The sequence below is a fragment of the Muscardinus avellanarius genome (assembly GCF_963383645.1).
Source record: "Muscardinus avellanarius genome assembly, chromosome: 8".
In the NCBI taxonomy this organism is placed as follows: Eukaryota; Metazoa; Chordata; class Mammalia; order Rodentia; family Gliridae; genus Muscardinus; species Muscardinus avellanarius.
The window spans coordinates 69,116,443-69,404,800 of record NC_137794.1 but is presented as its reverse complement, the minus strand read 5'-3'; the positions used below and the strand labels follow the sequence as shown (position 1 = coordinate 69,404,800).

Sequence of the window (288,358 nt, the reverse complement as noted above, 5' to 3'; positions counted from 1 at the left end):
CTGGCTGTAGAAGAAAGAGTAAATTTGCCTTTCCACCGCCACTTTGCTCCATCTGGAGCGGCAGCTGGCTGGATGGCACCTGTCCACACTGAGGGTGGATCTTCCCCACTCTGTCTACGTACTCACATTGGCCAGTCTCCTCTGGAAACATCTTCACTGACACATCCAGAAATAGTGTTTTGCCCTCTCTCTAGGTAGGCTTTAATTCAGTTAAATTGATAACCTAAAATGAACCAACACGCCATTCGAACCAAGTAAGGTATGCACCACTCTCATACTTTGTTCAAATTCTCTCCATAATGCATAGCACTTCCTGATATTTATCTTAATATTTACACATGGGTTTGTCATTCTTTATCACCTCCACTAATATGGCACCCCTCAGTATCCATAAAAATTTAGATTGTCCTGTTGGTATGTTCAAGTCTGCTCTCTAAAACGGTACAGCCCTTACATCTTGCCTATTAACATCCTCCTATATATTTTCAATAATCTCTAGATTACTTATAATACATTATTCAATTTATATACATTGTAAATAGTTGTTATACTATATTATTAAGGCAATAGTGATAAGAAAAATCCACACATATTCAATAGAGACCTTTTTTATTGAATATTTTCCATCCACAGTTGGTCAAATATATCATGTAAAACATTATATATATAATGTTTTGCAATATATATATATATATATATATATCCAGCTGTAACTTCTTGAGAGCATAGACTTTCTCTACTGTGCACCATAGCACCCAAAGGTGCAGCACATTTCATAGAGTAGGTCCTCAACACACGTGTATTAAATGTTCATAGAATGAAGGCGCGTTTATAAAATTTCAGACATTTAATGCATCATTTGTAGATATTAATTGCCTTCAACTCTTTAAAATATGGATCTGGTTTTATGAAGGACTATATGGAGCTGAAAACTTCTTCCTGCAGGAGCTAATCATGCTATTGAGAAACATGATAGCTCTGAAATTAATAGTTTGCTTTATGCTTATTTGAAAAGCCAAATATAATTCTTACTGGTTCCAACAATAATTCTTGGTATCTGGAGTGTTATAATAATACCAAAATATATCTTCACTAAGTGTTAAGCACTTATATGATATTTCAGAGAAGTTAGGCTGACAAACACTGATTCAAAATTCTCTTTGTCTACCTCTACAGTAATATAAAAACAAGACAAGCAAGAAAAATAACAAATGTACATAAATTTCATCATCAAGCTACTGAAGTTGGAGAGTCCATGGTCACAGTTTTCTAGCTATAAGAGTGCTTTAATCAGCATTGTGATCTAAAACACACCCTCCAGAGAGGGGATTAAAATGAAGCCCTGTGGTAGGTAGAATCAGAGGTGGACTTTTCCTCCTGCTATTAATCTGATGATTATGTTATCTTCTATGGCAGAAGAGATTTTGTAGATGAAGAATCCATGAAACTTAAAATAGGATTATCTGAGTGTGCCTAATTTGACTACAGCAGCTCTCTAATGACAGACTGGTGAAAGCAGAAGGGAAATCAGAAAATCCAAGTGTGAGGAGAACTTGATACTCCATTGCTGGCTTTGAACATGAAGGAGAAAGTGCATGAGAAGGAATGTAGATGGCCTCTATAAAGAGAGAGTAATTTACAGTCAGCAAGGAAATCAGGACCTCAGTCCAATGGGTACATGGAACTGGTTGTCAATCTGCATTTTCCACATGCACACCAGAGTGTGTCCTGCTCCTTACCAACAGTTACAGGCAAGTCATAACTAACCAAACAAAAGAAACTTTAATCTTGTGGGATGAACCATACCTTCTTATCCAGTAAGGTCTGAACCCCTTCCAAGGTCATTCTTCCCTTGGTACCCTCAGCCCTAATATAGAGCTAGCTACTTAGGTTTCTTTATATATTATAATTAATTTTTAAATTATATTTGTTTATTCTTGATAACAAATTTTCTCTATTTATCCTATTGTGTGGTTTCTATCTCCTTATTGGACCTAAACTACTATAATTGACTACAATTGCCAAGTTCTGGAAGCGATAACCTAGGTTTAATGACAAAATTTCTTCTTTTTAATAAAATTACAGTTTACTATATATCTCTTGCTGGTTTTTTTTTTTTTTTGTGTGTGTGTGTGTGGTACCGGGGTTCCTGGAAACCCTTCTACCTTCAGGCTACACTCCCAGACCTATTTTTTTACTTTTTCAAAATTTGGAAACAGGGTATCATAAGCCAGTGCGGCTGGCTTCGAACCTGCGTGATCCTCCTGTCTCCGCCTCCCAAGCACGGGGATTACAAGCCTGCATCACCACGCCTGGCTTATCTCTTACTCTTTGAATATATGATTTAATAAAATATCCAAAGCTTATCCAGGTGATTTTATAATTCTCAATTTTAGGAGTAAGGATTCAAGTTATGGATTTTTTTTTTTTTTTTTTTGGTGGTACTGGGGTTACTGGAAGCCCTTCTACCTCTGGGCTACACTCCCAGACCTATTTTATACTTTTTAAAATTTTGTTTGGAAACAGGGTCTCCTAAGCCAGCACGGCTGGCTTCAAACCTGTGTGATCCATCTGTCTCCGCCTCCCAAGTGTGGGGATTACGAGCATGTGCCACCACACCTGGCTCAAGTTATGGATTTAAAATGGGGAAAGATATAATTTTGATCATAGATTCTTTTCAGAAGATATTCTATCTCATTTAATAAAGAATCACATTGGCTTTATCAGCTATGTTGTATATATTACATGTCTATCTTTGAGATATAAAGCATATTTTTAGATCTAATATATAAATATTTGCTGGTGTTTAAAAAGTAAGTTATCATTACTTGGTAGGCATAACTTCCAAGTTCTCGAAGCACCTTTAAAGTACCAATAATGACTGATTTTGTTGAAATGGCCATTATTTCTATTTTATTTTAAAATTTTGTTACTCTGATATTTAAACATTTTTTTTTTTTTTTTTTTTTTTTTACGTTTTTGTGTGGTACTGCGGATGGAAACCAGGGGCATTATACCTCTGAGCTACACCCCTAGCCCTATTTTTATTTTATTTTTTATTTTGAAACAGGGTCTCACTGAGTTGCAAAGGACCTCACTAAGTAGCTGAGGCTGGCTGCAAACTGTGATCCTCCTGTCTCAGCCTCCTGAATGCTGGGATTACAAGTGTGTGCCACCATGCCCGGCTAAATTTAAACTTTTGGTTGATGACTTGTTTTCACTATACAGAATAAGAATGATTAAGTCATTTCCACGCCATATTGTGACCAATATGAATAATTATTTGTGTCCACCCAAATGTGGATATCTGTTACTTGGAGTTGAAGATATCTTTATAGGCTGGAGCTTTCTGATTATAGAAATAGAAGGTAGGTTAAGCTTCAAAGAGATGTGTAATGTTCTTAAGGCATGACCTACAGGTGCATCGCAACAGATGCTCTGTGTAAAGGGCATCTGCAAACAAATTCAATTTCAAAATATCTCAAGTACCCTTTTGTACTTCTGGGTCACCATGAAAAGGCCACCTAACAGCTAGCATTAATTCTTTTAAAATTTATTTTATTTTTAATCGGCAAATAAAAATTATACAGCTTTATTGTGTGTAACAAAATGTTTTAGAATATGTATACATTATAAAATTGCTCAGTCAGACTAACATATATATCAACTCATGTACTTATCTTTTTTGTGGTAGCAACACTTAAAAGCTACTCAGTGATTTTCAAAATACAATGCATTGTTATTAACTCTAGTCACCAAGTCATACAATTGATCTCTTAGACCTGTTCTGTTTAAACGAATTTTGTATTTTTGATGAAACTTCCTTCCTCTCTCCCACAAGCTTTTGAGAAACACCATTTCATTCTCTACTTCCATGAATAAAAATTTTCTAGATTCCAAGTATAAATATCTAGAATTTTTTTGCCACCTTTGCCTTTCTAGGCCTGGACTTTTCACTTAATATAATACCCTCTACTTTCATCCATGTTGTTGCAAATGACAAGGTTTTCTTCATTCTTTTTTTTCTTGAGGCTTTAATATTATCCAATTGTGTATTTATGCAACATCTTCTTTATCCATTAACAGGTATTTGGATCAGTTCCCTATCTTGGCCCCTGTGACTGGTGCTGCAATGATCATGAGATTGCAGATGTTTCTTCAACATGCTAATCATTTCCTTTGCATATACATCCAGTAGTGGTACTGCTGGATAGTTTGGTAGCTTCATCTTTAGTTTTTATTGTGCATTACAGTTATACATGACACTGAGATTCATAGGGACACGTCCACACATGCACACGGCGGTATAGGTTTGTTTCTTTCCCTGTACTTCCCCTTTTCTCCCTCCTACCTCCCCTAGTCCCTTTGCCCTACTCTGCTGGTATCTATTCTATTTCCACAAGGTCCCTGTGCTTTCCTTTTTATCTCTTTAGATTCTACATATAAGAGAAAACATGTGGCCCATGATTTTCTGAGTTTGGGCTATCTCATTACCATGGTATTCTCCAGTTCCATGAATATGCATTTATATCTATAGTATGGTGATTTTAGTTATTTATTGGATAAATGCCAAGAAATGTTATTAGCAGTATCTTTGTCTTTCTTATTTTATTTAATAATTTTGGTACTAATTCTATCTAGGGTCATTATGCCTTCAAGCTACACACCCAATCCTTTATATTATTTATTTATTTATTTTTATTTATTTATTTTTTGGTGGTACTAGGGGTGGAACCCAGGGACTTTCTACCTCCGGCCTATACTCCAAAATGTATTTTATACTATATTTGGAAACAGGGTCTCACTAAGTTGCTGAGAGCCTCACTAAGTAGCTGAGGCTGGCTTTGAACCTGTGTGATCCTCCTGTCTTAGCCTCCCAAACACGGGGATTACAAGCGTGCACCACCACACCTGTTTTTTTTTTTTTTTTTTTTAGACAGGATCTCACTAAGTTGCTGAGGCTGACCTGAACCTGAGATCCTCCTATCTCATTCCCTCAAGTTCTGGGATTATAGGTGTGCATTATCATACCTGACTCCATTACTGGTCTTTGGAGGAACCTCCATATGAATCTCCACAGTGGTTGTACTAAATTTCAATCCTATCAACAATACATATGTGTTCATTTTCTCTCTCTTGCATCCTATCATTGTGTGTGTGTGTGTGTGTGTGTGTGTGTGTGTGTGTGTGTGTGTGTTACTAGGGATTCAACCCAGGGGTATTCTACCTACAAGCTACACCCTTACCCCCTTTTTTTAAAAATTTTGAAACAGGGTCTCACTAAGTTGCTGAAGTTTCACTAAGTTGCTGAGGCCGGCCTCAAATGCCATCTTCTTTTAGCCTCCTGAGAATTAGTATTACAGATATGCACCACTACATCTGGCTTATTACTCATAGTTTAGTGATTGATGTTCTAATTTGAATGAGATGAGATTTCAGTGTAATATTGATTTGCATGTTCTAGATGGCTACAGATATTAAACATTTGTTTTTTCATATGATTGTTGGATATTTGAACTTCTTTGAGAAATGTCTGCTTAGGAATTACTTTTGGTTTATAAAATGGGAGAGTAAGGAAGTGAAGTGGTTAGACAGAGTTGAACTGCAATTAGTTCCTATAATTATATTAGCTGACTCTATGGGAAGATATAGAGTTGGCTAGGCTGACCCTTCCTTGTGCAGGAATGAAGGGGCAGGGTGTTTGTATTCCCACACTTATGTATTATTGTGAACTTCTCCTGAAAAAGGCATAACTTGAAGCAAGTCAATTTCTTCTGCTAAAGCAATCTTTAAAGAGGGGAGATGATTGCAGATCATTTCCTGTCAGCATTCCCAATAGCTGAGGGAATATGTCTATATTTTCTAAAGAGAGATCTAGGCAGTGCATTAACATGTCCAACACATACAATGTCATTTTTCTGCCACGGATGTGCTCAGTTGAACATGTCATTAACTGGGACTTGTAGAGAATCTCAATAGAGTTTATCAGGGGCCCTCTAGGGAAATCAGACTTTATTTCTACCTGTCCAGGAACAGTCATAGAATAAGAAAGGCTACTTAAAGGTTGGAACTAGAAAATTAGCAAGATAGAGATGTCGGTGAAGATGGACTCGTCTGAAGTTTACGGCCTCAAAACCCATTAAGAAACACTATTTGTGCAGCTGAAAAGCTGGCAGTAAAAGAGCTCTCTTTCCTGGCATCTCAAACAACTGTGTTTTCACAATAATCTCTCATAATAATTAACCAAGCATTGGTGGTTTAGATGACGATGTCTATATACCATCACTGTTGGCAGAAGTGGTTTCTCCAATCAGCCAGAATAGTAAACATATCCCTTTTTGCCACTATCCTATATCCTTGAAAGTTTTGTGTGGAATCTTGAATGACATTTATGCTTTGGGAAATATTTCTCTGTGAAATAGTATTTTATAGAATAGTTAGTATTCTTTTGAATATTAAGTATTTAGAATATTTAATATTTAGAATATTTTTGGACAGCAAAAGAATACTAAGCCTCACAGAATTATCAGAACACATGGCATAATCAATGGTTCTATTGACTGACTTCCCTATTCAGTTATGAGCTGCATGGGGACAGAGATTCTCCCTCAGTTACTATCCATTCCTACTGACCAGCAGTCTAAACATAGAATAGATAATCAACAGGGCTTTTGAAAGATTGAATGAATTAACGGATGCATAGATATTCTATAATGTTGCTATGGTCTTTCTAGTTAGTATTTTTATAAGAAAATTTTGAAATTACTAACGGGCTCCTAGCCTCTAACAGAATAAACACAATTATTCTGGGGTTTAATACAGAACAGTTATGCCTATTGTATATATAATGTAGTTGAGAGGCATGTATCATTTCTTAAAGATCATCTGCATATTTTAAAAGCAGAGGGAGTTGTGAAGTCAAAGCCTCCAGATTCTAATTGAATTAGGTACCAAACTGAAGGGAACTGTAATTGGAATCGAATCAGGCCATCAATATTAAGAGTAGTAATCAGTCAGGGCTGCCCCACCAGCCTGAGGAATAGACAGTGGCTGCTTTCAACCTTTATTTAACAGGAATGCGATCACATTGCAGTGACAGAGGGAAAGCCACTCCATGTGGCTGTGACAGAAAGTGGAGAACACAGCAAAAATTACAGATGTTAAAAGATCAAACTAAGTAGGAAAAGACTGACAGCAATTTAAAACCATGAGTAAACAAACCAAGCGTGGTGTCACATGCTTGTAATTCCAGTACTTGGGAGGCTGAGACAGGAGATCACAGGCTCATGGCCAACCTCATCCATTTAGTGAGGATGTTTGCAACTTTGCAAGACCCTAATTCCAAATTTTAAAAAATGGGCTGGGAATTGTAGCTCAGAAAATAGAATACCCCTGGGTTCAATCACCAGTACCAAAACAAAAACAAAACAAACAAACAAACAAAAAAAAAAAACCAGAGAAAACAAAAAAACAACCATATATAAGTCACATGGGAACTTCTGAATCAAGAGTGATGCTAATATAGGGCACTGTCTCCATTTGAGGGAGGGCTGATAGCTCAGGAAAATGTAGGCACGTGACCATACCATATAGAGAAGGCCCCTCTTCTAAGAAGGAGGTCTTTCCTTTGTAAGCTACATTCCAAGGAAAATAAAATATATTAAGGGATTCTTATGACTTGCCCTCCCACTTTATATTACACTGATGAGATCTAATTAGGACTTATCTATGCATGTACCTAAATAACATGCTTATGTTGCCTCTACCCCTTATTCTACCATTATTTTTCTCTTATTATTTATTGGTACGTAGAAGTTATACAAAATAGTGGATTTTGTCGTGGCATCTTTGCAGACACACATAATTTGATCAATTTCAATCTCTAGTACCTTTCCTTACCCTCCCCTCTTTCCTTCCCCTGTTCCTCTTCTTCTATTCTACATGTTACCACTCCTCCATTCTCATAAAAAGTTTTAGTTCTCATAAGCTGACTTTTAGTTATAGAAGTAGAGGTATAGGAGATTATTTCATTCACCTCAGGGGTGTTCAGAGACAGTATTTGCTTACTTGTTCCTTCACTCCTTCACAACATTTTCTTACCTAGCACCTCACAGTATAGCAGACTATGCAGTGGGGGTTAGTGTATCAAAGATAGATTGTTCATTCAGACATATACAATTTATGTTTTATACCCCCAAATGGTGTATAGGCATACTAATGCAAAATTATACTATAGTGTGAAAATGCTCCAATTAGGGTAACAGGGGCTTCATGTGTACATTTATGAATGGCACCATGTTAGTCAGCTTTGCTTCACTGTGACAAAATACTTGGGAAAATGGACTTCGAGCAGGAAAGGTTTATTTTGGCTTGTGGTTTCAGAGGTTTCATTCCATGCTCAGCTGGTTGCATTGTTTATAGGACTGTGGTAAGGCAGAATATCAGAGCCCAAATGCATGGTGGAACAAAGCTGCTTGCTCACCTCATGGAGAGAAAGAGAAAGAGGGGGAGAGAGAGAGAGAGAGAGAGAGAGAGAGAGAGAGAGAGAGAGAGAGAGAGAGAGAGAGAGAGAGTATTAAGAAATATTCTTTCAGGTGACCTATTTCTCCAACTAAGCCCCCCACTCCACAGTTTCCACCACCTCCCAATAATACCACCAGCTGCAAGCCCATCAATATATGAATCCATGTTGAGTCAGAGCCCTTATCTCATGATCCAATCGTTTTCCAAGAGCCACCTCTGGACACACTCCTGCTTTGAGGACCACACCTTCAACATGTGAGCTTTTGGGGAGCACTCCAGGTAAAACTATGATAGGCATTTAATCTAAATCTTGGAAGTCAGAGAAGGCTTCCATGAAGAAATAACATTTGTGTTGAGACTTGAAGTAAGAGGTATTCCTGAAGTAGAAATGCAAAGTCTTGAAAACAGTTCTATCTACCCAGCACAGGAGTCCTATAGTTTGGATTAGTGTCCCTAAAAGGTCCATATGTAAAGGTTTGGTCCTCAGAGTAGTGCTATTAGGAGGTGTTGTGAACCTGGAAGAAGTGGAGCCTAATGGAAGATCCTAGGGAACGGAAGAGTGCTCTTACCGGTGACTGAGAAACCTGGCTGGCTGATTCTCCCTCTCTGCTCAGTTGGAGAAGTTTCCTATGATGTGCACTCCCAACTACAGCATGAAGTGATGCTGCAGCTCTTTCCAAGCCTGCATTATATGTTATGGACTACTGACAGCAAAAAATGTGAGCCACATAAACTATTTATCTCTATTAAGTTATTTGCTTCAGGTATTTCATTGTAGTGACATGAAACTGACTAATAGAAGGAGCTACCAGAGTCACATGGAATATAAATTACAGCCTGGAAAACATGAGTATTCGTGTTACAGTCCTAATCCTGGTGCAAATTAAAATCAAAGATGAAAAGTTGGGGCCAGGGTATGACATTAAGAAATGCTCTTCTTTTACTGGGTTTTAGTTTTCTCATGTGTAAAATGAGAAATATGATGAGATATACTTTAGGGTGCTTTTATAAGAATCAAATAAATGATATCAGTATTTAGAACACTACATGGCTCTGAATAAGCACTCAGTACATTTTAGCTAATAATAGTAACTTTTTATTGTTAGTAATATCAATTGGCTTCAAAACGTGTTGGATGATGAGAAACTGTCTTAGAGATTATGTGGATGCCCAGAGCTTATTTCTGGCATGCTGGGTGGAAAGACATATTAAATCTTCACAGCTTGCAAGTTGACATGACTCATTATATTGATTTTTGCTCAAAATAGCTAGTGGAGGCTCAGAGAATCAACATTATCCAAGAAATATATACAGCTTATTCTTAATCAGTTTGGAATACTGTAACTCAATACTATAGACTGGATGACTTAGGCAATAGGTATCCTTTTCCCAATTTTGTACACTGTACACTGGGAATTTAAAGATGAAAGTGCCTATATATTTTCTTCTTGGTAAGGGCACCTTTCTTGGTTTGCAGTTAGCCACTTTCTTGACAAATCTTCATCTGGTGCCTCTTTCTTATAGAGACACTACTTTCATTTTGAAGGCTCTACTCTGATGGCCTCACCTAAATCAAGTTATCTTCTAAAGGGACCACTTCCACATATCACTACATTGAAGCTTTGGGTTTTAACATATGAATTTGGGGGTCATACAGACATTCAGTCCATAAAAGAGTGCCAATGTGGTTCAGGTACTACTTTTGTTGCTGGGATATTTTGAAGAGAAGAGAAGGCAAGTGGCACTCCTCATAAAAAAAACTCAAATTATATTGCCAGATAAGAGAAGGCTGGTAAAAATTAATTAGCAAATAAATAGAAAGAAGGTAACCTAGATACTTGAATATTGAGTGGTCGTCTTAGCTGGAGATATCTATGTCAGGACTACATATGTGTTGAATCCCAAGGAACGAGAAGAAACTGGATAAGAGACTATCTGGAAGAGCATCACAGGCAGAAGAGAGAACAACTGTGGCAAAGACTCAGGGATATTTGGGCTGGGAAAGGTATAGGCCTCAGAAAGTTAGGTTTGTAGCATGTTGAAATATTCAAGGTGTTCCTTTGACTGTGGAAACAAATGGAATGATTATGCAGACTACCTTTGCAAACCATTTCATAATCTCTGTTTGCTGGGATTCCACGCAGTGCGTCTGCTCCATGCTTCAGAGCTTGGCAAGCAGATTTCTCTCTGAAATATTTCTTACCGGTCCACTAGTAGAATTTGATATCATGTCCAAGATGTAAAAATATTCATTTATAATTTTACTTAGATTTATTTTAGAGTTTTAAATACAAATAAAACCAACTCTTCTTCAGATATCATACGATCTACCTAGAGAACAATAAAGGGCATAGATAGATAGATAAATAGATAGATATAGGTAGATAGATGATAGATAGATAGATAGATATTGGGGATTGACTCCAGGGGCAATCTACTGCTCAGCTATACTCCTATCTCTTTTTATTTTTTGTTTTGAAATAAGGTCTCTTTAGGTTGCTTATAGTCTCACTAAGTTGCTGAGGCTGGTCTTGGACTTTCCTATCTCAGTCTCCCAAGTACTGGGATTATAGACATGTGCCACCACACCCAGTTAGGGGCATATTAGTGAGAATAGCAATAGAAGTTTAGGGAAAAGGATTCTAAAATTTCTTTTTTCTCGTAAGTTTCCAATGATATTGTATCCTCTTTTGCTACTCTAGCCATTGCAATGTCATATGATCCCTCCAAAAAAAAAGGAAAGCAGTGTTATTCAAGACAAACTTAAATTTACATGGAGTTTTCTTGGTTGCTGGATAGTTCAGAGCAAATAAATGTGTTATATACTCTATCATTTTAATGTATATCTAAAATGCCAGGGCCAGAAAAAAGTTAAAATTGAGTTGGTGTACTCTGTGAAAGTATTAAGTAGGTATTTGATGAGAATTTTGGTAGACAATTACCAAAAGAAAATGCCATGTTATATGATATTAATGAAGTCTGTTTGAAACTATACAAAGAAGGATGGTCTATATTTTAGTCATTTCAGAGGTATGATCAGATCTTCAATATCCATAAATAACCAAATGAACTTGAAGCAATGTTCTTACTATAGTAAGTCTGCTTCTAGTTACAATCTTTTAATGAGTTACTCATAAACTTTTTTATATAAAAATTCTAGAGTTAGCACTGAGTCTGCATAATATAAAACTTATAAAAGAATTTGTCTCCACAGAAAACTCCAATGTTTCAGTGATGGAGAAGATTAAAAAAGAAGAAAAAAGAAAGAATTAAATAAATAAATAAATAAATAGATAAATAGATAAAAAGAAAGAAAGAAAAAACTTACCCACCAAAGCAGATTTTAATAGATGAATGTAGTTTGGTTTGGAAACATATGTCTTGTAGAAAGCTTGCTTACTGCTTTAAAGTTATGTTTTTTGCTATTTTATTATTTTTAACCATATGTGTATGCATGTGTGTGTGTGTATATATATATATATATATATATATATATATATATATATATATATATATGTGGTACTGGGGTTCCTGGCAACCCTTCTACCTCTGGACTACACTCCCAGATCCATTTTTATATTTTTATTTGGAAACAGGGTCTCTTAAGCCAGCACAGCTGGCTTCTAACCTGCGTGATCCTCCTGTCTCTGCCTCCCAAGCACAGGGATTACAAGCGTGCGCCACCACGCTCGGCTTTAACCTCATATTTATGTAAGATCTTTATCTTACCAAACAACTTTTGTTGTCCATAGTACTTTCTAGCAATAAAACTTTCATAACAGAGGACAATTATGGAATTTCTGGCTTTGCCCAAATAAATTTTAGGAAACAGGTAATGCCAAATCTGTAAGAATAGATGAAGGATTTACTGATTTTTTTTTTTTTTTTTTGGTGGTACTGGGGTTCCTGGAAACACTTCTACCTCCGGGCTACACTCCACTCCCAGACCTATATTTTTATTTGGAAACAGGGTCTCTTAAGCCAGCGAGCCTGGCTTTGAACCTGTGCGATCCTCCTATCTCCGCCTCCCAAGTGCAGGGATTATAAGTGTGTGCTACCACACCTGGCTAGACGTGGGATTTAGAACAGTATGCTAATCCTCAGCACTTTTCTTTAAGTTGCCATAAGAATTCTACCCTTTTGTTAAAAGTATTAGTAAATAATTGTTCCAGCCAGCATTTTCGTTGTTGTGACCCAAAGTATCTGATGACCACAACTTAGAGGAAGAAAAATGTATTTGCTCACAGCTCTGAAAGTTCCAGTTCCCATTTAACCAGTGTCATGTCTGCAGGGCTTAGGGAATGGAGGTGTAAAGTAGAGAGTGAGGATTGGGCCTGTCGACATAAGAATCACACCCTCATTGGCCTGTCTTCTTCATCCATGCCCCACAAGCCAAATTCCCACCCCCAAAACTCCATTAAAATTATTATTCTGCCAGTGGACTTAAACATTTATGAGACTAGATGCCTCAGGATTCATTTATTTCACCACTTAACTTTTTTTGTGTTTCCAATATGTGAGCCTTTCCAGGAGACATTCTATATCCAAACCATAATAATAATAATGTAGAATAATCTGAAAAAAAGCACAAATGAAGAAGCGAGTTTGCCTATGACCTAACACAGAAAATCATTTGATAAAATGCCTTAGGCATCTTGGTTCTCCTGAAGAACTTCTGAGATTGCAGCACTCCCAAGGAATCCTCCTCTCTCAGTCTTGGGCTACTTTCTCCTCTCTCTTGAACATCACAGAGTTCACTAAAGTACTTCCCTCACTCCATTTTCTTTATTATAGGTTGTCTCTTTTATCCTCAGAAACCCATGCATAATCTGGAGAGGTACGGTCTTTTCCTGTCTAGAATGCAGAAAAACCTCTTAACTGTTAGGCTCTTCTCTTTGAAATGGAATTATTGAAGGTCAAACCAGATGCAAAGATGGCTCTTGGGGAGCTGTTTCTATGCAGAAGTTGGACTAGAAAGATACCTGGAGAGAGAGGCTGAAACTTTCACCAGACAGACTCTTTGATAAGTTGTCGAACACCCACAGCCATAAAGAATCTGGTCTTGGCAAAAAGTCCCTATTTATTTATCACCTTATTGAATATTTATGCAATTTTGCATGCTTTTTTGTTTTGTATTTTAATAAATTTTTCTTGTGAACTATTCAGCTGAATACACAATTTATAATGAATGGGGTCAGCGTCTATACCTCGTTCAGAATGATCAAGTTTGAATCTGCTTCAGAACATGGGAGATTGGAGAAGCTATAAAAGAGAGTTTGAGGGGTGCATAATTAGATGGAAAGACTTTATTATTATTTTTTTTTACTTGTAAACTAACATCCCAGAAATAATAGGAGAATGGGCATATTAATTGGTATTTCAAGAAAAAATGAGAATAGTATACTTGCCTTAAAAGATTATAAATTTATTTTACATGGATTTCCTTTTTGTCCTTCTTTATTATTTATTGAATTACTTTTAGTGGTCTTCTTTACCCACTTACTGTACTTTTGTGTGTGTGCTACTTAAATAGCTCTAACATTTTATCATATTGTACTGAAAGAAAATGGTGATTTCAACTTGCCAATATAAGGAATATAAATTCCAAAGGCAATAAGTTACTTTACTCTGAAGAGTCAGAAATGTAGAAGTTCAACAGCAGAGATTGTTTTGTGTGTGATATGGGCAAATTTATTATGTAATTTTTATTATAATTTTTATGTAAATTTTTATTACATAATTTTTATTATGTAGACATTCTTGATGATAACATCAATTTAGAGATGAAGCTATGAATGAGAATATACTATTTACATGCTTTTACTTTTAACATATGACATTAATTTATGAGAAAAAGCTATAGTTTCATCTGCTTAAGAAATTGGCAAGGGAACCAGTTGTTACTTCCGGGAAGATGGCGACCGAGAAAAGCGGGGCTTAAGAGTCCCGCTAACAACCAATCTCCATTACCACAAAAAGAGCGCCTTTCATAGCCAGAAAACACCATCACCAGAAAAACAAAAAAAACCACCAGGCTCCAGAGAGAAAGCGGACTGAGAACAGAGCTCAGGGCCACAGAGGAGACACACGAGCCCGAGGACGCGGCAGCAGCGCCATACTGCCGGCGGCAGCGGCGAACTCAACAGATGGCTACAGCAAGCCAGGTGAGCCGCTGCGGAACAGCCAGGCGGGATCTTTCGGCGCAGACAGCATTTAAAGCTCCCAGTGGCTGAGCTCAGCACACGCTGCAGGGATTCAGAGTGGAAATCAAAACCAGAGAAGAAAAAATATGCCAGCCTCATGGCTGAGGGCGTGGCAGAGGCGCCATATTGCCACCGGCGGCGGCAGCAGCAGTGAATTCACCGAGTCCAGTACAGCTACATCTGCGTAATCAAGAACAGTGAGTCAAATTGCGGGCCACAGAGGAGAAATCCCAGTACTGTGCCTCCTGGGACTTGACCCAGTGAGGGAGTGGTGGTGGCAGAGATATCACACAATAGGAGAGCGTGCAACCTGGCACCCCCCCATAGTTTAAAGCAGCCTCTATCGACTCCCTGGGTCGGAGACTCTGTGATACAACCCAGTAAAGGAGTAGTGGGGTCTGAGATACTACTGACTCGAGATCCAGAGTACCTTAAGTGAAGCCATAGTGACCCAAGGGAAGAACCCAGAGAAGGCACAAACCTCCGAAATCATGGGAAAGAGGAATAACACTGGAGTAATGAATGTGCACAACCCCACAACATCAGAACCTGATAAAACAGAAAATCAGAGATTTCTAGAAGATCAAATCAGGAAAATAACTGTAGAAATAATAGAGGTGCTTCGAAAAGAACTCAGAGAGAGCCAAAAAGAGATAAAGGATGCAATTAATGAAGTAAAGGCCTCAATTCAAAGCACAAACAACCGATTAGAACACATGGAGAACAGAATCTCGCTCTTAGAAGATGAGCAATCCAAAAATGAATGCATAGTTTCTAATCTAGAAAAAGATATCCAACAGCAGGAATCTGACATTGAAGAAATATGGGCCCATCTTAAGAGAGCTAACCTAAGAATAATTGGAATAGAGGAGGGAAAAGAAAGTGAAACCAAAGGGATCAACAATCTCTTCAAGGAAGTAATAGCAGAAAATTTTCCAAATATAGAGCAAGAGGTTGATACACAGATCCAGGAAACTTATAGAACTCCCTTTAGACAGGATCGAAGAAGAGGATCCCCACGCCATATAATTGTCAAAATGACCAATGTGGAAGCCAAGCAGAGAATCTTAAAGGCAACAAAAACAAAGGGCCAACTGACATTCAGAGGCAAACCAATTAGAATCACTTCAGACTTCCCAAACCAAGTCATGAGAGCCAGAAGGGCTTGGAGTAACATATTCCAAACTCTGAAAGAAAACAACTTCCAGCCAAAAATTTCCTATCCAGCAAAACTTTCTATCAAATTAGATGGAGAAATAAGAAGCTTCCATGACAAACAGAAACTGAAGGAATTTATGTCTTCAAAACCAGCGCTAGAGAAAATACTCAAAGAGATTACCTACAAAGAAGAAATAGGTAACACTCACCAGAACCAGAGAAACAAGAGTTTCCATCCAACAGACAACTAAGATTGGTTATCTGTGGAGATTCATTATTTATGTTAGTCTTTTACCTATCTCTAAGTTGTATTGTTTGCCTTTATTGTTGTTAATTTTTAGGATTTCTAGTTGGAATATTAATATACCTTCAGATATAGCATTTGGAAATATTTTATCCAATTCTATTAGTAACTTTTAACTCTGTTTACATTGTCTTTGGATATACAATATTTTCTTTTATTTTTTAGGGAGTTTGTATATTCTTCTGTTGCCTGTGCCATTGAAATCATATCCAAGAAATCACTGCCAATTTCAATGTTGTGAGGTTTTATGACCCAGATTTTCTCCTAAAAGTTTATAGTCTTAAGATTTATCTTTAGGTCTTTTATCTATTTTGAGTTAATACTTGTATATGGGATTAGGTAAAGGTCCAATTTTATTCTTTTCAATGTAATTATTATTTTTCAACAATATTTAGTTAAAAGATTATTATTTCCACCACCAAATGTTCGTGGAAACCTTGTCAAAAATAACTTGACAATATAGGGAAGAATTTAGCTTTAGGCTTGTATTTAACTCCAATGGTCTATATATCTGCCTTTAGAACAGTACTACACTGTTTCAATTATTGTAGCTTTATATGGTTTGAAATCAGAAAATATATATCTGCTAGCTTTGTTCTTTTTCAAGATTGTTTTGGGTATCTAGAATTCATATTCCATATTAGGATAGATTTTTTTCTAAAAAATAAATATATAAATATATGATAGTTTCCTCTAAAAAAACAGAAAAAAAATATGCTCTAGTAAGAAAGAAAGCCAAAAGAAATATTGAAATGCTATCTTTAAATCATCAAACACTTGGTATCAGACAAATGAAACTGTTATGTGAGATTATCATTTCTAATTTTGGATAAATTGCTATAATACTAGATGTCAACCACTAAGCCAAGCATGGGAAGGAGGGATGGGGAGAGAATGGGGTGGGGATCGGGTGGGGGCTGACTGGGCGATGTGTGCATGTATGTCTACAAAAGTTTGTATCCCACTATGATGTATGAATACAGTGCACCAATAAAATAAAATTAAAAAAAAAAAGAAATTGGCAAGGAAGGAAATATTAATAAGTAATGTGAGTCCTGTTACTTGTTCCATATAATCTTAATTAGGTTTGTATTTAAGAAGCTTCTCCTTATCACCTCTTAAATGTTGGAATTATAGAAGATTGCTGGGCATGGTGACGCACACTTGTAATCCCCGCGCTTAGGAGGTAGAGACAGGAGGATCGCGCAGGTTCGAAGCCAGGTGCTGCTTTAAGAGAACCGTTTCCAAATAAAAATATAAAATAGGTCTGGCAGTGTAGCCTGAAGGTAGAAGAGTTTCCAGGAACCCCAGTACCACCAAAAAAAAAAAAAAAGGAATTATATAGTAGAAACTTTTTTGATCTCTTTTTGTCATGTCAGTGTTTGCAGTGAAGTGAGTGAAATCAACATATCCTGGAGTTTTGGCAATACTGCTGTCTTTCTATTTTACTTTCTGCCTTTTTTGAAAATCTTGATTATTATAAATGCTTAACAATTTTGTTTTACTTGTGACCTTGAAATTGGCTTTAAGTGTCAGCACTCAGAATTTACAGTCCATCAACTAGAAACCATGGAAGTATATTTCTTCATTGCTTCTTCAATTTCCACATTTTCTACTAGAATAGACATGCTCTACTTTGCTAAAGGACAAGTAGCCCTTTCAATCTCTGACAATCTGAGCATTTTCCAAATGTTCACTGAGAGTGGAAATTGGTGGAATTCACTCAGAAGTGATACATAAACCAAATCCTTATCAGTTTGCATATTTGACTTTGTTAGAATCATTTAACTCTATGATCTATGACCAAAGAAACAGTATTTTACCTACATGTTTTGTTAGATTTTAGAATGTGGTTAGTGGAAATTTTAATTTCACTTGTAGTCAGCAAATGCAGGTTATACTCCTGACTGCCTAGTTTTCTGGCAAATTACTGACTACATCTCATTTTTAGATCCTGAATGTGTCTCGTTTTTAGACATACAAAGTCTTGCAGAGTTTAAATGAGAATCTGATAAAATGATGATTACATGAATATTTTTTAAATCACTAAAATACCATATACATGAAAAGTGCTTAATTAACTAATCTATCTTGACTAGAATGAATCATTAAAGTCTGATTCAGTTACTGTTTTTTGAAGATAGAAGGCATTATGCTAGACACATGACATGCATTGTCTATTTTTTGACTATATATGTTAGACTCAAAAATAAAAATTGCCAAATAAAAGACAAAAGTATATAGAGTGATTAGTGAAAGTTCTTTGTTACATAAAGGTTCATGACTAATCAATTTTCTGGTAAATTTAATTCTATAATTTTTTATTGAAGTAAATATAAGTATTGTAAAGTATACAAATTTTCACTGTACAATTTAAAGTCTTACATACATACACATACCACATAAATACTAAAAAATCACTTTTTAGACATTTCCCTTGTATTTCTTTTTAGCTAATATTCTCACCTTGCTGAACAATATCCAGTGTAATGACTCCTTCTGCTATTGATTAGTTTTCCTTGTCCTTGACTAATAAATTAGTGGAATCATAGGACTTATTCTTCTTGTGTTTGGTCATTGTTATGACTGACCATTTTATCAATGAGATTATTCATCTGGTTACAACCAGTATTGATTCATGTTTTTAAAACATTATGTAGATTTTTGTTCCATAAACATACCAGAATTTTTTTTATCTTCTCTCTTGTTGATGGATATCTTGCCTGTTTCTGAGTTTTATGTATTATGATTATAAGTTCTTTACCTTTTGACTATATATATATATATATATATATATATATATATATATATATATATACTTGTTTCTCTAGGGTGAATTATACTTTTTAATATAAATAAATTTTTGACAGTTTTACCTCAAATTCTACCTCATAGTGATTCCTTGGTTTGTTTTCATTCTACTATCCTCTCTCCATACTTTGGAACTTATATGATAGCAATGATAATTCTTCCTTTATCATCACATCTTTTTATTTTATTTGTTCACTTTATTTATACTGGCCTCTGAAAGATTCTTTGAACTTGAATTTTTAGATCTATAATAAAATTTTTACTACATAAAAATCTGCTCTTTGGAGCTTGGTGTGGTGGTGTACACTTGTAATCCCAGGACTTGGAAGGCTGAGACAGGAGAATTGCAGGCTTGATGCCAGCCTTGGCAGTTTACTAAGGCTCTCAGCAGTTTAGTGAGACGGTGTTTACAAATAAAATATAAGTTAAGTCTGGAGGTATTGCTCGAAGGTAAAAGGCACCTGAGCTCCATCCCCAGTACCACCCCCCCATATATAAAATCTGCTTTGTCCCTTACCTATTTAGTTTTTTTCAGTAATTATGTTCTGATTTTTAATCTACTATTTTTCATTGCAATCTTTTATTCATTTTTAATGGTTGCATCATCTTCTAGAATATTTCTGAAATTTGCTTTTCCTTGTCTTAATATTTTTACTTAATATTGTCATAGGATTTCATTTTTCTACTTAAGATTTATTATTTTTCATGTTCTTTTTGATTCTTGGTTGTTCCTATTTGTAGATGAGAATCTCTACTGAATAAAAGTATGGGTCAGAGTGTATTTTCTCCAAATGTATACCTTTTCTCCTGGTTGTAAATATAAATGCAGAATTGGATTGCAATAGTCCTATCTCAGGAGAGAGAGAGAGAGAGAGAGAGAGAGAGAGAGAGAGAGAGAGAAAGAGTTGGAGAAGAAAACAGAAGAGAAAAAAACAGTGTATGATACTCTTTTAACTTCTGAGTATGGACTCCTAGTTTTTGGTGACAGCTGTAACATTCCTGATATCCATCTTTTCTCTCCCTCACCCCCCACTGCCTGATCTACTTGCAACCAACAGCCAGGTTTTCAGTTCAGAAGTTCTTTCCGTGATTACATCTTCTGGATAGAACCAGGAGTCAGTGTGCCTGTGTTTCAGCTGATTACCTGAAAAATTTCCCATTGTCCATTCCTTTTCAGTCAGTCTGCTGTAATCATGCATACAACTACTCGTGGTTTCTGTTATAGACATTTGCTTTTAGGATATCCTGTATTTTCCTGGACGTCTTGCTGTTTCCTTACCACTCCTGGGTCCTCTTGTCCTGCTGCCAACTGCTTCATATAGACAGTGTATTGTTATGATCAATTGATGACACTCTCCCAGCTAGGCCTGTATTTGTATTTGTGTTATATAATTTCAATGAGTTTTAGAGTTGAGTGAAGAGAAATACTTTAGTCTACTTAGCTTGTGCCAGATATATATTTTGTGTTATTTTCAGTATTTCCATCCATTATATAACTTATTAGAAATTAAATAGCATATCACAATTTATGTAATATTATTTGCAAAAGTCTGACTCATTTTAAAATCAAGGTCCTTTCAGTATCCTTACATCATTTTAATATGGAAAACAAATGCCCAAAAGATCAAGTCAATGTGCTGTTGATTTAGGATTTTAAATATTATTTGTCTTCTCATTTCAGTGGCTCTGTGTTTAATACTGGGCTTATGCTGGAATAAAAAATAATTACAGATAATGGATCTGACAGCGTGAGTGGATTAGTGTATTCAACAGTGGTTCAATCATTAAAAGGAAAATACTAATTTAAAACTCCACATTCCGTTCTTTAAGCCCATTTCTCATTATTATTATAATAATATAAACAACTCATTCCCCATTACACATAATTTAAAACTATAACTTCATCTTTGAATAGAAGAAGGAGAGGAAAGAAGGTTACAAGCTATTTTTTAAATAAAAACAGGAGTTTTTTGTTTAAAATTGTAAGCTTAGAGTATTGCACATGGGGTTCTTTTTTAATGATTAAGTATTAAAAGCATATTGAAAATTGTTCATTTGGAATTACATTATTTTTTGTGGTACTAGGGATTGACCCAAGGCATATCTAGGATCTACACTCCCAATTCTTTTTTTTTTTTTTTTTAAATTTTGAAACAGGGTTCTATTAAGTTGCCAAGAGTCTAAGTTGCTAAGGCTGGCCAGAAGCCACCAATCCTCCTGTTCTAGCCTCCCATACTGAAATCACAGGTGCATACCGCCACACATGGCTGGAGTAACATTATGTTTGACTAATGTTTTTCTTTTTAAAAATATAGCCATTAGGATGTTTAGTGGTATTCTTTTTTTTTTTTAACTTTGAATATCCTTCACATTTTTCTTTGTGCAGAAGACCCTTTAAAAGATAAAAGGCCTTGGCACATAAAATGTATTTGTTTTAGAACAGTTATTCATATAAAGTGTTCATATAAAATGTGTTTATTTTTAGAATAGTTATTTATATAAAGCTTCAATTTGAGACTTTCATTACTTGGAGCTCTGATATTGTAATAAAAAACACTGATTAATATGAGCAAAGGAAAGAAGCAAACAGACTTTATTTTAGGAAGGTTGAACTCTACCTTGCAGCGGATATGGCCTATGAGAGGCAATGTCACTGTAAAAGACTGGCGCTTCTACAGTCTTATTGTTCAGGATGTTGGTTTCTGGTGATCACCAATAGTGGTGTCATTACAGTGGGTAATACTATTTGACAATGAAACATGGAACACTAAAGACTCCTCTGCTAACCTTGGGCTTGGAGTCAAGTTGTTTGTTTCCTTTCCTGAATTTGATACGATGGCATTATTGAGCAGGACATTTTTTCATGATAATTTGCACAGTTATTAATAAAACATCTTCTATTACACAATAATTGGATACATATAATGAAAGTTGATTTAGTGACAATAATAGAAAAAGTCAAGGCTTTCTCCTGATGAGTCAGAAATGAGTGATGGTAATCAGTATGGATTGTGCCAAAAAGGAAATAATTCTGAGGGATGAGCTTGATGGTCCTTCTTTAGTAAGCCATGGCTTCCTAATAATAAAACTTTAGTAGGAAGTTTTAAATTATTTACCATTCTCTTAATTGTGACATCAACTCAGTATGTAATAATCTTTTCTATCATCTGACATATTTTGATGCAGATTAGAAAATCTCTGGACTTCCGGGAAGATGGCGACCGAGAAAAGCGGGGCTTAAGAGTCCCGCTAACAACCAATCTCCATTACCACAAAAAGAGCGCCTTTCATAGCCAGAAAACACCATCACCAGAAAAACAAAAAAAACCACCAGGCTCCAGAGAGAAAGCGGACTGAGAACAGAGCTCAGGGCCACAGAGGAGACACACATGCCCGAGGATGCGGCAGCAGCGCCATCCTGCCGGCGGCAGCGGCGAACTCAACGGACGGCTATAGCAAGCCAGGTGAGCCACTGCGGAACAGCCAGGCGGGATCTTTCGGCGCAGACAGCATTTAAAGTTCCCAGTGGCTGAGCTCAGCACATGCTGCAGGGATTCAGAGTGGAAATCAAAACCAGAGAAGAAAAAATACGCCAGCCTCATGGCCGAGGGCGTGGCAGAGGCGCCATATTGCCACCGGCGGCGGCAGCAGCAGTGAATTCACCAAGTCCAGTACAGCTACATCTGCGTACTCAAGAACAGTGAGTCAAATTGCGGGCCACAGAGGAGAAATCGCAGTATTGGGCCTCCTGGGACTTGACCCAGTGAGGGAGTGGTGGTGGCAGAGATATCACACCATAGGAGAACGTGCAACCTGGCACCCCCCATAGTTTAAAGCAGCCTCTATCGACTCCCTGGGTCGGAGACTCTGTGATACAACCCAGTAAAGGAGTAGTGGGGTCTGAGATAATACAGACTCGAGATCCAGAGCACCTTAAGTGAAGCCATAGTGACCCAAGGGAAGAACCCAGAGAAGGCACAAACCTCCGAAATCATGGGAAAGAGGAATAACACTGGAGTAATGAATGCGCACAACCCCACAACATCAGAACTTGATAAAACAGAAAATCAGAGATTTCTAGAAGATCAAATCAGGAAAATAACTGTAGAAATAATAGAGGTGCTTCGAAAAGAACTCAGAGAGAGCCAAAAAGAGATAAAGGATGCAATTAATGAAGTAAAGGCCTCAATTCAAAGCACAAACAACCGATTAGACCACATGGAGAACAGAATCTCGCTCTTAGAAGATGAGCAATCCAAAAATGAATGCATAGTTTCTAATCTAGAAAAAAATATCCAACAGCAGGAATCTGACATTGAAGAAATATGGGCCCATCTTAAGAGAGCTAACCTAAGAATAATTGGAATAGAGGAGGGAAAAGAAAGTGATACCAAAGGGATCAACAATCTCTTCAAGGAAGTAATAGCAGAAAATTTTCCAAATATAGAGCAAGAGGTTGATACACAGATCCAGGAAACTTATAGAACTCCCTTTAGACAGGATCGGAGAAGAGGATCCCCACGCCATATAATTGTCAAAATGACCAATGTGGAAGCCAAGCAGAGAATCTTAAAGGCAACAAAAACAAAGGGCCAACTGACATTCAGAGGCAAACCAATTAGAATCACTCCAGACTTCCCAAACCAAGTCATGAGAGCCAGAAGGGCTTGGAGTAACATATTCCAAACTCTGAAAGAAAACAACTTCCAGCCAAAAATTTCCTACCCAGCAAAACTTTCTATCAAATTAGATGGAGAAATAAGAAGCTTCCATGACAAACAGAAACTGAAGGAATTTATGTCTTCAAAACCAGCGCTAGAGAAAATACTCAAAGAGATTAACTACAAAGAAGAAATAGGTAACACTCACCAGAACCAGAGAAACAAGAGTTTCCATCCAACAGACAACTAAGATTGGTTATCTGTGGAGATTCATTATTTATGTTAGTCTTTTACCTATCTCTAAGTTGTATTGTTTACCTTTATTGTTGTTAATTTTTAGGATTTCTAGTTGGAATATTAATATACCTTCAGATATAGCATTTGGAAATATTTTATCCAATTCTATTAGTAACTTTTAACTCTGTTTACATTGTCTTTGGATATACAATATTTTCTTTTATTTTTTAGGGAGTTTGTATATTCTTCTGTTGCCTGTGCCATTGAAATCATATCCAAGAAATCACTGCCAATTTCAATGTTGTGAGGTTTTATGACCCAGATTTTCTCCTAAAAGTTTATAGTCTTAAGATTTATATTTAGGTCTTTTATCTATTTTGAGTTAATACTTGTATATGGGATTAGGTAAAGGTCCAATTTTATTCTTTTCCATGTAATTATTATTTTTCAACAACATTTAGTTAAAAGATTATTATTTCCACCACCAAATGTTCGTGGAAACCTTGTCAAAAATAACTTGACAATATAGGGAAGAATTTAGCTCTAGGCTTGTATTTAACTCCAATGGTCTATATATCTGTCTTTAGAACAGTACTACACTGTTTCAATTATTGTAGCTTTATATGGTTTGAAATCAGAAAATATATATCTGCTAGCTTTGTTCTTTTTCAAGATCGTTTTGGGTATCTAGAATTCATATTCCATATTAGGATAGATTTTCTTCTGAAAAATAAATATATAAATATATGATAGTTTCACCTAAAAAAACAGAATAAAATATGCTCTAGTAAGAAAGAAAGCAAAAAGAAATATTGAAATGCTATCTTTAAATCATCAAACACTTGGTATCAGACAAATGAAACTGTTATGTGAGATTATCATTTTTAATTTTGGATAAATTGCTATAATACTAGATGTCAACCACTAAGCAAAAAAAAAAAAAAAAAAAAAAAGAAAATCTCTGATTTATTTTCATTTCTCCATTAGATTTCCCCCCCAAAAAACCCTCTGAAAAATGTCTTTCTGCATCACAAACAAGTAATTATGAACTATCTAGCCTTCTATTTTTTTTTCTTTGTAGTCAATATATCTAGAAGGGATTTTTTTTAACATATTTTCTTTTTTTTTTAACATATTTTCTTTTTTTTTTTTTTCAGTACGGGGGATGGAACCGAGGGGCATCCTACTCCTGAGGTACACTCCCAGCCCTATTTTTTATTCTTTATTTTTAAAACAGGGTCTCATTGAGTTTCAAAGGGCCTCACTAAGTCTGTCCTTGAACCATGATTCTCCTGTCTCAGCCTCCCAAATGATGGGATTACAGGCATGTACCACCACGCCCAACTGGATTTTTTTTTCTTAAAAGAAGGTCAAGGAAGTATATCTGGAAACAATTAATGATTGTACATTATTAAATTATCTGTTCCTAATTATTATTCTATTAGCTGTAAAATAATTATGGTAATTATAAGCAGAGCAGATATATGAGCTCCTAACAATTGTGTGGATTTAAATTTTTACTCATGGTCTCTCTCATAAAAAATTCCAAATGATGATTGAGTATGTTTCATTTCCATGTTATTAGTATTTAGCAACTGTTTTGCATAGATATTGAGAAATTTGAATTGACTCACAGTTCAGGAAGGTTGAATTCTCTAAAGCGTACAATGATGACCCATATAATGAGTTCTTGAAGCTCTAATGTTAAATGGACATTGTGATTAACTGCAGCAATGGTGATGAGCATGGTAAAGAAGGAAAATGATACGTTGGGAAACAGATTAAAAAGGCAAAAATGAGAAGACACCTTTAAAGTATTTTAAGTACTATAAAATTATTTGCACTTAAACTCCTCCATATTCTTTCCAATCATACACTCTGGTGACATCCTACACAAACAATTGTAGAGTTCAGTGGACACAGACTGTAGAATCTTACATTATGACTCTTCCTTCTATATTGTTATGGTACAAAACCATTTAAATAAAGAAGAAGCAATATTTTCTGATACAATGACTCTACTAGCTAGAAAAACAAAAATTGCTCCACTAGAAAGAGTAAAAATGAGAGCCTGGTGTGGTAGTGTATACCTATAATTTCAGTACTTTGGAGGCTGGAACATAAAGAATGCAGGTTTGAGTCCAGCCTCAGCAAATTAGTGAGAACCTGCTTAGAGACAGAATGCCCCTAGGTTCAACTTCCAGTACCACATACACATAAAATAAAAGTCAATATGAACCATAAACCAAGGTATTAGCTGAATTTGAAGGAAATATAAAACAGGTGAAGAAGGTAGTGATAAATTCCAACTATGATCTTGTGGCCAGTTAGTAAAATAAAGTCTATAACTTCTCAGGAATATTTCCTCTGTGTGTGTGTGTGTGTGTGTGTGTGTGTGTGTGTGTGTGCGTGTGTGTGTGTGTGTGTAGAGAGAGAGAGAGAGAGAGAGAGAGAGAAAGCAAAAGAGAGATTAAGTAAATATCTTTTCTTCCTTCTTTTATTCCCTTATCATGTAACCTACAACATATTTATTTTATATCAACCTATTTAGTTATGTTAATTTTGCTTCATAGTACTTAAGTTATATAGCATATAAAGAAGAAGAGTAAGATCACTCTAGAACTTTACCTTCTCTTCTGGGAAGGGATTAGTGTATTTATAGTTGCATGAAGGATAGTTGTATCAGATTAGGTGAAATTATGAAATTGTTATCTTTGGAGACCTACTGTGGATTAAGGAAATATATAGAGGTGCCATATTAATGAGGAGTGGATTTGTGGTGGCTAATTTTATGTGTCATCTTGACTGGGCTACAAGGTTCCCAGATATTTGGTTAAATTCTATTTTGGGTGGACTTGTTACTGTGTTTCTGGTTGAGAATAACATTTGAATCAGCAGGCTGTTCTCCCCAGTACATGTGTACCTCATCTAGTCATATATGTCATGTATCTGATTATATATATATATATATATATATATATATATATATATATATATACATATATATATGTATATATATATAAAATTTACATATATACTTGTATTACTTTTATTGCTTTTATTCTGTTCTCAATCCAGATAAATATTAAATAGTGAGAAAAAATTTGACTCTTTTTTGGGGGGGGGTACTGGGGATGGAACCCAGGGGGCTTCTACCTCCGGGTTACGCTACCAGACCTATTTTATATTTTATTTGAAAACAGGGTCTCTTAAGCCAGCACAGCTGGATTCGAACCTGTGCTATCCTCCTGTCTCCGCCTCCCAAGCTCGGGGATTACAAGTATGTGCCACCATGCCCGGCTTGACTCTTCTTTTTACGGCAGGCAGAAAACAGTTATTCTTTTCATATGTTAGTTCTTGTGGATTCTAGGAGGTATAGTTTTCAAATATATTAAATAACATAAATTGAATAGAAAATATTTCTAATATTTTTTATTATAAGAATATTTTTGTGCTTTCCACAAATGGTAATTTCTGTATGTTTACCTAGAGGGTGCATGACTTATATCTCAATTATGCAAATGTACAATCTCAATTTTTTTCCAACATTACAAATAATAGCAAAAAGGAGTTTGACAGTACAAAGTGTGTGATTGTGACGGGCAGCATGGGTACATTAGCATGCATGATGTGTTAGATTATTTCAGTTAGGTCTGGATGGAGACATGAAGACATGTGGTCTTGTTATAAACTCAGCAAGATTGACTTTTTTTGTTGAACATGAAAAGGTACATCAAAGATTAGTCTGACTGAATGTGAAGAGAACTATAATTAAAAGATTTGGATTCACTATTTGGCTTTGTTCACTACTAGGCTTATTTTTCCCACCAAATTAATATCCAAGCTTTCAGTTTTATCCTTTAAATATCTCACTTCATAATGTGTTTAGCATATTTTCAAAGTCATATTTTATACTATCAAGTGACTCATGTATTAAAAATAATAGTATAATAGTACTACAGTCATGTGACACTTAATGATGGGAATACCTCCTGAGAAATAAGTGGTCAGGTGATCTCAACATTGCACAAATATTGTAGAGTATACTTACACAAACCTAGCTAAAATAGCCTTCTGCATACCTAGGCTACATGCTATGTATGTGTGGCAGAGCCTACCAATCCTAGGACTGTAAAGAAAATGACACTTGATTAATTTAAGCACAAGATAGAGTGATTCAACCAAGAAACACAGTGAACATGAAATATAGGAGACGGTTGTGTGTCTAATATTGGCCTTCAGTATCGTTATCTAGTATTTATACTGCACATACTTGTATGTACTACACCTTCATATAACTGAAAATGCAGTAGGCTTATTGATACCTACATCATCACAAATATCATTAAGTTATAGAAATATTTCAACTCTACTATAGTCTTATTATACCCTCATCCTATATGTGGTCCATCTTTGACCAAATTATTGTTATGCAGTGCATGACTATATTTTAATATGTGAGAAAATTAGAAAATTTCCACAGTGTTTTATCCCAAAACAAGCCCTTGTGTTTCAGGGTCTTCTGAATAGTCTCTATCATCTGTTGCCTCACAGACTCCCACCTGTTCAGACCCAGCAGGAAGGATTTACACAGGTTATATACTTTCTCCTTCCTTCAGCATCTTACTTTGCTAATACTTAGATTAGGCATCACCTAAAAATCAAACCCACTTGAAATAACACCAAACCACTCTCAGTGACAGAAATCTGCAATTATTGCGGTAGTGACTTGACATAAAATTTAAAAAACTCAATTTTGAAATAATCAGGAAGTTTTTATTCAACATGGTTCTTGATTAAAGCTTCTTATCCTCTTTCCACAGAAGTATAGAAAATTTAGAGAGTATGCTGAGTAGTCTAGGATTTAATAAAGCCCTACAAAATATTTCCCATTTTCTGAATGTAAATTAGTTACAGTTTTTTCCCAGTATGTTTCTGTGAGGAATGGCTTCTATTTAATGCTTTGATGGTACCAATTCTGTAAAAAACAATTTAATCAGTTAAGGTACTACATGGATATTCTTTTTATTTTCTTTAGAAGACCCACAGATTCCTCTTCTTTTCTTTGTTATCAACACATCTTATGGTCAGTATGAAGCTCTTTGTTACTTCCCTATTTTATCAGCTATTTAACTTAAGGCACAAGTCTTTGTGGATGATTTGATTTACCAGCTTGGTCAGGAAGGTCTTATAACTTCTGATGGGAAAGGTACAACATAATTAGGAATATGCAATGACAGATAGCCCAAGGCATTGGCTTTTAATATTGCTCCTCTAGGCTTATAGATAAGCATATAGTTTAGTGCATTGAACTGATAAAGACCCAAGAGCAATATATATTTTATCATAATTATGTGAGAGAAGGTAGTACTCAATTTCAGACCTTCAGACATGCCAGAAAGCTTTGCCTCTCACAGTGTAGTTCTTGAACCAGAAGTATGCATTCTATAAGAGCTTACTGGAAATACAGCTCTCAGGCCCAACTTCGGGTATGTGGAATCAAATCTACATTTTAAAAAAAGTTCTTAGGTGAATAGTGTGAACAATATAGTTTGAATGGTGCTGATTTGGATTTGTTTCAGATGGTGCCAAAAATAGGATTTTTAGCTTATCTTGGTTTTATCATTTGTATTTTATCTATTTTCTTTCTAAGTTTGAGTTTGTTTGTTTGTTTGTTTGTTTCGTACCGAGGGTGGAACGCAGAGGCTTTGTACTTCTGGGCTATACTTCCAGACCTATTTTTATATTTTATTTGGAAAGAAGGTCTCACTAAGTTGTTGAGAGCCTCACTGAGTAGCTGAGGCTATCTTCGAACCTGTGTGATTCTCCTGTCTCAGCCTCCCAAGCACTGGGATTACAAGTGTGTACCACCATGCCCGGCTTGAGTTTTTTTTTTAAACAATGATGAATCCATTGGCTCCTTCACTACCATATACTTTTATTTTATGTTAAAGCTTGCTATTTTATAAAGGCTGTTCTTAGCAAGGCTTTCATAACATCCGATTATATTGGTTCAGATTCTGAACCCACCCTTCACAGTGGCCTTGTCCTTTAGAAAAGTCAAAGCAACTCGAGTCAAACAAACATCTTGGTGTTAGTCTACTAATTTATTTCAGTTTTCGGCCTTGACCTCTGAAACTTAGATGGAGTGGGACCCTGGTGTGGACTTTGCATTGATTCTGCATATCTGATAAAATGGACATTGATTGGGACACATTCCTATCGATGTCACCAATTCTGTTGTTTATATTGACAGGGTGCAGTATCTGGTCAAACTACTCATATCTGTCTTATGTATAATGCGTATAGCCAAATATAAGCCAGAATATCAGAAAGAGCTTACTAACATTTACTAGCATGTCAGTGGGAAAGGGAGTGCCAGCATATGAATATCAATAATTTTGATGTTGGAAATTCCTTGATGCTTGGGGAATAGATAGAAATTTAGAGAAGGATTTGTGCTTCTTTTGTAGAATATATACTACTTAAAAGTGAAAGAGCACAACAATTTGGATTTAGAATGCCCTCTTCAATCCTGAAAGTCATGGAGACAAGGAGATAAGACAGCCATATTGGAGGTAGGACTTGGTTGCTGAGGAGGCATCCATGTGGTTATGGCCTTCAGGATTATATATAGCCTCTCCTCCCCTTGCTCTGCCTCTTGATTCTAATCTCTGTAATGTCAGAGCAGAGTTTATATACTCTCTCTGCTCCCAGTGGCATGCCCTGAGAACTCTCCAGACTATCTGACCTAATATGAATTGAACCCCTGAAATCTCCAGAATTATGAGCAAATTCTTTCTTTCTCTAAGTTGTGGTGGTCAGGTGTCTTGAACTATAGTAGTGAGAATGCTGACTGAAACAAGGACCATTCAGATATAGCATTTCTGTGACGTCATGAGATAAAATTTTGGAGAACTTCTTTGTCATAAATCAAGTATTTAATGCATCAGGGTGAGTAGCCCTTAGTTCATGTCATTACACATCAATCATTGCTGATTTTGGTGGCTTGAAAAAATTTCTTATAATTATAATAGTTGCATGTTTCAAAAGACTGGATAAAATGATCTAAAGCTGAAGTGAACATAATATTGTAGATGGAGGGTGTCTTTGCTCTTACAGTTTGGACTGTTATGGTTTGGGAAACTGTCCCTGGGGACCTTTGTTAGGCTCTCCAAGACTATTCCCATAAAACCGCAGGTTCTTGTCCTGAGCTAAAGATAGATATGCAATAATCCGGACTCTTGCTGAAGATTTAAAGGAGTTTATTAAAAAGATAGAAATACAGAAAACAGTTATAGCCCCATGCCATTCAGGAGTGGCATGGGGGGTGGTTCGAATGAATTCACCAAAGATTTCTGGACACAGAGTATTTTATAGTCAGTCCTCAACCAGACCTATCCCCTCTAGGGTCTGCCCTTTTGTTGTGGGGGGATTCCTTCCTGACACTCTGTCCTGTTTTTAGTACTGACCCCCAAATGTGTTATTTGATCATCGGATTCTGGTATTTCTTGAAGGCTTCGGCATCTACCCATGATTATTGAAGTCTGGGATCCCCTGAAGGTTTATGGCATCCTTCCACTTCCTTGGGAAATCTTATCTTTACACTGACAAAGGCCCTGAAATTATCTCTATTGTCTTGCTAATCTCCCTTGGTTCCTTGAATCTTGCAGCTCCTTTCTCTGAAGTTCCTGGATTCTTTAATACCAAAGATATATTTGAAAAAGTGAAAATCTTTCCCAATACTGGTACATTAATACATTTTGAAGCCTCTTCCCAATACTGGTACATTTGCCTGCTAGGCAGAAGTTAAGGTATGTTGTTTTATTTAAGGTATTTCTGTTAGAAGTGAAGAAAAAGAAAGAAAACTCCATTAAGATGAGTTTTTTGTTTGGCAGGGGCCTCAGGAGTTATTACCCAGCAGGAATCATTAGCTATTTGGAAGTGCTGGATTATGTGAAAAAGGTAATTGTGTGATGTCAAGTCTTTTCAAAATATGAGAGCTTTTAATTACCTTAAAGAGCAATGCTGAAATTGTCACTAGTTAAGTGTCTTTTTTAATGCTCTTGAAACACATGGAACAAAATACCTCTGTGCAAGGTTTTAGCACACATCTAAAGAAGGCTCAGTATCTCCTGTATTGGTTTCCTGTGGCTGCTGTGACAAGTCACAACAACTCACTAGCCTAAAACAATAGAAATCTCTTATCTCGTTCTGGAGGCCAGAAATCTAAAAGAAGGTGGTGGCTGGACCCTTTATATTCTGGAAGAGACTTGGTTTTTTTTGTTTCCCAGTTTCTGAAGGCAACCTCAGCATTTCTGGGCATATAGGTGTGTGTTTTCATCTCTGCCTCCAAGATCACATCGTTCCTGCTCTTTTTTGTTCACTTCAAAACTTCCTCTACCTCTTTCTCATAAGGATACTTGTGATGGTACTTATATCCCACTTGGATAACTCAGAATCTATACTTATTCTCAAAAACTTAATCAAATCTTTTGCCTTAGAAATTGTCATTTACAATAATGTAATATTAAAAAAAATTCATAGATTAAAGCATGGGCATAATTTTTTGAGAGCTACTATTTAACCCACCATACCTTCTCTTGGTTCTAATAAACCTTGGATGTGAACGGTTCATCATTTACTATGAGTTGTATGCAAGAATCAGATCTAGATCACATAATTTAATTACTTTTTTGTTGCAGATGAAATGTGCGTGGTGTGTGTGTGGGGAGAAGTAATCCCCCCCACCACCATCACACAAACAGACAAACAGAAAAACCGTGGATTCTTGTCCCAAGCTAAGAATAAATATTCATCGCTTGGACAGCTGCTGAAGATTTAAAGAAGTTTATTAAAAAGATAGAAATATAGAGATAGTTACAGCCCTGTGCAGGAGCGGAGCGGGGCACAGGGGGGGCAATGCGAATGAAAATGCCATAGAACTCCAGTTTACTAAGTGTTTTATCCAGACAAAGTCTGAGGCAGGTCCTTTGATCTGGAGATATGCTACCCCTTATCTCCAACCTTGGTTCTGCTGTCTCCAGCCAGATTTGGGGCTGGAGGGAGAGCCATCCTGTCTCCAAACACAGGCCTATACCTTTTGTTTCATCCCCCAAGATGTGTGAACTTGTTTTAGAAATGTAAAGAAACCCTCTTTCCTGGCTCCAGCCTTCTTTCCTTTAAAATGAAAATTACAAGTCTCTGCTAGCTAGCCCTGGCTTTCTTTAGTATAAAAGATATATTTTTAAAATTGGACTTCTTTCCCAATACTGATACATTAATAAAATTTAAAACCTCTTCCCAATACTAGTCCATTTTTAACTCTATATCTTTATAACAACATTTTGCATTCAGGATGCTGAAACCAGAGAATCACGGTTCGCCCCGACAGCCTCAGCTACTTAGTGAGGCTCTCCTCAACCTAGTGAGACCCGGTTTCAAAATAAAGAATAAAAAAAAAAGGGCAGGGGGTGTGGCTCGGAGGTAAAATGCCCCTGGGTTCCACCTGCAAAAACAAAACAAAACAAAACAAAAACAAAACAAAAAAAACCCCAACATTCTTTGTCAGACAAACAATTCACAAGAGTAGTGTCTGGCTTGTGAAGGGACACATAGCACTGACCTATGGACCTGGGAGAAAATTAGAGAAAACTAGTGTAGATCCCTAACAGAGCCATTGAGGAGATAGAAAGGAAATAGGCAGATAGGGAAAAGGCCTTGGTAGAAAAAAGTTAATTTCCTCAGTTTCCTGAGGGGCGACAAATATCTAAAATTCCAAAGGCTCAGAGATAAGAAGGACCAGAGTTTCACAAAAGCCATCTGTTTACTAATCAACAAACCCACGAACAAGTCTGGCACTGCTGAAAGGAGATTCTTGAAGGACGTGCAAATACCCTATGCAAATCCTGAGAGCTGCTTCCCAGAATTCCCAAAGTCACCCTAACCAAAGAGGTCGCAAACAGTCAGGCTTTTGCCTTAGTCGGATAGCAAATTGGGGCTTTTCCCTCTCGGGACTCCCTCCACTTTTGGGGAGCTGTTCTTTCTCTCGCCGGTCGTGTTAGCCCTGAGAGAAGGCGGAGTGCAACTGAGGGCACATGGCTCAGGCTACTCTTGGGTAGTGACCTGAAGGCCTCTGCTGGACATCAAGGCTGATCAGAGCCCCTAGGGGTGACCTGCACCTCTTTTCTGGCAGATCGTGTGGACTCTGGGAGAAAATAGTTTGCAACTGACGGCACTTGGCTCGGGCGACACTCGGGTAGTGACCTAAAGGCAACTACTGGACATCAGAAGACCCAACAGCCCGAGTGGTGTTCTGCTTCTTTTCCTATTCTCTTCTGGCAGATCGCGTGGACTCTGGAAGAAAGCAGCCTGCAACTGAAGGCAATTTGGCTTGGGCTACTCTCAAGTGTTGTCCTGAAGGCAGCTGCTGGACCCCAGAGTTCCAGCCTCTTTGGGGGTGTTCAGCCACCTTTCCCCATTCCCTTCTGCTTCCAATAAACCTTTTACTCCCCTTCCTGAGGTCTGCGGGTGTCATTCTTCGCTCACCGTAGACAAAAACCCTGTAAGGAAACGTCGAGTTCCTTCTTAGGAAACTCCGTTTCATCTATGATGAAACTCCAGGTTTCTTCTCAAGAAACCCCCATTTCAACATGACGGGCTCCACAGTTGCAGAAACTATGTTAGGCCTAAGTTTCAGTTTCCCAGAACTGGTCAGTCTCGAAACCTGGTGCTGGGGTGGAAAATTCCTAACTACCCCAGGTGCTATAAACCGATCAAGAGTCACTAAGTGCCCCTCTGTTACTCAAGATAACCACTATGGAAAATTCCTTTAGAGTAAGATAATTCTTTCGATAACCATAGGCCCTGCAACCAAATTGTATTATACCGACCTTTGGACACGGGCTCAGGGTCCTTGTCTAGACTCCACTGCGTTGGATGAGACTCGGACCCTAGCTCGGGCTAGTTTCTCAAAAAACCCCTTCCTGTTTTTGCATTATTGTGTGTGGTGGTGGTCTCTGTCACCCTGGGGTTCAAGACTTTGAGTACAACACTAGGACCCAAACAAAGTCTTATATGGCATTTTGATGCCCAGGTGGATAGCTTGGGTGTACTGCCATATTTTCTGGGGAGAAGCTCTATTTATTGCATATCTGATAGTAAAGCCTAATCTCTTATGTATAACTTAACATTTACCACTAAAGTAATTTACTTTAAGTAATTTACCTAAATGTGTCTAGGTCATTGTCCAGATGTTTACTTGCAAATGAGGTATGATAACTTCGTCATAAACGTCTTTGGCTAGCTGGTCATGGTGGTGCATGCTTTGTAATCCCAGCATTTGGGAGACTGAGACCGGGGGATTGTGGTTCACAGACAGCCTCAACTACTTAGTGAGGCCTTTTGCAACTTAGTGAGACCCTTTTCAAAAACATAAAAAGACTAAAAAAATAAACCTAGGGGTATAGCTAGGAGGCAAAATGCCCCTAGGTTCCACCCCCAGTACCACACATGCAAAAAATGTCTTTGGCTGAATTGGGCATTATGGTTTAGGATGGTTTGTTTCCTTAGTGAATTATGTTTTTTATGTTGATCACAGATGTGATAATACCAGATCTATACATGCTCTGTCGCATTGGCCACCCCTTGTGCACAGACACTATATCTAGCTGAGACATGTCTGCCATCTGGGATAGTAAAGTGTTACCTGATGGAGAGGGGAGAGGATGGCTTGAGGCTTTGCTCCTCCTTGAATTGTCCTTATGGTGTTGTTGACTCATATTTCCTCACTCACTGCTTCAGAGGGAGAGAGAGAGAAAGGTGAGGGGTGATGTAGGGTGCTGTAGGATGATTGACAACTATGAAGGGGAAAACAGACCCCAGCCAGAAGGGTGATGGAAACAAATATACAGCATCAGGAACTTTCCACTCTGAACAATGTATAAAATTATTTATTATTATTATTATTATTATTATTTTTATTATTAATTATCATCATTATTTGCAGTACTGAGGATGGAACCCTGGGGAATTCTACCTCCGAGCTTTACCCCAGCTCTATTTTTTATTCTGTAATTTTTTTTTTAAATTTTTGGTGGTACTGGGGATGGAACCCTTCTACCTCTGGGCTACACTCCCAGACCTATTTTATATTTTATTTGGAAACAAGGTCTCTAAGCCAGGGAGGCTGGCTTTGAACCTGCACGACCCTCCCAAGCACGGGGATTACAAGTGTGCACCACCACAACAAGCTATTCTGTATTTTTAAATAAGGCCTCACTGAGTTGCAGAGGGCCTCGCTAAATAGCTGAGGCTGTCTGCGAACCCATGATCCCTCTGTCTCAGCCTCCCAAGTAGTGGGATTACAAGTGTGTGCCACCGTAACCGGCAAAATTATTTCAAATTAATAGTAAGTGGTGTATGGTATTGCTGTGAAATTAGTTGTTATTGATTAAGGAAAAAATCTAAGTATTGCATTATATTTTGGGGTTTAGAAGAAGGGGCAGAGGTAAGAGCAAATAAGAGATGTGTTTCTTTTCTGACCTAATGCAAAGGAAGTTTTAGCAAAATATACCTAATGCACTCAGCCAAATTATTACTCCCCAAAGTAGTATGTTTAGAGGTGATTCATTCAAATCTCGTTTCTTTCTCTAAAAGTAGACATTTAGAATATGAGCATCATTAATAAGAAACCACTTACCAGAGTGTATTTATCACATTGGCACTTTCCACCCAGAAAAGAGAGCATAATTGCAGCTGTTCTGGGGAAGCTCCTCAGTTATGGACAACTTTGTCATATCCGGAGTTATAATTTTCCACATTGAATCTACTCTAGATGAAAAAAATTAGAGAGTAAGCTGCTAAAGAAATTATTTTACTTAACAAAAATCATCAGGGGAGTATCTGGGAGACTTCATGGAACTGCTGAATTTGGGATAATCTAATGATTATCCAGTAGATGAGCCAAGTACATGCATGTGCTTTCAACAAAGGAGAAACATCAGAACAATGTTTGGAAAATAATTTAATACTTTATATTTTAAAACATGGTCAAAATAGTAATTACGGAAAAAATAACTTTAGCTCTATTTTGTAGTGTACGCCTCAGTTTTACTTTGAAATAAATGGGTACTTCCATAATATTTTCAGTCCTTAGATTTGATTGAAACTTTTCTAAACTCTGTGTGCAGAAGTCCCAGTGCTTTTATAATGGGCTATTATGTGCCATAGGGTCTTTTGTGTTATGTGTACAGTGCTACTAAAACACTGTTATCAATTCTTCTCTTTGTTTATTGATATTCAATATAGATCCTGAATGCATGTATGTCCCTAGTACTCTGAACTACATTATAATGTGATATTGTAATGCACCAATAAAAGTGTATTTAAGAAAAGATGTATCCAATTTGATGCTCATTGAACAATATGGATAAAACAAAAGTAATAACTTTAACAAGGATAAAGTTAAAATGTGGAACAAATTCCAAGTTACTCAATACCATGAAAACCTAACAGAGAAAAAGTATCCTCACACTAGTAACTAGAAAAGGCACCTTCACCTTATCTAACAGACAATTAACCATATCCCTGACATGATCACTTAGTATTAAATTTAGATATTTTGAGCATGTGTAACTCAGGGCCCCAGGAAGAGGACTTTATTGGTGAAATAGGTAAGGTCCTTGATAGTCAAGAATATGGATTAGGCTTCCAGAACTGAACTGTTAAGGTTCATACTTAATAAAACTAGTGATCCAGGTTTTGCTGCTTCCGAGCAGTAATATCTGTGTCAGGATGAGCTGCTACTCATTAAGTTGGGTACATTAAGAGTGGGTAGTTATCTGGAATATAAAAAGGGTATGCCAACACATGGAGGTAGAAAGCCTGTAATTCTGTGATTTTTGAGTAGTTTACAAAAGAGATGAATACCCAAAGGAACAAGATTGATATTGAAGATGGTGCAAATGAAACTTTTCTCCCTAAAGGGTACACAGAATATTATTCAATATTGAGGCTCAAAAATGCCAGAGCAGATTTTTCCCACGTGGTTAGAAGGTTCTCTGGTAGAATTGCTGTAATACTCTCCAGGATGGGCATTCTCCATTAAGAACAAGTCCTAGTGTTAGGAGTACAGCTTCAAGGTAGCATGCTTGCCTAGAATGCACAAGGCCTTGGGTTTAGGCCCCACCAGTAAGAAATAAAAACAGGTCCTGGGTAATTGTGGAAAGCAGATTCTTCCAGGCACAGCTGATATGAGTACTTGAGCAATTAATTATTTCAATTAGAGTTCATTAGAAGCAAGTACAAAAAGCAACTCTAGTTTTTCTGAAAAAAAAAAGCAGATAATTCAGGAAGCTTTGAGGTTCTAAAAATGAACAATTTTTTCAGGGTCTTGGCAGCAAAATGAATGAAGTTTAGCTATTTTCCAGCTATGGGGCATTTGTTTGAATACAGATATTCAAAGTCTTCCAGTCTGTTTTGTCTGGGACATTTGTGTTCTGCCTGTCCAGAGAAGGGCAGAGCACTGAAATAAGAGATCCGTAGATACCTTGCAAGAGAAGAAGGAGGTTTCTCCAAAAAAAAATAAATAAAGTAATATTGTCAGTGTGAGAAGTAATACTGACAATAACAGATATGCCTTTGTATCACAGACCTCATCTAGCCATAGTCCAAAGACATGAAAAATGCCCCATCGATACAACTATTATATGTACAAAATACACACACACACACACACACACACACACACACACACACACACACACACACTTCCCAATAGAAACAAACTAGTCTAATATATTATTTAACTTTTGTTTATGTAAGGAACTTTTATTTTTTGCATGAAGTCCTTCTTTCCTCCCTCCCTCCCTCCTTCTCTTCCTTCTTTCTTGTGGTGTTGGGGATTTGAACCCAAGGGCATTTTACCTCCAAGCTACACACCCAGCTCTGTTTTAATTTTTTATTTTGAAACAGTGTCTCACTAAATTTCTGAGGACCTTCTTAAAGTTGCTGATGCTGGTCTCAAACCTGTGATCTTCCTATCTCAGCATCCTAAGTACTGGAATTACAGGATTGTGCTACCATGTCTGTTTTCTTTCTTCATTTCATAGTCAAAATTCTACTTGCTTTCTCCTAGAATCTTTTATGTTCTTTCCCCCATATTCTCAGGATCCACGTCTTAATCTCTGAGGGTTCTAAATTGTGCTTATCCTGCCTTGTAAGACGGCTGCATCTACTATTAACAGTTACAAAAAGAAGTCCCAAGGGATTCCACATTTCCATTCATTTTGCCCTATCTCTGCTGTACAAATCCTGTTTTTTTATTTAAAATCAAGGTATTCACGCCGGGCGTGGTGGCGCACACTTGTAATCCCCGTGCTTGGGAGGTGGAGACAGGAGGATCACGCAGGTTCGAAGCCAGCCACGTTGGCTTAAGAGACCCTGTTTCCAAATATATAAGTATAAAATAGGTCTGGGGGTGTAGCCCCGAGGTAGAAGGGTTTCCAGGAACCCCAGTACCACACACACACACACACACATACACACACACACACACACACACACACACACACACACACAAAATCAAGGTATCCACCTAGAAAATATAATTTCTATTCTTCTTGTCCCTCTTTCCCTGCATATGTTTTCTGACAAGAAAATGCCAATTGGCCAATTAGCAATTTGAAGAATCAAATGAACAGAATGACTACAAATCTCTGCTGAAAGATTTTTCTACCCACCGGTCGAGGTGGCGCACGCTTGTAATCCCAGCATTCGGGAGGCTGAGACCTGGAGGATCACGGTTTGCAGACAGCCTCAGCTACTTAGCAAGGCCCTCTGCAACTCAGTGAGACCCGGTTTCAAAATAAAGAATAAAAAATAGGGCAGGGGTGTAGCTCGGAGGTCAAATGCCCCTGGTTCCATCCCCAGACCCGCAAAAAAAAAAAAAAAAAAAAAAAAAAAAAAAAGATTTTTCTATTTCATACCCAAATTTCTTCATAACAATTTTACTTAAAATAACAGATTATGAAAAGACAAAAAAGTGTGATAAATCATATTGAGAAGGGTCTTTCTCACTTCCCCTCCTGGCTTCTTAGACATTCTGTTTATGGGAGAAATAGCAACATTAGGTGGTCAAGTAGTCATACATATTCCTATGATTTTTTTTTCCTGGCCCCACAGATGCTTTGGGTTGGAGAGGTTCATAATAATGACAATATATTACAAAATAACCACAGAGAATCTCTGGGGAATTAACTCATTGCCTTAATTTTTATTACAAATAAGTTTCTCAGTTAAAGGTCATGATGTTTAAGATACCACGAGGGCATTTAAGGTGTTCAGGAAGCCCACAGGCGAGGGAGCAAGAGTCCATTACAGAATATGTGTGCCTTAATGAAGACAAATTTGTCCTTTGATCATTATAAAAGGGTACATGTAATAAATCAAAGGGCAGCTGTGTGACCCTTCAAAATATGATAGTGTGTGGAAAGTAGCTCAAGGATGCGAGCTGCTTCTGGAATATTTGTCTGTTAAAAGTCAAGGCAGGTAAGCCTCAGTTAAGTTGATGTTGTTAAGTCTATGCAGATAACATCATACACACAGCCAAGGTTTTCCTGAAACCCTTAGGAAAATACAGAACCATTTGGAGACAGGGGTAGTCTGAAATGCAGAGACACTCTCTTGTATCTATAAGCCTTTCTGCAATGAGGGACTTTCAGTTACACTTTCACCTTTCACATGGGAAACACATCTGTCAAAAACTCTGGATCCATTTTAAAAGGCCCACATTGGTTCTTCACATCCTGTCACTAATCAAATCTTGTCATGCTGCTTTGTCCATTGCAGCTTCAGAGTGAAGAATTAAATTCACTGCAGCTGGGCATGGTGGTGCACGCTTGTAATTCCAGTTCGTGGGAGGCTGAGACAGGAGGATCCGGGTTTGCAGACAGCCTCAGCTACTTAGTGAGACTTTCTGCAACATAGTGAGACCCTGTTTCAAAATAAAGAATAAAGAATAGGGCTGGGGTATAGATCAGAGGTAGAATGCCCCTGGGTGTAATCCTTAACGCTACACACACACACACACACACACACACACACACACACACACTAAATTAAAAAAAATTATTGCAATGGGCTTGTGCTTTCTACCAGCATTTAGTTCAGAACTACCTGAAATCTAAGATGATAGGATTACTTCCTTTGTCATCGCATGCACTGTGAGTACTTTCCATGAGCCACAGGTGCTTTTGAGAGCAGGTGATACTATATCTGGAGTGCAGTTACTAGGAGTGGGAACCACTTGCTCTTGCATTTATTATTATTGGGCTAGTCAATGATGATGAAGAACAGCTAGCACTTAGTCATGTACAGCTTGAATGCATGAGTACCCAACAACCTAGGGCCCATGCTCAGTATCCATCTGACTCTAGAAGTATGTGAGAGGCTCTTTCCCAGAAAAGCTAGATACTTGCCAAAGGGGATATTGTTTTACTCTAAAACTCTAGAGGGCTATGCTGTGGCTTTTTTTTTCTCAGAGCCTATTATAAGAGCTATAAATAATTCCAACCTACACAGACATTTTAAGCACCATAATGTCTGTTGTGTCAAAAAGGTGACCGTGTAGACAAGTAGGCAGTGTTTCCACACTTGCCACAAATGGGTCATAACAGAACATCCAAGTATGATTTATATTGCCTTCAAAATTCTGAATAAGCCCAGCCTTGCTCTCTCCCTTCCTTTCTTTTCTATCTTTCTTTCTTTCTTTCTTTCTTTCTTTCTTTCTTTCTTCCTTCCTTCCTTCCTTCCTTCCTTCCTCCCTCCCTCCCTCCCTCCCTCCCTCCCTCCCTCCTTCCTTCCTTCCTTCCTTCCTTCCTTCCTTCCTTCTTTCTCTTCTTCCTTAAACTAATTGTGTTAACTTTCTATGCCACTGTGATATATTACTACAAGTTTAGCAGTTTAGAAAAATATGTCTATTATCCTCCAATTATGAAGATCAGAAGTGGGACACAAGTCTCTGTGGTTGACCTGCGGTCTCTGCAGGCTGTACTGTGTTCTGGGGCTTTAGGAGCACATTTGTTTCTCTTGACCTTCAGCTTTTAGAGGCTGCCTAAATTACTTGGTGTGTGATCCCTTCCTTCTTCTTCAAAGCTAGCAGCAACATCTCCCTCTAACCCATGTTCCATCATCACATTTTTCTCTTTCTAATACAGCAAATAGAAACAAAACAAACAAAAACCAACAAAAATGTACTGTTTTTAAGGACTTTTTTGATTAGATGGGGCTTACCACACTATCCTAAATAATCTTGTCCCCATGAAAGGTTCACATACTTTTTCTTTATTTTTATGGTATAAGAATTGAATCCAGGCTATTCTACCTCAGAACTATACCTCCAGCCTATTTTTACTTTTCATTTTGAAGTAGGGTCTCACTAAATTACTATGTGCTGGCCTCAAGCATGTTGATCTGTCTGTCTTAGCCTCCCAAGCACTGGGATTATAGTGTGCACCACCATACATAGCTAAAGGTTCATATTTACAATCTGCAAAAACCTTCTGCCATGTAAAATGACATACTCACAGGTTTCAGGGATTAGAGTGTAGCTCCCCATCTTTGGGGGATGAAGGGCATTACTCTGTTGTTCATACTGAAATCCTGAAAATGGTCTCTTGAAGAGATGGCCCATTAGGTCCACTTCTCAGGTACCAGAAGGTGTTTGGTTTCTATTTATTCAAAAGGGATTATTCAGTTTTATTTATTCAGTATTGTGCATCACCATATACCATCAAATAAGTCATTTTATTGAATTAGATAAGTTTTGCTTACCTACCTAAAAAAATTATGCTATGACTATGGAAGGGGTATTGGGCTTAAAGGAAAGAAAATAAGATCTCTATTAAGACAAACTAGTGAAGTATATAAAGTAGAACAAAACAGACAAGAAGCTGTGATCCACCACAGGCAAGTGGCATATAACAAACAGAGGGAGAAGGAATTGAGCACTAACCAGAGTTAAACTCCCTTGAGCTTGATGGGAGGTGGGATAACTGGAGACTGATCCAATGCACTTTCATTTTAGTCCTCACCAAGAATTGAGAATCAAGGGATGTCTTCCATAACTGTAAATGCCACAGTAGCTCCAAAAATGTAAAACAGAGTCATTGGATTTGTGTGGTCCAAAATATGATTGTTCTAGAAATTACTGTCAAAGGCAAGAGTCAGCAAGACCTCTAAGTCATGAAGAGCCAATAAAGAAAATACAGAACAGATTTCACACATACACAATCTGAATTTTGAGATGGCCCTTTGGGCCACCAGTGTGAAAACTAGGACATCTCATTACTCTATAGGCACAGAAGTGTCAATACAATCCCAAACACATAACTTTAACTGTAGTCTAAAGTTTTAGGTATTGTTTTAAAATACCCTGATATCTGAGATGGGGATTCTTGTATATTGTCCTTCTATTTTCTCATTTACTTTGGGTAGATGCTCGCAAATCACTAATCACTTATAAGAAATAAATCAAAGATAAATTAGGTTAGAGAGAATATAGGGCTATCTTCCTGAACACCTAACATGCTATGGTAGGTACTTTTTATGGTAAGTATTTAGTGAGAATGATATCCATAAGTACTTGTTTTATTTTAGTAGCATCTTTTACTAACTAGGCACAATTCTTTGCTTGCAGAACAAATCATTCTGCACTCATTGAAAGAGTAAGCTGTAGATATTCCTTTTTCTGATCTGACAATTCAGTGTTTTACCTCTAGTCTGTTCCAGCTCTGCTTTTAGGTGTCAGCTTGACCTGAGAGATAGGTTTCTTAGTATTTTTGAATTTTATTTTTCACATCTTCACTTAATAGCATTGTGGTAAGGTATGCAAAAATAAAATAATTATGAACCTATGACTTAGACAAATGAAAATTTATTTACAAAGTTGGCTTATAGTTTAAATAAAGGCATAAAAGTAGTTATAAAGGTATGGGTGGAGGTCAGAGGAGTGGAAGGTGGGCTGTCCCCAAAAGCCATCAGTGTGTGTGGTACTATATCTGAATCCACTGGATTCAGCAGTCCGCTGAGTGTGGGCTACATATTAGGAAGCTGGAAGATCAAAGAGGGCGGGGTGCTACCTGGGGAGATAATGGTCCTTTGCAGCAGCAACTTAACCTTGAGAAAGTGAATGCTTCTAATAGATGAGATCTTGAGAACTAACCTGGCTGCTCAGCTAGTCATCTGCCCTTTGAAAGCACACAATGTAAACTTCATCAAGTTCTAACTTCTGGAAGGTAAGTAGGGAGCATTACAAATCCCTTCAGTTTTGTTCAAGTATAGACTCTTCGTGGAGGCCTATGCCACCTTTCATGTTTAATAACTTATTTAATTTAGAATCAAACCAGTAATTCTGCCTTCCTGATATCATCTGTCTCACTTCTTCTGTTCTCTTTTTGTTTTTATTATAATATACTCTAAACCTGTATATAATTTACTTCTTTATCATTTTCACTGCTTACTCTCTTCCCTAATATAATGAAAAGCTCCCTAAAGATGGGATTTTGTTTTCTTCTACTTTTTACATATCAGTACCTGGCATAGAGAAGATGCTCAATAATTATTTATTGAAGAAATGAACTACCTAAGAGCTCAAACTTAAAAACCATGCTGTATTTAAAGAACAAGCATATGAAAAAGGCAAGATCAGAGACACGGGGTTAGGTAAATACACACTAAATTTGAGATTATGACTGACCAGGGCAATGCAGAAAAGCAATGAGAGATTAAAAGGCAATGCTTTGGAGCCTGAAAATGTTGGATTTCACTTTAATCATTGTGCCATGGATAAGAAAGAATATATAGGAAGATTTAAATTTAGGGTTCTAGCAACAAATTACAGAACTATATGCTTTTTTCTGAATTCTCAGGTTGCAGTGCCAATGGCGAAATCCTTCTAGACTTCTGAATATACCATAACTGTCTTTCAGTGTTAGAAAAAAAGAGATATAAGTAGGAAGATAAAAATATGACCCAGGTGATACTAAAACATTAAAAAAGCAAGAATATGTAGACATATATTAGAGAAAAACACAATAAAGTAAATGCGAAAAAAAATCAAGGAACAAAGAAGAAAAGGATTTTGGAAATGCAGACACTGATGGGCAGCGCAACACGAAGTGAGATTTCAAGCAAGAAAGTTGGAAGATGTTTGACATTAATAGTACAACCAAACCTATCAGGCAAATTTGATTAAAATATTTTGAAGGCCATTTGTACTCAATGTTGCTCTTTTTTTTCTATAATATTCACTGCAAAAAATCACACTTTTCTTGTTCAGTATGTTACTGAAATTATAAAGCCCCGGGGTAGCAAAGCTCATTCGTCTCACCCTCTTATTTATTCAACACTGTGCTAGTTTTATGTTGTCACTAAACACAGAAGATTCTCTCACTAATTATAAATTCAATGCCAATTTCAAAGAACTGAAATGATTGCCTAGTAGATAGGATATTAACTGGGAATTCACAGATGGACCAATAAAATGTGATAGCATGTTTTGTGAGTATATATGTATAGTGTTTTGAAGGAAGGGTCCATATTTTTTCATTACAGTCTTGGAAGAATCCATGGCACCCAACATGCTAGTGAGTACTAAGATACCAATCAACCCTGTTTTCCCTTAGATGGAGGTCCCTCCACTGATTCAGGACTTTCAGTTATTCAATTGGGAAACTTTCTGGGCAAACCAGAATAAGTTAATCATGAATATTGTATACTTTTTATATTTGGAAACTTAAATCTGCAATAGTGGCATGAGTTTCTAAGAACTCCAAACTTACTGACAAAGGTGAAGCCTAACTTTAGGGCACCTACCTTTTCCATGTAAATATATAATTAGCATTTTAAAGAATGCCTCTCTGAAGTTCTGTCATTTCTTCCTCGAAACTATCATATAGGAAATAGTTACCACGGGCAAATTATTTTTCTCTACTTCTCTATAGAAGTTATCTCTATAAAAATGTGTTCTGTATAATCCACAAATAAGTATAGAACGACAACTATTTAGGTAGAAACCTGATGTAAATGAACATCCAAAGAAATAGTTTGAAAAAAAGGTTTAGTAAGAGTCTGGCTCTGTTCTAGTATTTCAAATTCAGCCACCTCAATGCTGGCTTACCACAGGGTTAATTACAATGAAGTAGAAGACGTAGCTTCTACTTTGCTAACAAAAAGAGAATTAAATGCTTACTTTGACTGGATTTCTTTGCAGAAACTAATTTTCAACTAAAATGTGAATTTTAGAGCAAGTTTGAGCACTGTGTAATTTATTGCTGTTGATGGACTCATCTGTAATGACATACCCTAAATCATATTTAATGGGATATAGTCTACGTTTTTCAACATGTTTTTTTTTTTTATTCACAGAGAGGCTGTATCATGATAAATATTATCTTAGAGTAGTAGTCTGGTTGTTAGGCTGACATGCATGTGACAGTACTGAGGTTTCAATTATCTACTTGCATCAATCAATCTTTTAGTTTTCAACACTGTTGCCTGCAGTAATGTCACAGCTTTTCTGTCAGACAGAAGAACTTTGCGGGAAATGTTATTCATTACAGCTGCAAATCTGTCACTGTGCCTGGCATGGCTTGTTAATGACAACATTTATTTCAAAGAGCCATGTTTCGCTTTGTTGCAGGAGAGTTGACTTTGTGATCGTAAAGTATAATGAAATGCCAAGAAGATGAAGTGAACAAAGTTTTCCAAAAATACACTAAAGTGATCCAAATCTGTTTAGAAAAAAAGAGAAATACATTCACATTCCTATTTTTATGCCATTACTTGAATTCACAAATGAGCACCCTTGGAGACCAGAGGGCTGTGTCTGGGTGGTTACAGAAAGAGCAAAAGATTGTTTTTCCCCTCTGTTGAGACAAGACTTCAGTGTGCACACATTATTTGACTGGACTTAGACAAAACAGAGAATGTTTAGTAGCATGTTTATTTGTGTTTCCTTCCAAAAAACCTTTGTGAAACCTGAATAAGGTCTTATAGATGTGGATAGTAATTGAGTGAAAATAATATTCTTAGTACTTTTTCTGTGGTATTTAAAAAAAATTGTGTGAGAAATGAGATATGGGTTACCAAAGTGAGAGATAAAAAAAGTGGAGTTATAACTCTATTTAAATGGAAAAAGTTAATTTATGGTTTTGTCAATTCATAATTTGGCATACAAACTTCTTAGAAGTAGAAATAATACTGATGGCCATAAAGCTTCTACTAGGCGGGTAAATTGACAAACAAGGCAATAATTATTTGTATTTTCTATCCAGGAATGACAGGTAGGACCTATTTATCCCTCCTTTATATCTGAACTGAACTTGTCCCTTGTTTTGACTCATAGGATAGAAGTAGCAAAGTTGAACTGGTTTTTAAGTCTTAGTTCCAAGAAGCCTGTGCACTCCTTGTTCTCTTTGACTCTCACCAACCTGGGGTCTCCCCAGCTCGAAGGATCACACAGGTTGGAGACAAAGGTGCGTTTCTGGCTGAATGATCTCAGACCAGCTAGCTCCATTCATCTTGACAGCTGACCTTGGAATCAGAAGTGAGCTCAGCCCAGACCAGCATTCAGTACAAAACTGCCAGCCTATGAATTCATGAGTTAAAGAAAGTGTGGTTGCTCTAAGCCATTAATTTTGGGGATGGCCTATTATTCAGTTTCTTTATTTGGAAGTTAAGGTATTGAACCAAATATTTTTTGTTTGTTTCATGTTCTGTCTTCTGTGAATCATGTGAATCAAGATGAAATGACTATAAAAGAAAATTGAGATGGCAGTTATGACAAAATTTATAATGTATGATGTCTGTGTAAAAACTAAAATATCAGTGTGCATACATACATACATATATGTATATATATGTATATATATTATATATAACATACACTATATATACAGTATATATATATACATACATACACACACACACACACACACACACACACACACACACATATATATATATATATATATATATATATATATATATATATATAGTTATTTTCTTTTTTCTTTTTTTTTTTTTTGCGGGTCTGGGGATGGAACCCCGGGCATTTGGCCTCCAAGCTACACCCTCTGCCCTATTTTTTATTCTTTATTTTGAAACCGGTCTCACTGAGTTACAGAGGGCCTCACTAAGTAGGTGAGGCTGTCCACGAACTGTGATCCTCCAGGTCTCAGCCTCCCTAATAATGGGATTACAAGCGTGCTCCACCATGCCTGGCTTATATGTTATTTTTTATCCCATTCTCTTTTCATCTGATTTATTTTCTGTTTATACCTTTCTGTGCCACTCAGTTTCTAAGAACCATTATTGGTTTCTCTATACTTTTATGTAAATTTTAAGGGTGTGTTTTCTCTCTCTCTCTCTCTCTCTCTCTCTCTCTCTCTCTCCTTTCTCTGATATTGGTATTGGGCATTGATACCAAGGACATTATATCTCAGAGCTATACTTCCATGCCCAGCACTTTCTATTTTTTATTTTGAAACAGGATCTTATGAAGTTGCTGAGGCTGGCCTAGAACCTGTGACCCTTCTATATCAGCCTCCCAAGTACTGGGATTACAAATGTTGAGCCACCATGCCTGGCTAAGTTCTAAGCTCTTTAGCAGGGCATATATGGACCTACAAGAATACTTCCTTTCTGAATAGGCCCAAAATTGCCATATCTTCTTGGCTTTATATAGTTTTCACCTTGTTTCCCAAGTATGCCCTTCTTCCTTTTATTTGCTTGATTAAAACCACGGATTAAAACTCACTTGAAATGTCATCTCTTCCATGTAGTCCCTTCTTGGTGACCCACTTAGATATATTTGCTAATTAACTTTTTTAAAAAATGTTTTTAATAAATAGATTGTGACTTTCTCTTTTTATTATTGTTTCTTGCTTAAATCATGGAATCTTGGCAAAGCTTCAATTATTAAAGAAATCAGATAATAACCACCTACAATGACCCAGCATAAAGAGCTGAATTTAATCACATGGAAGAGGAAAGAAGAAGTTACTGAAATTGAAATACCTTTTAGGTACTATCCAAGGTACTTTTAAGTTTACTACAGACAGCATTCATTTACAACTTTTTTCCAGCAATGCCATTGGTTTGTCCTAAAATAAACACATTATTGAAACTAAATTCTAGGAAGAAAAATAATAGACCCTTAAAGGAGCAATTTGTTTAACATAAAGAGTTTATTCTTCTGCTCCTTAAACACCAAGTATTATTTTTATAAGTAGAAAAATAAAAATGACTAACAGAAATTTAAAGTGAAAGACTCACTGACAGTAGTAACTGTGCGCATTCATACAGGATAACTTGAATCCATTTAACCAGAAAATTATTATCAATCGATTTGTCATCTTCTAAGAGCTGAAGCTACAGAGGCTCTTGTAGCTTTTCCTGCAGAAAAAAAAAGTGGACAAACTGCATAATTGTTGCTTGCTAATTTTCCTGGGAGAAAAACATGAACTCACTTTGTCTAGACATGCTGATTGTAATCCATCATGCAATGATTAAAGAGTAATACTCTCCTTCATTATACAGAATGTTAAAGAGACCCTTGAATAACAATTAGAATTCTTGAATCACAGAACATAAAGGGTCTCATCTCATCATATATTTTCTATGAAACAAAGGATATATAAGAACTCATACACAAAAGAAAAATGATGATAAATTCTTCATTCTTAAGAATAAGATAATGAAGTAACAATTATATTGCAAGAATTTAGTGCAAGAAATTTAAAATTAGATACCATGTAATCCAATCTTCAGAATTATTTAAATGTAAATATTTCAAGATCTTAATATAAAACATCTATCTATTATCTATCATCTGTCTGCTTATCTGATAAACCCCACCTGTATTCATAGTGACATTAATTCCAATAATAATATTACAAGTTCTATACTAATGCAGAGATTCTCTGCAGTGTTACCTCTGTAATTGTTATCTTTTATTATATTTGTATGTCTTTTTCATACACATGTATTTTATATCTTCTGCTTGGTTTTAGTCTTTAATGAACAGAGTATTTCTTCTTGCCCTTTTGTTGTCACCATAGTTGATTGAATGTCTGCTCAATTTTAATCAATAACTTATTGATTGATGACTAATATTAGAGAACATAAATTATCAGTTTCTACTATCACTTGCTCACATAATTTATCATTTTAAGAAGTTAAACTATTCCCATTGAACCTTTCTCAAATAGTTCTACATCCATAGAAATCATCTCATATACATCCTGCCAATACTGATCAACATCAGGTTTCTCAACTCACAACATTAACTTTCAATGAAACTCTTAGCAACTCAGCTTTGTATCAGAGCGCATGCATTGACAAAAATTATGCACTGTATTTTTCTTCATCTTCATTAACTTGCCAAATGTTTTATCTCTTCTTTATTATAGTTTGGGAGCCCTTTGAGTGCAGGAAATGACTTATTTATTTACATATTCTCCACCATGCTTTCCTCAGTTCTTTGAACGTTGCATAGTGGGCACTCAAAACATCTATTAGTTTTAATAAGTGATAATAGTTGATGTTTAAAATTTCATAACTCTCATCCATGTGTACTTCTGCCAATACATTTGCAGTTGTATTCTTCCCTTCCACCTTCATAGGAAGAGTTTAAAATTACCTGTGTAGAAAAAATGCTTCTTAAATCCCCTCAAATGAGCAGATCTATTTAGAAGACCAATAAAAGTCAAAGTAATCATTATAATGACTACAATATTAATGGAAAACTGGATTCTAAAAATATCTAACATATTTCAGGGAATGATAAAGTGGATTAAGATTTTCAGTGATATCTGGAGTAACAACCAAGCTAAATGATTTTTAGAGTCTCTTCTTCATATGTCCAAGAGTCTGTTGGCTGGTTCTATTGCCTCCCTTTTTTTTTTTTTTTTTAGTATACTTCACTTTAAGACAGGGGATATACTCAGGATCTGATTGAATGACAGTTATCAACTGTCACAAGACCATTTGAAAGTGAAGTACACTTGCTACCAACTGTCAGTGCCAGATGCGATGGCAAATCACTTTACAGACTGCTGACAAATTGCATTGATATTTCTTTCTACTGAAGAGCTTCAATAATTTACACTAATTGGGCATGGGCCAGTTTGAAAAGTGGGGCATCTAAGGTACTTTAGGAATATTTAAAAGAAATATAATTTCTTTACCTTTAAATTTTTAGAGTTGTACAATCTTGGTTAAAGAAAGGTTCCAGAAAGCATCTACAACATCTACAACACTGATGAGCAGATGAATGATTTGTTAGAACATTGTCCATGTGTTTATAAACAAATAGAGAAATGAAGCTGGAGGAGTGCCAAGAGACTGAAATTTAAGCGATTTTTAATATGTCCAAATAATGAGTTAGTAAAGCAGATGAAATTCTCTAGAGATAAATCTATACTTATGTACAAGTTTTTTTTCTTTTTTGTGGTACTGGGGATGGAACCCAGGGGCCTTTACCTCTGAACAACACCTTCAGATCTATTTTATATTTTATTTGAAAAAAGGTCTTACTAAGTTGCTGAGAGCCTCACTAAGCTATTGAGGCTGGCTTTGAACTTGTGATCTTTCTGTCTCAGCCTCCCAAGTACTAGGATTACAAGTGTGCGCCACTACATCCAACAATAAGATATTTTTTTAAAAAATAGGTTCCAAGTCATTAGGCATGTGAAAGATTAGCTAGGGTACAGCTACAGTAGCATTATAAAATATAACAAAAGTAGAGTTTTTAATTTTCTTAATTAAAAAATTTAATTTTAAATTTAATTAATTTAAAATTAAAGTTTTAAATTTTCTTAATATAAAGCAAAAATATCCTTCAAAATAAAATGATGAAGCTCCAGGCATGGTGGCACATGCTTGTAATCCCCACAGTTGGGAAGCAGAGACAGGAGGATGGCGCAGGTTTGAAGCCAGCCTTGCTGCCTTAAGAGACACCGTTTCCAAATAAAATATAAAATAGATCTGGGAATGTAGATATATTTTAAAATATAAAATAGCCTGGAGGTAGAAGGGTTCCATCCCCATTACCATCAAAAAAATAAAATAAAATAAAATGATGAGTTGTGTTAATAGAATACTCTCTACTTCAACATAGAAGAAATAATTTTAGTCTTCTCAACATTGGCAAGTCTTTGAAACCACAGGTATTGTGTCCAGTTTTAGATACCACAAGGTGGAAGAGACTGTCACAGACCAGTTTAGTCCAGAAGGAAAATTACTAAACAGAAAAGAGCTAGGAAACCACGTCCTATGGTGGAAACCCTGGAGACAATTAATCTAGGCCCTGACAATTCTAGCACTAGTACCTTGAACTCTCACCAGGAACAGCTGACTTGACATCTTACATTTGTCTCCTCAGAAAAGAACCAGGGAAAATGAGTAAAAATAAGTATAGGACAAATACTAGCACAATTTAATAAACTTTATAACAATTTATACCATTAGATATCAGGACCTAATGTCTTGATCGATACTGAACTCTCATTAGAGTAATTAAGGTAGGGATAGTCATATATTATAGAAGTGTTTCTTTTTATTTACTTATTTTTAATTTTTGATGTTATTAAGGATTGAAGTCACGGGCATTCTATCTCTGAGCTACATCCCCAGCTCTTTTATTAATTAATTAATTAATTAATTAATTAAATTTTGGTTTAGAAAAAGGGTCTCAATATGTTTTTGGGAATTTTGCTAAGTTGCTTAGGCTGGTCTTGAACCTACAATTCTCCAGTCTCAGGCTCCCAAGTACTGGCATTACAGGCATGTACCACCATGTCCAGCTCTGTGGCTTTTGACTCAATTTCTTTTTAGGTATAAGATATAGTTATTATAGTAATCTCTTAACTTTTATTTGCCATTCAAACCTGTATTTATCAAGCTTGTCTTCATCATTGTGTAGTTTCCACTATCCACAGAACAGGAAGCTTGGGTTTCCATTCTCACAGTGTCCTGACTCTCCTGCATGCAGGCTCCCTACATTTTCACTCCCTTCTGGAAGCCTTTTGGAGCAGGTTTTAATGCCAACACCTCTACCTGTGCCCCATGTAGGTTAATTTAGAAGAGAGTAGAGAGCCTATTTCAGACTTCAGTATCAAGCTAGGTTTCCTCAGAATGTATTCACTTTTTTATTTTTATTTATTTATTTATTTTTTGTGGTATTGGGGTTTCTGGAAGCCCTTCTATCTCTGGGATACACTCCCAGACCTATTTTATACTTATTTTATTTGGAAACAGGGTCTCTTAAGCCAGCACAGCTGGCTTTGAATATGCGCGATCCTCCTGTCAAGCCCGGGGAATTCCAAGCGTGCACCACCATGCCTGGCCTTCACTGTTTTATTTTAAAACTACTAATGAGTTGGGGGAGAGCAGGGTGGCTGAATTTAACCAGGATGGTTGGATTTAAACTCCTGTTACCTTGGGCAAAGTACTCAACCTGGAGGTACTTCTGTTTTTATTTAGCTTGGTTTTTTTTTTTTTTTAACCTATTAACTAGGCAAAAATAGAAACCTTTTCTCATGGTTTTTGAAATTATAAAATGACAATTTACATAATTCCTATTAAGTCAATCATCACTTGCTATTCTCAGTATTATTTTGAACTAAAAATTTAGATGTGAGTAGGAGAAGCAGTTCAGATAGAAGTAAAAGTGCTAGAACTCTGACTTGGTTGTGGTGTAGGTGGTTATTGTGAATTTATGGAGAAGGTGACACATGATCTTCATAAAGACCAAGTGGGACTGAGGAATGTGTATTCCATCTATATATGGTGAGGCATTTGTGCCTAGATTTCAAATCAAAGGGAGACAGTTCTAGATGAGAGATCTCTACAGGAGGGAGAAGATAGCAGATTGTGGGGCTGCAAGCTCCACATGTATGTATTGACCATTTGTATTTCTTCTTTTGTGAAGTGTCTATTTAATTCAGTTGTCCATTTCTTGATTGGGTTATTTGTTTTGCTAATGTAAAGTCTTTATGTTCTTTGTATATTTGGGATATGATCCCTTTTTCAGAGGGATAGCTGGTAAAGAACTTCTCTCCTTCTGTAGGTTTTCTCTTTAGATTGTTGGTGATTTCCTTTGATGAGCAAAAACTTTCTAGTCTGATGCCATCCCACTTGTTAATTGTTGTTTTAATTCCCTGAGCTTTTGGTGTCTTGTGGAGGAAGTTACTACCTGAGCCTAGATGTTGAAGTGTTGAATTCATGCCTTTCTCTAATAGCTTCACCATCTCTGGTCTGATTCCAGGTCTTTGATCCATCTTGAGTTGATTTCTGCGCAGAGTGATAGGTAAGAATTTAGTTCCATTTTTATAGAAATGGATAGCCAGTTCTCCCAGAACCATTTGTTGAAAAATTTCTTTTCTCCAGCATATGTATTTAGTCCCTTCTGTCAAAGGCCAATTGACTATAAGTATGCAGACTTGTTTCTGTATCTTTTATTCTATTCCATTGGTCTGTGTGCCTGTTTTTGTGCCAAGACTGTACTGTTTTAAATACTACAGCTTTGTAGTAAAATTTGAAGTCAGGAATTGTGATGCCTCCTGCATGGTTATATTGCTGAGAATTGCTTTGGCTATTTTGTGCTTTTTTTCTCCATAGGAAATTCATGACTGATTTTTCTAGGTCTATGAAGAATGTTGTTGTATTTTGATAGGAATTGCATTGAATCTGTATGTCACCTATGGAAGAATGGCCATTTTGGTGATATTTATTCTGCCTATTCATGAGCAAGGGAGATCTTTTCATCTTTTAAGGTCTTTTTCAATTTTTTTCCTTAGCATTATAATTTTTTCTTGTGTACCAGTCTGTAATTTTTAATTAGAATTAGCTATCAAAAATACTGTGCCTTTCAAATCTGTGACTATCCTTAACAAAGTTTAACAGTGGCTTTATTAAGCAAATGCTTGAAAGTATTCAACATTAAGTTCAATTTATTTCACATTAATGTTAATAATATTTTCTTTTTGTGTGTGTCTGTGGGTCGGGGATGGAACCCAGAGGCATTTGACCTCTGACCTATACCCCCTGCCCTATTTTTTATTCTTTATTTTGAAACAGGGTCTCACTAAATTGCGGAGGGCTTCACTAAGTAGCTGAGGCTGTCCATGAACTGCGATCCTCCAGTCTCAGCCTCCCACATGCTGGGATTACAAACGTGCATCACCACGCCCAGCTCTAACATTCTTAACAAAAATTCTTAAACATTTCAAATCAACCAGTTCAGAAGTACAGAAGGCTTGGTCTCAACTTTTCTGAAATTACATAAAGACTGAAAAAGCCTGAGACTTGAGTCCAAATCTCTAGCCAACAACTACTATATCATCACTGGAGAATTCATATGAAGGAACTTCAAGGTTGAGAGGTGCAGGCCCCTTTTGGGTCATGCCAGATGCATCATAGTGTGACCCATGGCAAGGGCAGTAATGACCACCCAAATCTCCTTCATTTTCAATGGGTATACAACCAAGATGAGTACAAACACCTATCAGGATAACCTATTCAGGTTTCTTTACTCATTCTAAATCATGTTGTGGGTCCCTCAACTGGGACATCTGCACTGCAGCTTCCTGATCAAGTTCCTTCTTGGTTCAATGTTGCACAAATAGGGGCTTGCCTCTCTATTTGAAAGCCATGTTCTTGCCTTCTGGAATATAAAATAACTTGATTTCAATTTTGGACATGGCCAATACATTGGCATAAGCACTCATGCTAGAAACAAACTGAGAGACAACATTCTTGGTAGTGTATGCGACACCCATAGTAGTTGTTGCAGTTACCAAAAGGAGAAACCTTTTCTAGCCTCACTGTTCTCTTTTGAAGATTTTTTGCTATCTAAAACCTCAGTGCAATCAAAGTCAGAGAAATCAGGCACTTTGACATGTGTACGGTAATACTGAGCAGAAGCAGGCACACTGAGGCCCATGGAGGCAGCCAAAGACTGACCCACCCATCACCTGGCCATTCAGAAACTCCCAACACAGGTAGCTTCAGGGTGGCGGACACCACAGTATGTACTAGGAGCCTCAGTGTGTCCACCACCCCATGGAATGTAGCCAACCTTAGAATTATAATTTTTATTGTAGTAATATTTTCCCTCTGTAGTTAGGCTTATTTCTAGGTATTTGATTGGTTTTTAGGTTATTGCAAATAGAATTGTTTTCTGTATTTCTTCATGGATTCATGGTTATCAAATAGAAAATCTACTGATTTCTTTGGGTTGATTTTGTATTGTCCTACTTTGCTGAATTGGTTAATCAGTTCCAGTAGTCTTTTAGTTGAGTTTATTGGGTCTTCTAGAAATAGGACCATATTGTCTGCAAACAAAGATAGTTTTAATTTTTCTTTTCCTGTTTGAATTCCTTCGATATACTTTTCTTGTCTTATTCCTCTAGGAAAAATCTCGAGGTCTATATTAAAAAGTAGTGGTGATAGTGGACATTCTTGTCTTGTTCTTAAATTTAGAGGTAATTCTTGCAGTTTTCCCCATTTAATATGATGTTGCCTTTGGGCTTATTGTATATTGCCTTAATGATTTTCAGATACATTTCTTCTATTCTAATTTTCTGCTGTGTTTTTAACATGAATGGGTGTTAGATTTTTGTCAAATGCTTTTCAGTATTTATTGATATAATCATGTGATTTTTGTTCTCAGTTCCATTAATGAAATGGATAACATGTATTGGTTTGCTACATTAAGCCAACCTTGCTTTCCTGGGATTAAATCAACTTGGTGTTGGTGTACAATTTTCTTGAATTTGTATTGAATGTGCATAGCTAGTGTTTTATATAGAATTTTTGCATCTATTTTCATCAATTATGTTGTTTCTAATTTTCTTTTAATGAGGTATCTTCATTTGGCTTTGGTATTAATGTGATAATGGCCACATAAAAAAGTTTAAAAACTTCTATCTCTTTCAATTTTTTTTTTTTTTTTGTGTGTGTGTGTGTGGTACTGGGGATGGAATCCGTCTACCTCCAGGCTACACTCCCAGACCAATTTTATATTTTTATTTAGGAACAGGGTCTCTTAAGCCAGAGAAGCTGGCTTCGAACCTGTGCCATTCTCCTGTCTTCACCTCCCAATCACAGGGATTACAAGCATGTGCCACAATGTCCGGCTTATCTCTTTAAATTTCATGAAATAAGTTGTAGAGTTGGGTTTAGTTCTTTTCTGAAAGTTTTGTAGAATTCAGCTGGAAACCCACTTGGGCCTGGGCTTTTCATTGATGGCAGAATTTTTATTGCTGTTTGTATTTCTTTGCTTGTTATTGGTCAGCATAAATTTTCTATGCCCTCTTGATATTCCTCTGTAAATGGATTTCCAAGTCTTTTTCCATGTTTGAAATAATTCTCTGAGATTATTTCTCTGAAAAGATTATGGATACCCTTGGTCTGTTCCTTGATCCCTTCGTCAATGCCTTTTATCTTTAAGTTTGGGTGTTGCATACTGTCCCGTAACTGTTGGATGTTTAGATTCTGTTGTTGTAATGTCTTCTGAATACTGTTGACTGTGCTTTCAGTTTTGAATGAACTGTTTTTCTAAAATTGTTATTCTGTTTCCATTTTATCGAATCTTCAAAAATTATTTTTTCATTCCTGTCTTCAATTCATTTATTGATGCCATTTCATTCAAAGCTTCTTTCTGATTCTTAATATCACCATTTTGTCTTCATTTCTTGTATACTTACTGTGAGGCCTTTCATCATATTAAAGATCAGGATTTGGAATTATCTTTCTTGCATTTCTTGTAGATCAGTATTGGTGATCTCACTTGTTGAGTTGTGGAAACTTATTATTTCTTTACTGTTTTTCACTGTCATATTTTCAGAACTTACAGGTATGTGTTTCTGTTTTCTTGGCATCTTCTTCCTCTTTTGTACTTTGTTGTTGATAAATGCTACTCTAGGTTGCTGCTGGAAGAGATGGCTCCAGCTACCACTCACACATTGATATTAACCTTGAAGGCTGCTAATATAATAGCATTGTTGGGTTTCAGGTGTTAAGGTCAGGTATTCTGTCTGTTACCACCTTTATAGAGAGTCAGCTCAGAGGTGTGAGTAAAATAGTTTGTGACTATGTACTTTTTTTTTGGTGGTATTGGGGATAGAACCCTTCTACCTCTGGGGTAAACTCCCAGACCTATTTTATATTTTTTTATTTGGAAACAGGATCTCCTAAGCCAGCGTGGGGCTTCAAACCTGCGTGATCCTCCTGTCTCTGCCTCCTAAGTGGGGGGATTACAAGCGTGTGCCACTATGCCCGGCTGTGTCTATGCAATTTTTAAACCTAGATGTGTGGGCTATTGAGCATTTTCTTCTATCAGCTGTGGTTAGTTTATCTTTAGTATTTGGAAAGTCTTTCCTGTGGATCACCTATCTTGTCCAATTTTAGCTGTAGGTATTTAGAGGTATCAGCAGGTATATAATGGGGGGAGTAGTGTTGTTTTTAGTGGTGAAGGTTGGGTGAAGGGGAGAAGCTGGAGTGATGGGTGCAGGAATAGGATAAAGTAGAGGCTATGATCAAGTTGAAAAGAGTTTGAGTATAGTAAGATAATATTTGGTTGAGATAAGAGATAATGAGTATGTAGTAGGATTCTTGTAGTTAATGTATTTAGGTATAGTAATATGAAATGGATTGAGTATAATCAAAGAAAAAATAGTTTGGAGGAAAAAGAGTAGATATGAAATAGGGAAAACTTTGTAAAAGGAATGGGAAAAAGAGCAAACAAGCATGCAGAAAATTACAAACGAACCAACCAAATAAACAACAACAACAAATCAAACAACAAAACAAAACAAAATCCTGTAAATATACAAGTACACAGCTGACTTGGCCTCTGCAGTCCTCCTGGGTTTGAGTGGAACTTTCAGCTGCTTAATGTCTACTCACTATAGTAGGTGTACAAGCATATTTCAAGATCTTTCATTTGCTCAGTAACCTATAGCAGTGATGTCAGTTTGCAGCCCCAATTTTGGGTATTCTGCAATTTTGGGTACCCTGTGCTGGTGTCTGTCAGAACTAGCACAGAGGTGCCAGCGCCCCCCCTGGGGCCTCTCACCACTCTGCACTTGGGTCTTCAGGTGGCAGGTGTTACCAAAAATGGGTTTTGCGAAACCATAGGAGGGAGTATTTGTACTTTCAAGCCTTAGGCCTGCACCTCTTTACCCACAGTAGTGGCAGGTGTCCAGTGTAATCTTGGAGTGACCTCCAGTGTCTCTTTGTGGGTACTATGCCCTGGGCATTATTGATCTCTCCTGTGTCTCTGTTGGGTCTAACCTGAACTTCTCAGGGATGGACTGTCAAATCTGGGTCCCTGCAGCCACTCTGGGTTGTCTCCTGATGAGAAGTACAGTTAACTTACTGTCTTGAGTGGCTCTGTGCCTCTGGAGGGCACAATGAGCTGCTGCAGGTGCAGGTTTCTGGCTGAGCACAGACTATCATATCTTTGTTGTACTTGGAGCAAGGTGCTGATTGCTTAAGATGCTGGAAATATGCTGCCACTTGCTTTACCTCAAGTCCTTGGCTTCCTTGCTGGGGATTTCTTGAGGCTGCAGAGGCAGCAGACCTGGCATAGGCAAGTGGGCCAAGATGGTGCAGCCCTCTCTACTGGTGGTATTCACCAGGTCAGGAGTGCAAGCAGGCCCTTTGCTATCTCCTGTTCTGTCTACTGAATTTTTTTTTGCCACAATTCCTTTTTTGTGTTTTTCTTATGTGAATTTTCATGGTTTTGTTTTTCTTGTGAAGGAGCTGCTTTCTTGGTAGCTGAATTTTGTTTGTTAAAGTATCTGAGATGTGCTGCATCTAGCAGTCACCATCTTCTCTCTCCCTTCACTATTAAGCCTTTAAAAAGAAGCAAGTCCTTCTTAAGTCCCTTAAAAAGAAGTAAGTCATTTCACTACAACATAAATGAACATTCTGAGTGCTGACATGCTTGCTCTTTCCATCTAGCATTTTTCCAATTGGCATACAAAAACCAAACATTTCCTTACTTGTTCTCCCTCTTAGTTCTACCTAACTATTGAGAGAAAATCCAGGAGTAGAAGGTGGAAGAGTTCCCATTACATAATGCTTTATCACACGAGTCTTTTTATGTCACATTTTTATGTTGCTCTGTGTGTGTGTGTGTGTGTGGTACTGGGGAATGAACTCAGAGATGTTCTGCCTCTGAGCTACTCCCCCAGCCCTTTTTACTTTTTCTTTTGAATCAGATCCTCACTAGATTGTTGGGATTCTACCAAGCTGCTGAGACTGGTCTTGAATCTGCAGTCCTCATGCCTCGACCTCCCAAATTTTGGGATTACGGGCATACGCTACCACACCTGGATAAATATTTTTGTTTGTTTGTTTTCAATGGTTTCCAATATATCTATTATAAAAGTGTAGCTTTTTCTTTTCTTTGGTGGTACTGGGGATTGAACCCAGAAGCATTCTGCCTCTCAGCTATCCCATCAGCCCTATTTTATTCTTTATTTTGAAACAGAGTCTCACTTAGTTGCAAAGGGCCTCATGAGTTGCTTAGGCTAGATATGAACCTGTGATCCTTTTATCTCAGCCTTTCAAGTACTGGGATTACAAGGGTGTGCCACCACACTTAGGTAAAAGTCTATCTTATTTATTAAGACAAATCATTCTTGATGGCCTGCAAGGCATGAAGTGAGTAAAATAATAAACTTTTCAAAAAGCATATGTCCTAAGCTCAGGAACCTGGATGTTAGGCTGCATGGCAAAGAGGAATTACGGTTACCAGTGGAATTGAGGGTGTTAATTATCTGACCTTAAAATAGGGGGATGCCCAAGTATTATTTGACTGGACCAATGTGAAAACAAGAGTTGTTAAAAGTGGATTGAAGATGGAGGAAGGGAGCCCCGAACCAAGGAAAGCACACAGTCTCTAAAAATGTGAAAGGCAAAGAAACTAATTCTTCCCAAGGCATTTATAATTTGATCTTAGTCTGTTGAGCTCTATATTTAATCCTGATCTATAGAATTGTAAAATTATAAATCTGTATTAAATACTAAGTTTTTGCCAATGTGTCAAAGTAACAATAGAAAATTAATACAAGGTCTCCTTTTAGCTAATCTAGAGACTTTCCAGATCTGAATCCATACCCTCTCTAATTCTTAGAGCCTTCTTTGAAAATGAAAATCATGCCGGGCGTGGTGGCTTATGCTTGTAATCCCAGCATTTGGGAGGCTGAGATGGGAGGATCAAGATTCGAGGACAGCCTCAGCTACTACTTAGTGAGGCACTTTGAAACTCAGTGAGACCCTGTTTCCAAATAAAGAATAAAAAATAGGGCTGGGGATGTAGCTCGGAGGCAAATGCCCCTGGATTCCATTCCCAGTACCGCAAAAATAAATAAATAAATAAATAAATAAATAAATAAATAAATATGAAAATCATTTAACTTCATATTTTTAAAAAAGCCCTAAAGTGGCTTCAAATTGCATCGAAGGATAACAATTAAGATCTTTGCAAAGATCCTTAAGGTACTGTGTAAGCATCATTGTTAAGCACTCAAGCAGGAAGTACCTGAGTTTGAATCTTTGTTCACCTTCTTACTCTCTGTGTGACCTTGGAAAAGTCACTTTACCTGTCTCCTCAAAGCCTCATATAAATGCTTACAATTAGAACTGAAAAGGCCAGTGATTAAAAAATGCTTACCTTTTGCTCTTTGCATTGTCAGTCTTTCTTTATCTACCAATTCTTATCTCAAAATTAATCTCAGAGAGATCTTCCTTAGAGAGCACTACATTGTCTTCTCCCTTCTCCACTATTCACTATTAAGTGCTCTATTTATTTCCTCCAAGCACTTATCACCATTTCTGAATCTTTAAATTGTATTAATGTTTTATTTGTACTATTACTATTTGTTCACTTTTTTTTTGCTGGTCTGGGGATGGAACCCAGGTGCATTTGGCCTCTGAACTACACCCCTTGCCCTATTTTTTTATTCTTTATTTTTGAAACGGGGTCTCACTAAGTTGCGGAGGGGCTCACTAAGTAGCTGAGGCTGTCTGCAAACCGCGATCCTCAGGTCACAGACACAGGAATGCTGTGATTACAAGCATGTGCCACCACGCCCCGCTTGTTCACATTTTTAAAGTGCATTAATTGTTCTTCCTGTAATTCCTTTAAGGGTGAAAGGGTGAGAACAATGTCTGTTTCTTATTTATTTATATATTCATTATTTATTTATTATTTATTTACTTACTTATTATTTAAACTTTCATGCCTAGATCTAAGCATGCAATTGGTATGGTAGATGCTAATAGTTTTCCTTCAGTTTTCGACATAGGATGCTGATGTTTACCAGCTCCCTGTGGTTGGAAAGAGCGGTGTTCTAAGTCAATGGTAGAAAAGGAGTTGAACTACCAGTGGAGGCCTTCCAAGAATTTTCCATGTTGTAGAAAATCTTAAGGCAGTGTGTTGGTGTAAAGGTGCCACAAGACATGTATTCTGAAATGTTGAGCTACTGCATAGAGGACAGCCAGTCTCCTTGTAGAGTTGCAAAGGCTTTGTATGTGAAACAAATAAACTTAAGCTGGAACAAGACCCCATTGCTTGAGTACAATTTGCTGTCTATAACATAGTCTATATGACTGATACTATTCATGATTGCATTGGTTTGCTATATCTGTTGTGACATAGTACCACAAGCTGTGTGGCTTTAACAACAAGCATTTTATTGTCTCACAGTGGTAGAGGTTAAAAGCCTGACAGAAACCAACAGGATGGTATATGCATGATTAGAAAAAAAGAATTATTGACTTGGCTTACAGAATCCGAAGCTGGAGAGTTCCACAGTGGCCATCTGCACACTTGCAGAAATGGAGAAACCAGTAGCTGAAACAGAAACCATAGAACCAAAGGGACCAATGATGTGGCCCAAATCCAAGACTGAAGGCCAGGATGCTCCCTGTAGAGTCACTGGTGAAAGTCCAGGCTGGAAGAGTGAAGGAGGGAGAGTGCAGTGTTCTTGGATGATGGCAACAACGATAGATGATAGATGCACCTACTCTAAAGAAGTGAGCTTGCAACTTCTGCTTTTTTCCACCTTGGCCTCCAGCCTATTGAACAGTGCTGCCCACATCCTGGACAGGACATCCCCTTCCAATTTGCTGTTTCATATGACAAGAGGCTCTAGAAACACCCTCAGGGACACACCCAGATATTTTTTAAAATTTAAAATTTTATTTTATTATTTTATTTTATTTTATTTTTGGTGATACTGGGGTTCCTGAAAGCCCCTCTATCTCTGGGCAACACTCCCAGACCTATTTTTTATATATATTTTTATTTGGAAACAGGGTTTCTTAAGCCAACGCAGCTGGCTTTGAACCTGCGCAATCCTCCTGTCTCAGCCTCCCAAGCGCAGGGATTACAAGTGTGTGCCACCATGTCCGGACCCAGGGTTTTTTTTTTTTTAATCCTAGGAATCTCTCTGTTCAATAAAATTCACCATTCAAATTAACCAGAGCACTAGTCATATTGGATCAGAGGCCTAACTTCACTTCAGTATGATCTCATCTTATCATATTGCTTCTGCTACGATCCTTTTTCAAAACAAAGTCACAGTGGATACTAAGGATTCAACATATGAATGCTGAGAGACACAATTCAATGTTTAACAGTGATGATTATATACATACATTAAATGGGTGAATATTTGAGACTTCTTGTGATACTGGGGTTGAATTCAAGAGCATTCTATCTTTGAACCACACCCTTCCATCTCCCTTTTTTTATTTTAATGAAGGGTTTATTTATTTATTTATTTATTTCTATATTTTGGTGGTACTGGGGGTGGAACCCAGAGGCTTTCTACCTCTGGGCTATACTTCCAGACCCATTTCATATTTTTATTTGGAAACAGGGTCTCACTAAGTTGCTGAGAGCCTCACTAAGTAGCTGAGGCTGGCTTCGAACCTGTGCGATCCTCCTGTCTCAGCCTCCCAAGTGCGGGGATTACAAGCGTGCGCCACCGCGCCCGGCTTTCATCTCCCTTTTTCTAAACAGGGTCTCAATAAGTTGTGGAGAGTCTTCCTAAACTTGTGCTAATATTTATTTTGCCCTTGGAATATTTCTTAACACATAGTAAGTGCTATCTGCTTTTATTAATATTTTATAATTAATAGCTGGCATTCAGGCATCCATCATATCTGCCTCTGAGCTAGATACTTTGTTATCTTTTTTAGCTGTCACCAAAACCCTATATTATAAGCATCACTGTTTTCATATTATTATAGATGTGAAACTGAGTCAAGAAGATAACTTTTTCAGAGTCATAGCTAGTGAACTTGTCTAAAGTCTTCGTTAAAGATAAGTTTAAGTTTAAGATAAGTGAATTAACAATAATTACAATTAAAGGATGAGGTAGACATTAGACATTGATCACAAAGTTGAGGGAGGGCATTAAATATAATAGTTAAGAAAAGAGTCTTTAGAGACAAGCCACCATGGGAGTTGAACAGGCTTCTCTCTTAAATGTTACTCTTTTATTTTGCCTTATTTTAGGTTTTTGACACCTAAAGAGACATACCTGAGTTCTTTGAAAATTCTAATTATGAGGAAAAATATGAGGTGAAAACACAAAGCAAAAAATTACAAAGATCCTTTTAAAAAGGTTTCATATACTAGCATGGTGGTACAGGCCTATTCCAGTACTTGGAAATCTGAGGCAGGAGGATCACAGGTTCGAGGCCAGTCTTAGCTGATTAATTCCAGCTGATGGTTTGACTAATTAATTTCATGGTTGCTTGCCTCTAAATACTATTTTTTCTTAACTATTATGTTTACTGCTCTCCTCATCCTTTTGACCAATGTCTAATTTCTACTTTATCCTCTATATTTAATTACTGTTAATTTATTTATCCCAAGATGATGATTGGTGCTCCTACATTCATCATTTACTAAGATTTTAGGCAACTCTTATGATGATGATATGATCATATGATATGATCATATGATGTATGCCTGAATGCCAGCTATTAATAATAAAATATAAATAATAGCAGATAACACTTACTGTGCATTAGGATCTATTCCAAGTGCTTAATAAATATTAGAACAATGACCTTGATGGTATTAGTACTGTATTTTTTCTCATTTTCAGATAAAATGAGGCACAGAGAATTTGAGTTATCTGTCGGAAGACATGTAAATAATAAGTGGCAGAAGCATGGAGTCTGACTTAAAAAAATAATGTGGAAAACTCCCAGAAACAACAACAAAGACCAAGAGAGCTCTCAAAACAGCTGCAGAAACCTTTGGAGAAGAAATATTTTTAGACTACAAAGGTTTTTGTCCCAGAGGGACTTTTTGTTTTAGTCAAGTGATGCACTTGCTTTTGAAGTTAGAGATAACTGGAGCTCCAACTTCGAGGAATGTGGATTTTACTCTGTGCTCTTTTTTTTTTCTTCAAAATTTTAAAATCCAGGTCCTTCCTTCCAAGTAGTTTTAAAAAGGGAGAACAAGTGGAAAGTCAGCAAATTAAAACTGCAGGAATTAAGCACCTGGGACAGGCCTAGTGGAAGCAGGGCTAGCTCCAGGCGAGCTTTCAGGAGGTGATGCTGGATTCTGGGTTGCAAAGGTCAGGCTCATGGGGGTCATTCTTATAGCCCCAGTGCATAGCCCAGAGCCTGCTCAGCACATGGTGAATGTGTGCTGAATTGACTGCAGCTGAAATTTGTCTTTGTGGCCTCAAGCCAGTTCTGTACCAACTGATATTTCTCATTTTCTCCAAATTAACCTGGACCAATTGTGTGTGTTTGTGTGTGTGTGTGTGTGTGTGTGTGTGTTTTCTGGTTTAAATCCATGTTACTGTATAATGCTTTGAATAAGGAACTCCAGATCCATGAATCTCAACATGGGGTAGTTTTATCAACAGAGGACATTTACAATGGCTAGATATACTTTCGGTGTTGCTACTGGAGCCTGTTGAGCTGTAGCCAGGAGACTCCAGGTTAAGGATGTTTGCAATAATACATGAGACAACCATAGGATCCTAACATTCACAATTTCTTCCTTGTTAGGTCAAGTCTAGACAAGGAAAAAAATGTGAGGTGCCCAAAGGCTCACCCATCTTTTCCATATGTCAATTGGTAACTGAATTGAACAACTAAAATTCTAGAGATAACAGTAATTCAGTAGAAGACAACAGTAAGATCGAGGACTTGAACTTCTTTGGCAATATGACATGTGTTCAAAACCCTGCTCAGCATCTTTCAAATCATACTATTTTCATAAATATATTTAACTTTTTGGAGCTTCAATCATTTTATTTATAAAATGCAGATAAGACTACCTTCCATATTTGATAGGAGTGGGAATTAAACAGGCCAATTTGTATGTAAGGATTATTAAGAATCAGTGGATGTTAACTCTTCGTAATAATGGTAGCAATGGTCACCATTATTAACAACAATATGGTATATAGCAAAGAACACAAAATTTGCAGTTAGAAATTTTAGTCTTCTCACCTGTAGAGGAAGATAAAAGCAGCTACAATAATTACACCACTACTAACATGCATGAATCGTACATGAAATTATATGTATGAGGCAGTGGCTTTAACTGATTTAATTTACACTGCAGCCTCATTGTGTGGGTAATATTATAACTATTTTTATTTTGGTGGTACTGGGGTTCCTCGAAGCCCTTCTACCTCTGGGCTACACTCCCAGACCTTTTTTTTTACATTTTTATTTGGAAACAGGGTCTCCTAAACCAGCGCGCGCGGCTGGCTTCAAACCTGCGCGATCCTCCTGTCTGTGCCTCCCAAGCGCGGGGATTATAAGCGTGCGCCACCATGCCCGGCAATATTATAACTATTTTTCCAGAGAAAGATCAAAGAGCACTTTACACTGTGAACCCACAAAAATGTGGATTTCTATTACTAGTTGCACTGTCTTTTTGCATTGGCTTCATTTAACATCCTATGATGTTCTAGGTGATTTACACCATTTATGCTTGAAAGATACTTACCTCAGTCCTGTTATTATTAAAAAATACAACTAGTAATTATTATTATTAATTGCAGTACTGGAAATTGGACTCAAGGGCATTGTACTTCTGAGCTACACCATCAGCCCTATTTTATTTTGAAACAATTTCACTGAGTTGCTGAGGGCCTTGCTAAGTTGTTGAGGCTGTTCTTGAATCTGCAATCCTCCTGTCTCAGCCTCTCTAGTACTGAGATTACAGGTGTGTAGTACCACGCTTGGCTTAACTACTAATTATTTTACGGAAGCAGGGATGATACAATATGTTTCCCACCATTAACTTTCTTCTCCATGTTAAAACCAGACCCAGCATCCTGCTTTCTTCCCTCTAATCCAGGCCATGGCCTCCCCTGATATCCTTTGTACTCACAAGGATCATTTTAACAGAAAGTATATAGGGAAGAATCTCAAGTAGTTCTGGTCATATCAAGGATAGTAGAAAAAGGAATGTGAATAACAGGGCTGGTGATGAGTTTGTTAACCTACCAGAGTCTCACGGCCAACTCTACTTCAATTCCAGGATTTTTGAAGGAGGAGGAAGGAACAATATATGTATACCACTGTGCTTGGAGGGTGTCTTTCAAGGTGTCTCCATTGTGTGTTTGTGGAAAGCAAACTGATATATAGAAGTAATGACCAGGACCCAGGTTCCTTGGATTCTAGATTAGTGACATATTCTAATCACACGACAGCCATACCACAACTTGATTTGACAAATGAATGCATTGCTTTTCTGAAGTTGTTGTGTCAGTGATTTTTGAGACTTGGCAAGAAATTCTTTCAGATCCAGGAAAACATCTCCTAGACTCTGGTGGGAGTGGAAACAAAGATTTGATTTTTTACTCTTTGTACCTGGAAGAAAGTGCTGTTTATACCTTCCTTGAAACCTAAGAGGAAAATTAAACTGAAGTTATTTTAAAACATATGATTTTTTAAGATTGATTTTTGTATCCAGATACTTTGCTGAATTTGTTGAACTGGGTAGGGGTTAAATCAGTAATGTGTACATGTATGTACACACAAGTTTTTTTTAACCTAATATGATGTATGAATATAATGCACCAATAAAAAATTTAAAAAAATATGAATCAAATAAGTGACAATTGACTAAAGACAAGAAAAAATTTACTCTGCTAACTTTTAATACTCTCTGGACACTCCACTTAGATAATGTTTCCTTAATTGCTTAATGCTACCTTAACACATTTCCCTCTGTAATTTTCTTCTTCAAGTAGTAGTCATAGATTAGAAAACATTTCAGGGAACCACCATCAATACCATATTGTTCAACCATACTTGATATTTTTAAAAGAATTTCGATTGGGAAAAGAAAGATACTGAAATGAAAATACAAAGTCATAATAAATCTAAATCTAGAAATATATGTATTTTTTATTTTTTCTAGTAACATAAAAGCTTTTGTTCTTTCTCTGACATAGATTACCACACATTTTTCTTTTGTAGATACCAAAGCTGGATGCTCCTATTTGCTGGCTAAACTGAAACTTTGCTAATGCAACTTGAATATTTTTATATAAATAATTTTTGAAAAGCCTTTATAAGGACATTCCATCTTCTTGGCTTTTACTGACTACAAAATGTAATAATTTTTTTCAAGTGTAGCTTATAATTTTGTATCAATGTTTAAATAAAATAATTTATGATTTTTTTCTTTGAATTAATAGTGTCAGTTGTCATCTTACGGTCTGCTGTTCTAATTAATGATGGTGTCTTAAGCCTTATCTTTGTTGTATGGCAGTTGTATAAAATATATCTTTTCTTGCTTGTAATTTGTTCCAGATAATAATCCCTAATACCACACCAGAAAATTTCTGTGTAATATAAATTTCAATGTTCAATTATTTATTACATATAAATTTTCTATCAGAAGGGGATCAACACAATGATTCCACTAATGCTGGTCTAATAGGAAGTTAATGGCTTATTCCAACTGATTTTGCAAGAACAAAGGGGCATGCTAACCTTGATGACAGTGTGCAATTAGCCAACTGCCTAGGGAATAGGTTGTCTATAGTCCACATTAAGTCCACAGAACTACAAGGTCTCTAGTTCTTTATAAACTATATTTCTTATTGGATTATTACCATTTCAGAGATACGGAACTAAAAATCAGTAAGACAGTTGGGTGGATGAGGTCTTCTGAGACAGGTTGTCTATCCAGAACTAAATGCCTAAAATTAGGCTGTTGCTCAGCATGAGGAAGTATATACAGTGTAATTCTTTGGAGATAATATTGCTGTTTTTCTAGTTTAAAAAGTAGATCTAAGAAGGAAGCATGCTGACTAGCAATGCATATTGAAGTTATTAGCTCTTGAACTCAGATTTTAGCAATGAATTCATTGCTGCTTGAAAAAAACCAAACAACTATACAGCAAGGTAGACTTCTGCATAGCTTCTGAAGTGTGTAAACCATGACAATGGCTTCATCAAAATTAGAAGTTTCTACTTGTCAAAAACACTGTTAAGATAATTAAATACAAATAATAGGCTGATGAGATATTTTTGTAAATTATTTATATGATAAAGTAATTATATAAGTGGTATATAAAAAACTCTCAAGACTCAGAGAAGTTTTTTTAATAACAAACAAAAATTATAAAAAAAAAAACAGGGAAAAAGATTGTAGATACTTCTCCAAAGAAGATGTATGGATAGAAATAAGCACATGAATACATATTCACCACCACCAACTAGTAGGAAAATACACTCTTAAACCATGAGATATCACTACACACCTTTTGGAAAATACAACTTAAAAAATTGATCACACCAAGTTTTATAAGGGTATGGAATAGCTAAATGTAAAATGAGGCAATGACTTGTATAAACTGTTTCTGAAAACTTACTCATACTATATATACTATATATACTATATATGCTATATATGCTATATATGCTATATATGCTATATATGCTATATATACTATATATGCTATATATACTATATATGCTATATATGCTATATATACTATATATACTATATATACTATATATACTATATATACTATATATACTATATATACTATATATACTATATATACTATATATACTATATATACTATATATACTATATATACTATATATACTATATATACTATATATACTATATATACTATATATACTATATATACTATATATACTATATATACTATATATACTATATATACTATATATACTATATATACTATATATACTATATATACTATATATACTATATATACTATATATACTATATTGTCTAGTATATAGTATATATACAATATATACTATATTGTCTAGTCAGTATACTTCTGAATATTTAGGAAAAAGAAATGAATGTACCTACTCAAACAATGACATATGTTAATGCTGATAACAACTTATTGGTACAGATTGAGCATCTGCAGTTAAAAAATCTGAAATGTTCCAAAATTTGAAACTTTTTGAGCCCCAAAATGATGCTACAGTGGAAAATTCTGCACCTAATTTTATGTGATATGTCACAGTTAAAATAAGGGTACACTAAAAATGTGTGTAATTATTTTTAAGCTGTATGTTTATATATGAGACATAAATAAATGTCATGTTTATTCTTGAGTTTCATCACCAAAATATCTCATTTACGTATGCAAATATGTTTTGAAATCTGAAAAATATAAAATATTAAACATTCCTGGTCCCAAGAATTTCTGAAAATAATATCTAATCTTTCATAGTTAAAAACAAGAACCAGCATAATTTCCTATCAATAGGAAAATAGATAAGTCAATCATGATATAGTCATATAATAAAATACTACTTGGCAATAAAAACCAATAAGCTATTAATACTGATAAAAACATTGGTGAATTTTAAAATAATTATTATAAGTGAAAGAACCCAAACCAATAAAGAGAAAAAAGAGCACATACTGTGTAAATCCATTCATGTAACATTCTAGAAAATGTAAACTAATCCAGACGCACAGTAAGGAAGTCAGGGGTTGTCTGAGATTAAACCTAGGGCAGAATAAGAGAAGGGACTTATAAAGAGGTACAAAGACACTTATTTGAGGTGATGGATCTCTTAATTATAACTATTGTTTCACAGGTATATACAAATATCAATACGCATTCAATTGTATATTTTAAACACATCACTTTATTACACTCCAATAAGACAAAAATAATAAAGCTCTTTAAAAACTCATCCCAGAACTTCAGGGAAAGGAAATTGAGGATCTGCTGCCCACTGGATACAAAGTTTCAGTTGTGCCAGATTAATAAGTTTTAGAGATACCCTGAATGTCAATGCTGAGGGAGGGATAACTAGGTGATATTGTGTACTTACAAATTTATTTATTTATTTATTTATTTATTTATTTATTTATTTATTTATTTATTTATTTGGTGGTACTGGGGTTCCTGGAAGCCCTTCTACCTCTGGGCTACACTCCCAGACCTATTTTTTTTTTTTTTACATTTTTATTTGGAAACAGGGTCTCCTAAGCCAGCACGCGCAACTGGCTTCGAACCTGCACGATCCTCCTGTCTCTGCCTCCCAAGCGCGGGGATTACAAGCGTGCGCCACCATGCCTGGCTGTACTTACAATTTTATAAAAAGAGTAGATCTCTTTTTCTCTGTTATTGTCATATGAAAACGCACAAAGGAACACAGGAAAATTTTTGGAATTGATGAATATGTTTATTGCCTTTTCTGAGGCGATAATGTCACTGGTGTATTCATAGGTTAAACACATCAAATAGCATACATTAAACACACTTATTTGTGTTGTATATTGATTATTATTCAATAAAGCTGTTTAAAAAATCTCATGCCCCTCCCTAAAGAAACAAATAATATGTGATTTTGAAAAAAATAAACATTTCAATTTCATGACTCTTTCCCTTACCAATTAGACACATACCCATTCTTATTTTTTAATTTCCTTTCTTACATTTCCTATGACTTTCTTATCTTTTTAGTTATTGATATCCATGTGTTCAGTCATTTTGCAAGTACTTATTGAGCATGATCTCTGTGCCAAGCATTGCTGTAGCTTTTGGCAATTAATTTGTGAGAGTAAAACACAGTTGGCTTCCTTGGTAGACTTAGTGTTTTTGAAGAAGACAGTACCTAATTAATTACAACACAACTTACTTGGAGACATTTAAATGAAGTTAAGTGAACAAGGGGAGTAGGGTGCTATGAGGGGATTTACAGAGATCTGGTCTGGTCTACAAGGTGTTGGAAGTCTTGCTTGAAGAAATGACAGTTGATGTGTCCATCTTGACAGGACATCTGGGTTTCACCACTGGTTTAATGTACATTGACCACTCCCAGGTATTTTCTCCTTCTCTATTTTTTAGCTAACCAGAATACTTCCTGTACCAAATTAAAAGTTTCCCTTCTTTTCAAGGTAATGTTTGCATTCTTAAGATGCCATTGAATAAATCAATCTAGTCAGATTAAAATTGTATTTTTCTCTTTACCTTTTATCCAGTCTTTATAAAAATAATTCACCATAAAGTCACAATAAAATTGTATTAACTGGAGGCAGAAAATTGAAGGGAAATATTCAGGAATTTGCTATATTAGGAAGAGTGCTTAAAATTTCTTGTCTGGAGAACATTATGCTAAGTGAGATTAGTCAGTCACAAATAATAAGAAATTGTATTCCCTCCCTAGTATGAGAAAACTAGGAAGAAAATGAGTCATAGGAGGAACTCTAGACAAAGAAAGAGGAACTATTAGATGAGCAAATAAGGCGACCTAACTGAGGGGGATGAGAGGAGGAAGGGGGAAAATTCTCCAGTGTACATGATGTACATCCACAAACATATCAAAGTCAATCACTAAGCCAAACATGAGAAGGAGGGAGGGCAGAGGGGATGGAGTAAGAATTGGGTAAGGGCTAGATGAGTGATGTGTGCATGTGTGCCTCTACCATCCTGCACCTCATTAAGATGTATGACTAAAATGCACCAACTAAAAAATTATAAAAATATTTTGTCTACTTTCCATGTTTGTATTGATTGATTTTAATTTTCTTCATGGAACTATTTTCCTTTTCAGAGAAGGCATTTCCCTTCTAGAACTCCAGAAATGTGGCACTTGAGAATGAAAGTGATTGCTTGGACTCTGGTTACAGTGGTTTTTCTCAAACTCATACTCACTTTTATGACCAACTGACATTTTTCTCTAGTCACTGGCCCTGCATTTGGAGGCTTTAAAGAGAAGTTCTTATATATATTTTCCCCTCATTTATCTGTCTGGATTCATGTCAGATGTTTTTAAAATAAATCTCAACTAATATGTACTCAAGATCAATGTTGTACTCAAAATAATAAGTTGTCACCTTCCCAACACAGATAGGTAAATAAATTTAAGAGACCTTTGAAATGGCTATTTAAAAATCATAGCTGACAGTATAATAAGGGCAATGGTTTATTTTACAAATTGCCTCTAAACTGTGACTTTTTCTTTTCTTTAGCATGCTTAGATGTGGACTCTTAAATTCTAACTCAGCTTAAAGGTGAAGATTGCAGCAGCCTTTTGCTATGTAATCTCCATGACAACCTTGGTAAAAAGCAATGTAATCAGACTAGATATGAAGATGGGCATCAAGGAAAATTAGTATCTTATACTTGTTTTTGGAACCATAGCATGGAGTACAGTGAGATGGAGTTTAGGATAGAAACATCTTGGAAAAGGTCTTCACGATCCAGGGGGTTAGAGGTGGGAAGTAAATGAAGGGAATTTTTCAACTCATAGAAATTTCTTTGTTTCTGCCTCCTAAGTGATAGTCTGATATGTTTGCCTAGAAGATGTCCTAGAAGGCACTAGAAGATGTGCAGGTTGTATGCCATAAACCATCCTCTTTCCTCTATGAGTGCTTTAGTACATCTCTGTTACCAAAAGACATATCTTTCTAGACCTCAGACATGTAAGGTGGTACAAGAAAAATAATGAATATCTTGTAAAGGCTTTGACAGAAAAGACTCACACAGGCATAACAAGGACTTCATCTCTGGCCACATATTGGAATCACCAATATCTGAGCTTTTGAAACATGGCAATGCCCATCCCTATCCCCAGATATTCTGATTTCAATGGTCTGATTTACAATGGCTCAGATATTAGCCCCTTTAGAAGTTCTCATGTGGTGTCTACTATGCAGGCAGGGTTGTGAATCAATGTGGTAAATTCATTGTTATCTGACTACTCAGATTTTAGACACAGGTTTTCCTAATACTTATGACCAGTACTCCTATAAAGTAGAACCTCTTCTCTTTCAAGTCCCCTTGTCTCTGAGTTATCCTCATGGATGCAGACCAGACAAAAGGATAAGACTTCGCACACTGTTTGACATTATTGGAGATACTGGAATACAATCAAGAGTGACCACTGGAGGCTGGACCAGTGATGAGCCCACACGCCATAGTCCCTCTACACTACTAAGAAACTACAGCTTGAGTACAGGAAGTAGAGTAGCTCAGCCCAAAGCCTGCTTCTGAATAACCAATCCTTCTCAAAAGCCTCTGTTTATCAAAGAAAGATTACGTTTATTTAAGATGCTTGGGAATTTACGCTTTAAAGTATCCATGATTTGTGCTTTATAAGGCTGTAAGCCTTAAATGCTGAATAGATAACAGCAGAAAAGAAATAAACTATCTTATATTTTTTATTTTTTTATTTTTATTTTTTATCTTTTGTGGTGCTGAGGATTGAATCCAGGGGCATTCTACCTCCAAGCTATACTCCCAGCCATAATTTTTTCTTTATTTTGAAACAGTGTCACTAATTTGCAAAAGGCCTCACTAAGTAGCTGAAGCTAGCCAAGAACCTGGATCCTCCTGTCTCAGTCTCTCAAGTACTGGGATTACAAGTGTGTACCATCAGGCCTGGCTACCATCTTTTATTTTTACACATCTAAATCAGGAGTCCAAGAAACTTGGTTTGGTGGAGCATGATGAAATCACAGTGGCCACCACCTCAGAGAGATTGCATGGAGAGCTTAGCGAGCAGATGAGACCTTGGCTCCATCATGGATCTGCCACAGGTGAGATTTGTTGCCTTGAGAAGTTCTTTAGCTTTTGGTGCTTTCTTTTCCTTCACGAAAAGAGGCTTGAGATGGGCTGAGAAGAAATCCAAGGCCTTTATAGCTCTTTATAACCTTTCAAGATCAATTGATGGAATTTTATCTATTGATGAATAAAAGGGAGAGATTGGTTGCACATTTAATACCTACCATGGGCAAAAGGCTGTGTGAGGGTTAAAAGCTAAGTATCAAAAGAAGTCATTTAATGTCTCTACTTTTCCCAGGTTGGAACAACATGAAAGGAGGAAGGAAAACACACCAATGTTTGATAAAAAGCAAACTCAGATGTATGAGTTGCAAATAATTGAGATGTGAAGTTTTATGGGGAAATCAAGGATAAGGATAAGTAAAAATCATTTGGGTTAATAAACATCACTGTGTTTATCAAGAAAGGGTTTATAAATCTACATTTTTCAGAGGTGTTGGGAAGACACTTAGGTTGTAACAGTGAACTCCTTTGGGAAAGGCACAATGTCTTCTTTGGTTGTAAACCTTATGGTGTTAGCTGGGCACCTGAACTGGCTGAGTACTCAGAACGTGCTGTTCTTGATGGATTGTAGAATAAAATTTACTGCTGGTATTGTTTTCAAATCTACTGCATCCAAGAGCAGCATTAGCAGTGGTCTGGTGCCTGCTGAATAGATTTGTCATCGTATTATGAGAAGCAAAGCCATTTGGCTGTGCCGCACTCTAGGGCTCTCTGCTGTTCTGCACTGGATTCTCAAATTAGAAGTGTGTAATCATGCCAATGTGTTCAGATGGCACTTTCACAAGTCATTCGGGCTTTAATAGGATATGGTGATCATCAGACTGGAGTCTGGATGAGCAGCCTGCTGTACCTCGTGCGGTACACAGCTCCTCTCCCACAGTGGCAGCCACTGAACACTGGGGCAATGAGCTCTATCACTAGTGCATGGTGACAGTGCCAGGAAGGATTATGAACAGAATGTACCCAAAGAAGCTGGTGATGCTGTGAGTGCCAAGAGGAACAGATTGTACTGCAGAGGGTGTTTAGGAAGGCCATTAGGACAACTTAAGTTATCAGAAGACTGTGACAGGAGAATCACGATGCACAACAGTGGTAGGCTGAGATTGTGGAAATACAAAGCAATGAAGTTGGGTAGGAAGTCAAAGTGAGGACAGCAAGGGGCATATTCCATATTTGTTGTTTGTGACAAAGTCAAGAACTTACAGAAATGATGACTAAAACTATGTTTATTTGGGGCAAAAAAGAATGAAGATAGAACATATCTGCAAAGGAAGTTTTTTCCATAGGATGAGAACCTGCTAGGGTTCTTCCAGATAATGGGGATACCTAGGTGTGGTCTGTAGGAGTAGGCATCAAATGCAGGCAAGTATAGATGATGCACTTTTATTGTGTAAAAGTAACTGTATAAGGCCTTATCCACAGTTTGCTCTTATAGCCAGATGGATGAGATCTAGTACATATTCATGTCTCTGCTGATACCTGAGGCCCAGAGATAGGAGCAGAATATTTGTACACTAGGGTGGCATTAGCTCCAAGAGAGAAGAACCTATATCTTGCTAAGATTGTCAACCAGAAAGATGAAAATAAATGTTGACAGGTTGAGAATTAGTGCTGCTTCTTTAGATGGAGCTCTGGTCTGAAAACATCTCTGAGTGCAGTAGTGAGTGCCTGCCGATCAAATGGCTAAGGGTTAAGGTACTGACCCAGGTAACTGCAAACTGTTATAGTAAGTGGTGACAGCATTGAGAGTCATACTAGCTTTGAAATTAAACAATTATAGAATATTAGAGATGAAAGGTTATAAGGTACACACACACTGGGCAGCTATTGTGAACAAAGGAATGTGTGAGGGATGTAGATTGAAAGAAGACAAATATGGCTCCTGAAATTTCCAGATGGGTAGTCCATGGAAGGGTAGAGCCCAAATGGCTGATAGATGTCAATTCAACCTAGTGATTTAATAGGGGTAAAATGATCTGTGGAGGAAATAAAGCAGAGAAATACAAATATTTGCTGGGCGTGGTGGCACAAGCTTGTAATCCCCGCGCTTGGGAGGCAGAGACAGGAGGATCGCGCAGGTTCGAAGACAGCCGCGCGCGCTGGCTTAGGAGACCCTGTTTCTAAATAAAAATATAAAAATAGGTCTGGGAGTGTAGCCCAGAGGTAGAAGGGCTTCCAGGAACCCCAGTACCACCAAAAAAAAAAAAAGAAATACAAATATTCTAGATCAACTTCTTCAATTAGCTAATGACAAGGAGAAGGCACAAGCCAGGTACAGTTGCCCACTCTTGTTGTCCCAGCCACTCAGTAGCCTGAGGCTGGAGGACTGCTTGAGTCTAGGAATTTGAGACCATCCTGGGCAATGTAAGAAGAACTTGCCAAAAAATAAACAAAATAAAAATAAAGCACCGGGTGTGGTGGCGTACGCTTGTAATCCCCTCGCTTGGGAGGCAGAGACAGGAGGATAGTGCTGGCATAAGAGACCCTGTTTCCAAAAATAAAATAGGTCTGGGAGTGTACCCCGGAGGTAGAAGGGCTTCCAAGAACCCCAACCCCAGTACCATATATATATATATATATATATATATATATATATATATATATATATATATATATTAAATATATATATTTAAATATATATATTTTTAAATATATATATTTTTAAATTATATGTATATATATATATATAGTGGGAGGCTCAGTCACACAGCAACCTGGTGGCAAAACTGGGGCTGGAAATCAACTTTCCTAACTTTCCTAAGCACCTCTATGCCTAGGATTTGGCACTACAGTTTCAGAGTTGATAACCATTTGCCAAATTATTCTTAAGTATGTATTGAAGGCAGTCATTTTAAATTGAATTATTTTGTTTATGATTGTGTAAATGCTTCTTTTCCTTGTTTATGCTTCTGTTTCTTATTCCTGTACATAAGCACCAGAAATGAAATGCACATGCGTGGACGTCAAAGATGTGAAATAAACCAAAGAGAAGGTATATTATGTGATATACTCCTTCCCATTTTTTAGTCAGTTTAAGGACCACTGTAGTAAATCTATATGTGAGGCCTATTTCTTCAAAAGTGAGCAACTCTTAACAGGTTATTTATTATGTAGGTCTGAGCCCTGCTATTCATAGTGCCATCCCTGGACCAATCACACCATCATCATAGGAGATCGCCACTAGTAAGACTCAAGAGCAAAGATGGCAAACAGAGTCTCTCCTTACCATAGACCACTCAATTGACATCTGCATCATAGCCAGATCCTCTCCTGACTCCTATGTACATTAATGTTCCAAAAGCTCTGCCTTAGCATCTTCCCTTGCTCTGAATTTGTAGTTCCAGTTACCAACTTTATTTCTCCATCTGGATGAATCATAGGCACCTTAAACTCATCCCACTGAAAATGATATTTACGATCATTCTTCCAAATGGCTTTTCCTATATTTTGAACTCAGTGAATGGTGTCACATTTTTCCGTAAGCTTAACCTCTAAGCACTAGGGTCATTTTCAACTCTATAATGTCTCTGCACCTTCTATATCTAGCAAATCCTAATAGAATTGATCCTATCTCAGAATTGCCTCTCTCTTCTGCCTACACATCCAGCCCTGTCTCCCTTTCTTTAATTCAGAAAGAAAAAGTCTTCCTAGGAACAAAGGCTTGTTTTTCAATGGCTTCACAATTCTCCACCTTCACAACTTGCAACCTACCTGATTTTACTTTGAAAATATTTCTATTTTTTCCCAACTCTAAGTCATGGGTCAAAACTATATTTTATGAAAACTGTGGTCAACATCTGTTTCTTTCTAACAGGATATAAATACAATACGTTTTAACACTCCAATCTCCCTTTACATCTATGCACACAGCTCTTCAGCAATTTAATAACTAATTTATAGTAGAAAGCAATGGCCAAATCAATTACATCGGAAATTACAAGTTTACCTGCTTGGCTTAAAGTAATCAGCATTCTTCAATTATAATTGAATCATCGTATCAATAGAAATCTACTTTGTTTACATCTGAACTTGCAAGTTTTAATAAAAATATTTTTGACAAAAAACTTAAGTCACTTTTATGTATCCTTCTTTAAAGAAAAAAGTTATTAAAATTATTCAGTCTCAGCAACATTTTAAAAATTTATTTACTGGATGCAGTGACATACGCCTGTAATCCCAGTACTTTGGAAACAGAGACAGAAGGATCACACATTCATCAACAGTCTCAGCAACATAGGGAGACTCACAAAAACCCAATGAGACTCTGTTTCAAAACAAAAACATAAAAAATAGGATTGGGGTATAGCTCAGAGGTAGAATGTTCCTGTGATCAATTTCCAGTCACACACACACACACACACACACACACACACACACACTCACACACACACACACACACACACACACAATTTAGTCATATATTTAGTACAATTTTGTACTACCTTATCAGAATTACTGGTTATTTCTAAAGGTAATACAGTAATACTTTTTTTTCTGAAGGAATTTTGTTATATGTGCTACATTTATATCTCTGATTTTAACTTTAATGTATTTTTTCAAATTGTTGAAAGGCAAAAACAACAACATAGTACTCACTAATGTCTTGGGAGTCACTTGTATGAATTATATTATCTTTACAACAATGATTCATCTGTAGTTTACAGCTAAACCTTCTTTTTGTATGAAACACAAACTAAAGGAATTATGTTGATTGCATTACAGGTTTTAAAGGAGAAAGGAAACAGTAATAATGGTGCTTTTCTCCCTTGGCATATGAAGGATTTTATCCCTTCATCTGATCTTTTTGCCTTCTTCCCATGTCAAGTTTTCAGTTCTTAAGTATAATAAGAATATAGGTTTATTTTCCTTGTTATATGGTTTCCTATTTAAATGATTCTTTTCTTGCCCAAGTTTGGTGCCTGTTTATTTATTTAATGAAAAACCGCACCCTTCATTGTGGCACTCACATATTAATGTTTAATTCAGTGAACATAAAAAATATATCAAAAGTATTACTTGTGATAAAACCTGAATCAGAGTGATCTGCTCAATATGGGCCCTAGTGACTCACGCTGGTTCTGTGAGGCCCGTGTGCTTGCTTCACAGGATATTTAGCCCTAAGCTGAAAACCTTGGCCAGATGAGTTGAGCACATCCTGCAGGATTTATTATGGTAGGCTGGCTGACAACAAGTAAGGGACAGAATTGTTCAGACCAAAAAGAGCGTTCTGTTCTCATGCAGTTAAGAGTAACCAAACACTCCCAAATTTACACCTTCATCTGTGTTTTCATTTGGCAAGGCTTTTCTTCTGTTTTAAGCCTAAGTGAAATTCCAAGTTGTAGTTATACATTTATCATTCTCTAACTGAAAGAAGACTCTGGTGTTCTTTCCCTAAAATAATACCTTTTATTTATGTAGCAATTTGTGATCTGCACAGTTTTCACTTCTGTTGTCTCTTTTAACACTCATAATAACCTTGCTGGCTATTGTCTTATTGTTCTCAGATTTATAGATAATGGAGTGGAGGCTCCAGAGCATAAGTGATTGCCCAAGGTCACACAGGTGGTAATTGCAGTCAGAACTCAAACCCAGCTCTTTTGACTCCAACTATAGCTAAGGGCTCTTTTAACTATAGTCCATTTTGCAATAGTGCAGGATGTCATAACCTTACAAATTGCAGAAGGTTTTCAAAATCTCTGCAGAAAGTGGATTGAAACACAGAAACATTTGTAACGAGTGTTTTTTCTTTCAGTTAGAACCAACAGTGAGTCATTTCACAGTTTTCCCTAGGAGAATTCTCATTTTTTATTATACACACAAAATACAGTGTTCATTACATCTGCCAGTACTGTGGGAAAACTTGTTTTTAATATTAAATATTTTACTGGTGAATATTCAAAGGGCTTATGCCTGGCTCTGTTGATAGCCTGCTGTGTGACCTTGATAAAGTTACTTAACCTTTTTTATGTCTCTGTAAATTTAGGGTAAAATCTTTCTCTTACTTGGCAATCGTAATGAATAATTAATCCGTGTTACTAGAGAGAAATCAAAGGCTTTGCCACTAAAAGCAAGGAGAATGTGCCACATAATATTACCCTAGATAATCACTGAGGCTAACCGCCCCAAGCTCAGGACTGCAAATTTTGAGCCAGGATCCTTTTGCTGTCACTGATGACAAGAAGTAACACAACACAGAACTGGGTCTATTTTGTCATTATCTGCCTTTCCCAAGTTGTCCCAGCACACAATACATAAAACACTCAAAGAGTGAAGGCAGGGTTTTACTTTGTGCTCAGGTATTTTACATACAGCATACATTTTATAAAATCTCATTTCATCACAGGAACAGAAAGACAGTTTTTATTATTTCTGCTATGTCTTCAATTTTTTATATTTTTGGCAATTTGTTGACAGTTTTATATTGGTGGTATTGGATGTATTAATTACTGTTTCTAAAATGCTTTAATTAGCTGGATGTGGTAGCACACACCTGTAATCCCAGTACTTGAGATTGCAGAGATAGGAGGAGATAGGAGGATCACAGTAACTTAGCAAGACGTCGTTTCAAAATAAAAAAATAGAAAAAAAGTCTGAGGGCATAGCTAGCTCAGAGGTGGAATGGCCCTGGTTTCAATCCCTAGTAGAAGAAAAAAAACTTTAATTAAAAGATTCTTTTCAGAATCTGTCCCATTATGGACATAGTTTGATGATATCTTTTCCCCTCTGTGCTGCTCAATTCTGCTGTTGATGGAAGGAAATGGTGAAGATAAGGATAGAGTCTTAAGCAGTATGTGTTCCTGTCTTGTTTTTATCTGATAAAGAAATTGAGGTACTCAAAGGTGAAGGAATAATTGCATAGATGCTGAATGTGTGGGTCAGAATTTAGATCCAGTTTGATGTCAATAGTAATATACACACAAAAAGAACAAAGTAAATCAGGTAGATACTCATGGGTTTTGTGGGAGGTCAGAGGGCAGAAAGACCTTCCTGTGTGGATTGCTGGAGGATGATCACAGTGTCACAGGAGAGTCACACTGGAACCCCCTAGAGTGACTAGCCTCTGAACTGAAACTGGAAGGTCACAGAGGCATCTGTAGGCCACAAGCAGGGAATGTAACACTCTCAGTAGCAGTGGGAGTAGCTTGAACAAGGAGCAGAGAGGTAGAGGTAGAGATGCAAGCAGCCTAGTTTGATTAAAGAATGGCTGAGAGTGAAGATCTTAAGATACAGGTCAAGCAGAGGAGTCCATGCAGGTCCATACAGAAGAGTATGATGTTGATCCTGACCATAATGGAAACGTGATTATACTTGTGCTTTTAAAGAATCATTCTGTGGGAGATATGAGGCATGGTAAAGGTGATAGGAAGACAGGAGAGAAATAATATTTATAGAAGAGTCATCCAGTTTGGAGAAACTTTGGAAGATAGAACACTGTGGCAAAGAGAGGTTCAGAGGCAGGCTCCTTGGTCTAAAAATCAGAAGTCTAATAGAATACTTTTCTTATAAACTCTTAACCTGCTTCAGGATTTCTCTCACCAGGTGAAACTATGTTTTCCAGTTCCTTTTCCCTTCTATTCTCTTAAGCCACTACATCATTTAAATTTTTACTATGTGTGTTTTGGTGTATATATATATATATATATATATATATATATATATATATATAGTTTATTTATTTTGGTTATATACATAGGCATGGAACTTCTGGGTCATAGGATAAGTATAGGTTAGATTTATTAAATGCCACCCAACAGTATTCCATGGAAGGCATGCCAATTTATACTCTCCTAGCAATATATTTGCTCCACATTCTTGACAACATTTGACATTCTCTTTCCTTTTCATTTTAGCCATTCTTGCTGATGTGTAGTGGCATCACACTGTTGTTTGGGTTTACTTTTATTAAAGAAACTGATTGAATGTAATTCCTTACATTAATTTGCCTCTGGTAATTTTTTTTTTTTTTGGTGGTACTGGGTTTCCTGGAAGCCCTTCTACCTCCGGGCTGCACTCCCAGACCTATTTTTTTACTTTTTATTTGGAAACAGGGTCTCTTAAGCCAGCGCGGCTGGCTTTGAACCTGCGCGATCCTCCTGTCTCCGCCTCCCAAGTGTGGGGATTACAAGTGTGAACCACCATGCCTGGCTGCCTCTGGTAAAATTTTATTTTCCTTTTTTTGTCAATGTCTGATGACTTTTGTTCTTTTTTATAGCAGTGATTTTTGTGTTACTTTTAGGAAAATCTTGCCTACTTTAAGGTTATACAGCTATATTCCTTTGGAAACCATATTGTTTTTTCATTCACACGCATATCTTGGTTCGTCTGGAATAACTTTCATGTATGGCTGCAGGTAGGAGGGGATAGTATAGATATGTCAAATGTTTTTGGATACGTGTTGTGCGTATGAATTTATACTCAAATCCAGCATCATTTATTAGAATGACCATCGTTTCTGCAGTTCACTGCACTGTAAGCTTTGGAGCAAATTAGACAACTCTATCTGTGCAGTGATATTATTGGGATCTCCATTCTGTTTCACTGGTTAGCTTAGTGACCATATAATGTCACTAACACCACATAATGTGTTCACTAATATAGCTTCTTTATACATGTTCCTAACAGGTAGTTTTGTCTCTTAAGTTTTATTTGATTTTTCTACATCATGTTCATTACTATATACACTTTTATATATTTTTGCAAATTACATACACAAACATCTACATACTCATACATAAGGCTTTCTGGCATTTTTACTGGGCTTAGTTTGAATCTTTTATTAGTCTCAGGGGAAATGTCATTCACAATATTGAATATTACAATTCATGTTCATGGCATAATCCTCCATTTAGCAGATTCTAAACATTTCTTGATAATGTTTCATAGTTTTCAGTGCATTTTATGCACATTCTTTTTTTTCTTTTCAGTTACCACTTGTCATGTGAACAAACACACCACTCCCTTTGAATGCTCTCTTTCCTGTGCTCTGATTAACTAGATGCCAGAGTTCTCAATATTTCTCTAGATATATGCTATCTATTTTTCTGGGAATCATTTTATCTGCTTTCTCTTATGTTAGGTTCCTCCTCTTTCTTTGTTCTCTGCAGAACCTCTGCCTGTCTATGAATTGCCATGGCCGTTGAAGCTAACTCTGTGCATTAGACGTTAACATTCATGTTATTTGCAAATCAAATCCTTCAGTATACTCTTTTTTTCTGGATGTGCTGTAGTTGTGTTCTAGTTTGTTTTACTTGCTCTCTTTTTTATCTGTATAGTTTTCTGAGAAAGTAGAGAAAGACTCAGGCTTTTGCATTTATTATTATTCTACAGGGACCAATATTTTCATTCCATTACATCTTTTCACTTTTCACACTTCTGACACTAACCTCTTTTCTCTCACCTAGTAATCATTCATCCTTTTCTCACTGACAGAATATATACCAAAGAAAAGAACTACTCCACATCTTCTCATGAATATGCAAACATTCCAATTTCTTTCCTATTAAAATGAGTAAACAGTTCATGCTCCTAAGACAAAGCCATACAATTTTGTACTAGATTCACTTTTTAGTCAACTACCAGACAATGCCTCTCAGTATTTCTCCTTCTCTTTTTTGTGTGCTTATTTTGCCTTATTGCTTTGGTTTCTACATTAAGTTTCCTCAAAGGCTATGTGCTAAAAGCTTGATCACCAGCTTGTGGTACTATTGTATGGTGCTGAAACCTTTAGGAAATAGGGCCTAAAGAGTAGTTAAGTCATTAGGGGATTGTCTTTGAAGGACGTATTGGACCCTGGCCATCTCTTTCTTCTTCTCCTCCTACTTTTCCTTCCTGGCAACCCTAAGTGGAACAGCCTCCTCTAAAACAGCTACCATCACCACAAACTTACTGCCTTACCACGGACCCAAAAGCAACTGGTCCAACTGTACATTGAGACCTTGAAAACTATTAGAAAAAAATAAACCTTTCATTTGTATAAGCTGCTTTTTCTCAGGTATTTTTTCAACTGACAGAAAGCTAAACAGTGTTTGGTGTGTGTGTGTGTGTGTGTGTGTGTGTGTGTGTATGTGTGTGTGTGTGTATGCATGTGTGTAATATTGTAGATTGAACTCAGGGACATTCTCCCTCTGAACTATATCCCCAGTCCTATTTTATTCTTTAATGGGAAACAGGGTCTCACTAAGTTTAGTGAGGCCCCAATTGCTGAGGGCCTCACTAAACTGCTGAGGCTGGCCTCGAACCTGAGATCTTTCTGTCTCAGCCTCCCAAGTACTGGTACCCAGCTCTCACACATTTATTAATTGGAACTTAATAGGATATAAACATGTTGCTAAACGTGGTGGCCCATGCTTGTAATCTCAATGCTTGGGAGGCTGAGACAGGAGGATTTCAGGTTTCTTTCTGTCTGCTGTGTTTGTCTTTATAGTGAAACTCTTTGAAAGATGTATCTGTTACTCAACACTATTTCTTTCCTCATTCTTTCTTGACCTCCTTCTATACAAGGTTTTGTTCCCATTACTCCTTTAAATTGTTTTCTTCATAGTTCCTGACTGCCTCCCAGTTGCCAATCCAGCTGGTTATGTGTCAGTGCTCATCTTGCCCTACTCATAAGCAGGTTGGCACAACTGGCTGTACTCATTTCCCAAAGCAACATGTTAGATACATTAGATGCTCTTCACTCTCTCTTGTTTCTTCTCCTACCTCAATGGATCCTCCATTTGTGTCTTTATCTATTTCTTCTTTTTGTTCTTCAGTTCTAGGTAATCGAAAGTCATAGAGCCCAGTGCTTTAGATCTTCTTTTATCCCCATATCACTATTGCCCAGGGGTGCTCATCTGTTCCCATAGTTCCAAAATGATACATCAATACTACAACTCATAAATGTGTGCTATGCATGCTTGGATTATTCATACAGTCATCTTTCGGCATCTCCCTGAATCTTCTCTGATTCAGAAAGTAAGCACTGCAGCCTAGCTGATGGTGCTCTGATCAAAGCTTTAGAGTCATCATTGACGCTGCTTTTTTTTTTTTTTTTTTTTTTGTGAGGTACTGGGGATAGAACCCAGAGGCATTCTACCTTCTTTTTTTATCCCCAAACATCAAATTCTACTTGTACTATCTTTGAAAATATCCACATACACTACTTCTACTCCTACCGCACTACTCTAAGCAGCTTTCGTCTCTGTCTTTAATTATTGCAGTAACTTCTAACTGACCTGCTGGCTTCATTTTGTCCTCTCCTATTTTCTATCTTCACAGAGGCCTGATAGATGCCTTAATAAAAGTTGTACTATGAAATTTGTCATTTCAAGATCCTCTAAAGGCTTTTCATCCCATTTATTGTAAAATTCAAGACCACTGCACCCCCTACATGGTTTGCTTCCTGCTGTCTCTCTGACTTGTTTGGGTCATGCTGGCCTTCATCCTGTCCCTCAGTCACAGCAGGCATACATGGCCTCAAGGCCTTTTTCTTTGATCTTCTCTGGGCTTTTCCCAGAGACATCTTCTGGTTCTTGATCTAATATCCCATCAGAGGAGCCAAAGAAGTCTTCTCTGGCCACCAAATTCTACAGAATGCAGCACTCCTCACAATGCTTCTTATCAACTCTTTAGCCTATTTTATTTCATAGAATTTATTACTACGTGTGTGTGTGTGTGTGTGTGTGTGTGTGTGTGTGTGCGCGTGCACACACATGTAATTACAGGACTCTCATAAATATTTATTAGATGAATAAAATTAAAATCATGGAAATGGATATGTTTTCATTAAATTTTTAAAAACTGTCATTTAAGCCAGGCGTGGTGGCGCACCCTTGTAATCCCCGCGCTTGGGAGGCGGAGACAAGAGGATCATGCTGGTTCGGAGCCAGCCTTGCTGGCTTAAGAGACCCTCTTTCCACATAAAGAGGTAAAAAAATAGGTCTGGGAGTGTAGCCTGTGGGAGTGTATCCTGGAGGTAGAAGGGCTTCCAGGAACCCCAGGACCACCAAAAACAAAACAAAACAAAACAAAAAAACAACAAAAAAAACCTGTCATTTAAAAAGATATATTTGTCAATCTCAGAGTGGTGGTCTATGAATGAAATTCATTTGGATTTGGGCTGGACTGAGCAAAATCACTGAGATCCAATTGAAAATGTCACTTGTTTCTTCAAACAGTTTTTAATATCTTATACAGATGTCATTTCAGGTTAATGTTGAGAGTCTGGATCTTTGTCTGAGGGAGCTCATCTTACTACTTAACTCAGAATACCTGGGAGTGTTGAGCTCACATCATTAGAACTGATGAAAATTTCAAAATAGCAGTTTCCTCTGAGAGGATAATACTCATACCAGGAGACTGTCAATTTTACATCTAAAATAACAAGATCCTATTTTAAAAACTATTTTTTAGTTTTGAATATTGCAGAAACTCTGTGCTTTGGAAATATATTTGACATTTTATATTTCTCTTGAATACAATCTTGTAGCTCATTATTTTTTTATCTTAACTTCATATTCATAGCTGTTTCTTGCATTTCTTTAATTTGAATTTCTTTCTGACCACCCTACTGCATGATCATTGCTAATCTAGTAAGTACAGATGAGAAATGTTAAAGTGTTTTGTAGGAATGCCAATACTAGGGCAGACTGATTACAGTCTGAATCATGTAAGTTAAAGTGTTGCATAAGTCAAGAGGTGCTGTTTATCAATATTTTTAGTTTTTCTATGATTATAAATAGCATCCCTATTATGTAGAGGGATACTTGACAAACTCCAGAGTTCAAAAACTAACACAGAATTTGTTGCTATTATTTTAAAATATAAATACACACTTATAGTTCCTATCTTGCTTAACTAGGAGAAAATTCAATCTTGTCATGGTGGGTCACCCAGGTCCCTCACTCATAATTATGTTAAAGTTCTCAGATCTCAAAGCACTGAGCTGGGCCCAGGGTCAATCACATTCAAACCAAGTGTAGACGCTGATGGAACGCTTGCTTGAGTGCTTGCTTTTTAAAGGTTTTCATCACCATCATCATTATCATTTTATTTATCTCTAATTAAATATTTTAATTGATACATAAAAGCATGGGAATTGTGCCCATCAATGTATTGCTTTGATTTTTTTTATTTTTTAATTTTTGGTGGTACTGGGGATGGAATCCAGGGGCCTTCTACCTCTGGGCTACACTCCCAGACCTATTTTATATTTTATTTTGAAACAGGGTCTCTTAAGCCATCTGAGGCTGGCTTAGAACCTGCATGATCCACCTGTCTCAGCCTCCCAAGCGAGGGGATTACAAGCGTGCACCACCACACCCAGCTTGCTTTGAATTATAAATGCATTGTATAATGTTTGAATTGGGTGAAAAGATCTTTCTTCTCAAACATTTATCTTTATTTTTCTAGTAAACATTCAAATTTCTTCTTTCCAGCTTTTTGAAGTGCCTGATATATACTGGGATTACAAATTTGAGCCACCACTCCCGGCTAGCTCAATAGTATTTCATTGTATATATGTATCAGCTTTTCTTCTTCCTTTCTTTTTTCTTTTTTTTTTTTTTTCTTTTTTTGCGGGTCTGGGGAAGGAACCCAGAGGCATTTGACCTCCAAGCTACACCCCCTGCCTATTTTTTTTATTTTTTATTTTTAAACAGGGTCTCACTGAGTTCCAAAGGGCCTCACTAAGTAGCTGAGGCTGTCTGTGAACTGTGATCCTCCGGTCTCAGCCTCCCAAATGCTAGGATTACAAGCGTGTGCCACCACACCCAGCTTTTCTTTCTTTATTCCTCAATTGATGAGCACTTAAGTTGCTCCCATTATTAGCTATTGTGACTACTGTTGCAATGAACCCGAAAATGCAGATGCTTCTTCCACACAGTGATTTCATTTTCTTTGGATATAGACAGAGTAGTGGAATTGTTGGGTCATATGATAATTCTATTTGAAAAATTTTGAGAAACCTCTGTACTGTTTTGTATAATGGCTAACTGTAGAGGGCATAGTTTGGTTGCTTTTCTGCTTCCATGTAATTCTTGGGGCAGCGGAATGTTTGGTAAAACTTGGAGCTCATGTGCTTAGAGTGCAGTATCCAAATCCTATAGAAATGTAGGTAAACTGTTTCTTAGTGAGGTGCTGGTATTTGTATTATGGTTTTGATATGCTGGAACAAAATTAGGTCTAGCCAATCTAAGCAAAATTGGCATATTATGTGATGATAAATAGCTTATGTAATTTTCAGAAGGACAAGAAAAATAAGTTTGAATGCCATTGTAACCACATGAATATCCAAGTTCTTCATGGGACCATTTTACCCGGAAATTGAGAGAAAATTAGGCTGTAGAATTTTATCCTTTGCTTTACTCTTTTCTGTTTGACTCAGTATCATTTAGATGCATGATTTTATGTTTATTTACATTTCATCCATTTATATCAATAAACCTTGAGCAGAGTTGAGGTCTCTTTCTGCTGATTTTTAAGGCATACTCAGAAGGTAGTTTGCTCGATATCATCAAAGGCACCAAGGTAATTTTTTTTTTTTTTTTTTGCGGGTCTGGGGGTGGAACCCAGGGACATTCGACCTCTGAGCTACACCCTCTGCCTTATTTTTTATTCTTTATTTTGAAACTGGGTCTCACTGAGTTTCAGAGGGCCTCACTAGGTAGCTGAGGCTGTCCGTGAACTGCGATCCTCTCAGCCTCCCAAATGCTGGGATTTCAAGCGTGCGCCACCACGCCCGGCTGGCACCAAGGTATTTTGAAGGACAATAGAAAAATCTCTGATAAATTTTAAGATTACTTAGTAATTTGCCTCAATTAGGCAGAATGAAAATTTTGGTGTTATCTTTAGAAACAAAGTGTTGTATGCAGGCATTCTATATCATTTGCAATGACAATTCCAAATGACTCAATTGTATGGTGTCATTTATAAAGTGATTGTAAGGGAATATTTTACAGCTAGCATGATCTTTTCTGGTCAGTCCACATAGAATCTACTCCAGAAAAAAGGTGTTAAAGAACCACCCTTAGACTTTTTAAATATTGAGGCTGATGATTTATATTTACTGTTCTCAGGAGTTTTTAAGCAAAAAATTTTCTCATCTAGGAAAGCTGTGGTTTAAACGATCTTCATTTCCATATTTTTAGGCAAATCCAAAGATGCATTCTTATGTCTTATTTTCAGGTACTCCTTTTATTTTTCACCCTGAAGGTGAAGTAGCAAAAACACATCATCCCATTAATTTCTATGAGAAAAATGCCATTTTTTTTCTACAGAGAGCTTACCATAGTAAGCTAGAACTCTTTTAAAATAGAGTTCTTTTAAAAATAGAGTTCTCTTTTAAAACAGAGTTCACAGAACTCTTTTAAAATAGCACAGAATACTTAGACCTCAGATATTTGTCATCAGGCCATCATTGTGGTAGATCTATTTTGTTTGGTTGATTGTGATTTTTTCTGCACAGAATTTAGAACAAATTTGAATTAGCTACTAAAACTAAAGTATGGAGATATTGTATGCAAAAATCTGGAGTTGAGTTTACTCTTGAGAAATTGAAATCTCTAGCAAGAGCTCTGAGACCGCCTTGCCATCTGGCAATAGAAGACAGGAACTGCATAGCTGCTGAGCAGCTGCACTGGCCTGGATCTCTTAGGTCTCCTACTATCTCTCTGGAATCCTCCCAGCCCACTGCACTCTGTTGTCTGCCTGTTCTCCTAGGCTATAGCATTTGTAACCTCTAGTTGTAGCATACAGCCTGCTTATTGTCTTTGATCAGGAACTTTGAGGGTTTTTTTTAATTAAGTTTTATTTATTTATTTATTTATTTATTTATAATTACACAACTTGTTCCTCAACTTGGCACTGAAGCTTTAGCCTAGGGACATTTTACCTTTGAGCTATACCCCCATCTCTTTGAATTTTTTTTAAATTTTGAAACAGAATCTTGCCAAGTTAATAAAGGTCTCACTAAATTTTGTGGCCAGTAAGTGTGTGGTCTTTTCAAATCTTGGATGTAAAAATGTGCATATCTGTGTTTTTAATACTTTTAATTAAACTTTATTTTAAAGTCTAAGAACTACCACTTTGAAAAGTCTAAGTCTTTATTCCCTCCAAATTTTAACCATCTAACTACATATGTTTCCAACTTTAAATCATCTTTTCAGCAATCTCTGCTTGTGTTCATATTGACTTGGGAGGGAGTTTCTAGTAGTCCAATGCTTTTACCTAACAAAGTGTCATCATAACAAATTGTCAGAGACCTGACTGATAAACACGGTACTCTCACGGGGCTGTCTATCAGCGGCTGGCTAGCCATACATAAAGCAGGGGCTTAAAAATAGAGGAACAAGTTGTGTAATTATAAATAAATGTCACAGGACATGTAGTAAAGAAGCAACTATTGGGAAATAAAGACTAATGAGTATAAAGAAATAAAGCCTGGTAAGAAAGGTCAATACACTTTGCCTCTGAGGGCTTTGGGGACATATCTTTTTACAGGTTCTCCACCATCTTCATTAGTTGTGCATCTTCATTAGTTGTGCATGAGCTTTTACTTTTCAGAATACTTTGGTGGGCAGTCACAATTAGTCACTTAGAATTTCACTTAGAATTTCTGGGAGGAAAAAACTTAGAACACTGTAATGAACTGCTTATACAATGATATAAAAACCATTTAAAATACCTCCCGAAAACGGCATTGATATACCCAGAAAAAAATTACTACTGTCACCCCTCTTCTCCCTTGTGCATATTAGCATTTGAGCAACTCATTTTTCCACATGAGTTAGCACTTGGAGTCCATGGTAAATGATATGGAATTTTGCCAAACTCCTGTTATGAATGCAACCCCAACAGGCCACCATGACAGTATTCTGCATTGTGTTTAAGGGTTGGAGATCAGAGTTACACAATGAAAGAATGGGCTAAGATGCCCTTTGGTATATTTCTGAAGAAAAGCCAATCTAGAGGAAAAAATAAATCCTAGGAAATTGTATCCAAAGAACCAGTCAGGAAAAGGAAGAAGAATGGCATTTGTTTTTCCATAAATTAGCACACAAGTTAAATTACTTTTTGTTTTTGGCTCTATTAACTGCTTTTTGTTTGTTTTTGATGAAAAGAAGGTCTGAGGCAATTTTATAAAGTGATAACTGGGAAAATCTTAAGTGTCAGCAATGGTGTTTCTTTAGTGATAGTTTATGCCTGAAGGTGAGTCATTCTACTTAATTCTAAGAACCATGTGAATAGGCCTGGTTCTGACCGGGTGGGAAATGTTTATTTAATTGCACCACAAACCCGAAGTTTTCTTCTTCAGCTTGAATGCAGAGCAATTGGGCAGGGTAAGAGGGCCCCGGGGAGAACAGAGGGCTACCGTGGGCTGAGTCAAGGGCACCTGGACTTCTCAGCCAGAGTTACAAAGCTGGCATGCTGCCTGGCCCTGGCATGATGTACAGGAGGAAGAGAGCTTAGTGAATGTATTTCTGCCCATCTTCTCTGTCAACAGTGCTTCCTCACCTGGCCCTGTGCCTGCAACCAAGGAGCTGGAGGACAAGTCCTATTCTTCATCTGTGAAAGCAGTTCATTCAGTACCTACGATCAAAACCCAGAGAGTATAATGCAAAATACTTGACTTGGTCCAATAGTGCTATCAATGTTCTGACAGAGAACATTATGATAAGTGAGATCAGTCAGGAGTATGTTTTCTCTCATATGTGGAAGCTAGAGAGAAAATAGGAACAAAGAGGGACTTGAAATCATGCAGAGAGATTTATAAAGTAATTGAAGAGGTCATGGGACAGAAGAAAAGGAAGAGGGAGGACTGAAAAAGAAAACAAATAATTATTAGGGCAACATGTGACTGTATTATTACCAGTAACTAACTCATATGGGGAGGAAGGAAATAAGGGCTAGGTATCATCTGGAGGGAAACACACAAAGAGATGTGTGCAGGAATCTTTTCATCACATTGATAAATAATAATTGTAATGCACTCATAAAATGATTTTTAAAAAGCTCTGATAAATATAATTTTTACTTTGTTTAAAACACATATCTCTTATAGAATTTTAAAAGGATCAATATAAAGTGATCTTCCTTTAGATTATTTATAATGAGTGAGACAAAAATGTTCATATATGATGTAAAAATAAAGGATAAGGCATAGAATTTAAAAATTAGGATACTTGAATTCCAGTCCTACTTGGCTAATAATGCATCATGTATTAGGCATTTTCAAGCATTAATTTATACGTGGATCGCTTGATGGTATTGTTAAAATGTGGATTCATATACAGAGCATCTGCTGTGGGGCATGGCATTCTGTATCTCTAACAGCCCCTGAGGGGTGCTCCTCGTAGGGGTCTCCAGACTCTCCTTAGCGTTAGCAAGGCTCTGTCTGATCTAAGTTGGACACTGGACTGAACACTATACCTTGCCACTTCACTTTCTGCAGATCTCATGCCAAATGTCACCTTATTTCCCTGGTCTTCCATGACAATGCTGGCTAAAATGGGTGGTTCTTACTGTCATAAAGGTGTGTTTGTAGTTTGTTTTTTCCCCAGTTGCGTCTAGGCTCTAGGGAGAAAATTGCATTAGTTATTTACTTTCTTGTCATAGCTTCAAAATGCAGGAACCGTGCATGGTTGGTATGTAGAGTCACTGAGTGAATGAATGAATGGAAGGTTGAATGAGTAAAAGCATTTTACTTCCCTCTATGAAAAGTGTGTCATATTTTCTGGAGTTTGAGGTTTTTTATTATTGTTTTGTTTTTATTTTTTTATTTTGACTGACACGTAATAATCACACATATTAGTGAAATATAATGTGATGTTCTGATAAATGTATATGTGGTATAAAGACCAAATCAGGGTGATTAGTATGTTCAGTACCTTAAACATTTATAATTTCTTTGCAGTGAGAACATCCAAAGTCCTCTCTTCTATCTATTTTGAAATATATCATGTATTATTAACTGTAGTCATTCTATTGTGCACTATAACATCAGAATTTATTCCTTCTATCTAAATATAACATAGCGCTTGTTGACTAGCCTCTTCCCACCACTTTCCCCTGCTCTCCCCTGTCTCTACTTACCATTATTCTACTTTAAACTGTGGGGACATCAACTTTTCTAGATAACGCATATCAATGAAATCATATGGTATTTGTACGTGAGTGCCATGCTTATTTCCCTTAACATAATATATTCCATTCTCATGCACACTATCACAGAAGACACAATTTCATCCTTCTTATGACTGAATAGAATTCCGTAAGTATATATACCATTTTTTCCCCATTCATCCATTGACACACATTTAGATTGATTCCATGTCTTGGGTGACATGTGTCCTACTGCGATATACATGGGACTGCAGACGGCTCATTGGCACACTGATTTCATTTCCTTTGAACATATAGCCAGCAGTGGGATTGTACTGTAGTTCTGTTTTTAATTTATTGAAGGTTTTTCATAATCCCATGGCATTTGAGAATTAAACAATCCCAACTTTGGTCTGAATATATGCAAGAGCAATATAGAAGATATCTAGATTCAACTTGCCGTAGAACTTGAAGTGGATTCGGGGGAGTCTGAGCTTTGGTCTGACTCTTGGTACTTTGCAATTTTCATATATTTGAGATAAAGCTAAACAGAGCACAGTTTTATCCAGAGAAACTAGACATTCTTAATTTTTCTAGGCTTGGAAAGACATAGTTTTTCAGAACTACAGGGAAATTAAGTTTACTTAAGGAATCCTTTGTCCAATTATTTCAGCCCTTCCTGTTTAGATTTATCTTGCAAATTGAATTATAGTCCTAAAAAAGAAAACTCCTGAGGACATGATCAAAATTGTAGCTTGCAGAAGTGGAAGCAATTTTAAACAGAGGTCTGTTTAAAACCAAGATCATCGCCGGGCATGGTGGCGCACGCTTGTAATCTCAGCTTGGGAGGCTGAGACAGGAGGATCACAAAGGTTCAAAGCCAGCGTCAGCTACTTAGTGAGGCTCTCAGCAACGTAGTGAGACCCTGTTTCAAAAAAAAATATATAAAATAGGTCTCGAAGTATAGCCTGAAGGTAGAAGGCCTCTGGGTTCCACCCCAGTACCACCAAAAAATAAAATAAAATAAAATAAAATAAAATAAAATAAAATAAAATAAAATAAAATAAAATAAGAAAACCAAGATCATAGCCGGACGTGGTGGCGCACACTTGTAATCCCCCACGGTTGGGAGGCGGAGACAGGAGGATCCTACAGGTTCGAAGCCAGCTGCTCTGGCTTAAGAGATCCTGTTTCCAACTATAAAAAAGTATAAAATAGGTCTGGGAGTGTAGCCCGGAGGTAGAAGGGCTTCCAGGAACCCCAGAACCACTAAAAAAACAAACAAACAACAAAAAACCCCAAGATCATAAAGTATAATTTGTTAGACATGCAAACAGGCAAATGATAACTGTAATGGACATCTAAGGAACTATTGCTTTATTCTTGGTAGAAAGCAGGCAGGGAGGGTTTAAGGATTATCTTCTGCCTTTGGACACTGAGAAAAAATAATTTTCATTAAGATGACCATTCTAAAATTTTGGTTATTTATAAAATAATTTTTGCAAAACATATGCAAATAAAAATTTTGTTATTTTCAGTGCTAAACTTCATATAATCAATTTTCCCCTGATAAATAAGCTATGTGTTGCATAGAGCAGAAGCCATAGATCACTAAGACAATGACTCCCTAATCCAAGTTTTTTGCAACATTTTAATCTCAAATAAAATGAATTGTTTTAATTAAACCGAGAAACGGGTAACTACATTTTTTATCTCTTGGTAAAAATAAAAAATCAAATTATTTATTTATTTATTTATTTATTTATTTATTTATTTATTTATTTATGGTACTGAGGGTGGAACCCAGGCGCTTTTCTACCTCCGGGCTATACTCCCAGACCTATTTTATTCTTTATTTGAAAACAGGGTCTCACTAAGTTGCTGAGAGCATTACTAAGTAGCTGAGGCTGGCTTCGCACCTGTGCGATCCTCCTGTCTCAGCCTCCCAAATGCTGGGATTACAAGCATGGGCCACCATTCCTGGCTTTAAATCAAGTTATTTTGAATCAGCTAAAAATCTATGATTTAGGTAAATAAATAAAATAATTTTATTCAAAATTTTATTCTTTTATTCAGTTCTATAACATACCAATTTATTCACTCAATTGTAAAGTAAATCAAATCTTAATATTGGTGGATGATATAACAAGGGACCCAAAACACTTCTGACAAGAAGCTGTCTCTCATTTCTAGTTATTTCGCAAACTCTGCAGGAGAGTAAGAAAAGAAACCCACAATGAAATGTAAGCTAATGATGGGGCTGCTAGGGAGGAGAACATTTTCTCTTTTCTTAGAATATCTTTAAGCCAGAGGCGGTGGGGACCACTAGGTAACATATCTGGATTTATTTTCAATGAAATCTTATTTTACCTGTTAGATGATAAAATTTCAACAGATAGAGCTTTGTTGCCCACGAATTTGATCAGGAAATGACATGGTATTGACATTTTTTTTCTATATGCATTTGCTGAGAAATGGAAAAACAGATATCAGATGCTGGTAAATGAACCACCCCGTCAAATAAAGTCACTTTTAAATTACTTTTTAAAAAAAAATATAACTAGTGGGAAAAATTAAATACGTCAAAGATAACAAGGTGATCTATAAATCACTAAGCTTTGTCTATAGTGAAAGCAATCAAGGTTATAGGCCTATCTGGAGCAAGTCTCCTTTAGTATGTGAGGTCTCTCTTTAGGTCTGAGACAATTGGAAATGAAGAAGAAATATTGCCAAAAATGAAAGACACGTGTGTATGTATAAATTTGCAAAAGCATTTTCATAATTATTTATGAAAAAGCATTTTTTCTGTTTAATTCAGTTTATAAACTATTTTCTTAGGTCCAAGTATTGTTGTAAGAACATGGCTACGGGCTTTAGCAGTAGCTATGCCCTTAATCATACAATAGGTAGTTACATAAAATAGATAATTTAGTCATATAATGCCTAGTCACATAACAGTCTAAAATAGGGAATGATTCTCCTCAGATAGTTGGTCAATAAAAGTATACTCTAATAGTGGTGGTTGTACAGTTTTCCTCAGGAAGCATACATTTTGCTGTAAAAAAACAAAAATAAAGATCTTTGGGGATTTTAAAGTTATGGTGGCAGGTAATTCACATCTGAGGGCTTGCAACTTACAAGAAAGGGATTTTACTAGTGATTAAGCACTAGTAAATTAGTTTTAATACTGGAACAACCATTAAATAATGGATAATCCCTAGTCAGCAAAAGTGCAGAAAAGTATTGCATTTTATAATGTAGTCCCTGCAACTGACTGAAATGACCACACAATTTCATTTTTTGGTTCAGGTTGCGACTAGCCTATTATAACAGTATCACCCTCTCTGAGAAAAACAGAGGTGATTAGAGTAATATATTTTACCATGGTGATAAATATTTCTGATATATATGTTATAGACTCTGAATCTACAGAAAACATAGCTGAATACCGAGGGGTATACAGAATCATAAAACGAGTGTAAATGCCCTTTTACCCCAATAGGAAGACACCCTATTAGGTTCTTTTCATTAAAGGGTCTAAAAGCAAGTGTCACATCTTGCTTATTTTCCCGTCACTTTCTAGGCAGGGTTCTTAAGTGATTCATGGTGTCATGAGATGCATGTTGAGAGGGGTCCTTTTTGTTCTGCTGTGGCCTCTCCTCTTGAATTGACATTACACAGTGCACATCACTGTCACCATCACAGCATGAGCTGCATATTTTGGGCAAAACCTTTTTCATATGGATGTCAGATACTTCAGTAAATGCTACATGTTCAGAATTAAGATCTTGTAGTTTAGAAAGAATATTTTCCACTTGGTTGTATTGATTCTTCAAAATTTACTACTAAACCATCATCAGTGGGCCCTGTGATTGATGACCTTTGGGAAGCTAATATAAATAATTTTATTTGTATCAAATGAACTAATAGTAGCGTGGTTAGAAAATGTTCATTATTGTAACACCTTAAAATTCAAGGCTTCTTTCTTATCATTCATCGGTGTGCTCTGTGAGTGTGTGTGGTGGTGGAGGGATGGGCACCATTTTCTACATAGCATAATTCGTTCTCTTTTTATAATAAAAATGTCAATTTTATGCTGTTATCTTGCACACAGCCTAGAAAAAAATAACATATGGACGAGACATATAATCAGTTAAATACATTGAACATAGTTTTTAAAATCTATCCATGTGAAAGATTAAAGTCCTGCCCAACAAGCAACAGGACTCTGTGAATACATTGACCTGAGATTTTCTCCAGGATAGAACATACAATAAGACCTATCCTAGGCACTACCAAGAAGTGCATGACCTTGGAGAAATGGAAACGTTTTGAGTTTTATTTAAATATATATGTATATGTAAGTATCTATACATATATATATATATATATGCAAATATAAAATTGTATATATGCATATATACTTATATATAAGCATATGAATGTTGGGTTTCAAAAGGTTAAAGGTGATATTTTGAAAAAATAGCAGCAACTATTACCTAAAATAATTATAAAATAAATTCAGAAAAATGTGGGAATTTTGAAGCTTTAATTCAAATCCAAAGTAGAGCATTTTGTTCAGAGTAAAATTTTTTTCTGTGAAGTTTTCCTTCTACTAGATGAAAAACATTTGTTTCCCCCACACAAGCTGAATTATAGAAGATGCCACAAACAAACAAACAAACAAACAAACAAACAAACAAACAAACAAGATGCCACTCCTGTTATGATACAGGAAAATGCATCATATAGGAGTGATCTGTGTGGTAGAGGCTGGTATCCTGAAACCCAAGGTGCAGGTATCAGAGGGAAGTTCAAAGAAGTAGTGGGTATCTAGGACATCCAGCTTAAAGTGCTGGGAATACCAAGATGTTCCTTGAAGAAGACAGAGTTTCTTAAAGCAGACAGAGCAGCATCCAGAATCTTAGATCAGCCCACATTTCATAATATACCCAGGTTGACACCTGGTGTGTATCAGGAAAGTGGCTTAGTAGTTATTACAGACTCAGATGTAACACAAAGGTGCTAGATTGGGTGACTGACAAATACCAGCAGCACCCTAGACTTGAAGTTGGTTAGCTACAGGGAGATGATGAAGGTTGCAGTTCAAGAAAGGGGAACATGAGATCTTTATGAAGAACATTTTTGTGGTATAGACCAGCCCTTGATATCATACTTTTTTCCCTGACACCAAACCCAGTGCCTGAGACAATAAATGTTCAAGAAAAACTTGTCATTAAAATAAATATCGAGTTGCAGATTTGGGCAAATTGTGTAAATTTGATCTTAATAATTCAGAGTCATAATGTAGGCCATATCAAGTATTCCACAATTGTTCTTGTTGATGTTCTTGTAATACACTTTCAAGTGAAAGAAAAATATATTTTATATAAAATGAATATAAATATTGTTTATAGAGTAAAAAATATAACCATTAACATTTAGTTGATGACTTAAAATACTGAAAAATGTTTTATAATGTTTTACAGTAATTAATGAATTTGTTGCAATTAAATGCAAGTTTTGAAGCTTGGCACAAAGTAACCATATGATAAATGCTGATGAAGTAAACAAGTAAATAAGGACAGTTTATAATGTGCTTTTTCTCAACAACAACTTAATCTAATAAGTATGTGAAATGATTACACTAATGGAATCATGGAGAAAGAAATGCGACATATAATTGATAATGTCTGTAGAAAATACACTATTAGCAATAGGTTAATAAAATGATTTGAAAAATATTTCATTAATCCCATAACTTTTGGAAAAATATGTTTATGCCTCCTTTAAAAAGAATATATTTTATGAAGAGTAATTTTAGTAAATAATACTTAAAAATGTTTGTAAAATATACAATTTTAAAAAGAATCATGTCCTTCCAAAAATCTGAGCATGGTACAGATAAAGGAGGAGAAATCTTAGTGGAGTAAGGGAGGGAATGTAACTGAGGAAGATGGGAGTGAGGAAAAAGAGTGGAAGAGGGAAACACCTCAGTGGTTATGATGTACATACACAAATTTATCAAAGCTGATCAGTACCTGAGTGCAGGAAGGTAGGGAGGGAGAGGGAGTGAGATGGGAATAGGGGGACAGGCTCTAAAATTACTGTGTGCATGTATGCCTCTATCATCCTGAACCTCTATCAAGATGTATGGTTATAATGCACTAATAAAAAAGAGCATAGTTTTTGTTAAATTATGTTAAAAATATGAACTCTGAAAATGAAACCATTTACACATATGAAAGAGAAAACACTTTAAATTTAACATTTACAAATAACTTATTTAAAACATATTATTGGTGCATAATAACTATACAATATGATGGGTTTCATTGTGGCCTATTTTTATAACCACATAATGCAGTTGAGTCAATTTAAAATTATTTTTAATATAATATGAATGATAGTAGACACAAAGTTCAAATATTCTGTATGTCAGAATTCTGCAGCTAGAGTCTGTAATATTTTTGAACCAAGATCTTAAAAAAATATACATGGTCTACATATTGCTGGATTCTGTTTTGTGTCTCTTTTATCAATAGCCCTTGAAATTTTTGTTCTTTCTTCTAATTGGTTTTGTTTATCATGTCTGACATCTCTTCATGGTTTATTTAGTAGCTCTGGTGCAGCCTGTTAGAAAGTTTTTATTTGTTTGTTTAGTATATATAGCTTTGAAAATACAAAAGCAGCTATATTCCAACATAGGATATAGGTATTATCATTATCTCAAGATTGTTCTTTGAGTATAGATTTTAACCTATTGACTACATTTTTAAAAGGTCTATAAATGTAAAAGATAGTCTATTTAGATGATTGTGTAGAGATTTCTTTTTTTTTTTTCTTTCTCTTTATGTGGTCCTGGGGATTGAACTCAGGGTCATTCTACCTGCAAGCCAGGCCACCAGCACAATTTTGTTTTGTATTTTGAAACAGTGCCTCACCAAGTTTCTGAGGCTGGCTGCAAATCTGGGATCCTCCTGTCTCAGCCTCTCAATAACTGGGATTACAGACATATGTCATTAAGACAGGCTTTTTTGTTGTTATTGTTGTTGGTACTGGGGATGGAACCCTTCTAGTTCCGGGCTACACTTCCAGACCTATTTTATATCTTATTTAAAAACAGGGTCTCTTAAGCCAGCGAGGCGGGCTTTGAACCTGCATGATCCTACTGTCTTTCTCTTCCAAGCGTGGGTATTACAAGCATGTGCCACCACGCCCGGCTGACAGGCTCTTATTTTATTTTTTTATTTTTTGGGGGGAGAACATAGATTTTATTTTTAGTTATGTGCTCAATACCCTGAGTTTCTAGCACAAAATGTAGCCCAACATATTTTTTAAAATATATTTTTATTGGTGTATTGTAGTCAAACATCAGAATTGAACATTCTAGGCACAAGGATTAGAAATTTTGCACTTCTGCTTATCCTTGTGGTATTTGCAGTATTTAACATATAAATAGTAAGGTATCAAAATTATCTAAATCATAGTAATAAAACCAGCATGGTACTGGCACAAAAACAGATATGTAGATCAGTGGAGTAGAATAGAAGACTAAGAAACAAATCGACATACTTATAACCACTTGATTTTTTTACAAAGGGGCTAAAAACATACACTGGCAAAAAGATAGTCTGTTCAACAAATGGCATTGGCAAAACTGGTTAACCATATGCAGAAAAATGGAAATAAACCCCACTTTCTCACCCTGAACAAGAGTCAATTCAAGATGGATCAAAGACTTGGAAATTAGACCAGAGACCTTTTGGCGCCTTGAAGAGGGCATAGGAAGTCCAACACTGCAACACAAAGGCACAGGTAAAAACTTTCTCAACAAAGCCACAAAGGCACAAGAATCTAAAAGGTGAATCAATACATGGTATTGCATTAAACAGAAAAGCTTCTGTTCAACAAAGGAAACTATCATGAACTTCAACAGAATGAGAGATTTTTGCCACCTACTCCTCCGATAGATGACTAATATCGAGACTATACAGGGAACTCAAGAAACTCAGTACTAAGAAAACAAATAACCCAATCAAAACATGTGCAAGTGGCCGGGCGTGGTGGTGCATGCTTGTTATCCCCACACTTGGGAGGCTGAGACAGGAGGATTGTTTAGGTTTGAAGCCAGGCTTGCTGGCTTAAGAGGTCCTGTTTCCAAAACTAAAAAAGCATAAAAGAGGTCTGTGAGTATAGCCCGGAGGTAGAAGGGCTTCCAGGAACCCCGGTATCACACACACAAAAAAAGGGTAAGTGAACTAAACAGACACTTCATGAAATAAGAAACTAAAATGGCCAATAAATGCATGAAAAAATACTCAACATCATTAGCAATCAGAGAGATGCAAATCAAAACGACCCTGAGATTTCACGTAACTCCAACTAGAATGGCAATCATTCAAAACACAAACAACAACAAATGCTAGTGAAGATGTGAAGTGGGACTCTAAAACATTGTCGGTGGAATTGCAAATTAGTACAACTACTCTGGAATACAGTATGGAGGATCCTCAAAAGAATGGGAATGAACTTACCATATGATCCAGCAAAACCACTTCTGGGTATCCATCCAAAGGAATAGAAACCAAACTATCAAACTAATGCATGCTTATCTATGTTCATAGCTGTACAATTCCCAATTGCCAAACTATGGAACCAGCCAAGATGTTCATCGACAGATGAATGAATTACAAAACTATGGGATATGTACACAATGGAATTTTATTCAGCCATAGAGGAAAACACAATTACATCATTTACAGGGAAATGGATGGAACTGGAGGACATTATGCTAAGTGAGATTAGTCAGTCACAAAAAAATAAGAAATTGATGCTCTCCCTAATGTGTGAAAACTAGGGATAAAATAAGTCATAGGAGGGACACTAGATGAAGAAGGGATACTATAGATGATGAAATAAGGTGACTTAACTAAGGGTATGGGAGAGGGGATGAGGGAAATTCTCTAATGTTCATGATGTACATTAACAAACATATCAAAGTCAATCACTAATCCAAACAAGAGAAGAAAGAAGGGGGAGGGAATGGCATGAGAATTGGGTGATGTGTGCATGTGTGCCTCCACCATCTTGTGTTCCATTAAAATGTATGACTACAATGCACTAATAAAAAATTAAAAAAATAAACTAACTCGTGATTATTGATAACTACCTCATGCAATATAACAAAGCACTATTCTATGCATAGGAGAAATATAAGATAGTACCTCTGAATTAATGATATTAATAAAACCAAATGATGTTTGAAAGATCTCTTGCCTTGGTCAACTCATCTTCATTTCATATCTTTTTCACCTATCCTTTTCCTTTCATGTTCCTTTCTACCTTCCCCTTACTATATGAGAAAGGTAGTTTGAATGAGTTCCAGAGTCTAGCTGAACATTCTATAATCCCATATATCAAAGATTCCAGATCTTTCTCTCTATGGACTAAAGTGTTTTAATTTTGTTTTATTTTTTTACCATGAGCTTTTCTATTTTCCATAGCTTACCTGGTTGTTCTGTCTCTATGAAAAATAGAGTTCGTACTGACCCCTTCAAGGCAGCCAGGCCAGGACTTGTTCAACTGGTCACTCAGCAAATACACACCAGATGACTACTGATGTGCGGCTTTGTCAGCCAACCTGTGGAGGAATGTAGAAGCAAACAGTTCAAATTGTTAAGGAACATACATCGCAGCTCTGTAGGCTCCATTCTTATAAAGCAAGGATCTAATCCTTTTTCATTTTTTTCCACTTAAAAAAATCTATTGCCAATTGACACCTATCATGTGCATCATCTCTATCCTAAGTGGTTAGTATAAATTTTCTGCAAATGTTTACATATAGTTCCTATGTCCCCACACATAGTGTATCTGTTTTAATTGCAATAAGATGCATACAGAATTTGCCATTTTATTTTATTCAATAGAAACAATAATTTACCAAATCATCTCTATTTATCAAAAATTTTTATCAAACCAAACATAAACTCTATGCAGATTTAGCAATCATTCTCCACCCTTCACCTCCCTCCCAAAACCCTGGAAACCTCAAATCTACATTCTATCTCTATGCACTTTCCTATTCTAGACAGTTCACATGAGGAGAGCCGTAGTGTTTTCTCTTTTTATTTGGCTTATTTCACTTGGCATATTGTTTTCAGGGTTCAGCCATGCTGTAGCATGCATCAGATGCTATTCTGAATATTATTCGAGTATATACATATACTCGAATAATATTCGAGTATATGTATATACTCATTTATGTTCATTCATTCATCCATTAATGCACATGTGGGATGTTTATGCTCTCATCTGATTAGATTATGCTTCTAGTTTTTGTAATTATAGATATATTTGATATCCTAGTTTTTAATCTATCCTTGTCCTAAATGCTAAAAACAAACAATCAAACAAAACAAACTGCATTTCTTCTTCTTTATTCTGTTCAGAATTAGATTTTTAAATGTATCTTTTTCAGTTTATTTTCTCTTTTTGATAGTAACTATGTTAATATACATGTGACTAATTTTTTTCTGAAAGTATAACTTTGATATGCTAGTGTATTTATAAGACACCTAGATTGTTAAATAATAAAGACATATATAAATAATTTTCAATGGAGTTAATTTTTATAGCGTCATTGTAGTGAAAATATGAGTAGGAATTTACTCTTTCAACTCATTGATGTTTCACCATTTTCCTCTCAAACTTATAAAGGAAACTATAAAATATTTATTTTTATACTGAAACACTGATATAAACCCCCAGAATAATCACTTAATCTCATTACTAATGTTATTTTATTTAAAATATATTTTTAAAATTTTATAAAGTTATTCTAAATACAATGTGCTTGTTAAGGTCGAATTGCGGCAGGAACCACTAACGCTGTGCCCATGTAGAAAATTCTCCCATTGTGGTTGAAATGAATATAAACCCTTTTTATCTAACTAAGTTTAAAGATTTCTTTACTTATCAGATATCAGTAAATTAAATTTATAAAATAAGTAAGCCATGTACTTAATTCCTAGGCGAAAAATAGTTTAGATCAGGGACATCAGTGTATCAAATTTAGCGAGGATGTTTGTGGCAATAGCGATAGAGTGTGAGGTCTCTAAGATGCCTCATGCTAGCTATTTTTCATTCTCTTTAATTTACCAGTGAAGGCTTAAAGAGCTGTGGGCAAGCTGGTGCAAAGGGAAGAACATTACTGCTGAACCAAAGCTAATGCAAAATTACTCAAAAACTATAGTCTTTTTAAAAACACAATAGAGGAATTCAGAGCTTTTATAGAACAAAATAAAAGCATCTATGTAAAGGATTTTTCCCCTCTTTATTGTTCATGGCAATTATGTTCAAATCATTTTTATTCAGTCCAAACTATTTAAGGCTGTGTGGATGAGTTGTTCACCTGGGGGTTTGGTGAAAAAATATATTAAAAACAATTCTATGTTAATAAGAACAGACTGAATTTAGGTTAACATTTCTCTTATTTCCATTTATTTTTTGGGTAATGACATGCATGAGATCACAGACAAATATGTATCCTCCATAGTCTTTTGGTGAATAAAGCAAGAAAAGAAAGGAGAATTTATGCTACTTGTTTATGCTTCTAAGTTGTAGTTAGAAATCTGATGCCTGATATGGTGCACATGGAATCAGGGAGCCAGCACAAAGAACAATTAGTCTATCCTTTTGATTGTCTGAACAATCAATACTGATTTTTGTGGTTTCATTGATCTGGCCACAATCCACATTGAGTCTTTGCTTAGAAAAACCAGACACTTTATCTCTGTCTCTTTCCAGCTGACTGCTTTGCACAAAGAAAATGCTCACTAAATGTTTGTGAAAGAAAAAGACAAAGGAAAGTCTATTACATAATGTCACTTCCCAGAAGAAAATATGGCTAAATAGCACTTTACAGTTCAATGTTATTCGGACTATTTAATCTCTTTTACTCCTTTGAAAGAAATGTAATAAAGGACTAAACATTATAGCCCTACTTTGTCACTGCTATATATTATGTGGATGCTCAATAAATATAAAGCTAAAAATAGAAATACGGTAAGTTAAATGCAACTTATTAATCTATTATTACTATAAACTGTGCAGAGCAGGAGTTATTAGCTGGGATTCATGGGCTGCAGGACTGTATAGGGGAGCATTAGGATGTCTGTGGAAACTGATGTCATCTGCAAATTTCGAAGTGTCTTTCCGGGATAGTCTTTATTCATAATGAATGAAAAGTTCTCATTTGTTTGGAACTGTTCTAAGAGTTTTTACTCATTTAGGCATCATGGAAAAAATCATCCCTACTGTCCTTGTATTTCAATTTAAGAAATTAGATGTACAAAGATTTTATGTAATTTTCTCAGAGCATCAGGACTACTAACGTGTCAAGCCAGCGTTTGAACCCAGAGGTCTGACTTAAGAGCCTTTACTGCTAATCAACTCAAATGTTTTCTTTTTTAAGGGAAAAAGTTTTATAACTTTTTTTTTTCAAATTATACAGGATTTTGTGACCAAAAGACAATGAATATTTGCTGAAGTAGAAAGCCAACTTGAAATGATATTCTTCTTAGATGATCCATTGCTTATAGTGTAGGAGGCCTTGTCAATTCTCAGGAAAATCTGATTAGACCACCTGTGGTCATTTAGATGTTAAGTATTTTTCATGTCTGCTTATAAAATGTTCAAACTCTTGGTTTATTTAACCTGTTAAGTCCCAAATTTTCAAATCTGCAATTATTTCCACAAAATTAACACAAGTACATTAAAAGATATTAGAAATAATAAGATAGAGTATATAAACCATACATATCTATTCTATACATATACATATATGTTATATATGCTATAATCATCCATCTATTACTTTCCTCAAAATACAAGACCTCTAAAAGCATAGTAATTATTTAAAATTCACCATAAGTTGTATATTTGTTGCTCAGTGTTCTATAAGTATTCTACTTCTGGAACAATGGGACAGAATGAGATTCATCTGGCCACCCAGGATGTTTCATGCATATGGAATATCATAAAATTGATAAAATATAAGAATCAAGATTCTGGCAATGTAGGTAAAACAAACTGATTACAATTTATAAGGCTAAAATTTGAGTGCATAGTTAAGTAAAACAGAGATTTCAGTTCAGTCAGTCCAAGTTCCTGGTGCCCAAAGCCAAATGCAAAATATAATCATTTACATGATTCACACTTTATTTAAAAACATATCACTTCCTTGAGGAGAACAGTTCAATATTTGGTTCAAAGCTAGTAGTACCTTCTTTATCAGTGTAAAGAGAATGCTTTTTATCAATAGCATTTCTCTAGTAAATATAATAGTGTTACAGATTGAAGCATGCTCTTTCTCATTCTCTAATTTATATGTTAAAGTTCCAAGCCTCAGTATCTGTAAGTATGGCTTAAAAAACAGTAATTAAGGTTTAATAGAGATGTATGGGTGAGTCTTAATCCAGTATGACTGGTGTTTCTGTCTAAAGAGATTAGGACACAAACACCCATGTAGTAGGATCACATAAGAACACGAGAGGGAGGTAACCATCTGCAGGCTAAGAAGAGAGGCCTCAGGAGAAACCAAACCTGCCAACAGCCTCCAGATCTGTGAGAAAATAAGTTTCCATTTTTGTAGCCACCCGATCTGTGCTATTTGGCTATTGCAGTCCTAACAGACTCATATAAGTAGGTTCCTTTTCTTACTGTAATCTTTACTACAGCATCTTTAGGGTTTTACAGTTCAGTTGCCCCACCATACACACAGTTTCCCTTTCTGTAGTTGCAGTTACAGGTGGTCAACAGTGTTTCAGAAATATTAAATGGAAAGTTCTGGAAATAAACAATTGCACACCACTCTGTGAGTAGCATCATGAAATACCTCACCAAAGCATTCAGGAGGTAAATCCTTCCTCTATCCAGCACACCCCACACTTTGTATACACTACCCACTCATTAGTCAATTAGTAGTCATCTTTGTTACCAAATAAAACATCTTGAGTTTCATAGGGCTTATGTCTAATTAAGGCTTATTTTACTTAATAATAGTTTCAAGATTTACCAGTTGTGATGCTGGCAAATTGCATATGCCAAAGAGAAGCTGCAAAGTCCACTTTTTAAGTGAAAAGGCACATTTTTCACTTAATAGGAAAGAAAAAAATCATATGCTGAGGCTGCTAAGATTTAAAATACAAATAAATATCTTTGAATGAGAGTCTCTTATGTTCATGTATATTGGAAAATTCTTTTGTTTTTTCACTGTTTTTATTTTTTTAAATTTATTTTATTGAAGGTAAATATTATACATTTAATCTGTATTTGGTGCCCTCTCCCCCACCTCATTTCTCTTCCCCCCTCCCAATACTTAATACCCAGGCTAACCTTGCTATATTCGTACTTTTACACCTATTTGGCAATAGCCGCTCATCAGTCAAGTTCAGCCTCCTTCCTCTCTCAGTTTTCCATTCAAACTTTGCTGAAATTTCCCTTCCATTATCTGGAGTCCCTCTGGTATCCCCAATGCTCACTCGTTTGGGCATATTAGGGGAAACACATGTCCCTTATCTTTCTGTGTTTGCCTGATCTCACTTAACATAATGCTTTCCAGCCCTTTCCATCTTCTTAAAAATGACGTGATTTTGTTCTTCTTTATAGCTGAAGAGAATTCCATTGTGTGTATTTCCCATAACTTTGAAAACCATTCATCTGTTGATGGGGGACTAGGTTGTTTCCAAATTTTGGCTATTACAAATTGTGCTGCTATGAACATAGGTATGCATATGTTGCTGTAGTTCTCTGTTTTCAACCCCTTTGGAAAAATACCCAGGAGTGGTAAAGCTGGATCGTATGGTGGATCTATTCCCAGTTTTCTAAGGAATCTCCACACAGATCTCCATAGTGGCTCAACTAGTTTGCATTCCCACAAACAATGTAAAAGAGTTCCTCTTTCCCCACATCCTCGCCACCATTTATTATTGTTTGATTTCTTTATGCTTGCCAATCTGACTGGGGGGTTAGATGGAATCTCAGTGTAGTTTTGATTTGCATCTCCCTGATGGCTAATGATGAAGAACATCTTTTCATGAATCTATTGACCATTTGTATCTCCTCTTTTGTAAAGTGTCTATTCATTTCAGTTGCCCATTTCTTGATTGGGTTGTTTGTTTTGCTAGTGCAGAGTCTTTTGAGCTCTTTGTATATTCTGGATATTAGCCCCCTATCGGAGTGGTGACTGGTGAAGATCTTCTCCCATTCCGTAGGCTTCCTCTTTAGGTTCTTGTATTATGTTGCCTTTTATTTTTTATCTATGAACATCACTATATCATGGTTATTTCAGGGTAAAATTATACATCAGAAAATTAAAGGTAAAGTATTTCATTTTGAAGAAAACTCATTTGTACCACATTAATTGATTTTGAATTCTAAAACCAATTTTATACTCCTGGGATACATCTTACTTGGCTATGTATAATTTATTATTGTTATTATAGCTTTGCTGGGTTCCCTTTCTTAGTGTTTGTTTTTTGAGAATTTTTCCATCCATATGCATACAAATTTTGATTTGTTGTTTAGTTATGATACATCTGTCTGGTTTGGTATTAAGTTAATATTGTTCTAACATAATGAGTTGGAATGTGTTCCTTTGCAGGAAGAGATTGTTAAAAATTGTTATTAATTCTTTAAATATATGGTAAGAATTCAAAACAGAAAAAATACAAATGAATATACATAAATTGTGAAGAAATAAAGAAAAACTCATACTAATTTTTTTTCTGTTGGACCTCAAACTGCAAGAATTAGGGACAGTGCATTATAAGGTATGTATGCATAGGATAAAAACATATGCAGGCTTCAGTATGCTCCAGGGTTTTAGGAATCCACGGAGGGTCTTGGGATGCATCCTCTCCAGCTTAAGGGGGTGCTGGCTATTCTATCTGTTGTGGTAACTGAAAGAGCCATGGAAGTTGGCTAAGAAACCCCTCAGCAATTCTAAGTACACTAAAGCAATGTAATTTGGCCATAACGCCTTCTCAGGGAAAGCTTTATTCAAAGATGAAATCTACATTTTTCAAAATAACAGATAAACTCTGTGTGTGTGTGTGTGTGTGTGTGTGTGTGTGTGTGTGTACTCACATGTTTGGGATTTTCATAAACAACAAAAATCAACTTCACTGAAGAGGATATTTAAATATCATGATGAGCATACAGTAAAGTATTGTTTCTTTATATTGCTAATGAAGGATTAAGACTCGACTACCATATTGGACAAAAAACTTGATTATCTCTCATAAGAGTGGAGAGACCCCCATCAAGGGTCTAGTCCTAATTCAGAGAAAGTCTGCAAAAGAAAATTTTTTTTTACAGTGCCAGAATGCCACTATGACCAAAAAAAAAAATTGTTAATATAGGCATATAAATGCAAATTTACAAAGCCATTACACTTTATTTTTTAGAATTATATTTGTGAAGTATAATTCTACATTGCAGTGAGATTCAAAGTGATACATTCATGTATGTACACAACATCTCTTGGTGTGTTTTCCTTTATACCATACCCTACTACCCCTTCCTCCTTCACCATATGTTCTAGTCAGGCTGGTAGTAATATCTTATTATGTGAACATAATATTATTTGGTCTGTTTCCTTTCTCAAGGATCCTTTATTTCTTCCCTTCCTCCCTCCTCTGATTACCCTTTCACTTTTCTACTGGTCAACTTAATGGTAATTAACTGTATAAAATGATTCACTTTGGAATTTTGTAGTGACTTATGAATAATATTATAAATAATTGAAAACTTTATACCTCTTTATAACATATGTCATGAGTAATATAATTATTTGGCTGTGTATTCACTACTTCATCATACTGAGATAATGAATGTCACTTAATTTTTTTTTTTTGCTCTCAGTTATCATGTGATCAAGTGAATGAAAAGTAAATGAATAAATACATGAATATCTAAAATCATACAGCAATTGGATTCTAAAACTTTAAAAAATATTTTTGTACACTAGCTTTTGTTTCATGAAATAAAATTTCATATTACCTATTGTTTTTTAAAAATCCCATTTTGGTAGATGATTTAAGAATGAGAATATGCTCTCAATAGAGCTAAGTGCAGGATAAAAAATTATGTGTGTACAATAGCATACATACACACACATATAAAAGGATGTAAATCCAAATGTTACCTGTGGTTGTGACTTAGATGAAATTCTTCTCAGTCAGATTTATTGAAAACAATTAAAACATGAAAAATTATTTTTTTGTGCAGTTTCATGAAACTTTTTTTTTTTTTTTTGCTTTTTTGCTGCTGGGGGGTTAAACCCAGGGATAAGCTACCTCCAAACTATACTGCCCTATTTTATTATTTTATTTTGGCACAAGGCCTCACTAAGTTGTGAAGGGACTTACTAATTTGCTGAGGCTGGATATGAATCTGCGATACTCCTGTCTCAGCCTCCAAAGTACTGAGATTACTTTCATGAGTTTTGACAGATAGCATTCTGTTATTTTTTGTAAAGATATAACCACAAATTTAAGAAAAGAACATTTATATTATCCCAAGTAGCTTCCTCATGATAAATTTTACTCATTCCCACTCCCTGAAAACACATAGCCCTGATAATCCCTGGTTTGTTTTCTTTCCTTATAACTTTTCTTATCCAATACCATAATCAGGATCATATAATATGAAGTTTTGAGCCTGACTTCTTTTTCACTTAGCATAATATTTGTAAGAATCATCTATGTTACACATGCCAGTGTGGATTTTTTTCCCAGCTTTTGGTAGTAAGAATAAAGCTGCAACAAACATTTGCACAAAGAAGCAAACAAACACAAAGACGGTATCAACACAAGATACAAAAGCTAACTATTATATAATCAAAGATAAAAAAAGCACACATGCAACCAAAAGAGGAAAAAGAAAAAAAGAAAAAAAAAGTAAGAAAGAGGAAAAAAGGACAAGAAAAAAATTAAATAAAAAGAACTAGCAACTGTGTGAGACCAAAACACAAAGCAAACTATCAAACATATATTTAATAAAAATAAACCCCAAATAAAAGGAAAAGAAAGAAGGAAAAAAATCTAAAAAAAAACATTCCTAATTTATGAATATGGAATCAGGTCCATATAATATCTGAGTGTCTGATTGCAGTGGTAGCTTTCAAGTATAATACAATGTCTCTTAATTTGCTCTGTACCCTTTTGTCAGCTTCTTAACCCACTCTCTGGGTGTTTGGACTCCCTCCTTGCTTTGACAGCTTTGGCTTTAGGTGTCAAGGTGTCTGGTGTCACTGTTAATAAATTCTGTACAAGTCCCAGGTTCTGTGTATTTCCAGCCTGTAGTCCATGCCTCTGCACTCTCCACCCTGGACACAGGCCTGTGCTTCCCTACTGCAGGGGTGGAGGGTGTCCAAAGTAGTCTTGGAAACTTCTCCTGAGGCCCTGTTCATGTATTGTGTCTTGAGGACCTTTCCTGTGTCTCTGGAAATTCTAACTGGGGTAGTTTGTGGGATCCCAAGGTGCACATTGGGCACAAAGTTTGCTGTAGGTTCCTGGGGTGCACACAATCGCTTCCAAAGTGCTGCCATCCTGGGGCGGGGACTGGGTGCACGACTTTCACTGGTCCAGGGGTGCAGATGGGTGCAATTGTCTAGTACCTGGTCCCAGTCTCAGACAGGGTGCACAGGGCTAGCGCTAGACCCAGGGCGTGGGCTGGGTGCTTGCAGACAGCTAGCACCGGGTGTTGGGGTGCTGGGCAGGCACAGACATCAAGCAGGTGGGGCACACAGGCTAGCACTGGTCTTGGGTTCAGGAGGGTGCACAAGGCTAGCGCTGGGTGGGGGGGCACAGGCGGGGCACACAGGATAGCATTGGTCTTGGGCTCAGGCAGGGTGCACAAGGCTAGCGGCTGTGTCTCTGGGCATTGGCTGGGCATACAGGGCTATTTCTGGACCCGGGATGCAGGCTGGGTGCCCAAGGCTAGTGACCAGTCTCGGGGCATGGGTGGGGCGCACACACCTAGCACCGTCCTGTGGAGCAGGCAGGGCCTGTGAGGCTAGCGCTGGGGCTCGGGCAAGGCACACAAGGCCAGTGCTGGACCTGGGGGACAGGATAGGTGCACAAGGCGAGCTCCGGGTCTAGGGGTGTGGGCGGCGCAGACAGCGCAGGTCCTGGGGTGGGGGCTGGGTGCACAAGGATAGCAGTGGATCCTGGGGTAAGGGATTGGTGCCCAGGGCTAGCATGAGACCTGGGGCTCAAGCTAAGTCCTGAAGCTTCTCTAAATGCACTCAAATACCTGGCTTCCTTGGTCCAGGTGTTTGGAGGACTCGCTGTGCCACTGTGGTCATGCCTTTGGTGAGCACATGGGCTTCTGGCTCAGGTGCTTCTAGCTGCTTAAGATGTTGTTCTATGTCCGTGTTCAAACTCTTGGGTTTTTTTTTTTTTTTTTTTTTTGCCATATTGGTGTCAGTTGGATCCAGGGATTGCGGTTTAGGCTGGCAACCCGCCCTGGGGCCGGCAGCCTGGCTGTGTCTGCAGCAAATGCGATGCTTGAACTTTTTTTTTTTTTTTTTTTTTTTTTTTGCAGTGGATCTCGCAGTTCAGGGTTTCTGGATTCCTTCCACTGAGGTTCCCGGATCTGTTTTGGTTCCTGAGATATATTTATTTTGTTGGTTAAGATGCTGCCTTCTCGGTAGTTGAACTTTATTTATTTCATCCACTGAGGAGTGCTGTGTCCTGCAGTCGCCATTTTGAATCCCCAATTGTGTTATTTCTATCTTCACTACTCCTTTTGATTCTTTGTCCATGTGTTCAATTAATTACTGAAAAAGGAGTATTGAAATTACTATGGTACTTGTGAATTTATTTATTTCTACATTTAGTACTCATCCTTCAAGTATTGTGAAGTACTCTTGTTAGATACTTGCACTTTGGATTTTTTTTTTTGTAATTCCAAAACTCTCTTTCTGTTCCTGATAATATATCTTGTTCTACTTTCTTATATATTAATACAGCCACCCCAATTTACATTTGATTTTTTTGTGACATCTGTGATATCTAATTTGTGTCAATTTGACTTGGTTAAGGGATACCCAGATCATCTGTGAAACATTATTTCTAGTTTTGTTTGCAAGGATACCTCTAGAAATTATTAGCATTTGAATGGGTAATCTAAGTAAAAAAGATTATCCTTACCAACGTGTTTGGACAATTACCAGATCCAATCCAATGAGGGCTCAAATAGAAGTAAAAAACTGAGAATAGGTGAATTCACTCCTTGATCTCAGAAGAGCACCAACACACCTATTTTCTTCTACTGCCCACATTCACAGATTAGGACAGGGAGTTACCTCATTGTCTACCATTGTTTTCAGGCCTTCAGACTCAGAATGAATTATTCTACTGGCTTTCCTGGTTCTCCAGCCTATAGATGGTAATTTATGGGACTTCTTGCCATCCATAATTATGTGAGACAACTCATATAATTTCATTCTATAGGTAGACATAGAGGTCTAATATCTATATATTTATATATAGGTGTCTCTCTCTCTCTCTCTATATATATATATCTAATATCTATGCAGATATAGATATTAGAAAATGAGATTATAGATAAAATTTTAAATTCGATTGCTGTAATGTTACCCCATTTCATGTTTCCATACAGCCCTTAAATGTATTGCTTTTTTTGTTCTTTTCTTTTCTCTTTGTATTTAAGTTTGTACAGTTTCTATTGGCGTATATTCAAATGTATTGGTTATTTATTTCATTAATTTGAGTGTCCTGTGAACTCATTGAAGGTAGTCTTCATCTCTTACTGAATTTTTTGTTGTTAGCATTTTTATTTGATGCTTTCTTATAGTCAGCATCTCTTTGCTGAACAGCCTATCTGATCATTCTTGTTGTCCACTGCCGGGGTCCAGCCCTAGCAGAGTTGAGGTTCGTGTGCCAGTGAGAAAAGAGCCGAGGTCGAAATGAGAAAAGAATTGCTACACGAGATCAATCTTCTCCATTTTATTTAGGATTTGTTATAGTTTTTATACTTTTTTTTGTTGGCAGAAAAGCAAGAGCATAGTAATGCAAGCAGGATTGCCAAGGACAGAAAAAGTTATTATTTACATACTTCAGGGCAGGTGTCAGACATTTAATTAATCATAATATGCTTTGTCCCACTTCATAAAGCCGACTCAAACCTAATCTGATACAGTGGCTCAAACTAAAGTCAGTTTGAACTTATTGTTTGGCCCAATATCTTTATCCTTGGGAAAAGATCTTTGCTGTCTGAGTCTCTCACAAGCCTCTGCCCATCAGTTTTAGTTATAATGTTTATACATAAAATTTCAATTATACATATTAATCCAAATAATCCTAAAATAATTTTATGAAGAAAGGAATGCTAGACATACTTCATGGGGGATCTATGCTGTTGCGGATCCCCTGATCGAGCTTTCTCAAGATCTGCATGAAGATGCTGTGGCAGTCCACCTTTCCAATAATAGCTTCCCACACTATTACACACATACATATCATAATTATTTTATAAAGTTTCTGCTTGGCAGTTCCAATAACTATATTGAATCTGAATCTAGTTCTGTTGGTTGTTTTGGCCTTAATAATGCTTCCATTTACCCTTTATTTTTGTGTTTCTTTGGTTTCTGTTTGGATAGTGGAAATATTAACTAGAGCAGTAAAGATTTAGGTAAGTAATTCTTATGCTTGTCAATGGTTCACCTCTTCTGATACACTGCTCATGTGGGTGGTTGAGTCAATATCATCAGAGATTGTGCAAGGTCTGAGCTTTGACATTGCTATGATTGCTTTTCTTGTACTCACAGCTTAATATTCTTCTAGTGTTACCTTTTGCTTAAGCTAATATTTGTTTCGTCGTAGACTTGTTCTCTGCCTTTAGAATGGTCTCTGTTCATTCTCTTGACAATTTATTTTTTGCGGTAATGAGGATGGAATTCAGGGGTATTATATCTCCAAGCTACACCCTCTGCCAGCCCTATTTTTTAGTCTTTATATTTTTGAAACTGGGTCTTGCTAAGTTGCAAAGGGCCTCACTAAGTAGCTGAGGCTGGCTGCAAACCATGATCCTCCAGTCTCAGCCTCCCAAATGCTGGAATTACAAGCATACACCACCAAACCCAGCTCATTCTCTTGTCACTTCCTTGAGGTATATTGATTTTGCTTGTTCTTTGATTGCTAGGTTGTGCTGTGGGGCAGCAGGGGAGGGACCTCTCTGTTTTCTGGTGTAGTCTCAGTCTTATTCAGGTTCTATGTTACTGGGTCTTGTGGATGGGACTATGTTAGCAATCTGTTCAAACTCTGCATTCTAGCTGGCACTCATGTGGACATCACTGCCTCTCTGCTGGCAAAAACTAGTAATTTTATATTGAAGCCTGAGCCCAGGATTATTTTATGCTTTTTCCTTACAAACATTTTATTTTTTATGATTTTTTTATGCTGCAATGTTATTTCTTATTATATTAAGGGCTGTGGCCTTTTTTGCATAAGGGAGAAGGGTCTGGGCAAGACCTTAATCTTATCCTGTAGCTTGAGCTGCTTCTTTCCTAAAATAGCACAATTCAGGGAGGCTTTCTTAAGTCTTCTGCTCTACCCTGATCTTCTCATGAATACCCAATAGATGTCTTTGGGAAGGGGTCAAAGAATAGGCATAGAAACTCTCTGTCAATATGCAGCTCCTATGGAATCTTTACTCTTTTGCTATTTGGCCTTTATAAATTTGCTAAACATTTTCAATGAGTTGTTCTTGTTTGCTCTATAACAACATAGTCTTTGATTCCTATACTTTGCTATCAGTGAGCTGGTGATTTTGGTCCTGCTGTTCTTGGGGGCATCTATTTTCCCTTAGATTTCATGCTTTCGGTCTGTACTTCTTTGATGGGTTCCAGAAAAGGTGTGTATTGGCTGTGCTTATACAAAAACAAAATCAAAGAGAATTTGCTTGGCCATAAACTTCTCGTTTTAATAATCCCCCATTGCTTAATGGCTATTTGGAATCTAGAAATTTCTGCATCAAAAGTCCTTTTATACTGAAGCTTGAGAAAATAGGAAACAAAAGAGACTTTATATAAATGAGAATGACTGCTAGAATAATAGAAGGGGAAAGAGAGAAGGAGGTAGGGAGGGGAAAAGAAGAAACTGATGAAAGAAGCAATTCCTATTATTCTATGTCTGTGTGTGAAGGGATCACTACCAATCTCATGATTATGAATGGGGTGGTTAGCAGGTTTGGACCTGACAGTAAGCACTCTAATGTGTGTGTGTGTGTGTGTGTTTCTATGATTTTGAACTTCATTATGATGTATAACTATAGTGCATCAAATAAAAATATTAAAATTTTATTTCAAAAGTCCTTTTATGTTAAAATAGAAAGTGATTTTTTTTTTTACCTTGTATATCTTTTTTTTTTTTTTTTTTGTGGTACTGGTGTTTCTGGAAGCCCTTCTGCCTCTGGGCTACACTCCCAGACCTATTTTTAAACTTTTTAAAATTTAGAAACAGGGTCTCTTAAACCAGTTGGCTTCGAACCTGCGCGATCCTCCTGGCTCTGCCTCCCAAATGTGGGGATTACAAGCGTGTGCCACCAAGCCGGCTCCTGTATATCTTTTAATATCTAATATGTCTTATTTTGCTCTTTAATCACATAGTTAATATTTTCTTGTTACTAATTTAATTTTTAAGTAAAACATAAAACATCCTTTGATGTTACTTTTGTCATGTTTGGACTGAAAAACAACCAAACAATTATTAAACAAAAATTTTAATTTATAATGTTAATTAAAAAATATTATGTACTCACATAATTAGAAGAGAGGTACACATGGTTCTTTTTTCACGAGAGACGTTAAAACATGATTAATTCATCAAATTATTTATATATTTAGAAAATTGGACTCAGGTTTATTTTTTTGTATGGAAGATAAGAAAGCTAAGCTGACCAAGGATGAATTTGCTCCTCCCTGACTGCCACCATTAACTACATAATGTTCTGTATGCTTATTACCATTCACTCTAAGTACTATTACTTTTCTCTGTTAAATATTCCACTTGAAATATAGTATTCAGATGTTTTGATAAAATTATGCCTTTACAAGATATTTATGGCAAATTCATAGCCCCACATGATGCTGGAGAGATCAGTCTGTCATTGTGTCATTACATCAAGCCGCAACTAGCCATCCAGTAATTTTTTAACAAGAATAATATATCTTGCCAGGTGTGGGGTGCATGCCTGTAATCCCAGTACTTTGGAGGATAAGACAGGAGGATCACAGGTCCAAGTTCAACCTCAGAAACTTAGCAAGGCCCTCAGCAACTTAGATTCTGTTTCAAAATAAAATATAAATTAGGACTCCAGTCATGGCTCAGAGGTAGAATGCCCCTAGGTTCAAACCACAGTATAGAAAGACAGACAGACAGACAGACAGACAGACGTAAATAAATACATGAATATAAGTATATATAGTATCTTTTGAGGTAATTCTGTAAAATATTTTTTGTTGAAGAGTATAATAAAGTATAATCCTTAAAAATTCCACCAACATTATTTAGACTCTGATGAATTAAATCAATAATTTTATTGAATAAAGAAAATATTAAAATGTAAAATACTGATTTAAAGTTTTTATTTTGCTAAATGTAGAATATTTCACCGAATGCAAGTTCTATAATTCTGAAACTATGTACATTTTAAGAACTTTACCTAAGGACTCTTTAGACTATTACCTAAGGAGCCACTTATGATTTAAGAGAATCATTTTCAGTTCACTTAGCTTGTCATTATAATACTGTTCTCTTCAAGGTAAATATAATTTATGCTACCTTGTGTGGCTTGTGACCAGTCAACAATCAAAAGATTCCTACAGGTTGGGCTAGTATGAAAATACATTTGTAGGCCATGAAATGAAATAGAACCAGTTCTATCAGGAAGGAATATTGAATCATCTTCATAAATAAAAACATTTGGGTATGATAAGAGATGTACCTGAGGAAATTATTGTTTAAATGTCCACATGTAGTAATTAATTCATATATGATAGGCAAATTATGTTCTATTTGAGTTGAAAGGTGAACCATACATGTAGTTTTGGGGGTGTTTTGCTCTGCTTGTCTACTGAACTAGAAGGCAAGCCTAGGAAGAGCAGAGGGCTTCAGGCTGAGGGAGAAAGGGCAGGTGTGTTGGGAAACTGAGATTATTAAAAAGGGAAAATAGAGAAAATTGAAGATGCCACTGTGGCTTCTTTAGATAGTGGTTACCTGGTACTGGTTCATTCCCCTAAAACTGCCAGAAATTAAAGAGACAGAGTATCTTATAAGACTCATGGGTCATCAGGTACATGGAAAGGGTGCTGTGAGGACTGCAGTCCTAACTAAACAGTTGAGACATGGAATCTATAGGGTCTACTTTTCTCCTAGAAAGATGCTGCCTGAGAAGCTGTCACTCAAGTTTTTTTTTTTTTTCCCTTCAAGCAAGAATATCAACAAATACTTTAAGAGATGAAACACAGGAAGCCAGCAAGAGTTCAACTGAAACACTCCTGGGAAAATAATTTAGTAAAACCTTAAGATAGTGCAGACTGATGGGATCTCCATTATACTAATCAGGGTGATAGCCAATGAAATTGGAGTTATCTCTATAAATGCACCATGAGTAGGAAGTCTTAAGACTTATCCCTGTGCTTGATCTCAATAGAATTTCCTCAGAAGTACCAGACTAGATGGGGTATCCTAGGCACCTTCTCGGTGTCATTTGGTTCTTAATGTTTATAAGAATTTGACTAATGATTTGGATGATGATGATGATCATTATTATTAACCAAAAGGCAATATACCTCTAAGATATAACCCCAGCCCATTTTGTTTTGAAATAGGGGCTTGCTAAGTTGCTAAGTTGCTAAGGATCTCAATAAGTTGCTAAGGCTGACCTTGAACCTGTAATCCTCCAGGCTCAGCTTCCCAATAATTGTGCCTCCTTCCTTCCTTCCTTCCTTTTTTCCTTCCTTCTTTCCTTCCTTCCTTCCTTCCTCCCTCCCTCCCTCCCTCCCTCCATCCATCCCTCCATCCCTCTCTCCCTCTCTCTCCCCCTCCCTCTCTCTCTCTCTCTCTCTTTCTCTCTCTCTTTCTCTCTCCCTCCCTTCCTTCCTTCCTTCCTTCCTTCCTTCCTTCCTTCCTTTCCTTCTTTCTTTCTTTCTTTCTTTCTTTCTTTCTTTCTTTCTTTCTTTCTTTCTTTCTTTCTTTCTTTCTTTCTTTCTTTCTTTCTTTCTTGTGGTCCTGGGGATGGAACCCAGGGATATTCTACCTCCGAGCTACAACTCCAGCCCTATTTTTTATTCTTTATTTTGAAACAGGGTCTCACTGAGCTACAAAGGGCCTCAGTCAGTAGCCGAGGGTGGCTGCAAACTGCAATTTTCCTTTCTCAGTCTCCCAAATGCTGGGATTACAAGCATGTGCCACCACACCGACTTTAATTGTTTTTATTGATATTCTCTCACATAGACTGTAAGTTCCATGAGGAAAAGGACAGGTATGGAGTATATTAGGTACATAATATAAATGTTCGTTGTATGAAAAAACAAGAAAATAAGTGGCTTCATGACATTTCTGTTGGCCTTGGGAAACTTGTCATAAACTTCTTTGGGCATGACTTCCCTGATAAACTCTATGTTGGTTTTTGACTCATATTCATGGTACAGAAAGTTGTCATCTAGCCCCTACTGAGGAAATTAGAGTTTGACTTCCATATATCAAAGAAATTGGTAGAAATAGTAAAAGACTTTAATCAACAGATTAATTTGAATAGCTGATGCCTGATAGAGGGTTGCTTTGATTTTTACCCCTCACTGAATCAACTTAATTAACAGCTTGTTTTCATGCTGTGTAACTATCTCCAGGTCTATTGACACACAATATTATTATTTATAGTAAGCAAATCATCTCCCTTGAGATCTTAAGTTTCACTACCACTACTCTATATAGCTCTGATTTGGATTTCTTTTATTTTTATATGGCATGCCTTAATGATTTTATTATTGACGCAGGCTAAAATTTATTAATTCAAACATACATTAAACCTAAAATCTCTTGTTTCCAAATCTTGACACATGTATGTTTTAAATGAACTTAATTAATTCTGAATACTGCAGGAGTTTATAAGCCAGGTGTAATGTATTATAGGAATTAATTCTCTTAGTTGCTGATAGCCTTATACAACTTGATGTAATAAGCTACTTATATTTGTGAAATCATACTGTGTGATTATTTCTTTCAGTGTTACATTTTTGTTACTCTTTATACTTCTTTTTTCATTTTCAATAAACTAATAGAGAATAATTTTACTAACACTAATGGAACTTACTTCACAGGAAGTTATAATGACAATAGATTATAGTCATTTTGTTCAGCATCTGGTAATACTTCTAGATATAGTTTAGAGCTATTGATTTGTAAGCTTGTGGTGTTTTAAAATAGCATGGAGTCCCATTTGTCTTGAATCATAGTGGGTATGAGGCAGTATAGTGTGGGCTGCATATTCTGCAAAGTGACTTGTTTATGGGTCTAGTGGAAGCTAGTGACAAAAATGAAGGCAACAATCCAGGTGTAAAAAATAGGAGGACTCTTGCTTTTGTAAGTGAAGCTGCTCTTACTTGACTCTGGAAGGAACACAGGGTGAAAAGACTTTTGGACTTATGATTCTGTTTTTATTTTCTTTTTAATTTTCAGCAAAAACAATAATCTTAGCTTAAAATACCCCGTATCTTAAATCAGACATATTAATATATAAATATTTACTTTGCCACTTCAAGAAATTATCTCAAAGCCCATCAAGTGCTAAACATTTATACAATAACTTTTTTTTTTTTTGGTGGTACTGGGGTTCCTGGAAACCCTTCTACCTCTGGGATACACTCCTATACTCCCAGATCTATTTTTTTATATTTTTATTTGGAAACAGGGTCTCTTAATCCAGAGAGGCTGGCTTCAAACCTGCCCAATCCTCCTGTCTCTGCCTCCCAAGCATGGGAATTACAAGTGTGTGCCACCATGCCCGGCCTTACAATAACTGTTTTAATAAAATGAGAAAAGCTGTCAGTTAGATTGGTCTCTCACTCCTATGTTGACTGATATTTTTAATATATTCTGCCTGTATACTATATACTCTGATGTGGTTGAGGACACTCATGTGTGCATGTACATTTTAAAAAATTAGAAGGTTTTACTAGAATTTCTAGATTTACTAGAATTTCTGGAGGAATATATATATATATATATATATATATATAATTTTCAGCATCTGGTGATACTTCTAGATATGGCATATATATATATATATATATTACACACACACACACACACACACACACACACACACACACATATATATATATATATATATATATATATATAATTTGGGAGAAGCAGAAGTGTGTTTCTTGCTAATTCTGTGAGTGTTCTACATAAAAAATTGAAGTGCCCCACTCGCACCAGCTTTCTTGGACATACATTTCCACCTGCTACCCTATCAGAGTGCACTTTTCATGTTCCCATGCTTGTTCCCTTAAAGGTCTATGTAAGTGACTGAGACTAATGTAATGAATTAATGTTCTAATGGCATGTAATTGCTTGATGTCTTATCTCTTCTAGGTGACTTTTGCATTTTAACACAGATCTTCAATACTCTAACCCTGTATATAATAAAATTAGAATGACCAGACACAGATCTTACCCCTGAAAGCATGACATTTGTGGGTAGATTTGAGAATTCTAGCTACTGAAAGGGCTGTCATGTCATTTTTGGGAAAGAAGACATTGCAATCTCAGTGATTTACAAGGTAAGAAAACCTCAATTCTGAGTTGTGTGTATAGTAGATCCAAAGTAATCAATAATTCTACTTATTTGAAAATGGCTCTAACTTTTGGAATTATATATGCAGATCACTAGAAGGTGAGAAAGGGATTCATGGGAAAGTATTTTTTTAAGCTCCATTTTATTCTAACTTGTGATTTCATTAATTCTATCAATATTATAACAAATATATCAACTATAACAAGGAGTATTTTGACATAATCTTCAATTGCAGAACAACTACTGGGTATAGAGTTTTCTAAGATTTTACCACATCCAGTAGGAGCACAACATACGATGAAATTGGAATGATGCACATCCTCAATTGTGACTTTTCTTGAAACCAGAATTCAATGTCTGTATTTATATTTTCCAATTGTTACTTTACTTTTACTTGTGTAAGTACAGCGTGGCTGGCCTTGAACCTGCGCGATTCTCCTGTCTTTGCCTCCCAAGCACGGGGATAACAAGCGTGCGCCACCACGCCTGGCATAATATGCATTTTTAAAAGGGACTTTTTTCTCCCATTGATCATGATCTATATAAATGCTTTTTTACTTTTTGCTGAAAATCTTTACATTTGACAAATTCATTCCCAGAAGAGCAAAAATTCTCTGCCAAAAAGTGTATATAGCACATGATAAGACATAGAAATTTAATGGAGAAGTCAAAACACTCATGAAGTAATATCTCAGGCAACATTCTCACTGATATAACCCAAAATTACTGAACACACACTTTAGAGAAAGGGAGATTTATTTGATCACATTTTTTGGAGATTTAGAGGTTCAGTCCACCTCAAGCAAGAGGATATGCAGAGCTTGGGGCATGGAAACTGGAAGCTGATAGAGGGAGAAGTTCAGGCTTCACTCTCACATCACAGAGGCTGGGAAGTGAGAAGCAGGGGGAGAAACCAAATAATTCCCAAGGCCACATCCTTAGGTATTTTCCTTAGCAACCAAGCCCTACTTCTAGCATTGCTACGTTGTTTCTGAGAGAGCTAGGAGAACATTCCAAATCCACACCACTACAAGTAGCTGAGATATCATTTTTATTCTTCCTTCTATGAATCAAAATAGCATCTGAAATCCATCTATGATCTCATGTCCTAAGACAACAAAACAAGGGAACCTCACTACTATTTGAATGACATGGTATTGATTGCCTGCACTTAAGTCACTCTTTTTTATCCCTATATAGAATCTGAATTTTTTTCAATGGCAACACGGTACAATCAGCCACAATGAATAAAACACTTTCAGTTAATTGTGCCACCTTTGTCCACTTTGAGCAATGATTAGCCTACAGAGGAAGCATATGATCAGATCTAATGAGACAGGAGATTATCTGAGTAATGGGAATTTCCTAGGACATATTTTTCTTCTTTCTTATAGAATGAAAGCAGATGAAAAAGGCTCATACATCTTGTATTTCAAGTGGATCAAGTATTTGATATCATAGCAGCTGTTTTGAGATTATGTAAAGTTCTTGAGTAGCAGAAATTCTCAGACCCTAGATCTTGTGCTGACACAAGACCCACTGAACCAACCCCTGAACTTCAGACCACCAAAGTTCATTTTAAATAAACAGTTAATGTCCTTCTGGATTAAATTGTGGATTGGCAAACAACAATCTGCTGCTTAATTATAGCCTACCATCTGCTTTGCAAATACAGTTCATTGGAATATAGTAGTTTATCAGAATATAGTCACCATATTTATCTAATATATTGTCTTGTGGATCTATTCCCTATAAGAGCAGAATTAAGAAGGTATATGAGGCAGTAGTTATGAGTGACTAAGTTTAACATATTTACTGTCTGGATAGCTACTGAAAATATATATTTGACCCTCTACCTTAAGCTAGTGTTGTACTAGAATTTTCTATTATTGTCAAATCAGTGCATCTAAAGTGAAAAAAATTAACTGTAAACATCCATGTTTATTGGGGTAATAACATTTTACACCAAAAATATCAGTTAAGGTTGAATAAATTCTTTTTTAAATGAAAAGTTGATTTTTAAAGAAGGTAAAGTATTTAGAAATGTATGCCTATGTTTTAATTCACTTCAAATTCCAAACAACCATTTTTAACAAAAATCATCATTCTAACTGTAGCCTTGTAAGACTTAAAATTACTTGATTTTTTTCCTTTCAAAATGAGATGTGTAATGAAAATTCTCTAAAGGCCAACCTACTGAGTGAAGTACTACTGCTAAAGGTATTTCAAAGGGACATTTGTGCAGACTATGTAAAATGTTCACAGAGTATTAAATAATATTCTGTGGCCACTTATTTGTCCTTCCTTAATCATGTGAAGAACTAATCATGCTCACGTCCTCATCCTCAGTTCCAAAAGTTGTCTTTTTTTTTTTTTGCAGATTGCCTGTTATAGTGCAGATCTGAAATGTCCATCAAAGCATAGTGCTCAAAGAAGCAAGGTTCAGAGATGAGGGTTCCAGGAAATAGTTGAATTATGATGGTCTCACTTCATCAGTGGATTGATCCATTCATAGCTGGATGGAAAACTGGGAGGTGGGACCTTGTTGAAAGGAAGAAGTCAGTCATTTAAGACATTCCCTGGGAAGGATTGTTTTCTCTGGTATCCATTCTCTCTCTCTCTCCCCCCCCCTCTGTCTCTCTTTCTCTATCTCTATCTCTCTCTCTCCCTCTGTCTTTCTCTCTCTCTCCCTCTCCCTCTCTCATTCTTTACTGCCATGAACTGAGTAGCTTTCCTCTATCATGCCTTACTGCCTCACCACAGACCCAGAGCGATGGAGTTTGCGGACCATGAACTGAGATCTCTGCAACCATGAGCCAAAATAAACTTTTCCTTTTCTAAGTTGTTCTTGTCAGAGATTTTGATCACAGCAGTTGAAATCTGATTAATGCCATGTCATAAACCTTAAGTAAAAATCAGACCATTCATTGCACACACACTTTGAAGACTTAAAACCAATTTCCATGCTGATGAACTGAAGAGCTGTAAGGTAGAGTGAGCTTGAGATGGCTTCTGAGGATATGTTTTAATTTACTCCAAATTTCAAACAATTCCTACCATAGAAAGACAATTAACTGGGGGTTAATATCTCCTTTGTGATTCCTAGTATAAGTGATCTAGAGACATACATTATGATTATATTATCCACCTGTTAGTGAAGTGTATTGTAGGGGCTTAGTCTCTTTCATAACCATATGAGGGTAAAGATAGCAGAGCACACCACCTCATTTCATGCACACTCTTTCTTTATTAACCTCACTTCCAATCTTTATGATTGACCTATTTTGAAAGATTTTCTTCTATGATTCAAGGAGATTGTTTTTTTTAATATTTATTTTAATATGAGAGAAGGATATATGCTCATTCATCATGAGAAATGTTGTTAAAACATCCCTGCTTCTCAACCACTGTTGATAAATGGGGAGACCTTTTTTTAGAATGGGAGAAAATATTATACAAATCTTCTTGAGTCTTACCACAAATATTTCTTCATAAAAATTCACCTCATTAGTTTGCAAAAGAAAATATGTCCTCAGTCATAAAAGGTGACAATGGGAGATGTTTCAAAGACCTTTTTTATACTATGCTTTATGTTTATGTGTCAATTCTAGCAATACTGGAAAAATATTTGTTTTTAACAGAAAAATTTAGGCTGATAGAATTTGCTTTTAGGGGATAGACTGTCATCTTGTTATATAGTGTCTGATATTTATTAACTATCAATTGAATTCACAGATAGCATTAGATATTGGTGAAAGATACTAACAAATGACATACTTTTAGGGGCTAAAAAATAGTAAGCAAAGGATAGTGCTAGTTCCATAGTGCTAGTTTCACAGAAATGACTGCATCCATGCAGTACAGTACCTTAGTAGTTTCCAAGGACCTGCTATATATGAGGCCTTCAGAGGCCTGGTTTCATATCTGTGCACAGAGCAGTATTCTTGCTATCATGAAGGTAATGTTTAATTTGTCCCAGTGATCTTATACTTGCTACTTGAAAATATAACCAGTAAAATAGTCCTGTTTTCAAGCATCTGAAATTTTTTATAGCTTGGCAAAACTATTTCTCATTTTTATTGAGTTATTCTTTTATCTGCAGGAAAGAGCAATGAGGAACAAATTTAAATCATATTTAAATTTAATTTAGTGTGAGCAATTTCACTGCTTGCTATTTAATCCTAAAAATAAGGACCAAGGGCAAGGGATGTAGATCAGGGGTAGAGTATTTACCCAATATGAATTAAACCCTGGGTTCAATTTCCAACACAACCACAATGATAATTATAATAATAATAATTAAGATGATGATAATGACAATAATAGTAAGTGAAGATCTAGAAAACTGAAGCTAATGGAAATACAGATAGGACCCAGTGGATACTTATGATGAATACCCAATGCTGCCCCAACACATTGTAGAAATCTACATACACACACACACTACAAACAGCATCATTATAAGTAAATAAATAAATTCCTAGAAAACTGATCCTCAACCTTAGAAGAATTAGTGTTTCATGAATCGATTCTGTCAGAATCTTTGCACTTATCAGTAGGCCAATTATGCATCAGTTGTTTCATTGGTCTCACACAGTGCTATTATTATGCAGGTGATCTGTATAGCTGGCAGAAGGGCATTGCAGTTGAGTTAATTCACAACTTCAGATAGAGAGTAAGTAACCAGTCATCATAGCATAAAGCTTCCCCTGTCCTAGGGTCACCAGCCCTGACGTAGTAGAGACAACATGTCAATTTGGTGTGCTCTCCAGTGCAGGCTACAGACTAGAAAACTCAAGCTATTCTTTCTGCCAGCTATGCAAAAGTGCTTAAAAATATAAAAGATAGAGTATTTTAATGTTGTACTAGCTACAGAAATTTAGATCTCAGTGACTCTAAATTCAAGTCACAGGATTCCTGTGATGCATGGGATCTTCATCTTTGAATATCCATTGGATCTTATGAATCTTATTATGTCCAGTGACATTTTGTAGATATTGCCTAGAATCTCCGTGGGTGCAATATATTTTAATACATCTCTTAATAATAAACAAATAATATAGAGTTAAATTAAGCAATATAACTAAACTTTTAGTGTAGTGGGAATTAAGTTAGATATACTATCAGATTTTTTTTTGTAGTGCTGGGGATTGAACCTAGGGGGATTCTACCTCTGAGCCACACTCTCAGCTTATACTTTATCCTTTATTTTGGAACATGTTCTCACTAAGTTGAGGAGGGCCTCACTAAGTAGCTGAGGCTGGCTTCAAACCTGCGATCTGCCTGTCAGCCTCCCAAGTACTGGGATTAAAGCATGTGAAACCACACTTGGCCTGCTATTATATTTCTTGTCACAAATTGCAGAACCTTTGTAATGGAAGGAAGGGCTACTTTCACACACACACACAAAAAAAAAAACAGAAGACCAATAGAAAAAATTGAATGAACATCATAAAAATTATTAAATGAACTTTGAATTGCTATGATTGTCATTTCCTTTTAAGACCTGCAGAATATTTATAAGAGATTTCTATTTACATGAATTTGATATATATAACTTGTCTTGTGACTAATAAGTGGAAATCCTTCTGTACCAAGGCAGCATCTGACAATGTTTAAAGTAATACTAAACAAATGCAACATTTATGCATATTTTACTAATTAAAATTTAAATAGACATAGTACTTAAGTGACCAAGGTATAAATATTTTTCTGTATATCAAACTAGTTAGCTTATGGGTTTTATTTATTTATTTCTTTGATGGTACTGGGGTTCCTGGAAACCCTTCTACCTCAGGGCTACTCTCCCAGACCTATTTTATACTTTTTTAAATTTGAAAACAGGGTATCTTAAGCCAGCGTGTCTGGCTCGAACCTGCATGATCCTCCTGTCTCCACCTCCCAAGCACGGGGATTACAAGTTTGCACCACCATGTCCGGCTAGCTTATGGGTTTTTAAACCTAACACTTTTAGCACTTTCTTTGTAAAGGGTTCTCTTGTGCACTGTAAGATGTTTACAAATATCTCTGATATCTACATGCCTAGAATACCCTCCAAGGGTGGCAACCCAAACTGTGAACAGATATTGCCAAATGCTTTAGTTGATAACCATTGTGTTAACTACACCATTTTTATCTTGCCTTAGCATTCAACATAGCAAGTTTCTGTGAAGTAGTATATTAACAGAGCAAGCATAAAAGAGGAGGAGTTCTGAGTGATTAATCAACTTTTTGTGTTTGTAGAGAATTACTTCTACTTGAAGTATGTTAGCAATTTCATGAATGAGAGTACAACAATTCTAACCTAATATTAAATCTAAGTAAAACATAATTAAATCTTATATCTATTATCAGGAAAGCACTTAGGTTCTTGCACACTTGGAAACCTTATTAGTAACATGATAATCATACTGTACTTTTGTGGGACTATAGTAAATATAATTAGAGAATTGTGTCCTCAGTATAGCAAATAACAGTTTTACTGTCTTCTGCTACAATAAAAAATACATAAATTATTTTTGAGGGTTCTGGAATCACAATTTATAAGAAATACTATTAAGTATAGATTTTATGGAGAAATATCACATTAGCAAAAAATGTTAAAAATTATTTCTAAGACATCAGTTTAGAGCATGTGATGAATCAGGAGATAGCTATTTAAAAATAGGAAGGTATATAATAATTTTTGTGAATAATTTAATAATGTTTATTTGAAAATATAATATCTACAATCTATTTCTCTAGAAAAACAATTTGATAGATGGTGATTTTATGATGAAAAAGTTTTTTTTTTCACTAAGCCTGGCCAGCTTCTCATTAATCAGGTCTTAGTTTCAATGTCATTTATTTAATGTTCTTTCTAAACAACCTTATTTATATTAACTTCTCTATTATTTTCTCTCATAGCACCTTATCTTTTGTTTATATTGCTTTTCACAATGTACAATTAAATATTTAATCAGGTGAATACTTAACATTGGTTGATCAACTTGAAGTTGAACTCTAAGAAAAGAGGTATGTGTCAGTTGTTTACTCCTGCATCATTAATACTTAGGAGCTAGCATTAGCATACATTTGTTCATTAAATATGTTTCTAGTAAGGAAATGTGTGACATGAAGTGTCTTGATGGATATTCTCACTGATACAAAACAAAAAATCTGACCATACAACTTAGAGGAAAGGATATTTATTTCCTTACAGGTTTTTTTGAGGTCTCAGAACCTAGTCTATGTCATGCTGGGTCTTCAGAGCTCAGGTCATGGCAGTGAGAAAAAGATGGAGAGAGTAAGCTCTGTTCTCACTCACATCGTGGAAGTCAGAATCAAAAGACAACAACAAGCAAGAAAATACAGAGACACAGGATCAGTTCCTAAAACCAAACTTCCAGGGATCTGCCTTTCCCAGCTGCACCCCAGCAGCCTAGGCTATTACCCTGATAAATCATGAGAATATAACCCTCAGGACTTAACTTTATCAACATTGAGCTCTCCAGAGGACATCCTATATCTGATGACAACAATGAGTAAAGTGTATGCAACAAAATAGGATGGTGGTACAAGGTTGATTAGAATTTTTTATCATTAGAATTTTTTATCATTTTTTTTAAAAAGTGAGATTATTTTAAGCAGTTTTGTAGTGGCACTGCCTCACTTTCACTTATGAGAGCCAACCATGGGAACCTCTTTTGAACTGCATATTCAGTAAAATTACAAAGGTAGCTTGAATCTGGTTACGATGGAAATATTTATACACTGAAATAAGCAAATACAGATATCTAGATGGTTGCCAGCCATTTATAAACATGTCACCAATGTTGAGTATTTTTCTGTATCTATAAAAAAGATGGAAGAACAGAGGTCTAATTATTCTCTGTATTACAAGTCTCTGCTCCTGCAAAAAGGTAGTTCCAAAATTCAACTTCAGAAAAATGAGGTATTTTGTTATTTGCAACAACTCTTCTTCTGAGTACCATCAGAAATACTGGACATAATATTTAGAGCTGTATATTTAAAGCTAACAATATGCTACCAAGGTAAGAAGAATTTATGGGACAAACTCTAAGAACAAGGAAATCAAGAGTGGTGAGTTGACATTTTGTGCTTGTTTTCCCAAGCACAAACAGGCTGTTAACAATTGCAAACTTTTATCTCAGGTGTTAAAAATGGAGAGTAACAAATTAAGTGCTGCATGTATGAGTGTCCCTGTTATTCTACACCTCATTATGATGTATAATAACAATGCACAAATAAAAATATATTTAAAACAAAAAGCTGATCAGAGTAATCTCACAGGGTTGGAGGTTATGAAATTTAAAGTTAAAGGCTACTACAAAATGAAGCTCTATTACATACTAAAACTTTAGCTGATTAAATAAACATAAACATGAAGTAGTGCAGTCTTAAAAAAAATCTGAAGCCCAGTGTTGAATCATCTTAATTCTTGATTGTGCCAATGTGATCTGACCTTAATCTAGCTGCCTGCTTAAAAAAAAAAATTGAATTCCTTTTAGAACTTCAAATTTTGTCTTTGTATTTTTCAGATACTTAATAATCTTATTGCTGCTGTAACAAATTACTGCAAATTTAATGACCTCAAACAATAAAAATTTAATATATTACTTATGGGGAATCAGAAATATAAAATTAGTCTAATTGTGATAGAGTCACCAGAAAAATCAAATAACTTACTTTTGAACAACCAATGGATTAAGGAAAAAAGTTCTAAATCTTGAAAGAAATGAAAATGGATTCACAACACACTAAAATCTCTGGAGTACAGAAAAGTCAGTTTTAAGATGGAAGTTTTTAGCAATCAATTTCCACAACAAAAAATATCAAAGGATCTTAGGTTAAAATAAAACTGTCTCAAGAAACCAGAAAAAACAGTAACAACTAAACTCAAATTTAGTAGAAGAAAAGAAATAATAAAAATCAGAGTAGAAATTGATGAAATAAAGAAAAACAGAAAAGATCAATACAACAAATTTGGTATTTTGAAACGGTAAACAAAATACTTCTCAAAAAAAGAAACACAGCTGGACAGAGACAGGAGGATCTTGCAGGTTCAAAGCCAGCCTCCCTGGCTTAAGAGACTCTGTTTCCAAATAAAATATAAAATTGGTCTGGGAGTATAACTCAGAGGTAGAAGGGTTCCATCTCCAGTACTACCAAACAAAAAAAAAAAGCACAAATAGTTAAAAATGTATTTTAAATGTTGTTCAATATCTTTAGCAATCAGGAAAACACAAATCAAAACTACACTAAAATTCCATCTAACTCCAGTAAGAATGGCAATCATCAAAAATATAAGCACTAATAAATACTGGTGTGGATGTAAAAAATATGAAACCTATACACTGTTGGTGGGATTGCAAATAAGTACAAACACTATGGAAATAAATATGGAGGTTCCTCAAAAGACTAGGCATGGAACCACTATATGGCCAATGCACACCACATCTCCTTAGTTTCTCAAAAGAATTAAAGTCAGAATACTATGGTGATACATGCATATCCATTGTTATAGCAACACAATTCACAATAGCCAAATTATGGTAACAATCTAGGTGTCTATCAACAGATAAAGAGATGTAGATGTCATGCGCACACACACACACACACACACAAACACACACATACACACACACACACACACACACAGGAATTCTACTCAGCCATAAAGAAGAAGAAAATTGTATTATTTGCAGAAAAAATGGATAGGATTAGAAAACAAGATTCTATATGAGATTAGCCAGTCTTTGAAGGCCAATTTTGTATGTTTTCTCTCATAAGTGTAAGGTAAAGAGAAAAACAGAAAACATAAGGGATTTAATATCAGAAGAGAATTGTAGAGTAGTGGAAGGAAATTTAGGGATAAAGTTAGAAAAGGGAAGAGAGAGGATTGGTGAGGGAAATATTTCAAATAATGTTATGGCATATGTGAATATTTTACTACCAATTTCGCTAACCTGTATGGAAAGGCAGGTGGGGGAAGTAGGAAGAAATGTGGAGGGAAATTCATCAGGAGCCTTATATTTTCATCATTAAGCCTCACAATGGTTTATATATGTGATACACTAAAAATGATTTTGAAAATAGAGAAAATACTTAAGGACATTGGAATGAGCAAAATTTTTAAACAAAGAGCAGAAGTTCTGGAAATGAAATGAAAACAGACAAGTTAGATTACATAAAACTAACAAGCTTCTGCATGGCAAAGGAGCACTTAGCAGAGTGGAAAGACAGTACACAGAACAGTAGAAAATATTCGCCTTGTATACATCTGACAATGGGTTGATATCCAGAATTCAAAATGGACTCTCTTCAAAAACTAGGTAGCAACAACAACAAAACAAATAACCCGATGGAAAATGGGCCATAGATTTAAGTAGATATTTCTCAAAAGAAGACATACAAATAACTAAAATATACACAAAATGATCAACCTCAGTAATCATGAGGGAAATGTAAATCAAAACAACACTGAAGGCCGGGCGTGGTGGCGCACGCTTGTAATCCCCGCACTTGGGAGGCAGAGACAGGAGGATCGCGCAGGTTCAAAGCCAGCCGCGCTGGCTTAGGAGACCCTGTTTCCAAAAATAAAAAAATAGATCTGGGAGTGTAGCCCGGAGATAGATGGGCTTCCAGGAACCCCAGTACCACCAAAAAAAAAAAAAAAAAAAAAAAACCAACCAAAAAACCCACTGAAATATCATGTCATCCCAGTAAGAATAGCTAATATTGAAAAGATGACAGATCACAAGTGCTAGAGAGGATGTGATGAAAAGGGCACCTTTTACATTATGGAAGAGAATGTAAATTAGTATAGCCATTATGTGGAACAGCATGTATATTCCTCAAAAAATTAAAAGAGAGAATGTGACAATCCCAGTAGTGTGATATGTAATTATGTAATTTCTGGATAGGTTATCCCCAGAGTGGGATTTCTGGATATATCTCCAGATAAAATGAAGTCACTGTGTTGAAGAGACATCTACACTCCCATGTTCACTGCAACACTATTCACAATATCCAAAATGGAAACAGCCCAAATGATGATCTGCTGATGAATGAACAAAGATGTGGTACATACAAAACAGTGGGAAACTGTAGCTGAAAAGTAAAAGAAATTTGTTCCATGTTGCAACAACATGGACAGAACTGGACATTCTGTTATATGAAATAAGGCTGGCACAGAAACGACAGTTCAACTCGATCTCACTCACATGTGAAATCTAAAAGAGTTGATCTCATAGAAGTTGAGAGTAGATTAGTGGTTCCTGGAGATTGGGGACTATAGGGTAGATGGAGGGATGGGAAATAATGATCAATTAAAAATTATAGTTAGTTAGGAGCAAGAGACTCTGGGGGACTGTTGCAAAATATAGTGACTAAGATAACAATTATATACTGTTTTTTATTTTTATTGGTACACTATAGTTTCACATCATAATGTGGATCATAATGATAATGGCGTACATTAACACAATACTTGGTGCTTTGCCCACCCCCACTTCCCTTGCTCCACCCCCCCAAATGAGTGTCCAGGTTGACCATGCTACATCCACACTTATACACACATTCAAATGTAGCTCCTCCATTAACCAACCTCAGCTTTCTTCCTCTCCTACCCTTCCTTTCTAGCTTTGCTGAGATTTCCCCTTCATTATCTGGAGTCCCTCTGGTATCTCTAATAATCCCTAGCTTGGGCATATTAGAGAAAATATATGTCTCTTCTCTTTCTGTGCTTGGCTGATCTCACTTAACATAATGTTCTCCAGGTCTTTCCATCTTCTTGCAAATGACATAATTTTGTTCTTCTTTATAGCTGAGTAGAATTCCATTGTGTGTATTTCCCATAATTTTGCAATCCATTCATCTGTTGATGGAGACCTAGGTTGGTTCCATATTTTGCCTTTTGCAAATTGTGCTGCTATGAATATGGGTATGCATATGTTACTGTAGTTCTCTGATTTAAACAACCCTTTGAAAGATACCCAGCAGTGGTATGGCTGGATAATCTGTTTTAAAAATGTAGAATAAAAGTTTGAAACTTTGTATTTAAAAAAATGATAAATGTTTGAGAAGGTAAAATGTTCAATTTGATTTAAACATTACAGAATGAAACATTTCATGATACCCCATTAATATATATATAACTTTTAAGTTTTAGTATATCAGTTAAATATTTTTGTGGTACTGGGGAATGAACTAAACCCAGGGGGATTCTGCCTATAAGCCATACCACCAGACCTATTTTATTTTTTATTTTGAAATAGAACTCACTAAATTGTTGAGGCTGGCTGCAAAACTGTGTCTCAGCTTACCAAGTACCAAGATTATAGACACGAGCCACCATGATGGCCAATTAAAAGATTTTATTAATGGCAGAATCATAGAATGGTTGATTTCTCATCTGATTTTGGCATATGCAATATTTTAATCCATTTGTCTTTTTTATTGGACCAGTAAACCAGTCAAATTTATTAAAATGATTAAACTGGTTGCTTTAAGTCAAAATGGCTTTAAATGGGATGTTATATCTTTTCTAATTGATCAAGGGCTTAAAAACCTGTACTCTCATGGCAATAAGAGGGGTATATAAGAAAAATTAACATAGACTGAGCATTCTTAATCACAAACTATCAAATTAGAAATGTTTCAAAAATCCAAACTTTCTGAGCACTAATATAATGCTACAATTAGAAAAGTACACAATTGACCTCATATGATAAACTCCAAAACATGCAGGCACACCAAAATTATTGTATAAAATTACTTTCTGCCAGACATGGTGGCGCATGCTTGTAATTCCAGCATTTGGGAGGCTGAGATAGGAGGATCTGAGTTCGTGAACAGCCTCAGCTACTTCTTAGTGAGGCCCTTTGCAACTCAGTGAGATCCTGTTTCAAAATAAAGAATAAAAAATAGGGCTGTGGGTGTAGCTTGGAGGTAGAATTCCCCTGGGTTCAATCCCCAGTACCATAAAAAATTTACTTTCTGAGTATATATATATATAATGTACTATGAAATATAAACAAATTTTATGTTTAGAATCAAACTCCATCCTAAAGACATCATATTGTATATTTTTGATATTCCCAAATCCAAAAAAAGTTTAAAGTTCAAAACACTCCAATCTCAAAGGATAAGTGATACTTAACCAGAACACCAATGATGCCAATCCATATTCTGATAAATAATGCAATAAATACCATTTTTAGAAAAGACTCTAATTATTGAAATCTACCTAGCCATCACTAAAGAAATTCTGTTTATTTTAGATACTCTTGGAACAAAGGATATATAACTAAATATTTGTGATTTCAGTAATAATACAATATATGATCAAGAAATCCATTAATGACATAGGAGGTATTCCAATTTCTGGGACATGAGTATCGATCAGCCAATCAAACTGTCTAAATTTTTGCAGCGACTATTAGGAGTATTTCTGAAACATTTTCTTTTAATATGATTTGTTCTTGTAATAGCAGAATATAAAGACATCTGAATTCAAAGAAAAGTGTGCTAGGAAGTATTTTTTCATTAATGGGTTTACTGGCCTATGTTTTTTCAGCCTGTTTTTTTGTATGTTCAAGGTTAGAGAATAAATACATTGACAAAAATAGCAGCAATAAAATAGAGAAGTCAAGTGTTTGTTCCTTCAAGCAATAGTTAATAAATGATTCCTTTTTCATAACAATGATCTTTCCCCTTCCTTCCTTTCTTCCTCCCTTCCTTCTTCCTTCCTTTCTTTCTTCCTTCTTCCCTTCTTTCCTTCTTTCCTACCTTCCCCTCTTCTTTTTTCTTAGTGAAGTGGATACTAATCTTATTTTAGCTGGGAGCAGCAGGGATTGCTTCAGAATTTCAAACTTCTCTATTTAATGTGCCAAAGGACAACTGTTGAGAGCTATTCAACAGATTGAGCTCAGTTCACACCTCCAAACACAATATCATAATCAAGACATCCCTCCGAAGCAATTTCAGTGACATAGCAGCAACAAACGTTCCCTGCCCACCAGAGGAAAGTCCTTTCTAGGTCACAAGTAGGAGACAGGTGTTTATTAGTTTGGGCTTTCAGATAATCTTCCCACCGCCTGAAAATCCCATTAAAGAGTACAGTAGTCATTTCAGCTTTGTGACTGAGGCAAAGATGTGTCTGTCTGCAAAGAAGCATGTTTTCAGGATGTCAGTAAACTTGATTTTATGAGAAGTGACTGCTGAAGGAAAAGCAAGCATTCCGTACAGAGGGAAGAAAGCACTTTGAACTTTTTAAGTAACAGCCTCCTTCAAACCAACGAGCAATGCTGACAATTATTTTCTGTTTGTCCAAGTACTACAATCACAGTTTATGATATTTTGAAAGCATAAAGGCAGGATTGGAACCTTTGAGGCGGAAACTTCAGCCTCCATCAGCAGGGTGCATGTTATAATTTACCTCATTTGTCACAAAGCTGGTTCTGGGAAGTGGTGCCAGAGGTGGTTTCAACACTGCTAATGGATCTGGTAAACAGAGCTGAGGTTTCCCTGCCAAGGTTCACATTCACTTTTTCAAGATCGGTAATGCTCTAAACACAAATCCCACATGATCTCCATCTGAAGAAGTTCACATCAAATAAAAAAAAACTTCCTCTAGTGAGAAAAACTGAGGGGTGACCCTGTATACCTACTTATTTTGTAAATATGTCATTTTTCATTGTATTTTAATGGACTAATCCAGACATAGGTTTTTTTCCTGCTTCTCACTTAGTAGTTCATTTTGGGAATTGAATGCTCATGTGTCAGGCCTGTCATGATTGAATAAAATCATGCTTACAAAATACCTGCCACTAAATAAGTAGAGAACAAATATGATTTATTATTTCTGTTAGATGTTACAACTTCAAGCATGAGCTGTGTGCATGGGAATGACTGTAACTCACACTTCCGGAGTTGGATAACAAGAATCTAAAAAGGGATATCCTTTCCTTTGGCTTTTGGAAAATTTGAGAAACAACAAAAGATGAAAGATTCCCTTCTAAGTATTTGGCCATCTTTCATTACAGTTGACAACAGGGAAAATACTTTAGTACAGAATAGGTAAATGATCCTAATTAATTTAACATTACAAGTTGAGTACCAATAATTGTCAAGGAAGTACCAAGTTTGGCCCAACTTGGAATGTATGGCTTGCCTGCGTTGTAGGGGAGGTAGGGAACAGTACTAAAATGAATAGTCCCAGTGAGAACCACAGATGCTGCTGAGAAGTAGACATTCTCTTATTGTAAGAAACAGGGAGGAAGCGCTATTACCTGGGTAAATGGAAACGGGCAAGCCAAAAGAATGCACTCCAGCTATGAGTCTCTGAATTTGACACATCATTGGTAATTTCTACTTCCTTGGCTTTTGTAAGACCATTATTCTTCAGGTTATGCTCTTACTATTCCGGTACTTTTTCTGGAATTTTTTCCCTAGCTTGTTTTCCTTGAAAAGTAGCCGTTTTCATATTCTTAGATCACTTTTATTCTATCTCTATTACTTTTTCCTTTATATCCTTATTTACTTTTGTAGCTATACAATCTTACCAACTTAGATGGTTCTCAAATACTTTACATATCACTCTAAGCCCAATTTTTTCCTGAATCTTAGACATATATTTTTAATTACTATGATTTTTAGGATTTATTCTATAATAGGATATTCAAAGAAAATAAAAGATGGGAAAAGAGGATTCAAACTCTCACTAAATTACTCCACTAGGCTTGAACTTCTGATCCTCCTGTCTTAGCCTCCCAAGTACTGGAATTAAAGACATGCGCCACAATACCTAAAAGCCTACAGCTTCTTTAATCTATTTTGCACTTAGTAAAAAAAAAATGTACAGCTCATTGCCACACTTATTTAATCTTACATAAAAAACTCTTTGAGGCTGAAGAAAATCTGATTGTGATTTGACTGTAATGTTTCTGTTTGGAATATATACAATTGAAAACTTATTTACAAAAAACTCAAACATAGATTTGATTGTCTTTATTGAATTTTGAACCTTTGATTGAACAGTAAATATGAAATATGAAATAATTGTTGACAAAATGAATGCAGGCATTGAAGCAAAAGTAAAAGTTTTATAGAAGTCATAATTTGCTTAATACAAGGTGTACCCAAAAGATAACTTGTCTAACATAATACCTCCAGCTCAGGTATCTACACAATACCTTGCAAAAACATTAATGTAAATAGAGAGTTTGTTATTTTCAGTCTTTACATTCACCAATTTTTCAAAAATCTTTTGATCTTTTTCCCAGTTCTAATCAATTGCTTGTGATGCCAGTGGAATTTGTTCAAAACACAGACTAAATTTATGCCGCCTTTTAGGGAGAAGGAACTGGATCAGAGAGATAAAGGGAGAAGTAACTTGGATGGATAATCAGAAGTAAACTTTCAGAAATTTAATCTTTGGAGATAGAAGTAGTGTTTCAGCTAAATATACTCATTCTTAGCTGGGGTTGGTGGTACATGCTTGTAATCCCAGTACCTGTGAGGCTGAGACAGGAGGACTACAAGTTTAAGGGCATTCTCAGCAAGTAATGAGACTCTCATCAGCAAAATGAGACCTTGTTTCAAAATAACTAAAAAATAGGACTGGGGGTATAGCTCAGAAGTAGAATGCCCCTGAGTGGTTCAATCCACAGTATCACAAAAATAAATAAATAAATAAATAAATAAATAAATAAACTCATTCTTGAGAATTTGTGGTGGATGTATGTTTGTATGGATTAAAAGATAAAACATTTAGTATAATATCTTAAGATGTGATTTAAAAAAAACTCTGCTAATGTCATATAATTCTTCATCTTACAGAGAAGAATGGTTAAATACAATATAATTTTTTTTTTTTTGCGGGTCTTGGAATGAAACCCAGAGGCATTTGACCTCTGAGTTACACCCCTTGCCCAATTTTTTATTCTTTATTTTGAAACATGGTCTCATTTTGTTGTGAAGGGCCCCACTAAGTAGCTGAGGCTGTCCACGAACCGTGATCCTCCGGTTTCAGCCTCCCAAATGCTGGGATTACAAGCCTGTGCCACCACGCCCGGCTTAAATACAACATAATTTAATTAATATAATTAACTAATAAAGTTTTTTACATAAGAAAAGAATGATTATTAGGAGCACAGACTTTAGATTTAAAATATTTTATTGAAATTTGACTTTCTTTTTTTTTAAAAAAATGGTGCATTGTAGTTATACATTGTAGTGAGATTGAAAATAATACATTCATATATGCAATCATTTCTAGGTGTGTTTTCCTCCACCCTTTTCTCTGTCTCCTTTTACTCTTACATGCTAGTGCATACATGTAGCAATACATTCGTATACAAACTAACCCAACAACTATGGAATCTTGTAATATACTTTAGTATTTTAAATCTCAAATACCTCTGTTGTGAATGGAAATCATTGTGTGTGTTTATTTAGCTATAGCTGTAAATTCTGTCAATTTATTGTATAGATAATATCGAATAATACACAGAAATTATACAAAATAGTGCTTTACACAAAATAAGCAGTACATAAACAGTAATTATAATAACCAGCATGTATCGAGTGACTGCTGTGTATTACATACTGTTCTAAGCACCATTGATATATAGTGCATAAGATAGTATTGTGTGTGTGTGTGTGTGTGTGTGTGTGTGTGTGTGTGTGTTACTTGGAGTGGAACCCAGGGGCTTTTCTACCTCTGGGCTATACTCCCAGATTTATTTTATACTGTATTTGGAAATGGTCTCATTAAGTTGCTGAGAGCCTCACTGAGTAGCTGAGGCTGGCTTTGAACCTGAGTGATCCTTCTTTCTCAGCCTCCCAAGGGCTGGGATTACAAGTGTGTGCCACCTAGCCCAGGTCATAAGATAGTATTTAACTTAAATAAAACACGGTTTTACATAAGAATCCATTACTTCTCTTATAAAGACAAATGATGTGCAGAGATATTAAGTAACTTACCAAAGTCATGCAACTAATATGTGACAGAAATAAAATTCAAAGTAGTCACATTCAGAGTCTGATGTGATACAAGATGCTACACTACTTCCTTTCCAATGATAACAAAATATACTTTTCCTATCTCTAGCATACAATTATTTTGCATCTCTAGAATTGACATAAGATTGGATATGAGAATCAGCAATCCTCACTAATCTTCAATAGTTTTCCATTGCTTATAAAATAAAATCCACCATATTTGTCAAGATCTTCCATAATTTTGTTTCTATTTAACTTTTCAGCTTTAATTTTTTTAAAAATATAATCTTTGAATGTGCTGAAAAAAATAGCAACTTCTTCAAGTTCAGCAAACACTCCCCCCCCCCTTGTTTCGTAGTTTTGCACATGGCCTCTGTTGGGAAAGTCTCTTATCCCTTATAGCTCTTCCTATGAAACTCATTCCTAGGAAAACTATGGTCAACCAAAATATCACTCTCTATAAATTATACAAGCTTTTATTCTGTTTACCAATGACAACAGTTCGCTATATTCAATGAAGTTTATTTTGTAAGAGAATAAAAATTATACCTTCATGCCTTATTTCTCTTAGGCTAACATTTGTTGGGATACTGAAACATCACTGACAAGTGAGAAAAAGTTTCACATTTTTTCTTAATTGTTTTTACTGTTAGATGAACCATATCAAGATAGGTAGAGGAATACTTATTTCTGAAACATCTGCTCATTTCTTAGAGAGGATATTAGATTTAACACCTTAATTTTGAAATTTGTTGGAAAGAATCCTAGTACAGAGTTTAAAAGGATTGGCCAGCTGACTAATGGGACAGTAATTTGGGGAAATTAGAGAATTTCCTTTTTAGAAGATTGGTTAGAGTATACTTTGAATTTATCCTGAGGGAACTATTCTTGAGGAGTTAATTAGGGTAAATACTTTGGCAGTGGTTGGGGCCCACCACTTAGGAAAAGATTCTGACATTTCTGGCAAAAAAAAGGTTTCCCCCGGGAACTTATTTAGCTTTGGGCTATTGATCAGCTGTTTTAGTGTGGCTGTAGTTATTGTACTGCTGATGGGGTGATTGTGCAATTTCTGAAATGCATAGATATAATCGTTAGAGCTATGCAAATTAGCTGGCTAAGTTGCTGATAAAGATGTTGGCTCTGGATTTATTTTATCGAAACTACATGGTTGACAACAACTTCAGGTTTATACCAGTCATTGACACCATTTATTGATATCTATTAGAACCTCAGTTTTACTGTGGAATGGATGAGTTGCCTATAAATATTTCATTTTCTGAAAATACAGTTTGGTATAAATACAGTTGTAGACACACGGAAGGCAATCCCTAGAGAGCCAGCTAGAGCAGGTGAATTAACCTTGTTGGCTGATGGACAGGAATGCAGCTGTTTCGACTCCCATCCGGCATCTTCGTATAACTACCACTTATAATAGCTAGGTGTTTTTCCGGGTTTATTTAGCTTTTTTATTTTTTCACTTAACTAATAGTATGAATAAACCCTCAAATGGCTAAGTATCAAGAGACTATGAATAGTCTTGCATGGTGTCACAGGGTTGTTACCCCAGTGCTTGGTAGGCTGTGTCAGGAAGATTTCTGGTTTAAGGCCAGTCTTACCAATTTAGTGAGACTCTCAGCAATTTAGTGAGACCAGGTTTCAAAATAAAATAAAAAAATAATAAAGAGCCGGAAATGCTCCTGGGCTCAATTCCCTTTCCCCCCAACAAAAGAGACAGACAGGCAGGCAGGCAGACTAAAAACAACAGGTTATTACATAGAAGAAAAAAATCTTTATAAATTCTATAGAATTCAGAAGGTATAGACAGTAGAATGGGATGAAAGTAGAACGAATGACATCTCTTCTTAGTTTTCCATAAATTTGCAATTCTACACACACACACAAACACACACACACACACACACACACACACACACTTAAAAAGTTCTCTGTAAAATACAATTAATCAAAAAGTAACATAATTAAACACATTAACAGAGACAGGCATGGTGGTGATAGCACACGCTTGTAATCCTAGCATTTGGGAGGCTGAGACCAGAGGATCGTGGATTGCGGACAGCCTCAGCTACTTAGTGAGGCCTTCTGCAGCTCAGTGAGAACCAGTTTCAAAAAAGAATAAAAAATATGGCAAGGGGTATATCTCTGAGGTTGAATGCCCCTGGGTTCCATCCCCAGACCCCCCTACACACACACATACACACACAAAAACACATTATAAGATTGCTTTCTAATAGTTGACCTCTAGAACAATCTGTAATTTACACAGCTATTTTCATTCTGCATTCCTGAGAGCCTATTAATTCTTTGGTCTCCATTTCATTTAAATGGTTGCTAGAAACAAAGCTCCTCCCCCATTTATCCATCAGTTTTTAATTCATAAAATATGTACCAGAATAGTCTGCTTGTACTGTCATTTTCATCTATCACCAGAACCATTATTTTGTCTGCTTTCTTGCCTCTTCCTTTATACTCTGATATTTCATCTCTCTGCATTAGAACCTGTCTTTATGACATTGGACAAAGGGCATTTAGGTCTTACAGTCTTTTCTCTTCACTTAGAATAAAAGCAAATTATTTCCCACTGTTTCTGAAGCCCTTACTTATCTGACTTCAGTTTCCATCTTGTATTATATTCCATCTTTCCACCCTTCACTGGGCCCATGTTATACTAACCTTTCTGTTTGTCTAACATGCTAAGCTTGGGTCCTGCCTCATGCCTTTTCCTGGGAAGCCCTAAACAAGAGTGGCTTTTTCTCCTTTAGGTCTCAGACCAAATGTCAGATCGCTAGAAATTAGTTATCTGATCATTCTATAAATTTAGCATCCAGCTAGTACTCTTCACATAGCCCTGCTGGTTTCTTTTATTATATTTATTATTATTTCTAATTATGTTGGTTGTGTTTCTCCCTCTCTGTGAATGGAGCCTTTTCTGTTTTATTCTTGGTCTTATTTCTTCTACTTGGAACTGTGCTTGGCACAAAATATCCTGAGAAGGCCCTCTATAAACATCTATAGGACAAATGAAAAATACGAAGACATTATTTGCAACTAAAATTTAGTACAATACATTTGTTAAATACACTAGTAATTTGCCATATGTGGCTATTTAAATTCAATTTGAAGCTGATTAAACTTAAACAAAATTCTAAATTTACTTTCTCAGTTGCATTAGCCATATTTCACATGTTCACTAAATATATGAAGCTAATGACTACTGTATTGCATGGTGTAGAGATAGAATGTATATACACTGAAAGCTCTATTTAATAGCAGTTTATTCTAGAAAATTAGTGTATATGCCATAATAAAAGAGTACATATGAAAGGGAGAAAACTTCTAACAAAGGGAGACTATACATTTTTAAGATTAAGTGGAAGGTCACAAGAATTTCCATTTTAGAACTCTCTTAAATAGTATAAATTTTCAGCTTTATAGAAGGCTTAGCAGCCACATAGCCAGAAGATAGGTCTTTAGACTTATGACCTCCCAAAGTCCCTTCTGGATATACACGTAATTATTCTGATTATAATTGAACTTGCATTGTGCCAGCCAAATGCTAAACCTTTCACAGAATCCATAGAAGACATGGTCTTTGATCTCTAGGAACGTTTTCAAGACTCTTTCAAACTGTATTTAAGAAGAGATCACATTTTGCAAATGCTCTAATGGAAAGATTCATGAAGATTGATGACTCTAAGAAAAGGTGAGTGACAAAGCCCAAGATTTCAAAGCATTTACTTGTCCTGTTTAATTTACAAATTAGAAAAAAATTGACTTGTCCTATTTAATTTGCAAAACTTCAGAAACACTCCAGTTTAAAGTACTAATAATTGCAGCTGTGTTGGTTTTGATCTTTACCTAGGGGCTTGTCAGAACTCTAGCAGGCTGGTGTATCTACTAGCTCATTCCTGGCTTGCATTAGGGCAGTTTTCCTTGTTAAGGTAACCAGTCCTGAGACAATAATTTAAAGGAGTGTATTACTAAGCCTGAATACAAATGTAGCCATAGGGCTCTCTGGTTTCAATTCAAGTCAGTGACGAGAGGGCATTGCCTGTCTGAGAAAATGCAATCATGGTTCAGAGACTTCTTCTGTTCCATATGCAGTGGGTCTGGCGGGAAGAGGACAAAAGGGCGAACAGAGGGATCTGTTGTGCTGGAAAAGCCAGCTCTAGTCTACCTTTACAGAATGGAGAATCTGCACGGGGATCCTACCTGGAGAAGGGCAGCTTATTTGATATTCAGAGGAATGAAAAAGCTACGAAAAAAGCTTTCTCGAACTGTTTTCATCTGTGCTGGCTTACGATGTCATCATGTATTTCGGGCAAATAGAGTTTGCATCAGTTCATTTGACAGGACTTCATGAATTTTAATATCCTGACTCTATATGCATGTTAGTGTTGATGCATCCTTGCACCTTTTTCCTCTTCATTTTTTTTTTTTAGTAGAAAGATTTGCGCCAAAAAAATACAGAGCATTGTCATTCTGTAAAGTACCTGAAACAATTAATGCAGGTTAAGTGAAAAATTATAGGAGTTTGTGAAGTTTGTGCAAACAAATTAAGAAGCTATAACTGAAGTTTAATTTTAATGGAACACACCACACATTTCACTATTTGGGCTGCTGGTTGTGGGTTTGTTTCAATGTGAACTTCACAAAATATTTTTTTGTGTGTGTGGTACTGGGAATGGAACTCTAGGGGACTTGTACCTCTGAGCTACACCCCCAGTCCTATTTTTAGTCCTTTTATTTTTGAAACAGGGTCTCACTGAGTTGTGAAGTACCTCGCTAAGTAGCTGAGGTTGTCCTCTAACCGCGATCCTCCTGTCTCTGCCTCCACAAAATCTTTCAATACCTTTAAGTGTTGGACTTAGACAACCAAGGAGTTAGTCTGTTGTGCAACCACAAGAGATTGTTAAAACTTTTTATGCTTGTAGAAAAACTCTTAAAACTCTTAATGCATTTTTAAGATTACTTTCACATATAGAAAGATTAATTCAAACCTATAGCACTGCTCTGTGGTTATTTGTTGTCCAAGAACTGAGTTTGACACCTTGGAATGATGCATTCTCATGCTTCCCCATGGATCTCACAGTTTGCAAATTCAGAGTTGGTATTTGGCCACCTACATGTTCAGATACTCAAAGAGGAGATATGAAAATTACAATCTGAGGTGCAAAGAAATATAGCACAAAAGGGGAAGGTTATGCTGATAGAAAAAGACACACAGATTCACAATTGCCTGAAAAAGCAGTTCAATCAGCATATTTGTTTTCCCATTCTGCAGCATATTACCCGTAGGGAAGACAAGATTTGTTTCTTGAATAGGCAAAACCAGAACAAATCCCTATTCTTTCTACATAAAAGATGTTGTTTAGAGACACAGAAGTACATCAATAGCTGAAAAGTTGCAGTTCTAGATATAGTAATTCAGAAGACTTCACCACAGATGTATGGTTCCTCTGCTCCATATTAAGCACATTGTTGTCATAACAAATTCAAGTCCATCCTTGGAAATCCAGGCACAGCTTTTATCAGCTTTCACTGAATTCAGCTAGTTGTTACATTTCCTGTGGATTGTATCCCCTTAATGGTTGACTTACCACTTTAGTGCTGCTTCTTTAAAATGTGTTGCTGAAAAAGGCATGCCAGTGAGACTACAAAGGTTTCCAGGGCTGTATAAATTTTTGGTTTATAAACTAGAATCAGAAGAATTTCTTATTTAGAATGCAAAAGAACTCAGTTAGAAAATCTGCCATCATACCATGTATAAGCTTAAAACTTGACATCTCCCTGAATAATTGATTGGTATATAGGCATCCTTAATTTTATTAAGTATAATAACTTCGGCAGTGATTCTAAGCATTTCCAACCAGTACTCCTTTCTAAATGATCACCTCAAAGTAATTATCACCACAATCTTTTTTTTTTTTATGGTGGTACTGGGGTTCCTGGAAACCCTTCTACCTCCGGGCTACACTCCCAGATACCTATTTTTTATATTTTTATTTGGAAACAGGATCTCTTAAGCCAGAGAGGCTGGCTTCAAACCTGCGTGATCCTCCTGTCTCTTCCTCAATTTTAATAAAACAAAAATAAAAATATTTCTAGGCTTGTGGATAAAATATTTATTTATTTATTTATTTATTTACTTTTTGGTGGTACGGGGGGTGGAACCCAGAGCCTTTCTACCTCCGGGCTATACCCTCAGACCTCTTTTATATTTTATTTGGAAACAGGGTCTCACTAAGTTGCTGAGAGCCTCACTAAGGAGGTGAGGCTGGCTTCGAACATGTGCGATCCTCCTGTCTCAGCCTCCCAAGTGCGGGGATTACAGGTGTGCGCCACCATGCCCGGCTTTAAAATTTTTTATTTTAAAAAATGAAAAACTGAAGATGTATCTTTCCATTAATCAGTTATTTCAGAAATTAGGAAGGTTTTCTAAATGAGATCATGGTCTCATATTTATGAGAGTCTGAGGCCATGAAGAGAGTTGGTAGGTAATGAGTGATTGTGAATGCATTTATCTCCTGACACATGTATGTTTCAACAGAATAGTGCCCTTAATACATATGAATGACTTGAATATTTTTCCCTAGGGAGGAAGAAAATTTTTCTATTTAGATGTAGCCTCCTGCTAAGCATCAAATTTCACTCTTTTAGAAGTTTTGCTACAAGTAGCTGTATTCCCCACTTCCCACATTGATCTAGCATCATGGAAAGTCTGTAAAACTGATATAGGAACTGATTCCAACAATTATAGATGTAATTTAGCATCTAGAGTATAAATGTGCCTGTTTTTTATAATTCAGGTGTACATAAAGTGATACCATAAATTATGAATTAAATACATAGGATAGGCAGTGTAACTCAGTGATAAAGTGCTTGCCCAGCATGGAGAAAGCCATTGGTTCAATCCCAGTACTGTAAAAAAAAAAAAAAAAAAACTTAAAATATAAAATGATAAATACAGACATATAAAATAAAACATGACTTCAATTTTAAATTAAAACTTGGTTTTGGTTCTCTATCTTATTTTCTTTTAAAAGTGCTTCATAATATCACAAAAAGATGTCTATTTCACTTAAGTAAGTCAGTTTATTAATGGCCAGCTTTAAACAAAAAAATAGGACACGTGTAATACAAAAACAAAATAGAACAAAAGGTACCCTGCAATTTCTCTTTATGTACCTCTTAGGTCATCTATAGCGCATCTTCTATGTAGCAACTAATAAGAATGCTTTTCTTGACATAGAGTATACACTAGACTAAGCATTTAAGAAGAGTATAGAGGTTTCTTTAGTTGAGCTCAAATAATTTTAATATTAATTTGTTCAGATGTTCTCTCATTTTTTCAAATAACTTGAAGCATAAGCCATGAGAACTTATTTTTAGTGACAAAATATCCCCCTACCACTTAAATTTATTTATCATAAGATAATCTTAGCTTGGCCTTAGTTTTATTTCTTATTGATTTTTTAAAAAATAGACTGGGGCTTAGCATAATCTTTTGGTCTTTTCTAAGTTTATTTTCTAAACTATAGCGTGTCAACCCTTTAAAGGCTGGCAATTCTTTCACTGCTTGACTTTCATAGATAATATGCCAGGAGCCTTTGTTTTGCTATACTCAGCCCTTTGGATTTTTTTTTTTTAGATTTAAAGAAGTTTATTAGAAAGATAGAAATACAGAAAATAGAAATACAGCCCCATGCCAAAATGGCATGGGGAGATGACTCGAAATGAATACACCCTGCCCTTTGGATTTTAAGCTCTGATCTGATGTCCCGAGCAGTGTTTATACCATTCTGATCCCTCTCCCTCCATCTTCCCATAGAACATAGTGAAGAATTATTCAGAATCAGAAAATATTTGTGAATTTTCTACAAGGTACAAGTCCAAAACTAACCTTTGTATCATGTGGAAAAGAAAGCTGGGTCCAGGGAATTCCTAAGGGGATCTGACATGTTGGTTCATTGAATAGAAGCCAGAAGCTGAAAATTCTGGTGGAAATGTTGATCCAGAAGGAGTATGACAATTCCTTGAAAAGGGCCCTGTAACCTACTGATAGTCACACAGCAGGTGGTTTAGTCAAAATTTTGAATAAAGAGTCTGTATGTTAGATTTTTACTCTCTGCACTGGTATAATACAAATAATATACCCAGTAGTTTAAAGTATACAAAAGGAATTTTTAAAAGTTAGAAACACATAATCCTGGAAATAGTGACTTAGTGTTTAATAGACATCTTGTAGTTGTTATCCCCTTCCTCTCCTTATTGGGAGGGTTGGGTCGTCATAGTCCATTAGGAAAAGACAAGCCCTTGTCCTATGTGGTCAGTCTCCATTTTCCCACTTAACTACCAGATAGGCTACATGTGCTAGTTATTTGAAAAAACATGTTAGTGATTATATCAATGGAAGTATATTTTTATGGCACTGGGGATGGAACCAAGGGTCAAAAGACCCTTCAAGCTACACTTCCAGACCTATTTTACATTTTGTTTGGGATCAGGTTCTCACTAAATTGCTGAGAGCCTTAATAAGTAGCTAAGGTTGGCTCCTAATCTGCATGATCCGCCTGTCTCAGCCTCCTAAGTATTGGGATTACATGCCTGTGCCACCATGCCCGGTATTTTAGATATTTTCAACACAAAAATAATCTCATGTTTACTTTCTTTGACATTTCCCCTATATGTCTTTATATGCCATATTAGTGCTTCAATATTTATTTGAATGAGCATTGTAAACAATAGGAAACATTAAAATTCAAATTTTTAGGCCTTACCCCTTCTGAACTTAAAAATGTAGAAGTAAGGACATAGATTATTCAAGGAGTTATATAGAAGTGTGTAGTAATCAGTCCAAAATATGTGACACATAGCTCTGCTTGACTGTATTGAGGAAAAATGCTTTATTATTATTATAATTTTAATGGCACCTTTTTTTGCTACTGTAAGCCAATTATTGTATTTCATATGTGACATCTTCCTAAAGCATCACAAACATATGTTAAAATACCACATATCTACAAATAAGAAAACTAGTGGATTTAAAATGATTAAAATTTAAAACTATTGGAATAATAAGCACACATATATACATAAATACACAACCCAGTGAAGGTAGGAATCGGAGTCAGGACTCTAGATTGTGGGAAATTTCAAAGTCCACTGTAGAAAATATGAACTAGATTAGTCAGAGATCTGACTTTTCATTTTGACAATAAACTCACAAGGTAAAGCTGAAAGGGCTGTTTTTGACGGAAAACCATCTCTTAACTATTCTTTTCTCTTAACTGTTGGCTTTCATGCACATAACCAAATTCCACATGACCCTGAACAAAGATAAAAGGCTATAGCATGGAAAACATGGTCAAGGAATTGCACTCTCTCCTCTTATGAGCCCAAGAATGTTTCTGATGCTTTAGGAAGATATCACATATGAGCCCAAGAATCACAGCAGCCTTCTTACCTGTGCATTACAGAGAGGTCACAAACACAATTAAAACTTGGCAATTTGTGCCTGCTGAATCTGTCACTATTATCCATGCTTAGAGGATGTCCTTTGTGTATACAGTTAACAATATTGTTGTACATCATGCCAGAATGAGATAAACTGATCCAACAAAAGAAAGCACTAATTTTTTATTTAAAATAGTAATTTGTTATCATTATTGAACATTTGAAAAGCATAAGAGGGTATTCATACTGTGAAATTATTACCATATCACCACCCACGAATTGTTAATATATTTTTAAGATTTTCCTATATGATAAAAGTGAGGTGGTATTTCTACTCAAGAAGTTTACTTACTGAAAAAGGTATTTCAAGGGTATGAAAAAACACGACTTCATATCAAATGTGGTAACTAACGTGAGCTTCAGTTTTCACTGGTTTTTTGTCTACTCTTCTGAAACATTTTTTCAACAGGGCAGTGTTTAATGTCCTGGAATCCTCCAGAGGCAAGAAACAATGCATTACAAATCTGCATGAAAAGGTAGAGCTATGAAAGCTGAATGTAATTTTTTTTTTTGTAGAAGGCAGGGCAAATTATAGCAAGGTGCCACTTTAGCAACTTTCCAAACAAATCCATAAAAAAAGAAAAAAAAAACTCAGCCGAAGATAACATTGCTGCTGAGACTTGGCCAATGGCCATATTTTCTGAAGCCTAGAAAATGCCATTTCCCACCTTATGAAACAGCAGTTAAATTGATGATCTCCCTCTATTTCTTTCTGTTTTCATTCTCTTTACTCCTGTTACTCTTACTATATGCCTTAGATGATAAATTGCCAGTGTTTGTGAATTTTCCTATACGATTCGAATTTCTTTACTTGACCTGCAGCCTACATCAACTCCACTAAATATTATCCTTGATCATTCTTTTTAAATTCATGTTGTTTCTTGATACAGCCCTGAAAATAGTTTCCAGAAATGACACACCTTCCATTTTTTTCACATATGAATTTTCTCCCCCTGCACCCACAAAGCCAGGGACAGGCAGTCATATTCCTTCTCAGGTTTTTACATCCTGTCCTTCCTTTACCACTTTCAATTGCTGCCCATCTCAAAAAGCTAAGAAACCCACAAATCATGTCAGAAATGTCTTAAATCTAAGGGCCAGGAGAACCACATTATCCGTCTGGATCCCCTCTTGGACAGGGGTGTAAAACTGGAGAAACTGCCTTATTTTTCATAGCCTCGATTTCCTCAAAAAGAAATAATAGACATGTTCATATCTGAAATCCTAATGACTTCATAAATAACAAAGGTAATTTTCCTGACTAAAGTAAAAAAAAATAATGACCTGCTATAAGATAATAGCAAATTTGGAGAAATGTGAACAAATTAAAAATCATTAGCTTGATATAAAATCATTAAAACTGTGAGGACAAAACCAGTAAAGAAACAAACAAAAAGAGATATTGTCTATTGCCTGGAGTAGCTGTGTATAACAACTGCTAGATGATCTCTCTCCCTTGTTTTTCTACCTGTACATTTTTGTGAACTTCCAATGTAAAATCCTTTACAGATAAATTTTTTAACAAAAGCAAAAGCTAAAGAGAACAGATAGGGGGCAGGGGAGAGGTGGAAAGGGACACACAGAGAAAAGACAAGAAAGGAGAAATTTCTTTTTGGCTTCCTATATCATACATCATTCTTTAGACTTGAGAATATCCTGAGAATTAGGCACAGTAGTAAGAGGCTTGAGAGCCAGGTATATAGAGCATGCTCAGGAGGAAATAAGTTTAACCGTTTGATGGAGATGGTATATTCCCTGATCATGGAGGAACAAAACAGAGGACATTAGGATAACTCTGTGGACACACTGGAATTGATCATGCATTGCATATTACATAATTGAATGTAAATAATCTACAAAAACTGATAACATGTGCTAAAAATTATCAGTTCTAAGCCTGGAGCTGTGAAAATATAATTAAATCTTTTCTATCAAGGGAATAGCTTGACTTGGGCTCCATTTTGCAGAACTGCCATTTTGTAACTTTACATGTGCTTGTAATTTTGTAAGGAGAGCATTTTTTTTTTTTTGATATAGTTAATGCCAACCCCTCTCCTGACATTTCCTTTAGCCAGCAGCATAAAGATTGCCAGGCTATGTTCCCACCAACTGGAGCACAGCACAGAAGCCCCACTGAAATTAAAAGGCCCCAGCAAGTTTTCTCCATGTTGTTCTTGCACACCTGACTTAACTGGTGGCAGGATCCTTTCCTGAGAAAGGTAAATTTTGCCTTTCTGAGCTGCTTTCAAATACATGTCATTTTTATGACACCATAAAAAATTTGCTTCTGACAGAGTAGTGGCACACACCTGTAATTAGAGTATTTGGAAGTACCTGTAATTATAGACAGGAGGATCACAGGTTAGTGGACAGCCTCAGAAATATAGTAAGGCTCTTAGCAAGCCAGCAAGACCTCATTTCAAAAAAAGAAAGTAAAATGGGCAGGGGTGTAGTTCAAAGGTAGACTACCCCTGTGTTCAGTTTCCAGTACACTCTCCCCAAAATTATCAGTTACGAAGTTGATGAAATCTTCCAGCTAAGACTGGATATGATGGAAGTTTCTAATTTACCCCAATTTTCTTTCTCCTCTTTGTTATCCAACTAATTAGCGAACTACAATATTTTTGTACCACTCTAGCCAAACTGAAAGTTTTGCTACCCTGTATTAATTTTGCATGTGTATGCTTGTGTTTTACAAAGGTCAGAGTAGAAAAAATGTCTTTATCATTGCATTCAAAGCAAGTCTTGTGTCTCTCCCAAAGTGTGTAAAATACTTGTTTCCCAATAGTTTCCCCTTGAATGAGTGTTTAGATCTGAATGCAAATTCTGAGTCACAGATGTGTCTTTTTGTGCTATATTAGACTCCTCTAGAAAAGAAATTTAATTTCCAAATTAGAGTTTGAGCCTCAATTCAGTTCAACATATAGTTTGTACCAGGTGTGTATGTAGAAATATGAATTAACTATAGAAAGAAAAATGAGCAGATTTTCACTCTAAGGAAATATATTCACTTAGAGAGTATAGGCACATATAATAGATAATTTCAGTACAAGATGATAAGCATGATAATAGCATGATAATATAGTCTCCAAGGTGATTTGAGGCCTCAGAGTAGAAACAGCTCATCCAAATTGGATTTGGGGGTTAGGGGACAATGAGAAGTTATTAGAGATTACAATTAAATAGTGACACCTGGTATTATTTTTATAGATTTAAACTGTTTAATAGGTACTTGGGGAAAAGGAATTAAGAGGCTGCTGCATTATAAAATAGAAAAGAGATACTTGAGAACAAAATGATTAAGGCATGTTTGAGTTTCAAAAAGACAACCTAAAGGATAGAGTGGGTACTGGTAAAGTGGACAATGGAAGTAACAAAAAGTAATAGCTGATGTTAAATTTTAGATTTCCATTTGGATATTAGTTAATAACCGTGATATGAAATAAGATTAGAAAAATCAAGTAGAGAATATGCTTTGGCAGAGAAGCAAATCAGTAGATTATATTATAAATACATCTCAAAAATATTATCCTGAGCAAAAGACGCCATGAAGAAGCATGTGTTTGTATGTATAAAATAAAAAAATTAAAATAGGTAAAACTAATTAATAGATACAGAACAAAAATCATTAGTTACTTTGTGTTGCAAGGTTGGGTGGGTTAAACTTTATGTAGCAATAGATATATTCTATATCTCAATCATCAAACTGTAGACTTAAAATAGATGCTTTTATTATACCTCAATAGAATTGATTAGAAAAATAAAGTATATGTTGATAATGTGGAGATAGCAGAGAATTAAAATTTTTAAAAGCATATATAAAAAATAGTTGAAGATGCTGGAGGAGGTAGATTAAGTATATTAATGAGGTACCTGGGAAGCCAGGAAGAAATTAAATCAAGGGCAAAGGAGGAAGTAGACATTAAGTGACAAATAAGATATTTTGCTTTTGAGTCAGAAGACAAGCAGTTTAAAGTATGGAGACAAGCAGTAATAATAATGTTTTTGTTTATGGGCTAGATGGGTAAACATGAAGAATTTTATAATCTGTAGTCTCAGTTTTGTCGTTGACATATGAAGCCCTTTTTTTCCCCTTTACCTCCTGTTGTTTCTTCTTCTTCTCCTTCTTCTTCTTCTTCTTCTTCTTCTTCTTCTTCTTCTTCTTCTTCTTCTTCTTCTTCTTCTTCTTCTTCTCCTCCTCCTCCTCCTCCTCCTCCTCCTCCTCCTCCTCCTCCTCCTCCTCCTTCTTCTTCTTCTTCTTCTTCTTCTTCTCTTCTTCTTCTTCTTTTAATAGTACTGGAAATTGAACCCAGACTTGGTATTCTACCACAGAGCTACATCTCCACTCCTTTTTACTTTTTACTTTGAGACAGGATCTCTCTAACTGTTTTCTTCCTCTTCCTCTTTTATCAGAACTGGGAATTGAACCCAGGGGCTTTCTACCATCGATTTACCTTCCCAACCCTCCTCTTACCTTTTTTAAATTTTGAGACAGGATCTCCCTAGTTGTCATGGGCTGTGGCTGGAGATGGCGACTTCCTTGTGCTGTGTGGCCTTAGAGATTGTTCATGTGTATTTGAATCTCCTTGTTGCTTGTACTCTTGCTTCTTGGCTCCACCAGTGATAGTGGAGACTTGATGTGCTCTCTCTCGCTCTGCTTCCCACCTCCTGCACAGTGGACCACGGTATGGTTCCTGGCCTCATGTGAACTGAACTCAAAATCTCTAAGGAAACTGTGAGCAAATAAGTGTTCTTTAAGTCATGTGGTCACTTGGTTCAGATTATAGCAGTGAAGATGTTGACTGAGACAGACAGCATTATGTATAAAACTTCAGTTCTACTGTTAACTGTAGTTTCCTTTATCTCTGTGGTATTCATCCAGTATTCTCCCAAGTTTTGGCTAATGAATCTCCTCACTTAGAAAAGAATGTACAAAACAATTCAGGGTATTGAAAAAATATCATAGCTATCATTAAATATTTAAATCTTAAAATTATGATAGAAATATAAAATAGACTTTGTAAGATATTTAAAATATATTAATTTCATGAAAACCTATAGCAGAAAATTTTATCTCAAGATATGTGTGTGTGTGTGTGTGTGTGTGTGTGTGTGTGTATGTGTGTGTTATGTGTTGTGTGTGTTTGTACTAGGGATTAATCTTAAGTGCATCCTACTTTTGAGTTGCACTCCAGTCTTATTTTAATTTTTATTGTGTAAGAGTCTCCCTATGTTGCTTAGGGCCTTGCTAAGTGGCTGAGATTGGTCATGAATCTGTGATCCTCCTTCCTTTCTCCGTCTCCCAAGTACTGGGATTACAGGAATGCACCACTGTAATTGATTGTTTCAAGGTTTTTAATAATAAAATATTTGCAGTCTGGTGCATTAGAGCATGCCTGTAATTCTAGTATTTGGGCGGCTGAGACAGGAGGATTGCAAGTTCAAGGTCAATGCACAGTAAATTCATGAGATCTTGTTTCAACACAAAAAATAAAATAGAGCCAAGGGCTTAAGTTCAGTGATTAAAAAAAAACAAATAAATTATTTGCTAAAATCAAGCTTATTATTTTAACTTATAATAAGAAACTTTATATTTCTATATTTTTCTGACTTTATGAAATGGTATTTGTAACCTAGAAAAAATACATCCTTCTTTTATTGTTTTAAAATTTTTCATCAAAATTATTTTTGACTTTCTACCTCTAGGCTAAATAGAAATTCATTTTGAACCAGAACACTAGAGCATCAAATTAAGACATTACAAGAGGAAATAAAGTTATACAATAAAAATACGATTAAACCTACCTAATTTCAAATTCCAGGGCCATAAAGATGTTCTTTTAATTAAAAGCCTTGGCCAAAAATATTACATAAGAACACCCATTAAATGATGCAGTAAACAGAAATCGACTTGAGATATGTGGAAACCAAAAAGCCAGGGATCCAGATTTCGAGTCACAGCTGTTGTAATCAATAAATAAGTGAAGCAACAGTCATTAAAGAGAGTGCTAAATGTGAATGCTTTAACGCAGCCTCAATGTCACATTTATGCAACAGGCATCCATCTTCCAGGGGCCTTCTAATGACTATTTGTATGCTAGCCAAGGAACGAACTTCAAACAAAACAATACAGTGACCATTATGAAAAAAATAATCTCACACTATGGGAAAATGGAAAATATTCTTTAACTGACAGTAGAAAATACTCAAAGATTACATGACAGAAATTTCTCAGAACAGGTGAACAACCTCATATATTAGGCCAGTATTTTTTTATTTTTTTATTTTTTTATTTTTTTTTTATTTTTTTTATATAACAATTTTTTTATTGAACATAAATAGTATACATTTACACTATATTTGGTGCCCTCCCCCCCCCGCCCACATTTCCCCCCACACACACACCAATGGTTGTCCAGGTTAACCATGTCTTATTCATAATTTTACACATGTTCAAGTGTAGACCCTTATTAATCGAGACCGGCCTTCCTCCTCTCCTATCTTACCATCCAAACTTAGCTAGTATTTCCCCTTCAATATCTGGAGTCCCTCTGGTATTCTTTGTGTTTCCTAGTTTGGGCATATTAGAGGAAACATATGTATCTTCTTCTTCTGTGCTTGGCTGATCTCACTTAACATAATGTTCTCCAGGGCTTTCCATCTTCTTTCAAATGATATAATTTTGTTCTTCTTTATGGCTGAATAGAATTCCATTGTGTGTATTTCCCATAGTTTTGCTATCCATTCATCTGTTGATGGTGATCTGGGTTGGTTCCATATTTTGGCTATTACAAATTGTGCTGCTATGAACATAGGTATGCATATGTTGCTGTAGTTCTCTGAATTCAACTCCTTTGGAAAGATACCCAGGAGTGGTATAGCTGGATCATATGGTGGATCTATTCCCACCTTTCTTAGGAATCTCCACACAGATCTCCATAGTGGTTGAACTAGTTTGCATTCCCACCAACAGTGTAAAAGAGTTCCTCTTTCCCCACATCCTCGCCAGCATTTGTTGTTATTTGATTTCTTTATGCTTGCTACTCTGACTGGGGTTAGATGGAATCTCAGTGTAGTTTTGATTTGCATCTCCCTGATGGCCAGAGATGAAGAACATCTTTTCATGTATCTATTAGCCCTTTGTGTCTCTTCTTTTGTGAAGTGTCTATTTAGTTCATTTGCCCATTTCTTGATTGGGTTGTTTGTTTTGCTAGTGTAGAGTCTTTTGAGCTCTTTGTATACTCTGGATATTAGCCCCCTATCAGAATGGTGGCTGGTAAAGATCCTTTCCCATTCTGTAGGCTTCCTCTTTAGGTTATTGATAGTTTCCTTTGATGAGAAGAAACTTTTTAGTTTGATGTTATCCCACTTGTTTATTCTTGCTTTAATTTCCTGAGCTTTGGAGGTTTTGTTGAGAAAGTTACTGCCTGTGCCAATATGTTGTAGTGTTGAACCTATGCTTTCCTCTACTAGCTTCACAGTCTCAGGTCTAATTTCTAAGTCTTTGATCCATCTTGAGTTGATTCCTGTGTTTGGTGAGATATAGGGGTTTAGATTCATCTTTTTACAAATGGTTAGCCAGTTCTCCCAGCACCACTTGTTGAAAAGGCTGTCTTTTCTCCAGCGTATGTGTTTGGCCCCTTTGTCAAAGATTAATTGACTAAAGATGTGTGGGTTTGTTTCTGTATCTTCTATTCTAATCCACTGGTCAGTATATCTGTTTTTGTGCCAGTACCATGCTGTTTTTACTACTATTGCTCTATAGTATAGTTTGAAGTCTGGGATTGTAATGCCTCCTGCGTGTTTCTTGTTATTGAGAATTGCTTTGGCTATTCTAGGTCTTTTCTTTCTCCATATGAAATTCATGATTGATTTTTCTAGGTCTCTGAAGAATGTCACTGGTATTTTAATGGGAATTGCATTGAACCTATAGATCAGTTTTGGCAGAATGGCCATTTTGATGATATTTATTCTGCCTATCCATGAGCACGGGAGATCTTTCCATCTTCCAAGGTCTTCTTCAATTTCTTTCTTTAATGTTTTATAGTTTTTGTTGTAGAGGTCTTTTACATCTTGGGTTAGGTTTATTCCTAGGTATTTTATTGGTTTTGAGGTTATAGTGAATGGAATTGTTGTTTTTATTTCTTTCATTGTGGATTCGTTGTTGGCATAAAGAAAAGCCACTGATTTCTTTAGGTTGATTTTGTAACCTGCGACTTTGCTGAATTTGTCAATCAGGTCCAGAAGTCTTTTGGTTGAGTTCTTTGGGTCTTCCAGATAAAGGATCATGTCATCTGCGAATAAGGATAATTTTAATTCCTCTCTTCCTATGTGAATTCCTTTGATTTCCTTCTCTTGTCTGATTGCTGCAGCAAGAGTCTCAAGGACTATATTGAAAAGGAGTGGTGATAGTGGGCATCCTTGTCTTGTTCCTGACTGTAGCGGAAATTCTTGCAGTTTTTCCCCATTCAATATAATGTTGGCTTTGGGTTTGCAGTATATTGCCTTAATGATGTTGAAGTACTTTCCTTCTATCCCAATTTTTTGCAGTGTTTTTAACATAAATGGGTGTTGGATTTTGTCGAATGCTTTTTCAGCATCTATTGCTATGATGATGTGGTTTTTGTTCTTGGTTCTATTTATGTGGTGAATAACATGTATTGATTTGCGTATGTTGAACCAGCCTTGTTTTTCTGGGATGAAACCGACTTGGTCATGATGTATTATTTTCTTGATATAGTTTTGAATGCGTATAGCTAGTATTTTGTTTAGAATTTTTGCGTCTATGTTCATTAAGGATATTGGTCTGTAGTTTTCCTTTCTTGAGGTATCTTTATTTGGTTTGGGGATTAATGTGATACTGGCCTCATAGAAGGAATTTGGAAGAGTTCCATCTCTTTCAATTTCCCGGAACATGTTATGCAGTATTGGTATTAGTTGTTCACTGAAGGTTTTGTAGAATTCAGCTGGGAACCCATCTGGGCCTGGGCTTTTCTTTGGTGGAAGAATTTTTATTGCCATTTCTATTTCTTTGGTTGTTATTGGTTGGTTTAGGCTTGCTATGTCCTCTTGGCTAAGTGTAGGAAGGTTAACTGTGCTTAGAAATCTATCAATTTCTTCCAGGTTTTCAAGTCTATTGGAGTATAAATTTTTAAAGTAGTTTCTAATAATATTTTGAATTTCTTCACTATCTGTGGTGATATCTCCTTTTTCATTTCTAATTTTGATAATTTGAGTTGATTCTCTTTTTCTTTTGGTTAGGTTGGCCAGGGGTTTATCAATTCTATTAATCTTTTCAAAGAACCAACTTTTTGTTTTATTGATTCTCTGAATTGTTTTTTTGTTCTCTATTTCATTTATTTCTGCTCTAATTTTGATGATTTCTTGCCTTCTGCTGGCTTTGGGAATAGACTGTTGTAGAATTTCTAGATCCTTGAGCTGTGTCATTAGGTTCTTTACTTGGTGGTTCTCCGTCCTTTTTATGTGGGCACTCAATGCAATAAACTTTCCTCTTAGTACTGCCTTCATGGTGTCCCATAGGTTTTGGTAGGTTGTGTCTCTGTTTTCGTTTGTTTCCATAAATTTCTTTATTTCTTCCCTAATTTCTGCTCTTACCCATTCGTCATTCAATAGTGTATCATTCATTCTCCATGAATTTGAATACTTTCTTTCGAGTTTCCTGTTGTTGATTTCTACTTTTATTCCGTTGTGGTCTGAAAAGATGCAAGGAATTATATTACATTTTTTGAATTTGCTGGTATTTTCTTTGTGTCCCAGGATGTGATCAATTTTGGAGAAGGTTCCATGGGCTGCTGAGAAGAAAGTGTATTCTGTAGTTCCTGGTTGAAATACTCTGAAAATGTCTATTAGGTCCATTTGGTTTATGGTTTCCCTTAGTTCTAAAACGTCTTTACTCATCTTTTGCCTTGAAGATCGATCCAGTGGTGTGAGAGGCGTATTAAAGTCTCCCAGAATTATTGTATTTGGGTCTACTTGGGATCTTATGTCCAGAAGGGTTTGTTTTACAAATGTGGTTGCACCCATATTTGGGGAATAAATATTTACTATCATTATATCTTCTTGGTATATTGTTCCTTTTAGTAAAAGGAGGTGCCCTGATTTGTCTCTTTTGATGTGTTTTAGTTTAAAGTCTGTTTTGTTGGATATTAGGGTTGCTACCCCTGCTCTTTTTTGGTCACTGGTGGCATGGTATATCTTTTTTCATCCTTTCACCTTCAGCCTGTGAATGTCTTTGGCTGTGAGGTGTGTTTCTTGCAGACAGCATATATTTGGATTATGTTTCCTAATCCACATTGCCAATCTATGTCTTTTGATTGGTGAGTTAAGTCCTTTGACATTAAGAGATATTATTGATATATGATTTTTGTTTTCTGCCATTTTGTGTTCTGTCTACTCTTGGGTGGTTTGATCTTTCTTCTTTACTTAAGTGGCCCACTTATTAACTTCCTCTCTTCTCTGATTCTGAAGTCTGCTTCTTTTTTCTTCCTTATGGTTTATTTCTTTAAGAATTTTCTCTAGTTTTGGCTTTGAATTCATGAATTTTTTGAGATTCTGTTTATCGTGAAAGACTTTGGATTCACCATTGATCTTGAATAGTAGTTTTGCTGGGTAGATGAGCCTTGGTTGGAAGTTATTTTCTTCCAGGGTCTGAATCACATCATACCAGTCTCTCCTAGCATTCATGACCTGGGTTGTATAGTCTGGGGTGATTCTTATTGTTTTGCCTCTATATGTCACCCGTCCTTTTGTTCTCGCTGCTTTTAAGATTCCTTCCTTGGCCTCTATATTGGTCATTTTGGTTATTATGTGGCGTGGAGTGGTCTTTCTTTGGTCCTGTCTCAGTGGAGTTCTGTATGCCTCCTGGACTTGAAGATCGAAGTCTCTTTCCAAATTTGGAAAATTCTCTGAGATTATTTCCTTGAAGATATTACAGATGCCCTTGGTCTGTACCTCTATCCCTTCCTCAATGCCTATTATCCGTAGATTAGGGCGCTTCATATTATCCCATAATTGCTGGATGTTTAGGTTTTGTTGCTGTAAAGATTTCTGTATATCGCTGACTGTGTTTTCGGTTTGGGATGTACTGTCTTCTAATATTGATATTCTGTTTTCCATTTCATCTAATCTTCCAGAGTTTCTTTCAATTGCTGTCTTCATTTCACTTATTGCCTCTTTCATTTCATTCCAGACCTCTTTCTGATTCTTTTTTAGTGTTTCTAATTCACCTTTAACCTCCTCTATACTTGTTTTGAATCCTTTCATCATATTGAACAACAAGATTCTGAACTCCCCTTCTTGCATTTCTAGTAGGTCAGTATTCGTGATTTCTGCTGTCTCTTCGTAATTCCTGGTTCTCATATTTGTAGCGTTCTCTGTCCTGTTTTTCTGGTTTCTACCCATCGTTCGTGAGTATTATGCTTAGTCAAATCTTAATATTAGGAGTTGGGGTATCGGCTAGTCAGCAGAGCCTTTCCAGTGTTGAGGGTGGGTGATGTGGGAGGAGCTGGGGTGATTAGTAAAGGAGTCAGATTAGGTAGAGGATATGTTTAGGTTGAGAAAGACTTTGAGTATCGTAAGGTGAAATCTTGCTAGGAATGAGAGAGAGTTAACTACTAGGATTCTTGTCGTTCGTGGAGTAATTATGAATGTAAGAGATACTTAGAGTATTAGACCAGGAGGTATATTATGTGGAAAAGTTTTGAGGGGGAAAAGTATGTAGGGTTAGTGTGGGAAGGTTTGTAAATAGGGGTGATGGAAGGAGCAGACAGACACAAAAAAAGAATAGAAAAAAAAATCCACACAAGATACCAAGACTATTATGTAATCCTAGAAAAAGGGAGGAAGACCAATCAAAAGAGGAGAATGAAAATAAAGGAAGGAAAGAGGAAGAAAGAGGACAAAAGAACAAGAATAAAATAAAAGGAGCTAGCAGCTGTGTGAAATAAAAAAATAAGGCAAACTATCCAATATATATATATAAAAAACAACATGTGAAAGTAAGAGAAGTATGGGGTGAAAGAAAAAAAAATAACACAGCAATAACCATACCAAAACAAAAGCACTGTCTTCCTTGGTCCAGGATTCGTGGGAGTCTCTATGCTGTTGTGATCCAGTCGCTGGTGGGCACACAGAATTCTGACGTGGGAGCTGCTCGCTGTTTTCAGTCCCGGATTATCTTGCTGCGGGACTATCGGGGCTATCGGGCAGGCAGCTCCGCGGGCCCGCGAAAGCAGCCCGCGGCCGCCGATCAGCGTTTGCAGCTGGTCCGGTGTCCGGGTCTATGTTCTTCTTCTTCTTCAAGTTCAGAGTTCCCCCGAGGTACCAGGATTTGTTTTGGTTCCTGGTATGTATTTTTTTTTGTTGATTAAGACACAGCTTTCTAAGTATCTGAAGTTTTATTTGCTTCAGCTACTGAGGAGTACTGTGTCCCTCAGTCGCCATTTTGAAAAAGGCCAGTATTTTTTTAAAAAATTAGATGAGGAAAGAACCCTTTTGCATACAAATCATAGACACTCTGCTTGAAGTAGCTTACAAGAAAAAGAATAAGGCTCTTGAAAGGATGTTTTATGGATATTTCAGATAATCTAAGGGAAACATTGACCATTAAAGTTATGGGAAGAGAAATGGTATGAGGCTTCTGGCCTTTGGAACTAATAGGATTAGGCCTTGGAGATGGATAGAACTTTTCTATTTATCTTTTGACTATATTTTCTCTGTTTCCTTCAGTGTTTTCTCTTGCTGAAGACTGGCTTTTTATTTTCTGATAGGAACTATGGCTACGATGTTTCTTGAAATTGTACGTCTGAGTTTTGCACAAGAAAGACCACATTTTCTCTTTGTTCTATGTCCAAAAAATTATGGAGTGGGGACTTAACTGGCTTGAATTATGCCCAGTACTCACCCCTGGATCAGAGACTGGAGTCAGGTAAGAGGGTTGCCTTGTATCGTGGATGCTGGTGTCACCATTGAGAGTGGGGTCCCTCCTGTCAGTGGAGCCTCAGTCTCCCATTTTTGTGTGCAGAAAAGAAATAATTCACATGAGACACCCTGAATGCATCGTGAAAGCAAAAAGATTTATGCAAATTAAGTAGTACTCTCTCAAAGGAGAGCTGGTCTCTTAACCAAGTGGCTGGAGACCCTGGGAAGAAATGCTGTTGCCTGCTTTTATCTGACTTTACTTCCTGATTTTCTGCAGTCATCTGATTGATAGGGCTTAGTGGTAAAGGGCTTTACATGCCGATTTTGTCCACTGTGCATGTGCTTACCCATAACCACACAAGGGAAGCCCCTGGGTAGTGGGGGGGGGAGCAAAACTATAATGGTAATGATTTACCAAAAGCACTATAATTAGGTAGATATCACTTTATGTTGGTTTGGGTTACTCTCTGTGCAAGCTCTTAAAGGACGAAGTTCACATTCTTAGAAAAAGACATTTTAAATACAAGACAGCTGTTTGGTAGTGCATACCTGTAATACCAGTACTTGGGATGCTAAGATAGGAAGATAACAGGTTCAAAGCCAGCCTCAGAAATTTAGACCCTCAGAAATTTAGGGAGTCCCTGTTTCAAAATAATAAAAAAATAAAAATAAAAAGAGCTAGGGATATAGCTTGGAGGTATAATACCCCTGGGTTTAACCTCTAGTACCAAAACCCAAAACCAAAACAAACAAGCAAACACACACACACACACACACACACACACACACGCTAACTGCATCTATGTAGGTTTTGAGGTGGGTCTGTCTATTTAGGGGCAGTTTGGGGGTGAACATAGAGTATAGGAGGTTTTGCAAAAATTTTTAAGTTTTAACATTTGTTTACGGAAAAACACAAAACTAATTTAAATTGTGTTCTGTACATGTTAGGTGTATACAGAGTGGTTGTATTAGTCAAACAGAGATAGCCTAAGTTTCTAGATTTAGTTATGATTTTAGAAAAATAATTTAAAGTATATTTTCTACTAGAAAATATATAAGTAATCTATTTAAAATTTGTGAGTCCTGTGTGGTTTAATTAAAGTATTTTTGAAGCTTTGAATTTATATCTTTAAGGCTAGTTGTTTGGGAGGAGAGAGTTAGCTCTGAGTTAAGTGAACAACCGGCTTTGGTTAAGTTAGGTCTTCATTAAGGGAGTTTGTAGGCAGCCAAATGGGGAAAAGTACTATACAGAGACACATTTACCAAACACTTTAACAAACACCACTGAGTGCTTATCAAAGTTGAGCATACTGCACTCAAAAACTGACTGCTCCATATAGGGAAGAAGATCTCTATATCATTTATCCTATTTCTGTGATGTATACCACTTCTCTTGCTATTCTTCTATTCTTTCATCTTTTGTGCGATCCTCCTCTGCTATTATTTCTTAAATTTTTATTATAGATAACAACATATGTAGGTCATAGGTAGCGTGTGTGTGTGTGTGTGTGTGTGTGTGTGTGTGTGAGAGAGAGAGTGGGGTACTAGAGATTGAACCTAGGTGCATTCTACCTCTGAGCTACACCCCCAGACTTATTTTACTTTTATTTTGAAGTAGGGTCTTGCTAGGTTGATGAGAGTCTTACTACTTCCTCAGGCTGTCTTTGAACCTATTTTCCTGTCTCAGCCTCCAAGTGCTGTGATTACTAGCATGCATCATCATGTTTGGCTCAAAGGTAGCTTTTCTTAAAAAAAATGAAGCCCATTTCTATATTAAAACCCTAGAAATGCATCTTTCATGGTCCAATATTGCCCTAGAAATCTGTATTTCAAAAATCTCTTCCAGATATTTATGAAATGCATATTTTATGAAATACCAAAGGTTTTTCTTTTGAGATTCTGCCAATGTTTCTGTTTCTTTTTTACCTGTAGATAGTCCCCCTTAAAAATTTCATATTGGTACATGTCTTTTTCTGCCATCTTATGATGAAGAAGTATAAACTTACATTTTCAGCACAGATGTGGTCTTTAATCAAAAACATCCAGATGCCGACCATTTGCAGGTTCCACAGCACCTCACATTAAACATGTCCAAAACTGAATCTCTTATCGCCACCCAGGTCTCTCAAATAGTACTTTACTTACCTGGCACCACCACCATCCACCTAAAATTCCATGGCATACTTCTGGACTCTCTTCTTTTTCTAATCTGTTTCTCTATGTCTACTCTTCTCTTCAATTCAGACGCTCATTATACTTCTAAAAGTGCAACTACCTACTAACTGGCCTTTCCCAGAGGCTACACCAGAATAATGCCACAGTGGCTTTTCTAAATGAAAAAAGACTCACGCAAATCTTGTTTAATCTCCTCTTTTGTGGCTACCCATGTCTTCAATACAAAATTAAAGTGCATTTGCATAACATACAGGGTCCTTCAACTGACACACAGATGTTGCTTATTATTGCAAGTTTCCTTAAGGAAAGTTTTCCTTAGCCTTCCTTGTTATTATATCCCTAAGCTTGAAATAGCCTTGGACAATTTCAGATGCCTACTATATATCTGTTGAAAGAGAGAGCATGTAAAGAGAAGAATGAATGAATCCATTCTTAGTGAACTATTTTGGCTTTCCTTTTTCTCTGCTTATGTAGAACATAGACTGCAATGCCCCCTAGAAACCTGCTTTTCAGTCTGCTTTCTCACTTTGGATAATTTTTTCTCTCTTTCCAATTTCTCTTTCCATCATTCCTTCCCCACAGTATGTTCCTTCTCCATCTGTCATGCGAACAGGCTTATCTAAAGAGTCACTTCTACACCTGCACTATCCTTAGCTGAATTCATGACTTTCCAGCCCACTCTCTACCTGGCTTTTGATAAAACAGCTTCTGCAATTGTCTTTCTCACCATCCCTGTCATTATTTCCATAGAATACTGCCCTTTTTCTAAAAAGGCATTGCAAGATGTTATAATTGACTTCGTATTGTTTATCTACTCTAACAACTATCATGTTGAAAGCTTCCATTTTCAAAGCTTAGGATCTATACCACACTGGTTGACATATACTTTAATTATAAATGCAGGTGAAAAATGAGTGAATAAATGAATGAATGAAGTACCAAAGAAACAGGATACATGAAAATACTATGAGAATGGTAAAAACAAAAATAACTGTGATGTCAAGGTTGAGCAATGTTAAATAATTTATTAAGATGTAGAAATTAACATTGTTAATTCAGAATGACACACAAACCATCTGTTGAGTAATTTAATTGTAGATTGAAACAATATTATATATCTGCAATACTATAGGTGGTACAGTCCTATAAAAATTTTCTTTCTAGGTTGGACTTCCGCAGTATTTTTGCCACGTAGGCAGAAGATAATACTAGAAATAATGGAATATAAAGCTATAAAATTATAGTAATAAATCATTAATAAACTCACAATTAAGGAGCTCTCAAAAGTAATAAAGGGAAGCTCAAAATGTACACAGTATGAGAGCTAGAATCTGAAAATTCTTTACAAACTAAATAAAATAATATAAATGCATAAAATACTTCAATATGAGAATAATAATATTAAGAAGTAAAATAATAAATAGTGAAGATAATACTACTGCTAATGCAATGACATTGGTAATACTTTCATTTTTCTTCATTAAGAGATTGCTATGTGCAGGCACTGTTTAGGAGAAGTTTATACTTATATAATCCAGCAATACCATGTCTAGGTATCTACCCAAAACTATCAAATTAATGCCCCATTGCCAAACTGTGGAACCAGCCAAGATGTCCATCAACAGATGAATGGGTTATAAAACTACTGGATATGTACACAATGGAATTTTACTCAGCCATAAAGAAGAACACAATTATGTCATTTACAAGGAAAAGTCTGGAGCTGGAGAACATGCTAAGTGAGGTTAGACAGTCACAAAAAGTAAAAGATCAAATGCTCTCCTTAATATGTGGAAGCTAGGGAGAAAATGGGTCATAGGAGGAACTCTAGACAAAGAAGGAAAAACTATAGATGAGCAAATAAAACAACCTGAGATGGATGGGAGGGGGGAAGAGGGAAATTTTCTAATGTATATGATGTACATTCACAAATACATCAAAGTCAATCAGTAAACCAAACACAAGAAGGAGGGAGAGAGGAGGGCATTGGGTGGGAATTGGGTAAGGGCTAATTGAGGGATATGTTCATGTATGCCTCTACCACCTTGTGCTCCATTAAAATGTATGACTACAATGCACCAATTAAAAATTTAAACAAACAAATTGAGTAAAAGTGTATTATGGAGTTTCTGTTGCCAATTGTAATCTTTACTCAGTAATAGTATTAATAGAGTGAATTTGGTAATTAGTTCATTTAGCCTCTCTTCTTTTTTTAAAATTTTTATTGAACATAAATGGTATACATTTAAATTATATTTGATGCCCTCTCCCCCCTCCTGCCTCTGGTTTCCCTTCCCTTCTCCCAACGATGATTGTCCTGGGTAACCATTCCATATTCATAATTTTGCACATATTTGGATGTGAACCCTCATTAATCAAGTTCAGCCTTCCTCCTCCTCTATCTTTCCATTCAAGCTTTGCTGGTATTTCCCCTCCATTATCTGGAGTACCACTGGTATCCTCTAGGTTCCCTAGTTTGGGCATATTAGAGGAAACATATGTACCTTCTCCTTCTGTGCTTGGCTGGTCTCACTTAACATAATGCTCTCCAGGACATTCCATCTTCTTGTAAATGGTATGATTTTGTTCTTTATGGCTGAGTAGAATTCCATTGTATGTATTTCCCAGAGTTTTGCAATACATTCATCTGTTGATGGAGACCTGGTTTGGTTCCATATTTTGGCTATTATGAATTGTGCTGCTATGAAATAGGTATGCATATGTTGCTATAGTTCTCTGAATTCAACCCTTTTGGAAAAATACCCAGGAGTGGTAGAGCTGGATCGTATGGTGGATCTATTCCTAGCTTTCTTAGGAATCTCCACACAGATCTCCATAGTTATCCTCTCTTCTTAGTTTGCCTAGCCTCAATACTTGGCTCTAGCATTCATTCAGTGGATAAATTTGAGCAGGAGACTTTTTCTCTTATTTAATGCTTCTATACTTTGTTTCATCATTAGAATAAAAGAATTATAGGAAGGCATTATGTTTTGGGGGTATGTAATGTCCCCCAGAAAAGCTCATATGTTGGCAATGCAAAAATGTTCAGAGGTCAAATAATTGAATGTGGGCTTCAACCTTATCACTGGATGAATTTATTGATGGATTAATAATTTCAATGTACTTCCTGGGTGGTAACTATTGATAGGGAGGGTGTGGCTAAGAAGAGGTAGGTCATGAAGTTGTGTGTGGGGAGCCATTAAGTATTTCCCCATTTCCTTGGCCATTGTGGGGAACCATTAAGGTCTTCCTTCCCCTTATCTTTACTAAAAGAGTACTTCTGACTGTCCTTGCCCAGAGTCAACAAGGTTTGGAGTCATGGGGGTTTCAAAGTAATTAAGACTCTCTCAGAACAATTGATGCTATTGTTCTGTCTGCTAGATAAGATTAGGTTTGTGTTGTACCAGGTTACTGTTTGACTTGCCTGTGATGTATATACTTTGGACTTGTCTTTCTTGTATTCCTGTGCAACCTAAAGCTAGAAACTATATAAAGGGCCATGAGAGAATAAACTTGGTGCTAGTAGTGACTAGCTGTCCTCCCATGCTTGAATTTTTTAATCCTCACTCCTCTCTTCGGAACTCGTACTTTTGCCAGCTGCCTCCAGCAGTTGTGGCCTTGGTTTCTGCCTCCAGCCACAATAGATTTGGATAGCTTGAAAAACTCAAGTATTTTAATCTTTAGGGGAAGGTGCTCCTATGTAAGGGGAATTTATATTAGTCTGCATCTGTAATCTAGGAATGTTATATGGCTAGGATCAAATAGATCAAACATCAGGGTTTTTTTTTTTTTGCATTCTTCTCTTCTCCTATACCATTTCCTCATAATTATTTTCTTTCTTTTCTTTTTCTTTTCTTTTTTTTTTTTTGATGGTACTGGGGTTCCTGGAAACCCTTCTACCTCCGGGCTATACTCCCAGACCTATTTTTTATTTGGAAACAGTATCTCTTAAGCCATCAAGGCTGGCTTTGAACCTGAGCAATCCTCCTGTCTCCGCCTCCCAAGCTCGGGGACTATAAGCGTGCGCCACCACGCCTGGCTATTTTCTTATTTTTAATAAAAAATAAAACTTTCTATGAGCATGACATTAAGTAACTTTATTAAATAGCATGCTTGGCTGGGAAATTGAAACAGAGTCTATATGAGGCTTCAGTCCCATAAACTGTAAAAGTCTGATGTACTCAGTTTCATAAAATCCTGTATGTATGTGTGTCCTTGTCCATTATCTACTTCTCTTCCAATGGTGAGTTATCAACAGAAAGGTTATAAAAAGGAATTTAATGATAACTACTTTAAATCCACTGGGCATAAGAAAATAAAGAGATTAATTTTATGAGACGTTTAGACACTTTTGTCTGTATTGAGTAGTCTTGACAAGAACATCTGGCTTGAAGTATTTTTCAGGTAAAATGCCTGTTCTGATGATCTTAGTGATGATATTTTACCCAGCTCTCTGCCTTGGTTGGAAAAAGGTGTAGAAAGACGAATGAGCTACTAGTTAAATATGAAGCAGGAATGCCTGGAGGCAAGGGACTCACTTCTCTCAGCTTTCCTGTAACTTTAAAAGCCAAACAACCTGGATCTGTCATTTGGGGAGCTTAAAGTAGTAGAGGTGGCACTATAAGTAACAAGGCCAATGAGAATAAATAAGAGAAAAAATAAAAACATGGAGCTATGTTTTGAAAAAATTCTTCATCTTTATCATGTGGCTGTTGCATAATTTACTTTCAAAATTTTTGAAATTAGTATAGAATATATCAGTAGTTTTAAATTTTTTCTGCTAAAAATAATGACATTATGAACATTTTAATCCTTAAATCTTTATTTGCACTATGGGTTATTTCTCGGAAGTGAATAAACAAGCAATGTCTTAGCATGTTCATGATATTGTAGAATATTCTTACTATTTTTTACTCCCTTATGGAATTAGGAGAGTGTTCATTTGTCCATGCCCCAAAGTAAAATGTATAGAAACATAATCATTCAGTATAGGTAAATCACATACGAAGGATAACAGAATGGACATTGTTATCATTTGTATACAGTATGTCCCTCAGAAAAACTCATGTTTTTCAATAAAAAATATTCAGAGGTGAGATAATTGAATCAGAGCTGTAACCTCACTAGTGAATTAATCCATGATAGGTTAATATTTTGAATGGTTTCACTGAGTGGTATCTCTAGGCAGATAGGGTGTGGCTGGAAGAGTTAGGTCACTGGGTTCATGGCCTTCATATTTTATCTGTCCCAGGTGTCTCTAATGTATCTATCTATCTATCTATCTGGTTGCTATGAGATAAGCAACTGTCATTTGTCATGCCCTTTTGCCCTGATGATCTGTCTTGAAGCCAACCAACCATGAACTAAACCTCTGAAACTATGAGCCAAATAGACCTTTCCTTTTCTAAGTTTTCTTGTTAATTATTTTGGTCACAGTGACATAAAAGTTCGCATAGACATTAAGCATTAAGTTTGAAAACTAGTTAAGAATATCCGTGTGTTCTTTAATGATGGGTCACATTATGTGAAATTGGTTGTTGGAAGATTTCATCTTAGTGTGCTATCCTAGAGTGTACTTACACAATCCCATAGGGTATGGTCTACTATATGCCCAGGCTATATGGCATAGTCTGTTGATACTAGGCTATAAACCTCATAGTATGCTACTGCACTGAATATTATAGCCAGCTGTAACACAACAGTAAGTATACCTAAACACAGAAAATATACAATAAAATATTTTATAAAATGTGGTACACTTGTATTGGGCATTTGCCATGCATGAAGTTTATGGTATTAAAAATATTTTTTCTGTGTGTCAGTGAGTGAGGGTGAGTGATTATAAAAGCCTAGGACACTACTGGTATATTTATGATGACTATTTACTTAGGATACATTGAATTTATTAATTTTGGTTTTCATAATAAATTAACTTTAGTTTATTATAACTTTTGGAGGTAGTACTGGGGATTAAATCCAGGAGCATTCTATCCTCAAGTTCCACTCCCAGCTTTTTTTGTTTATTTATTTTTATTTTGAAACAAGGTTTCACTTACTTGGGTCCCTCTAAATTGTTCTGCTGGCCTTGACCTTGTGATTCTCCTGTTTCAGCCTCCCATTGGAAATATAGGCATGTACCAGCACATCCATCTAACTATAAATGCTTAACCTTAAAACTTTCAGATTTAAAAAAAAAACATTTGACTGTTCTATAATAACATTTATAATACATGCACATTGTATAACTATACAAAAATATTTTATGTCTTTATTCCTTATTTTATGAGCATTTTAAATTTCTTTTTTAATTTCTTTTTTATGTTCAAAACTTTTTGGCCAGATTGGCACAGTGGTGCAAACCTGTAAATCCCACGCATGGTGGCTGAGGAAGATTTGCAAGTTGGAGTCCAACCTGAGTAACTTATCAAGACATCTCAGCATAAAAAGTAAAAAAGGGCTCAGAATGTAGCTGCGGAGGTCCCCCAGGTTCAATTCCCAGTAGGGGAGAGAAAGAGAGAGAGAGAGGAAAAAAAAGCAAAACAACAACAAAACAAACAGAAACCTCTTTTGCTAAAAACTGAGAAATAAACTTAGGTCTATATTGGGTCCAAATCATCAATATCTCTCTTCTACCTCTGTATCTTGTTTTCCTGGAAGTTCATCAGAGGAAATAATGTGCATGGAGCTGATATCTTCTATGATAACAAGGCCTTCTTTTGGAAGGGCATGCCAGAGGCTGTCTTTAAATTGAGTCAATTCTAAAATAATTATAAAAGTTGAATATAGTCAATTCATAAAGCATTAACTTGTACATTATTAAATATTTCACATTGTAGAGAGTTGTTTTCATGCCTACACAGTGCAGTAGATTTGTTTACACTAGCATCAACACAAATAGGTGAATAATTTATTGTGCTCTGACTTATGATGAATGCAGTGTGATGAAGTGACAATACGTTTATAGCTTTATTAAAATTACGTAGCCAGGCGTGGTGGCGTACACTTGTAATCCCAGCATTTGGGAGGCTGAGACCAGAGGATCGTGGTTCATGCAACTCAGTGAGACTTGGTTTCTGCAACTCAGTGAGACTTGGTTTCAAAATAAAGAATAAAAAATAGGGCAGGGGTGTAGCTCGGCGGTCAAATGCCCTTGGGTTCCATCCCCAGACCTGCAAAAAATAAAATAAAATAAAATAAAATCATGTAGAACCATTATTATATATCCATTGTTGACTGAAAGGTCCTTATGTGGCACATCACTGTATTTTACAAGGAAATATAAGAGTATGTTGGGCATGGTGACGCCTGCCTATAATCTTAATACTTGAGAGGCTGAGACAGGTTCAAGGTTTGCTTCAGCAATTTAGCAAGACCTTGCTTTAAAATAAAAAATAAATAAAAAGGTCTGGTTTATAGCACAAAGAAAGAATGCCCCCACCCTGGGTTCAGCTCCAGTACAAGAAAGAAAGAAAGAAAGAAAGGAAAGAGAGAGAGAGAGAGAGAGAGAGAGAGAGAGAGAGAGAGAGAGAGAGAGAGAGACAAGCCAGAAGAAAAATAATTATTTTAAAAGGAAGAAAAAGAGACCAGATAAAAGGGAACAGAGATCTGCAAGGTCTACGTTCATTTGTAACTGATAAGGAATGTGTGGAGACTTTCCTGGCATTTGAAATGTGAAAAGAACTTTAGATACTATGTGAATAAAATATCATATGCATAAAAATATTTTAGACCAGCTATGGTAATGGATCTGAAACACTTTGAAAATGATAAAGCACTATGAAAATGTAATGTATGAAGATTAGATCATCACTCTGGTTATTAGATCACAGGTTATTTGAGAAATAATCTATTGATATATTTCTCCAACATAATCTACCTTTCATTAGGTCATAATGGAAGATGTCATTTTGCTGATAGTCCAGTTTATATTATGAGGGCATTTGTCACGAAACATGCCATTTGCCAAGCAATTCTGAATGTCAGTTTCCAGTACAGGACAATTTCTGCTATTTTTATTTAGGCTAAATAAAAACTGGTGAACTTCCTTCAGCATATGTTAATAAGATTGGACAAAAACAGTATAAAGAAGCTAGCAGTTGAATTGACTTTTATAAAATAAGACTTATTATAGGTAATAAATTTTAAAGTATCATACTCTCTACTTACTGTAAATATGTGTGGTGCAAGATCTCAGTTTGTGAATAATGGCTTCATTTTGAAGTAATTAGGATTCCATGCTATTAACAGCAGGATGTCTTGGATAATTATATTTTAGAATAAAATGGCTAAGAAAAGGCATTTATGCTTTTATGACAATTATGCATGTGATTAATGGTATAAATGACAATATCCAATATACATACAGAACAGCAAAAATTAACTGTATCTATCATGAGTGACAGTATAAAAATTAGATGAAATCAATAATCACAAGTAAGAAATCATTTTGTTAATATTGTTGTGTTCTGCAAGGCAGTGCAGATTGAGGGATGGGTAAGATTGTCATTTTGTCATTCTACTTAAAATGTTAGAGATCAATCAGTAAATACCAATTATATATGCTATGTAAATGCTTCAAAACCTAAAAGATGCTTGAGTGTCAACAGAACCTATGAGAAGCCAATTATGAAAACTTCCATATGCAGAATTTTCAAAACTGAAAATTCAGTTCTGGATTTTTTTATATTTTTATTTATTTATTTATTTATTTATTTATTTTTACAGCCAAGAGATTTTTTCAGACAGTGGGGGCTGAAAGGAGAAGCAGGAGAGTGAGAGATAGAGAGAGAGAGAAAGAGAGAGAGAGAGAGAGAGAGAGAGAGAGAGAGAGAGAGAGAGAGAGAGGGCTTTTATATATATATATATATATATATATATATATATATATATATATATATATATTTTTTTTTTTTTTTTTTGGTGGTACTGCGGTTCCTGGAAGCCCTTCTACCTCCGGGCTACACTCCCAGACCTATTTTTACATTTTTATTTGGAAACAGGGTCTCCTAAGCCAGCGCGCGCAGCTGGCTTCGAACCTGCGCGATCCTCCTGTCTCTGCCTCCCAAGCGCGGGGATTACAAACATGCGCCACCACGCCCGGCCGATATATTTTTAAAATAACACACCCAGGGGCATCTCCCTATGAGATCAATGAGAAATGAGATCTTTCTAAGCCTAGCACAAACCCTCACACTTCAACTTCAGGGATCAGGGAATTTCTCTTCTGTGTTCATAAGATATTCTGCATAATTCCAAGGCCAAATGAATTATATTATGTTTGTTTTGTTTTATAAAGCCCTAAATACATTTATACATGTGCATGTTTCATTTTTTGTTTAGTGCTTACTTACTATAAGATATATTTTTGTCTCCACTCTACTGTCTTTAAAATAAAATGGTTCCTTTGGTCTTAGTTTCACCGGTTTTGACTATTAGTTACTAAACCTATATCTCTATCTCACATCTGTCAGCTTTATTTGAGGACTAGCATTTAATTTGATCTTGAAGAAGATATAAAAACAAACTAGGCAGACAGGAGAGAAAGCACACTCCAGACAGCAGACGACATAATGTGATCGAAGAATAAGAAGCCTGTGAAGATATATACATATATTTTATTTGTATTGGAATTGAACACAGATGGGATCTACCACTGAAATATACCCACAGACCTTTTTAGTTTATTTTTAAACAGGGTCTCACTAAGTTACTGTGTGCTGGTTTCAATCTTGCTCTTCTCCTGTCTCATCCTCCTAAGTAATGAGATTACAGGCTCGCATTACAGTTCTAAACTATATTTTTTGGTCAATTAGTCCAGCAATTTCTATATGGACACACTACCAAAAGGCTAGGATAAACCTATAAAAGAAAGCAAATTCCTAACCTTTGTGCATATATTCAAGTCTTAGCCCTTTCCAAAGGGTGAAACAACTAAGAAGTTAAGAGCAGGGGAATAACCTGATAAGAACATAATTTCCTGGAGACATGGTAGGACAGTGTGGAAAATGTATTTTCAAGGGGATATTTCTAGAGGCAATTATGCAAATCAAGAGTCTATTGTAAACTGGGCTTGGGTGTGTAAGCTTGTAATTCCCTGGCTTGGGAGGCAGAGACAGGAGGATCACGCTTGTTCGGAATAGGTCTGGGGGTGTAGCCCGGAGGTAGAAGGGCTTCCAGGAACCCCAGTACCACCAAAAAAAAAAAAAAAAGAGTCTATTGTAAAAATTACAATCAGAAATATTAGTGCCCTAGCCAGGCGTAGTGGCCCATCCTTGTAATCCCAGTACTTTGGAGACTGAGACAGGAGGATTGCAGTTTGGAGACAAGCTCAACTACTTAGTGAGGCCTTCAGCAACTTAGTGAGAACTTGCTTCAAAACAAAAATTAAAAATAGAGCTGGGGTTTTAGTTTGTAGGTAGAATGCCCCTGGGTTCTATCTCCAGTACTGCAAAAATAAATAAATAAAAAGAAATGTTAGGGTCTTAAAATATTGCAAGGCAATGATAAAGAAAGCTTCAAAGTGAATTACCCTAAAAAAAATGGGTGGTAGAAAGGGAGAAATCTTTAATTATTTTAGATTTTGGGCTTAACTCAGGTTTGGGTTAATTGAATAGATTTTGGTACAATTAAATATACAGGGAATAGAAGAAGAGTTTGAAGTTAGATAATTGGAGAAGGAGATATAGAATGTTAATGATCTTATCTTAACATGTGTTGAGTTGGAGTCTTGTGGGGTAATCAAGGAGAAATTTGTAGAAGGTAATTCAATTAGTTAAGAGATTAGGTTGAAGCTTTTTTTGGGGACATAGGTCAGAGTTAATCCTGTTTATTTGGTGTGAAGTCCTTAAGATAGTGTCTATGATACCACCAGAGAGTCTCCAGCAGTAGAGTTTTGAAATTCATTATCTATGCCGAACCCATGACCACCACGAAGACTGAATGCCAATGTGTCAATGACTAAATGCAGAGAGAACAAGCTGACATACCTGCTCCTGAAAGACCTATGACTCTTGTTGACCAGCTTTGGCTGAAGGATTCTTTAAGGACTTTGTTAAAATTTTTTTAGACTACACATTAGGAAGCTTTTACCCAATACTCTTTCCCAGACTTTTATCTTATCTACCTATTTCTTCCTCTCCCATCCCTGCATTTTCCCTAATAAAATCCTTGCTTGTTTATTCTTACTTTCTGGCATCTGCTTCTTGGAGAACTCCTTTTCCACTCATGTCCTACCAATTTTAATATATGAGATATTATTGAGAACATTGATCTCAAGACTTCGGAATATTTTTCACCCCAACAATATTCAACTTGGATATTAGTTGGGAAAGACCTCTAACAGGCACACTCTGGATCTTATTTTTATTTTTACTGCCTTCCTGTTGGAATCATAATCTCTGATCATTAACCATATTTGTCAGGATCTCTCATTTTCTCTTTGTCAATACACTTACCTTTTTAACTTATCAAGACTTTTATTATTTATTTATCCATCTGTCTATCCATCAATACTACATAAATAAAAAGAATTGAACTCAGGGGCATTTTATCTCCAAGATACACCCCCATTCTTTTTTCTTTGTTTTGAAACAGAGTCTCACTAGGTTCCGGAGGCAGGGACCTGTGATTCTTCTGTCTCAACCTCCCAAGTACTGGGATTACAGGCATGTACCAACCACCTCACCCTGCTTATCAAGACATTTAGAATGTGGATTTACCTTATTATTCCAGATTATAGATTTTCTATTAATTTTATTGACTTTCCAATGTAGACATTAATATATTTCTTTATGTGACTGTTCTTTATGAAGCTCATTGGTGCATAAGGTCTAACTAACTGAAAGATGGGGTCAAGATACTACCAACTGCTACTTTTTCAAAGTAGAAGGGATTGGCACTAAACAGCAGGGTGTCTCAAGAACCAACTTTTCTAATCATATAATTCTTGATTTAACTTTTCAGGACAGTAAATGGAAAAAAGAAAAAAATTAACATGTTATAAACATTTCTAAACACATTATTATTTATAAATACAATGAAATAATATTAACCTCTTTCTCAGTCAACTCTTAGGACTTTATAAAAGTTTATTAGTAAAAATATGCTCCCATATACAGGCTGTATATGCTCATAGTTTTGTGTCTATATGTTATATAAAGTTGTCTAAACTAATTCAATTGCAATGGATTAAGCTAATAGAATAACTTACAAAGATACTGGAGTAAAAATTCTGTGTTTAGAAATTTAAATTATCTTTAAGAAAAGCTAACTTGGCTTTTCTCTAGGAAGTTTTACATTTTACCTAACAAAAGATATATTTGCTATACTCCAGGGTTTAACCTATACCTTTTGCATGTCCGAAAAATTGATATTTGAAAGTTTAATTCTTTTTTTTTCTGAGAGTTAGTTAAGCTCATTAATATATCTTAAAAGTTACATTGTAAGTATTACTAGCTAGTATAATTACCAATGTAGTAAGAGAAAAATCCAACTTAAAATATTTGATCCATATTGATTAACATTTTTATTTAATGACATCTGCCTATGGTACTTTAATATGTTTGCCTTCATGACAGGCATCAGAGACTGAGTTTGGTCCTTAAAGAAGGTACTTTTTTTCCCGCAGTGTATGCATGAGCGACATTAACATTTTCCTCTGTGAATTTTCTCTTCCTACACTTTAACTGCTACTTAACACTACTGAACAATTTTTTTGTTTGTTTGTGTGAAACAATATAGTATAACAGAGATGTCAACTATTGAATCCCTATCCCTTGAGAACTAGGTAAAATTACTTTCTAAGCTTCTAATTTTTTTAGCTTTCTCAAGTTCATAGCCTTCTCCAAGAATTTTGTATATTTCCAGAAGATATTCTTTTAGATTCATCTACAATTGTATTTCTCCTTCTTTGCAAATATTTTTTTCTCTTTTCTGCATTTATTCATATGTGATCATTCTTCCTTCACAAAGTTTCAGAGACATATACACATTCCAATTTACAGAGATCATCAATGAGTACAGGTAGATTTTGGTTTGAGAGAGGCTTTACACTGGTATGTTTGTCATGTGTCACACAATGAACGCCATAAAGAAATCTGAATCACACACACCTGCCTCCTGGAATTGCTTTCAGTTGCACCATCAATATGATTTCCTTCCTAGACATTTTTCTCCAGGCAAGGCCAACCTCATATCCTCATATCCTTTTTTTTTTTTATTAGTTCTTCTTGCTGCTCCTCACCTCTCTCTTTCTAACATGTTTGTCTATACTCTAATTTCTTCTCCCTCTTTCATACAGAGGATGTATGTTTTCCCAAACTTGAGCTTTCCAGCCTTTCCATACACCTGAGACATGAAAGGCCTCTCTATTTACAGCCTTTCCACACACCTGAGACATAGAGGGCCTCTTTATTTACAGGATTTATCTTAAGAAAGCAATAATGAGGAGATGCTCTGGTGGAGCAAGGGAGGTGGTCTAGGGGAGGGAGGAGATAGGGAGAATTATTGAAGAAACCACTTCTGTTGACATTATGTACATATATGAGAATATTAATACCATGTATGGGGAAGGCAGAGTGGGGAGGGAGCAGGGGTAAAGTTCATCAAGTGCCTTGTGGATGTATGTCACTATCACTCTGAAGTACATTATGATGTAAAATTATAATGTACCAATAAATGTATAATAAAAAAGAAGGTAACTATATTTTAAGAAGAAAAATTAAAAATTAATTTGTTTCATGCTAAATTTTGAATGACTGGGGAAATTTCTATTTTTTAAGATAATTTCATGCCTCCATTATGTGTTGATCTTATCAAAATCTTAAGATACAATGCCATCTTTTGCAATCTGGGAACTTAAGCTATATTTGTGGATTTGAATAATTATTAGGCCTCTATAGATGGTACTATATAATGCAATCAGCATAATTTGAAAAATTCTAACTATAGTATGGAGATTTTCAAAGTGTAAAAGGCTGTCATCCAAATCAATAATTTCAATTTTTCTATTTCTTTCTTTTTTTTTTTTTTTGGTGGTACTGGGGTTCCTGGAAGCCCTTCTACCTCCGGGCTACACTCCCAGACCTATTTTATATTTTTGAAACAGGGTCTCTTACGCCAGCGCGGCTGGCTTCGAACCTGCGTGATCCTCCTGTCTCCGCCTCCCAAGCGCGGGGATTACAAGCGTGTGCCACCACGCCCGGCTCAATTTTTCTATTTCTAATGGATGGAAAAAAATCTTTTGAAATAGACATCTTTAGATTATTGCTATACAAGATAATTTTTAAAGGGTCATATTGCTTTATTCTTATCAAGAATTTTACTTTTACTTAATTGCATAATTTTTTCTCAGTTGCTCTTACACAAGCTTTAATTTTCTCATAATATTACTGCATAGAAAAATTTAATCACCAAAAATGACCTAGGAGTTCTGAGAAATTCAAAATAAACTTTCTTACAGCATAACCTGGACAGGTCAGTATCCTAACTGTCTATATTTGATTGCTATTTTCCCCAAGGTGCCCTGGCTAATAGCTTTAAAACACTAAGTATTTCAAGTTCTTATTCTTACTTTTCTACCCATTACTCCAGATTGCTACCAGTTAAAATCAATGTGTACATTGTGGTCCATTTATCCTATTTGATAACTATAGAAGATTTCAAACCACAGGTAAGAAGTAATGACATGATCAATTTGAAAGTTACCAGAGGATATTATTTAATAATTCAATGTATTTTCCTATAAATCAATTGACAGTGCCTAGGGTATAAACTTTGCCAGAATTTACTTTCTCAAGACTATTTTCCTGGGTTTAATCACAGATTTTTCCATTTCCTGTGTGTTCAAATTGTCTCACCAAAGTAGAATCATCTATGTTTCTCCACTGGAAAATTGAAATAGTTCTTACATGTTCTTTATAATTGAACTAATACATTTAAAATGCATGGGATATAGTAAGTACCAGATATATTTTATAATTATTTGTTAATTACTAATATAGGTAAGTGCTTATAATTTGTATATTTTTTGACATTGCACACTTATATGAATGCTCCATGGAACACATTTCACATTTCAATAACTCAGTAGACAGAAGTCCATAGTTATATAATAAATGGAACCAGGAAAACACAATTTTAATTTATCACATATCTAGAATTTCCAGGACATGAAAGGGTAATATTTCAGTAATTTGATTATTGATATATTGAAAAGAAGTGGAAATAATGGTTACCCTTGTCTTGTTTCTGATTTTAAGAGAAATTCTTGCAGGTTTTTCCCATTAAGTATGATGTTGGCTTTAGGTTTATTGTATATTGCCTTAATGATGTTGAAATACATTCATTCTATTCCAATTTTCTGCAGTATTTTTAACATGAATATGTATTTGATTTTGTCAAATGCTTTTTCAGCACCTATTGATATGATCATATGATTTTTTCTTCTCAGTTCCATTTATGTGGTGAATAAATTGTATTGATTGAACTGGAATTGCTTTTCGGAAATGAAACCAACTTGGTTGTGATGCACAATTCCCTTGATATGGTTTGAATGCATATGGCTAGGATTTTGTTTAGAATTTTTGCATCTATGTTCATCAAGGATATTGGTCTGTAATTTTCCTTTCTTGAGGTATCTTTATTTGGTTTCGGTACTGGCCTCATAGAAGTAGTTTGGGAGAATTCCATCTCTTGATTTCTCAGAATATGTTTTGAAGTATTGGGATTTGTTCTGAAGATTTTGTAGAATTCACCTGAACTTTTCTTTAGTGGCAAAATTTTTATTACCATTTCTATTACTTTGCTTGCTATTAGTTTGTTTAGGCTTGGAATTCCTCTTGATTCAATTTAGGTAGGTTATATGTGCTTAGAAATCTATCGATTTCTTTTATGCTTTTAGTATATTGTATAAATTTTCAAAATAGTTTCTGATAATCTTTTGAATTTCACCACTGTCTGTGGTGATGTTTCCTTTTGGATTTCTGATTTTAATGATTTGAGTTGATTCTCTCCTTCATTTGGGTAGGTTGGCCAGGGGTTTGTCAACCTTATTAATCATTACAAAGAACCAGCTTTTTGTTTTGTTGATTCTTTGAGTTGTTTTTTATTCTCTATTTCATTTATTTCGACTCTGATTTTAATTAGTTTCTGTCTTCTGCTGGCTTTGGGATTAGACTGTTGCAGTTTTTCTAGGTCCTTGAGATTTGTCATTAGGTTGTTTACTCGGCAAGTTTCTGTTCTTTTTTGGGCACTCAATGCTATAACTTTCCTCTTAACACCACCTTAAAAGGGTTCCATAGATTTTGGTATGTTCTGTCTCTATTTTTATTTAATTCCAGAAATTTCTTTATTTCTCCCCTTATTTCTAATCTTACCCACTCATCATTCAATAGTATATCATTCAATCTCTATTCATTTAAATAGTTTCTTTTGGTCTTCCTGTTGTTGATGTCTACTTTCATTCCATTGTGGTCTGAAAATATATAGAGAATTATATTACATCTTTTGAATTTGCTGTTGCTTGCTTTATGATCCAGGATGTGATGTATTTTGGAGTAGGTTCCATGGACTGCTGAGAAGAAAGTGTATTCTGCTGTTTCTGGTTGAAATATTCTGTATATGTCTATTATGTCCATTTTGTTTTATAGTTTTCTTTAGTTCTGAATAGTCTTTCCTCATCTTTTTCTTTGAAGATCATTCTAATAGCGTGAATTGTGTGTTTATATATACCAATATTATTGTGTTTGGATCTCTTTGAGATCTGATGTCCTGAAGGGTTTATTTTACAAATGCGGGTACATAAACATTTACTATCATTATTTCTTCTTGGTGAATTGTTCCTTTTAATAAAAATAAGTGCCCTGCTTTGATTCTTCTGATGTGTTTTAGCTTAAAGTCTGCTTTGTTGGATATCAGCATTGCTGCCCCTGCCCATTTTTGGTCTCCATTAGCATAATATACTTTATCCATCCTTTCACTTTCAGCCCATGAATGTCTTTGGCTCTAAGGTGAGTTTTTTGCAAGCAGCATATATTTGGAAAAAAAAAAAATATATATATATATATATAGTGTGTGTGTGTGTGTGTGTGTGTGTGTGTGTGTGGTTGTGTGTGTGGTGCTAGGGATGGGACCTAGAGGCTTTCTACCTTTGGGCTACACTCCCAGACCTATTTTGTATTTTATTTGGAAACAGGGTCTCACTAAGTTATTGAGAGCCTCACTAAGTAGCTGAGGCTGGCTTCAAACCTGTGCAATCCTCCTGTCTCAGCCTCCTAAGTATGGGGATTACAAGTATGTGCCACCATGCCTGGCTGGATTATATTTTTTAATCCACATTGCCAGTGTAGGTCTTTTAATTGGTATGTTAAATAATTTGATGCTCAGGGTTATTATAGAAATATTATTTTTGTTTTCTGCCATTATGTGTTCTATCTTCTGTTTGATATAATGTTATTTCTTCTTTGCTTAGTTGCCTGATATTCAACTTCACCTTTTATCTGGTTCTGAAATTTGTTTCTTTTTTCTTCTTTATGTTTTTTCCTCTAATTATTTTTTCTAGTGTTGGTTGTGTATTCATGAATTTATTTTTAGATTCTGCTTATCTTGAAACACTTTTATTTCTCCCTCAATTTTGAATAATAACCTTGCTGGAAAAAGCAGTTTTGGTTGGAAGTTGTTTTCTTCCATGGTCTACATTATATCATATCAGTTCCTCCTGGCATTCATGACTTGGGTTGTAAAGTCTGGGGTAATTTTTATTGTGTTGCTCCTTTATGTCACCCTTTATTTTGTTTTCACTGCTTTTAAGATTCTTTCTTTATCCTCTATGTTGGTCATTTTGATTATTATACGGTGTGGGGAGGTCCTTCTTTGATCTTGTCTTAACAGTGTTCTGTATATCTCCTGTATGTGTATGTACAAGTCTTTTTCTATGTTTGACAATTCTCTGAAATTATTTCTCTAAAGAGATTATGAATACCTTTGGTCTTTGCTTCTATCCCTTCTTCAATACCTTTTATCTGTAAGTTAGGGCATTTCATATGTCCTATAGTTTTTGGATGTTTAGGTTTTGTTGCTTTAATGGCTTCTCTATGCTGTTGACTGTGCTTTTGGTTTTGAATTAACTGTCTTCTCACAGTGATATTATATTTTCCATTTCATCCAATCTTCCAGAATTTCTTTCTATTGCTGTCTTCATTTCATTTATTGTCTCTTTCATTTCATTCCAGACCTCTTTCTGATTCTTTCTTAATGTCTCCATTTTCTCTTTCATTTCCTGTACATTTTGTGGTGAGGCCTTTCATCATACAAAAGGATCAGGATTGAGAATTTTCCTTCTTGCATTTCTTGTGAATCAGTATTTGTGATTTTCCTTATTTCTTCATTGTTCATAGTTAGGCTTGTTTTTCTGATGTTTCGTTATCTTCTTTTTTGTGTGTGATTCTGTGGGTAATCAGTCTGATCCAAACTAAGCAGAAGAATTTAGAGGTCTCAGCAGGTTTGTGAACAGGTAAGCAGTGGGTAAGGGGGAGAGCTGGTGTATTGGGTCCAGGATTCAGGTAAGTAGAGGATATGATTAGATTTCATAAGGATTTAAGTATAATAAGGTAGTATCTGGTTGAGAATAATAGAAGGTTAGATAGAAGGATTCTTGTAGTTAGTATTTAGGTATGGAGATATGAAATAGCTTAAATATAAAACAAGGGATTATAGTAAGGGAAAAATTTTTGAGAGAAGAGAGTAGATATGCTAGAGTGAGGAAGTTTATAAAGGGAATGGGGGCAGGAGTAAAGAAACATGTATAAATTAAACAAGTTACAAAAGCTAACAATTATAAATCAAAGACAAAAAACAAAAGAAAAAAGTATATAAAAAAGAAAGAATAAAAATATAAAAGAAAAAGAACAAAAAGTACTAGTGTCAGTGTGAGAAGTAAATAAAACCAAAACCCCCCAAATCCGTAATCCTGCTAATTCATATATATAGGGCCAGGTACTGTATAATATCTGTATGTCTGCTCACTGTGGTGGATGCTGGTGTATATTCCAGTGTCTCTCATTTGCTCTGTAACCTATTGCCAGCTGTTGGACTCAGTTTATAAGTGTTTGCACCCCTCTCTCATCTCTGACAGCTTTGTGTTTAAGTGTCAAGGCATTGGGTGTCATTGGGGCACTGTTAACAAGTTCTGTGTAAGCTCAGGGTTCTGGGTTTCCCTACCCTGAGCTCTGCACTTTCCAACCTGTGCCTGATGCTCTTAGGCCCTGGGTTTGGCACCCTATTCCTTCCATCCCTGGGCTCCATGCTCTCTGGCCCTGGCTCTGCGTTCTTCACCCTGGATTCTATGATACCAGGCTTTGTGCTCTGTGCTTTCCTGCCCTTGGTCTGTGCCTCCCTACCCACACCAGTGGAGGGCATACAATGTAGTCTTGGAGCAAACCCCTGAGACCCTGTGCAGGCACCGCACCTTGAGCATTATGGGCCTTTCCCATGTTCCTGGAGGTTCTACCTGGACTACTTTTGGCATGGGCTGCCAGGTCTTAGCTCACTGGGGTCTTGAGGCTGCTCTGGGTGGTCTTTTGCCAAGTAACAAGTAATGCACATGGTTACTTTGCTCTCCTGAAGGCCAGGTTCCTGAAGGGCTCAGTGCGCTGCTGTGAGGGTTGCCTCCTGTGAGCACACCAGCTTTTGAATTTTCTTCTGCATCACTGAAGTGTGGTGCTGGTTGCTTAAGACGTTGGAGCTTTGCCGCTGCTTTCTGCATTTCAAGTTCCTGGACTATTTGTTGGGATTTCATGGGGCTGCAGTACCAGAGCCCACAAGGCCTGAGCTGAAGCCAGCAATTGTGGTTCCAGCCAGTGGCCCGAGTTGGCGCTGGTCATGACACCAAGTCAGTGGATCTCACACTCAGAGTACTGGATTTCCTTCTGTTGTGGTTTGTGTTTTGAGTATCTTCCTCTGCTTTGTTTATTTTGTTTGTCAAGATACTGCCTTCTCAGTAGTTGAACTTTATTTTTTCTAGCTACTGAGATGTGTTGCATCCCACAGTCATCATTTTGAATATCTCCCAACATATTTATTTTTAAAACTATTGAACTCTGTATGATATCTAACTATTCTCTGAATTAGGCCATATCTGTACAGATACCTTATTTGGTCCAAGCTTCTGATAATTAGTGAGGCTTAAATTTTCCTGGCACACCTCAGCATATTTAATCATAAGCATCCAGTATTTATAGCACTTGTTTGCAGTCAGCCTCTGCCTCTTTGGTTTCATTAGCACACATTACTCTCCAGGAGATTTGGGCTGAGTTCATAGGAGCCCTGCCAAATGAGTCAGAATCAAAATATTTAATATATTCAATTTACTGTTGCTTATACATACAATTAGGCCACATGGTTGTGCTGGAAACATTTTTTAAAATTCTTTTATTGGTGCATTGCAGTCATACATTGTAATGGGATAAAAGATGGTAGAGACATACATGCACACATCACCAATTGGCCCTTACCCAATCCCCACCCCATTCTCTCCCCATCCCTCCTTCTCATGCTTGCCTTAGTGATGGACTGACTTTAATATGTTTGTTTAAGTACATCATATGCTTTAGAGAGTTTCCCTCTTCCCCTCTACCATCCCCTCAGTTAGGTTGCCTTATTTACCCCTCTATAAAATCTCCTTCTTCACCTAGAGTTCTTCCTGTTATCCGTTTCTCCCTAACTTTTGAATATTAGGGAAAGCATCCGATTTCTTTTTTATTGTGACTGACTAATCTTACTTAGCATAATGTACTCCAGTTCTATCTATTTCCCTGTAAATTATGTAATTGTGTTTTTTTATGGCTGAGTAAAATTTCATTGTGTACATATCCAACAGTTTTGTAATTCAATCATCTGTTGATGGACATCTTGGCTGGTTCGATAGTTTGACAATGGTGAATTGTGCAGCTATGAACATAGATACACATGCATTAGTCTGGTAGTTTGATTTCCTTTCTTTTGTGTAGATACCCAGAAGTGGTATTGCTGGATTGAATGGTAAATATGTTCCAGTTCTTCTGAGGATCCTTCATATTGTTTTCCAAAGTGGTTACACTAATTTGCAATCCTACAAACAATGCATTAGAGTTCCCACTTCTCCACATTCTTGTCAGCCTTTGTTGTTTGTGCTTTGAATGATTGTCATCTTAGTGAGTGCATATATATATATATATATATATATATATATATATATATATATATATACACACACACAATATATAGTACTTGAGACTCTAGCCAGAGCTATAAAGCAAGAAAAGAAAATAAAAAGATTACAAATATGAAAAGAAGAATTTAAACTTTCACTATTTGCAAATGACATGATACTATACTTAGAAGACCCAACAAACTCAGTCAAAATGCTTATGGAAGTGATCAACAAATTCAGCAAAGTGTCTGGATACAAAATAAATTCTAAAATATTAGAAGCTTTTCTGTATACCAACCATAAATCCACTGAAAAAGAAATCCAGAAAACACTTTCACTCAGGATTTCCCACAAAAAAATAAAATACTTAGAAATAAACTTAACCAAGGAGGTAAAAGACTTCTACAAAGAAAATTATAACATATTGAAAAAAGAAATAAAGGAAGATCTTAGAAGATGTAGAGATCTTCCATGTTCATGGATAGGCAGAATAAATATCATCAAAATGGCCATATTTCCAAAAGTGATCTGCAGACTCAATGCAATGCCCATTAAATTACCAAGATTATTCCTCACAGGCATTGAAAAATCAGTCTTTAAATTCATTTGGAAAAAAAAAAAAACCAAAAAACCCAAAAAAACAGAATTGCCAAAATAGTTCTCAGCAACAAAAAACGTGCAGGAGGAATCACAATGCCTGACTTTAAACTATACTACAAAGCCATTGTAATAAAAACAACATGGTACTGACACAAAAACAGATACATAGAACAATGGAGCAATTAGAAGACTCAGAAACACATCCACACACAGCCAATTGATATTTGACAAAGGGCCCAAAACATACACTGGAAGAAAGATAATCTGTTCAACAAATGGTGTCGGCAAAACTGGTTAACCATAGGCAGAGAAAATGGAAATAAATCCCACTTTCTCATCCTGCACAAGAGTCAATTCAAGATGGATCAAAGACTTGAAAATTAGAGCAGAGACCTTGAGGATCCTTGCGGAGAATATAGGTCCAACACTGCAACATATAGGCCCAGATAAAAACTTTCTCAGCAAGATCCCAAAGTCACAAGAAACTAAAAGATCACTACGTGGGATTGCATTAAACTGGAGAGCTTCTGTACAGCAAAGGAAATTGTCAAGAACCTCAACTGAGAGCCAACAAAATATTTTTGCCAGCTATTCTTCTGATAGAGGACTAATATCTAGAATATACAGAGAACTCAAGAAAATCAGAACAAAGAAAACAAATAACCCAATCAAAAAAATGGGAAAGTGAATCAAATAGACACTTTACAAAAGAAGAAATTCAAATGGCCAGTAAATGCATGAAAAAAATGCTCAACATCATTGGCAATCAGAGAGATGCAAATCAAAACTACTCTGGGATTTCACTTAACTCCTACTAGAATGAAAACATTTTTTTCTCCAACATGCTCTGATGATATGGCTATCCTGAAATTTGAAAAATCTTATCATGGAGAATAAAACAGAAATATCAATTAATAAGCAATAGCCTAATTTATATGCAAGACTGAAAATAGATACCTAAATTGTATAACATAAAAAATTTATTATAAACATATGTCTTTAATGCCCCCCACCCTTATATCATACAATCTGGAGACACACAGGTGATAACAGAGTACAGATGTCCCAGCCAAATTCAGAGGGAAAGTGAAAGACACATTTTCCTCCTCCAGTCGACTTTTTCACTCAGTACACCTCTCCCCTTTTGTATGGTGCAAAGCCCATCTATGGGTTCCTTTTTTTTTTTTTTTTTTTTTTTTGGCTCAGTGTAGAAATAGTAAGCCAGAAGTCTCACTTGTAAAGCTAAGAGATTTATTGCAAAGTGAAAGTAAAAAGTCCCACACTCCAAAGAGAAATATGGAGAACTATTCTAAACGAGAAACTGTCACACTCTAGATTTTGAGAAAGTCTCTCATGCTCCTTGGATAGGCAGAATAAACATTATCAATACGACCATTAAACCAAAAATAATGTATGGAGTTAATGCAATTCATATCAATATACCAATGTTATTCCTTACAGACTTAGAAAAATAAGTCCTAAATTTCACATGGAGAAACACAAGACCCAAAATAGCCAAAAGAGTTTTCAGCAGTAACAACCATGCAGGAAATATCACAATTCCTGACTTGAAACTATACTACATAGCTATAGTAATAAAACAACACAGTATTGGCACAAAAACAGACACATAGACCAATACTGGAACTATTAAACCTAGGCAGACTCTTAGAAAAGGACTAAATGCATTGTGGCATGAGCATGAACTTTTGAGAACCAGGTGAAGAGTGTTATGGTTTGGATTTTTAACAATATTGCTCAAAATTCCAAGCCCAAAGTCTCTTCTGAAACCCAAGGCAAACTATTATTTAAGAACCTCTGTAAAGATTTTTATTTTTAAAAAATGTTTTAAATTGATGCATTGTAATCATATATCACATTGGAGTACAAGACTTGAGAGGATATACAAGCACACATCATCCAATTAGCCCTCATCCAGCCCCCATCCCATTCCCTCCCCCACCTCGATCCCATGCTTGTTTGGTGATTAACTTTGATACATATGTTTATGTACCTCCTGCTTTTTTAAAGAGGCTCCATCCTCCCCTATTCCATACCCTCTGATTGGTCACCTTAGTTGCTTCACTATAGGGCCCTTTCTATAGCTCGTCTTCCTCCTGTTGCTCCTTTCCTCCTAGTTTTTGCTGATTAGGGGAAGCATCTGATTTTTATTTTCTGCGATATTTCTCTGTGCATGCCGCGTTGCAAGTACCGATCCCACTCTTGCCGGCCCCAGTAGTGGCCTGGCTACCCGGTGGACTGATCCAGACGTTGCTGGCTCAAGCAGAAGCCTTGCCTCATGGGAGGACCCAATTCTGGTCTCGCTGGCTCCAACACCAGCCTAACCCCTCAGCTGGCTCCGATCCTGGCCTTGGAGGCCCCAGAAGTGGCCTTGCCTCACAGCAGGCTCTGATGCCGGCCATTGGCCCCGGCCCCAGCCTAACCCCTCGGCAGGCTCTGATCCCGGCCTCAGAGGCCCCAGCACCGGCCTAGCCTCACAGCAGGCTCAGATTCCAGCCTTGCTGGCCCCAGCACCAGCCTAACCCCTCAGCAGGCTCCGATCCCAGCCTTGCTGGCCCCAGCACCAGCCTTGCCTCAAGGCAAGCTCCGATGCCGGCCATTGGCCCCAGCACTGGCATAACCCCTTGGCAGGCTCCGATCCCAGCCTCGGAGGCCCCACTAGTGGCCTTGCCTCATGGCAGGCTCCGATGCCGGCCAGTGGCCCCGGCACCGGCCTAACCCCTCAGCAGGCTCTTATCCTGGCCTCGGAGGCCCGAGCACATGCCTTGCCTCACAGCAGGCTCTGATGCCAGCCTCGCTGGCCCCAGCACTGGTCTAAGCCCTTGGCAGGATCCGATCCTGGCCTCGGAGGCCTCAGTAGCGGCCTTGCCTCACGGAAGGCTCCAATGCCAGCCGCTGGTCCCGGTACCGGCCTAACCTCTTGGCAGGCTCTTATCCCTGCCTAGGGGGCCCCAGCACTGGCCTTGCCTCATGGCAGGCTCCAATGCTGGCTGCTGGCCCCGGCATCAGCCTAACCTCTTGGCAGGCTCCAATCCCAGCCTCGGAGGCCGCAGTAGCTGCTTTGCCTCACGGCAGGCTCCGATGCCAGCCATTGGCCCCGGCACCGGCCTAACCCCTCGGCAGGCTCTTATCCTGGCCTTGGAGATCCCAGCAACGACCTAACCCCTTGGCAGGCTCCGATCTTGGCCTTGGAGGCTCCAGCACTGGCCTTGCCTCACAGCAGGCTCTAATCCCAGCTTTGCTGTGTCGGTCGCCACCTCACCCCTCGGCAGGCTCCAATCCGAGCACCCTCTTCACCCAACCAATTGTCCCACATTCTTGAGGGTGCGTGGTGGTAGCATTATGCCTCTGGGATTATTACTTCAAAGGTTCCAGGTGTAATGCATCAGATCTCTGCCTCCCCTGAGTACTGGCCACAACCATTGCCACTGCCTCCACCATTTCAAATCTTTCCCAAGCTCTTTTTCCACTCTGAATGTTGTCTAGTGTTCCTAAGCATGCGTGACAGTAGCATTCGACATTTGGTGTAATTTCTCCAAAAAAATAAGGTTGGTAGGATCCGATTTCTTTTTCTCCTGAATACAAGTCTCCACAGCCATCGCAGAGACCACTTTCAACACTGCCTTTCTCCTTGGTCTCCGTTAAACTCTCTCCTCACAGGTGATGTCCAAGATTCTTAACAATATAGAGAAACAGCAGTCCTCCTTCACGGGGAATTTTTCCATAAGTTCCAGTGCATTTGGATAAGTTTTGTCTGCATCTCCAGTGTCCTGGCATCTGCCACTGCCTTCTTAACCCCTCTCTGATATTTTTCCTTTTTTTGTTTTCTTTTTGTTTTCCTTTTTTTTTCTTTTTTTCTTAATAAGAGAAGACAGTATATGTGGTTTGAGGAGGTAGTGGGATCAGGCACTCAGTAGCACTGTGACCCAGGTTGGTTTCCCCATGGGTCCAGCGTGCTCCGCACTACTCTGCCTGGGGCCCAGAGTCCTGCAACCCGGGCCCCGGCTGTTCCGGGGTCCAGCATGCCCTGCCCAACCCCTGGCCAGAACCCAGGGTCTTACTGTGCCTGGTTTCTCCAGGGGTCTGGCGTGCTATGCGCGGTCCGGCCCGGGGCCCAGAGTCCCGCAACCTTGGCCTCGGCTGGTGTGCCCTGCGCGACCCCTGCCTGGGACCCAGGGTACTGGGCCCAGGTTCCCCAGTGGTCTGGCGTGCTATGCGCAGTCTGGCCCGGGGCCCAGAGTCTCTGTAAAGATTTTTAAAAAGCAAGTTACATGCTTTGCATATACAGTGGCATGGAATAGACGTTCCATTCCAAAAGGGAATAATGGGTAATAGAAAGAACAGAAACAAAGTAAGTTTGATTCTACTCTCAACCCATATAGGCAAATAGTAAGTAATGTAGCTCTAATTCATCATATGGGGCATGAGATGGTGAAATGTAATCCCTAAAGGGTATGGGGAAGCCCTTCCCCTCTGACCTCACTGGTTAAAGCCTTGTGGCCACTGTCTCAGCCTGGCTCTATCTCCAGCTTGCTGGAGAGGTTCTATATTTTGGCATCAATTCCTGAGTTCTCCCTTATGGTGGTGGCTTCATTCTCACAGCTTCATGCCTTTGCCTCTTAGGGGCTGCCTGATGTAATTGTGACCCTGGAACACATGCCCTGGCCTCTGAGCCTTCAGCATCCTGCATTCCTGCAGAACCAGTATTATGTGTATGTTGCCAAGGTCTGCCACCAGCTTGAAAATTAGCTAGTCCCCAGTTGACTGTCACTGAAGCAGCTTCTGAGTGCTGGGAAGCTGATCGTGGTGAAACAAATCCTAGAGAAACAGCTTCTTAGGCAGGCTTGTGTTAGCAGGGAGTTCCCCCAAGGTCTCTACATAAAGCAAAAGGTATTAAATAATGTTTTACCTTTGTGCCTTCGTACCTGCTATGTGTGGGGGCTGGCCAATTACTGAGAAGTACTCAAGACATCTTTCTAGTTGTTTCTGTGAAAAGTATTTCTCTCTAATGAGTAATCTTTTTTAGCAGCCACATCTTCATTGGGCCCAATCTTACATAAATATTTTAGAAAAAACTGTATGTTTTAAAAATTATTCCCCCTGCTTTCTGACCCTGATTATCCTGGTAAACTAGGCTAAAAGCTACCAGCAATACTGATGCCACCATCTGAATGATAGGCTGCCTTGAAATTATTTCCATCATATTCATTAACCCATCATCTTTAAAATCAGCTTCACAGAAAGTCTCAATATATATATATATAGACAAAATGTAGAAAAGTTTTTGCCAGAATATAATATAAACAGCCTCTATTCCACTTCCCCAGAATTTTCATTCCAATTTCAAACCTCATAAGCAGTTTTTACTGTCCACATTTCTATCAGCATTAGGCTTTCTGAGCCCTCATAAGAATTGCCCATTAAGTTCTGCTTACAGCATTCTAAGACTTGTCTATCCCACATCTCAGAACTTTTTAAATGTCTCCCACAAACCATATCTGAATGTTCCTGAAACACATTGTCAGGTTATAAATAGCAAGGGCCTCACTTCTTAAGACATATTTTTGTGTTAGCCTTTTCATCATTGTGACCAAAATACTCCCCCCCCCAAAAAAAAAACAACTTAGAGGAGGATAGGTTTACTTGGCTCATGGTTTCAGAGCTTCCATTAATGGCAGTTGTCAAGCAAAGAGAGACAGGAAGGGGCCAGGGACAAATATAGTACTCAAGGCCACACTCCTGGTGACCCACCTTCTCCATCCACACACCCTACCTCTGAACCTTGCTGCATTGGGGACCAGGATTCAATACATGAGTTTTTTTCCCTTGGTGAGTGGGATTATTCAAGATGCCAAACATAACAATAAGACTTTTAGAAATGGATTGTAGTGGAAATTGAAAAATGTCTAATATATAACACATAACTTCTGTGTACTTGTAAACTATGTCATACTCCTAGATTTAGTCCTTGGAAAGTCTTCTCCATTCTCTTTATGATGGTATTAAGGCTTATGACATTATTTGTGATAATTCCCTATTGTGACATTCACAATATACAACCTGCTGATTGAGAAATCTCTAACTTCATTTTGTTTCTGCAGCTACCTATTGAATATTTTTATTTCAAAGCATATTTATTTATAATTTTAAATAAAAACTGAACCAAATTTCAGTTTGTTCTTTCTTCTTAAAAAACGAGACTTCCCATTAACTTTCCACATTTTTCTAACTCCCTTGAAAGTTTAAGAAGTTCACTTTTTTCTTCTCCTTCAGTCTTCATAAGTAAGCCTTATCAACCTCAGCTACTCATTTTTAAAAATAATTTTCAAGGCTATATTTTTCCTTCTATAATAATATACTTCACAGTATCAGCAAACTGTATTTGAACTTCTATACTAACTTCTTAACTAGATTTCTAACCTCTAGTCTCTTTTTCCACTTCATCTGAACATAAATCTTTAATAGCTGTATACTCCTTCATCTTATGTATACAGGTCTCCGCAGACTTTCTCCGGTCCACTGGTTCAGTACTTTATTCTACTCATCTGCTATGTAAACCTTTTGCTCATACCTGATATTTTTAATCTCAGTCTCTTCTCAAAGGCTTGTGCATATAGATCCTGAGCTATGCTCACACCAGTCCCTCTACCCAGACATTCTCTCAATATGTTTTTTAGCATCCTCTCCTTCAAGGCTCAAATTAATGTCTATGTGAATTAAAATCTTTTACTTTTGTTTTCTGTCCTAGTGAATTAAAACTTTCCATTTGGACTTCCGGGAAGATGGTGACCGAGAAAAGCGGGGCTTAAGAGTGCCGCTAACAACCAATCTCCATTACCACAAAAAGAGCGCCTTTCATAGCCAGATAACACCATCACCAGAAAAACAAAAAAAACCACCAGGCTCCAGAGAGAAAGCGGACTGAGAACAGAGCTCAGGGCCACAGAGGAGACACACGAGCCCGAGGACGCGGCAGCAGCGCCATACTGCCGGCGGCAGCGGCGAACTCAACGGACGGCTACAGCAAGCCAGGTGAGCCGCTGCGGAACAGCCAGGCGGGATCTTTCGGCGCAGACAGCATTTAAAGCTCCCAGTGGCTGAGCTCAGCACACGCTGCAGGGATTCAGAGTGGAAATCAAAACCAGAGAAGAAAAAATATGCCAGCCTCATGGCCGAGGGCGTGGCAGAGGCGCCATATTGCCACCGGCGGCGGCAGCAGCAGTGAATTCACCGAGTCCAGTACAGCTACATCTGCGTACTCAAGAACAGTGAGTCAAATTGCGGGCCACAGAGGAGAAATCGCAGTATTGGGCCTCCTGGGACTTGACCCAGTGAGGGAGTGGTGGTGGCAGAGATATCATACCATAGGAGAACGTGCAACCTGGCACCCCCCATAGTTTAAAGCAGCCTCTATCGACTCCCTGGGTCGGAGACTCTGTGATACAACCCAGTAAAGGAGTAGTGGGGTCTGAGATAGTACAGACTCGAGATCCAGAGCACCTTAAGTGAAGCCATAGTGACCCAAGGGAAGAACCCAGAGAAGGCACAAACCTCCGAAATCATGGGAAAGAGGAATAACACTGGAGTAATGAATGTGCACAACCCCACAACATCAGAACCTGATAAAACAGAAAATCAGAGATTTCTAGAAGATCAAATCAGGAAAATAACTGTAGAAATAATAGAGGTGCTTCGAAAAGAACTCAGAGAGAGCCAAAAAGAGATAAAGGATGCAATTAATGAAGTAAAGGCCTCAATTCAAAGCACAAACAACCGATTAGACCACATGGAGAACAGAATCTCGCTCTTAGAAGATGAGCAATCCAAAAATGAATGCATAGTTTCTAATTTAGAAAAAAATATCCAACAGCAGGAATCTGACATTGAAGAAATATGGGCCCATCTTAAGAGAGCTAACCTAAGAATAATTGGAATAGAGGAGGGAAAAGAAAGTGATACCAAAGGGATCAACAATCTCTTCAAGGAAGTAATAGCAGAAAATTTTCCAAACATAGAGCAAGAGGTTGATACACAGATCCAGGAAACTTATAGAACTCCCTTTAGACAGGATCGGAGAAGAGGATCTCCACGCCATATAATTGTCAAAATGACCAATGTGGAAGCCAAGCAGAGAATCTTAAAGGCAACAAAAACAAAGGGCCAAGTGACATTCAGAGGCAAACCAATTAGAATCACTCCAGACTTCCCAAACCAAGTCATGAGAGCCAGAAGGGCTTGGAGTAACATATTCCAAACTCTGAAAGAAAACAACTTCCAGCCAAAAATTTCCTATCCAGCAAAACTTTCTATCAAATTAGATGGAGAAATAAGAAGCTTCCATGACAAACAGAAACTGAAGGAATTTATGTCTTCAAAACCAGCGCTAGAGAAAATACTCAAAGAGATTAACTACAAAGAAGAAATAGGTAACACTCACCAGAACCAGAGAAACAAGAGTTTCCATCCAACAGACAACTAAGATTGGTTATCTGTGGAGATTCATTATTTATGTTAGTCTTTTACCTATCTCTAAATTGTATTGTTTGCCTTTATTGTTGTTAATTTTTAGGATTTCTAGTTGGAATATTAATATACCTTCAGATATAGCATTTGGAAATATTTTATCCAATTCTGTTAGTAACTTTTAACTCTGTTTACATTGTCTTTGGATATACAATATTTTTTTATTTTTTAGGGAGTTTGTATATTCTTCTGTTGCCTGTGCCATTGAAATCATATCCAAGAAATCACTGCCAATTTCAATGTTGTGAGGTTTTATGACCCAGATTTTCTCCTAAAAGTTTATAGTCTTAAGATTTATATTTAGGTCTTTTATCTATTTTGAGTTAATACTTGTATATGGGATTAGGTAAAGGTCCAATTTTATTCTTTTCCATGTAATTATTAATTTTCAACAATATTTAGTTAAAAGATTATTATTTCCACCACCAAATGTTCGTGGAAACCTTGTCAAAAATAACTTGACAATATAGGGAAGAATTTAGCTCTAGGCTTGTATTTAACTCCAATGGTCTATATATCTGCCTTTAGAACAGTACTACACTGTTTCAATTATTGTAGCTTTATATGGTTTGAAATCAGAAAATATATATCTGCTAGCTTTGTTCTTTTTCAAGATCGTTTTGGGTATCTAGAATTCATATTCCATATTAGGATAGATTTTTTTCTGAAAAATAAATATATAAATATATGATAGTTTCACCTAAAAAAACAGAAAAAAAATATGCTCTAGTAAGAAAGAAAGCAAAAAGAAATATTGAAATGCTATCTTTAAATCATCAAACGCTTGGTATCAGACAAATGAAACTGTTATGTGAGATTATCATTTTTAATTCTGGATAAATTGCTATAATACTAGATGTCAACCACTAAGCCAAGCATGGGAAGGAGGGATGGGGAGAGAATGGGGTGGGGATCGGGTGGGGGCTGACTGGGCGATGTGTGCATGTATGTCTACAAAAGTTTGTATCCCACTATGATGTATGAATACAGTGCACCAATAAAATAAAATTAAAAAAAAAAGAAAAAAAAAACTTTCCATTTGGTATGAGCATGGAAAGTAAAGGAGTCAATAAATGGAACACAGGATTGTGATCTTGAATTTCAAACTGTCCTGTACATAGCTGATTCTTTAAAATACCAGCCACCCATCAAGGCTGGGCAGCAGAGGAGCATTTGTCTTTGATTGAAGATTCAACCATTCAAGCTGTAGTAATCCTTGAAAATCTTGGTTTTATCCATTACCAAGAAATAAATGATCCTTGTTTTGTGATACTAGGTGACTTAATGTGTATGTTTCTCTGGGTTCCATCCCCACGACTGCAAAATAAATAAATAAATAATAATAACTCTTTTCTTTTCTCATCAGATCTTATTTTTACTTTGAGCTACAAGTATATACCTATATATATATGCATATATATGTAATATGTATATTCTTACATGTATATATGTAATATGTATATTCTTACATGTATATATGTAGACATGTATACATATATATCTACATATATTCTTACATGTTACAATATTCTTACATATGTACATACATATGTATGTATATTATATATATATATATATATTATATATGACTTTTCTTGAGTTAATACATATTGATGTTTTTCTTATAGTGTGTGGGTAATAAAGAGTGATACGTGATTTCTAAAGATCACTCTGTTTCAGTCTTTTTTTGTTACTTACAATGTCAGAGGGAGACAACCCTGGATATCATGTCTAAATCATGCATAATCATTAACAAATGATGAGAAAGATTCAAATGCCCAGGCAAGCACCTCCAAAGAGCTCATTTTAATAGAATGAAAACTAATCTTGCAAGTGCTGTTTCATGTATTGTTCAATACAAGGGCACAGGCTCCATATATTGAATTACAAAAGTCAGAGATCCAGAAATGCAAGAAGAGTACATAAATGAAAGGTATGGGCTAGTGTAGCATGGCAAAGATTGCCACATGTGAAGACTGAAGAAGATATATAAGAAATGGATTATGTTTTAAACAGACATTTATGGTTGAATTTTTAAAGGAATACTTGAAGGTCACAAATATTGAGAGTTGCATGTTCAGAAAAAACAAAAGTATTTGAAATGGACCTGATTAATTTATTGAGAGATTATTCCAGGATATTTATAATTATTCAAAGATTTAAAATAAACTTTTCCAACTTTAAGTAGCAATTTAAAACAGAAAGTAGAACTCAATCTCATGCTATAAGTATTTTGAACATCACTACAATAGTGCTTTCATTGTTTTTTTTTTTTCTCCTAACTAACCAGCCACAGGTCACACATAGGTCAGATGGTTGAGAGAGCACATATTGCATTATCTGCACTAATGGAATTGCATGAAGGCTGATATAGCAACAGGTTTGAATATAAGATGCATTAGGAAATATAAATGATATTTTCAAAGAGTGTGCATTCTCACTGATCATGTATGCATATATCATGGGAATAGTTTTTCATCAATTCCATTGGTAAGATATCTACACACTAGATGTTTACTAGAAAAACATCTCATTAGTAACATCAGTGATTCAATAGTTGGAAATTATAGCTGTTTCTTTATTTCTGAAGCCTTGTTTTCACAGAGGTGCATTTGAAGGATATGCTCTAAACTTTTCTTGAAAACTCTATTAGAAACAACAGCTAAATTTTTTTGTACTTTTGAAAATAAGTGATTAGGTCTTTTTTGTACCATATTAGTGTACAAATAAGCTAGGACCTAACATACAAAACTGATCAAAACAAATGCAGAAACAGAAATTCCTGAAAGTAGAGGACCAAAACAGACTAAAAAAACGAAGTTGTACTCATTATACAAAGATTCTGAGACCATATACCTTTAGAAGCACTCATTGTCAAATGATATATAGTAAGCAAGAAAAATTAGAAGTGTGTTCCCTAAAGTTCTAGGGACTCTTCCAAAGAGAACAAGACCATCTGGAATGCCAAATACAGAGGCCTAGGGACCAGTTTGGAGAACAAATAAGAAAAGTAACTTCAGACTTGCCAAATAAATTTGGAATTTTAAAGTAAACCTGTAAAATTTGTGTAAATACATGTATGAAATAAAAACAAACAAAATGCAAATGCATTAACTATTGTCTTAATGTCCATCACCCATTTTTGGACTGTTTTCTGAGGTCAAGCAACAACTTCATTCTGTGTACTTACATACAGCTTCCTGAAGTATCTTGGAGGAGTCACAGACAAAAAATAAGTTGAGATGACTTAAGAGATGGATGTAATTAATTAAAATTGAATATGTGTTTGCTACCTATAAAACTGGGAATTAATATTTCTTAGAAAATAACTTATAGTGGAGGCTTATTTATGAAATCTTTTCTTAGAGGTATAAAATGGCATACAATCTATATTTATGAAGATTAGAAAGAATCATTCAAAAGTGATAAAATGTTATACAAAGTTTAAATTCTTTTGCAACTGTAGAGAGGGCCCTTTACTATAGTTGTATCTATTTATGAGGTTGGAAGGCACAACATTTTGGAGATTAGCTTATTTTTCTGATAATATCTTTGAGTCTTATAATTTTTTTTGTATTAATGAAGCACAATATTGGATTGGAAAGTTATGTATTCTAGAAAAAGCAAAGCATACTCTTCATGTTCATAAAACTTGAAAATGAAGAATTTTACTGTCAAAGTATTAGTTGTGATGACTGGGGATACATTTTCTGGATCAAAGGAATGTGCATGTGGTGGGACCAGCTAGTTCACTGGGAGGTGGGGTGAAGTGCAAGTAAAACACAAGGACAGAGAAGACCAAGGCAGGCAGGGTGCTTAAGCCATTTGGTCCTAAAGATTGGAAAACTTAAAAATGCCTTCAATTTTGCCTAAAGTTACCCAGTATCTGTAAACTAAACATAAATTTCCTAGGAATTTGTAATTGTACTGCTTCCAGAAGCAGAACATTTTCTGTTTTGTTAATAACTGTAATATTACTCAGGATTCAGAGGAGCAGAAGTCAGGATTCAGAGAAGCAGAATATCTATAAAATGTGCAACTTACATAATTTAGCTCATATATACATACATATATATATATATATATATATACATACATATTAGTGATTTATTATAAGGATTAAACTTTCTTCAAATATGGAGGCTATTTTAGCAGCCTCTTTTAAGACTTTTGCCTTATGTCTAACCCTAGAGCTTTATGTCACTTGTATGTCTGCTTCAGTAAGACTTTCTTAGAGGCTGCCTATAAATGGAAGCATATAGGGCAGGATAACTGTGTTTAGTTTAGCCAGATTGTGACACTTGAAAACTATCATACCCCTTTATTTTTTTTGCTTATTTATTTTTTTGGTGGCACTGGGGATGGAACCCAAAGGCCTTCTATCTCTGGGCTACACTCCCAGACCTATTTTAGAAACAGGGTCTCTTGAGCCAGCTGTGGCTGGCTTCGAACTTGGACGATCCTCCTGTCTCAGCCTCTAAAGCGTGGGAATTACAAGCATGTGCCACCATGCCCGGCTATTCCCCTTTATTTTAAAATTCTTTTTCTAAGAGGGTAGAAAAAGAGTTCAGTGATAGAGTGCATGCTTACCATGCATGCAGTCTTGGGTTCAATCACCAACACCAAAGCATAAGTACATTTTAGAAAAGAATAGATCCAAAAATTTAAATTAAATCATACCACCACTAATAACTACAGTAATAACCTTTTAAATTGGGGGGGGTATCAAAAGCAACAACAGCAACAAAGAAAAACATGACCTGAGTACTGATAAGACCTAACAATATACTGTATTAAAATCACAAATTCAGAAATTCTTTTCTAATTTTGCCTATTAATAGAACCAATTTACTGCCATGAATTACAGTGTCTCACACTCAGAAGGAGACTATGTTTGTTGTTCTCTGATCAATGTTTTAAAATTTTTATAACTGTGCTTATAAGTAAAATCTGATAAAACAAAAGAGCATGATTCAGGAGCGGATCCCAGTATGCTAGAATCTCCATCACCTTCTACCACTAGCTGGGGGCAGGCGCTGGGTCTGGATGCGTATGTGTGGTGATGGGGGGTGTAACACTGCAAGATATTTGATGGCTGTAAGTCTGCATTCACCCTATAAGCATATTCATGCCTAAGAGTATGTGATATTAAATAAAAAGGACTCTGATTTTCATTTTTTAATAGACCCCCAATAAATATCTGGACAACCTTACTTATTCAAAATACTCTTCTTATGCAAAGACTTTTATGAAGAAGTTATACATTACTATTTATTTATTTATGCAACTGGGAATGGAATCCAAGGGCATTCTACCTCCAAACTATACTCCAAGCCCTATTTTACTTTTATTTTTAAACAAAGTCTCAGTAGGTTGATAAGGGTTTTACTACTTGCTAAAGCTGTTGTCAAATCTATAACTTTCCTGTCTCAGCCTCCCAAAGACTGAGATTACAGACATGTGTGCCACCACACCCAGTTTATACATTACCATTTAAATGTATGACAACATTCTGATCATTTTTCATATGTGACCTTGCACATTATACATACTGCACTTTAGTCTAAAAGTTGAAAATAAATGTGATTTTTAATACAGATACATACAATTCACTGGTCTAAATTTGTTTTTTGTCTAAATTGGTATTATCATTTAATTGACGTGTGCTATTGTTAGTTAAGTTTTTTTGCCGGGCATGGTGGCACACTCTTGTAATCCCCGCGCTTGGGAGGCAGAGACAGGAGGAGCGTGCAGGTTCGAAGCCAGCCTCACGCACTGGCTTAGGAGACCCTGTTTCCAAATAAAAAAAAATGTAAAAATAGGTCTGGGAGTGTAGCCCGGAGGTAGAAGGGATTCCAGGAACCCCAGTACCACCAAAAAAATTTTTTTTTTCTCTTGGACATTATATGCACACATGTATCCCCATTTCATCTATGTTTCTTAAAGATAAAAAATACAACACACACACACACACAAACACACTGTTTTTCTATAATTTGCAGATAAGAGGGTTTTATTGACACATCTACATTTGTGCCTGCAACACTGATGCTGTACCATAGATTCCTAAACTTATGGGCTTACCACCTTTTGTTCAGAAAAAAAAAAAAAACTTACTCAGCTTTCAGTCCCCCTTTATTTTATTCAACCCACTCCAATTGCACCCAAGGCTACCTTTCCCCTGGTACAGTGTCCTCATAACCCTGCTAGGGGCAGTTTCCATCTTTAGGAATCTCTGCTTAAGGTCTCAGGAGAAAGGTCAGATGAATTATCCAGATGTTATTCTTAGTGTCAGCACTGTCCTTTGGCTATGTTTATAGCCTTTATAGCCCAGTGACTATGAGTTACAAAACTGCTTACTTTAATGCAGGTTGCCCCTACATTTGCAATTTTCTTGTCCCTCAAATTTTAAAGCTAGAGTCTTCTCAAAGTGCTGTCCTTTAGACTTTAAAAATCTATAAGAAGGAGCATGAAATACTTCTTAAAGAAAAGACTATTCAACCATTACTTTCATCACTTAAAATAGGATTGGATGAGCCTCAAGGAACATGGTTTATGGTGCAATCTTCCTCTCCCTGGGAGATGGGAGAAGATGGCTAAGATGACCTGCTGCTCTGGTCATCTTAGCATCCTAACTTTGCTGCAGTAAGAGCTTGATTTGGATTTACTACCTGCGCATTCACAAGGAAAATGAAAAGTTGGCACCTAAGATATGATTAAGACCTTTCATTATCTTCACTGGAAGGAAAAAAGACCCTGTATGCTATGAAAAAAGAACAATTTTTTGAATACTCTTTGTTCCAAGACTTGACTGATTTAATATTAGAGAGGTCAAGATACAAGACACTATTCAAAACATGGAAAGAAGAAAAGACAGACTTCCTGTCATTTAGGAGTTTACAACCTAGTGAAGCAGGATTTATAATACACGGTGCTCTTTGTAGAGAATTTCTTTTAAAAAAAAGCTCCATTCTATTAAACAATGAAGGACATGAAATAGAAAAATGAATTATTGAAATAGTCTGCTTGATTGCCTCTTGCTCCTCCATCTCCCTGGCATTGAGAAAAAAGAAATTTCTTTGATTCTCCTCCCACTTACTCCTCTGGCAGTAGAGGGCTTGGGTTGCCATTGCCTTGGAAAGTTTGGGGAAACTTTCATGAAATGTAGAAAAAAATATCAAAGAGGATCTGCAAAGAGACTGAGGGTACATAACCAGTGAGCAGAGTTGCAAAAATGAAACACTGCATCCATGTGTAGTGTTTAGAAACTCTTGTGTTTAAAAAGTATAACTGCTTATGGAGTTATGCATTTCACTTCATTGTTAAATGTGATGTACCTTGGGGCTTAGAAGCTGCTCTTTTTATTGGGGGGACACAAAATGAGATATATCTTTATTTTATTCTGAACTCTCTTCTTTATGTCACTGTCACTAGACTTCAAGTCCTAGCTATAACAACAACTTTTTGTTTTTTATCCTTCATGGTACCTAGTATATTGCCTACATGCAGTCTGGTATCTACATGATGAAACAAACCAGCCTAACTCAGCAGTGTAGAGCAATGTCTATTGTATTAGGTCCACATATTCTGTGGGCAGGAATTTGGACAGAATAGATTTGGAATGACTTCTTGTGCTGCACAGTATCTGCTGCCTCTTCTGGGAAGATTCAGATGCCTGTGGTGTCTTGGATGGTGGAGGGCTGAAATGATTGGAGGTGTCTAAACTCAGAGGTCTGCAGTCTGAGCTAGATGACTCAGAGTATGGACACAACTGCCACTTAATGACCTAAGACTTTATCTGGTCTCTCTCTGTGTCATCAGCTGCTCACTGCATAGCAAATGTAAGAAAAGATGCTTGAGAGTGAGTTCAAGTGGCGAGAGCTCATAGCTTTTTCTGAGCTACCTTCAGAATTACCACAGCATCACTACTACTATCTGTTGGCAATGACCAAATCAAAAGAAATCCCAGAGCCAAAAAAAAAAAAAAAAGAAAAAGAAAAAAAAATTAGAGCCTTCCACTTGGTGGGGAAATATCAAGGTCATATTGCAGAATGGGGAATAAAAGAAATCCTTGCAAGTGCTTTCATGGGTCAAAATCTGCAAAAACCCAGCTTGTAGTAGCTGAGGAACTGAATCTAGTTGAATCTTCAAGTAAAGGCGATAATGGACTCCAGGTTTCCTTGATACATTCACATAGCTGGGGCATGTTACTCTTTGGACTTTTAGTGTTTCTGCACCTCTTATGGTAGATATTTGTGATGGATAATTTCATGTGTCATCCTGGCTGCTCTACAATGCCCAAATGTGTGGGTCAAACATTCATTTGGATGTTTCATTGACAACATGTATGGATGAGATTAACACTTGAATTGATGGACTTCGAGCAAAGCAGATTATCCCCTATTAATATTGTTGGGCTTTATCCAATCTGTTGAAGGCCTGAATGGAACAATCTACTGGCCTCCACAGGCAAGGAGAAATTCTGCAGCAGACTTTCCTTCAGGAATGAACTGTGTAACATTGTCTTCTCCTGGGTCTTCATCACTCCAGCATATTCATAAACATTAGACTTGATAGCTTCCATACACATTTGAGTCAAATCCAGAAAATAAATTTGAGTATGATATCTGTGTATTTAATACCACTAAACACATTCTATACTATTGGTCCCATTTCTCTAGAGAATCCTGGACTAATAAAGTGGTTTTCTATTGAATAAAGAGGATATAATTATAGTCTGGAATACATGAGGTAGGATTTTCCCTAGCATTTAGGATATTTCTAAAATTTCTCCAAGTATTCTTCTTGGTAGGCTGTTTTTTTTTTTTCTTGCTACTGTCTTCAGAATTGGAGTGTTATTTGATTCCAATTAAAAATAAACTTTGGTCAATTTCTGCTCCAAGAATTTAGAAATATAATGTTGTACCTCCTAATAACACTGACAGTATTTTCTATCTGGTTGACTTTTAATATTGACCCTCTCTGAAAAAATCAGTTAAATATTATTTAACAACTACCATGCCTATCAATTGATTATTAAATATTTGAGGACTGACTGTAGTATCATCTGATTAATAATGACACAGACATATATAATAGGGCAATGGATTTTTATTTCTTCAGTGTAACTAGTATCTAAATTCTGAAGCTACCCTACAATTTTAAAAGAAAGAATCTTTCTTAGGAGATGTCTCTTGGATGCTTGTTCAGGCCTCCTTTCATTTTCATGTCTCCAGGGTTATTAACAGATTTTTAATAACAAGCATATACACATAATGCCATTTCAAATTTGTTACCTAACAAACACATAACACATTTTTGTGTGCGTGTGTGTAGTACTGGGGTTCTTGGAAACCCTTCTAGCTCTGGGCTACACTCCCAGACACCTATTTTTTATATTTCTATTTGGAGACAGGGTCTCTTAAGCCAGCGTGGCTGGCTTTGAACCTGTGCCATCCTCCTGTCTCCATCTCCCAAGCGTGGGGATTACAAGCGTGCACGACCACGCCCGACACATAACACATTTACAACTTTGTTTTTCTATTCTTCTTAGTCTCTGAACCTTATCATATCCTTGTTTCACTTTGATCTGTGAAAACAAGGTATTTTCTCTGTGTGTGTGTGTGTGTGTGTGTGTGTGTGTGTGTGTGTGTGTGGTACTAGGGATTGAACCCAGGGGCATTCTACCTCCTAGCTACATCCCAGCTCTATGTTTTTTTTTTTAATTTTATTTTATTGGTGCACTGTATTCATACATCATAGTAGGATACAAACTTTTGTAGACATACATGCACACATCGCCCAGTCAGCCCCCACCCAATCCCCACCCCATTCTCTCCCCATCCCTCCCTCCCATGCTTGGCTTAGTGGTTGACATCTAGTATTATAGTAATTTATCCAAAATTAAAAATGATAATCTCACATAACAGTTTCATTTGTCTAATGCCAAGCTTTTGATGATTTAAAGATAACATTTCAATATTTCTTTTTGCTTTCTTTCTTACCAGAGCATATTTTTTTCTGTTTCTTTTTTGTGAAACTATCATATATTTATATATTTATTTTTCAGAAAAAAATCTATCCTAATATGGAATATGAATTCTAGATACCCAAAACGATCTTGAAGAAGAACAAAGCTAGGAGATATATATTTTCTGATTTCAAACCATATAAAGCTACAATAATTGAAACAGTGTAGTACTGTTCTAAAGGCAGATATATAGACCATTGGAGTTAAATACAAGCCTAGAGCTAAATTCTTCCCTATATTGTCAAGTTATTTTTGACAAGGTTTCCACGAACATTTGGTGGTGGAAATAATATTCTTTTAACTAAATATTGTTGAAAAATAATAATTACATGGAAAAGAATAAAATTGGACCCTTACCTAATCCCACATACAAGTATTAACTCAAACTAGATAAAAGACCTAAATATAAATCTTAAGACTATAAACTTTTAGAAGAAAATCTGGGTCATAAAACCTCACAACATTGAAATTGGCAGTGAGTTCTTGGATATGATTTCAATGGCACAGGCAACAGAAGAATATACAAACTCCCTAAAAAATAAAAAAATATTGTATATCCAAAGACAATGTAAACAGAGTTAAAAGTTACTAACAGAATTGGATAAAATATTTCCAAATGCTATATCTGAAGGTATATTAATATCCCAACTAGAAATCCTAAAAATTAACAACAATAAAGTCAAACAATACAATTTAGAGATAGGTAAAAGACTAACATAAATTATGAATCTCCACAGATAACCAATCTTAGTTGTCTGTTGGATGGAAACTCTTGTTTCTCTGGTTCTGGTGAGTGTTACCTATTTCTTCTTTGTAGTTAATCTCTTTGAGTATTTTCTCTAGCGCTGGTTTTGAAGACATAAATTCCTTCAGTTTCTGTTTGTCATGGAAGCTTCTTATTTCTCCATCTAATTTGATAGAAAGTTTTGCTGGATAGGAAATTTTTGGCTGGAAGTTGTTTTCTTTCAGAGTTTGGAATATGTTACTCCAAGCCCTTCTGGCTCTCATGACTTGGTTTGGGAAGTCTGGAGTGATTCTAATTGGTTTGCCTCTGAATGTCACTTGGCCCTTTGTTTTTGTTGCCTTTAAGATTCTCTGCTTGGCTTCCACATTGGTCATTTTGACAATTATGTGGCGTGGGGATCCTCTTCTCCGATCCTGTCTAAAGGGAGTTCTATAAGTTTCCTGGACCTGTGTATCAACCTCTTGCTCTATGTTTGGAAAATTTTCTGCTATTACTTCCTTGAAGAGATTGTTGATCCCTTTGGTTTCACTTTCTTTTCCCTCCTCTATTCCAATTATTCTTAGGTTAGCTCTCTTAAGATGGGCCCATATTTCTTCAATGTCAGATTCCTGCTGTTGGATATTTTTTTCTAGATTAGAAACTATGCGTTCATTTTTGGATTGCTCATCTTCTAAGAGCGAGATTCTGTTCTCCATGTGGTCTAATCGGTTGTTTGTGCTTTGAATTGAGGCCTTTACTTCATTAATTGCATCCTTTATCTCTTTTTGGCTCTCTCTGAGTTCTTTTCGAAGCACCTCTATTATTTCTACAGTTATTTTCCTGATTTGATCTTCTAGAAATCTCTGATTTTCTGTTTTATCGGGTTCTGATGTTGTGGGGTTGTGGGCGGCATTCATTGCTCCAGTATTATTCCTCTTTCCCATGATTTCGGATGTTTGTGCCTTCTCTGGGTTCTTCCCTTGGGTCACTATGACTTCACTTAAGGTGTTCTGGATCTCGAGTCAGTAGTATCTCAGACCCCACTACTCCTTTACTGGGTTTTATCACAGAGTCTCCGACCCAGGGAGTCAATAGAGGCTGCTTTAAACTATGGGGGGTGCCAGGTTGCACATTCTCCTATGGTGTGATATCTCTGCCACCACCACTCCCTCACTGGGTACAGTGAGGTACCTCACTATACCTCAGTGAGGTACAGTACTGGGATTTCTCCTCTGTGGCCCGCAATTTGACTCACTGTTCTTGAGTACGCAGATGTAGCTGTACTGGATTCGGCGAATTCACTGCTGCTGCCGCCGCCGGTGGCAATATGGCGCCGCGGCCACGCCCTCGGCCATGAGGCTGGCGTATTTTTTCTTCTCTGGTTTTGATTTCCACTCTGAATCTCTGCAGCGTGTGCTGAGCTCAGCCACTGGGAGCTTTAAATCCTCTCTGCGCCGAAAGGTCCCGCCTGGCTGTTCTGCAGCGGCTCACCTCAGCTTGCTGTAGCCGTCCGATGAGTTCGCCGCTGCCGCCGGCAGTATGGTGCTGCTGCCGCGTCCTCAGGCGCGTGTGTCTCCTCTGTGGCCCTGAGCTCTGTTCTCAGTCCGCATTCTCTCTGGAGCCTGGTGGTTTTTTTTTTTTGTTTTTCTGGTGATGGTGTTTTCTGGCTATGAAAGGCGCTGGTTTTGTGGTAATGGAGATTGGTTGTTAGCAGGGCTCTTAAGCCCCGCTTTTCTCGGTCGCCATTTTCCCGGAAGTCCCAGCTCTATGTTTTATTCTTTATTTTGAAACAGGGTCTCAATAAGTTGCGGAGGGCCTCACTAAGTAGCTGAGGCTGGTTGGGAACTTGTGATCCTCCTGTTTCAGCCTTCCAAGTACTGAGATTACAAGTATCTACCACCACACCTGGCACACAAAGGTATTTCTAAAATAGAGATAGAGGAGACCTTCAGCACTGTCCTTCCCATTTTACTTCAGATATTGCTAATAAATCTAGGCTATTTTCAGCTCAACTTTGATAAGAGATTGAAATCTTGCTCCATGAGCTGTTCCAGGGAGCCACAGCTAACTGGTGAAAATTGGGGTAGGAGATGGAATCCATTTGCTATTTCTGCATTGGAATTTTTTCCATCTTTATTAAATCCTTGGACTTATGAAACAAATACACATTAAGTACTTATTTTAGTTTTGTTCATAGCAACATATTACTTTTCTGATGATAATTTTTTTAAAAAGTTGTTTAAATAACACCTGAAAGAAGAATTGAGCATCTATAAGCAAAACTATGGTGTTACCTAGGGCCTTCCTTCAGAGCACTAATGATTATTTTGAAGAATAGAGACTCCTGGTAGTGCTCGCTAAGTATCTTTTGGTTAATTGGCTCATGTTATCTTAGAATTTATTGTAATATTTTAAGTGCTTTACTTTTTTCAGTTCTTAATTGGAACGTATGTAGTAGCATAAATTTGAAAAAAAAAGTTTTTCAAAAATACAAATGAGCCATAATAACCCAATTAAAAGTTGATGCCAGCCATTCTTACATATTGTGAGAAGTAACACATGTGAAGTGGTATCCAAACTGGCATGCACTTAGGCTTATGTACAACAGTAATGCTTTATAAAATCCTTTGAATTATCACCATACATTTTCATCTTTGAGATAGGAAGAAAAGGCTAGGCAATTTTCTGTAGGTGAAAGCAATTATAAACTACTAAACACAAAACCAAAATAAATAAATAAATAAATAAATAAATAAAAATCTCACAACAGAGCCCAATTTCTCCATATTATATTATTTTATAAGTTGTTAGGGATCTCTTGTAAAATTTTGCTGGAGTAGACATTCATGTAGCTGAAATGTGTTCCATTATTCTTTGCTATATTTCTCTAAATTTTTCAGGATTGATGCAAACAACTACAGGAGTTTTCACACAGTCTTCTACCTGCCAACAGCTCAGGCTCGCAGGAATAGCCAGCATTACAGGGGTGTGAATGGGATTGATTTCTACATATTCTTGGATCTGTGCCAGGGTGTTTTCTCAGACAGGACCATAAGTGATGTTGCATATGCACTTTTATCTGATGTTTACTGGGTTATACACACCACGTGCTCTTAGAAGCACAGGTTAAAGGTAAATTTCACATTAATCAGCTTATTACAGAAAGAAAGAAATGTCTGTTGCATTATGAGGAATGGAGATTGAGCAGTGGTTAGCAGGAATTTAGGAGAACTGTGGCTGAGCTTCTGCTAAAGATGGAAAAGCAAAGGATGCAACAAAAATCATCAGACTCTCTAGGAGCAAATTTACAATTTAGGAAAATGAAAAGTGGAGAGAGGATAATAGAATGGGATTGCTTCAAAACCTGTGCTCCTTTGTCAGCACTCAAATATTATTTATGTGTTGTTAGGACTAAAAAGAACCAAGTGTATATCACCTGCAGAAACACTATTTTCTGCAGTGTAATGATATAACAAAGTAGTGTGCTTGTTTATATAAAATATGGTATACCCAATAAAATGTCTTTTAACTTATTATTCTAAGTACAATAGGTAAATATTAAACTGAACAAATATTATCCAGATCACTATACTAATATTTGAAGTATTTTATATGTTTAATGTCTTGTTTTATTAGGTGAGCATGTCATTCAATTGGTATACCTTATCACTGAAAATGTGTCCAGGCATATGCAACTGTTCTTATTATCAGAAAATTTTCTAATAAGCATGGATGCTTATTCTGTATTGTAGCTCAGTTGTTACAGTATGTTTTAATTACTTAAAGTATGTTTAAATTATTTTGATATAGAAATGAGAAGTGTCTATATTCTCATACTTGGAATTTATCCTGAGAAAAATATCACTCATCACTCTATTTTTCATATTGTCAATATATGTCAGTTCTGTTCTATATCTATGGCAAAATTTTTTCCTGGTGATTGTGTGTATGTGTGTGTGTGTGTGTGTGTGTGTGTGTGTGTGTGTGTGTGGTGTTGGGGATTGAACCAAGGGTCATTCAACCTTTAAGCCACAGTCCCAGGTTTATTTTATTTTTTGTTTTGTTTTGAAACAAAGACTTTCTAGGTTGCTGAAAGTCTTACTACATTTCTGAGGGTGAATTTGAACCTGTGATCCTCTTGTCTTACCTTCTCAAATACTGAGATTTTAGGTGTGACAAGAGTCATCACGTCTGGCTCTGGTGACTGTTTTCTTACAATAACAAAAATAACAATTATAATAGCTGACAAAAAAGTATATGATCAGCATGTCTATGGAAATAATGTAGTATATTTAGGATAATAGATTTTTTAAAATATTACTTTTCCCCATTTATGGAACATATTTTAAGTTCTATATATTAATGTTGAATTCAATTAGACAAGGCATAAGTCTATTGAATAGTGTAATTTACTATAAACACATCATAACATCTATGAATGGACAATTTCTGGCTGACGCTAAACAGAGGGAGGAACTGAGCAAGCCCTGTTGCACACAGGACAACCAGCAGGACCAGCTTCAGGGAGTCGTGAATTGGGCTGAGGTCAAGTCATGGAGTCTATCCCTGAGCCAAGTCTATGGAATAAATACAATATCTGGACTCAAAGGCAGCACCAGAAACTGAGGCTACAAGTTTGTGGCTAGTAGCTGGTGGGAGGTGAATCAGGGAGAAGCAGATGAGAGATTTAGAAACAAAGGTTAGAACCTCAGACTTTGGTTTCTAGAGCTACTTAATGAGAGTGTATACTCTTGAGGAGGTGGGCTTCATTCTCCCACCAAGGCATTAATATCTGGTTGCTGCTCAAAGGATCTTGCCACGTCTTCTGCCTCATGCTTCTCTATCTGGGTCAATAGCCCACCCTCTTCCTCCACTCTCTGTCTCCTGCCACAAATGCTATTCTTCATAGATTTTTCTCACTCCATATATCCATGTTTTTTTCTTTAATTTATTTTACAGTCCTCTTTTAATATTTTAAGTCTTCTAAACATCCATTAATTATACAAACTTGTGGGTTTCGGTATGATATTTTTTAGCACATGCAGTGTGTGCTGATCAAATTCAGCCTCCCTTAATGCACCTCTCCCCCTTCCCAATCTCTGGTAATCACTACTCTATATTAGGGTCAACTCTTTTTAGCTTCCATATATGAGAGAGAACATATGATATTTGTCTTTCTGTGTCTGGTTTATATTACTTAACAAAATGTCCCCGTTTCATCCATTTAGCTGCAAAGGCAGAATTTCATTCTTCTTTATAGCCAAATTATATTTTATTGTGTAAATGTACCAACTTTTCTTTATTTGTTTATCATTTGATGGACATTTAGTTTTATTTCAGCGGTTAATTTTTGAGAATAGTGCAAAAATAAACATAGTGTGCATTTAGCTTTTTGGTATGCTAATTTTATTTCCTCTGGATAGATACTCAGAAGTAAGATCACTGGAAAATATGCTAGATCTAGTTTTCTTATTTTTTAAGGACCTCTATAGTATTTTCCCAACAGTATAATTTAATTTACATTCCCATGATCCAGCATATAAGTTTTCTGCATTTCTCTACATCCTCTCTAGCATTTTTTTTAAAACAAAAGCCATTGGAACTAAGGTGAGATAGTATCTCGTTTTAGTTTTATTTTCTATTTACTTGATAATTGAACTTTTTTGAAATATTTGCCAGCTATTTGCATTCTTCTTTGGATACGTATCTATTGAGATTACTTACCTAGTTTCATTTGGTTTACTTGCTTTTTAGTAATTTTTTTGAGTTTTGCATATTTGGGATATTAATCCTTTGTCATATGAATAGTTGGCAAATATTTCTACCCATCCTGTTTGTTGTCCCTTGAATTTCTTATTTCCTTTGCTGTAAAGAAGCTTTTTAGTTTGATGTAATTTCATTTATTAATTTTTGGTTTTGTTTTCTAATATTTTGGGGTAATATTAAAATCACTTGTTGATATACCAATTTCTTGAAATGTTTCTCCTACATTTTCTTCTAGTCATTGCAGAGTTCTGGGTCTTACATTTAAGTCTTGATTTATTTTTATTTAATTTATGCATAGGATGAGAGGTAAGGGTCAAGTTTCAGTCTCCTGCAAATGAATATCCAGTTTTCCTAGAATCATTTGCCAAAAATTTGTTTTTTTTCCCACTATATTTTTGGCACATTGGTGTTGGGAATCAACTGACTGTAACTGTGTGGGCTTATTTCTGGGATCTCTGTTTTGTTGCACTGATCTACATGTCTGTTTTTCTGCTGGTGCCATGCTGTTTTTACTACTATGGCTCTATAGTATTTTTGAAATCAGTATTGTGATGCCTCTAGCACTGTTCTTTTTTCTTCAAGATTGTTTTGGTCGGTCATGGTCTATTGTGCTTCCATACAAATTTTAGATTTTTTTCCTAGTTCTGTGGGGAATATCAGTGGTATTTCGTTGGTGTATGCATTGAAACTATTAATCACTGGGGATTACATGGAGTTTTATTTTATTTATATTTTTGTACTAGTGATTGAACCTAAGGTCATTCTATCTTCAAGCTATATCACAAGCTCTTTTTATTTTGAATTAGGGTCTTGATAAGTTGTTGAGATTCTAAGTTGCTAAGGCTAGCTTCAAGCTTACAATTCTCCTTTCTCAGCCTTCTAAGTACTGGGATTACAGACATGTTCCACGACACTGTGAAGAACAGACATTTTAATAATAGTTGTTCCTTCAATCCATGAACATGGGAGGTTAGTTATGGTTTGGATATGTCTCCTTAGACCTCACGGAAGCAAGGCAGCCATTTTGGAGGTGGGGCTTGGCTGCTGAGGAGGGATCCCAGGGATTGTAGCCTTGAGGATTATATTTAGCCCCTCCTTCCCTTGCTTTCTTCCACCTGCTTCCCACCTCCCAGATGTGAGAGCAGAGCCTTGGGCTCTCTCTATTTGCTCCTGAGTTCCACAGACTTCACCTGGCCCAACATAGATTGAACTTTGAAATCTTCGAAACTATGTGCAAATAACTCTACCTTCCTCTAAATTGTGGTCAGGTGTTTGGGATTATAGTAGTAAGAATGGCAACTGAATAGGAGGTTTCTTCTTTTTTGGCCTTATGAAATTCCTTTCATCAGTTTTTTGAAATTTGTTTTGTAGAAGTTTTATACTTCATTCTCTTATGTTTCATTTTATATTAGTTTTTATAGTTATTACAAAACCAATTGTTTTCATGATTTATCAGCAAGTTTGCTATTGTTATATAAAAATGCTACTGATGTTTATGTTTTGATTTTGTGCTCTACAACTTTACTGAATTTATCAGTTCTAATAATACTTGGAGTCTACTTTTAGGTTTTCTATATGTTAATAAAAAATCTGTAAACAGGAATACTATACTTCCTTCCCTTCTGTATGCCATCATTGATTCAATCTTGTTATTTATTGGTCTATTTGGTGTGTGTGTGTGTGTGTGTGTGTGTGTGTGTGTTTGGGGATGGAACCCAGAGGCATTTGACCTCCAAGCTATTCCCCCTGCCCAATTTTTATTTTTATTTTTTAATTTTGAAACAGGGTCTCACTGAGTTGCAGAGGGCCTCACTAAGTAGCTGAGGCTGTCCGCGAACCGTGATCCTCCGGTCTCAGCCTCCCAAATGCTGGGATTACAAGCATGCGCCACCACACCCGGCCTTCTATTTGGTATTTTTAATGTGGTATAATTTTGATAAGTTATATGTATGCAGAAATATATCTGTTTTAGGTATTCCATTTGTCAGTGTACAGTTCTTTGTAATTTATAAAGTTTGTTTGATTATTTTTTTAGTTTGATTCCATAGGATCAGAAAAAAATACAGGATATAATTATTTTTTTGTGGTATTGAGGATAAAACCCAGGCGCATTCTACCTCTGAGCTATACTCCTAGCCGCCGCCGCCGCCTCCGCCTCCTCCTCCTCCTCCTCCTCCTCCTCCTCCTCCTCCTTCTTCTCCTTCTCCTTCTTCTCCTTCTCCTTCTCCTTCTCCTTCTCCTTCTCCTTCTCCTTCTCCTTCTCCTTCTCCTTCTCCTTCTCCTTCTTCTTCTTCTTATCATTATTATTTTGGTGGTAATGGGATTCCTGGAAACCCTTTTACTTCCAGTCTACACTCCCAGACCTATTTTAAATTTTTTAATTTGGAAACAGGGTCTCTTAAACCAGCGAGGCTGGCTTCAAACAAGCGCCATCCTCCTGTCTCCACCTCCCAAGCGCGGGAATTACAAGCCTGCTCCACCACACCCGGCCTTTTATTCTTTATTTTAAAACAGGGTCTCACTAAGTTGCAAAGAGCCTCACTAAGTAGTAACTGAGGCTGTTCTCGAGCCAAATGCTCCTGTCTCAGCCTCCCAAAATTCTGGGATTACAAGCATGGCCAATACAAATAACTCAGGATATAATTTTAATGATTTTGAATTTGTTAAGGCTTTGTGTCCATTCTTAAGTAAATTTTATGTATTGATGCAAAGAGTGCGTGTTTTGCGGCTATTGGATTAAATATCTTGAAATGTCTGTTAGGTCTATTTTATATGTGGTATCATTTAACTCTGATGTTCCTTTCCTGATTTTGGGGAGGATGGGTATGTTCTGGATCTGTCCATTTTCTTTATTCATCTTCTGTACTTTGAACGTTTCTGTAAACCTCACTTAATCTATGGTGACTTTGGACAGAGTAGGTTATTTTTTCTTTAGCATTCTGTTAACATTCTATTGTACGTATTTTAGTATATTATAATTCCTTGTTATTCATCTGCCTTCTCTTTTATCTGTGCGTCCCTGGAAAACAAAGATTTTTTTTTTTATTTTATACACATTCAAGTAATTGATACTGGGCAAGGAGAAAAGATTTATTAAATGGTTACTGAGTAGAATTGTGATGTTTCCCAATAATTTATTCCATTCATAGAAAATAAATTGTAAAATCTTTGTAGGATTTTGGAACTAAAAAGAAAAAAATGTTTTTACCTGGAGTAGAATGTTTTTGACCTGCACATTAAGAAATTCTTAAAAAATAAGCTGGGCGAGGTGGCGCATGCATGTAATCCCAGCATTTGGGAGGCTGAGACAGAAGGATCGTAGTTCACTGACATCCTCAACTACTTAGGCCCTTTTCAACTTAGTGAGACCCTGTTTCAAAATAAATAATTCAAAAATAGGGCTGGGGTGTAGCCCAGAAGTAGAATACCCCTGGGTTCCTTCTTCAGTACCACAAACACACACACACACAAATTCTTAAAAAATTCTAAACTCATGTACATTTATTAAAATCAAATTACATTATAATAATTCTACTATTTAATGTTGTCTTATATTGCTTTCTAGAATATGGCCATATATTTAGATTTTATACATATCTAACCTCATGTGTAGAGCTATGAATGTGCTCTCTTTGTACTCAACTTCTTTATCTGACCTTGCTCCTTCAAAGACGCACTTGTTACAGAATGTCAGTCACTAATGAGGCCTAAAGTAATTGAGGCTGATTGAGCTGGCAAGATGCTGCCTAATTAGAATGATAAATGGAACTGGCTGATCAAGAATGGAGGAGTGAATGGCACAAAGGGCATTAAACAAGGTCACTCTGTCAAGAAGGACCACTCATTCTGCCCCTCCCCCCTCAGATAATGACCGTCCTTCATGCCACATGAGCCCAATGCTACAGCCCTTATGCAGAGCATGGTGTGGAACTTTTTGATTCTGCCTTCTTAGGCAAAGTGTGGTATGGCTTTAGTGATTCCTCAGTAAGTCATTCAGTACAAACATTATGACCAAATACTTTGAGCTATTCAATTCTCTTAGAGTGAGGATATATGAATGCATAAGTTCTCTCAACAAATGTAGGATAGCTCAAAAATTTCCCCAAGAGTTCTGTCATGTTAAAGTTTCCACAACACATGAAAATCTCTCAAAATATACCACATATCTAAAGGACAAAGAATTTTGTCATAGTGTTTTAGAATCTGATCTACATTTTACTAATTTTTATTCCTTAAATGTATTTATTGGAGTAATTTGCACTTGATTATTTCAACATGTTTTCTTTTTAATGAAACATCTACTTTATTGTTTAAGTTAATGTGGATGCAAATTTATGAAGTTATATTTATGAATATTTTAAAGACAAAGTAATTTTCTCTGTTTATTTAGTAATGCCTATTAAATTTCAATATCTGGAAAAAATGTTCTGAACAAATCTCCAGCTATTATCACTTGGCCATATTTAAACTATTTTAATAGAAATCTCTCTAAAAGGTATAATAAATCTCTCATAAAACCCATCCCAAAGTTTCTTAGAACACAGTCTTTGACAGCACATGACCATCTTCTAGGATGCCTGATACTTACAGCCTTAGGTATCATTTTAAAGTTTGTGTTTGGAAGTACAGTCTCCAACTTCTCAGCTCACCTAGCTGAGGCTTAGCATGAGTGAAATTCTTTGACATCAGATTTTTAATATAATTCTGCAAAATGGATCCAAAATAAAGGAAAAATATTGACCACTCAAAAAATTTATGAGATCACACATTTTTTAAAAAGAGATTTAATAGAAAAAATAAAAATCAATGTAAAAAATTAAGTTGGAAATTGAAATTATCTCATGCCACTAAAGTCTCATTTATTAATATATTCTTTCAATGTTGAATACTAGGGACATTTTTCTGGTCAATTGTTTTTATGTTTCATTTCTTTTTTACCCTTCTAGCTTGGTAGTTTTCCTTAAGGTTTCAGTTACAGGTAAAATCTTTCAAGATCCATAGATAAACACACCAGTTCTCTGGGTTTCAGGACTATTTGCTTGACTCCCTAGGTTGCTCTGAAATTCACTGGGGTTAGAAGAGAAGGGTTAAGAGTTTGTCATCAGTGAGGTCTGACCTCCCAATACTTCTCCTGTTGACCCCAGTTATGCGATTTGGAATTAGTTTCCTTACCTCCATAAAATGAACATAATGATCATCACTTTGTGGTGTGTTTTGAAAATTAAAGGACATAATACATCTGAAAAGCTAAGCATAGTCCCTGGCACATAGAAAATATTCAGGAAATGGTAGCTAAAGCTTATCTACTTAGTAGAGGCAACCAGGAAATGAATGAAACTTGAATTCCACTCCCACCTCTAGCTGGTCCCTGCATCCAGACAGAGATTGGCACCTTTCCCTCTCTATACTATTTTTTTTTTAATTTCTGGCAAAAAGTCACTTCCAATCTCTGTCCCTTTGGCAAATCTCCCTCCTCCATCAATCTGCAGCCTCTCCCATCTCTCCACCCCACTGTCACTCCGCCCCTCCTTACTCCACTGAACGTCTTTTCTCCTGTTGCCAGTTCTTCAGCTGACACTAGGCATGACTGAAACTGTCAGTCATTTTTTTCAGGCTCACTTATGTTCACTTCATAAATGTATTAGACAGTCCCTGCTTATGAAACAGAAGACATTGAGTCAAACCTGGTAACTCAGGGTCATATCCATAGGTACCAATTATTCTTCTGTCCTGTACTGTTATAGGAGCCATCAAAGTGTATACTTGCTTATCTTATGTGGAATTGGTTTCTTCTCAAATTTATTGCCAAGAAAAATATGAATGCCAGTACCACCAAAAAATAAAGAAAAAAATAAAAATATGACTGCTCAAATAAATGTGGATATGTTCTTCTGTTAGACAGTGAGACATATTTACATTGTATATGTATATGCTTTGCAAACATTCTCTCTCTCTCTCTTTCACCTATATTTTAGTGATTTTCTTGTTTGCTTGTTTCATGTTACTGGAAAAATAAGGTCCAGTGTCAAGGACAACACATTCATATTGAGAATGTAATTCCTATTCCTGAATATGATGATCTTTTATCTTTCATCTAACTATAGAATTATAATTCTAACAATAGTTTTTGTTCAATAGTTATATTTTATGTTCAATTTTATTATCTATTGTTTCAAACCTAGTTTGGAACTGGGAGAGACAGTGTTACATATAAATATTATATCTATTAAATTTATATTTAAAGGTATAATATTTGTTACACACAGGTATTATATATCTAATATAATATGTATGGATATATATAAGAAAATAATATAATATATATTTATATATAATATAATATAAATTTTTATATTTATATATAATATAATATAAAATTGTATTAATTTTTTAAGTCTGCTATAACAAATTACTACAGAATAAAAGGCTTAAAACAAAATAAAATTTTCTTATAGCTCTAGAATCCAGAAGTTTAAAGCCAGGATATCAGTAGGGACATGGTCTAGCTGGAGGATCTGAGAAGGACCCCTCTTTGCCTTTCCTAGCTTCTGATGGATGTCATCAAAGACCCTACTTTTAAATAAGTTCAAATCTTAAGGTTCTGAGTAAACATGAATTTTAGAGGGCACTATTCAACCTGACACAGACACCAAATTGCATTGTTTTCTGTTTGGTTTTATTTCAGTCAGCACCATCTGCTCACATCTGTCTGTTAATTCTTCCAGCAATACTCCTTTGTGTTCCAACTTCACATCTTTGGAAAAGTAATAAATCGATGTAAGAAGATTAAGTTGGTTAGGTTGATTCACTGGTTAACAAGTGTTAACATCTGTTAAAATTTTTATCCTGGGAGCTATGTTTTTAAAAAGGCCACTTCAACGCACATGGCAGCAACGTATGTCAGCACTACCATCCTTGCTGGTTGGGATAATGGTAGAAACCTTCAGGTGGTAGCTAGAATCCATGTGCAGTGACATATGGGTCTTAGTAGGCAGCATCCTACTGTCACTATAAGCAAATGATAAAAGTGGGGAAAGCAAGAACATCCCATAGTTCTCATTAAATCTATTTATCTGTAAACAACATGCTCAGAAATATGCCTTAGTTCTCTTTGTATAACTCCTTCTTTGAATTTCCTATTGCAGTAAGGAAAACTGTTATCTATTATCTATACAATTATTCCAATCAGAAAAATTCGATGACATTTCTTATCTTTCTTCCACCCACTGCATGAAGTCAGCTACCACTTCTTGCCAAGTCTATCTCACAATAACTTGTCTTTTATTTATTTCCTGCTTCCCATCTTTCTTGTCACTTCCTTGGCTGGAACCTCTACCACATCTCATCTGTACTATGGTGATCACTGTAAAAGTGGTCTCCTTATTTCTACCTGCTACCAATATTGAGCCTTTGCCTCAATACTGATAAGATGCTCCACCCAAGATGGAATTCTGCTCCTTTGATAAAAATGCTCCAATTCCTTTCCACAGAGTAAAAGATAAACTAAAAAAAAACCACACACACACAAAAGGAACATGAGGGAAATATAACAGTTCTATTGTTGCCTATCTTTCCAATCTCAGCTCCAAGCTGTCCCAGGTGTGTGCTGGGCTGTAGCCCAGTGACACAGCATGCCTTTCCCACAGTTAAGTTACTGGAGCACAGGTGCAGTTCAATGTCTTGATGGGTTTTTTTCCCCCTGCCCAGTTTCCTGAGAGAACCAAACATTGTCCTTTCTATATTCACTGTCATCTCTCTGTGTATGCTAAGAATACACCAATTAATGTAGCATCGTGTACTATGGCATGTGTGCCTCTCTCCTACCAATAGAGTAAGTGCAACAAATGGAATTAAATGATCCTTGGAATCTCTATACTGGGTAAGTCATGTTAGGCTCTTTCACTTTTTCAGCCTCTTTATAATTGGGAGGATGGAAAGGGGAAAATAAATATTCTGGGGTAGAGAATGAGTTCTGGAACAGCATCACAGAAGAAGATAATGAAAGACTTTGATTTCCTGATGAATGAGAATGAACATGGCTGATTATATGCAGAATTAGTGGAGACTCCATAAGCACATGGAAGAGAAGGTCTGACACATAGTATTTAATTCAGCAAATATTTGAGTGTACCTATGGACCAAGGGTGACTACAATGAGCTAAGTTCTTGCTTTAATATTGTTTTTACTTTGTTTTTGTGGAAATATATGACCTTTTCATTTGTTAATTTCAGTGTCTCTACTCTTTAGCACAATGTCATAGCACAGTGTCAATAATGCTATTCCCTAAATATTTGGTTTAAATGAATAAAATATAATATCAAAAGTTGATTATTGTTTATAATTTAAATGCATAAAATAAAACAGAAAATGCCAATCAAGATGATCAGTTTTATAATCTGGTGGTTTATAAAGTGAATGTTCCTTAAGCATTTTTCTCTACTAATGTTTTTTTGTGTGCTTTTAGGCTTAAAATGTTTGTGAAGCAGACCAGGGGAATCGATCAATATATACCTGTAATAGCAGACATCAAAATCTTCAGCATCTATAACACCTATTACATGTTCCAATTTTTAAACTAATACAACTTTCACAGGGGAGGACACAACGTGAACAGAATTTATGCCTGGTCCTCTAGGATACCTAGGAATGGTCAAATACATAATGATCTAAGTGTACTGAAAAAAAATAGGTTCTACTGATGTATCTGTTAATTAGATAATGACAGAGAGAAATAAAATGTTAGTCTGCAAGGCTTTACTATTATCTGGGTCAGCACCATCATTGTTAACAACTAGATTTGCTGAATAGACACTCTGTGTACATTATGTATTAATATTGTATTATTTGCTTAAGGTTCAAATGCCAGATTATTGCTAAAAACTTATAAAGGAAGTGAGATGTCCAATACAGAGGTGCTGAGTAAATCATATAAACACATATGTTTAAGCCATATCTGAAAATCAAGAAACTGATCCTTATCCAGTGAATGTCTCCTACTTTTTTTTTTTTTTTTGGTGGTACTGGGGTTCCTGGAAGCCCTCCTTCCTCCGGGCTACACTCCCAGACCTATTTTATATTTTTGAAACAGGGTCTCTTACGCCAGCACTGCTGGCTTCAAACCTGCGAGGTCCTCCTGTCTCCGCCTCCCAAGCGCGGGGATTACAAGCATGCACCACCACGCCCGGCATTGAATGTCTCCCACTTAATGGTGTTTTGGCTTCATATATATTCTCAATCTAATGGTTTATTTGCTTACAGATGATTAGTTTTAAAGTTCATTATGAATGAAATCAAGGTTTCCATAGAAGCTGCCTACAGATTACCTGAAGTTGCTTGGTTCTAACTTTTGTTAGTTAGAAAATCACAAGACAGAAAGGATAAACATGTCAATGAATGTAAAAGTCTTGTGAAGCAGTATATAGACCAACTAAAAGCACAAAATTGTTAAAAAGGCGCCCTGGAGAATTATTTTTTGTCTGTTAAAGGGAAAGAAAGGGTCATTTGTGATATTTAACTGTGTACAATTCAGTGATCTCAATAATAAAAAAGTGTTAAGCCAAAAATGATTATTTTTCTTGGTAACATTGTTAAAATTCCAAAGATGCCAGGTGTGGTGGCTCACATTTGTAATCCCAGCATTCGAGAGGTGGAGATGGGAGGATCATTGTTTTTGGACAACCTTAGCTACTTAAGCCCTTTGCAATTCAGTGAGACCCTGTTTCAAAAATAGACTAAAAAATACGGCTAGGGGTGTAGCTCGAAGGTACAATGCCCCTGGATTTCATACCCAGTACTGCTAAATAAATAAATAAATAAATAAATAAATAAATAAATATCCAAAGAAACTTATTCCCTGGTCAATAAAAGCAAATATTAACAGAGCACTTAGCAATGTTTTAAAAAGATTGTGCTTTAGGGATCAGATGATCAAACAAGCTAATTTTCCTAACCTCCCTTTCTCAATTTTTCTTTCTTAATTTTGTGCTTCTCTCACAACTGGAGACATCCTGGAACTAGAGTAACCAGAGACGCAGCATAGTGGGCAGGTTATAGCTATCTGCTCCTTCCTATTTGACAATTCTGTGTTGTGTGAAAACTTCAACCTTTGGGATTGCACAGGTAACTATGGAGCCACCACTGTATGTTTCTAGTTGCTATTACTTAGGAAAAGGCAACAGCCAATATATAGGACAGGAAAAGAGAAAGGGAATAACTGACAAAATCTAGCTCCAGTGGCAATAATAACACAAATTAATTTTTTCTCACAGAATTTTGTTTGGACGTGTACCTGGGGAACCAGGAGGATTAGGGGAACTTTGCCAGTCACTGCAGGGTGCAGCTAAAGGCAAGCTGATTGAAGTTTCAGTTCAAAAATGATAAGGTTTAATAAATCTCTGTGGGTAGATTTATCTCATAATTGCAGATCATATTTAGAGGGCTGGACTAATTAGACTTGATTTGTATATGCTCTAGGCTTAATTGAAAGTCAAATTTTCCTATGGTACTTCAAAATGAGTCTTTGTTAATATGGAAAGAGGCAACTCTTGGATAAGCCAAATTCTAAAACATGACCATGTTTATGTTATTTTGCATTTGAATTACATGCTGCTTTGCTGTTATGAAATATTGTCACATTTCTAAACAAAGAGAAGATGCTGATTTCATTGGCCTGTGATTTGTTATACTAAAATCTATTTAGAGATAAATCTTAAATAGAACCCAAGAAGATATATATGCCAACACAGAATTACATGTTAATAAAGGAAACAAAGGAAAACAATAAAAAATTTCCTCTGTGTACCACTCTTTGTTTAATAAGGGCATTCTTGGTGGTTGATAAATTGTTTAAAGAAAAAAAATACAGCTAAGCCTAAAATGCCACAATTCTTTGAAATAATAATTATAATTCATTTGAAGTATTTTAATTATCACAAATATAAATATGACTATTGTTACATGTTGGCTTCATTATTAGGCCATTTTATTTAAATTTCAAGTGGTCCCCATTAAGGTATCTTCATACATATTTTATTAAATGTTAAGGTGGCTACATTTTACTTTCAATCCAATTATGCCCCAAATTCAGTCAAAGTACATAGTTAGAGATATCTTAAAATAACAGAAAACTTTCTCTTAACTCAAATTGTTCTGAAATAATGGAAGGGAGGTGACAAGGGCAGGATAAAGGCATTAGTATTTCCCTTGATTAATTTATTTTGGAATTATTTTCCAGTTCTTCTATTCAAGGCTAAACTTAAGAATAAACAGGACAAGTACATGGCTCCAAAATAAACTTGGAAACCATCAAGATATCTGTTACTTCAGAGTAATAGTATTTCACTCTTATTCCCTAATTACATAATTTCTGAATCACCATTATGATATTTCCAGTAAGTTAAAGTTAATAATATTCATAGTCAAGAATGATGTGGATAAAAACAATCTCAGTCCAAATCCCAGCAAGATATTTTGTAGATGCTGTAAGAATTTTATGTGGAAAAGCAAAGATTTAAAACAACCATTTCAGCTGGGCGTGGTGCCGCACTTGGGAGGCTGAGAAAGGAGGATCATGCAGGTTCGAAGCCAGCCTCAGCTGCTTAAGAGACCCTGTTCCCAAATAAAATATAAAATAGGTCTGGGAGTGTAGCCCGGAGGTAGAAGACCCACAAATAAATAAATAAATAAATATATATACACACACATACATACATACATATTCATATATTAATTAATTAATTAAAGAAAGAAAACAACCAACTTAATGTTGAAGAATAAAAGCCAAATCAGAGATTGACAGCATCAAAACTTACTATATGGGGTTAGAGTAATCAAAAGAGCAAGGACACATAAATAAGTTGATGGAATTGATGGACACAAATACAGTCAAGTGATTTTTGATAAAGGATCAGGGGGAATTCAATAAAGAAGGATACAGTCTTTTCAACAAATGGTGTTAGAGCATCTCAATACCCAAATGCAAAAAAATCTAGATCATAACCTTATAATTCACAAAAATTAACTCAAAGTAAATCACAGACATGTACATAAAATGCAAAAAAATAAAACTTTTAAAACATTAGCCAGCAAAAAATTGGTAGGAACTTGGTGGTATGGCTATGGCTTTTTAAGTACACTGTCAAAGGCATGAAATATGAACAAAATATTGACAAGCTGGAGTTCATTATAATTGAAGAGTTCTTTATGAAGATAATATCAAGAGAATGAGAAGATGAGCCACAATATGAAGAAAATATTTTTAATGGAGAAAATATTTCCAAAAGATCTGTGTGATAAAGGATAGTTATCTAAGATTAAAAAACCCTTTTAAGACTCAACAAGAACATGAAAAACTCTATTGAAAATGGACAAAAGTCCCGAACAAACACCTTACTACAGACGATGTACAGATAACAAATAAATAAATGAAAAGATGTTCAGCATCACATACAGTTAGGTAATTGTGAATTAGATCAACAGTGAGATGCCACTATACATGTATTAGAATTATAGTTATCCTAAATACTAACAATTTCAAATTCTGGTGAATAAATTAGATAGCAGTAACTCATTTATTGTCAATGGGAATGAAAAATGGCTCATCCATTTTAGGAAACTCTTTGATAAACATACTCTTTCTATAGGATCAGAAATTGTACTCCTTGTTACTTACCTAAATGCATTAAAATTTTATGTATACATAAAAACATTTGGTTGTTCACTGCAGTATTATTCACAATTGCAAAAATGTGGAAGTAATGAAAATTTCATTAAGTAGATAAACAGATAAACTGTGATACATCTATACAGTAAAATATCAGTGCTAAAAAGAAAATGAGTTACCAAGCCATGGAAAGATGTGAAAGAATCTAAATTAATTTTACTAAGTTAAATAGTCAATCTTAAAATGCTATATACTGTATTATTCCAACTATATGACTTTCAGGGAAAGGCAAAACCTTGGAGACAGTAAAAAGTTCAATAGCTGCCAAGAAAAGAGTAGGGGTAGGATGAATAGACAAACCACAGAAGACTTATAGTGCAGTTAAACTACTCTGCTATTATAATACAGTGGTAAATATATTCCATAATATATTTGTCAAAATCCATGGTATATACAGTCCCACTCCCACTGTCATGACAGGCATTGTTAATGGGTTTGGTGGGGCTGTCCATTTGTGGAGGCAGGGAGTATCTGGATGCTCCCTATTTTATGCTTAGTTTTTCTGCTTGTCCAAAACTAGCACCAAAGAATAAAGCCTATTAAAATTAACATGTTTGTATTCAACTCCTTCTCGAATAAAGTTCTTTTTTTCTTTGACAGTGAAGCCAATAAAGCCAAATAATCAATTTCTTTGATGTTTCCCTGATTTCCAAATAAAGCGTTCATCCTCCCCCCCCCCATGGAAATATTAATTGCCCATATTAATGGGGAACTTTATTCCTTACCTTCCCACCATTTTAGTTTTCTGTCCTAAGACTTCATATGACAACCTTTGGATACTGATCAAACATATCAGCTGTTAATGAGGGAGGGAAAAGATTTGATATTTGCATATCTAGTGATAAGTTCTTTGGAAGGAGTAAAGGTAGTCTGTGAGAAATTTCAGGTGAGAAGGTAGAAAGTCAAAGGGTTCTGGCATATCTTATGAAAAAGAAAATTGAATAGAATTGGAATGGTAATTAAAAGTACAGTGACATAACCATAGTAGAATTGGTATTTAAAAGGGGACTAGAATGAAGATTAGCTCTACTTCATAAATGTGGGTTGAAAGATAGCTAATTATTAAATAAATGATTGAATGTAAGTGTTTCTAACAAATGAACATAAAGATACATTAAAAACAAGATTTCAGAAAATTTTATGTAAAAATAAATTCCCATATCTTTATATTCATGCTTGCATCAAAGAGAGTCAAAGATCAAATAGTTGAAAGAAGCAAATATTGTTTGTTCAACTGAAGATAATACAGATTGTTCAAGGCTGAGACAGCCTGTGAGAAATGCCATTCCTAAGGGCATTGTTGATGGGTGAGCAGGCGGTAGATGCAGCCAAAGCAATTTGGCCCTAATATTTTTATTGGTTATCTGTTGTTTATAATGTATGTTGTTCATAAATTGGCAACAAAGATAGAAAGCAATATAAACACAGGAGAGTATTCCAATCTTCAAATTCAAACAAGGACATTTCATAATGAATTGCCCTAATGACAGACTGACATTTGTGATATTCACTATATATATTAAGCTCTTTTAAAAAATATGCTCAATATTCTGTTTTGAACTAATAGAAATGATAGTTGGCAGATTCATGTAGACTAAAATAGATAATGCAGAGAAAATGAGGAGAAAATATGTCCTAATATAAAAAAACTGAACAAGTTAATCCAATTCTTACATAGTTTATAAGTCTTATGAATTCAAATATCAGATATGTGGTTTTGTTCAGGGTCAAAAGAATCAGAGATTAGAACTTAATCATAAATATGCTATGTATTTTTACTGTAAAAAGTGAATATAGGACAGTGTTTTATCCAATTCAGTTTAAGGTACACAGTATACCTAGGCATAAGTATACTTATGAGGGTACATATACCTAAGTATATGCACATATACGTGGGAGGAAGAGGAGAGGAGAGAGATTACAGGAGCAGAGTGTGTGGAGTCATTTTCATAATAAACCAAGATAAAATCACTAAAACATCATACAATATAAATCTTAATGTATACTCATCAAAATCATATTAATGAGTTATTGTTAAACAAGTATTGCAGAACATTATTTACCTAAAATTCTCAAATTAGCCATTTTAGAAGGTAAAATAAAGTTAGGGAGGTATTACAGTAATTCCTTTTTTTTAAATTCAGTCATCCATTCCCTAAATGAGTATATAACATCCTCTTATAGATATAGAATGCCTCCTGAAGATCTCATGAGTTGGTGTTGAGAGTTGATGTAATTGAATCACAAGGGTTGTAACCTAGGTTGTAAGCCAGGCAGGTAGGGTGTGTCTGGAGAAGGTGGATCCCTGGAGATGTGGCCTCAAGGATTGTGCTTGTGTCTTTGACGCTCCTTGCTTGCTTGCACTCCCTCTTTTTCTGGCAGTGATGCGAGGAGCAGGGCCTGTGTGCTCTCCCTCTCTCTGGTTCTTACTGCTGCCACGCCATGAAATCCATTGTGCCTGGCCTCACGTGGATGGAACCCCCCAAGTCCCTAATGACATCTTCAGCAAATAAATCTTCCTCCCTCTAAGTTATGTGGTCATGTCTTTGGACCATCACAGTGAGAATGCTGCCTAATACCTGTCCCAAATTTGATAAGTGTTTTGAGAAAATGATGCAGAATGTTAGACCATTCCATGGATAGGGTGGGGAATTGAGACACTTTCCCTGAGAAAGTAATTCTGGTATGGCTGAGCTCCGAATCATGAAGTCTGTTAATATGGCAAAGTAGTTTGGTGAGTAGGGAAAAGCACTTTCTGTTAGAGACATCTCCCTGCATAAAAGCAATGAGGAAGTGAGAAAGAATGACAAGGCTGAGGATTCGAGGCATAGAGAGGAGAAGGCTGAGCTGCAAGGGAAGGTTGATTAATTAGATCACGCATATGGCTTGAAGGCTTTGTTTGGTAACACAGGTGAGTAGTATCATTTGCATTTTGCCAAAACTGCTTTGGTATATCGAGATAATAGAGTGGGGGAGAGCATACAAATATCCAAATGTGGAGACTTAAGGCTAAAGTTGATTGAATCTATAACTGTGATCCATTTTTCTTGAAACACACTGAAAGGGAAAAAAGTTTCTATGTGTTGTAATTATCAATTAGTAAGTATTATAGCAAATTATGAGTAGCATCTATCAAAAGTTAATAAAATACACTCCCAAACAGGAAAATATGTTGAAAACTAAGATAAACTATTTTAAACTTCAAATAGAATATATACATCTTGAGAATTAAAAAAAAAACATGTTTCTGAAAGACTTATCCAATGTTCTCTTAATTAGAACAACAAAATCCAAGGGTTTGGGGGATCAAGAAAAGGCAGAAAGTTTCAGTCTCTGATGCTGCTCATTTTTATATCTCAGAATGGAGAGTGCCAGAAGATGGGAAAGTAAGAAGAGAACTTTGACTTCTATAATCTACCTGCCTAGTGAATGAACCTCCTATAAGAAAGAGGTGTGAAATGTGTGAAGGGAAGGGAAATAGGATTAGAAGATTAAACCCCAGAGAACCCATGAATCAAATAGTTTCATAAGGAAGCAAACAAACCCCTGCCTACAAAATCCTAGGGTACAATTGAGCCAAGTAAAAAGAACTCAGCTGATTTGTGGCTCACTGTGAGAAGTCTGATTTGACACTGTAGATTGCCTCAGGAGAGCCTCCTCCTCTCACTCTAATTTAGAGGGTGGCTAAATACCACCATTCACAGTTCAAAAAGAAGCAAAGTCCAGGACCTGGGCAGAGATACCCTGAACAAAACTATCCACCAAAATAAGCAAATAGAAGAAACATACAAACACATGATAACAACAATAAGTAAAGGGTAAAAAGGGAAGATAAAAGTAATGTTGGATACATTTTAGCTTTGGAATTGGAATAATTCATAATGTAGTTCTCTACATGTTGATGGCATGTGTGAAAATATGTTATATATGTATTTCTTTAATAAGACCTTAGAGAAAAGAATTTTAAAAAGAGATGGCAAGCCACGAAAAAGAGCCAAAGTAAACTGACATTGTTCAGAAAGAAATGGAGAAAAATAAGACTGATCTTTACAATTGTAGGATGAATTTGGCTGGCAGTATAAGGATACACATAAAAACATTAAGAAAAGTCACAGAATCATAAGAAAATAATTAAATAGAATTAATATTATTATAAAAAGTAATAGTTCTGGAAGACAAACACAGGAAATTAGTATATACATAACAACTTATGTTCACCAAAGAAAACAGCATATGGAAAAAGACATTTAGATGGCTGATAAAAGTGTCTTTCTGAAATATATGAAGGCATCTCTAACAACCTTACTAGTATGTACAGGATGAAAACAGAGGGATATTGTGTTGTGGTTAAAAGGAAGCCACATGAAGAGATGTTGTGCACATATATGAGTGTATCATTTTTAATCTCATCATGATGGATAATTATATTGCATCAATAAAATCATGTATCTTCCTATAATAAGGACAATTTATATATCAAAAATAATATGCAGAAAAGGCAATTTTACTTTATATATTGTGAAGCTCAGGACTTAAAAAATAATAATTTTTAAAATCCCATGGAAAGAAAGCATAAGACTGTGTCACATTTCATACAATTCCCAGAGACAAACAGAACAACCTAAGAATCTCATGTCCAGCTTGGATTTCTTCCAGGACATTGTCTTCAAATTTATAAAACTGAGGGAGATCCCCCCACTTTTGAGTGCTTATTGAAAGATATATTACTTAATAACCAAATCCAGCCAATGAAAATACAATTATAATAAAATTAGGGATTATGAAAAATATAAATAATAAAAGGATAGGTTGAAATTGATCTACTCAAATAGATATTTGACTTATCAATTCTTATTTTGTTTTCTTCATACTTTTCTGTATTTTACTGTGAGCTTATGTAATTTTTACATAAAGTAAATACTTTAAAATATTGGTATGGGTAACCAAGTTAAAAGGCAGATATTAGGATACAGGCACATGGGTACTCTGGCTAGAAACCTACTAGTGATGTAGAGGTATGGCCAAAAACATGAAATAGAAAAAGTAAACTTGACAGACACTGCTAATGGAATAATATGGTTTGGGAGGGTAGAGAGGAGTGGTAATATGATTTGGACATTTCTGACTTATACAACATATTGGATGGTTCCTTGTGATAGAAGATACCCAAATCCAAATTTTGGAGGCTCAGGTTCCATAAAAGATATGATTTGATTCTTAGGTAGTTATTATCAAACTCCAGAGTTCAATGACTCCATTTACTGGCAAGTTATTTTCAGAATTCTTCTTTATCCTCCCCTGAAACCCATGCAAGAGTACCTATATCATTTTTCTTCACTTTGGTAATTAGCACTCCAGAGTTTAGAGGTTAGTGTTTTGTAGTAATCTAAAACAGGTGAGGAAACTTGTTGCAGCAAGAAAGCAGACATAGTCAATAGATAAATGCACTTGGATTTATGAATACTTCAATTTGAATGTCACATCATTTTCAAACGTTGAAATATTATCCTTATTCTAACATTTCACTAATCAAAACATAGAAACTCTTGTTAAGTTTATAAACTACAAAAACAGGAGTGGTCCAGCTTTGGCATGTTAGACCACAGTTTGCCAACCCCAGATCTAGAATATTTACTTTCTAGATTTCTTCTTAGATTGTTTAGCAAAAGTTGTTATCTACCATCAGTTAAGATGGTATCTATTTTATAGACTTTGATATTCATGGATGAAATCATAGAGGATTTTTGACAGAAACAACTGTGGTAGACTATTGATAGCAATCGAAGCTTAATTGAAAGCATGCAGCATAAATTTGTTAGGATTTTTAATGTGATAAATTTTACTGAATTTAGAAACATCCAAATTATTTAATGACTTTCTAGTTTAAAAAATAGGTTGTATTTTTAGAAATTATTTAGTTTGTCATTCTCTAAAGATAAAAATAATAATAATACTTATAATTATGATTGTAGGAAAACACTATCATACTTATTTTATTCACATCCACTACAATCCACTACACATATTCTCTACAATGTTCTGTTAGAATACTTTCTGTTAGAGTGTTTATAAAGGTTTCTTCTTGATTATATTTATTTATTTCAATAATGTTGCTATTCCTTTTTATATGATGACCTCGTTTTGGCAGATAAACAACTTTTACATATATGTATATTTACATATATATATATATATATATATATATATATATATATATATATATATATTCTTTGACTCTTGATTTCTAGCTTCTCTCTGGTTAATTTAAAATGATTTAAACTGAGAATTAATGTTTTGGCATATGTTGCTAGATGAGCAAAAGATGTATGAGAGGAAAAAAAAAACTTCACTCTAATCTGAACATTTTATTGACGTTTGTTCCTCCAGATCCTCACAAACTCCTTTCTGCTGTGTTGTTAAGTGTGTAATTTTAACTTATCAAAAACCTGAAGATATACTGAAGAGTTTACAGTAAATTGGAATTTTTTATTAGACTTCATTGCTTAATTTTTTCTGAATAAAATACTACATGACTCAAGAGAATAACATATTCAGTTTAGTATCTTAAGTATAAATGTTACTACACTGATAATCCCTTTAAAAGTAAATACGTAGCCGGGCGTGGTGGCGCACGCTTGTAATCCCAGCATTCGGGAGGCTGACACCATTGGATCGCGGTTCGTGGACAGCCTCAGATACCTAGTGAGGCTCTCTGCAACTTAGTGAGACCCTGTTTCAAAATAAAAGAATAAAAAATAGGGGAGGGGGTGTAGCTTGGAGGTCAAATTCCCCTGGGTTCCTTCTCCAGACCCCCCCAAAAAAGTAAATATATGAAATTACAAAGAAAAGGCTTCAAAAATAATAGAATGCCAATGTTCTTACATGATTAGAGTTTAAAAATATTCAAGAATAAGATGTGAATAAAATAAGTATGATAGTGTTTTCCTACAATCATAATTGTAAGTATTATTGTTATTTTTATCTTTAGAGAATGACAAACTAAAACCATTTCTAAAAATACAACCTATTTTTTTAAACTACAAAGTCATTAAATAATTTGGATGTTTCTAAATTCAGTGAAAATTGATTTCAATGTCTTTATTTTTTAATTTAAAATATTTTATTTTTATTTATTTCTTTTTATTTTTTTAATATTTTTATTGGTGCATTGTAATCATACATCACATTGGAATAAAAGACTTGAGAGTATATACAAGCACACATCATCCAATTAGCCCCCATCCAATTTCCATCCCATTCCCTCCCCCTCCCTCGACCCCATACTTGATTGGTGATTATCTTTGATACATTTGTTTACGTACCTCCTGAGTTTTAAAGGGGTTCCATCTTCCCTCACTCCATCCCCTCTGATTGGTCACCTTAATTGCTTCTCTATACATGTCATGTCTTCAATTTTCATCATATTGAATCTTAAATGTACCATTACATTTTGGTCTTTAAAGAAATTAATGGCAGATCTCCAATATCATCAACCAACACTAATGTCAAATGAACTTTAGTTTATGGTAAAAGATACTGAACCAGAGTACCTGAGTCCTTATGGGAAACAAAGAAAGAAGCTGGAAAGGTAAATTGAAAGCACTCCATATCTAATCTACAAACATAGTTCTGAGTTTAATAGCATTTAGCATTTGACACACACACATAAACACAATACACATGTATAGTTTTATCTCCCTTGCCCTAAAAATTTTAGGGCAAAAAATGTTTATTATTGATGTATTTTTTCTATAAAATATTATCTACCAGGATTCTGATTTATGTAACAGAAAGAAAAAGTCCAACTGATTAACTGAACCAGTATATACAAGAAATTCCACCTATCTGGCATTTTTTTCACATTAATTGAAATCCTCAATTGAAACCGGGAAAGTCATAAACTAATTTATACTGAGGTTGAGTTTTGTGCAATTTTCTGATTTATAAGAAAAATGTTCACAATAATACTCTACCACAAGGTAGAGAAAAATACAAAAAATAAAGATTACTCAAAATCTATAACTAAGAATAGTCATTATAAATTTACATAGATTTCATCCATAAATTTGAGTTCCATTATTATATTGAAACCAACTTCTTTAATTATCAACTATAATATTTTAATCACTTTATTTTACAATTAATTACTATTAAGTTACTCATTTAGACTCTCAAAGGACAAATAAAGCAAAATGTCAAACCTTCTATATTTAGGCAGTTTTATTCATACCTATATGGTAAATTTAGATGAAATGTGATTAATGTTATAGCTTTCTTTGGTTCTGATAACTGGTATTCAAGGATCTACTAACCAATATTTTTATTTAAAATTGTATTCTGTATACAAAATAAAATATATTTTATGTACAAAACAAGAATTAAGCAGAAATATATTATTCCCATTAACTTTTATTTCTACTAAACCTCATTTCTTATTCAAAGAATGTATGAGTATGAATTTAACCCCAGAACATCATTATTTAATACTTGTTTTAGTGTATATTTCAAAATTGCTCACATCCAATTTGCTATGTTTTCTTTTCAGGTTATAATGGTGCCAATATCTAAACTTTAGAATTTGATCTTTAGAGCAAGGTGTGGTGGCACATGCCTGTAATTTCAGTACTTGGGTGGTTGAGACAGGAGGATTGTAGATTCAAGGACAGATTCAGCAATATAGCAAGACTTTTATCAACCTAGTGAGGCCCTGTTTCAAAATAAAAAATGTTGAAATAAGTATTATAGCTTGGAGGTAGAATGCCCCTGAGGTCAATTCCTAGTAGCACACACACATAACATAATTTGGTAATTAATCAATTTTCCTTATGTGTTATTATTATTTCTTTTTTTTGTGGCACTGGGGGTTAAACCCAGGAGAATTTTACCTCTGAGCTATACCCTGAGTCCTATTTTATTTTTATTTTGAAACAGGGTTTCACTAGGTTAGTGAGAGTATCTTTACCTGCTCAGCCTACCAAGTACTGGGATTACAAATGTGTGTCACCATTGCTGGCTATGTGTTATTATTATTTCTATAATTATTGACAAAATATTAATACTGTAATTTTTTGAACCATAACATTTTACTCCAAATAATATAAAGATGTTTCCAGTTCTCCATTTTCTCATCTACAAATCTCACTCTCTGGTTCAAACCTTTGATCATACCATTAGTAGTGATTGTGGTAGACCTTTCTCTTTTCCACTTCTCATAAGCCCACTAATCTTAATAGGGGAGGACTCTAACCTTATGACCTCATTTGACCTTAGTGACCTCCAAAAATCCCATCTCTAAATGTAAAGAGCTATAGATTTACTTGGGAGGCTGAGACAGAAGGATCACAGATACATGGCCAGCCTCAGCAACACCATGAGGGTCTCCACTATTTAGTGACCCTAATAAAAAATAAAATCGGGATGGGGATGTAGCTCAGAGGTCGAAGACTCCTAGGTTGAATTTTCAGTATCAAAGGAAAACAATAGGGAAGACAAAACAACTATACAGTGAATAGGCTGAAATGCTTATTCACAGTGAAAATTGTTCATGCCTTCTGTATTTACTCATAGTTACATAACAAAAACATTGAATCATATATGCTATTCAGTCATTCATTCAAATATGCTCTTAAATATATCTATGTAGTAAATTTTTAAAGCCATTGGGATATATTTTACTTATTGCATTTCTTTAGAATTTATTGTATGTGTAAAATTAATGATTACTGTGGTAATATTTTATTTAGTTTAGAGTATAGGTTAGAGATTTGAAGGTTAATTATGTTAGTAAATTAAAATGTATATAAAAAGCTCAAAAAGCAAAAGAAATACAGTACCTGAGTGGATAAGCCTCTATTAATGCCAGGGAATGCCCTTTTAATGTATTGTGTCCTTGTATTCTGCTCTTCATTTCGAATAGATTTATTTGAAGTTGCAGATATTATATTTAGGCTTTGATTATGGCCACTGTGATTCAGACTGTGGATCCCACCAAGCTTGGATCCTAGTTGGAGTTTGGTTTCTCTCATTTGTCTACATATTAGCTGAAAGAACCTCACATGCCCAGAGAGTAGTCATCCATACACATTTTAGAATTTATAGATCCTACATATCTGTTAGTGTTTCATTAGCCAAAGCAACATCATCTACCCAAGCTAAAATCAATTAGCCAAAAAGTATACATCTTTCATGGTAAGAAAAGTCAACAATTATTATACACAGAAATTAACCTAATTTTTTGCAGTGTGCCTTCTTGTTCACAAATATTTACTTATTCCTTCATAAAAAGCTATTCAGTCTTCTTTCGGTGAAGGCACAACTAGAATCTCATTAAAAAGTCTTATTCAATTATGGTAACAAGCACAGAGTCCAGATCTTGTTTCTCTTGAACCAGAAACCAATGAACTGAAAGGAAGGTCATTTCCTTAGAATAAAAATAAAACTGGGGCAAGATAACTGCATGGACAAGCCATTCTAAAAGGAGAGCATCTTGTTTTTACTTAACTATAACATTCTAAAGTTCTGCTGGGTAAATGTCACAGGGTCTTCCTCCTGTAGAGTGACAGAGGGTCCTTGATGAGGCTCCATCTCCCTCCTGGGAATGTTTTCTTAATGTTTACTTTTCACAGTTCCTGGATCCATATTTCACAGATCACCCTCCTAGTCATTTCTTAAGAAATCATTGAAGAATATGACATTCCTTGGAAAATAATCAGCTTTTCTGCCTCTAGAAAATTTGGAGTTTTCTTGTTTTTATACTTTATGAAATCTCAATGTCCTTTACTCTGGGATACTTGGAGTTTTGCAAATAAAGTTCACTAAAAATGCTATACACATTCTATGATTTTTGTTTCTATTTAGCTTTATTCATACCATGTAATGTTCACAGTTCTTTTCTAGAATTTTCATTTCTCTAGATTTACTTAACACTAGTTTGGATGAATTTGATCTTGCTGAACAGTAGTTTTTAAGAGGTTATTAGTTCAACTGAAGTAATCTACTAAAAAGCCTTAATTCTTTCAGAGGTCTAAAATAAGTGTTATGGATACACCGGTGATTTCATCTTTGATTTAGAAACAGTTTCATTTTTCAACTCTATAATTCCTTGACTGTCTCTTTTTTGCCTGAACTCTGCTTGCCAACAGGTCAGTTCTTTTCTGAGCTCATCTTCTTTTTGTGGTATCTTATCTAATGTACTTAATAGCAACCCACTCACACTATCAAGCTACTACATCAGAACTTCCTAGCTCCACACTGCCAACTCTGTAGGTTTATTTTTTCTTTTTTATACTACTACTGGAGTCAGTTTTGCCCAGTATTTTGCCACTTCATTATCCAGATCATCATTCTCAGCTTCATTTAACAATTTCCTTATCCTCTGTTTCCCAAATCACTGCCACATATTTTAGGTTTTAATTATGTCAACTCAATTTCTAGGGCCAATTCTGTGTTAATCATTTTTGTTGTATAACAAGCAAACACAAAATCTCTGCAACCCACAAAAATCAGCAGTTATTTCGTATTTATACATCTGTGATTCAGCTGGGGTATATCTGCTTCAAATTCCGGAGATGGCTGTGTTGGCTTCAGAATCTGTGTTTGGGCTTCTGTCTGCTACAGCATGTTCCTTCTGGAGTTAGGACTAATAAGACAGAAGCAATCTGGGGGAAGCTCTTTGCAAAGCAAAATATTAGAGCCCAAGAATACTTGCCCAAAGGCATATGCATATTTAAAGCCTTGTTGTGTTCACTACCATGCCATTGCACAAAGAAAGTCACATGGCCAATTTTAATGAAGCAGGGAGATTTTTGTTTCTCATGGAGATAAAGGTTTGGACAGCATGACTGAAAAGTTGATAAATAATCATTCAATCTACCATGCAAAGAAAGACAAATAAGGAATATTTTCATTGTAAATCCACTATGACAGGAAATGAGTATGGTCACTCTGTTCTCCTTGTATGCTAATCTTGAAACCCTGCAGAAGTTTTTAAGAAATCTATGAATGTTCAACCTAAAGATACACTGTAATAATATCTTAGATAAACAGAAGGTGGTTAGATTCTAGTTTTGAAAAAAAGACAAAGGAATAACGGGAAGCTCAGTAAAAAAAAAAGAGAGAGATAGAGATAGAGAGAGAGCGAGAGAGGGCGCTGAATATCAGGAAGGGGAGCGCTGAATATCAGGAAGGGAAGACTAACCAAGCGAGATTTCTAAGTGTACATTTTTATTTTTCTTGCTTGTCTTTATATGCAGAGGGGGAAACATAAATCACAGTAATAATCTGATGGGCTAAAATTAAGATGGAATAAGAGCAAAATTAACCACAAGCTTTAGAATAAGCAACTACTAAATAGTACTATGCAGTGGCCAAAGTAATGAAATAAAGCTACTTGTGTTATCTTGCAAATATATACACAAATGTAAGTATATATCCTAAGCATAGAGAAGATTGAGACTGGGGTTTAGACACAATAACACTAGACTAAATATCCTGGATAAAAATGCTGTTAGTGGAAGGATGTTTAATTTGACCTTCTCTTCCTAAGGTCACCTGATCATTTGAAAATATGGGAGTAATAAGAAGTGCAAATATGTAAAGTCATTGAGACAGTTGTACTTCACAGATGTTAATTGATAAATACAATATCCCAGAAGCCATTTATTAATAGAATGACAGGCAACAGAAGTAAGATGGGCAGATTCAGTGAAAGTAACTAGAGGGAGACATAAGCAATACAAATTTTTAAAGCTAACTCTGAACAAAGGCTGCCTCAGCCTGTGTCTTTGCATGTCTATTTTTTGTTAGGAAATGGCCCACCATAAGATGTTACATATAAAGTACTATTCTGGATGAAATGGGAAGAGGGCTTGGGAAACATTGCTAAACAAATTTAACCATTAAAAAGTATTTTTCATGAGAAATATAGTTAAAAAGATGGGACCAAAATATTATTACCATGACATATATACTGACATATAAAGATAGTTATGTTAGAAAGTCTTTTAATAGTATTTGTTGAAATGGAATTTTTATCACCGCTTTTACTTAATGAGAAAGATTTACTATGTTCTTTCTGTCTGATTGTAGTCATGCATTGGGAAGATTGTTTGGGACTTGCATAATTTTCTTTAGAGAAGGAACTCCGCTGAATAGAAGATGGAATAGAGCAAGAGAGTAAGGGTGGGGAAATCAATGTTCCTATGAAATGAATAGCTGATTCTGGCAAGATTTCCAAGAGAAATATGACTATGTCTAAAATGCAATCATATCAGAATTGATTTGCTCTGTCTGACCTCATTGTATAACAATCTACCATAAAGTGAATGGGAATTACTTTAAGGAGGAGGTGGGGCCACTATAAAGCAAACTGTCAATCTTGACAAATACACAGTTTTCCCTTTCTTGCCTTCTCTGGTTCTTCTTCTATTTAAGTCAGCAGCATTACATATTGTTTGATGGTGACCCTGAAACATCCTTCCTATGAACAAACACACTGCTGCCCCAGTGGTAAGAAAGTGGATGTACTTTTAAAAATACACCTCAATTTACACACAGTTTCCAGAATTTGCTTTTTAACCCAGAAGATGATAGGAATTGACATGAAAGCTAAATAATAAAAGAGTAGAAAGGTAGTATTTCTCCTACCCTAAGTAAACAAAGATGAGAAACTAGAAGGAAGAAAGGCTTCTTTCAGTTATATTTTTCTTTAAAATTTATGCTATATTTTTTCAAAATTAACTTTTAACTCAGTTAAATTTATACTTAAAAGTCAAGATGCAAGTTGTATTGGTAGAGTTATTCATAGTAATAATAAATAAGCTTTTGTTTTTATTTACCACAAAACAACAATAAATCATCTTAATTATGTAAAGATAGAATTACTTGTAATGCTTTTAGACATTTGAAATTATTGACTTTCAACTAAAGTGGAAATTAAAAAAAAGAATGCAAAATTTTACAATTATTAAATGAAACACGTGACAGAACAAAGGTACTGTTGGGTAAAGGTAGAGATTTGACTTCAGCATTGTGATTAGGCAAGTTTTCAGAGGCTCAGTCTGCATCCATCATACATGATACATCCCTTTTATGTGTTCAACAATGTACAAGCAGAGCTTTTTCTTCTTTCTTTTACTGTCTTGACTACTTCCAATTCTGAGTCTGAGAGGTTTAAAGTGGTATAATGAACTCAGTCAGGATTTAAAATGCTGTATGTTGAGTTGGCAGATCACCAACAACTACTTCCCTTAGTTAATTATGATTTTCCTACCCCCAATTTTCTTTCTCTCTTGCACCTGTGCTGATTGGCTGATGCTTGAACAAAAACAGTTGGTCACCCCTCGTGTATATTTCATGCAATCAAAACTTTGCAACTAGGCACAATTTGTGTGTGTGTGTGTGTGTGTGTGTGTGTGTGTGTGTGTGTGTGGTACTGGGGTTCTTGGAAGCCCTTCTACTTCTGGGCTACACTCCCAGACCTATTTTTATACTTTTTTATTTGGAAACAGGGTCTCTTAAGCCAGCGCGGCTGGCTTCGAACCTACCCGATCATCCTGTCTCCGCCTCCCAAGCGCGGGGATTACAAGCATGTGCCACCACGCCCAGCAACTAGGCACAATTCTGAGCCCTATGTCCTGTGTGCCCAAATGTGCACACAGTTCTCTGTACGCTTTCAAAACTCTGCAACTTAGCTTGCTCTATATTCATTAACTGAAGCACTAATGAAGTTGCCCAAATGGTTCTAGAGAGAGCAGTTTATTCAAATAGTGTTTCAAATGGGACTGGCTAGCAGGTGGACTCCAAACACTGAGTTAGCCACAGTATAAAACATCAGCAGCAATAAAATCAGCTCTCCTCACATCATACTGAATCCTCATATGGCTTCATGGGAAATATGCAAGAAGAGACTTTAATCAGTGATTTTTATTCCTGCAGAATAAAAGTAATGTTTGGGAAAAATGTAGGTATTGTTACCTAACAGTGCTTCTAAACCCAACATTACATTTAATTATTATGTAATTAGATCCGAATTACCAAAATGAATGCTTCTGAAGCATTGGGATTTATAGAGCATCTTATCTCAAATATGCACATGCCTTTGAATAGTTTAATGAAATTAGCCAATAGTAATGGGGAAAATTTTCTCATTGTCATTTCCTAGATGCATGATTTCATGATTTGGTGTTGTGTCTATAATCATGGGCTAGCCATAGAAGGGCAAAATAGAAACATTATAAAATGTTGCATTTTTCCAGGTGCCAAATTTGATTTACTTGCAGATTAGATATTTTTCACCATGGGATTTTTTTCTACATACTCAGGCAACTCTCTTCTGAAATACAACACTGTCATATTTTCTTGGTTATCTTTCACAGTTAAAAGATTATATGTAAGTTTCTTTTGTACTTAGTTACAGAACTGGGTGATTTATCTCATACAGCCAAGGTAGAACTATAGTCAAAGGTATAATTCATCATATTTTTTGGAATAAAAACAAACCCAGGAGAAGCTTCTGTATACTGTGAAAATATACTCAGAAGAAGATTAAAAAGAATTTAATTTATCAACCAACATGGACAGAAAATCTACTATGTGTAATATACTGAAATATATAATAACAGGTATACAAAATTTAATGTAATTTTAATTCTGCCCTCAAATATAATATAATAAACAGAAGATTATAAGTCAAGGTATGAGAAACCCCTATAAGATTTAAGTCTTACTAAAATACTTAAGGATAAGATAAGTTATATCAAATTATATGTTTGACATCAAGATACCGTAATGTTCTATCTCTCTAACTTTACTCTATTGACTGTATTTTCAGGAGGTCACTTCTTCCATAATTTCTGAGATCATAATAGAAGTTCCATGTTTAAAACAACAAAATAATTTCCAGGGGTTCAAGAACATTTTATTATGAGTGAATAAACTATTTTGAATCCAAATATTTCTCTCTGGTCAGAAATACATTTTTTCATCCCCTATGGTAATCTTTTAAGGCATATAGTCTTATTTATACTTTACACATGAAAATACTAGAGGTCAAACTTGGCTTCTTCATATACCCATCGTTTATATAAGAAACAGAGCAGAATTACAACAATGAGAATTAACTATGATCTACTGCCACATTTTGATATGAGATCTTTCCTATTATATTTTAGGAGAGGGTCTATATTTCTTTATGTTGTCAGATTCTCATTACCAAAAGACAACAAAGAAAGAAATACCAGAGGGCCAACCCACTATATCTGCAACAGTAGAGTAAGTAGAGTAAAAGGAGGAGACTGCATCCAGAAGATTGATATCACGTGTTGTAATTAATTCTGGGCTTTCAAGAGTTGCAATGGCCAGGAGTGGAGAAACTCTATTAAAATATGTGATAGAGACAAAGGAAATAGGCTATACTCAGTAAGAAGGTTACTGGGGTAACAAAATGGTTTTTCTATTAAATGGAAGAAACATAGGCATTTTTACTGGAAAGTATCATCAAGGAAGAGACTGGAGACTATAAAGAGAAAAATTATTTTTGGGAAATAATGTTAGAGCAGCATTTTCCAATATTAAATGTGCATAGATGTCACCTGGGAGTCAGAAAGTTCATGGTGAATCTTTCAGTAATATGTATCTCATTATAAAATTTTCCCTGCGGAGACTATAGTTTTGTTTTTGTTTTTTAAGGTGAATGGAACAGCATATGAAAATTGGGTACCTGTGAAGAGGAGGAATGAGGAGAAAAAAATTTCAAAATCAGAAGCCCTTATAACAACTTTAATTGTTTATAATGTCTAGAACAATTTTGTTATTGCAAAGATTGGGATGTCAGCAATGATTAAATGATAGAGTTAAGATACCAACCTAGGAAATCTGAGTCCTGTCTGACCCTGAATACATAGAGTATAGTATCATGTCTCATTCAACACGCTCACTGTGATAATCCAACTGGACTGACAACACAACCAGCCAAAAGAAGAGGGAAAGCGCACACAAAGCTTCACTCTCACATTGTGGAGGCCCGGCTCCTTACATCATGGAGCCAGAAGCAAGAGAGAGAGCAGAGGGAGGAGAGGACCTTACACAATCCCCAAGGACCCCTAGGGGCCTCCCTTAGCAACCAAGCCTCCTACCAACATTGGCACCTTGTTTCAGTGTTAGCTACAAGGACATTCCAGTTCCAAAAGCAAACATTGACATACAGGTTCAGTTTTGGAGAGAAAAAAATGCATATGTTTTCTTGATGAAACTGCATGTTTTCTTGTTTTCTTTTTTATAGTTCCCAATGGACTATGTCCAGGCAACAGGCATCAAGGTCATGTTGTACCAGGACCTCACATCTTCTAAAATTAGAAATGTGAATTACTACTAAACTACCATGTTTCCTAAATTTTCAGTCATTAAAAGAAAGAAGGATTGTAGATTTGGAATGGGCTAAACATGGATTATACAAAAACTGAGTCCAGGAAATCTTGATATTGGGCTGAAACCTCCCAGAATATTTACATAAGAGCCCAGAACAGAGAGACTCAGTTTGTGTGCCAGTTCTGTTATGGTAATTATTAAGATGTTATACACGTCAATTTGTTATCACAAGGCTTTACACACAGTCAGCACTCAAATGTGTGCATACACACACAAACAAAAAGTGTCTGACTTGGAGTCTATTTTAATAGTTTTCAGAAGAAATTTCAATTCAGCTGTAGCTACAGCTTCTCTTGGGTTCAGAGTGCTTAATTAGAGAAGCATGTTTTTCCTGTGTAATCTCTTGTTTTAGATAGAAGGTTTACATGGCACTGTTTGCACAGTAATGAGTTTGCTTAAACAACGCTGCATGACTACCATCCTTTGAGACTCACGAGAAAATGAGCCTCTTGCAAGTCAATCCAGTAACAAAACAACTTATAATAAAATTGGCTTCCGTTTTGTGAGCACTTTATATCCACTTGTACAAGGTGAGCTGATGCAGGGTCTCAGCATGGGTCCTCACTGGGGATGTCCTCTTGAGACTTGTAAGAAATGATCATTACTGTCAAGCCCCAGTGGTGTCTTTTTTCATTCCAGGCTGAAGCTCCTCTTTGACATCACAGTGGTTTTTTTTATGTAAATTGTAATGATCGACATTGCATTGCAGCTATTTCCCTGCAGATAATAGTAATAAGTGTTATAGAAATACAGGCTTGGGTAAAATTTCCTAAGCATTTTTTCCCACCGTTTGGGCAAGTATAAGTCTATTTCTGTACTTTTGCTCCAGGATAATTATAATGAAGGAGTAGAAGATAAGGCAATAATACTCAACTCACTTTGATCCAGGCATTTACTCAAGAGTTTGTGGTGAAACTAGAAATATCTAGGCTTTGAATTAAGCCTATAGAAACTAAACAAGAGTCCCAAAATGGTGATTAGCGCTGCAGAAGTTCTACTGAGGCTTTTTTGTGTGTGCATAAAAATGACCATTCTCTGTGTTGCATACTTGTTAACTCCTAAGCAATGTAGTGAGGTTTTGTTCTAGCATACGGCTGAGCTGGAAAACCTAACAAACCATACAGCATTGATTTTCTTTCTTACGTAAATATTTGTGAATTTGGGAAATTATTTCTAGGGAAAGCAAACCTTTGCTGCTGACTCATTTCATTTTGTAATAGCTAAGAATTAGGTTTATTATATACATAAAAACATAGATGTGAGGAAAACAAATTATATCTGTGAAAGTGATTGATTTCCCATGTGGATCAGAGTTTTACTTTAGAACAAACTAATAAACACCAACTCAATTACCTTTTCATCCCACTAATAATTGAGTAAAATAATAAATAAATAAAGTTTAAAAACCCAGTTGAACAAACTTAGTATTTGACCTTATATTTGTTATTCTTATTCTGGGAGGGAAAAACAGGTCCTTTTTAGTTGTTCATATATTACAGATGAAAATGTTTATTAATTTAACTATCCCTGTTATATTTATAAGATTGAATGATTCATAGATTAAAATTTGAAAGGTCTTTTACCTTCAGGAAACACAACTTCCCATCCTGCCTTTTGCTCTTTTTTTTAAGATTCTAGTTATTTTAAAATGTATGTTTATTGCTGCATCTTAATTATACATTCTTTCAATTTTCACAGTGATACAAGCATATATACACACAACATTTAGTGTGTTTCCTTCCAGATAACCCCACTCCTCCTGCAGATATGTTAGTGAGATTGGCAATGATACCTCCTATATGGAAATAGTATCATTTAAATTGTTTCCTTCATAAAATATTTTCCCCTCTCCACCTCCCTCCCCAACCCCTTTCCACTATTCTACTGGTATCTCTCTTCTTTATCTGAAGTCTCTTTTGTTTTATATGTTTTCTTTCTAGCTTTAACATATGAGAGAAAACATAAGACCCTTGGCTCTTTGAGACTGGCTGATCTTACTTAGCATAACATTTCCTAGTTTTATCCATTTTTCATATTTTTGTTTTCCTCTGTGGCTGAGTAAAATTCCACTATGTGAATATACAACATTTTCTTTACTCATTAGTTGATGGATACCTAGGTTGGTTTTATAATTTGTCTATTGTTAATTGTGCAACTATAAACATTAATAGGCTTGTATCCTAACAGTATTCTGACTTTAATTTGTAAAAGTTTGAATTTCACTAAATCAGGTTTCTCTCTTACATATAAAAGTTGTTGTGGAAAAGATAGGTAACAGTGAGTGGCAAAATATGTGATAGTGGGTGGCTGATCATAATTACATTAATACATCGCTTCGTAAATTATATATATATATATATATATATATATATATATATATATGACATAGCTATTTTCATTAGGTTCACATTGATAATATAAAAATTATTTAGTGTTAGGGTAAATTTAACATAAAACAAGAAGAAAATATTCTTTTCTGAGAGATAACGATTCTGGATTGCAGATGTATCAATAATGTTGTATTTCACAAGCTCTACAGTTATATACTCTTAAGAATCTGAGATAGCAGCAGGAATTAGATAGAAAAAAGGCCTGATACACCACTAAAACAATGAAACTTTCCTTAGCTCTGAGTGGTAATTGTGTGTGTGTGTGTGTGTGTGTGTGTGTGTGTGTTTTCATGGAATAGAATAAAATTGTAAGCATTGACACTGAAGGCCCAAATCCCTTCTGAAATAGTCCTTCATGCTGCCTTATATTTTATGTAGATTATTCTTTTGCCACTGGCTGACTGCATTAAATTTTTAAAACACTTAGAGAAAACTAAATTATAAAAATTACTGTTAATATATCACATCTATGTATAAAAATTTAAGAAAGCTGAATGTTTAAAAAAAACATAGAAAAAAGGAGTACAGTCAATAGGACAGGAAAAGTGACTATTTTTAGTGTAAATATAAGAGTATTTAATGCTTAGGATTAAAATTGGGTCAAGGTTTTCTCAATTAGAGTCCCAGTAAAAGTCAAATTCAAGAATGACTTTTTATGTCATTTATTATATCTCCTTATGTCAACATAAAAACTAGGTAGTTTCTGTAAGTTAGGTTCTTCTTCAAAACTAAGTCCCTAATGTGTAAAGATTTCTGACTACAGAAAATAATTACTTTAATTGCTCAATAATACATTATAAAACATGTAATCTGATTATATATATTATATAGTAGTGAACAGTATATTCTTATATATGCTGATAGTACTTTTGTACTAAGTTTCAATATTATAGACAATTTTTGTAGAGACTTTCAATTCCCATAAAACTTTCAAAAATGTCATTTATGCCTTTTTAAATACTGTGGTCTTACATGTATATAGGGTACTCTAAAAATAATAAAAGTAAATTTTTGTTTTTAACTCTTGGTAATTTCCTCTATATAATTATAATAGTCATAATAATAGTTATAATAAATTAAGATGAAATACCTGTTTTAATTTTTCACCATTCAATAAGGAAGATATTAAGTATAAATACATGTAGAATTTGGATTAAGTGATAGAGTCTTATCCAACTAAGTTTCATAGTTTCTCTCCAAGTCAATGTGTTATGTTGAAGAAAAATGCACTATGGAAAACACAGATATTATTAGCACCACTGACAGGAATCTTAGATATATCTAATATTTCCTTCTGTCTTCTTAAACATTTTGTAGGCAGTCTTTAATATTTTTCTTCATGCCATGTTTGGCAAATTTATTCTTTCTTATAGAGTGGAGTTTCTTTTTGGAATAACTTCCCTTTACCTTGAAAATCTCCTTTTAGTATTTCCATTATTTTAGGTCTGTCAGTAAAGAATTCCACCATGTTTTTGATCATGTGATTATTTTCCCCTCTTTTTTTTGTAGAACTGGGGATTGAATGGAGTGGCATTCTACCTCTGAGCTACACCCTCAGTCCTATTTTATCCTTTATTTTGAAACGGTCTCAATAAGTTGTGTAGGGCCTCACTAAGTAGCTGAGGCTGTTCATGAACCTGGATCCTCCTGTGTCAGCCTCCCAAATACAGGGATTATAAGTATGCCATTACCACGCCCAGCTCCTCAAAAGTTTTCACTAGAAAAGTAGTGATAACTGAGAATAACGTTAAAGACTATGGGTAGATCACTGCAATGTATCCTTCAATATACAAAAATGAATAAATAAAAAGGAGGAAAGGGAGGAAGGAATCAGTGATTCATAATTTATGTGATCCAAAAATTTCATATCACCTGAACAAAATTAATTAACATTAATGTTAGGCAGCCTTCTTTCAAATATGGCTTTGAACATTAATAACTGATAGAGTATATGGTCATATTAGCTGTAGAATGCTGTAAGAAAAAACATGATTTTTTTGTTTTATCCCTTGAAAAGATTTTTCTTTTAATATACCTGTTTATCTTTAAAAATTTAAAGTTAGACAATGTCTTTAAAAGCCTTCTTTCTTGTTCTCACACTCCAAAATATCCCATCCTCCTGAAACCAAACCACTTGATCCTCCCGCTTTCCCAAATAACTTGGTGAACATCTCTGTCAAATTCTATATCACATTTTGTAATATAGTAACAGTTGAAAATTGCTTTTTGTGATCCATGTTCTTTAGTACATTGTTACTTCCTGAATATAAGAACTGTGTTTTCAAATTTTCTGGTATTTAGAATACTGCTTATCTTACTGAAGTTCTCAGTATGCATTTTTTATCTCAAATATACATTCATTGACCTAATTGTATCATGATTTCATAATTGTACAGAGTTAAGAGATAAAGTATGAAGGGTGATAGCAGTTTTCCTGAAAATAATTTTGGCTCATCATCTTAAATAAAAAACAAGGAACTGAAGAATTTTTAAATTGTGTGTAAAATTTTTGGGATTTAGATAGTATGTTCCAAGCTTTCCTCTCTTCCTAAGTAGTAATCATGTATACTTTAATGTCTGAAACTTTAAGGTCATCAGTAGAATGACCTATATTTAATATTATAAAAGTTATTTGGATCTACTGACATAAATGATTGACACTTTGCACAATAAAAAATATATGAAAACATGTATTGTTAGTTTATTATAGCTATTAATATTTTACACAATTTCCAATGATAAAATGTTTCTTTGCAGTGGCAATTTTTCTTAATCACTAAGGCTTTATAAAAACTAGCTAAATTTAGAAAATGAAAGCATAATTATTAAATGAAGAGGCTAACTGGAAAAAGTGAGAAAACTCTTAGTGCAAAATAATTTTACCCATACACGCAAGCCTATCCTTGATGAGAATGATTCATTTTCTGTAGCACTGATAAATACATATAAACTTTATTAAAGCCCCATGATTTGAATATTTTATATAGTAACCTCAAAAAATATATTTTTGAATTAAAGTGATATGAGTACGTTATAGCCATATTAAAAAAATAAAAGCCAGGAATAAAAACACCAAAAAAATTTATTCAGGCACTGAAAAGAGAGAAAGTAAACACAACTATTCACTCAGAAATATTAAAAGCTCAGGACATCCATAGATATAAAATGACTAGTATTATTAACCCAAAAGTTAAAGAGGAAATGAATTGTCGATTTGAATGCCTTGTGAGTTTATTATATCTGGTTTTAACATTGATTAGGTCTTCAGAATGCACTCAGCAGGGTATTGAGAGTTGTGACATAAATATTAAAAAAAATTTTAAAAAAAACAAGTGTACTATTCTCAAGAAAATCAATATAATGAAGAAAAATAACACTAAGGCAAATGTCCAAAAACACACATATACAGACAGTATATTAATACTGTTTGGATATCTGAGAAAATAAATGATTTTATGTCATTTTTGTTCATGTATGTATTTTTGTGTGCTTTAAAAAGTAAATTTAACATTTAAATTTAGTTTTAAAATTATCTTTAAAAATTATTGGACAATTATAACACTAATGTCATACCATCATAACAGAAAATCACATAAAAAGTGAAAAATTCATCCATCTGTTCACTGTGTCCAACCCATTAAACTAAACCAGTCACACACACACACACACACACACACAACACACACACACACACACCACTACCACCACCACCACCACCACCACACATTACTTGAGTTAAGGTGAAAGCTTGAGTAGAAAGATTGAAATTTGATGTTATGAGGCCAAGCCAAAGAAAATTTTAAAGTCATTTAAAAACACAGGATATAGAATTTTATATGCTAGAATTATATATATATATATATTTAAAAATATATATATGATCTTCTGTCAAAAGGGTTTGTGTGAGATATGAAGTGTACCTATAATCTTGTATATACTTATATAAGCTGGGGAAAGGTGTATACATTGGAGAGGAAATATTTAACTTTGTTACTACACATACTTTTAAACAAATGAAAGTTGTCTTTAAAAATGAGAATCATCAAATAGAGAAAATTTCAAGTAGAAAAGTTATAACTTCATAAACATGCAACATTTGAATATATCTTCCTCTTAGACATGCCCTAGCATCAATTGAATGGATAATTAATTTATCTTGTTCTTTGTCAAAATCAGATATTTACCAAATGAAACAAAATCTGCTCATTCTGTACTGTTAGAGTATGATGAGCTATTATCTCTCTCTCTCTCTCTCTCTCTCTCTCTCTCTCTCTCTCTCTCTCTCTCTCATCAAACTGGGGATGAAACCCTGGGGCATTCTATGTCTGAGCTACACTTCCAGTCCTATTTTTTTTTACTCTTTTTATTTTTTGAAACAGGGTCTCACTGAGTTGCAAATGGCCTCGCTAAGTAGCTCAAGCTGTCCTCGAACCACAATCCTCTGGTTTCCATCTCCCAAATGCTGAGATTACAAGGGTGCACTAACATGCCTGGCAATTTTCTTTCTTTTTATTATCTCATTTTCATCCTCATTCTGTGTATATGCCATGCTGATCTGTGAATATAAGTCTGCAATTTTCTTATAATTTCTTTTAGATTTTCTTGTTGAATTATAAATTAAGCTTTAGTTCTATCTATAATGTTTTACTCAATGTTGGTTCCTGATTATCAATAATTATTTTAAGTTAAAAAGTTAGTGAATGAATGTAACTTTTTAACTGACCACATTATCTGAGCAAGATAATGCATATGGTGTTATTTAATGATGCATAATGATTTTTACCTGTACTATTACAGATAAATTGAGCAATACTTATGATGTTCCTTCATTCAAAATATTAATCAATATTTTGTGCCCTTTTAGATAAAAATAATTAAATGACTAAAAACTGCGTTTTTGTTATACAGCCCAAGTTTCCTAGGTTTATATATTATAATTTAAATAATTTAAGTTCAATTTAAATGTTTGCTGATAGAAAAGACATGAATGTTTAAATAATCAGATCCTAAAGGTATCTATTACAATGCTAAGTTGTATTGTATAAACAGTAAAAGTTAAAAGAATGTTGAAACATGTGACCAGTTTTTGCACAAGTTGTGAAAGACTACTGGTGGAAGGGTGTGATTTTTCTGAATCAAATCTGGTTTGATTAAGAGGAGAAAGATTCGCCTTACCTTTCAGTGGGATTACATGAGAAAAGTCCTAGTATTGGTAACAATCAGGGCTCTTGGAGATGTAAGGGATTGGATACTGAAAGAAATAGTAACACAAATAAAAGATAACACAAAAGATAAGATAGAGCCACATTAAATACTTACTGAAGAAAGCCCTTTGGCTTGTATTATATTCAACAGATCATGATAACAAAAGTTAAACCAGAAATCTTGCCTGAAGCTCCCTGTATATTTTCTAATTTACCTTGCATTAAATATCCTTTACTTTGTATTTGCTAACTTATCTCAACCAAAAGATTTTTACTAGCTATATCTGATAACAATTAGAATTCCCACTAATACTAATACAAATAGAATGAAAGTGCATTGAGATAACTGGAATATTTTATCATCTACAGAGTAAGTATAGAAACTCTAAACTGTTTAGCACGCTGGAAGAGGTATAGGAATAACAAAGTAGCCTGCTGATTGTAGAATTGTAGAAGACTGATCTTGAAGCCATGTTGATATGGGAACTGAGAAAGTATATGCAAATTGAAGAGATAGCAAATGGTTCTTCCTAAGGAAGAACCTTCTCTTGAAAGGACCCTTCCTTCTTTTCTGCTGGAAGCCATGACTCTCCCCTCTGAGCTTCTGCATTTATCCTTGTGCTTTTATGGCACATTTTTGCCTACTGCTTTTAATTATAGACTTTTAAATACATACAATTAATTATGTACTATCTTGTCTAAATAAAATTATTTTTATCTTTTCTAGATAAAAAACTGGCTTGTCATATTAGTCTATAATTTATTTAATTGCATGCATATTTGTATGTTATAGACCAAACTAAATGTAAACTTCTTAATGTTAGGAATATACTATTCTATATTTTCATCATTTCTTATAAATATCAGTTGCATTTAATATACTTATTGAAATGTGAAAGGAAAAATAACATCGTACAATTTGAAACAGAATAATGAAGTAGATCTGGATTCAAATTTTGACTATTTTGGAGTTTTCATCTTAGAAAACAGTCTTTTGGAAACCTGGTTTCTTCATTTGTGGTAAGGTAATAATAATAAAGATGAGGAAGATGGATGATGATGGGTAACACTTGTGAAATGCTTATTTATTACTCACCACTCTGCTAAGGGCTTTTTTAAAAATATAAAATCCTGTTAAGTCCGGGCCGACGCGCACAGAGCATGCCAGACCCCTGGAGAAACCAGACCCGGTCATAAGACCCTGGGTCCTAGGAAGGCGTCAGGCGGGGCACGCCGGAGCCCGGAAGAGCAGTGGCCCGGGTTGCATGACTCTGGGCCACGGGCTGGACCGCAAGGAGCATGCCAGACCCCTGGGGAAACTGGGGTCTGGTTGCAAGGCCCTGGGCCCTGGGCAGGGGTCAGGCGGGGCATGCCGGACTCCTGGAAGAGCCGGGGCCCAGGTTGCAGGACTCTGGGCCCCAAGCAGAGTCGTGCAGAGCACGCCAGACCCCTGGAGAAACAGGGCCAGTCCTAAGACCCTGGGTCCCAGGCGGGGGTCAGGCAGGGCACGCCGGACCCCAGAAGAGCCGGCACCCAGGTCGCAGGACTCGACCCCAGGTGGAATCGTGCAGAGCACGCCAGACCCCTGGAGAAACCGGGGCCAGATTTCAAGGCCCTGGGCCCCGGGCGGGGGTCAGAACGCACGCTGGACTCCTGGAAGAGCCAGGGCCCAGGTTACAGGACTCTGGGCCCCAGGCGGAGTCGTGCAGAGCACACTGGACCCCTGGGGAAACCGGGCCTGGGTCAGAGTACTACTGAGTGCCTGATCCCACAACCTCCTCAAACCACACATACTGTTTTCTCTTATTTAAAAAAAAAAAGGAAAAGAAAAGAAAAAGAAAAAAGAAAAAGAAAAATATCGAAGAGGGGTCAAGAAGGCCATGGCGGATGCCAAGATACTGAAGATGCAGACAAAACTTATCCAAATGAACTGGAACTTTTGGAAAAATTCCCCACGAAGGAGGACTGCTTCTTCTCTACATTGTTAAGAATCTTGAGCATCACCTCTAAGGAGAGAGTTTAGTGGAGACCTAGGAGAACGGCGGTGTTGGAAGTGGTCTCCGCGATGGCGGTGGAGACTTGTATTCAGGAGAAGCAGAACTTGGATCCTACCAACCTTATTTCTTTGGAGAAATTACACCAAATGTCGAATGCTACTGCCGCGCATGCTTAGGAACACTGGACAACATTCAGAGTGGAAAAAGAGCTTGGGAAAGATTTGAAATGGTGGAGGCAGTGGCAATGGCAGTGGCCAGTACTCAGGGGAGGCAGAGATCTGATGCATTACACCTGGAACCTTTGAAGTAATAACCCCAGAGGCAGAATGCTACCACCATGTACTTTCGAGAATGTGGGACAAATGGCTGGGCGAAGAGGGTGCTCGGACTGGAGCCTGCCGAGGGGTGAGGCCGGCAACGGACACAGCAAAGCTGGGATTAGAGCATTATATTGATTATAGTTATTTCCTCATGCTGGATTTTTTCTTTTGCCAGTAAAAATATGACCTTCTTTATCTCTTCTAATAGGCTTGAGATAGAACTCTAATTTATCTGATATCATAGTTATAGCTCCTTCTTGTCTTCAAGTTCCATTGGCATGCATTACCTTGCTCCAGCCCTTTACCTTAAGTTTGCTCTTATATTTACTTGTGACGTGTGTTTCTTGCAAGCAGCATATAGATGAGTTGTAGTTTTTAATCCATTTTGCCACTTTATTTCTTCTTTTTGGGGGGAGTTGAAGCCATTTACATTCAGTGTGATTATGGAGAGATGATTTTTAATTCCTAACACGTTGAGATTTTACTTCTGTTTGAAATACTGTTTATTTTTCTCTTCTTAGTTGGCTGCTGGATGGAAATTATTGTTTTTCTGGTTCTGGTGTGTATTAATTGTTTCTTCTTTGTAGTTAATCTACTTGAGCATTTTCTCTAGTGCTGGTTTTGAAGACATAAATTCCTTCAGCTTCTGTTTGTCATGGAAGATTTTTATTTCCCCATTTAATTTGAGAGATAGTTTTGCTAGGTAGGAAATTGGGGGCTGGAAGTTGTTTTCTTTCTGAGTTTGAAATATGTTACCCCAAGCCCTTCTGGCTTTCATGACTTTGTTTGGGAAGTCTGGAGTGTTATAATTGTTTTCTCCCTGAATGTCAGTTTCTCTCTCTCTCTCTTTTTTTTTTTTTTTTTTTTGTTGCCTTTAAGATTCTCTCCTTGGCTACTACATTGGTCAAATTGACTATTATGTGGCATGGGGAACCTTTTCTACAATCTTGTCTAAAGGCAGTTCTATAAGTTTTTTGTACCTGTGTGTTGATCTCTTGTTGTATGTTTGGAAAATTTTCTGCTATTACTGTCTTGAAAAGATTGTTGAGCCAGGCGTGGTGGTGCATGCTTGTAATACCTATGCTTGGGAGGCAGAGACAGGAGGATTGTGCTGGTTTGAAGCCAGCCTTGCTGGCTTAAGAGACCCTGTTTCCAAATAAAAAAAATATAAAATGGTTCTGGGAGTGTAGCCCAGAGGTAGAAGGGTTACCAGGAACCCCAGCACAACCAACAAAATTTAAAAAAATAAAGAAAAGATTGTTGAGCCCCTTGTTTTAATCTTCTTTTATTCCTCTATGCCAATTTTTTGTAGGTTAGCTTTTAAGATGTGCCCATATTTCTTCAATGTCTAATTCCTGCTATCCAATTGTTTTTTCTATGTTATAAACTATGTGTTCATTTTTGGAGTGATCATCTTTTAGGAGCGAGATTCTACTCTTCATGTGGTCTATGCGATTGTTTGTAGTTTGAATAGATGCCTTTACTTCAATGAAAGCATCCTTTATTTTTTCAGACTCTCTCTAAATTCTTATCAGAATTTCTGTATTATTTCTACAGTTACATTTCTTTTTTGACCTTCTGGAGATCTCTGCAATTCTGTGTTATCAGGTTCTATAACTGTGGAGTAGTGGGATCTCATTGCTCCCTTGTTGTTCCTCCTGTTCATGACTTCAGAAGTTTGCCTCTGTTGCTTTTTATAGATTTCTCTCAGCATCTAGGTGTTAGCTGGTATATTCTGGAGCAGTTTGTCTTGTATTCAACAGTGAAGGTTGAGGAAGGAGGGAAGTATAGGAATAAATGGAAGAATAGGGTAAAATCTCAGATAGGGTTGACTAGAGTGAGACTATGAGTTTTATAAAGTAGTAAATACTAGAGATTAGAAATAGTAAGAATGAAGCACTGGGTAAGATGTAAGGGGTGGAGAACATCCTCCACAAATACAAATGCATAGGTCACGGTCTTATGACCTGTGCATCTTTCAGAATTGTGCCTTCCACCCATGGAGAAGCATAGCCTGTATTGAGCAGGACCAAACAGCTATCCTTGGGTGCCAGGTTTTAGGACCCATTTGTCTCAGGGTCCATGGTTCCAGGAGTCCAATTCATGGCTTTTGAAAAACCTTCCTTCATCAGGATCACTACTAGACACCTAGGCAAACTTGGACCAAAAATTTAGGTGCAGGAAGCAAGAGGAGTTCATCTCTCACATCTGAACAAATTCAGGACTCTTTCAAACTTTATGCTACCTTGAAAATGTGAGACATTTCTGTTATTATCTTATCAAAGGGATCCTTCCAGTGTGGTGAGATTACTCATTTAAAGCCATCTGCATTTGTACCTGCCATCTCTTCCAGTGGGGGATCAAGACTTTCAGTTTCTCCTTTAGTAGTCCATTAAAAGGTTAACTCATTCTGGCTGCTTGGGGCCTTTAGAAAACATGCAATTGCCACTATAGTTCATTGTCCTTAGCTCAAGTCTGTACTTGTTGGCCTACAAAATTGGTACCTCTGTCACTCACCACTAACAAGGGCTGGCCATAAGCCACTAACAGATGTTCAAGGGTGGCTACAGTATGTTTCTGATCAGTCTGCACTTCATGGTAAACAAAACCTAAACCTGTAGCCATATCTGCAATCATCAGTATGTATCAACATTTACCATTCCTGTAAAGGTTGAGTACTTTGGTGGAACCTGCTTCAGTGTCTTCAGAACCTTACATTGCTGTGGATGGTATTCTGCAAACAAAAGACACTATCTCATAGTGTCTTTTGCCTGAGCATGGGTAAGGTGGTCTCCAAATTTGGGCTCATAGCCCCGTGTTATGTGCACCAGAGTGTCCTAGATTCTTTTTAAGTCATGGCTCTATTGACAAGGGCTCTGTGGGGATTTGGAAGGCCCCCACTTGTGATAAAGTGTCATCATCATCATCATCATCATCATCATCATCATCCTTCAGGAGGCCTGTAAAGACTTTCTGGACACGATGTATAGTAGCTCTTTCCAAGAGGTCCTATTTCCACAGGTCCTCTGACATATTTTTACTCCACAATGGGCAATGCCCAATTAGCCAATCTAGTGTTTCCCATTGGAGTCCATGATAAAATTCCCATCTTTCTCTATAGACATGCAAGATCCCAGTCTCTTCCATTAGAACTAACCAAACCACCCCAAGCTTGGCTCATTGGCTTGAGCATCTGGCACCAGTCTCATACCAAAAAGACTTTATGGTGAGTTGTAAGATCACAGTCACCCATGTGGGTGACTGCCAGTGAAAGAAACAATCAGTATGCCATGTTTCCATAAGTATAGGGGTATAGGAGCTTTTTATTCTCAAAAAGTTTGGGGATATCTCCCACTTCTGTGGGTTCCAAGGAGGATGTCACTCAGAAATATACTGGCCTGAATAAAGCTTCCCCTTCAACATAAAAACATGAGGCACTTTACACTTCCATGGGTACCAAGGGGGCTTGTAGCTCGGAACAGCAATGTATGTAACTGGTCAGAAAAAGAGTTACTAGAAACCATATTCATTACTCTAAATATGCACTCCACTTGGTCAGAGTGGGAATTTGGAATATCCCTATCTAAAGAGTCTGAGTCCAGGACCTCAGCCAACCTTCAATAGGGAAGATAGTCTGCACTATAATTGACCCAGTATTTATAATGGATTCACAAGCTAAGAGGGCAGTATGTGTGACTGTTACTCTCATTGAGATAGTATTGTCCCTCTGCCCCATTCCATAATTGTGGTCAAACTCCAATTGGGTATTCCTAGTACCTTTCTTCTTCCATGGCCCCCATGCAAAACTGTATCATTCATTTGGACTATTAGTAGGAAAGAAAGGGCAAGGTCTACTACCCGCAGAGTTTGTGACTATGCTATCACCCTTTTGGTGGCAGTAAATGCAGTTTACATGTCAATGGTCCAATCCTATGTTATCACTTTAAAGACAAGGTGGTATAAGGGACGGGCACACAGGTACAGCTAAGTTGGACATAATTGTTCACCAAAACCATAAAAGACCCCAATACATTTGTAACTATCACTATTTCTGGTTTAGGATAGACTTGTATCTTATCAATCACTGCTTCAGATGTCACCTTTGTCCACCATACCAGAAAACTCCCAAGAATTTTATAGAATACCCAGGTTCCCGGACCTTGTCCTCATTGATGGCATACTCCCATTCCTGAAAAGCAGCTCAGAGGCTGCTAGAACTGCTAAATCTAAACAAAATAAGAGCTTGGCATAATGTCATCAATGTGACGGTAGAACCAGACAGCCTCAGGCTTCCATGAAGTGGCCAGATCCTGTACCACCAGACCATGATGTGAGGTAGGATGTGGTGAGCCGCCATTGAAAGATGGTGCTGGCTTCCTGCCTCTGAGCTTGATTAGGCACATGGCTGTGCAGGAAGCAACTCCATATTTGGAGGCTAGGGTTGCGTAACACATGACGTGGTGGTGACCTGACGAGCGTGAGCCAGTGAGTGAGTGAGATGTGGCAAGAAGTGATTAGGGGAGTTAATGTTTATAATGCCCTGCGTGAGGCAGATCTTCGCCATTCCGTTATTACGAGTATCCTGAATAAACGGCTTGCAAGAAGAGCTTTGTGTGTGTCTTAATCGCTGGTCGAGGGACGCGACAACTGGTGGCCCGTACGGAGAAAAAACAGCTCCCGTGCGTGAAGCTCAGAACTTGCTGTCGTCAGGGAAGGTGCACCGGTAAGTCCCCTGGTAAGTTGGGGGGTCCGCAAAAAATGCGGGTAACCGCTCTCACCTGTGGATAAGGGGAGAGCAAATCCAGTAGAGCTGCGATCAAAGCAGACGGGAAAGTGACAGTAGAGCTGCTATCAAAGCAGACGGGAAAGTGACAGTAGAGCTGCGATCAAAGCAGACGGGGAAAGTGACAGTAGAGCTGCAATCAAAGCAGACGCGGGAAAGTGGAAGTAGAGCCGTGGTCAAGCAGACGCGGGAAAGTGAAAGTGGAGTTGCGGTTAAAGCAGACGCGAAAAAGTGAAAGTGGAGTTGGGGTCAAAGCAGACGCGGGAACGCGAAGGTAAAGCCGCGATCAAGGCGGACCATTTTTGAATTTCATTTTGAGCTTAGTTTTGGAATGGGGGCTTCGCAGTCTCATCCAATTTTTTTTGGCTCTCCAGGAGCTACTTTATTCTAGAAGTTTAGAATTTAGAGAGTCTACTTTAGAGAAATTTTTAAATGATTGTGACAGCGCCGCTCCATGGTTTGCTGTCTCAGATAACCTGACAGTTCCTAGTTGGGAAAAGCTTGGTCGAGATCTTGAATATGCCAAGCAACAGAAAAGCCTTAATCCCTGTGTTCTACCTATTTGGAAATTGGTCAGAGGTTGTTTAGAAGATCAAAAATATCACGATGCTATTAAGGAAGGGCAAACCGCCCTTGAATTACTCAAAGAACAGAAATCTGAGGAATCTCGGTTCAGATGGAATGGAGATGGGGAATTCTATCGGCATTTCTGGTAAGAAAATTAATCTACCCTACCTCCCGTTAGAGCTTTTCCTTTTGTAATAGTTTGTGCTGGAATAATAGAAGTTTTTCTCGTGCTATGATTGCTCGAATTCCTTGCTGGGTTCCAGTCCCAGTGGATGCTCCCAATTCCATGGTTTTATTTAGGCCTAAACGACATTTTGGCATCACAGCTGCCATTGTAGCCGCGATTGCTGCCGCTGCTGCTGCGGGCACTGCAGCTGCAATTGCCTTAACTCAGACAGTACAGACAGCGGAGACTTTAATTAATATGTCCTCCACTATGGCGCAGGCCTTAGATACTCAAACAACGCTGAATAGTCAACTTAAAGGCGGCCTTATGGTAGTCAATCAGCGCACTGATTTAGTACAAGAACAAATTGAGGTATTATGGCAGCTTGCTCAGCTTGGATGTGAATGGAGATATCCTGGTCTCTGTGTTACCAGCGTTCAATATGAAAACTTTACAAAAGCCGCTAACCTATCTTGGGAGTTGTCAATTTATCTTTTAGGCAACTGGACGGGAGAATTTGAAACCCAACTAGAGAGATTACGCACTGCCGTGGTCACCGTCAACTCGACTCATGTGGACATCAGTTTGGCTGAAGGACTGTCATCTTGGATAACTCGTGCCATGAATCATTTAAAGGAATGGGCTGGATTGGGGGCCTTGATGGGATTATTGGTTGTGGCTGTGTTGTTTTGTGTTTGGTGCATTGCTCGTCTTCGCCAAAGTTTTAATCATAATACAGCCATGTTTATACAGGCCTGTGTGGCTATCGAGGCAGGACAATCACCCCAAGCCTGGCTCGCGGCAGCTAAGGCATAATGGCTCAGGTTGCAAGGCAAAGCACTGCAGCTGAGGGCACAAGTTTGGTCCTCAGGAAGAGTACGCTTGACTGCACACGGGTTAGGCACCCAAGTACCCGTCCCTAGAAAAAGGTGCCAGTGATTAATAGGGGTCAAACCTCTGCTCTTACCTGTTGCCTATAAAAACAAAAAGGGGGAATTGTGGTGAGCCGCCATTGAAAGATGGCGCCGGCTTCCTGCCTCTGAGCTTGATTAGGCACATGGCTGTGCAGGAAGCAACTCCATATTTGGAGGCTAGGGTTGCGTAACACATGACGTGGTGGTGACCTGACGAGCATGAGCCAGTGAGTGAGTGAGATGTGGCAAGAAGTGATTGGGGGAGTTAATGTTTATAATGCCCTGCGCGAGGCAGATCTTCGCCATTCCGTTATTACGAGTATCCTGAATAAACGGCTTGCAAGAAGAGCTTCATGTGTGTCTTAATCGCTGGTCGAGGGACGCGACAGTAGGACTGTTCAGATATCCCTGGGGCAATACTAGTAAGGTCCATCAGCACCCTTCCCAGGTAAAAGCAAAATGACCTTGACTTTACAGAATAATGCCAATGAAGGAAAAGACATTTTCCAAGTTTACACCATAATGGAACTGTCACAGTTCATGCAACAGATGATCTATCAACTCTGAAATGTTGAGTACTGCTGAAAGCAAAGTGGTGGCACTTTATTTAGTTCTTGATAGTACATTGTCATGTACCAGGAGCCATCAGATTTTTGTACTGGCCACAAGGGAGAACTGAATGGGCTATGAGTTGGACAGATTATTCTTTCCTCTTCTAGCTTCAGTATTGTTTATTTAATGTTCTCCTCCCCACTCCCGGTAGATTGTACTGCTGTACATTTACAATCGTTTTGGCTTGGAGGAGTTCTAAGGTAGCATGATGGGAATATTCTCTAGTGATTATCTTATCACATACACTCATAGCCAGAACTCTCTGATAGTTGTCTGCACAGTCAATATCTATAATAAGTCCACCCCCAAGATGTGCTCAGCTATCAGGGGTACTTACATGTCAGTCATAGTGCTTAACAGAAAAATCTCTAATGCCCAAAGTCACTGGAGCATATGAAACTATAATGAGACAGCTCCATAATCCTCTATGGCATCCTTAGCTGTGGTATACTTTTGTAGGTTGCCAAAGAGAAAAGCTTTGTCAGCTCCTGTATCAACTAGTGCCAGAAAACATCATACATTGTAGGGGGACCAATAAGTAGTCAATTCCACATGTAGCCTCGGGTCAGCCAATTCCTCCACCAACCAGGTACCCTGGCTGAGTCCTTAATCTGGAAGAAAGTCAGCCTTATCTATCTTTCTAGCTATTCAGTGGGTCTTTTTTCAGAGGTAAAAGAATGTAGCTTTGGTTTTGCTGAAGCTGCTACTAGAAAACAAGAGACTCTGTTGGCTGGTGTTCTATTTTATCCACTGTCAGCTCAGCCACAAATAAGTCAAAACACATCTGTCTGTGGCTGACTTTCACCGGGCCTTAGACTCCCACCTTGTTCTTCTGCAACTTGGAGGCTGAGTCTCCTGGATAGCCCTTCTTCCCACTATGACTTGAACTTGGGTGGTGCTCCCCTGCTAGCGTGTTTCCACTTCTCCCATTTGGGACAAAGTGGCCATCACTAAATACATGGGATTATCTACATCTGGGGGCAGGAGGGTGACCAGGGCACCAAAAGTGTCCTGGGGTCAACCACTAGGATAAGATCTTCTAGATGGGCTTTTTGCCTGGGCTACTATATGGGGATTCAAACATCATTCACATCTCCAACTTTTGTTTAATCTGCACTAAGTCTAAATAGGTAAACTATTTACTCAAAGTCTTTGGGAACTCAACAATGTTATTCAAAACCATGTAGATTATGGCCAGGAGCCAATTAATCCAAGTTTGATTCCTGGCTTGTGCATTGGTCACAGCCACATCCTTTTGTGTGTGTGTGTGTGTGTGTGTGTGTGTGTGTGTGTGTTACTATAGATGGAACCCAGGGGCATTCTACCTCTGAGATACATCCCCAGCTTTATATTTTTATTCTTTATTTGAAACAAGGTCTCAATAAGTTGCAAAAGACCTCACTAAGTAATAGCTGAAGCTGACTACAAACTGGGATTCCCCTGTCTCAGCCTCCCAAATGCTGGGATTACAAGCATGTATCAACATTCTACAGCTACTGCCACAAGGAAAACACAATTGTTATACTAGCCAACTGGGTCCTTTAAATTGAGTTCAACTCAGTATTATTGGCCCCATCATTCCACAGGTAGAACAGCCATATAGAAACCATTTCCCCTATATTCTACTTATAGTCAAATCTACTTATATGTCAAATCACATAATTCCATAGGCATATATTGAGTAATGGTAGTGTGGCAGGTAGATTGCTAGAGTTCTGTGACCCCCTTCCAAGAGAATCCAAGACTTCTCTATCTCTATTTTCTGCAAGGTGGCCACTTGTTATGAATGTTTTCCTGTCACCACAGCTGGCAGACTCTTGTGTCAGCTCTTGAAGGTTACAGCTGGCCTGTTGTACCACTGCCAGGAACATCCAGGCCACCCATTCAACTGCCTCTTGGTGTGCTGACAAAATGTTTGGCTTCCAGTGCTTTTAGTGATCACTGGACCTCATTCAGTGGGAGATGCACAACATCCCAATCACCCAGTGAGGCCTATACCACCAGATAGTCTGCCATTGGGAAACACATGGAACCTGGGGCCATATCTCTCTCATCCTGGGTTCTTCCTCCAGGGGCGTATCCTCTGGGGGAACACTGGGACCACTCACCTCATCCTGTCATTTATGCCAATTGGATCAGGAGCCAGCTTGGAGTGGAGGGGAGGTTTCAGTGGCAAGATCCCCAGAGAAAATAAAAAATGCAGAGTCACTATCAGGAGGAGAAGAAACAGCAGTTTTATTCTCCAAACTGATTGCTTGTATAGAATTCCACACAAAATGGCATACATCCATGCTAGCATGGCAAGCACAGGCATATTGCATATTGCCCAGTAATGCTTGCATAACTATGTACATATCTGTGGCTGTGTGGACTGAGTGGGGACTTGGGGAATATCTGCTACTGCATAGGATTGGTACACATCTGTGAGTGCAGGGGTTGGGGAAGTGTCAAGTGCCCATCACCATCCTGTATGACTTTGGGAGCTCCAGAGTATCTTACTAAGCAATTCCAAATTTTCATACTGCTTGAAAATCCCATCTTTATCATGTACCAAATTGTTAAGGTCCTTATTACTATTTAATCTCACTAATTTTTCCCTTTTGTGTAGCTTTATCTAATTGCTTTAATTACTCTAACCTTGTCTTATTTTATGTCTTATTATCTGCTAGATCAGTTCACCCACATTATTCCCCTTCTAAAACTTTTAAAGGCTCTTTTTGTATGTTGATTTTTTTCATTTTTGTTGAAATTAGTTCTTAATATATAAATAAAATGTCTTACTACTAATCTTTACTGTGATCATATATTTACAGACAAAATTAACCTTGGGAGTGTGGCTTATTTTTCATTTATTAGTTATCTTTTCTGTACCTAGAGGCAGTTTTTAATGTACAGAGACACATTTCTATAGCTCTGGGAAGTCTGTCTTTATTTGTTCTTAATTAATGCTTTTTTTGCATTCCTTCTCATCTGGACTTCTGTTTGTTTCTTCTGCTATAGTGTTTTCTTAAAATATATTTTCTGCCAAATGTGTTGAGGCATGCCTGTAATCTCAGTACTTTGGATGCTGCTGAGACAGGAGATGATCAGTATCACAGGCTTGAGGGCAGCCTCAGCAAGTATTGATACCCTTACCAACCTAGAGAGACCCTGTTTCAAGAGAAAAAAATTAAAAAGCTGGGATGCTACACACACAAAAAAACTTTTCCTAATTGTTCTATGGTCTACATTTTGAATCTTCTTTTTTACTGTAGTCATACATCTTAATGGAATACAAGATGGTAGATTTTGAATCCTCTTAACAGAGGAATTGTACAGTGCAGGTCAGGAGAAAGAATACCCTAAGTTATCTAATGATTATAGGAGGTCAATTATCATATACCTCCTGTCCACCTCTCATGAAAGTTTTCTATAAAGGAAGAATTCTGCATTCTTTTTTGTAATATATTTTTATTGGTGCATTGTAGTCAAACATCAAAATGAAATACAAGACTTGTGAAGATATCCAAGCACACATCATCCAGTTAGCCTTTATCCAATCCCCATCCACCTCCCTCCCTCTCCCTCAATTCCATGCTTGATTTAGTGATTAACTTTGATATATTTGTTTACATACATCATATGTTTTAAAGAGATTCTATCTTCCCCTATTCCATTCCCTCTGATTGATCACCTTAATTGCTCCCCCATAGGGCCCTTTCTTCAACTAGATTTCCTCCTATTTCCCATTTCATTCTATTTTTTGCATATTAGGGGAAGCATCTGATTTTTTATTTTCTGTGATATATCTCTGTGTGCCACATTGCAAGTTCCGATCCCACTTTTGAAGGCCCAGGTACTGGCCTGGCCACCCGGCAGACTCTGATCCTGGCCTCGCTGGCTCCAGCACCGGCCTTGGCTCATGGTAGGCACTGATGCTGGCCTCGAAGGCCCCAGCACTGGCCTTGCCTCATGGTAGGCTCTGATCCAGGCCTCACTGGCACTGGCACTGGCCTAGCTGCTCTGCAGGCTCCTATTCTGGCCTCGGAGGCCCCAGAAACGGCCTTGCTATGCACTTGGCTCTGATCTCTGTCACTATGTGCAAGTCGTCTACAGATGTTCCCTTTTTTTTTTGGTGGTGGTGGTACTGCGGTTCCTGGAAACACTTATACCTCCAGGCTACACTCCTGGAGACCTATTTTTTATGTATTTTTATTTGGAAACAGGGTCTCTTAAGCCAGGGAGACTGGCCTCAAACCTGTGCCATCCTCCTGTCTCCGCCTCCCAAGTGCAGGGGTTACAAGCGTGCGCCACCACACCCAGCATTCTTTGATTTATTTTTTTAATATGAGAGAGGATTACATGTCTTTTGAGAAAGCTGGGACCCCAAATACCTATTGGACATGAATTTTGCCTTTCCTCCAAAGGCAGAGGTCCACAGCTTCACTTCAGAGAGCAGGCTCTGCTGCTTCACATGCACCCTGGCCTCCTGCTCTGCACAGAGGAGTGCGGTGGCAATGAAGGCTGATGACTCCAAGAACAGGCAGTGTGGGGGCCCATCCTGGCTATGCAGGGCTCCCCCTGAAACCCCCAAACCCATTTACCACATAGCATATTGTCCAGAATTCCCGAGCCTGTGTGGCAGGAGCAGTCTACTTTTGGGGAGATTTCCTCAAAATTTCAAAGTGGACTGGACTGGATCTGTCTGCCTCTCCAAATTCTGGTCACCACCACCACCACTGCTGCCACTCCCATCTCAGTTCTCTCCTGAACACCTTTTCCACACATTTTTTTTTCCAGAATTCCTGCGCATGTGTGGCAGTAGCAGTATACCTTTGAGGATATGTCTTTAAAATTGTGAGGTGGATTGGATTGAATCTCTGCCTCTACCAAATACTGACCACTGCTGCCACTGCCACAGCCATTTTGGTTCTCTTCCCAGCATCTTATTCACACAGCACGTTGTCCCAAATTCTTGAGTGTGTGAGGTGGTAGCGTTCTACATTTGAGGCGATTTCTTCAAAAGATCAAGGTGGATTGAAACAGATCTCTGCCTCTCCTGAATATTGGCTGCTGCCATTGCCACTGCCTCCACCATCTCTATTCTCTCCCAAACACTTTTCCCACACTGCATGTGAATTCCTGAGCATGTGCAGCAGTAACATTCTACCTTTGGGGCAATTTCTTCAGAAGATCTGGGTGGGTTGGATCAGATCTCTGCTCTCCCAAATACTAGCCTCCTCTTCCTCCTCCACTGCAGCCACTGCCACCACCTTTCTCCTGATTCTCCACTGAGATCCTTCCTTACATGATATGATGTCCAGAATTCTTAAGCATGTGCGGCAGGAGCAGTCCCCTTTCCGGGGATTTTTTTCCCCCAAAGTTCCAGGTGAATTGTATAGGATTTGTCTGCATATACTGAGTCCTGGCTGCCACTGCTGCCATCTTGACCCCTCTCCAATATATTTTTTTAATAAGAGAAAACAGTATATGTGTTTTGAAGAGGTTGTGGGATCGAGTACTCAGCAGCAATGAATTTTATCTCCCCTCCAAGAGTGGTGGCCACAGCCTCACTGCATAGAGTAGGATCTGCTGTTCCCAGTGCAAAACAAACCCCAGCCCAGCATAGAGGGGCGTGGCAGCCAGGCACGCTGAGTTCCCCAGGACGCCTGGCTCGGCTTCCAGCCGGCATGGCTGGGCTCCCTCCACCACATCTGGATCATTTTTTTTTACGAGATATGTTGTTAAGAGTCCCCAGCATGCACGGCTGAAGCAGTCTTTTCTCTAATCCCTTCTGGGATGTTCTTCCAAAAATCACTTTTCTTGCTTGGCGGGTGCCTCCTTGTCATCTTGCTTCTAATTCTGCTGTTATCCACTCTCTCTCCTGAATTTTAGATAGAAAGTCATGGCTGGAAATGTCTCCTTAAGTTGTCCCAATCAGATATTAAACCAAAATCTGGTGTCCAGGGCTTCTCTGAAGAATGCATGTCCGTTTTGGTGGCCGCCATCTTGATAGTCCCTGAATTCTGCAGTATTAAAACGTAGCTCTCTCTCTTTCTTTTTCTTAAATGGCCCACATTCTTCCTGAATGTGCATTTGCTACTTTCCTAAATAAACCTCAATATATCTGAAAAAAAATTTTTTTGACTGAGACTGACTCGAAAGCATGGTGTGTATTTGAGGGGCTAGATAATTCTGTGATGAAAGATAGGATCGTTGGGTGTACTATGCATTGATAAATGTTTAGCATGATACTAAAAATTTATCAAATTTGAGTTATAAAAAAGGCATATGTTTGTTGCATGCATAAGACTGAACTATGAAACCTAGAAGTATGAAATGCTTAAACAAGTTTAAAATATTTGGGAAGCAGAGACAGGAGAGACATATGTTCCAGGCCAGCCTCAGAAACTTAGTGAGACTCTGTTTAAAAATAAAAAGTAAAATAGGGCTGGAGGTATAGATTAGAAGTAGAATACCCCATAGTTAAATCCCAATACCAAAAAATAAAATAAGATAATTTTTTTCAAAGTGGTCATTCTCTTTAATACCTATTTGCATAGGCCTGTGTTATTACTAGGGTAAATGAAAAAAATTATTTATTAACATTTTTGAACCATAATATTTCTGATTATTATAGCTGTATAAATGTTTGAAGGGAAACTGGAGCATTCATTTCTTCTCTAGATACCAGAACTTAGTATTTAAAGTTTAATGCTGTTAATTTTGGATACTTCATTTTGTTTTATTCTATTAACTTCTTATGTCTTTCTTTACCAACTTGATTATTTTAAACTTCTAGATATGGTAATTTTGTCTTGCATATGGTATATAATTGTCTCTTTTACAATTCAAATTTAGCAATTCTATTTTTTAAAGTATTCAATTTAAAGTTATTATAAAGGCTCTTTCTGGCATGAATAAAATGTTCTATATCTTAGTAAGAGTATAGGTTATAGTTGCAGTTTACAAAATTCATGGGATTTTATACTAAGTATGTATACACTCCTTTATATAGGTTGCCACTTGTTAAAATAACCTTCATCTATATAATACACTACTTTTGTCTGGTTGAAAGTTGCTTAATGTTTGAGACATCAGGAGATATATGGAGAATTTTTGGATGGTCAACACTCACTGTGTTTTCATAAGCCACTATCATTTTAATTGCATATGAAACAGCATATATTTTAGTATAGAGGAAACCATGTCTCTGGCTTAGGATTAAATATTTAAATATTTATCTGCTTTGCTATAGCAGTCTTTTTCAGGGTGGTCATTTTTTAAACACCTCTTTGCATAGGCATGTGTTAATATGCTCCTTCTCTATAGTAAAAGCCTGATCTTTTTATTTAATAAAATTATTGACTCAGAAAATTTCTGGTTATTATAGTCATAGAAATATTTGAAAAGAAGCATTTCTTTCATTTGAAAGAAAATGTGTTAGAAATAAGAGAATGATTTCTTTTAATAAAAACATCAGTAGCAGATTATTGAGGTGGCAGACATTTAATGAAGAAGAAAAAGGAATAGCACAATTAGCTATAATCATAAGATAATGTTTAAAGCACTTAATACATTTTTTAAAAGGCGGTTACACTGGAGGTGCCTGCAATCTATTTTTTTGCTTTTATTTTTTTAAAAGTATCATGTCTATGCTCTTAATTGTACTGGGTTGTAAAAATATATGAAAATCAAACCTAACAACTGAAACATTTACAGCACTATAGCAAAATAACCCAACCCATCAGAATGTTCAGACTATAATGTATGGCCTCTTTAAAGTCTTTTCTGATTGAGACTTAGAGATTTTATGTAATTACTCGCCTAGCCTCTTATGACATTTCTTTCAGGTATGTTCTTACATCCCAACAAAATATACTGTTATTTTGTCACTACAAAACAGTAATACTTTTAAGAAATTGGAAAAAAAAATTAATTAAGGGAAACCATTGCAGATCAAAGTACACAAAACAGAGTATTTTAATATTTGGGGTACATTAAATATTGAATGGGCTGTAATAATTTGGAATATCATTCCTCCTCGTTATTTATTTTTTAATTTTTTACACTATTGAGACACTGTATTTGTTTCTTTTAAACTATATTGGAAATAATTATTTTATAAATTACTTATAGGTAATGAAGGCACTGACAATACAGAAAGAGAAAATGTATATAAATATGTTTGGTATTTCTACTGCAGGGTCTGTGAGTTTCTTAATATTTTGTGTCACAATTAAAATTTACCAATATTTGGCTGTTTGAATATAAGTTCTTGAAAAGGATTCTTAGTTCTGCATAATTCCTGGCACAAAGTTATAAATCCTAAATGTTGACATATTTTTTGTACTGTGTATGCTTTTAGGAAAAAAAAGGGCATACTTATATTCTTAAAAACAACTGGTAGACACTGGTAAAATTTCATGTGGTCTCTGTTGAGTATCATTCTTCCTTCAGCTGCCCCAAATAATGTGATTAGAGTCTTTTTAACATCTCTTTTCTCAATCTTCCCCTTCTAACCCCTGCCCCTGCTTCATCCACATAAACTCATGGGCAAACAATCTTTTTATTTTTAGGTACTAGCTTCATTATTCCAAACTTTCTTTCATCCAATCATGTCTCTGCTCCTTTGCAGCTGCTGGCCAGGTCAATACCTCTCATTTTTCAGCATTGCCTTCCACCTCTCACTTGGAACACAGTAATAGTCTCCTAGCTGGTCTATCTGCCTTCAGAGCCTCTTCTACTCCAATCAATCACATAGAGAGCGAGCAGCATCATAATTTAAAAATAGATTTAGTAGTATACCTGCCATGCTTAAGACAAAATAAAACCAAAATATTTATGGCTCCTGTGGCTTACATGACAGTTCTAAACTATGACAAAGTGGAGATTTTTAAAGATTGTTTAATGTTTACGAGAAACGTTCTTAATTTCCATGGATTCCTCATAGATGTCTAACATATGTTTATTGACTAATTTTTAAAATAAAATAATAAATATATATTTTAAATAATACCAGGCTACTTAGAATTCATCTTGAGTATAGAGTTGTAAACAAATGTTATTTTTCTCCATTATAGTGATTTTCACTATGTTAATATAATCCGAAATGTGAGGTGAAGGATTAATGGTATGCCAGGACTCCTTTAAATCTGTTCTTGACAGCAGTACAAACTGCTAACAGAATCTACACTATTTAGGTGGAAATACATCAATCATGGAAATGAACAGGCTACTGGCCCAGGTCAATACCTTCCGGCCCATTAAACAGAAAGAAAGCAAGCAAGTTTGTTTATATTCAATATGCCAGAGAGCAGGCATGAATAGCAAAAATGAAGGTCCCCAACCATAGCCTGCCAATAGTAACTTAGAAAATGATCAATCATTAAGTCCTAATTATTACTGAGCTTCTATGTTAACAGGAAAGAAAATTTAATGAAAAAGGTTAAAGAGTTTGGTTTAAAAACACCCTATTAAATTATATGTAAAGACCCATCCTAACACTAACGAACTTAGACATTTAAAAGGCAAGTTATTGAAGATATTATGTTCATATATAAAATTAAATATTCTAAAATCTATTCATTCATTAAAAATAGCTATTATTTTTATTTCAATATCTATTCACATTTAAAGTAATGTAGGAAATTTCAGAGCACTTTTATGTTATGTTTTTATTTAGCATGAGCAGTGAAAGAATGGATGCTCATCCTTCTTTCCTTAATAAAGAAAGACAGAATGACAATTAAGATGAACAAAATTCTCATAATTGACTAAAATAGTGTTGATAATTAACATGATCAACAGTTCAGGTGAATAATCTGAGTGATATAATGAACTCTTAGAGTGAATATTGAGTAGTTAAGCAGGAAGCAGACTGTTCAGTTGCTAATACATATCCTCTTAAACAAGGGTCCATCTGTCATTTTTATTATTCCTTTTCTTTGGGTAGATATATGGGTGATGTCATGCCTTCCATCTTGAAGTATTCCAAGGAATATGTACTGAGTCAAAGATTTATGAAGATGCTCTATCACTTAATTTAATAATATGCTTTATAGTTTTCTAATAACTTTTATCTTGGTTATGGTTTAAATATCTACAAAATCCTTGAATTTCTTTTTACATTTTAACACAATTGTTAGATACATTAATTTCTACAGAATTTAGAACCAGGTAATGAAGACTGGTTTTTATGCTGTGGGTCAATATTAGTGGTTCTTTCAGAATTCCTTGAGCAAAATATGTATCTTTGAAACACACAGTCTCATTGTTGTTGTTTTCATAATTATAACATTTTATTAAAAGAGATTTCCATTTGTTTTTCCTGATTATAGAGAGTGAGTGCCAGGAAAACTAGAGCTCTTCTGCAAGTCAATAACTGTCAACAGTAGTAAAACAAGTATTGCTTGAACGTCATATTTAAAGCTGAAACGGAGTACAGTAATAGCCATTAGCCTGTAGTACTAAGATGTGCCTGCTCAGGTGACCGCCCCTATGGTAGGATTCATTTGATAATTTAACTAAAGCATACTTACCCATTAACCCCTGGAGAAGGAGAGCTCTGTGACAAGACCAAGATGTGCCTCACACATGACCTCTGTTACTTTTATTGGTCAGACAGTGTAAGGCAATGAAAATGAATGTATCCCCAAGTACTTGTGATTTTTGTAAGAAGATACATTTGGAATTTTGATACTTAAGAGCTAATTAAAGCAAAGTAGTTATACCAAAAAAGAGATAATGGCAAAACTATAAATGGCTGTCTGTGAAAAATATTCCCATGATATTTGTTCACTAAAAAATATTGAAGCTGGACATGGTGGAGAATGCCTATAACCCTAGAACTGGGAGACTGAGACATGAATATCACAAGTTTGAAACCAGCACTCAATAACTTAGTGATATACTTTCAAAAGTAAAATAAACAAACTGAATGTCATGGCACATGTGTGTAATTCCAGTATTTGGGAGGCTGAGACAGGAGTATCTGGGTTTATGGACAGCCTCAGCTACTTAATGATACCCTCCTCAACTTAGTGACACCCTGTTTCTGCAGCACCACACAGGCATACACACAAAATAATAATAAAATAAAATAAATACAAAGGGCTAGGGGCATAGCTCAGAGGTAGAATGCCTTAAGATTTAAACACCAGTACCAAAGTAAATAAATAAATGATATAATAAAAATAAATAAATAAATAAATAAATAAATAAATAAATAAATAAATAAAACAGTGCTATGGGTGTAGCTCAGAGATAGAATGCTCCTGTGTTCAATTTCCATTACTGCTCAAAAATAAATAAATAAATAAATAAATAAATAAATAAATAAAACAGGCTGGGCGTGGTGGCACACGCTTGTAATCCCCGCGCTTGGGAGGTAGAGACAGGAGGATTATGCAGGTTCGAAGCCAACCGAGCGCAATGGCTTAGGAGTCCCTGTTTCCAAATAAAAATATAAAATAGGTCTGGGAGTGTAGCCCAGAGGTAGAAGGGCCTCCAGGAACCCCAGTACCACCTAAATAAATAAATATAAAAATAAAACAAAACAAAAATAAAAAATAGCATTGCAATAGTTCTATAATCTTTCATATTTTGGTCAAAACAAAAGATACTGAATTAGAAAATAAATGTTGTCTTTAAGCTATCCTATTACATTACCTCATTTATTTTAAACTTTATTAAAATATCTGTACAAGGGGAAGTACTGGGGAATAAAATTGACCAAATTACAAATGTATGTGTGTAACAACTAATCCTACAATTATGTATAAACATAATTTACCAATAATAAAACAATAAAATCCAGCAGTGTACTTTATTACATTTAATTACATAATTCTTTGATTACTTTTTTATTTTTAGTACATGCCTATGGTGTAGTCTATTGTTAAAGCAATGTCTTTATTTGTATGATGATTGTAACCCCTAACCATGGTTATACTTGTGCTAAAACTATCTTCCTTGTCATGATTTATTTTAATTGTTTTGAAGCTAAATGAAGAGGTAAATTTAAATTTAAATCAAATCACTCAGAATATGTCCCATTTTAACAGGCTAGAAAGAGGGTTTTAAAAATAGGTTAATATACTCTCTAAATTGAGAAAAATAATGGTTAGCGAAAATAAACTTTTCAAACAATGAAAAGATTCATTTATAGTTCTATCACTAAATATTTTGTTAGGTCCTTTAGAGTTTGTTTAAATACAAATGCTTATTGCTAAACATGTCAAAATTATATTCTATCATTCATTCTAGGCTTAATATGTGTACATTATTTTATTAAATATTATCATCAGTTTTTTATTTCCATTTTAACATTATTCATGCTGATGGTTTTTTATTTTATTTATTTATTTATTTATTTATTTATTTATTTATTCATTCATTTATATTTTGGGTGGTACTGGAGCTCCTGGAAGCCCTTCTCCCTCTGGGCTACACTCCCAGACCTTTATTTATTTATTAGGAAACAGGGTCTCAAGCCAGCAAGGCCGACTACAAACCTGATGCTGATGGTTTTAAAAGTTTAATTATCCTGCAATCTTATAAGAAATAAAAGCAATTCACTGCTTCTCTTCCTCATTGCAATTTGTGTACGTCCAAGACTTCTACCTTTTTTTTTAGCCATTTTAGTAATTTTTTTTCTGGTGGTTATCTCCATGTATCCAAACAGTACATTTATAATGTGCTCAATAATTTTTTAATTTCACAATTATCAGTTATTTACTATGAATAACACAATAATTAACATTTTCCCACATGAAGACTTCCACTTGCTCTGTTTCCAGTAAAATCCTCTCATTTTCAGCAAACTTTGTATATCAGATCACTCCTGCAGTAGTGAACCATGCCTCTGTCATGAAAAGAAAGGAGATCTGACTATTTAAATGCTCATCACACAGTTTCAGCCAGTCCTAATTGTACCTTCTTTTGTACCTCACTTCCCTGAGGCAATTCCTGAACCTCTCTGGGGCTATCTTTGTCTTTGGCCTCTCCAGTCTTCATGATGTTTATTCAGTCATAATTTGAATAGATACTTTCCAGCTTCCAAAATACTACCATGGTCAGCTCCTACCATGCTTCTTTTTTCTTGGGGAATTATACAGTGTCTTTATTTTTTCTTATGGGTGTGTGAGATTTTAGAAAACACAGGTATATACAAGTTCATTTTACTTCGTGTATGTCATTTTTTGTCTTCTATGAACTCCCTGGGTTCATAGAATTAAAATTTAGTGGAATTACCAAAATCAATTTTATTATAAAACAGGGGCTTCTACCTCCAAGCTACACCTCTAGCCCTATTTTTTAGTTATTTCAGTTATTGAAACAGGGTCTCACTAAGTTGTGAAGGGCCTCACAACTTGAGGGTGTCAGTGAACTGGGATCCTCCAGTCTCCACCTCCCGAATTCTGGGATTACAAGCGTACACCACCACACCCAGCCGAACTGCCTCTATTTTAACAATGCAAACACCTCTATAACACTAGATCATATTTTCTTCATGTAATAGCTATTTTTACAAACTTGACAATAGCATTGAATTCTAAGAGCATCAAGAAATGTTCATTGGTAGTTTCCAGATGGCTATACATAGAAATTATTAGCTCATCCTCAAAACATGCAGAATAGTGAAAAAGAGGCTATTTTACCTTTACATTTAGAGATAGAATGTCCATGCACTTGTGGACTAGGAAATTTGTGAGGTCACCCCAAAACAGTTATGGTAATATAATAAAGTATTTATGATCTGTGGGTTTTGTTTTTTACTATAATAATTAGACACTGCTAAGTTATTTCAGTCAAATTCCCAATGTAATATTGTCCAATAGAACCCATCTTTGCTATTTCTCAAAAGCATTTGTAGAAAAAATATTTAAATACATATATTTCAAATATATCCTATAGATAGCCACAAAGTTTCACTTGCAGAAGTCTATGCATCTGGTATTTTTTTGCCTCATCAATATTTGTCAAAGAATCAAAATAACATAGCTCTCTCCTGGGCAAAACAGGCACTTGGTTACTGAAGATGTGAAAACCTATGTGCATGCTGTCTTTCCACTCAACCGTATAATGCAGCACTTTGCCATCTCCATTAAAAGACTGACTTTGTACCACACTATGCATTTTATAATATTTCTATCTAAATGCAGATTTCTACATTCCATGTGTACCATGTAGTTAGATTTTCCATAAAAATACCAGCAGGAGAGTACATTGAAATTCATTTTGCATATTAAAGAAATCTCTCTCTGAGATTCCTTCTTTTATTTGTTTTATCAACTCAAGCAATAAGCAAGAAAATTAGAGTTTCAGCAATGATGGAAAAGCTATTTATGATTTTATCAGCCTTTCTGCTTTTTTCTCCTGCTTAGAAAATTTAGATTCTTAAGAGCAAGTCAGTTTAAAATGTTCCCACTGGAAAATGAAATAAGTCTCTCTGTATCATTTCACCCAAGTACTGTAGTACTCTATTACCCAACGACAGCTTCACTTTGAGTAACATGGCCCCTGAATGCTTCTTTTCCCAATATCTATAACACACATAAAATATGGTCCATAGGGATCTGTTCCACTTGAAAACATTATTACAAATGGCATAATATTTTCCAGCATTTATCTTACTGACATGGTTGGGTCAGATATGCAGAGCCTAAGAGAGATAATCTGTCTCTTCATACTTGCAAAATTTTTAACAGAAAAAGCATATTTGAAAATGACTGTCACTGTAATTATGGCAAATTTCCAACTAGTTTATTATATGAAGTTTACTGAAGCTTTTCATATGCCTACAGGCAATTCAATATGTAAGGAACAAACAGAATGCATGGCTAATAATGTGCACATGAAATTAAAGTATGTACAAAAATTAAGATTAAAAGTATGCTTTCAATATTTATTTGCTGATTTTATTTCATAAAGTTCGTGTTACATTTTAAAATGTTAAATTATGAAAGGAAACTAAAGCAATATATGCATATATATGTTCACATACAATGTAAGGTTTATAGCTGAAGTATAGGCTCTTTTTATAATCAATGGTAGTGACTTAAAATGTAGAAGCAATTTTAATACATTTGACCTCATCCAGGTTGATTAATATCTAAATTCAAGTTGCTACAATGTCCTGTAAACTATTTAGGATTTTTATAAGCAGTGTTATTTTATAATTATATCAATAGCTTATGTCTTGCCATAAAAACAAATACTTTTCTAGTCTATTTTTATTGTGCACACAGAGATTTAACCACTTTTAAGACAAAATTATATTTACAATTTATTTAATTCCTACAAATGCATCTTCTTTTCTATTTAAAAATCAGTTTTTTTTTAAATTTTCACTGTATATGCAGCAATGATGACCTATTTAGAAAAGAAACTAAAAACTGTAGTTTCTTCTTCTGTGTTTCAAAATAAAAAATTCATATCATAATAAAATGTATGGGTCTACAACACTGATGAATTCACACATTTAAAATATGTATCAAATACTTTTAATGCATTTCTAATAAGAGAAGACATAGCACATACTCACCTTTATTAATTTTTTTTAAGTTGACAAAAGACTGAGAATACTTAATGTGTTTCTAAATTTTGCTAAGATTTAGAGTAGTGATTCTAATCCAGTCAAGAGATACCATGTGGAAGAACTGGAGGATCAGTCTGTGCTGCTCTGTGACTATGTCATGGTTCAGGTACAGAAGCACACTGAGGTGTCAATGGTCTGGAAAATGGCATGGGAGGTGATATTTGACTCTGCATATATTCTCTTTGAAGTGGTGGAATGAGTTTTCTAATTACTCTACTTACCTGCTATTACTAGGATATAATTTGCATTTTTCAGCACATCACCTAAAAAAAAAAAAAAAAAAAAAGCTTTACTTCTTACTAGAAGCCTAATAATAAAAACACATTTCCCTGCTTCTTTAACCATTTCATTATAATATTTTATTTTGTTCTGCTGGCAGAAAAGTAAATAAAATAAAATAACACAAAAGGCTGTGTGTGACTTTTTGTAGCAAAACAAGCCAAAGCATTAATTAGTATAGTGGCAAAAATCATGTGTCATAGATTTGTGAAAGGATTTAACATGAAAATAAGTAAGACAGGAATAATTTCTAGAGCTGTTAGAAGAATAAGTTGGAAATGCTATATCCAAAGAGAGCATCCTACAAGGCCAAAAAGGCAACTATTGTTGGCAGCTTCAAAATGAAACAAAACACCTCAGCACCAGCAGAAGGTTGCACATTGTCCCTGGGGAGACAAAGAATTAAATACTTGTCACAGGTGATCTATGGCTGACATTCGAATGCTATAGCATAGGAAGGTTGTAGACCTCTCTGGTAGCTCTTTTCTCCCATTTGAGTAACAAAAAGCCAATGACAAAGCTTCAGTTCCATGATTCTTTTCCCCATTGAGCTACCCTTTCTAGATTTTCCATGGAATATATTTAAGAGGAAAGAGCATAACCAAATTACTAAGAAGATATAATGATATCCATTGTTCACAGTCAAAATGCTCTTTTGGTTGAAATTTTAATGTTGTAGCATTATAAAAACACACATTTAGGTTCTATGATTCCTAGTCTTGGGTCCCAGTAGAATTTTACTCAATAACTGTTGTTGATCCCCAAACCACATTAGGTAAATATGTTTCATTTTGGCTGGTTTTGACCCTTACATTGAATAGAGACTAGTTAAATTTTTATGAACACAGAAAAGGATATTGTGTTGAAGAGTTGTCTTTCAAGGTTTATCTTTTCAGGTAAAATTTTTCATCACTTCCTGGTTAAAAAAATCTATTTTGAATGAAGTCCATGAGCCACAGTTTGTATTACTGAGTAGTTTAAAATGCTTATGAGTACAAAATCACATATTTATTCAATCATTCTTTCAGTATATAAAGTTACTTGTTCCCAGAGCAGAAGGCTAGGTCATATTTCTACTAAGGGATATCTACAAATTTTTTCTCTTTTATAGATCACTGTGTGGTTTTAAAATGCTACAGTGTAATGGAATATAAATGAATGAACAGTTCACAAATCTCACAAGCCACTTTTTTTAATATTCATAGGGTCAACCATACTAATGCAATTTTGATTTTCTTTAGAAAATTGACCACATTGTATATTAAGTTTAAAATTCTAGTTGGAAAGTTTAGTTAACTGTAGACATAACCAATTGAGATTCAACCCCTGACATGTGTATAGACAAAAAATTATATTGCAAATATATTTAATATTTAAAGATGTACATATACATTTGTAATATATATCTTTTGATATGTATATGTATGCATATATATTAATAAATACATGTATACATTGAAGGTATACATATATATGTATAGGTGTATATACATATATATGAATATGTATATATTTATACATTTATGTAAACCTTCAATGTATACATGCATATATGAGTGGTCTATATGTATGTATTATCTACAAATGAACACACATGGTTATTGCATTACAAATGGATTTCAATCCCCTCAGCATTTCATTGTAAAAGCTATTCTGAAATCTTTAAAGTGAACTCTTTGACTTCTCTATAATTTCAGCAGTCCTCTCTAATTCATGGCCTAGTAAAAGCAATAATAAGATGTAAATACACTAGGTTATAGTCTCTACACATAAACATAGATTTAGATCAGTAAGGATTTATAATGAATAATTTTAGAATACAAAGAAAATGTGACTAAGTGAAAAGAATTTATATAATAGCCCAATATCTATTGAGATTATTTTTCAATAACACTCTAAATCTCTTTGACCATTCTGAGAAAGCATGATGATCAATCCACCAACTTCAGCCCTTCAACCTCAGTTCATATGAAGTTTTTCAAAGTCAGTGTGCACTCAAATTTTTGCACAGATGTCACTTTAAAATGGGTCCTATTTTAAACATCCTAAGATTCAAATTAATTACACTTTTTGATTCATCTGAGTTATCTTGCTGGAATATTTTCTAATAGGACCAGTATATTCTAAAATAGCTTAACATCAACACTTATTTACATTTATTGCTTCTTCTCTATCTCCCTACAATTAAAATTAAATTCCACAATGGTAGGTTTTATTTCTTGGGTTTATTTACTAGGGATGATGAAGAATAGAATAAAGTAGATAATCAAGGAACATTTGTTCCATGAATTTCTTCTTATATATTTTATTCCTGCTACATGTCCATCATGGATCAAGTGAGGGGGTCTTTGGTTTACATTTTTATCTCTCAGGCACAACAGTGAGGAAATAAATGCATCTTGACACTTCTAACATTTTCAGGATGTGAAAAGTAAACATGGCAAACAGTGCATTGAACAGAGTTTCCAGGAGCAAGTGATGCACTCCCTACCTACTCACATCACAGGAATCAAGATAAATTGGAGAGTCAAGTTAATATCTCATGGATAACACTGAAGTGTTATCTGCCATATGTCTACATGGAAAATGGGAAATTTTTAAGGCAGTGCTTAATGACCAACACACATATACATATGTGTATATATGTATGTAACATGCATGAAATTGAAGATCAGTATAATTCTACTAACATTGAATAGTTTTCTTGAAAATCTCACAATTTTATGTAGAAAATATATAGCTTTATTGTTCCAGTGGATAGAAATCCTCACTGCAAGTGTCCTGGACAGATGATGGACTGGAAAGGCCTTAATAGAAAGGAAACAGATGCAACTACACAAGTTGACCTTGCCTGGTTCCTTTTTGTTTCTTAGAGTTTTGGGGTATCATTTCTTTCCAAAGGAATTGGTCTCTCTGTTAAGTTTAAAGCAATAAGCTGATCTCTGTGTTTTTACTCCTCTCTTCTCTGTTTTTTGGCTCCCCCTTTCTTTTTTTATTTCCTGTAAACTTTTGATTTTTATTTTTTGCTCTTCATTTTTACTCTTCTTTTAAAAATGGATATAGATTTATTTTTAATTTCTTTGCATAAAATTTATAGCAAAACATCACAGTTCAGAAATCTCACCACATATGGAGTTTTATAATTTTTTTCTTTCTCTATTATACAAACACACACACATGTATATACCTCGAAACACATCACCCATATATATTTATTCAATACATTTTACTATACAAATTTATGTATGGTTCCTTTATTTACCAATATACTATGATAATCTTTCTCTACTAGTCTCATCAATCTATATTTATAGTAACATATGAATAAATTTAGAATATTTAGCTTATTATCTTTTTAGTATGGCAAAATATGTATAATGGAAAATCAGTGTGTGTGTGTGTGTGTGTGTGTGTGTGTGTGTGTGTGTGTGATACTGGGGATTGAACTCAGGGAAATTCTATCTCTAAGATAGAGCCCCAGTTCTTTTTATATATTTATTAAATTTTAAAATAGTGTCTCCCTGGTTTGCTGAGGCTACTCTCAAGTCTGTGATCTTCCTATCTTAATCTTTAAAGTACTAGGGTTACAGGAATGTGCCACTACTCTCTGCTCACTTTAACTATGTTTAAGTATAAAATTCAGTGACATTAACTACATTCATAATGTGATGCAAACCTATCTACTATCTAGAACTTTTTCAATGCTCCAGACAAAATCTGTATTCATTAAGCAATAGGTTCCCATTCTCTTCTCCTAGATAATTTCTAATCTTTAGTGTTCTATGATTTTGCTTGATTTAGATAATTAACACAGGCGAATCATACAATATTTGTTCTTTTGTGTCTATCTTATTTCACTTTGCATAACATCTCTAAGGTTCTTTCATGTTGTAGCATATACCTACACTTCATTTCTTGTATCATTTTATTCACATACCATATTATATTTATTCATTTGTTTTTTGATGGATGCTTGCATATTTCCACCTTCTGGCTATTTTAAATAATACTGTCATGAACAATATTTGGCAAACAAATATTCTTTGTGCTTATTTCCAGTTATTTTTGGTATATACCTTATAGTGGAATTGTTGAGTTACATAATAATTCCATATTTAATTTTTTGAGAGGCTCTTTTCACAGTGTGTGTTATTTCACTTTCTCACCAGCAGTGCATAAGGTTTTTAATTTCTTTACACTTTTATCAGTACTTGTCATTTATCATTTTTAAATTGTAGACATACAAACGTGTGCATTCTCTTAAAGACTAAGAATGATTAGCCTGTTTGTGTGTGCTTATTGACAATATTTATTGCTTTGAGGAAAAGTCTGCTTTAAATCTTTGCTCAAGTTTGGATAGAATTTTTTTTAGATTTTCTGGATACAAAATTCTTTTTAGATAAATTATTTGCAAAGATTTTCTTAAGATTGTCTTTAAATTATCTTAATAGCATCTTTTGTACAAATATGCCTAATTAAAGGATGTCAGCATGGTGTCTATTTTTTATTATTATTAACAGTCATACAATCATATTGTATCAAACAACATTCTCATTGCTATAATTCAGGACAACTGACCACACACCTTAGAGAAAGGAAGATTTAATTACTTACAGTTTTTGCAGACTTTGCTTCAGTCCAGGTGAGGCCAAGGTTTTGGAACTCAGGACATGACATCAGAAAACAGAATGAGGAAGAGAAATAAGGGCTCTGTTTTCTTATCATGGAAGCTGGAAAAAGAGCAAATAAGGAAATTCAAAGGTGAAAGAACAGTCTCTAAGGCCAGAGACCCACCTTCTCCAGCTACATCCCACCTGCCTAGATTACCACCCAATAAAATCCATTATAAAGACTTTATCCCCTGATGAGATTATAACCTGTGTGATTTAATTATATTAACACAGCTCTTCAGAGAATATTCAATATCTAATCATAACACATTTATTTACTTTTACATATTTTTTGAATTATTCCTTTTAGAAGTAAAACTCATGAATATGTTATACTGACTTCTAAAACATTTGATCAATACTAACTTGTTTCCACTATTTAGACTATTTGCCAATGCTGTGTAGAAATATCTAACTCTCCCTACATTATTACTGACATTATCCTTTTTGTCATTATTTTATATATTTATACTTTTTAATGGTTTTATACTTTATATTTATATTTAATGCTTTTATATATAAAGGCAATTTTTGGAAATTAAAAAAAATAAACTGCTATTTCAATGTAACAGTTAAACTTGCTAATAAAAGAAATACATAATTCATGAATAGAAAATTTTAATGAATAATATGTGATTATTGAACTAATAATTATTTTTAAGTTAATATTCATTTGCTAATTAATATGGTGATCAAATATGAATTTAACTCTCATTTACACAAATAAAAATATTATTCATAAGTTATTCTGGTAGGAGAAATGTGTTATCATATGAAAAATATTTACTACTCTTATGCTAATAAATACATATCAAAATTTTTATTTCTGATATATTCAAGGTTTTTATTTAAATTAGTCAAATAATTAACAACTTGAAATACAATTATAAAAAATAAATATGAATTATTTAAAATCTGATAATTGCCTGTAGAAACATTTTGAAAAATTAAAGAAAATGAAGGTATTCATAGATATACCCTCAATAATTCTTGAATGTATAATATAATTTACTTAAGTCAAACAAACAGAATAGTTTATAATTCTGAGCACTTGAAAGGGTAGATTTAATCAATTATATCACCCATTCTGTTAATCTATGATTAAGAAATGTTAATACCATCCTGAGAGGGAGAAAAAAGTCATAAACCTTTGCAATTAGACAGTCCTACATTCACACTTGACTTTTGCTCTCCGTGTGATGCTGAGCTGGTTACATGCATTTTCTATTTCATTTTTTTAATCCACAAATAAAGGTAATAACATTAGTCTCATAGTAAACTTTTAGAAATTAAATAAGATAGTGTATATATTTTCTAAGAAACCTAGCACATTATATTTGATTATATGTATGTGTATGGTTTGGACATGTTTCCTTCAAATAGATATATACTTGTATGATACATTATACATAGAAATGAAGGTTTAAGATCTTTGCATATGCTACTCTTCCACAGAAATATGTGGATGATGTTGTCTGTACTCTAGTTTGATACCTATTAATCTTTGAGTTTTATGTAGCTATTATGTTTTGTTAAAATGCCTAATAGTAGCCTGTGGTGTTATTTAAATAATGAAAGATTTGTTTCTGAAATAATAGGCATTTTTATCCTTAATTCTAAGAATTGCATTAATATCAGTGGGAGGTTGATGTGGCTATCATGCATGCAGAAGAAATAAAAGGAATTCCTAACAACTAACCCATGGATTTTCTCAGAAGGGGGATTCTATATGTCCCTCCTGTTGAGATGTTTTAATTCACTATTGCAGACTACCGATGCTAATTAATGTGTGCAGTGTTTACATAGATTGTGGAGGAGGCATTATTTGTTTTTAGAAAAGGTAATCACTTGAAAAATTAAAGTGGATTCTATTTAGAAGCTAATGTTTTATGTGACAAGTCCACTCTCCTACACTGGTCCTTCTTTGTGGTTTCTAATTTCAATGGATGTTAGTATAGTCATAATGAGGAGATAGAAAGGAAATAGACAGATAGGGAAAAGGCCTCGGTAGAAAAAAAGTTAATTTCCTGAGTTTCCTGAGAGGTGATGAATTACCTGAAATTCCAAAGGCTCAGAGATAAGAAGGATCAGAGCTTCACAAATCTGTTTACTAATCAACAAACCCAGGAGCCAGCACAGAGCAAGTTGGACACTCCTACTGAATGAAAGGAGACCCTTCCAAGGACTTGCAAATACCCTATGCAAATCCTGAGAGCTTCTTCCTGGAATTCCAAAAGTCACCCTAACCAAAAACGGACTTGCAAGCGGTCAGGCCTTGCCTGACCAGACGACAAATTGGGGACTTTCCCTCTCTGGACCCCCTCCCCTTTTGGGGAGCTGTTCTCTCTCTCACAGGTCATGTTGGCCCTGAGAGAAGGCAGAGTGCATCTGAGGACATGTGACTCAGGCGACTCTTGAGTAGTGACCTGAAGGCCTCTGCTGGACATCATGGCTGACCAGGCCCCTAGGGATGACCTGCACCTCTTTTCTGGCAGATTGCGTGGACTCTGGGAAAAAGTAGTTTGCAACTGATGGACACTTGGCTAGGGCGACACTCGGGTAGTGACCCTGAAGGCAGCTACTGGACCCCGGAGTTCCGACAGCCCCTTTGGGTGTTCGGCCACTTTTCTCTATTCCCTTCTGGCAGATCTCGCGGACTCTGGAAGAAAGCAGTCTGCACCTGAAGGCAATTCGGCTTGGGCTACTCTCAAGTATTGTCCTGAAGGCAGCTGCTGGACCCAGAGTTCCAGCCACTTTGGGGTGTTCAGCCAACCTTGCCCCATTCCCTGCTGCTTCCAATAAACCTTTTACTCCCCTTCCTGAGGTCTGCGGGTGTCATTCTTAGCTCACCGTAGACAAGAACTTTGTAGGAAACGCCAGGTTTCCTCTCAAGAAATCCCCGTTTCAATAATACATGGTATACATTTTATAAATATTTTTCAAAAGATATTGCACAGATAAATATGTTAAAGATAGAAGTAACTTTGACTGAAACTATTCTGTGAAATTTCTAAAATGGTCCATGAATTGGTCATCTCTTCTCAAGATAATTACAGACTATGCAAGTTTTTTCTGAGAATTTGTTTTTTTGGTGGTACTGGGGATGGAACACTTCTACCTCTGGGCTACACTCCCAGTCCTATTTTATATGGTATTTGGAAACAGGGTCTCTTAAGCCAGTGAGGCTGGCTTCGAACCTGTGCGATCCTCCTGTCTCCACCTCCCAAGTGCAGGGATTACAAGCATGCGGCCGGCCTTTCCTGAGAAATTCTGTTCTAGGAAAAATAAAAATCATGAGCTACTGTTCTATGAGGCACCACCTTAGGCAGAAGATAGGCTTTCTTCTGACCTTGCCCGGTCTGAAAATGTTTTGTGCTAACCATGACCCCACTGATTTGCTCCGTTCAATCTATCATATTAAAAAGCCACTGGGAGAGCCATGTGTGTTGGCCCATTCCTATTATCCTAGTACTTGGGAGCCTGAGACAGAAGGATCATGGGATCAAGGTAAACCTCAGTAACTTAGTGGGACCTTGTTTCAACGTAAAAAGTAAAGTAGACTTTGGAGTATAGCTCAGAAGTAGAATCCCCCTGGGCTCAGCCTCTATTACCAAAAACAAAAACAAAAATGAAGAAACACAAAATAGGAGCTAAAGTATTGATAACTTGATTGTTTATATTTCATTGTTATAAACAAATTTATTAAAGCTACCAGGCTTTAAATTATAAATTTAATTTTCATTTCGTATTACTCTTCCCACTTAATCCTATATTACAATTTTCATTTATTTTGGATCTATTTACTTTTCCTCCTTCATGTACTCTGAAAGTCTTCTTCCTAAGAACTGGGAATTTGAGCCATTCAGAATGACTGTCTGCCAGAGTTTTCTTATTTGTCCACATTTCCCACAAATCTTTAGAAAAGAGAAAAAAATTTAACGGTGACATTTGTGATCCTGAGGGGAAGGAGGTGCCTGTGCAGAAATGCTCACTACTCTCCAAGTTTATTTTTAAAAAGCACCATTTGGGCCTCCAAGCAGTCAGCTCTGGGGCTTTCTTCCAGCTACTTTCATGTTAAAAAGCTTCTTTGTCAAAGCCCTTAGGCCCAGTGGTGATAACTGCTAGAGAAAAATACTAGTGATAGAAAGATATATTTTCAATAACCCTTGACTTTTATTAGTTCAGCCACTGCTAGAATAAAGGGTAAGTGGACCCTTGATATTTTAAATGTTCCATGTCCCCCTCCATATACTTCCCAGGTCAGCATTCTTTACTGATGAAAATTCTAGTCTGAATCTTGGTTAACTGCCATGAAGAGAAGTCTATACCATGGCCTCCAAGCTTTGGTTGTTTTCCCCCAAAGTTTATAATCAATATTGGCAGCATTAGCTTTGCAGTCGTCTCTTTATTTTCATATCTGAAAAAAGTGGTAGATTAGTAAAACTCTAGTAGTGTGCTTAGAGGATGAAGAAATTCTAAAGCAGACAAGCACAAGACAATTCTGTGATAAAAAAATTTAAACATAGTCAAGGATATCTAAAAATTGCCATATAAAACTTCTCAAAGAAATTCAGTAGATTCAAGTGATGTTATGGGTACTTTTTTTTTTAAAATTTGATCATCCATAAAACTTTTATTAGCTTATAATTTTTAATACTTTTCTACATTTAATGGTGTGAATGTGAAAGTACTACATGACAAGAAGTATTTAGAATGAAAATATATGGCTTCACTATAATTATTTCTGAAACAACTTCAAATTTACTCAGAGGCTTTAATTTACTCTAATTGTTCATAGATCCTAAAATGGCAGATCCATACTAGCCTATAGATTCACTACATTGAAAAACAATGTAGCTCAAGCATTTGGCAGTAAATTCAAAGTTGACCTTCAGATATGTAGAAATGGGCTAGATTTATTGCCCTCTGGCTTTCAAATCTGCTTTTTCAGGGTTTCAATCAAATAGCCAGTTGATACAGAAAAGGAGTGCTTATATGAAATCTAGGAAGAATGGATTCTGGCACTGATGCTGAATGTCAGCAAGTTTAGTTGTTACCTCCAAACCTCAAGTTACCTCTCTGTGAACTGAAGCAACCAAATTAGATGATCTCTAAGGAACATTTAAATTAGCATTTCAGCTTTTATTGAGAGGTGTAATTCACAATCTTTGTAAAACTATTGGAGTGATTTTATATGAGATTAGCTTAAAACATTATAAAAAGGGAAACATTTTGCTTTTTTTGCATTTATTTATGGGTATATTCTCTTTTAATGACATTAATAACATTAGAATAGTTCATTGTCATAGAATGTTAAATATCTGTTCCTGTTATTAGATTTATGATGGAATGTAATAAGTCTGTAAATGAGTCAATATTGCTTATGTTTTATATATTTTGTTATATTTTTACTTGGCATGATTAGCAAAATAATGTCACCAGGTATAAAAATGATAATTATGGACACCAGCTTAGCTTTGCTATAAATTAAGGTAAATAAATTACTAAAATTTATGTGAAAAATAAGAGAAAGGGAAAAGAAAAAACTCAAATTAGATCACTTAAAAATAATAATTACAGGAGGGGCAAGATGGCACTGGCTACGGTCGCAGTGGTGATCATGGCTGACGAAAAGAACATGCATTCCTCAGAGAAGCCCTGGACACCAGAGTTTGGTTTAATATCCGACTGAGACAACTTAAAGAGACATTTCCAGCTGTGACTTCCTATCTAGAATTTAGGAGAGAGAGTGGATAATGGCGGAATTAGAAGCAAGATGAAAAGTAGGCACATGCCACCCAAGAAAAGTGATTTCTAGAAGAACATCCCAGAAGGGATTAGAGAAAAGACCGCTTCAGCCACACATGCTAGGGACTCTTAACAACATACCTTGTAAGAAAAACTACCTGGCCGTGGTGGAGGGAGCTGAGCAGCCCAGGCAGGAAGCCGAGTCATGCATTCCAAGGAACTCAGCGCTGCTGTGCTGCTCTGGGACCCGTAGTGGGCTTAGAACAGCAGATCCTGCTCTACGGGGTGAGGCTGTGGGCCTCTGCTCCTGGAAGGGAGATAAAATTCATTGCTGCTGAGTGCTCAATCCCACAAACTCTTTAAAAGACACATACTGTTTCTCTTATTAACAACAACAACAAAAAAAAATAGAAAAGAAAAATAAAAAATATTGCAGAGGGGTTAAGGTGGCTGCGGCGGCAGCCAGGATTCGGGAGATGCAGACAAATCATATCCAGTTCACCTGAATCTTTTGGAAAAAATCCCAGTGAAGGGGGACTGCTCCTTCCTCCATGCTTAAGAATTCTGGACATCATCTGTAAGGAAGGAGTTCAGCAGAAAACTAGGAGAAAGGCGGTAGTGGCGGTGGCAGTGGCTGTGGAGGTAGAGGCTAGTATTTGGGAGAGGCAGAGATCTGATCCAACCCACCCTGAACTTCTGAAGAAATTGCCCCAAAGGTGGAATGCTACTGTTCCGCATGCTCAGGAAGTCTGGACAACATGCAACGTGGAAAAAGTGTTTGGGAGAGACTAAGTGGTAAAAGGGTTTTGGGAGTCTCAGAGGGAGTCCTGCATGGCCCAGATGGGCTGCCACACTGCGGGTTCTGGGAGACGTCAGCCCTCAGGGCTAACGTACTCCTTTGTGCAGAGCAGGAGGCCAGGGTACATGTGGAACAGCAGAGCCTGCTCTCCGGAGTGAAGCTGTGGACCTCTGCCTTTTGAGGGAAGACAAAATTCATGGCCACTAGGTATTTGGGGTCCCAGCTTTTGAAAAAGACATGTACTGCTCTTATTTATTTATTTATTTATTTATTTATTTAGGTACTGGGGTTCCTGGAAGCCCTTCTACTGCCAGGCTACACTCCCAGACCTATTTTATATATATTTTTTAAATTTGGAAACAGGGTCTCTTAAGCCATCGAGGCTGGCTCCGAACCAGTGAGATCCTCCTGTCTCTGCCTCCCAAGTGCGGGGATTACAAGCGTGCACCACCACGCCCGACTGCTCTCTCATATTTAAAAAAACAAAATTGAAAAACTCCGTGCATGGTGGTGCATGCTTGTAATCCCCATGCTTGGGAGGCAGAGTAAGGAGGATCACGCAGGTTCGAGGCCAGCCTTGCTGGCTTGAAAGATCCTGTTTCAAAAAAAAAAAAAAAAAAAAAAAAGTAGGTCCCTGGAAGAAGAGCTTGGAGGTGGAAGGGTTTCCAGGAACCCCAGTACCACACACACACACACAAAAAAAAAAAAAAGGAAGAAAAAAGGAAACACCTGTAGATGACCTGTTCATAGTGGCAGAGAACAGAACCTGATGCACAGCAAGACAGCAAGGCCGGTGCAGGGGCCTCTGAGGCCAGGATAGGAGCATGCCAAGCGGCTAGGCTGGTGCCAGGGCCAGTGAGGCTGGGATCGGAGCCTGCCATGAGGCAAGGCTGGTGTTGGGGCCTCCGAGGCCGGGATCAGCGCCTGCCAAGGGGTGAGGCCAGTGCCAGGGATAGTGGATCAGAGTCTGCCGGGAGGCAGGGCCAGTGCTTGGGCCTCCAAGGCTGGGATTATTTTCTTGGGTAGATGCTCAGAAATTAAGGATTATATGGCAATTCTTTTTTTATTTTTTATTTTATTGGTGCCCTATAGTATCACATTATAATGTGGATCATGTTGACAGTGGAATATGTACAAACAGTACTTGGTGCATTCCTACCCCCTTCCCCTTTTCCCTCCCTCCCAATACTGAGTGTCCAGGTTAACAATGTTATATTCACATACATACACATATTTGAACCTAGCTTTTCCATTAATTAACCTCAGCCTTTTACCTCTCCTACCCTTTCTTTCTGGCTTTGCTGAGGTCACATGATAATTTTTATTTTTTTTTCAAGAATCCCCACATTGTTTTCTATAGTGAGTGTACTAAACTAAACTTATTCCCTACAGTGTGTAAGGGCTCCAAGTCTCTACATCCTCACCAGTACTCATTTTTCATGCCTTTCTGAAAACACCCATCCTGACATCTGTGAGGAAACAGCTTCTTGAAGTTTTGATTTTCTGACATTGAGCATCTTTAAGTTTATATCTTCCCCTTTTGTATGCATCAGAAAATGCATATTTATGACACTTAATTTTTAGAAATAAATTTTCACAGGCCTGTAAAACAAAATTTTTTTTGGACAAAAAAGCTTTCCTGATAGAAATTAAGTATAT

The 288,358-nt window shown here is 36.1% G+C and overlaps 1 pseudogene across 1 annotated transcript; it reads right to left on the bottom strand.

Moving 5' to 3' along the window:
- Positions 1 to 55,279: 55,279 nt before the first annotated feature.
- Positions 55,280 to 255,206, bottom strand: LOC308266071 (cytochrome b-c1 complex subunit Rieske, mitochondrial-like; annotated as a pseudogene). Its single transcript has 2 exons — positions 255,099 to 255,206; positions 55,280 to 55,917 (listed from the first exon to the last, which is right to left on the bottom strand). The product of its transcript is annotated as a cytochrome b-c1 complex subunit Rieske, mitochondrial-like (transcript).
- Between the last annotated feature and the right edge of the window lie 33,152 nt (positions 255,207 to 288,358).